The sequence below is a fragment of the Chroicocephalus ridibundus genome, chromosome 3 (genome assembly GCF_963924245.1).
Source record: "Chroicocephalus ridibundus chromosome 3, bChrRid1.1, whole genome shotgun sequence".
Taxonomy (NCBI): Eukaryota; Metazoa; Chordata; class Aves; order Charadriiformes; family Laridae; genus Chroicocephalus; species Chroicocephalus ridibundus.
This window is the reverse complement of record NC_086286.1, coordinates 113,350,188-113,628,476: the sequence shown is the minus strand read 5'-3', so window position 1 is coordinate 113,628,476 and position 278,289 is coordinate 113,350,188. Positions and strand designations below refer to the sequence as shown.

The window sequence follows — 278,289 nt, the reverse complement described above, 5'->3', positions numbered from 1 at the left end:
TTTTCTTTCTGTAAAGTTTTTTGTCTCATTAACACACACAAATTTATAGCACCTTGGTACCTGAAGCAGGGCTATATTAAGAAAGCAAGAATAAAATCTACCTTAGGCAGCTGCTGACTTGTAACTCTCCTGTGTTGCATCTCCTGCAGAGGTGAGATTCAAGATGCTGCATGTTCAGCCCTAACATGAGCCTCGTGGGGCATTTCAGACTGGTACACAGTGCTGCCAACCTGCCCCAGCGCAGCTGCCATCTTCTCTGGGACACATCTACGAGATTTATGGCTGATAAATCAACAGTATTTGCAAGAATAATTTAAGTTCAAATAGAAAGAAATCGCACCATCACCAAAAAACAGGTTCTGTGTGTTTGCATAGGTATGTGATGCAGAATTAATCCAGTGGTTACCATGGCGGGGGGTTGGAACTAGATGATCTTTAGGATCCTTTCCAACTCTAACCATTCTATGATTCTGTGATTCTATGAAGAGCCGTGTCCTTAAGGAAGTAGGAAAAAGGAAAGAATACAGATTTTCTTTCACACCAGTGTAGCCAATGTATTTCAGTGACAGCTGAGGAAATATGAAGGCTGGTTGCTGAGGGTGGGGGACGGTGTGCGAGTGGAGGACTCTGGTGGGAGAACAGAAAGGCAGGGCGGGGGATTGTGCATGGTGCAGTGAAGGGCTGTGTGGTGGGCATGTGGGTGCCTGCCAGTGTGTGGGACTCCGCTCGCGGCGTGAGCGGTGCGTGGCAGATGGATGCAAGCAGAGGTCTGTCTTTAAGATCATTGCAATGTGTTACCACCCTAAGGAACAGATCTGGGACGGTCATTTCTGCCACAGGCACCGTGGCAGTGGCTGGGGAACAGACCCCAGGAAGGAGGGATGGCTTGTGATCCCCCACCAAGCCCCGCAGGCCAGCAGCCTGCAGCAGATGGATGGGACCCGTTGAGCTGGGTGCTCACGCCACGCACCCTGCTGTGGAAATCCTGATTCTTTCACACTGCACCCAGCCCTGCCCAGGGTCCTCGGGCCCCAGAAAACACTTCCACAGCCAGGAGCCCTGCTTGCCGCCCAGCTTCTTCCATGCTGCTGCCCCCATTCATAGCCCCCACCTCCCATGCTCTCCCTTTTCCACCCTGTAAACCTCTCCTCTGACCCTTCCTTTGGGTTCTTTGTCCGTTACTTGTACCTCTTTCTTTGACACACGTCACCACAGAGTGTCACCAATACAGCCTTTGAGAAGCAGCCCCCTCTCAAGCAATATTTAGCAGCTGCCTTTAGATGCAGGGTGGAAGCAGAGATCTGTACATTCCCTGTCACCACAACGGGAGGCACTTGGTAGGGAAGAAGGATGAAATCCCTTACATCCTTTAGTGTTCAAATTAGCTGTAATGGCCATGCTATTCAAATACCAGATATCAGTGCTTAAGTGCTTGTGAAGGCTGTTTTGACAGTGGAGAGAGGATGCTAAGAAGGAAAATAATGTCACCTTCCCAGTAACCTTTTCTATATTTGGATACTGTCTTTTGCAGAAGCTGAATCACAAAATACTTTACCCTCTGACACACAATACAGAACATGCTAACAATACTATCTGCAGGTGATAATAGTGGATGACTAAGCCAGCAAGCATAGAAAGCACTAGAGAAGAAGGTAGAGGCTGAAAAAGTCTAAAAGTATGCAGGCAATGCCTTTTATTTTGTTTGCTACTACATTATCAAGTCAATCCATGTAATGGAGAGCTCTATCTTCTTGCCGTGACCAAAGTCCGAAAGGAAAGACTAGAAGATCTGTTTGCGTAATGGGCAGGGGCCAAGCTTTCTCACAAAGGTCACTGGAATTGAAAGGCAAGAATTCCCTCGCACAAAAGGCAAGAGGAGAGAAGAGTGAAGCTGGGACCTGGGTTGCCAACCCTGCGCATGCACCTATGGTGAACAACTACAGCACAGGATGCCAGTCCCACCCAAACAGATTTGTTTTTATTTATGATGATTTTCTTTTGTATTATCATGATTTTCACTTGTGTTACTGTATCACTTCAGAGTCCCAGTTGGACACGAACCCTACGTTGTCCCTCTCCCTGAAACCTTACACTCTAAGGGAGCTTAGCCTGTAAACTAGGCCAGGGATGAAGAAACTTCTGGATGAAGCTCTGGAGAGCGGCTCTCCCTGACTCATCCACCATTACATTTTTGGCATCCTGTGAACAAAATGCCATATTTTACTACCATGTTGGGTACCTACCTGGTCGTATGATGGGAATTAACTGCATTTTGGTCACATAGTAAGTGCATGTCTGGTCTTATAACAGGATGTGCTCCATCAGACAATGGGCCATGCAACACCATATGCAATTGCTTACGCATATACTCCATGATGGAGAAGGATTGCACTTGGTCACACGATAGACATACGGCTGGTGAGGCCATGTCCTGAGACTCCTGTGCTGTAGACAGGATACAGTTGGTAACTCACAAACAGCAGGTTAATGATGAAACAACACTGAGGAGTATGATGGTTTCAGCCCACTAGCAGCTGAATTTCATCAAAGTTTTGAAGACTTCCTGGCAAAAGAGAATGTTAAGAAAGTATGTGATTTATTATTATTTATATGTTATTATATACTTTAGGCCTTTTTTCAGTTTCTTGGAGAAAATGGATGTCTGAAGACTTGCGAAGCAAATCATAGGTCTAAAACACAGGGAAAGTTTACAGACACTTGGTATAAGTTGTTTAGGTATTTGGTTACAGGGAAGGAGATTTCAGCCCACTGTCTTTAGTTCTGAGTTCTTGTAAATAGTCTTACACCTTTGAGGCTGCATTATGCTTTAGGCCATCAAGCAGTATTGTATTTTCTCTTGATCAGTTCAGGGCATTCCTTAATTATATTAACTGCTTTCACCCAACCCTTTTCTTTTTTCCCCACAAAACTGTACTTGATGGTGCTACACATCACCAAGACAGATGTCCATGCAGCTTGAACTTTATTTGTAAAGGATGAATTAGACATGAATGTCACACTTGTTTTAAAAAGTTTAAATTAACTAACCAACTGGTGAAAACTGAACAGGTAATAATATTTACATAGGACAATGCCCGCCTTCCTTCACAAAACTTAAACACAGTGAATTCTCACTCTGAAACAAGGACAATGAAATAGAGAAACACACTGATTTCTAGCAGTTATCTTGTAAATAGCAATCTAAGTCTCTCAAACTTGCTGAACTTACCTTTCCCCTGTAAATGAACCTAAATTAGCTCTTTGGCACAGTCATACTGATGTGTCCAGTTCAAGGTCAGTACTGTTATGGTCTCAGCCACCCAATGGCATTTCATCAGTGTAAAATCAATGATCCTCCCATTGCTGTATCCAGCAAGAAAGGACTGCCCAAAGATAAGGTATCTTCTCACAATGTCTATACTCATCCTTCCTGCACCTGGACTTAAGTGAAATTAACACTGATTCTATAAACAAACATGAAGTTTGCAACTCAGAGAATAAAACCTAGACAAAGACCATGATCACCGATTTCACATTTAGAGTGTACAAAATACTGTGACGCCTGGTGCCATTCTAGAACAAGTTTTTAGGTTTCCACCTGAATTTCTCAGATGTAGTCTCCATTTTCTCACTCTTTTGAAGCACCTTGGCAAGAAAATATCCCCAGAAAGTGTATCGAGAGTGTTTCAGAACTGCTGAAGATGAGAAGAACTCTCATCTGCTGTCTTGAGTGCACTGAGCTCCGCTTGAAGTCTGCAGCCAGTGCAACAATTTAATCAGAAACCAGAAAATGCCACTGTTCTAGATGTAATAAGTCACTTTCAGGTCAGTGTCACAATTTGGTCTCTTCAGTTACTCAAGGTCATTTCAATTTCAGGTTTAAATGTTCAGATCTCATTTTAAAATCTACTTTCTTGACTCTCTTCCTTATGCTAATAAAACCAGAGGTAAAATTATGCTTCTATCCCAAGAGTCCTGTATGGTAAAACTATCCAGTGTGGCACCTGTTCCAAAAATTAAGGCTCCAACTGAGTTCCCACTATTAAAGAAATATACTTTACAAATCGTCATATAAAAAGCCTACCTGAATCAATCAGTAGCAGTATACTACAAAACTGTAACAATTCCTCTTGCCTTGTGCCAACTGTTAGATAAATAACACTTGTAAAACAAAATCTGCTCCTAAATTTACATTTCCTATTTCTGGAATGTACAAAAAGTTTTCTAAAGCTCTTGCTTATGAACTTGCATGTGGTCTTTTGTGTCAGAGAAGAAGTGCACTCATAGACCTCCTCCAAAGTGATTTCCGCCATGCGGAGTAGTAAACTTCTGCATTTCTCCCAGGAGTTAGGAATAACTTCTGTCAGACAATCAAATTTGAAAAGTCATTTCAGTGTTTGGAAATATGAGTGTAAATTTGCTGATTAGATATCATTCTAATGAACAATGGAAAACAGTCCTGCTTCTGTTCAGAAAGCAGAGCCTCTCAAAAATAATTTCATGAGATGGTGGCAATTAGTCTTTTGTTTCATTTAGGAAATGAGTCTCCTTTCAATTAAATATGTCGTCCAGTCAGGAAGAAAAGTGGTCTGTCTTCTTTTGCATTGGCAGTCTGGAATTCATCCCGCAGTCGGAACTGCCATTCATCTTCCAGTTCTAGCCGGACAACAGTCTGGCGAAGAGAATTGCGATCTTGACAAATCACGCACAAGGTGGCACCTAAGCAAACAGTTGAAAAGAAACCCACGTGAGTATCCCCTTAGTTCTCAGATCACTCAGCTCCCACCACCCCTTAGCATCTAGAACTCCACCACTTTCGCAACAGGAGTTACGAATGGGCTTGGGAGAAAATTAAGACGCTCATGTAGGACTGAGGAAAATTGTGTTCAGCTCCCTATTTATTAGGATCTTCTTGTGTAACTTGAGGTAGCTAATATTCATCTAGTAAACAGGAGTACAACACATTCCCTACTCTTTAGGGTAAGGAAGGGTAAAACTGTCAGGTCTAAGGAGGGGGTGATGGGTCCTGGCAGAAAACAAGATAGAGCCCTACATCCTTTACTGTTGCAGGCCTACTCCTCATTACCTTGTTGAGTGAAATCCCCACTCAGCAAAACACTTACACCACAAGTCAGTCACCACGATGGCTGACTAAGCTCTTTGTGCTTTGCTGATTAGAAGTGGTTGAAACACGTCCTTAGAACTAAGCACAAACTTTAGCGCTTTTCAGCTTGGTAAACTAATGTGCTGGCAAAGAAGAATCTGGTCTGCGTGGCTATGGACACCGGCAAATCCGGAATGACAAAGTAAGAAATATCATATTTTAGTAAACAGTATCAACTGTCTTAACTGGCATGCTGATACCATTTTAACTTGCATGCATGATTTCCTGGCTTCTGAGAAAAGTGCTCAATTAAGAGGAAATAATTACCTCGCCAGCATTCAATAATCTGAACGAGAGATGGTGAGGTAAGTGGAAATGCCCAAGACAAAATAAACTTGAGAATATAATAAAAAGAAACAAGACAGACAGTCATGTGGTGTTTAATGCTCATGTGGCTGGTAAGAAGGTCAAGTAGACTGCCAGAGGAGATGGAGAAAACCCAAAACAAATACACTTTGTGCTACATTCTATAAAAATTGTCTGGTTTATGCAAAATGAAACTGATTGATAGCCTCTGATCACTCAAAAAATGCAGAACAAAAGCACTGCTTTCATTTGCAGTTACTCTGATAGCCTTGTTCGAGAAACTAGAGGCTGATTAAAATGTGGACACTGCTCCAGAATGAGCACAGGCACTGGCACTCATGTGGCTTCAGTGGCACGTGCTGGTAAAACCACTGTATAACCCAATTTGAGCTTTGCTACACATACCTACGTGAAACTGTATTAACTGCAAGAAAAAACACAGCAGTTCATAACAACTCTGCCTGTTTCAAGAAGGCATTTGCCACGGTGTTCTTCCTTCAGTGATAGAGCTGTGAGTGAAACAAATCCCCAGAGTGCTAAATGCCTAACATAGTAGCAGGCCAATCCAAAAGAAGTTTGTAGTGTGACTGCCTGCAATACAAATGGAAGCTATTTGTCTCCACTGCTATCCACTATTGTAAGTACTACATGGAGAAACTGGTTATTAGGAATAAATTTTAAATGAGACAGCTTCTATTTTCAAGGATAGTAAATGGATTTTGATGGAGGCTTGTTCATCACACATTTTCTATTGAAAATTAGAAAACCTGCAAGAATACAATAGGTAAATATGTCATACATAAACCTTACAAACTCAGTTTTCAAACCTAAAGTAAGAACTTAGCATATACACTAGGTACAATGATATAGAGCCACATTCCTCCCCACTTAGAAATCTGCAGAACTTATAGCACTGTTATGTACCAGTTTACTACAGTACAGAGCCATCATCATCAAGCATCAAAGATGGGTGGGACATGTAAAGACAAATATGAATTCATGCATATACATATATATATATGCATGTATATTTTCATATAAAATATATTTTTCCCCAGGTTCTCAGAGACCAGGTCACATAAAACAGGTCTGTAATAGAATAATTGCAGCTCACCTTTAAGAAAATGAAACTTCTTCAAAAAGCTAGCTACAACAAAGGAGTCACAGAGGTATAGCAGGAGACCACTGAAGGTCAAACCAGAGGAACTGATATTCAGAGAGTGAGGCCGAGAACTCACGTAGCAAACTGCAATCTGATTGGGAGAGGGGAAAAAGAATATTAACATTTTTCATGCTTCTATATAAAGCTAAGGCTTGATATCAAGCTTTCAATATTTGCACCTGATTAAAATTCAGACTTGCTGTCCAACTCCAAATATCGTGATCTTTATAGTTGCTTCCTAAACACCCCTCTACTTATTAAAAATCTACATAAAAGTACTATTCCTAACTATGTATTAGTCATTACTATTAATTACTATTATTATCATGAGATTTAGATATGATAGGGTTTGAAAGCTGCAGTAACAATAGCTCCCCACAACCATAACATTGTGACCTGCCCAGCACAGTTTATCTACACTTAAGTATATATAGTAACTGTGCAGTCAGACATGAAAAGAACCCTTTAGAAATGCCTAATTTCATTTACATTATGATAGGATTACAATCAGTAGAGTTGTGCATATACATAAATACGTGAGGTTTCTTCCTGTATAGTTTGGTTTTATGGCTACTCCCCAAATCTGCTAGGAACCGGGAATATTTACAGCACTCTTCCAGGATTTATAAATTAAAATTAAGGAATCTTCCACACAAGGCTTTGTTTCTAAAGTGCTATTGTACTACTTAGCTGGGGCAGACCCTCATCTGGCATAAATCAGCATCATTTAGTGGAAGAAGGACGACCCACAGCAACTGCGACTCTGGCCCAGGATGCCTTTATTGATGCATATTCCTTCTGTCTTACTGTATCATATTCCAGCTCTGGTAACAATTCCAGACCTGAACTGAACTCATTTCATGTGCTGAATGGGCTAGAGCTGAAAGGATGCAATGGATGAAGACAGTAACAGTACAGTGCCCCTCCACAGAGATTGTTTTTCCAAACATGGTGGGAACATAGACCTGTAAAAGCTCAGCCAGGAAGGAAATTAAAAGATATAGCTCAAAATGTTCTGGGAGCAGCATATATGGGAAGGTCATTACACAGCTGTTTTGGTGAAGAAGTTCAGTAAATCCAGCAAGACTGAATTTCATTTAGTATTCAAGTCAGGCAAAAAGGCAAAAACAGTTTCTCTCTCCTGAACACCACCACCTTAGTACCACACTTCTATGCGACCCCCATTTGAGTTTAAGTATGACCTTGCCTTTAGATCCAAACTCATCAGGGAGAGCCAACAGCTCCTGAGATCTAGTGCCAGCTCCTCCCATTCTGGCTGTTCTCTTGGGATTTGCTTCTCTGCCTCAGGTTATCAGTCAAAAGTGAAGCAAAACAATATTTTGAAGTGCTTTTTAAGGCCTAACTAGCATTTGTAAAGCACTCTTGTGGAAGAAATTTGATGTAGGAAGGGACAAATCATAGCAGTCTGAGAGAACAGTTCTTAAAGAAAAATGTGCTCTGTGTTAATTCAGAATCTAATATAATGCACAGACTGCATTAGTATTTAGGACAACTTTACTATTGTTCTCCATGTACTGTTTTTGAAGCCTCTAATACCTCTGTGGGACTAAAAATTTGATTTTAACATTCTAGGGATCTAATACCTTATTCTTCAAAGGCTGTGTAACTATTATTAAGGACTGCATCAAGGAACTCATCCAAAACATAGCCTATACACTTCTAGAGCTGCTTGCAGATCATTTTGTTCAATACCTGTGGTCCTAAGTTAAGGTAACAGTCCACAGACAGCACTGGATGGCTGTAATTCTTCAGCGAGAGAGGGAAGAAGCGATGGCTGTGATACTGGAGGTATTTTTCAAGGAGCAACTGAGCGGGTGCTGCCAAGAAGGTATGCTTGCTGTCAGGAGCACAAATGTACTGAGCAGGTGAGATTGAAACTGGAGTGTCCGATACCTATGAGGAAAAATATTTCTGGTACAGATCAATCCTGATCAATCAAGTTGTACTTATCTGAATTTTGGTTTGTATAAAATATATCTCTATGCTATAACTCTAGGATTTATATAAGAAACAAAGCCATTCAGCCAAAAGTATCTGCTACAAAAAAAGTCTCCGAGTTTCACAGAATTATATTTGTATTTATAGACCCTTCGGGGTTTCTTGTTTAAACCTAAAGGTTTTATGAAGATGAGCAATTCAATAGCTGTAGATAAAAAACTCATAGTGAATGGTTACCTGGATTGTAAAGAGACACATTAGGTGTTTTTAAAAGTTTTAAAGGAAAATTATTATGGAAAGGTGCATTTATGCCAAGAATATTGTGGATTTCAGAGAGAAATATAAAAAAAACCCAAAACATGGCAGACATACCCATTAGCGGCAACTGGTGTTGCAACAAAATACCTCAGCTCTGCTGGTTGCACCATACAAAAAGGAAATCAGAATTTTAACAACGATGAAACAGAGGTCTCAGTTCCCACCTTAGACTTAATGTGGAAGGATCGCTGCCCTCCTACTGCAATCTGCTTTTTCATGACACTGAAGCGGTTGAACCGACAGATGAGAAGGCCAGCGCTGTGGACGCGCAAGTTGAAGTCAATATCATCACACATAAATCTGGAAAGAATAAAATCATAGCAGTTCAGAGGAATGTTTCTCATCACACACTTAACAAATACAAGCACTCGGGGTCTTTGATCAGCGCTGTAGAAAGGACAGGTGTCAAACATACTGACCCCCGGGCAGCGCCTACCGGTCACAGAAAGAGGCTTTGTAATAACAAACCAGTGAGTTCAAGAAGACCAGAATGAGGAAGGGAACCACTTCGGGAGCAAAAGGACCAGAAACACAGGGGAAAGCAGAAGGTGAAATGTTGTAACTTTCCAGGGAAAAGACCCAGGAGTTAAAATATTTTCTTTGCCTTTTACTACAATAATGCAGTCATAGAAAATAGCTACATATGTTACTACCCCACATAAGGTCAAGGAAAGTAATTCCTTTGACTTCCAAGGAAATGGATGAGACCCTACGTTTCATTTGTCAAATGCACAGAGAACTCTCACTACTCATTTTTCCCAGAATACAAATATCCAGTATGTTTTTTCAATATTCCTCTACAGAAATAATGTCATTTTACATTAAAGACAATGACTATCTGAAGACAAGGAGTTTTTTCTTAATACACCAGAACTGCTGAGACATAGGAATAAATTAAGCAGAATGAGGCCAAACACCCCTGAGATAAATCTGCTCCATTTTAAAAATAAGACGGAACAGAATAAAAGGTAAACTCCTAAAGCTGACTAAATTCAAGTTCTCTGGCCTTTGGAAAATTCAGACTCAGTTCTCCATTTTGAATGTAGATTACACAGCAAAGAGGATGATGTGCAGAACGGTTGGATTAAAATCCAGGGCTTGGATTTAAGAGATCTGGAGCAATTACTGCAACAGTGAACATCAGTGAGAAATGTGGCGTTTAATTATCTGTTTTTAAAATCTTGCCCTTCATTTTAGTAATATTGACGTGGATATTTGGTATCCCTGAATGCCAGTGTCTCTCTGGTTTACAATGTACTTTTTTCCTTGCCAGCCCAGGCTTGGAATGTCATATAATACTTCAGGCTTAACAGCACCCACGCAGAGGATAACGGTGAGCCACGCACGGTTCAAAGACATGGGCAGGAAATGGGTGGTGCGGTCTGGCATCCCTGACATTTTAACTTTGCTGCCTGTACTCATAGCATTTTGCTTTATTGTCGCTCTCTTCATTAGCCCTTTGCAACGCTTCATAAGGTGAAACAGCTAGACGGCCTGGGAGCTGTCTTCTGTACTAAGAAGTACACTCCTGTACTAAGAGAGGCATGGGAGCAAGTATAAAATGCTCTTTTAATGTGTCAGGCTGGTGGCAATAGAAATGTAGGTCATCTCTTTATCCACAGAATAATGAAAGCAGAAGTGGTTCCCTGTCATTATAAGCAAACTTGAACTTCAAAAGACATCGTCCTGAGATAGAAGAGTTCTTCTGAGAAGTACAGTGACATTCAGTTATCAAACCTAGGCGTCTAGAGCCATTTTAGATGACTTGGGGTATCCCATATCCCACCTATACAGAAAAACACATTTAGATTTCATGTCATACCTGTCAGCCCCATATGGACATCTTGCATATCCGGAGGTGCCTGAAGACTGGTTTTAGACAATGAATCCCACCTCTAGCAATATCTACTTCATTCTGTTTCAATAAATGCTTGCCCCTCAGAAATGGGGCCAGAACCACAATTTATTTCCCACAGATCAGTGAAATTCTGTGAGGTGAAGTACCTAGTCAATACAGTTCTGGTAACTGTGGCGATACTGTGTATGGCAATATTATAATTTGATATATCCTACGTGGCACGGTAAATGAAAAAATGGTAATTCTGAGACAAATGAATGTGAGAAACCAACACCAGTGTTGATGAGGTTCATTTACTCCTTTCTTCTGATTGTCCTGATGAGCACACATGCAGTGTGCTCCAGTGTTGTGCTCCTCAGGGTAAAAAAAGCCGAGTTATATCTCGGTTCCATGTCACAAGAAGACGTGGTTATGCACCATTCATCCATACATCCTTGTTTCCTTTGTAAGCCAGTCCAGGTAAGTGGGTAGGAGGGAAGTACAGTGTTCACCAAAAGGCCACTTGGACTAGACAACTGGGGGACCAGCACTGCAGGGCGCACTGCTGACTGTGTCTGCCCTGTAATTCAAATGGGACTGGTTTATTTGGAACTATGGAGATTAATGTCTTTTTCCAACTGCTAGAAATTTGGAAAGGAGTTGAACCATAAATCAGAAAACAAAATCTCTCTGCATCCCCATTAACAACTTCCCCAAAAAGCCAACAAGAACTCCTCTAAAAATTCTTTTATTTGGTTCATTATCTCTATTGAAAGATGCTACTGATTCACTTACCTGTTCTGATTGTACTGTACATTCTGTGTCAGATCGACATTCAGCATAATGAAATCATGCACATGGCAGCAGGAGAATGGTTCCTTGATCTCAGCACTGTTCGTTTTGCTGGACCATTTCCTCATTCCAATTAAGGCATAGTGAGTGACATTGGGAGTTGCTTCAATATGTTGCAGAATTTGCTTCAAGGAAACATTTCTTTCAGTCCATGTATAGTCACTACAATAATTACAAAAATGTGTTCGTTTTAAAGTACATAGAGAATATTCAGAATCTCATTCAGCTGAAGAGCAATTCTTAACAGTCAAAAGCAGTTTTAAGTGTCAGGTAGATAACTTCAATGTCTTACTTTACGGCAACTTTTTGACTCTCACTCTAATAAAAACTTAAAATTAACTAGTGCTTATGTGGTGGGGACTGGTATGACAGATCTGAAACTTAGTCCAGATATTTCAAAATATCCACTCAGATATGTACACTTTTAAAGTTACCTGGATAATGTCCCAAATAACTATGGGAGAGTTGCTGACTTTGTGCCATAACTTAAGTGCAAATTATAAGATCCTCCTAGCCCACCCCTACTGTCCATAAATCTCAGTTTTTACTGCATTTAGTTCTCTTTGAAGGTTTGCTGTAAATCCTGCATATCCCCGGTCTGGGAATAGATAAAAATATCTAGTATAAACAATGTTCTAAAGTCATGAAAACAAAAATACTTGTTTGGGGATTTGGGGAGCTAATAAAGGAGCCATATAGACTGGGACTGACAAAAGAGCCAGTGGAAATCAGTGGCACAGAAAAGTCTTTTAGCTTCCTTAGAAAAATCCTGTTAAAATTGTACATGCGAATGCCCATGCTTGCCCAGTGTATTGTTTACAGAGTCTGAAATCTGCAGTCCAAGTAACTCCAGGTTGAACTGGAGTCAAGCTATACAGCAAAGGCTGCGGGGCACTTCAAGCCTCAGGGGACAGGAATGAAAAACAGGCACTAAATTATGTGCTACGCAAAGGCAGATATCTAGGGAAAATACTTCTCTCATCAGGCAAATATTCTCTGCTTGTACAGGGTAAAAGTTGTAGCGTATCAAACGTAATTTCAAAACTGATATGCAGTGAAAAGTTAAAAGAGATCAGCTGAAAAAGCATATATTACTCTACCTTTTCCTGTCTCCTGAACAATCAACTTCTACTGCATTCCACATTACACAGGAGTCATCTGAAATGACAATGAAAGGCCAAATATCCTGGGGTTTTATCCCCAGCTCCTCCTGCCGATTTCGTTCAAGCTCCAAGTTATGATAAGACAACTCTTTTATCAGGAAGTGTGCAGCACCTGAAACCAAGGACATAAACCATTAAATGAAAAGTAGGGGCAGAAATTGTTTGCTTTTAACTTGAAAGCCTTTTGAAGTCAATATTTCTGCAGCCGAGGGTATGAACCACTGAAGATTTTAACACCCTAACACTCCCCAGAGCCAGCTTACTTTGTCGCTTTCCAAGCGAGTGACTTACAGAACCCCACTGGGAAGCACATAAAATTAAGCCTGACTTCTGTGGTAGAGATTTGTTAGTGTCCCAAGGGTTTAGCGACTGATTCTTTTAACCTGGCAGATATTTGGCTCCACTAGCATCTCTTAGTGCAAACATCTAGAGACGTTGATTGACCAGCTGTATAACATGGGAACAATTTCCCCTGATTACACAAATAGTACATAACTTATTTCTACAAGGAAACAGTAGTTAACTCCATCTGCGTTACCACCCTCTGCTCCCTTTAAAATCAGTAGAAAGTAAGTATTTCTAGGGTGCAATTCATCTAACTTTGTTTTAGGTGACTGAATTAAGTGAATTTCATCTTCAACTGTGACACATCGTCTTTCAAGAGAATCCAGATCACCAGATCCGATATGCTAGCTACAAGGTGTATGTTTACGTTTCACATACATACAGAGCAACAACAACTGAAGAGACCAGGTTGTGTCTCCGCATTTGTTAGAACTCTTTCGTTATACTTACCTACTCCTGCACTGTTGAAAATGCTTGGAAGAACAAGCATGATGTGGTTGGGCCAATACTTCTTATATATGGCCATTTCATATTCCTTGACAACTAAAACATGCAAATGACTGGCTCCATCCATCGCATGATATAAATTGAAAAGTCCATGTTCATGACGACCAGTGGTGGGAGTAAAAGTGGGGCTTTTTATGTAATCTTCACTCTGTACATAAAAAGAAGTGTGAGTTATTGTATAAAGGTGTAGGATTTTTAAACAACAGAACCAAATGCTTCAGGAGAATAAATCAGACTCACTGACACTGGACAAACTGCTACATTTTAAATCAGCTCAGTAGGAAAATAAGCAACTTTTGTAAAAGCTGGGAAAAAGAAAACTCTATCACTCAGCTTATTCAGCTAGTAAGAACGTGGTGAACTGGATAGGACTGTTAACCTTGACCTGCCAAGTGCACTGGGACCTTGAGGCTAGATCTGGAAAAGGATTTAGGTCTATATGACATAAGATGGTAAGAAATACCTTACTCCAAAACCGCAGTACAACCTTTTCTGACTGGCTATCACTCAATCTTAATGCACTGAAACTGAGTAGGTGCTTCCAAGTTTGATAGTACAGTTTCTGAAAGCCCTGTTTCTACGGACATCCAGGACTGTTCCAGTCTGGGCAACTGATTTTAGCCTGGTTCCTACTAAGGTCATTAAGGACCGTGAATGAAAGTGTGCCTTTTTACAGAGACTCTCCAAAGCCCTCACAAATAAGTACTCCAGATTTAAAACTGCCAAAGCACAAAATGGTGGGTTTGATGCCAGTAGAGTTCACAAAAGGGAATTTAAAGTGGATCGATAAAAATATTTTATAATGGTTTAATAATCTAGGTTTATACCCCACAGCACTTTTCAAGCTTGCAGCAAGATTGCAGGCACCATTTTGGAGCAAGTGAACAGAAAAAGAAGCAAAGGAAGGATAAACGGTTTTGGCAAAGCCTCAAAGCAGGTCAGTGGCAGAAGCAGGAAAAGAATCCACAAGGATGCAGTGCACAGTTCTGAATGCGTAGCCAAGCACAAATTTACTGGGTGAGGAAGAGCAGGAGGTTTCACTCTCACGTTGCCCAGTTGCTGCTGTGTTGCTGCCTGGGTTACAAGCCCAAACTGGAGGGTGGTATTAATTGATTATTATTTATTGGAAGCAGCTTATTTTCTCCAGGATAGAAGTGCTACTGCTTACTACTGTTCCACATATTGCTTCAATACTCCAAGCAGTGTGGCTGGAGCAAGGCCCAGCTTCATCCCAGACATGGATTTTAGGAGCCGCTGTAACAGCCAGCATCGGCGTTTACAGGGCCTGTCAGACGGATGACCTAACAAAGTGTTTTCTGCAAGCGTGATGTGTGATTCTTTGGACAGCCTTGAAGCCATGACAAAGATTCTTTGAAGGCCTTATTTTTACATGAAAGCAACTGAGCATTTATGCAGAATAAAACAGGATAATCCACTGCTTTTTTCTACAGTAAAAAATCGCTTCCTCTAAGTAACTGTATAATAAACAAAACCATGTCTCTGAGGCTCATTGCTGAAACCATTCTCACTTTAACATCTTAAATCCATAACCAAAGACCTTTTGCCCCAGATAAGAGTGTTTATACCAAAGTATCAAGCTTGATAATGAGCAAAAGAAATGGCTGATTGGTGGCTTGACGGTTTTGCTTTTTGTCTCTGTTTCTGGGAGAAAATACAAGCTTAGTATCAGGACATCTTCATTATCTCTTGACAGCAGGACCAGAAGTGTAAAGAATCCTAATTCAACAAATTTTAAAACTGGTAGTGTCTCTCGCCATATGGTCGTAAATATAATTATCCATCTACCTTATCTGTGACTAGTGGTAGCCTCATGCTTTCCAATTGTCTTCCCGGTTGGCTAAAGACAAAATGATGCTCCTTTGACTTCGGGATGATAAAATGTAGCTGGATCTCTTCTCCTAGCATAGAATAGGAAAAGGCAAATGCATGCAGAGTGGACTCATAAAGCTGAGGAAGGGAAAAAATAGGACAATTCCAGTGGTCAGTCTCAAACTACATGGTCTCAGTGTAGTTAATACACATTATAACACTACCATAGAGACTACAATCACTTACTGTATTGCATTAGATTTAACTCATGATTCACTAGGTTAAGCAACGCCCCATCAGCTCGAGCATACACCCAAAAAAATATAAATTAAACTTTTCCCTCTTTTGAAACCATTGTTTCAGCTTCGTCTTGCAGATGGTACCAATACTTACAAGCCACTCTCGGCTTTCCGAAATACCGACACATAAAAAACAGTATTTGCATTGCTACTACATTCTTCCTCACATTCTAATAGGCAGGCAAGTGGAGGGTTATCCTGAGCAATGACAGTCTATACGCCACATACAGACTGCTCTGTCCTGGACCACTCCCATACCAGAAGTAGCACATTTGCAGTTACCCAGGTGAAAATGTAAGCAAGTCCCAGTGCAAAATGTTTACTGGGAAAGTAATTTTAACTGGTAATATACATGTAGAATGCAGATTATAGCACTGAATAAGCTAGTTGAGTTGAGGCAAGGATCACTTCTCTGACATCCCCAAATGTCAAGGCAGGCAAACCTCAAGAAATAACAAAACCTGTAAATCAGATGTTTTTAATACTTACATACAACTCGTAAACCAATTCAAACACAGTGAATGTATTCAAAACCACGTTTGGGTTGTGTCTGCTTCAGTTTCTGATCCACAGAGTAATATCTGGAAACCTTTACCTGGTACCTGGGATTGAAACCCATATACTGATGACACTGTTCACAGTGATGGTAGGTGTTATATGCTGCATACTTGGATAATCTCATCCTAGTTGTTTGACGGTGTGTATACATATCCTCCGGTCTCCTGCTCGTTGATCTGTCTATTAAAAAAAGAAACAACTTAAATGTAACATATATTCAAGGCCAGAAAGTATTCCCTTGTGACAAACTGTTTCTGTCACTGTAATTACCTCTAGGAACAATGGCAGGATTAAACACATGCAAAACAAAATAAGAATTCATCCTGAGCATAGTATGTTTTATAAACCGTTATGTACAGCAAAGGGGACTACAAAGAAGTATATGTAAATTCATGACTATGATAATTCTGTACAGATTTCACATTAGGCTGAGGTGTAAGCAAAGCCAGATTATTAAAATTATTATTGTTGCTGTTGTTATTATTGATTGAATGCTTGAAAAAGTAATACATAGTAGAAAAGAGTGTTATGTCAGACATTTACTGTCCTGTGATGGACATCACGGTAGATTATGTGAAATGAACTTGGCAAATTTAGTGATTTTGCTCTTTAGCAAATATCCACATTTATAAAAAGGGTCTCCTTTATGGGAGACCGCAGGAAGATGAGATGTAATTTCTGCTGAAAAGGACTTCTGTTATAACCTTTCACTTAGATTTTCAGCATCGGATCAGGTTGTTCAAGGTTGTTCCTTTTCCCGTCAAGTTTTGAAAATCACTGAGTGGAGTTTCCACAGCCTCTCTCGGCAATCTGTTCCATGGTTTGACCACTTCTATTCTGGAAATTTTTTTCGTGCTATCTAATCGTAATTTCCCATGTTGCAGTCTCTGTCTGTTATGTTTTGTCCTTATGCTGTGTATCTATAATAGTTTGCATCTAGAAGTTCCCATTAGGAAGCTGAAGAAAGCAATCAGATGGCCCTGCTAGACTTCTCCAGACCAAGCAAAACCCACAATTCTCTTCAATTTTCTAAGTCGTGTGCTTCAGGCCTCTATCCATCTTGGTGCCTACCCACTAGACTCACTCCTGTATGCCAATGTCTTTCTTGTACTGGGAAGCCAAAAACTTGTCAGAATACTCCAGATGTGGTCTTACAGGTGCCATGCATAGAAGAATAATCACTTCCCTTGACCTGCTTGCTAGCTTTTTAATAAGTCAGTCCAATAAGCCATGGTGACTCGTTCAAATGTTGTCTACCAGGATCACCAGGTTGCCTTCCTCAAAGTTGTTGTCTCTACTGTCAGCCCCAAACTTGTACAGCTGCAAAGGGTTATTCTGTCCCAAGTGCAAGATCTTGCATTTATCTTTGTTGAACTATGTGAGGTTCACGTCAACCCATTCCTACAGCCTATCAAGGTCTTTCTGAATGGCAGTGCTACCTTCCTGCATGTTGGTACCAATTTGGTATCATCCATGAACTTGCTGACGTTGCATTCTTTCCCTTTGACGAGGTTATTAACGGCAGCCTTAAAGAGCATTTGCCTCACTATCAGTCTCTGAGTATTGCCATGCGTACCCAGCTGCCAGTCAGATTTCTGCCACTCACCACATTTTGAGTTCAGTGGTCCAGCCAATTTCCCACCCACTTTACAATCCACCTATCCAAACCATCTCTCTCCGATTTTGGCTGTATGGATATTATAGAAGACAGTGACAAAAACCTTGCTGAAGTCAAGATAAAACCACTGCTCTTCCTTTGTCCATAGTGCCAGTCATCTCATCATAAAATGCAATCATGTTTACCAATCACAATTTGCCTATGGTAGATCCATTCTAGCTGCTCCAAATCACTTTCCTGTCCTTCATGGGTCGGGACATGGCTTACAGGAGAGTTTATTCCATAATCGTTTTGAGGACTGAGGGTAGGCTGACTAGGCTGTAATTGCTTTGATCCTCCTTCTGTCCTGCAGAGGAAGGGCACGGCATTTTCCTTTTTCCAACCATCAGGAACCTCCACCGATTGTCATTACCTTTTCAAATTTATAGACAGTGGTCTTACAATGATGTTGGCCAGGTCCCTCGGCATGCTTGGATACATCCTACCTAGTCCCATAGGCTTGTGTATGTCCAGCTGGCTAATCCAGAGGACTAATTCACACCTCAGTACTCCAGGAATCTAGATCTGGACACAGGCAACTCACACTTTCCAAACCTAATGCAAAACCTAAAAAATAAACCTATAAACACTTTTAAGTACATAAATAATTTTACCCACGTAAGTCACTTCATTGCTACAGAGCAGGACAATGCTACTACATAAAAACATTCAAATGCACAAACTTGTTATGGAATCAGAGCTTTTTTAATGAAAGACTACCTATATTCCATAAAACATTTATAAGGATTATAGTTTGGTGCTTCATCTGGCAAACTTCAAATCTTTTTTCACTATTACTTAGTCAAGTGCAATTCTGATGATTTCACTCTGTTTAAAAGTTTAACAGAATTCTCACGTTAAAAACAAATAAATACATACGTGTGTACTAATCTAGATTTTTCAAATTCTAACCTTCATTGTTTATAGTCTGAAGCTTTGAACAAATCAGACTTGCATCTTCATATTTCGGGTCATGGATAGTGTAGTCAAAAGGCATCTTCTTAAATGTCTCCAAATCTGGCCACATATCTCCAGGCTGATGGTAGTATTGATCGGATTCTTCTTTTATATCTATATTATTGAAAAATAAGAATTCGTGTAATTTTTATTGCTATAGATGGTTTTGCTATACCTATTATTTCTGCATCATTTTTTCTTAATATTTTCTTAAAATATTTCAATAATGTGAATTAATTGCAAAGGTGAATGGCATAGAATATACAGACAACTAGTTTTCAATATAACATAACAATTTTCTACAGTCTCCAGAAGCAATTATTTTTATATCAAGAACTTACTAATGTTGATTTCTTCCTCATCATAAACATCCACTTCTGTCAGTCTAATCAGCATTCTGGACAAAATACTGAGGAACTGCAGGTAGGCACCTGTTTTCCCTATCTGTAAATATATAAATTAGAAAATACAAAAGTAAACTTTCATTTTTCAACATGTTACTTTTCCACATATCTGGAAAATGTAGCTGCAGTGAAACCGAATATTAATATTCAGCACTTGCATATCCCTGTATTTGTATATTCGTTGGCATAAATGAAATGCTTAAATCTTCAACAGTTTTGTTCACTTTATGCAGTAACCTAGTTTGGAAAATGCATTTTATATCAGAGGTCTAATTACAGGCCCACAGACGAGAATTTTCTCTCCTGATGTTATAGCTTCTACATAGGCAATGAACTTTTAAAAATGCATACAAGCTCATAAAATGTTCCAAAAAAACCTCCTCAAACTGCAAGATGACTAAAGAATTACCTCAACCTTTTCAAATTTGTATAATTTACCAGTACACGACTGCTACTGAAGTACTGCTATCCTGAAGAATGAAGTGGCACGCATCTAAAGCGGAACTTGTGCAGGCCACCTCCACTCCTGGAGCACATGGGTAAGAATGTGTTGTTCCACCTCTTGTGCTGAAAATCTATTATTTCCCTTCCACTTTTCAAAAACTACCTTTTAAAAGTCCGTTTTGAAATTATCTTAAGATTATATCTTTCTCCTTTCTTTTTTACCCCGCTAACACACTATTTACATTTTTTCTTCATTACACCAAATAGTATTGCTGCCCTTTTATAGTTTTTTCAGCTGAAAGGTATAAGCCACAGCCAATGATTTACTCAATAGATTGTTCTGCGTCTTCCACATAAAGTTTGCTGATGATAACATCAAGTAAATAACGCCATATCTAAGCGGACAGCTTTACAAACCATTACACTTGAACAGGAAGCAGTACACAATGGGTTTCAATGACAAAAAAGAGACCAGCAAGCTCCTGTCACTCTCACGGGAGAATGAACACGCCGTGATTTCTCATGTGTGTGTATAGATCAGTCTCAGAATGGCACTGACCTCCAGTTGACAACTTAAGACTAACATCACACCTGTACAGGGTGAGGTTAACATGTGGATCAGTTCTGGCACATTCTCCTGCTGCAACTGCCTGATTTCACAAAGCGCTGTCAGATTTTGGACTAAGTCTGTATTAGTACTGAATTGAAAACCCAGCTTCACTGCCATTACTGCTAGGACATGTCAGAAGCATAGGGTGTTAAATTACTAAATATAGTATTGAATTTACTATTTTCCATATATGTCAAGTGAAAATGTCATTTTCTCTCATCATTTGAGAAAGGGAGGCTTTGAAGCTGAAGCAAGAGTAGGTAAACTTTTGTTTTGGGCAAAGTTCAGTATCTTTTGTTTTCAATCAATCAGACCGCGTTTTAAACAGTGGCTTGCCAAGGGTGGAAAAGGGTACCGTTACCCCCGTTGACGGTCAAATAAGCCCTTCAGATACACAAGGTAGACCAGAAGTTAACACACAACTCTGTGTTACCCAGGAGTAATAGAGAAAAAACTTTACTTCAAATAGAGGAAACGATAACACGGACCTTAGTCAGCCTATGGACCAGATGTTTCTAATTTCCAGCCTGGGTTTTTATGTAAAATCTATGGAGACTAATAAGAATCTTTCTGCTGACCCTGAAACAAGGTTCTAAACTTGACTTCAATAGCTATTTATTGGTAAGCTAAAAAAAAAAAAAAAAAGCATCTTATTTTCCCACATCTGAGGCAAACCTGATCATACTTTGCTCTAGAAGAAAATACTTTCAATGTTTTCTCCCAAGTCTGAGATTGCCTTTCTATGCCCTTATAAACATATTTTATAAAGTGCTTCTGATCATCATTTCATTAAGCACAGGCTGGCCTGACAGATTAACGGTTCCCTAATTTCAAACAAATGAGAGATCTTTTATCAAAAGTACACAACCTGTTCCCTAGATACCAGCTATCTATGTGAAAAAATAATTCCTAATTTGTTTGAAGTATATACTTAGAGTTATCAACAGAAAAACAGGCTGAAAACCTTATTTTTTCGTTTTGGTAACCATTTGAAACTTCCTTTATCAAAATCATGCCATTTTTCTTTCCCTGGGGGACCAGTCTTCACCAATGGTTTTCACCAAGGTACCTGGCAGTGACTAGGCTACTACTACGTGGTACTGACATAAAAGGTATCGGCTGTCAATTGACTCAAGTACACACAAAGACACACAAAGCTACGGGGTCGTGAATCAAAAATGTTGTAAGCCACAGGACTGCAAGTGCTAGTCCTTAACCGCTAAAATAATACATCTGTATTTATGATATTCCATGCATCATATCTTACCCAATCGCATTATCTGTCACATAACAAGTGTCCAGTACCGTACTGTGAGCTTTATGAATTGTTAGATATTAGCAACACCGTACGTAAAATGCTGGTGGGAACTCGCAGGAATCTCTCCGCGTTTTCAGAATGTCTCTCTGCCCGGAGAGAGATCAGGCTGAGCACATGGCAACATTCTTACTGGGACTCCGTTCACTTGCACGTTTGCCTGCATTTGCTGATGAATACATTAATTGGTAAAATAGAGAACACCTTTTCCAGATCATTTTGAGAAGATTTTTCAAACAAAATGATAAAAGAATGACTTCTCATTTACAATCATCGTTTACTCCAGAAGGGAAGGACCTTGAACAACTGAATTTGTAGCATGCCCAGATAGGTAAATGCACCTTTAAAATTAATCGTATTGTTTTCTATATGTACCATCTCTAGGCAAAATGGAACTGCACGGAGTGTCTTTGTTTGTTTGAAAATACCGACTAGCTGCCAATAAACGGAGCTTCCACATGTCTCCTGAGAGCCTGTGCCTCATCTCTCACCACCCCTCTTTTCGATAGTTTGGGCATGGTAGTTAGCCACAAAGAGATCCTGCAAGCAGGGTATGTACAGCTTTGATGCACAGAGCCCCACATTTGCCCATCCTCCATCTCCCAACTGCAACAACATAGATCTGCAAAGAAATTTTAAACTGCATACATGACTGGGCTGTAACTTTACCCGTCTTTAGAGAAGCCCAGTACGATGCCATGTTCATCCTAATTAGTGACTCCAGGCTTAAGCATGACATAGTATATTAACAATGCCGACGACTGGTAAGGAAGTACTCTGAGCGAGGTGTTTGTCTCCATACCCTGTCTTTGCTCTGCACGCAAAAGCTGCAAACAGATCATAAGCATGAAGGACCCTGGAACTGGGCTGCATTTTTATGATTCCTGAAAGAAAATGTACATGAGGGGTACTTCTACTACAGCAAGCTCTACTTCCCAGAAAGTGTTTCCTCAAATATGTGGCAGTGCCCAGTGCCTTAACAGATAAGGCACAATATTCCCAAATCATTTGTTTCTATCTACCTGAATTTGGAAGACAAAAGTCTGACGAATCAGACTCGGGAGATGAAAATCCCAAAAGACTAAGAAACAAAAATCTCAAATCTCGTGAAAACTTACAATAACTAAGGAATTTGGGGCCTGCAAAGATTAACTATTTGGGTTTCTATTTTCATCCTTAGTGCAAGGGATGATTTGGCCCATAAAATACCAAGACTATTTTTTCCATACAGGTCTTCATTCATGAAGAGTGTAGCTGTAGCTGAGCAAGAGGAAGAAATATGAATTCAAATTCTTTCTGCAGAGAATTCGAGAGTTATGAAGGTCTAGTGTTTGTGTCAAAGACATACACTATCTAAGAGGAGTGGAAAGCTCTCCAAAGCTTTTGACCGCTGAACTGTGCTTGCCATAGATATCAAGGATAAGCTGAAAACAAACTAAGAATCTGAGAGAGAAATATTCCAGTCAGAGAAATTACATGTGTGCCTCCGTGCTTATTCATGGAAGTGACATTCAGAAGAGCAGCTGCAGCAGGTCTAACAGTAATGATTTCCCTTTTCTTAACTTGTTACAGACACTGCATACCAGGACCACTAGAAGTACTTTATTACTCTTAAATGGTGCTATAAAGTGTCATCTGATTTCAGTCTTCACATTAGGAGAAATATGGCAAAAGGGGAAAAAATTCCATAAGGAGAAATATGGAAAAGGGGAAATAAATCCATAAGGCTTTTCTATTTTAATTTCCAGGTGAGACAGTTCTTCTCATACCACGGCAGTGGTTTTCAAACTGTGGTCTGCGAACCAACGGTGATTCATAGAAAACATGCTGATGGTCCACAGACAGCTGGTCAAATGGTGCTGGCTCTTGTCCTTGTTTCCACTTGCTACAATCTTCTAAAACACAGCGAACAAAAGAGATATTAAATATTTCCCTAATACTTTTCTTGCATAGGCTGAATGGTATGTAAGCCCATTGTAATAAGACTTCAATAGTAGAGGAAAACCCAATGATATGGGCAGCAGTTTTTTTCCTTAGAAAGTGTCTGAAGACGTGCTCGCTTCATTCCCTGGATGTAGTGCTACGGGACTGAGCCGTGCTCATGAGCAAGAAGATGCTAGTTCTGAGTTGTAATATACAGTTAAAAACAAAGGTACAAAACCTTGATTTGCAGTTTGGGGAACTTTAAGATGAATGTTTCTAAGAATATTTAAGTGAATTTAGGCTTCCTTATAGGTACTTTCTTGGGTGCACTAGGGACTACATTTCTAGTCGTAGATATGATACATGGTGTCCATGGTGGTGCGTATTTATTCATACTCACTAACCAATGGCTAAACTTGTATGATGTGAGCTAACTTACAGATAATTACATAGAAATCTCTCCTACACCTATCCAGTTTTTGCTGCATTTCCTAAAGCCTCTTGTAAAAATAATGCACGATTGCCTTCTAATGTACGTAATTGTCCTTGAAAAATGCATCAAGTCTTCTAGCAAAACATTTTGATCAGTCTAGAGTGTAAAATGTCTCTGTGAGAGAAGAGTGAGTGTACTTTATTACTAATTACCCTGAAAGTGAGAATTATAATTTTGATTCAATAATGTGCCTAGTTTTCTTCCTGTGTTGGTTTCATATTTTTCATTTTAACCAGAAATGGCTTCCTGATTTGAATTTTAGCAAAGTAATTGCTGCCTGATAAAGAAAACAACTACTTCCTAATTTTTGAAGATAGTACTCTGGCAGTCTTATACTTTTTTTATATATATATTAATATATTATTAACATATATAAATGGATATATTAATGTGTATATATATATTATTTCTTCCCAAAAAGAGAAGGGTAACTCTAATGTCTGTAACTATTCCCTGGAAGAAACACTGTATTGTTATACATTAAACCAATAAACAATGAACATGCTTTTACAGCGCTTTGTTTGGTTTACAGTTTTTAGTACTTTGGGAGGTTAAAATAGCAAAGGAAACAAAGCTGCTGTCTTTTTCCACATACTGAAATTAATATATACCCCTAAATTTTGATACTTAGGAAGAAGACATGATACTGCTAATTTGATGCATGTGAATTTGTTCTGTGTGAAACAGGTATATTCTTCAGAAAGAATTGAGGAATATAAAATTAATAAACACGTGAAGAGTGTCCTTTAGGAAACACTTTAGATCCATCTGTATGACCCGATGCAAGACTAGGAATTAACCTGCATTGTGGACACAGCTGGAGAAGAGATGGAATTTCAAGTAAAAGAAGTGATATCAAGGCTGAAATTCACTGCTGCAGAGGGTCAACAGAAGTCCTATTCAATATTTGAAAAAAAATGTTTCACAGTGAAAAGTGGTGAATATCATATCCTGGAACAGAGCCGATGATAAACAAGCCACCTGTTTAATTATAACTAGTTAAATGGCAAGTACCAAGTGTAAAGCATCAAAGCATTTTCACAGGTTGTAATATGCTCTGGGAAGTCGCTGAATGACTCTTCTTAGAATCACAGATTTACATTTGTGACCCATAAACAAATGAATACCAAAGAAATATTTTGTTATCAGCTAATCTGGGTATTTAGGGTGGCTTTGGAAATAGTACCTTTGTGGGGTTTGATGTGTATGCATTTAAAATTCTAACAAAAATTGTCATGGCCCGTGTTTTTCTTTGAGATAGAAATGAACAACATCTCTCTTCCAGAATGTATTCTTTTTTATGCTGCAGCTGAGTTTCTTGATCCCATAATACCTCAATCTTTGGCAAACACGGACAATTTAGATCAAAGGAATGGACAGTGAAAAACTGCTCATCAGAGCACTTTCTGGAATCCTTTATGAATTACAGTAACATTTGAAGGAAGTCCCAATATGAAAAGCCCATTTATGCTCTTTCTACTCTACTGCACCATAAATGTGGGTGTACAATGGAATTCAATCATTTAACAAATAGCAGTGTGTAGTTTCCTTTTGCGATGGATGGGCAAAGAAGAGTGGATCATGTGGCAGTAATTATCTTTAGATGAATTTTTTCAGTTGATGTTACAATAACTGGAAACATGATCTTTGTCTTGGTTTGGATTTATCCTTTTTGACTTCTGAGGTTCACAGGACATCTGTATGCTCTCAGTAGGCATGGTGTCTCTTCCTATCTTGTTGCTTTGTACTTCTGCAGAACATGACAGGCACAATATTTCCTTTAACATGTAACATGTGCGTTGAACTAGGAGATGCCTTGCTCAGAGATAAGTGCTAAACATCCTTAGACAATTTAGAAGAGAAAGAACTTCTTAGGACAAAACCCATTTCCATATATCTTTTCAAATTAACTTAAAAACTCTTGGGTCAACTACTCATCTTGTAAATATGGCTCTGCTAATGTTGAACTGGCCTTCTTGCATGTGTTATTTACAACAGCTTCTATTTCTGTCTGCTGTGTGGAGGAAACAGAGAAAAAAACTTAATTACATACTCCCAGCTGTCTTCAGATCGATCATAAGAAAGTGGTTTTGTAAAGACCTTTTATCTTTATTTAAATGTAAATGTATATTCAACTTTAACAAACTGAAATTATACATGAAATCCACCTCTTGAGCAAATTATCTTCTAAAACATTTTAATGGAGACAGACTGACCAAAAATGAACATTGCTGCAGCTTCATTGTCTCTGAACACAGGCTAACAGTAAAGAAAGGAAGATTATACCCTAGAGGTATTTAAGAAACATCTAGATGGGGCACTTCAGGGCATGCTCTAGTGGCAGAGATTGTAGGTTGTTTGGTTGCACTCGATGATCTCAAAGGTCCTTTCCAACCATGAAGATTCTGTGATTCTGTGATTATTTTAGCAAAAGGGATTAGGAAACAAAACATAAGCAATTTACTCTCCACCAAAAAAAACCCCTTCAAGTATGAATAATAGTAACTAATAATTTTTTCTGAGATTATGATAAAATTAAACAAAATAAATCAATGATAATACCTTGTTCTTATTACACACCTGTGGTGGCCCACTCAGCAGCAGCCTCCTTGGGTGAAAGGTGTCCATTCTGCCCTCATTTCTATTGTTGTAGTCCATATGGATTGGCTTGGGAACCGTCCATTGGCGGTAGTATAGAGACTGCTCCGTGCAAGTCATCATCTTACTCATAAGAGGACGAAAAGAACTTGCCCACATAACAGAATGATAAGGCAAGAGGGAAGATGATTTGGGAAGTCCACTGCTGTCCGTAGAAGTAATAATGTCATAAACCAGTTTGGGCAGGAAAACTATGGGAGGCTGTTTTGATGCTTTGGTCATGGAGCATTGAGAGGTCTGTAGGATGAAGGAGTTATGAGTAGGTGCAGAGGAGGAAGAAGAGGACGAGAAAGGTGAGGAGGATGATGAGGTGATGGAAATTTGGGCACTTTTTATGTTTTGTTTCATATCCAGCTGTTCAGTTACTGTTGGCAAATGTTTGCTGATTGTTGTTTGCGCCCCCTTGTCTACTTTGTGCTTCTGCCTTTCATAGTTATTTGTAGTTTCTTCATTGCTATTGCTTAGGACTTGGTGGGGGGATTTTGCTGTATCACCTGCTGCTGTTAAAGGAGGAGATGACTCACTGCAGAATGCTGTAACTAAAAGAAAAATTGTATTTCAACACAGTGCAACTATCTCTGCTAGTCAATGCCATAGTTAAACAAAACCAAAAAAATTAATCATTTAGATAGAGCATCCATCTCATTGCAATCCCACTCCTGTTCTTGCTTTCACCTTTCTCATAGGGGAAGTCATAATGGGACTAGTTTGAAGTATTTGTCTCAACGCAGAAAGTGGCTTTTAAAGTACTGACGTGCATAGGTAAGATGTCAGTGAATGTCTTGTCCTCTACTTCCCTCATCCATTCCTTGCTTAAGGTGTTCATCAGATACTTTCATCACTCAAGCCAATTGCAAAATTACTGAAAACATCTTTCAAAAGAGTGTAAGAAAATAAGTATTCACAGGCTATTACCCCATCAGACTGCATAAAAGTCTACACAGACTGACATCTAGAAACAGTCCTCAGCTCTGAGTTAGATCTGACCTGACACTCACACGTCTGCGTCACTGCAGCATTTAGTCCAATCTAATAAAACCTGGCTTTCACGTCTCTGGTGCTACATAATGCAATAATGCATTCATACAGCTTTTCGTCAGCTCAGAGCACATACTGAACTCACGGATGTTGGCCTTGAATATGTCATGTAGATGCACCCCACAGCTAATTGCTGATTTTCTGAAAGTGGTATATTTTTACCTTATATATTCTAACTACTAAGATTTCTTGAAAATTTAAGGCCTCATTTTAAGTGGTTCCTAAGTCTGTCGCAAAGAGGAGATGCAAATACTTCACAGTCTTCAGAACAGACTGAGAACTGGTTAAGGCATCAGTCTCCACATGGGAATAGGAATGTCTGCCTGAGGCTCAACATAGATAAAACCAGCTTTCCTCTCATGGTGGAAACAACAGTCTTGGTTCTCAGAACAACCCCACGTTTTGAACTAATAAAAGTCCACAGTTTCTCTTGGTCTCAAGAAATAGGAAGATATACTCTAGTTGCATATTAATCTAAAGTAGCTAGTAATGGAAATTACCACTAAATAAAAAAATATTGCCAGCAGTATGAATGGTTTCAATTAAAACCACTGTGATATATACCTCAAAATACCAGTATCCAAGAGCACAGAAAAAAAAAAGAAAGGAAAAAACATTTATTTAACCATAGGCAAATCGAGGACACAAAGCCACAGGCAGGCCACGTGAAGTCTGATGCTTATTTTTTTAAAAGTTATCTTTAGGGATCCCAATAAAATCGGCCTTACGAAAGCCTTAGTGATTTATTCCTTTTATCATTTCTCAAATAAGCTGAACAAAAGGTCTCTTTTATGTCCTAAAGGCAACTTAATAGAGAAGATCTTAAGGTCTTACTGGAAGCTTTTGAAGAGAGAGATGAAGATGCAGAATCATGGGAACGAGATCTTTCTCTTTTCATAGGACTTCTCTTTTCTGAAGTAGAACCTGTTTCACAAATGGCAATAGGGGAAAACAAAACCAAAATATAATTTAAGTAAGCCTGTGAGAAGGCACAGCTACATTGTCAAAGTAGGGAAAAGCACACAAGAGTTTGTGTGGGTTTTGTCCTCATTCTGACACTGTTTTCAGTGTGGAGAGTACCTGTTCCTACCACACAATATTGGATCAGCCCATGGTCTAATCTAACTATGATGAGCTGCAATAGCTTCACAAAATCAATGCTGCAGCCAGGAGCTCGTAATTTCTAGGCATGTCTCAACCATGTTTTCTCCTTCTACCCATGTCTTACTTTCCTCACCAATCCAGCATCAGGGAAACCAACAGGCAACAAGCTCTGTTTTGTCATTATGTTATGTAATTGCCTCCTGCCCCATATATTACAGCTTTATGGCCAGATTATAGCTCAGCTTTTGGTGATGAAAATCCATATTTGGACAGCCATCGAGGATATTCACTTGAGGTTCCTAGCTTAAGCTTCTAAGTTAAAATGCTTGTTTCTGTACAGTTTTACCGAGATAAACAGAGACATAAGTACTGCCAGCAAAAATTTAGACTGTAATTCTATCTCAAGTGTTCTGAATTGGACTCTGGAAGAGCATATCGTACTTCATGGACTAGGAAAGCAGCTTTACAACTTAGATGCCTAACAACTTAGCTGCCCATTTGACTCAGACCACATACAATCTCGGTGTACTTCAACTGAAGGGACAGAAGTACTCCTCACATCTAAAGCAGGCCTCTAGTGTAGACAGTCTGAGCGTGACCTCAGGTATTTCATTCCTCTATGAGAAGCACATATTTGATTAAAGTAAATATTTTTGTTCTGCTTGTTCTGCTATCCTTATTACCAATGAGTAAGAATTTAATAGGTGAACCAGCTCACTTCCTCCTCATAGTACAGAAAAGGAAATGAAGGCAAGCCATTTGAGATTTAAATAACCTACGGAGATAAAAAATCCCTTGTTTTCCACAGTTGCAAGGCACAACAGACAGTAAAGAAAAATGTAAACAACTTAATGATGACCAATAACGCCCATCAACTATCACTCAAAAAAACCCCTCAACAGTTCCCGGGTAAATTATTTTTGTTTGTTTCCATGTTTATGTGTTCATAATTGCTCTCTTAAGAAATTATAAACTCATCAACTCTACACTGTCAATTGGAATTCATAGACATTTTCAAGGAATACTCAGAAATCACTATGTTCAGATATATTTTCTAGCCATACTATTTAATACCTTACAAACTAGAGGCTACTCAGCTGTTCTATATACAGTTTCCTTGGGAGGAATCTTCATCACTGTCAGTATGTAAGCATAGGTTCGGTAGCATCAGTCAGGGACAGTTTAGGTGGAGTTGTCCCTGCTGTGAGAGGTGGGACCGAGTCTCTGCTTCCCAGACGGCAAAGTGCACGCTTCCCTGCTGCGGGAGGGCAACACAGCACAGCACTCCGAACAGGGAGCGTCACTGGGTGTACCCACTCGAGCTCCACTTTGCGTCTGCCAGAACATAACAGGGCAAAGGAGGTAGGGAAGGAGGGGAGAGAAGGGAGCCAAAACACAGAGAGAGAGAGAACAGGTGCAACAGGACTGCAAGAGATTAAAGTGCTGCAGCAGCAACAGCACCTGGGCAGGGAAGGTGAGAAAACACGGGTTCAATGAGATGAAGTAAAACTGAGGAGCAGAGCTCACTCAGTAAGGCTAATTCCAGAAACCCTCACTGAGTAGGTATCCATACAATCCTGCTTTTTCTAATACAACTCAATCATTTCACAGCTTCTTTTATTATCACTACTAATAATACCTTCTGTTGCTATTTCTTCGTCTTCATTATCAGTGCTGCTTAGTTTCTCTGGGTCACTTTCTAACACATCATTCACAACTGCTTTCTCTGTGTGAATTTCTGAGCTCACAAAGTATGCTGCCAAACCAAGTTCTTGCTCCAAGTTTGTCCTTACCAAAGAAGATGAATTTATTAAACGTAGGTCACAGTATCTCAGTGATCTGGAGAGAAACAAGAGAGGCTAGTATGAAAATGCACTGTAACCTACTCCCCTATCTCTTTTACAAACACAGCCAAAGGGAATTTTTTCATGATCTGCTTAAACCACAGATGAGATAGAACACAGAATACCTTTTGTGCTTAATAAGTTTACCACTGGGGTGCATACACTTTTTTTTTTTTCTTAATCCCATTATGCAGCACTGAACATTGGCATCAGCATAAGAAAAAGAATAGTCATTTGGGTTCTAAGCCTAACACACAAAATGGGATTCAGTTGACCATACAAAAGCATTTAGTGCCCCAGGACATCCTGCCTGGCTTCCAGCTGCTGTTCCAGAAGGCACTGATCTCTCCAGTCATCCTCTAGCACACATGCCAGCATCATGCAGATGTCTCAGCTACCCTAAGGTATCTAAAGTAGCTATACTTTTTTTTTTACATACCCTTATTCTCCACTCTAAACTAGGATAACTCTCATAATATTTTCTAAGCTACTTTATCTTGCTGTAAAGAGGAGGTTATTATTAATAATGTGGTTTGTATTTACGATACAAAAACTGCCAAGAAATGCATAAGAAACATCTTGACACTGAAATCTGTTTTCTTCTCCCACAAGTAATTACACAGTTAACCTTTAGCCATTTGGTAAGCAATGGATAAAAAACTGCCACTGAGAAAATACTGGATCTTCTTACCGTGGCAAAGACTCCCCCTGTGGATCCATACCACTAAATATCAATATACAAGGCAAACCTTCCAATTCCAAATAGGTCTGTGGTCTCCAATCCACATCTTCAATTTTCTGCCAGACCTGTATAAGGCAAAAACCACTTACGGACGTATCTATATGGCACAAATAAAAATACAGAAATATATACTTCTATCATCCATTATATGAATCAATTTGTACAGTGGCTGGATGTTCCACCAAGGGAAACCGCAGAGCAGAGCCAATTTCAACACAGGTAGATTGCACGGTTCCTAGAGCACTACAGGTAGCAGCCTGCCTGCTGTATGTCTGAGGAGACTGGGACAGTACATTCCAGTCTGAAAAGCCTCCCAGCTTCCCAGCTGCATAGTACTGAGGGCACAGACGGGTACAATGTCTATTGTACCACATCCACTCTATTGTACCATAGAGTGGATACAGTACAATAGTAAAGCTGAGTAGGAGCTTTGGGGGAGAGTATTCTCTACAGAGTGTTGCTTCTTGTAGCAGGTAATGTCTGAGTCCAAGGAAGAAAATGAGCTAGGAATGAGACTTTTTCACCGTAGAGGAATAGGGGAAAGCTGGAAGTGTTCAACACACATACCACTGTCCTCACTTGCTACTCTCTGAAGTCTCCTGCTCTCCCCCAAAGCTATCAGTTTTGCTGCCAACTTCATGAGAAGTTTGGTAACTAGATTTATTGTTTGACCATTTAGCAGCAGGCTATACTGCTTTACTCACACCAGTCAGTCCTTTTTGCTGTAAGACTGATCTACAGAAAAGGAGTCCACAGTAGCACCAACAGCGCAACAACTCAGCCTCTGACATTCGTACACGTACCACCATTACACATTACACAAGAAGATAAACAGGATGTGATTCAGAAATAGTACTGATTTTTCACAATAAGTTATGCCTAATTTATAGCAGAATGAGATCAGCATTAGGCCCTGGATCTCAAATGACTTCATCTAACATGTATGGAATCAGACACAGTACAGAATGTACCATATAACACCATCCTAGAACGTAAATATGTTTTTGCTTTGGTGATCAGATGATGGTAATTTTATGAAAAGGAAGGCAGTAGAAGAGGCTTTTGTTAATCAGATCACCCACGGCTCTGGGCCTAAAAGATATAAATTAATCCATAAACCAGCACATGGTCCAGAAAGCATAGAGTCCTGAGCTGTGAAGACCAGGGTGCTCTAGGACCCAGAACTAACGTCACTGATTTGGTGCCTCCATGCCACCTGCTGGTGACAAGAATAATATAACTCTACTGGTCACTGATTAAAATCTTTTTGCAGCTAATGATTTTGAGAGAAAATTCTGCTAAAACTGTGACTGACAATTTTATTTGGCTTTTTTTCTTATTGCTCATGGTCACTGTAGATAAAAGCAGTTCAACTCTTTGGGAGGGTTGCTGCTGGAAATCAAGTTCTAGCCATATTAGTTAATGCTCCACTGAGTATTAACCAGAGGTAGGACAGAAGAGGTATCACAGACAGTATGTCTAAAACATAAAAGTCATGCTCTTTATGGTAGTTTTTATTTTTACTAGTAAGACCCGCACTTCAGCTCACGACCATGACTCTCACCAGTAAAGCCTCCCCACCTGCCCATCTAATGAAGCTTCCCAGCATATGCCATTCTGCAAGTTACCTTTAGTTGGTCCACAAAGTGCTTCCCTATTGTGATTCCAGAATTAGGATTTCCCAAGATTATTTCAAAGTTATCTTCAAGGGCTAGTCTTTCCCTTACATTATACAGACGTTCATAAGCCACTGCAGCCAGCGGAGTACATGGAATTCTCAACACTACCATAAGGCCATGACCACTAGGACATTGTCTTGAAGAGTTTATTAGGTTTTGGGTGATTTCCAGAGTTTCAACTGAGGTGTAATTCTTCATCTGAGAAAGACCACACACTGCCATCATAGCTGCAGAGTAGTGTTGTATGAGGACAAATGTCCTTATCACTGCACTGTGTAACCTGGGGAACCTGAAATAAACAGTGAATTAAATAGCGAAACATTAAAGGCTAAAGTGAAAAAGCGAATTTTTACAAAATATAGTAAACTCAGGATTTTCTCCTGTAAAGAATCCTTCATATCTACTATGCAACAGAATCTCACCAAATTGCAGCTGGATAGGCTTTGCAAGGCATCATTTCACAATTAGAACTGATGTTGTCTCTCCATTTCTTAGCAAAGATTTACCAAGGATGTAGTCCAGTTAGCTTACACCACTTTAAGTTACCAAGATTTACTGTTGTTACAAAATTTATCACAGAATATTTGCTAAGGCACTCAGTAACGTCATCAATCAAAATTATATCCTCTTATCAATGAGAATAGTATTCTTCATTATGTGTTATTCTTAAGGGGTGGGAGGGAGGGTGGGGTGTTTCGCTTGTGTTCTTACTGAAGCCCTGAACCAACTTTCTCTTGTTTCCAAGAGGACGAATATACAGGCAGCATCCAATGAGCACTCCCAAGTTCCCAAACCCAGGTACACCCTGTCTCAATCCCCAGTCTATGGAAGGGAGAGACATGGATATGCATTAGTTTCCTCTGCTCTGGTTTCCACAGAAATGAACACGGTAGCAAGAGGAACTGTGGCTTGCTCAGAGAAGTGCCTGCTATGTGTCATCACAGCTCCAAAGCACCCTGTAGCAAGCCCCAGCAGTTAAGTGTGGATGTGCTCAGTCTCCCAGTTATCAATACAAATTCACGGGATTTTACTCCTTCTGTCCCATTCTTCTTACAGATCCCAAAGAGTTCATTCACAGCTGCACGTGTGCACATAATGCGCCACTACTCTTTTGCAGTGATTCTAGACTTGCTCCACTGGGACCAAGGAAAATTGATGATGTATTTTCAAGCTCTGATGATGCTCTGAAGTTTTTATCACGGATTTAAGTGTACGAATCACAGTTCTACTTCTCTTTGCTGTCCAAGTGCCATACACACAAATTCTATACATCAAAATCAGCCAGGGTCAGCGAGTAATAACATTGGGTAAAAGTAATAACACATTTGAAATTACGTGATGATTCAAGGTTAGAATTTTATAATACAGAAGTATCTACCGGTCACGACATGAACATATGCAAAATTGGGCTAAACAGTGTGCATGTTCATAGTAAGAGGCAGCCTCGACTGATTACATTACAAGCCAAATACATAGAAAAAAAGACAGAAGGAGAAAATAAGAAAGAGTGAAATGCCCTTGCATACACAGCTGATTTGTGGGACAGTGAGGAAGAAAAAAAAAAAAAGAACCAGGCTTGTAGCTAGTAACTCAAGTCACTAGAACACACCTTTTAAATTTCCAGTGTTAAACAAAGTAGGATACTGTACCTTTTTCCCAAAGCCATGACCATCGCTTCAAAAGAGCTGTCGTACCGAAGCAGTGGAATACTATGCCCAGAGAGGGTGGACTCAATGAATTCTGACAGTCCAAAGTATTTCTTGTTTTCATGGTATAAATCTACACCCTAAAGCAAATGAAACAATAAAAATATAAAGTTTATTAATTATTAATTTACAATTGATTAACCATTGGTGCCTGATATATCTGCAATCACATTCTCTAATAAGCATAAATCTACTCAGACATATTAAAACAAGGAGAGAAAGTAGCAGAATTAATTTTTTTGAGAGAACAGAACTTTGACCCAATTTTTCCTTGTTTCTCTCTTTCTCTCTCCCCACATATACACAGACAGAACAGCTACGTATGGAATAAATATGCACACATATGAAGAAAACCCATGTATGTACATGTATTTATGCAGTAATGCACTAGAGACAGATTTTCAGATGGTTTCCATTTATGTAGCTCAAAGATTTTTAGCACAGCTACTACAGTTTATAGAAGTTATAAAAGGAATAAAGAAAAAACGCAAGAAATGACAGGATAAGCAAAGGGAAAAAGAACTTGCCATGGACTGAACAAGAAAAAGATGCCATGCAAACTTCATTCTTGTTTACAAAAATCATGGGGCCTCCACAGTTTCACCAAATATGTAAATGTAAAATAACTTATGAAAAGCTCACAAAAGCACCTCAAAGCATCCATCTTACATTGCTGTATGAAGAAGGCCAGTGGATCTCATTGTAAGGGCTGATATGAGTATGCTGTGTCTGCAGCGCGTAGGGGAAGGAAGTCACATGGAGGGTCACAATATTTGGCGCCTCTTTCACCTCCCTGCAGTTCAGCAGTCTATCAACGAGTCCTGTAGACAGTTCTGTTGGAGGATAAAGGCTATGCATAGCACTGCAAAAAAGAAACCCAAAACTCTCCAAAGTGATCAGCACAAGGGAACATTTGAGTCAGTGGAATAGCTTTAACCTGGATGTGAAATCAAAGTTAAAAACGTACAAGGAACTTAGGACTCTATACTTAGGAACTTAGGACTCAGGCACGATTTTGCTGCATAGAAGAATGGGAAAAGAAATGCAAATTATTTCACTGCAGCTGAAAATTTGCCTAAGTCTGATAAGCTCCCTAACTAACAAATTACCAGGCCCTTACAGCTACCAGAATACGAGAGATAAAGGATGAAAGAAGCTGAGGTTTTGTCGGTTATGAATAGACACATAGTCCTGTAGTAACTTTGGCCAGATTGTGAATGCTACCCTTAAGAAAACATAATTCTTACCTACAAAAATAAAGATGGAAAATGACAGACAATAAGTCAGTAAAACAAAAAAAAAAAACAGAGGGAAACTACCTGTGATAGATCTATTATGAAAGGGAAGAACAGTTATTGTTAGGGCAAACGCCAGTATCATGGAACACTTACAGTCAGTTCCTTGCTCTGGTGTAAAACTTTGGTCCAAATTCATGCTATTTAATTTTTGGCATTTACCTGCCTAAGTTACAAGCCTAGTCACTGCAAGCTCCTTCTGTTACGAGCAGAGAGAGATAAGTAACTCCAGAAGTTGGTTCTGTCCACCCGTGATCTAAGCCAGTCCCCAGAGGTGTGTCTGTTGTGACTACGTGGGCAATCCCAAGCAGTTACACTCTTGTTTTAGGCACTTCAGTTAGGTGGCGTGAATCCTGCTGTGCAGAACAGTCGCTTAAATATTAGTCACTTACATATCTTTATTAGATAAGAGGAAAAAGTATCAGAGTTAAGCAGCAATACAGGTACTTCCCTGCCACTCAAGGATGTTATTTGAATAAATGCCTTGAAGGCTGTGACAGCTGTAATATGTCATGTAAATTCCTAAGATACAGAGGAGTTGAACAGGAAACCCTCACATGTGAAAATCAAGTTTTGGTGAAAATCATCCTTCTTAACCAGTATGACAGACAAGACCTTGTCATTTCATTCACAAGTAAGATTCCATACGTTTTGGTTTCAGAAACACCACCATGCTCCCAAAGTTGGAAAATGTTGGTGTTTCTGGAATTTGGTATGTCCTCCAAGCTCCCCAGTGCCCCAGGAGCCAGAAAGCAAAAGCAGCCCAACTTCTCAGCAGGAAGATTGTTGAGAAGCCACGGAAACAGGGCTCTGTGAAGGAAGCAATGAGTTATGCAAGTGAGCTGATGGGGAGCTCAGGAACATCAGATAGAAACCTCCCTGCTTCCTGAGGAGTCTATCTGACGTGACTATGTATCCACAGAAGCTTTCAGTTCTTACAAATCAGTGATTCTGGATAGAAAAAACATTGTACTGGAAAATTTCCAATCAGTTAAAAAAATAAGCAGCAGTGTTGGCTCAGTAGTTGTCTACTCGCTGTGGAGGATTTTGCATGTTTTACAGCCCAGAGGACACTGTCAGAGGATAATGAGCTCTGTGTACTTTCACAGGAAGCTTTCCTTTGAACAAATGACAACCAGCCAAAAAAACAATAGCTGTGGATGAAAGAAGATAAGAATGGTGAGCAAGGAAAGCTGAAATGTTACACTGAGGCGTAATATATTAAGCAGGATAAGAGTAAGTCACGAAGGACCTTAAAAGAAAACATGTTTATTCAACACATGGGAAGAGGGAGTTAGCAGAAAGATGCAAACAAAGATGAAGGAAGGGATAAATCAGAAAGCTGATCTTGAGAGTTAATGCAAGCAATAATAATTTCTCTAAAAAGAAGTTACAGTTTTCTTACCTCATTAGATCCCAGTGTGCGTGATCGTGGATTAGAACAAACAGTGTATGTGGATTCTGCATAGAGTTTTGTAAAAAGACTTTGAATTTTATCTGGGCTTCTGCATCTATTTTCATAACATACTGTTCCACCCTCTGCTTTGTAAGATGTTCCTTTTCTAATCCAAGTTCTAATAAAATACCTAAAGAAATGGAATAAATGTCAGTACTTCCGGATACAAACACATTTAACAATTTCCTGTAAATCTAAAATAAAGCTAACTAATGAGCACCTGAGTGCCAGAGATGAAACAAAGTCTGCTGATAAGTCACTTCGGAGGGTGGAACACAAATCAAGAAATCAATTTTCTCGAAGGAACCCAAATCAAGATTTTGAGTGCTGGAGTCAGCAATTGAGCAAATATGAGACAGCAATTTCTGAGCCACTGCTAGCTGGAATGGACGAATCTGATGTCGTTCAATCTCATAACCTGGAAAAAGGTAAAATTCTGTTTAGATATATGCCCAAAGTCTCACCTAATGCAAAATGTTAGAGTCTGGCAAAGAATGATTGATCTACTCTTTAAGGTTCTTGCTTATGAACAGAAGTTGCAGTTTATGAAAATGTATATGGAATATGCAAAGAAATCTTTCTGCATTTGGGCATTTTGGTCCTGTAAGTTTCTTAAATGTCTGAGAGCTGAAACTGAACTTGTGCAATAGGGTTCTGCTACCACCGAAGTAAGACTTTGAGCTTCAGAGAGTAAAATACCCAGTGGAATGAAGCAGAGCATCCATCAGTGTAAATCTGAACGTCCCAAGACATGAGTTGCTCTTTGCCTCAGGACCTTTGCCTTCCAGAGCCTAGGACTCTGCCCGGAGGGATCTAACCGCACAGCCAGAGACCTGGTCTCAAGTACCCTACTCAGTTACAGCTTTAGAAAATCCTCGTTACTTACTTGTACAGGCAGCTGCTCCAGCTCCATTCAGTGCTGTTGGTTTATTCACTGAAGCAGAAATTGAAGAAGAGATGTGTCCTTGGTTTTCCTGATAAAATTTCTCCAGCAAAAGATCAATGTCACCGTCTACCAGATTGAAGGGATAGTGGAATAAACATCCATGTTAAGACCTGCGTTTCATACTGATTTTGTCTTGTAGCTCTTAAAGAGCTTTATATATGCTAGGTAGTTATCCTGCCCTTGGCTTATTGGCTGTTTTATACAGGAACCCTCTTGTTATTGTCTATTGCATCTGTTTTTATAGCAGAACAGTAATAAAATGCAAATCAGGGCAGGGAATGACAGACGAACTCTGCAGACCACTGGCTAGGACATTTATGAAGGATGGTAGAAAACTAGTTTCAAGGCCCCGCTACAAATCAGCAACAACAAAGACACGAAACTGGCTTAGCTTATGTTCAGCCCGTGGAGCTATACTGTTCACCGATAAGGATTACAAGAAATTTTGGGAAATCTGATAAATATTTTAAAATCTTTAAAATTTTTGAAACACAGAAAGAAAAATAATTCCCTATAAAGCAGAAAGAGAAATATGAGTTTTGCAGCTACACACAATGCTGAAGCAGACCAGGTATTTTTTATTGAACTATGTCTATCTGCAAATATATCCTATTTATCAGTTTACAGATGAAAGCTATGCAGAGAATACAGTATGCCTGTCCTAAGTATTTAGTATTTTCTCAGGCATTGAAAAGATGTTTGAACGTGTCTCCACTGAGCTCAGAAAGGCAGGTCTGTGCAATCTGTGAGGTGCAATCCAGCGCACATAGATGGCAACTTTTTTTTAGGATGCTCATTCGCTTGTTCTGCTCGAAAAATAGCGATAGCAAAAGTGATTTTGAGAACCATACTCTGAAGATATTAAGAGCAGAAACACTAACATAACTACATGACGGTTCAAGAAAAACAAGTTCCTCTTAAGTGACCACTCAGAATATCATGACACATCCAGAAGGGTTCTTGTGATCCGAGTACAGATTTACCGACGTGACATGAATGGCAAAGGGACTGTGACATCCCATTAACACTGACAAATATGCTGCATTTGCTCTAGTTGTGTGATACGGTTTAACTTTAATCAATTAATCCCAGATAATCCAGTTTGTAGTAATCCTCAGTATACTCCGTTAAAAAATGATCCGGTAACCCTGGATCTCTGCAATTTTCTTCTCTTTCCCACACATCACGATCAACTTCACGGTATGTTAAATTGAAGGGACAAATCCTTCCTTTGGTAAAATAACTCCGTTTTATCATGGTCTAAACAAAATCTGTGCTTACGACAAAAAGATTTATACATTCGTATGAATATGGACTTGCATAGTATATGGATGGATTTGCATAGCTAAGAATAATATGCTCAGCTATTTGCTGGCATATTTTTATGAAACGGAGGGATTTTAGAACCTGGCACTTTTAGGAGGAATTTCAAGTGTACATTCAGAACTTTGTCCTGCATTTTTTCTGTATTTCTAATAATGACTTGCTTCTGGAAAAGTAATGAGCACAGCTATTTTCTCTGACTTAAAAGTTTCAGGGACTTGGAAACATGGCTCTTTATAACCTGTTAGGTACCTGGGCAGAGTGTGCTAAAGAAGGACCCCAGAGTTTCCACTTTCCCTGTGACCAGCTGATAGTTAACTTCTTTTTGGTAGTCTGAAGGAGTGAGCATGCTCTCAGACAGAACTCTTGCCTGATACTTTCCTAAAAGACAAAAAAAGTAATTTTGAAAGCACTTCAAACTGAAGTAAAAATGTTCTATGTCATAATAAAAATACTACCCAGAATACCACATACACAAAAATGGCAGAGATAAGTTTTTCTCTCTCCTATGCATGTATGCACCAGACACCTGAAAGATAGATCCATGTTTTTTAATTCTTTGTGTTTCTTACCCTTTTTAGGAAATATTTGTTGAGGCAGTATATAAAAAGAGCATATAAATAGTCAAAGGAATCATCAATTATCTTACACTCCTAATGAATCTTTGAATTCCTATTCAAATAATTTATTTAATTATCAGCATAGCCCTCAACAGGTTGTGGAAGGGGGTGACATTGAAAGATCATCTTTTAGAAGCTAAGAAAGCGTTCAGTTCTCTGCTCGCAGTAACATCCCAGTCGCACAGAGCAGGAGAGCTTTATGCAGTATGTGTGCTGTAACTCGCCGTCATTTGTTCGTAGCAGTGTTGGCTGGGATGCCTTGGTGAGAAAACGGGTAACACAGGCAGAATGGGATTTGCTGGGGAGAGACCCAACTGTGCAGCATCAACTCGGGTTCTTCAAAACCCATTACTTGTTGATCAAAGTTCTGCTTTCTGAGGCAGCTTATGGAAACTCCAACCAAACTCCTCATGGCATTGAATTACTCTGTTTTGCCTGGAGATACACCCTTGGGATCTTACCTGTTATGACAATGCAGGAATCAATGGCTCGATTTCTACTGGCACATATGATCACCACGTAGTTTGTCTTTATTAATTTTCCTTCAATGAGTAGCTTAAACATTTCTGAAAGCCCTTCAGCCAGAGAGTAGCTGCACTCAATGATATGGACACTGTCATTACAGGAGCTGGCGGCGAGGCCTGCCAGCCAGGGAAGCTGGGCTGAAGTCACTGGTGCGATCTGGCTGGGCACTTGAGGAAAGGTCTGGGGAATGGCCTGTTGGTACTGACGGATTTCAGACAGGTGTGACTCCCGCCACGAACGCATGAAGATTTGTTCCAAATCCTCAATCAAAGGGACCTGGTCCGAGGCTAAAAAATACAAGGAAAGTATTATGAAACAATTAAACAAAACAGTTGAGTTAAAACCATTTTTTTTTCAAAATGTGTACTTTTTCAGAGATGACCGTGTTTCAGATTTATGCATGCGTGACTGTATTGCCTTTAGCAGATGTGAACGAAATTTTTCATTTTGAAGTGCCTCTGTGATACTCAAGTAAAGCTGCCCTAATTGGAACCTGAGTATCAGTAATTAAAAATACTGCCTGTCTCAGCATAATACTACTTCTAAACCCCAGACTGTATACAAAAGTAGTGAATTACAGATCTTTTTCTTTTTTTATTTTTAGTTGCTGAGGTCCCAGATTACAGGAGAAGATAAACTTTGTATGTATGATTATATTTCAATCTGTCTGGTCTTTAAGGACAAATTATTTAGGTTTTTTTTCATTACCACAAATGAAATTGGTTTTTATCACATGTCCTAAACCGATATTTAATACTGTCCTGTCCTAATATTCCCTTTCTCCTTTGCTGGCAGGTAATATATTCATTGCAGTCTACCTGGATGTGAAATAATCTTACCTAGTTGAACAAGGTAGTAGACAGTCAGTAAGAGCTGCATTTCCTCTGAAATAGGCTGTATTGTGGAGGCACCATATTGTTCATATGCTCTAGACAAAGACTGTGAATTTCTGTAACAGGTGTACAACAAAGGACTCACTATCACATCATTAATGTTCCCACAAAGATATGGGAAGTTTCCATGACCTACAAAATAAACAATGTTTGTACACATCACATTAGTTTCATAATTTCCCATGTATGCATTGAACAGTTTTAATAGTAAACCTTTTAAAATTGACAGCTTTAGCAGTGCTTATCAGTAAGACGTATCTTTAACTCTCTTACTAAAAAGATTTAAGGTCTTGTTGGGGGGTTGGGGTTTTTACCTTTAAAAATAACTGGCTTTGCTTTACAGATTTTCAGCAAGTTGTCAGGAACTGAGACGGGTTCTCCTGAGCCCACCATCGGAGTCGAGGCTGGCCCCACCAAAGCAGAATGTGGTAAAGATGATAAGCTTCCTCCATCTAGGATTTTAGACATATTATTACTGGAGTCTGGTCTAGTAATGATTTCCTCAAAAAAAAGTTATTCAACGTCATCTCATACCCACATTTGGTATCAGTATTAAATGCTTTTTATGGTTACATAGATATTTCATGAGCTGTTACTACAACCCATACTACTATTCTAACTTTCTTGGAGGAATAATTATATTGTTGCAAACTGGAACATCACACATGCATCTAAAGATTTTGAAACGTTTATAAGCAAACAGTCCCAGGTATGAATGCAAGAATACAGAGATTTATGTGATATCAATGCACAAATAGTTACAATTTGTGTGTTCTGTATGATATATTTAGTTTCACTACTTCTAAACAGGTTTTCTTGCTATAACAAGACAGAAAAAATTAAGATTCAATGTTTACTCAATCGTAATTTCTTTGCAGTAATTTTAATTTAAACAATAGCACATTAAAAGAAAGCATTTTGGGGAAGGAGGGTTTATTTCACTGCATGTCACTCTAATCTGTATCTAGACTATAAAATCCAAGTGCCGAGAACACTGTGACAAATAATTGAAACAAGAGATGATCCTAGTTATGGATAATCCTGATTTATGACCCTAATTTTAATATCCCAAAGGTGTTTCGGTGTCTAAGGATGGACACAGGCACCTGTTGGGATTTATTAATAATGACTTGATGACTGGATCCTAACAACAGTTAAGCTCAGAGCCCCAAAAGAAATCAATGGAAACAAAGTACGTAAATGTAGGTGAGCACGTAGTTATCAAACACCTTTCAAAAGTCTAATGCAAATCTGCACAGGTCTTTAAAACATTGCCTCTTTTCCCTTATTATTTTCTGAATAATGAAAAAAACATTACCATTACCTTGGGCATAGCTTACCATTTTTAATTCTGTTTGGAGCCTGTGGGTTGAGCTGCAAGTTCCAAGTTTCAGTAGATGATGGAGACTCTGGTGACCAACCTTTATGGCGCTTTTTTGGAGGCCCTGAATTTGTTAAAGTGCCTGAAAAACAGTAATATTTCAGAAAAATATTAGAATGGAATTTATTCAGTTTTGCACATGGTAATTCAATATGTTTTGATAGATTGAACGTGTGCATTAAGTACTGTGGTAGACAGGGCCAACTCCATGAATATAGCAATTTTTTATGGTTTATATTTTACTTTGCTGTGTCCTGCTTAAATTCCTGGGAACGTTCTGGTGCAGAGGACTCTTAATTATCTAGGTAGGCTTCAATTATTTTATACCAATGTTTACTCTGTACTAAGAATAACGTCATAAGAATGAGACGTACTAAGAATGCTTATAAGTGTTATTTTGAAGTCAACACTCTGGGCTTTTTTCTCCTTTTATTTTTGAACACGTGACAGTGTTTCATGTAACTTATTGCAAAATAAAAGTCTCAAGGGTTTCAGGGTAATATTAATAAAGATGTGAGTTCTTTTCAACAATTTTCCCATTTACAGGATTTTTTGACACTTCTTGCTGGTTGCCATCTTTGGTTTTATGTTATTCCATATTAACTCCTAGGAAATTACTTATGCGTTTTCCTTCTATCCACATGCAGCTCTAACACCTGTGTCTGTAGAAATGTAACTTTCTCACAGGAGCTCCTGATGATTAATTTCTTGAATTTTCTTCCATTAATTTCTTGAATTGTCTTGTGCTCTCCTGCAAACTCCTGGAATGCTGAGCTTCCACTAACATCAAGTATTTCGAATTATTGAGAGCCAATGGTCCTCCGGGAATTGCTCAGCATCTTGCAGGATTGAGCTATTTCTATTTCTGGACATGACTATGCAGAGGTCATAACGCTACTTCACACTGGCAGGGCTCTACCTCCTGGCAGAATGGTTAGTTCCACATAAAATAAAAGACAGAGTAAGAATCTTATATAAAAATGGGGTTTAAAATTTTGCATAAGATATTAAAATTAAAAATAAACCTGAAGGCTTCAGATCTTAAGTAAGAGTGTTCACTTGCAGAAGAACCTTATGTACAGGTTTTCAAAGATAACTTTGTCCTTTAAACATTTACCACGTGAGGGCAGTATTTAGCCATTCGTTCTACTCATTCTGCTCATTCAGAATCTAGTCTGTACTTCTATTAAATGAATGAACTGTAAATATAATGAAAAACTTCCAATTGATAATCTGAACTGTAAAAAAGCTATAGCTGAAAACATATAAACATTTTTTTTTTCTGAAAGTTAACATAGAAAAAAGTGTTATGGTCAGAAAGGTCTTGGAAGGAAATAGTAATTCCTATTCATACAGGAAATTATGATCATGATACCATTTGTTCAATGCTTCTATTATACCCGTGGAATATAGAGTTTAGGGTAATTAAAAAACAAATCCATACAAATACCTAACACCGAAGGTCTTGTCAGAGCAGACAGGTTATTTTTCACCAACTGTTGTTTAGGTGATTCCTTGCCATTATACACTGCTGAGCTGAACGCTGCTGTTGAAGGGATGTGATCTATAGCTACAGCTGGCAAGAAAAAAACAAAGCATTTACATTAAACATTTCTAGGTCAAGATCCCCAGTTGATATAATAAACTGATCACTCGATCATTTACTTTAATAGAGCCATCAGGATCTTCTCAGAGTGAATACAATGCTGAATAAAACAAAAGGAATTCTGATCTCATACCAGATTATTGCTGTCTGACTCCGAATTAAGTGTCTGGGTAAAATCCAGTTCTGCAATTATATACATCTGTCAGATCCCTAGCTTCTTTGCAGGTGGACCCTAGCTCTTACAAGTAGACTTCTCAAGCACTAGCTAAAAGAGTCCGAGAGGTTGTTGAAAATCTACTAAAAATCTCCTAAACCTCCATTCCAATTTGACATCCACTTTCCAAGATTGTTTTAACTGTGCTGCACTAAAAAGAGAGGTTTTCTCAAACATAACATGCTTGTTATCAATGTAGCTTTTTTTATATATGTAACATCTGACACAAAAAAAAAAAATCCAATCTGCTATTCTAAAGAGATTAATGAACTGTTTTGGAGGGGTACCAGTATTCCAGATCACAACTGTTTAACAGGCTTCTATCTCACAGAGAGAATATAACCACCAACAGATGTGCCTCAGTTCTCCTGCATGAATCCCTGTAACAGTCGCAAGACACTAAAGAGCTATTTTCATTACGAAGAAGCTCAGAAAGATCACTCTAGCCTCTATCATCCATCACCTTTCATTTCTGTCAAGCTAATGGAAAAGTAAATGTTTCAGTAAATGTTTCTTAGTACAAAAAAAGTTACAAAAAAAGTTACAGATACTGATCATTAGCTTGTTTTTTAATATTAAGGCCACTTTTCTCAGCAGAAGAAAAATTTCAGGAGTTTTTAGGCTGATGCCCACGGATTCTGATCATAACATAAAATAGACTGGATCAGAAGAAAAAGCTGAAATGACACTGGTTCCTGTAACATTTGTCATCTGTGACCAGACAAGCAACGGCTGGAGGAATGTAATACCTATTCTTAGCAACTTTAAAAATAATGGCTTTTAAAAAATTTTGGTTTGCCTTAGCTATGAGCAAGCTGGAGAACTCCTATTTTGTTATTTGTTAACCTTTTATACATAAACCTGCAGGGAACAAATGGACAGCGAGAAGTTTTCAAAGAATGATCGCTTTCTTTACTTGTAATATAACCCTAAATCTATTGAACTTTTTTTCTTTTTATTTTATGTGGTAGTGTGCTTATTTGTTTGTCTTTCCATTGACATGAGTACACACAAACCCACATGCACAGAGGAGTAAGAGGAGGTGGAAACCCAGCATGTTTTCCTTCTAAGCAGTACCTGTTTGCTGCGTCCCAGCTGGAGCACTTGGGTTTGCTGCCGGGAGCGGCTCGCTTGAGGTGCTTCCCGAGAGGCCCGAACTTTCTGGCAGTTGGAACAACATGCTTGAGCAGGTGCTGGATGAAGACTGCCGGCCTCTGAACTCTTAACAAAAAAGAAACTTCTTATTGCCTGACAACAGTGGCATTTACTTTTTTCTCTGTGTATTTGATTTGGTAATTTCACGCGGGAATTACTTAGAGGCTACGGCACTTGGAAGGGAGGAGCCGATGTCTTCAGACATGCCATCCTCATATTAGGTCAGTTAATTGCTTTTTACAGCTGCTGGAGTAATCACCTAGCTTTAAAGAGTCTTTCTTTCAACTGGTCTGTCTTAGGTTTTACACAGACGCCAGTCCCTGTGATAGCTAAGCTTGGATGATGAAAACCAGAGCTTGAGGAAGACAGCTTCGTTATCTTACCTGCCCCTTTCCAGCAGATTACAGATCCTTTGGTCAGAGCTCCCTGGGCATTCCTGACCAGATAATACTTTAAGTGTTTCTGTTTCTTGGGCTGAGTGGTCAGTTTAAGATTAATGTGATTTGAGAATTCTGTAAAGTAGCAGAAACCCTTCTTGCCACAGCCAACACAATTGCCAGAGAAGCCTGGTAAAATAAACAATACACATGATCCAATGAGATAGGTGCGTCACTATTAAAAACATCCAAAGACAACTCTTTCCTGGAGAAAAGCTGTATTTGTATTTTTTTTTTATGGAGTGAACTTCTCATTAACATTTTCCTCCAAAAAATATTACATAAAGTCCACTGTATTGGACTTTGGCTACCAGATTGTAAAAACCGAGCCCCACGTTTACAGAACAATTAAATTAGGCCATATTTTTCATTTTTTCTCACCAGGAAAAGATGACAGTTCCTATTGATTACCTACCTGCAAAACATTAAACCAAGAAGTTTCTGACTGAAGGGTACTGAATCACATGCTTAAGCCCAGCCCTACCCAACACCCCAGAAAGTACATGCTTCGCTTCTGTTTCAGCTTTCTTTGAAATGAAACATGCAGTTAAGTCTCAAGAAATTGAGTATATTTAATCTATTATATTTAATTAGATCTAAGCATATTTACGTACCAGGTTTCTACTACAGATACTTTTTTAGAGAGGAAAAAATACTAAAGCCTTCCTGGGCTATTAATTTAAAGTAGCTTTCTCAAATTATGGCTGGACTGTGTTAGCACTTGACAGCAGTTTGAACTATTCATGATTACAGAAACAAAGTGTCTGCAACTTTATAGACAGGACAGAGGCACAGTCCTTGCATGTAAAGAAGCTTATTGTACTCAGGCTTGATGGGGCATTTCCAGGGACACTGCCATTTCCTCTCATTCCCAGATACACAGTTCCAGCCTCAAAGAGGGGTTGGTGACAGTGATGTCATTATCACCCTAAATAAAGGCCATTCCTCGCACAGCTGACTATCTGCCTTTTGTTCTTAAACAACCTTTTTTGTCCATTTTCCAAAGTATTTCTTAAGAAATTTTCATCTTACACCAGACCAATGCAACTGTCTGAAAATACTTTTTATCTATAAAGAAATCCGATAGTGTACAATTAGAAGATAATCTTCCCCATGGAAATTTTCTCTCTGTTCCCTATATATGACCTGAAGCATGAAGTTTTCTTTTATTTTAATCATACCTAATGAACATCTTTATGTGTCATCACAGGAATTGAAATGGAAAGGGTGTGTTCAGTGAATTGGAAGGTGTCAAAAATAAAGGAAATACATTTCACATAACGTATGGACAATAACATTGGAGATAAATAACTGGAGTAAAGGATCAGTAATACGGTAGATCAAATTAAGAGCCATTTATGAAAATGATTATTTCATCCACATATTTCAAACAAATTAAGTTTTCAAATTAATGGTCAATACCTTTCTCCTTCTGTAAAATACAAGCACTGAAATAGAATGCTTTGTAAACACCTGTTGCTTGGTTTACAACCCGAGCACTTTCATTAGGTTTCAAATGGCTCAGAAGAATTTTTTAAAAACCTGAGTTCATGTGGAAATTGGCCTGGTATCCATGGGAACAAGTGGCTAACAACTATTGAAAGCTGCCTATTCTCTCTCTGATCCTGGCCCGTAGGATGATAAAGGTCATTATGACTCATAAAATCAGGACAAGTCATGACTCTGCAGAATCCTCTGTGTTATATCAGTCAGCACAAAAGCATCTGTCTAACATCACAGAGCCTTCAGTCGCTGCAATAAAAGCAACAACAAAAGCAAACAAAATTAGAACAGACGTGGCAAAAGCTGTAGAGTTTGCATGCATTTTATGCAGATTAAGAAATCACAAAAAATGCTCCTGCGAGTAAATGAAAACTTCCCATACATCTGGCAGCACTGAGCGTGACCAGCAGCGTTGCAGTTTTTGCCTGGTGGCCACTTACAAGCCCCTACGAGTTTTCAAATACAAGCAGGAGGGACCATTTCCAAAGGTAAAGTAGAAGTACCTGTACACTTCTTAGGTTTTATTTTCCTGAGAGCGACCAGCAACTTGCCAAAGCCACAGATGAAATATTTTTTCAACAGAATTTCAACAGTGGACATACATAAAATCTTTTCATGTGGACTTTGGATGAGTCATTATTGGTAACTTTTTTAAGTAAAATCACCATCTGCCTAAAGCAGATTTAGCAATACCTTCTACTTGAAACAACCTTTTGCCCTAATCACCTATTTTTAACTCTGTGAGGTCTACTGGAGAATTAGTTTACATCACGCATAGCATATAGGTGAGACCTAGTAAGGATTAATCAGATCTAAGTTGTCCACTTGTGAAAAGTTGTTGAATAACATTTTATTTTTTAATTTTCCTATTAAGTCAAACTCTCATCTTTCACCTCAAGCTTCCCCAGCTCCTCTGAGTCAGACTGAGTCCTTTCTTGCAAGCTCCCGCCAACACCGTTTTTCATCCCGTTCATTCTGACTGACACTCTCTTTGATGACAGCCATTGCTTCGTTAATACAGCTCAGCACTGACATCACAGATAGAACACAGCATGACCTTATAATTCCGATGCAATAAAATGCATTTCAATCATTAACTCATTGCAGGGCTCTGCCAACCTTTGCTTATAGCACTTTATGTAGCAGATTGAGGAACAAAGGAGAACCCAAACATTTCACCATCCTCCTTTCTCTGCGTGCCCTGTTCACGTGCCGTGGCCCGAGGCCGCAGCTGATAGAGGGGACAGCTTGTTTCATAAACAAGCTGCATTAAATATTCTTCCATACATTATAGAGAGGACAAAGGTCAGGGAAGTTGGGGCAGCCATAAGGTGACTCAATATATCTATGTCATGGGATTGATTTCACAAGAGAATTAGAAATCAATGCCTGGAGTTTAGGAGCTAAAAGCCTTTCACCTTTAGGTCATCAGTTCACATCCAACTCAGTTCAGTAGTGACTTAAGGCTGTTACCTTCTGAAGACTGTTTAATCAGAAGGTATTTGATTGTATCTGGAATTTTATCATGTGCATTAGCTTGAATTTGCTCACATCACAATGATCAATTGCTCATAATTTCAAAAGCTCTTCCACAGTAGGGACCTTGTGGTCAGGAGAAGGACCTTGGACTAAAAGGTTATGAAACCTGACCTACCTTCTCACTGGGGAAATGGTTCCTTTGGATCAACAGTGAGCTTGTGCTAGGGATAAAGAGAGGACTTCAGGATGGAAGGATATCCATCTAATATTTCATAATCTAATCTTTCATAAATTAGCAGAAAATTTTCTTCCTGTTTCTCTTTTAAATGAATAACAGGCTTTTAATTAATGTTAATATTTTTGTGGAAAGTTGGCAGCTTGCTTAAGACAGAGAATGATTACATTTTCAACTTTTCAGCAAAAGCATTTCTTCTTTTCAGTCTTATTCACAAGAAAAAGCACACAGACACTGACAGTGCTCCACATTTTCCCTTCCTACTTAGTACCCCTTCATTTGAAGACCGAAGTCCTAAATTTAAAAAATAAACGAAATCATCATGGTCAAGGTGGAGAGCTCCATTGGACAGAAACTCACTACTATTACAAAAGCCCAACAGAACATTGTACATTTTAACAGAAGCAGCCACAGTATTTTATACTAAAATGTTTTCATCTTACGCATAGCTTACAATGCAGGGAAACTAATCTTTTCCTCCGTCATCCTGACCTCAGGGACCCACCGAAAAAAAAAGATTTCTTATTCCCTGCTAGGAAAGTGGGCAGCTGTTTGGTCTTTTGGAAAGGAAAATGATGAGTGAATAGCTGCTTTGTTTATCATGAGAGACTCTCCTTAAGAGTGAGAACTGGGGAAAAAAAACCAAAACCTTTGGGAGTGGTACATGTTAGCTGCCTTTATTAGGAAACAATAAATATTGCACTATTACAGAAGTGCTTCCTCCATCTAAGCATTTCTTTGTGTCACAAAAAAAACCCAAGAAACAGCTTCCTAAAGGCAAAAAGCTGAATCTGTTTTGCAGAGTAGTTAAACACGTGATCAAACTTGATTAACAGAAGCATACGATATGCATGCTCAGACACAGAACTTCTTGCTTGCGAAATATACAGTGTTTTCTAGAAAAGGTGAATTTTTCTATGGAGTAATATGTCAACTGTAAAGACAAAGAAACAAAACACCCTCCAACAGAAATGACTTTCAAATCACAAGCACATATGTCTTGATGGTGGGACAACTTATTAGCATAATCAATAAATTGGCACACACCCTGGAGGCGTATCAACAGCCCCTAATGGGAACAAGACTAAGTCAAAAGCTCACCCGGAAAATACCAAGACGTTTCCTGTTTTCTTCTGGAATTTTTGTACGCTCCACAGGCACCTTCACCAATGTATGCAGGTGGACCATCAGAAATCAGGAAACTATTGGGTAATTCATTAGTGCCTTTTCCCTTCAAATAAATTATTTTGGAAAAAATCTACAGTACTCAGTAATAGCTGCCTTAGAAAAGCACAGTATATTAAGAGAAAAACCATGAAATTAAGAAAAAGCAATGGGGCTGAAGGGTTACAAGGGATGTGCCTGTATCACCAATAAGCCTTACCAAAAGTGTGGAATATATTCGGACTCATGATGACAGCTCATTTCTATTCAAAATTAATCCAATTCAATTTCCCTCTAACCTTAGAAAGGCTTGAAGAGACCACTTTCAAAAGGCCAACATGGTTGAAGAACAGCCTAAACTCAGAGTACCAAAAATAAGCCTTCTATCCTGTCTTTAAAAGCAAGACAGTAAAAAGAGCTTCCCTCCTTCATACGAAATGTTTTCAACTTAAATCTGTCACAAGACAGAGGTCACTGAGTTATACTAATAGACAGAGAATTTAAAGCACGAGTGGTTCTGTCTTTTATCTCGCTACGTACCTGAAACCATGAGACTATTCATGTCTGCTTCCAATTTTACTTACCCTGATTTGACTTGCATCGGTGTATGAAAACCGGAATCAAATGATCATTTCTATCTACAGTATGATCTATTGTACAAATAGTGTGCTGTCTTCGTGTCAATAAGATATACCGTGGGTTTTCATTTGATGAGGGACCAGGAACGTTGTTTTATTTCCAGCTTTCAGATGAAGACTTTGGATCTTAAAGTATTTAAGTTCTTTCATATTTAAGCTTGTTATAGAATACATAAAAGTCATCTAACAATATTATTACTAAAAAAGAATGTGATTCACTGGTGTTGAAGTGCATGTAACAGCAAAAAATAAGCATTGAAATGGTTTCAGGAAGCTGAAATGTATTAAATAAGCAAGCTGAGGATACAAGTAGCATAAAAACCTCCCAGTTACGTTCCTGTTGCCTTTTTCTGTTCTTGTTTAGCATGCAATTAACAAATACACTACTTCCTCTCCACTAACAGCCTAAGGAGCTTAAGCTGTTAATAGTGCTAGCACTGAATGACTTGAGTGGTACAACATTCCTGTCTTTATCTTTAAAATGACAACACGTGGGTGATTTACAGCCCTCTTAATTCTTTTACAATCACTGGTCAAATGTACTGTGACCAATCCAACTCTGCAAGATCACATAAGGAAAGAAATTACTGTACATAGAATTACATTATGCACCTTCACACTGCACTGTCAACCCAAATGCCTTGAAGAGTTGCTCAAACTGAGATAACAACTGAGTTCACATCATATCCCTCAGTGTTTGTGAAAGAAAACAGTTAAAAGACATGACAAATGTTTCCTTTTTGTTATTTAAAGCTCAGACTGGTACACAGATACATGATGCAGCGGTTTCTGGTTAACTAACTATGAAAATAATACATAAGAACCTAAGAGTGCTTAATTGAAAAAAAGAGTTCTCCTTGCGATTATATACCATTTGTCCCAATATAAAAACTATTCCATTTTAATAACATTAATATTCAGTTAATTCATTCACATGACCGCAGATCATCACCATCAGAAAGGCTATGATAAGGAAGGACCTAGATTTATGTCAGAAGTTAGACTTTTAAACAGATGAAAAGGAAGAAATTAGAATACCCTACAAACAATATTATTCAAACACACAGTATTACGTGATTACACATATAGGAAAAGTTTCAACTTACAACCATTCATATTTATTTATATTGCGATAATAGCAAAAAGTGATAGGTGAGGATCCAGAACTATGCTATTGTTCAAACACAGTGGAGAATATTATCCCCATCTCAAAGAGATAAATCAAAAGGTCAGAAATTTTTCTTGTCCAAACTACCATCAATCTAGTTACATGTGTATAGTAGCCTGAAAGTTCCACTTGACAGACCTACAGGCTGTCCATGTTAGTATTTGGAAAGCTAAAATAGAGGCAGGCAGAAGTTCAACTAGTCCAGTTACCAGATGTGCAGTTCCAGCAACTAGGACATAAACTGATCGGACAATGACTTTAGCCTTGGACTAATGCATAGAAGGTGATGAAGCATTTCAAATGAACTGGCTTGCTCTGTATCTTTCCAAAGCAAACACAGCCAGCTCTGAGTTGTTATCTTGTTGTGCATCACCAGTGAGCGTTACTGTAGACGTGGAACGGAAATAAGATCCGCTGAACTCACTCTGCAAAAAAAGATCAGCTATTAATTATAGTCCACAGAAGCATCCACTTACTGCAATCACGGGCACTTACCCAACAGGGCATTGCGCCCATTGTCATCTGGCAGAAACCTTTTATCCACAGCACACACTAAAAGGTGGTCAGGTAAATTTGGTGACTTTACACCAACAAGTAAAAATCCTGATGGTACCTCAATATGTTCATTGGAAATTGAAATCAGTCTCAAATCTTTACCAGCCTGGCAGAAACCTAGAAAAAAACAATTCAATGTATCTTTAAGTTGACAAGATTATTTTTTTAATACTCATATTTGTCTTTATTAAAAGACTTTCTATATTTTTAATGAAAAACAAAATCAGTTGACCTCAGGGTCAAGGGCAAACTAAGAGAAAAATTTTTTCCCTGCCTTTTGGTCAGCCATAAACAGACTCTACCAGTAAAATAAACAAACAAAAATCTGAAAATATACAGTGAAGTTTTTCTTGATAATGTTCTGCAACCTACATACTTACGGGACAATTTACTGACAGCATCATAACTTAGGTCAGACATTCAAAAATGGAAATAATAGTTCTCGGTATCTGGTGAATTTCACTGGCTTTTCCTGGGTTTTTAAAATATTTTTTACAGCAACATTGAATGAGGTACACTTTAAATAGAAAAAAGAAGTGATAAAGCTTTCCACATTCATTTTAGCAAATGCCATGCCTGCAAACTCAACCTTTTAAAGGTTGTGTTGCCTAAGAGAACAGAAGTTCTGTCTCATGCCAGGCGTTCCAACACAAATGCTTATTGGACACACTGGGTAAAGACCCTGTCAAATAGAAGAGCAACCAAGAGCAATCCAGCTTTATCTGGCAGGTAATGAACAATGACATTTTTAGGATTTCTATATTGTATAGATTATCTCATTCTGATGAATTATAGAGGAAATGGCCCCAATCCTACCCTTTTCAGTAGGGCAAATGCTTTTTGACAGCATGTTTAGTGCACTTCTTACCATCAGTAGTGCAACACCCTTCTGGGGGAGGCTTCATCTGGTAAGAAACAGGAGGACTACTTGATTCTGAGCCTTCTTCCTCCTCCTCTTCTTCTTCTTCCTCATTATCTGCTCTGCTGCCTGCTACAAATTATCATAGTGTAAATGACTTAGAGAACAGAAAATGCTGGCAACAAACCAATGAATGAACAGGGTGACCCAGTTACAGAAAGTATTACAGCAAACTGGATTCTCTCCTCTTGACAATGACCTTACTGTTGCCAACTCTTAAGTTACTTGTTGTTTCCTTAACGCTCCAATTTCCAGTCATGCTTACAATAGAATGTCTTTCATCAAAAAAATAAAGCTTTTAGCTCCTGTGCAAAAAAAAGTTCAAAAGCATGACACAACTGTACCTGAGAAAGTAAAAGAACCTAAAGGACAAATAAAAAGAAGCCTCAATTTTTTATTTTTTTAAATCTCATTATTTTTAAGCTAACCTCATGATTTTTAGAGGCCTAATTCCTGATGTTTGAACTCTTGCTGATTACAGCAGTGTAACTGTATCCTTTGTAATATTAACAGCCAACATAAACCCAAAGTCCTTACTTCTTAGCACTTTAGAATATCCTGGCTACAGCCCAAGTACAGATGCTATTAATTAGGTATTGACCATGTCCTTGATGTTGTACAGGAAACTGAAGAAACGGTTCCTGCTGGAAACTAGGCTCACCACAGATGATGCCACGATAAGAACACCTAATTCTCAGGCCTTCTGTCTCCTACCAGAATCCAGCTGTGAGTAAAGCACTGCCGCTCTCTGAACAATGTCAAGGAAAGGCAGATGTCTACGAAGATGATTCACAGCAGCCTGTGCATGGACGGTGCTAGTCTAGGAGGCAATACTGAATCCTGAGGAGAAGAATATATGATGTAGGCTTCATTTTTTAGAGGGCTTTAGGTGTTTCTTCTTCAGATTCTCTGCTGTAAACCACATTTCTGGTGCAATGGCTACCTACATCAGTATTTTTACCTGATAGCTTGCTTGTTAATAGAATTCACTTGTATTTTATTGGTGTATGTTTCAGCCTTTCAATTCAAGATTGCTTCTTTACTTGGGAAAGTAAAATAGCAGTTTGCTCCTACATTATTCTGTTGATCCAGGTTTTAGTCTTGAAACAGAAAAACAATGCAGTCATCCTCCAAAGCTCAGTGTCAACTGAACATACTCTCTTTGCTTTGACTGACTTTAGATAAGGCACTCAGAATCCCATAGACTATTCTTTGAGAATTTTTTCCCCCATGACCCTCCTCAGAATAGCTTTTTATTTTATGATTATTAAATGACTGTAGAATCAGCAAAACAAAAACTACAGGATAAATGAGAATTTGGAAAGAAGCTGAAGAGAGTAAACCTGGAGTTTGAAGATTTGTCTCTAAAGGTTATTAGGATGTACACCCCAGTCTAGAAGAGGATTTGACGGGTACGTTTACTTTTAAGTATCTAAACATCAAGCTTCAGTCCTGGTGCACACAGATAAGGACAGAACATTAAACATGACTGGTTTAAGGTTGTAGCCTAAAGACAAAAATGCTGGAAGTGAACAAGGGAAAAGTGAAGCTCTCCATCTTTGCTATTTAAGTCAGGGGTGAGTTATGTGTTATGACCTAACCTTGACTAATATCCAAATGCAATGAAAAAGCAGAGAGTCTGGCTCTACGCTCTTTCCCACTCTCCCAGCCATGAAGTTCCTCCTTCCTCTTTGTGCCAGCTCTGACACTGGAGCTTGTTAACTGGAGCCTGCCTGCTAACCCAGCAGAAAACTGAGCAAACAAAAGTGACCGGGTGGTTTTTTTACTGGGTTTACATATTAAATTAGCTCAGTGGAAGACACAGAAAATGCCAAAATTGATGAAACGGGAGAAAATGGGAACATGTGGCCAGGAGGAGTAGAGGGGAGCAGAATGTGGGATTTTCCCCTTTGGGTGATGGTAAACTGCTGGGTTTGTTCAGCCGTAACAGGTAATTTCACATCAAAAACAAAGAGACAACAAATGGAAGTGGAGAGTAAGAAATAGGAGAACTACAACGCTTTCAGGTCAAAAATAAAAAAAGTACAAGAGCAAATATGTACCTATAATAAACAAGAATGAGCTGCTGTCACCTATAAGGGGCAGCATTAGGGCTTCTGCTGCTTATTTAAAAATGATCTACAGTTTCCTCTTCTTACTGATCTGCAGTTTCTGCTTTTACTTTTAAAGCAGGGCCCCTTCAAAGAATTCTGTGTCTGTATGTGTCTGTCCCACATCTTTTCTCTTAAACAATCCCAAAAGAACACACAATCAAGCACTCAACACCAGAGACAAGATGGTGGCAAAAGTGGACTCACAACCCGAGTTCTTCTGTTGTATGTTACAGAACTAGTCAGTCAGCTGACATAACTTGATATAGCACCATTAAACCAACAGACATACTGGGAAGATTTTGTCCACATTTTATTGAATTTAAATTTATTCGTAGGTATCATAAACACCACCGTTTGCTTTAAAGGAATTCTTTTCAGCTCTTACAAAGGATTTATTAGACCTTCATGCTTATACAGTTGTGATTAAGACATTTCACGTGGAAAATACAATTGTGTAAATGTAATTGTATAAATGCAATGGTATAAATGCCTATGAAGACATATGTTTATGATATGTAGGTTTCTTTCAAATGTGTAGACCGGAAAACCATACTCACTGGAAAAACAGGTGTTCGCAAGCTCATTGCAAAAAATGTAACATCTAGGCCAGAAGGGACCAACACGTTCATTTAACTTGTCTCTGGGCACACTACAGTCTCTTTTGCATGAATTATCATGACAGATATGTAATGATATTAGGCTAGTTTCAGTGGCTAGGCATTTTTTTCTGGTTTAGATGGTCATTTATGTATCAAAAAGAGACAGAAAAATGTTTTTTGAACAGAAAAATATAAACCTAAAATGACAAGTTACAACTGGTGATTGATAAAGTTGAAAAAAAAAATTTCCAATTGTTTTTTTCTTAAACTGACTATATGCTCAATTTTCAGGCTCTTGAGCAATTTTGATATTGTAACATCATCAAAGACAAAATACATAATATCAGTCTTATTTACTGGTGGCTGGTTTTGTTGCCAAATGCTACTTTGAACATCTATAATGTGTTATCAGTCCACCAAATAGAAAGCCAAAGCACTTGGGTTGCACTGACCCACTGCACAACCTTGTTCAAATTATTTATATCATGTCTGCTTCACCAGAGGAAACCACTTGCTGTATTGTGGACCAACAGGCAGCTATGGCCAAGCATAGTCCGAGTATATCACCGTGTCAGAATGCCAGGGCCAAGGAAAGACAACAATGAGAGGGGAGGGGAGGGGCTCGTACAAGACCCCAAGGATGGTTCTCTGCTTCAGATGCCTCCCGGCCCTCAGAGCACAGGGATTCATGGAGCTAGAAGTGGAAATTTCAATTTGTGATGAGGCTGGAGTACATTACACCAGCTTGCAGACCTTTCCCACCTGAGGAACAACCTAGGAAAAACTATTATAGGTCCCTTCAGAGTTCCCCTTGTCTGAAACTTTGATGAAAGGAATGTTCTCGGCCCGGCTGTTGTGAAACTTTTAATTAATTACAGTTCAATTCTGTTTCCATTAACTGCAAAGAAAACAGAATCAGTCCTTCAAGGTTTGGAAAGTTCTTTGAAAGCCTTGAAAGAAAGAAGTTACAGAAGAGTGAAATTGCACTTTTGTTCCTGAACAATGCATCTGCTCCTGTAGCATCTTTCCTGACTGATCTCATAATCCATTTTGTGACATCACAGTTGGTTGCCATGGAAAAGTTTATGAAATGCTCATAGAAGGGTTTGATAGAAGGATGACATTGTGTAGGAAATAACCAGTATATGTATTTGAACAATGAATAGGAAATAACCAGCATATGTATTTAAACAATGAATGTATAGTCATTATTATGTCCTATTTTAGCAAAGAAAAAAAAATGACTAATGATGTGTGAGCTGTGAACAGATTTGCTTTTTCAAGAAAAGTTTTCTCAGCTGTTACCATGAGGTAATAGTAAAGAGTTTAATCTGTGCAAAATACTTTCATCTAATACTACTTCTTGGGCTGATTTTTTTTTTTTATTACTGTGGATTGTTAACCATTATGCATTTTTCATTACATAGATATCTAAGACATCCTTAGCGAAGTATGACAGGGGAAGCAGGTCTGATCAAAAGAAATGAAACACCGCCCTGGTGACAGAAATGGCTAAATAATGAAATTATTAAACATAACCTCGCACCAACATGCCAGTGTTCTGCACACACCAGTCAACTCAATGAAAACCATGAGACTACTACACATAACAAAACACCAAATTGTACCATGAGTTTGCTTATCAGATCTATACAGTTCATTTAAACTATACTGCTTCCAATTAAAAAAAAAAAAAAAGACTGAGCAAATGAAATTCAGAAACACAAACAAAAATGCAGAGAGAAATCTCAGGTGTTAAATAGCAACTTGTGTAGGGTTTACAAGAGAACACGTCCTGAATTTTTACCTTTGCAACCACAGAATAACTAAAAATATTATGTCTAAAGTAGTCATAAACCTTCTTAAAAGCTAAAAATATTTCTGCTGTATTTATTCAGAATGAAAATCAGTCTTAGCATATAACTTTTATAAATCTGTCATGTGTTTAGCATCTTTTACTGCATAACTTTCAGCAGTGTATGATAAATTATAGGATAACAGGTATATGTTCCAAATCTCCAAAGATTACTCCATACATTTACTGGAACAATCCCTAGTACTTCAATTTATGTATATTGATAAATCTGAGCAAGCAATTGGCTTAATTTTGTCAAAATAAAAGACAATGCAGTTTGTATTTTTAATCCAATTCTAACACACACATATATATATTTGTAGACCATAAAAATCCAAAGAAAAACTTTAAATACTTTTGGTTTTCTGTATGCTGATTTGAAATGTGTGTGCTGAGCCTTGGGAGAGCAAACAGCAGAACAGTCTTTGAGCAGAAATATAAATTCCATTATTTCCTACCTTCCAGTGACGACAGTTGCTGTTCAGCTTCCAAATACAACTGAGAAAAGATTGGTCTGGGAACTAAGTTGTTTGAGCGGAGAGAGGCCTCAATGGAATTATGCAATACTTCTTCAAACCGTGTTGTCTTGAGCTGACCAGCGTAAGAATTTCCCATCTTCCCAAAGAAGAAAAGGAGACAAGAAGAAAAAAATAAAATAGATATTTCAATTTTAGCACTCAGAACCTGATCACCGCATGTTGATGTCAGTCTACAACATCGCTCATGAAGGAGAGAAGCTTCATTGTCCACAAAGAAAGGCAAAGGAAAAGAACATTGACTGCGGCAGTCGCTGAGCAGATCCTGCTGGTAAATTACAGGAAGTTATCTAAAAGTAACAGCTTTCTGTAATTCAGCAGAAAGGCAGCAAGCTTTGACACCTTCTTGAAGATGTGGCTAGAAATCTGATTCGAGCAATTCCTTGGTTTATACAGCAATTGAGGATATGCATTTTCAATAGTCAGCAATCTCATCTGTAAAACAGCCTTTTTGTTTCACATGATTTGAACAGAATAAATGTTAAATGATCTGGGGAATAGCAGAGTTTTGTGAATTTATCTTTGCATGGCCCATCGTGGCCGAAAACTCATAGATAAAGCAGTTCAACATGTCTTTAGAGGAGCTGTCTCATAAATAACACAGCATTGCTGTAACTCAGATATTGGGAAAGATAACAGCTTTTTCTTTTCAACTTAAGCAATATTTTTCCCTGTCAAGTAGCATTTTATTAATTCTTTTTTTCAGAATGAGGCATTGATTATTTATTTGATTTTGCATTCAATTATTAGGACTTAGAAACTGCATAATTTACGCATTCTGTCATTGAGGAGTCAGTCTATTCCAGCTGAATATCCCCTGTACTTAACTGCCGCCTGCTTTCCGCAGCAAACACAATGAACTGGTATAACCAAAAGCCATGTCAGCTTTCTTTTCCTATTACAAAGTAGCTCTTGCCCTGGGCCCCACGTCCTTTCCCTCCTCAAGCAACTGTGAATAGAAAGCATGAAACGCTTCCTGTTTGCGGCAGTAATTCCTAACCACTGAACAGCCCCTCCTCAGCACTGGGCACTGCCTGGGAAATGAGCCTGTTGGGAAGCATCCTGGAGGAATCGGTCAAGCAAAAGAAAAACTACTGTGCAACCACATACAGCTCCTGATGGAAAAAGGAGTTTCAAAGGAACAACATACAAAATTGACAATTTGGATATGACTCTGTAAAGCATACTTTACATATATGATCATATTTTATATGTTTGTATCATGTAAATTATATATATAGTATAGTTGATTCTCTATATTATAGCCTATTGATATTATACAGATACTATTAATAGAGCACAGTAAGAATTCTAAAACAATGCAGGTAGCATTTAAGAACATGATCTAGAGAAGAAGCAGGCGCTACTCACAAAATATTCGTGTGTATATGCAAAACCAAACAGCAAAGTTGCAGTAAGTAGTACTGATACATCCATTTGGTGAAGGGTAAATGAGAAGCTGCAAAGCCTATTAGTGATGTTCAGAGCTCACATGGAAGTGAGGGTGCGTCTTCTCTTCCAACACAAAAAGCAGATCACAGTTCTCTACGCATTGATAGGAACCCTCTGGCTCCTCTTGTTTTAAGTACTGCTTCGCCTACACCAAACACAGCTGAAGACAATGCGGAAAGCCTGACATCAGTATTGTCCTTAAAAAGCTTTATCAGAGGTGTATGCAGGAAACCCAAGGTCAAGCTCTGAAATGAATTATACTAAATGCTGTTGCTAAACAAAAGCACTAGAAGATGTTTAGTTCTAGTTCTAATCCATCTTTCAAACAGTGTATGACTTTCAGGTATCCTGATAATTATTTGTCTTTGTTACATTGATGTTTTATGTTTAATATAAAATGTTTAATTATCAAGGTATCTGACAGGTACCCATTTAATTCTTTGTTCTTTTAAAATCCTTCCCATATTATGAACTAAAATTTTCTCTTGTTAGGTTGGAGGCATCTGCGGTCTCAGGGGCCCATCTCTACATCTTCAGGGGCAGGTACAATACTGGTTCTACATGACTGTTCATCGCAGTCTTGAAATCTGGACTAAAGAGAAATAAAAAGGCATGAACATGCTCTCTACACGGTAACATTCAGAGTTACACCTTCAGGAGTGGAAACTGCGTTCAGCTATCATCCATGTCACACACTTTCTTCCATAGACTGCTTTATTTAAAAACAGAGCCAACATATGAAAAATTCATGTAACATCCAAAGGACTTTTTGCACTTATAAAATCGCCACTACAGCACAAAGAGAGTATGCAAAAGACTGCAGTGGCAGAGGCTTGTCTTACAAAGGGCTGGATTCCACCTGTTCTCAACATGACCATGCAAAGCAGATGGGTCCACCTGATTTTCAAACTTACTTCTTGAAAAGCTCCATTAAAGCACGTGAAAAATAGGACGTTTTTAAATTCATCCAGAGTGAGACAAAACATTCTGAGACAACTCAAAAGCATTATTAGACAAATAGGTACACAGACTGCTTTACGCAATGAAGACTTACTTGCTTTACTGATCACTTTCTGGATCTAATTGTGATCAATGAGAAAACACTGTAATATTCCTGTTTATAAATTCTCTTTCATAGACATAGTCAGCTATTATCCTGTACAGTTTATTAGGAAAAGATATAGAAATTTACCCATTCAGGTGCTAATTTAATTATGATGTGAATGGGGTTGTAAAATGAAACAAAAATAAGCTTTCTGGTAAGCTCCTGTGTACCTGTGGAATCTTACAATCACAGTGCCAAACACAATCATAAATCCAGGAATATACTTTGGAAGACGTGATAAGTATTTTATAGCCATTTTCATCATCAAACACACACCAGAAAACGGGAATTGCAGGAGCTTTTTTGCCCGCGTCAGCCTTTGTCATTCAGAGTCCCAGTGACACTCTCAGTTGCAGGAGAAATTATTTCTATGAAGCAAGAAAGGGAGAAGCTGTTTCTCACTAACTCTACGATGGTTGTCATCCCGTCTTTTCTTTAGAGCTTCTCAGATTGTGGTACCTGAATTGTAAATTGCTGACTCTGTGGCACCAGGAAGCAAAGGCTTTGAGTCCTATTTTCCTGCTTCAATGAACTCAGCGTTCCCAGCCCAGATTTATGTCTCTCTTGGATACAAGTGGGTGGCACAGGCTAAACTTTCAAATGCTTGTGAAATTCCAAGCCATGAACATAGATGGTGACCAGCTCTATTAAAAAAAAAAAACAACAAACCAACACACTGACACAGAAGGATAGCCCTTGACCCCAGCTACTGATAAATCAAAGGGCACCTCCCTATCACACTGTCAGTTTCCATGGAGAGCACATGGAGGAAAATACTTGCCAATACAAAGGGGAGAAAACAGGGAAAGACCTGGATCTGGAAGAGCTGCTTAAAACCAAGATAAAAAGAAGAAATCCACTCTGAGGAACTTGGGACCCTAAGAAACAATTGCAGATACAAACGAAGCAGGTCAGGCCAACATCTTAGAAACCCATGGATAATACTGCCAAAGAGAGATGCCGAGTCCAGGCATATGAAAATGAGAGTAGAAGTGTGTTAGTCACTAAAGAGAACAGCCCTCAAATTCCAAACACGGAACTGTCAGGATTCCTGTGGTAAACAGGGATTACCTGACTAGGAAAAACAGGGATCTTCAAGGTTAATGTCTGTCACATATAGGGTCAACTTCAAGTTCAACTGCAGTTGAACTAGTCAGGCTTTGAAGAAAACCTGCACTGTTCTGCTTGACCCTGTACTCCAGCTGCTGTGATTTAGAAAAGGAGCTCCCTCTCGGCCACGAGGGCAGACCCTACCAAGAGAGCCATGACAGTGACTGGTCATGATAAGACAGGGCAATTGCCAGCAGAAGGAGGACATGCAGTGCCATCACCTAGATCTTGGTGGGAGATCCTTTGCACAGTGGAACAAAGACGGTAACACACTAGTGACTTTTCAGTTGCAGTCATCTGTGATAATGATCAGTGAGGATTATTAAGATTTTGTGAAGACTGAAGATTTAGAACAGCAATTCTGGACAAAACTTGTCCTATACCTAGGACAGACTGTGTATCCTAAGGAAAGCTATAGACTTTAGAGCTTGCAAATTAATCCAGGGCTTTTGACAACTCCCACTGAAGTAGACTGATAAAGAAAGACTGCCTTCAGCAGAAACCGGGTAAAGAATGTATGTGGGCTGTGTTAAGAAGGCTTGAAAAAACAGTCAAGGGATCTAAGTGCGAAATTAGGAAGACACAATTAATTACTAACAAATTCAATCTTAGATATGACTTACAAATTATTACAGGAGGAAAAGTTTCATATTACATTGCAAATTTTTTGCATTGTAAAATATAATTGACATTACTATTTTAATACAGTAATCCTTCCAGCAAAACAGTGTAACAATGGATGTATTTTCCCCGTGTAAGCAGCCAGCTTTCATACTTCTGAAATGGCCCAACAGAGTCATTTCTATTGGATTATTTCTAAGAGGAGAACGGTAAGATATTTCCAAGCTCACTGTTATTCCAAAATAATATGTTATTGCTATGGCAAGAGGCAATTCATCGCTTGCATAAAATGAGGGGATTTGTTTGGATGAACTATAGATTTAGGTATCCAAAAGGCTATCTATTAAAATTTGTCTGGGAGGAGAAAGCATTCTTTGCTGCAGGTTAACAATTTGTTCACAGATCAGTACCGGCAAAGTTGTTAGTGTGATCCTTTTGCTCTTTGAACATCCAGTAACATCCAAAATTCATCAATATTTCTAAAGCTTGGTAAAGTGTCTAATCCTGTATTAAAAACAACAATCTCATTAAGAAGAAAGAAATCCTAAGGCAGGGACTTGTATGTAAACGTAACTCTAATAAGAAAAGAAAATTTGGAGACAGCACAAACCTGCTTCTTTTCAATGGTAGTGATATATACTATAAGATCCTCCTCAGGGATTCAGTTCAGCCACAAAACTGTCTAGTCACGTTTTACTCTTGTTTCCATGAAGCTATCTGTAATTATAGACAGTGCTTTCTTTAGCTTTGGATTTGGAAGAATAAATTATTTTTCATCTTCTATATTAACATTTGTCTTGTGTAAAAGTGATACTGTGTGGTAAATATATTCCCCCAGGTTATATAAAATTCTTGATTCTGGAGAACTAAAAGAGTCTCTTATTGACATTTACCCCCCACCAGACTCAGCATAGTATTATATCTTATGCCTTTACTACTAGCCTCAAAACAAGGTTACTCTATGCAAAAATGCCTTTTGGGAATGGTCACTGGCCCACCATAACTTCTGAAGTGTGCCTGGGAATTGCCACAGAGAATGAGCGCTAGCACCAGAGCCATGCCGAGACATTTCAACAGAAAACTGATTTCTGGCACACAGGATTTTTTCCTGCAACTCTTCAATTTACCAATACAGCTGTAGCTCATATGGGCAAAGATAAACTTATTCTTTCAGAAAGTGATCTCGTTGTTCATGTGCCACAACATTATCACTTGTAGAAGTAATTTACAAAGTTTTTTATTTGTTGGTACTAACATAGTAAATAGGTGGACTATTGCCAAATTCTGAAAAAGTATTTGTTTCTGGAAGTCAAATCTGTTTGTTTATAACATTCTGCCAGAATGACTTGGCAGTAAGAGAGGAAAAAAGGGCTCAGAAGACTGATGGTTATGATATAATACTGGAGTGTGGGAAACACTTAAATACGTTTCCTCATTTGAGATCATTTCCAGACCAATGTTTTACTATTCCTATGATTTTCATCAAAATCTTCAAAAAGGGTTCAATATTCTGCTGTTAGTCTTACCCCAGAAAGAGAAATTTTGAAGTTGCTGATAAATGAAATTATGATCCTCTAGTGAGCTCAACTCTACAGTGCTAATAAGGTTAATATCAGCAGTCACTTAGAGATCTGCTGATTGAAATCCACTTTTTCAGTGAAGTAATTTATTCCGCAGAAATAAAGCTGTCAGATCATCTAAAAGTCTCCAGCCATTCTGTGTTGCATGTATGAATAAAGTTACGGCAATTCAGTAGACACCATTTGGCCATTACATTTTAAAAGCAACATTAAAGCTTTAACTTAAACCACAGTTACCTTTGCCAGAATTTCCAGCTCCTTTTCTGTTACAAGATCTTAGAACTCATATATCTCCTGTGGAATTATATTAGAAATGTTATCTACAGACCAGACCAGGTTAAACTTAATGGTTTCCTAATAATGCCACTTTGGAAAGCAGTTCATGATTAAACACAGAGACTCTGATTAAGGCTGATGACAGGTCACAGAGAACATAATCCTACCATCTTTATACAGCCAAGAACAATTCTGCTACTGTTTCCATAAAGAGAATATACCGCAAGAAGACTACTCGCATCTCTCTACCACTTCTCTTCTCTTTTGCGTTTGCTTTTAATTTTTACCTGATATCCTCTCTTGAGTTTGAATATCAGGCTGACCACAGACAGGGGATTTCTCCTGCATTAAGAGTGAGATGATTTCTTCCGCTGACTCATGTTTCCAAGCAACAGGATGTTGGAACAAGAGTGCAGATTGAAAGGTGCCAAGCTTTCAAGTACACTGAAAGTGGGAAGTGGGAAGACATCACCGAGCTTTTTGGCAACTTTAGATCCCAAGCCAAATTGCTTCTATTAATCACTGAAATCAGTTCTCTCAGTCACTTCCGAAGTAAATAATAGGGTAGGGGGAGGTCGTTACTCTCAGGAGATTGCTGCAGCGCTTAATATGGACACCTTTGCAATGAAATCAAATATATGCAATTTTCCCCACCTACTGAAAAATCAAGCCCATTTGTTAACTGCCCTCTGTGCCCTTGGAAAAAATCACACAGATCCATATCAAAAGGGATGAAAACAGACTTGGAGAAATCAATGTTAAATGACCTCAATAAAAACACTATTAAAAAGCTGTTGCTTTCTTTTTTTCTTCAAGCAGATAATAAATTAAAATATCTAACGGATCATTCTTAATATGAAATTATTTCACATCCATTTTGCCCATTGGAAAGAGAAGAACTTTGCTAAAACCAAGTATTTTCTTATTTTTGCTGAAATTTTTCAACTGCAAACCAACAAGCATTACTTTTGAGGACATGGTGTTCATTTTTCAATGAAAATGCTACAATTCACGCAGGGAACAGTAGCAAAAATCGCACATGAATATTTTCTACAGAAAAAGGAAAAAAGAATTTCCAGATATGTCTATCAAAAAAAGAAATCATATTTTTAAACTCATACAAATTCAACTCTACTTGGACACAAAAAAAAATAAAGCTTGACTAAATACAAAACCACTTAACTTGCCATAAAACCATTAAAATAAACAACTATGCTTGGAGATCTGGACTAAGGCATGTTGGCAATTTAGTGACAAGGAATCTAAGCTGTGATAGCCTACATTCTAGTTTTCTGGGGAAACAGAAAACTCCAATTGCAACCAGATTCTTTTAATTATTTAAGGATGAAAGGCTGTTTTGGTTTTAAGACATAGTTTAGTCTTCCTTTACGACTACAGAAAACTTAAACTTCCTTCACCCTAGAAACTTTTATGCCTACTTTCAAACCAGACTTCAGTTTTTCTGAGACATCTAAAGTAATGATTTGTTTAAAAATGCCACTTCATTTTAGCTTCTCTGAATACAGAAGAAAAAATGCCAGACAAAGTTCAAATTGGTCATAGTAGAAAGTCCTTTGTGAAAAGTCATACACTGGTTTACTACTCAAATTTTTTAAAATCATAATCACTATTGGGACCGATGCCCAATAAAAATCTGTATCTGCAAGAAGAATTTGGAAGAAGTCTTAATTAGACTTTTTATAGATGACTGAACATCTATTATTAACTTGTTTCTTAATTATAATTTTCACTGGAAATCTATTTTCAGACATAACAATAACTCTGATTTTCATTTACTTGCTTTTTTGATTTAGTGTGAATCTTCTTTTCACAGGCAATCATAAGAGTTGTTCCTTAATATCCTCACAACTGGGTGAAGGAGCCACTTCATAGAAGTCATTGTAGAGCTGGGTGATAGTCCAGTGTTTTAATAATAGTGCAGACTGACCCTAATATATGATATGGCAATAAATACATTTAGGCAATGGCACTTCATCCTGCAAATGCTTTCACATTCCTCTCTGCAGGAAACAACGTATTCTGATGCAGATTTCTTTGATTTTCCTGCAGGATCTCATAAACTTTGCAGGTGTTACTGGAGAGAAAATCCCTTATCAGCAGCTTCCAGCACCGTTCAGCTGATATGCTTTACTATTTCTCCAGCACAGAACCCTGACCCTACGGCTGGTCAAGCAGCTCTGCCTTGGCTCCCATTCGGCTTTTGTGTGTTGCTTTGATCAGTTCCTGGCTGTGGATGAAAGCAATTCTTTTAGAGACCACCTTCAAACTCTCTTAAAAAAAAGAATTACATACATAAAACCAATTGAGCTTGTTAAGCAGCAGGAAGAAGCCAAGTTGAGGGAGGAAAAAAGGAGGGAAGGAGGTGCCACAAATCAACGCTAGGAAGCGATGATCAAAGTGGCGAGTGGAAAATTAGTAAAAAATGATCCCTAAGTTGTACAGGTCTGGGTCATTCTCCTTCCCAGCTCTGTAAGCACAAAGACTTTCTCACTATTACCCAGCAAAGAGGCACAACTCTCTTTCCAAGAATTGTCTCACACATCTGCTCTATACCTTTGCGTACAGCAGCACTTGAGATCTTAGAGTAAAGCAGTAGGAAGCAGACTGGCAAGGCAGGAGAGAGATTATCTTGAAATGCATGTTTTCCGAGGAAAATTCTAAGAAATCACCACTTGGGGTATATTACTCTTTCTTCCAGTTACTGGTGCTAGAGACTGTTTCTGAGAATCTTTTCAGAATCCAAAACAAATATACAAAGAGTAATCCCACACTGATTGTAGAGGTTAGCTTTTGAGCCATCCTCAAAACGAGACTTTTGTTTTTCCTTACCCCAAGCCTCCTCCTCTCGGCTCATTCCTGGAAGCAGTGCAGCTGCGGTCTGGGGGGCAGCCACATGCACACACGGAGACAGTGTCTTAAAGACACTTCAGAGACATCTCTTTTGGAGCTGCAGAGGCAGAGCCAGACAGTCTCTGTGGTGGTTCTCCAAGGATATACACAGAGCCCACACGTTTAGAGGCTCTACCTCATTCACAGAGAAGGGCCCCACTGCTTGAAAGAGATCTTCACTGATTTCTTCTGACAGAGCACCCTATGCCGTATCCGGATCATATTTTCCACCCAATGAACAAAGGGGGGACAGAAATGCAATGGGAGCAGCCTAAAATATGCTTCACCATCTGTGGATGGCAAATACAGCTCTAGATAAATATACTACATTGCAAAATAAAACTGAGCATCCAGGTATGCTCAATCAGGAGATCAGTTGCACATGTATTATATGTTGAAAATACAGCAAATAAGAAACATTCACAAACATAAATATGCAATCCAAAAGCATTAAACAAGCCTCTTTAGTTAAGGAACCACTAAGGAACCACTTATCAGTTTGAGATCTGAGCTGCATGTTTTAAAGGTTTAAAAATTCAAGTTGTCTGCATTTTTTTTTTAATATTCCAAAGTTCAAAGTTTTCCTGAGAGGAAATCACTCACCTCAAAGACAGCAAATGACTGACAAGGCAGGAGGTACACGAAATGCAGACAAATGCATATTCTTAAAACATTAATATTAGCTGTAAAATGTCTCACAACTACCATATTTGAACAGTAACCGATATAAGGCAGGGTGAGCATGTTATCTTACAATATGCTAATGTTTTCATTAAATAGCAACAGTATTTTTCAGCATGGAAATACTAGCCGTGTAATAAAAAATATACTGTACCGTAGTGAAAGCATGTGCTCCTCAGTGACATCCAGTAAATTACTCCCAAAGTTTCACATTCTGATTGCACTGCTGAACATCTTACACCTGTGGTAACTGCCAGTGATTATATCTTTATGGAGTTTTCCTTCTTTTGATTTAGAAGAGTCTGCTGCTTGGCGAATTGGATAGGACACTTAAGGCTCCTGAGTCAGCACTGTATGCAGCTGAACAACTCAGTCGGGTCGCCATGACATGAACACTCTCCTGTCACAGTAGAGCACAGGAAGGTTTCAAAGCTATCTATTCTGCAACTCTGGCAAAAAACAAAGTAATGAGACCACAATATACCCTGGCAAGCTGTTCTCTAATTTGTGTGCTGGCTATACTAAATGATAAATGGTCTGACTTTATGTCTTATTAATACAGAAGTGCTGTGCTGGGTCACAGTGCTCCTGGCCAGGCACATATCAATCTATCAGTCTGAAGCATTATTAACGTCAACAATTTTGTTGTGCGTTTTTGGAAGGAATGAAGGTGTTTTTTTAAAAAGAAGTGGGGGTGTCCTTTTGCATTATATAGATAACAAAATCCCTAAAGAAAACATAAAGTGTGTATACTGTGAGTACTTCATTTTGGTAAAAGAAGAAGAGATTAACAGAAGAGAAATTAGATATGTAGCAATATTATCTTTGTGTTGGTACTATGCCTGTATCTTCTGAATAAAAGGATAAGAAATCAAAAGAATATTTGAGAGATTATGTTCAATATACTGCTGGATATACAAAGAAACAGCTATTGTATCACGTTTAAACAAACACTGCATCTTTTCAAGATACATCTAGAGTACATGTACAGAGAACATTTATTTCTGGTAATGGTATATTTATCAAATGTTTCCTTAGGTCACAAATTGCAGTACATCACTTCAGAAGAGGAAAGCAATTATTCTAAAAACTGAATTTTCTTTTTCCTATGGCTCCAAGTCATGAAACATTCAGATACGTGCTTGATTTTAAACTCAGTTAAGTATCACTGAAATTAGCAAAATTAAGCACTTATCTAGGCTCTCGGTTGAATTTAGGTTCTGTATAATCTTTGTATGCAGGATACATTGAACAATGAAAAGAGGTTATTTTTCAGTACAGCTTGTGAAACTTTGTTTTCACCCTTTACTCTCAGGGTATGCTTTCATGACTGGCTCAAGCTGCTCTAAACTCAAGTTACAGCCGAAAAGGAATGTCTCTCACTCTTAATGTATATTACTCCTGTGTCGTTTGGTGGCATGGATCTGAGTTGGTATGGTTGAAAACTAGTAATTTTTTTTTAGGGTTATGTTCAACTAGATCAGATCCCTCATCTAGCTATGCATAAAACATGTCTCCATTAATATAAGCAAAAGAAAAGGCCCAGAAACATGTGACAGGATATTTTTCTCCAGAGTATGAAAATGCTTTAAAGAACATATTTACATTTTAAAACTGCACCTTCTAATTCTGCTTCTGAAATACAAAAGGAAAACATTGAATTTTAAAGCCTGCTGAGGAATCCCTTGGAGACCTGGGTGATTTAGTGTTTTCACTCAAAACAGTTTTCATATTAATGGAAAGCTTTCATCATTCATTTAGTAATTTTTTAAAATATATACTCTATACTTCAATTTTAGATGCAAGCACTGCACATAAGAATGTGGAAAAGAAACTGCACAGAAAGTAGTAAGTCATGCTCTAGGAGAGTGACTAGTATGTTCTTCTGTTACTATGGAAGTGAACTAGAAGTTTTATAAATGTTCTATACTTAACGCCAAATATGAGAGACCTCAGTCATGGCATTCTCAAGTAGGGTACAAAATCATTCAGCTTGGGAACACAGAAATCACTGTCTGGTTTCCTATCAGCACTGTACAATTGTGTACCTTAAACATATTAACCTGACAAGATGACACTTACAAGATTGTATTGACAGCCAAAGTTTAGAGAAATCCAAAAGGAAAACAAATACTGCAAGAAATACATATGAATGTGTGTGAAAGCACGTGATTTTTAGAAGAGTCACTTCTAATAATTTACCAGGTCAACAACACCACAAGCCAGAAAATTCACATTTTAAAGAGGTATAACTTGATTGATGGCAGCCAAACATACTTGCCCCATAACTGTAGTGCGTTCGTGAACTTCTCTAGGATGCTGTGTAGAGTGCTGTCTAGAATGAAGTCTGGGATGCTGCAGCACCTATCTCTGATGTTGCTTTGGGACTGGAAACACAACATCACTCTTAAAGAATATTAGGATAGGGTAGAGTTTAAAGACGACAATGTTAACCTGAAATTCAGTAATGGAATGCAGAACGTAAAAAGGGTCTGCCTGCTTTGGATATAGGCATGGAGCTGAAGTTCCAGAGAAGAGGGAGAAAAGGCAAGCAAGCACAGAGGGGCCTATTGTGTTTGATTAATACCCGGAGCAGGAATGCCAGGAATGGGTGATAAGCATGGAGGTTATGTATAAGAGATCTCGTATACAGAACCAGTGTGAGTTGGTCAGTATGCAGCTGCTGATGCAACATACATGAGAAAAGAGTGGGTCTGCCTGCTGAAATGAGCTGCTGAATCTGTGTGATGTCAGTAATGTAAGTGATGAAGTGACAGAACAGTTGTTAGGGGAATTGTAATTATCCCAACAAAAGGTATGTACCTTGTACACTACGCACTCACAGAAAAGAATCTTCTTTTTTACAGGAATCTACAAGGCATGTTTTCCAAAGTTTGAGAACATTGCAATAGAAGTGAAACAAGGGACATAACCTGAGGTTATAACCTCAGGTTAACAAGATTTTCAGAAGTTCAAAGCACAGACTGAGACGAGGGCAAAAATCATAGAGTGTCATAGAAATATTTTACGAGGACATTCGTTTATAAGAAAGAACAAGGAAAGAGTTCGTCCACTGTGCAACCAGAAAGGAAAATTAAGAGATGATTGTTAAGTGTAATTCTTTTTTTTCCAAGAAGATGAGCAAAGGTTATTTGTGATCAAATGACTGATTTGTCCAGCAGCTTTAGCAGGGAAAAATGGAGACTGCCCCACCAAACACACAAAAACTTAGTATTTGAACCTTTCTGTATGCTCATTGTGTATCAAAAAAATAAAACTGGGTCCTTCCAAGCAGAATGACTGGTTTAATTGCAAGACAACTACTTTTCTTCTCAAAATGTTTTTTAAATGGTTGCAGGCATACTTGTCTTTTGTGTTTATGCAGAAATATTGAAATGTGTATAAAATCTTATATAAAATGTGATATATGTAGGCTAAAAATGCCTACCACATTGAGCTTTTCAGGGTACTTATGTGAAGTCCAGATGGCCTCCTCCCTGAGAAATATGCTCAGTCTTGTACTTTGGACATGTACAAAAGGAGACCTTTAAGATCTCCTAGAAACATGGAGTGCAATTCAGATGCCTAACCACAGGCATCTTCTAACTTTGAGATGTCCTGGGGTATCCTGTCTGGATTCTGGCTGCTGCTCCAAAGAAGCAGAGGTCTGAGGCAAGTTCTCTGTCATATCTGCTAGTCCTTTATCTCAGGTAAACCAACAAACTTAAATGGAACGAGGTACCTATACTTAGGCAACTGCATCAGACTGCAGGTATCTACTGGTTCACTAGACAGCAATTTGCACTATAATCAATAAAATCAATGGAGCTGAGAGAGTGATTCAGCTGGCCAGCCGCTACTGTTTATTTACTTCAACATAAGCTGAAACAGTCACCTGGCTCCACTGACCACATTGGTTATATCTTCATTGACCACTAGGAGTTGCAGCTGCAGATGTCTACATGAAGACGTCTATATTTAGGAGTCTTGGAGCTCAATTCAGTTGCTTACGCATAGGTGTTGCTTAGACATTGAGAGACTGCAGGTATCTGAGACAGCTGCGTAGGTCCCACACAACGTAAGACCTGCAGGAGACCAAGCCAGGCAGAATAACCAAGGACATCTCAAATATCAAAAGAAACACATAAACAAGAAACTCAAATCCTTAATCTCAAACTAAATCTCACTCTCAAAGTCAAAAATTGGCATGTCTATGGATGTACTGTCAAACAACTTGGCTTACAGTTTGCTTCTGGCTCCTGATCACCTGATTGGCTACACTGCATACATGTTAGTTTACATCCAAGCATTCTGCACTCAGCTTTAGTTGTGCTAGTAGTTAAATAAGGCATTCCTTTTCCTAGGCAGCAAGGACAAGATTGTGTCAGGTTTGTTTCCATCACCCTACACAGTTCTCCAACAGTTTCCCAAAAAGCCTGGTGCCCTCACCCACCTGTTCACACTCCATGCTCCCAGGCATGCAGCACACGCCACACCACGAGACCATGAACAGTCCATTCTGGCTAGCTTCACAAAATTTTGGTCATCTGAACACACATGCACAAAACCTGTGCCTCAGAGGCACAAAAGTCATGTGAAGAGCACTGCAGACACAGCCCGTTCTGAAGAATGCTACCCTGAACAGTGTTGGTAAGAGCCACTGCACGGCATGGCCCTTGGGCCACATCTCCCCAGACAGCTGTGGGTCCAAAGAACTGGAGCTGGTTCTCCCAGGGCAACAATAGCTGAGCAGGGCTTTCAGGATTTCAGTTTGGCAAGTTCTGTATAAATTCTTCTAAGTCCTTTGCCGGCATTTTTTCTTTTTCTTTTGTGTTTTTTTTTTTCTCTGACCTCAGTGTCCTTCCACTGTTTGACTGTAAATTGGGGATAATATCACTTCTCTAAGGTGCAGAGAACAGTTATACTCAAGATTGCGAGCTCTTCCAATCATGCTGCCAGAAAAACCATGTCAGGAGACTACTCTTTGGTTTTTGTAGGTATTAAAGAAACAGGAGTTTTAAAAAAGACATTGAGGAGAACTGCAAAATAATGTGCAAACATCTAGTGTGAAATGCTAACAAATGTGAAGGAAACTGAGGAAGCGAGCATAGTGAACTGCTATTTATAAAGTAACAGGATAGCTGGATAGGATTGTCTTACATAGGGAAGTGTATTAAAGGCACATAAGAACCTTTTTTAAATACTGCTTTGTATTTAAAATAATACAGGTACTTTTATTCTTCGTATCGCTGAATTTACAAGGATCTTAACCATGACAGTATATGTTTTTAAAATCTCTGAGAAAAAAAACGTTACTAAAGAGTAAAATAAAAGGTCAATTAAGTTTTATAAAACAACCAAGGGCTTCAATACTGAGTGAGAAGAAAAAAAAAAAAAAGAAAGAAATACACACTTGCCAAAAACTAGAGCAACCAATAAATTGCTATCTCTTGCTAATTCCTCCTTAAACACCAACTGCACAGACCCTCAAGACTGAAAAATTAAACTAAACAGGGTCATGCTGACCTTAAGGCAAGCAACAGACTTAATACTGCAACAGACAACCATGAATCGTACCTAAGCAAACCTCCCATTCCTTTTCAATAGAACGCATTATTAATCAGACACATTGTTTTACAACTGGTATAACCTATGCCAGAAAAAGCTTTCATTTTCTCAGTGCACAACAGGAACATTTCGGAGCATCACAACTGTTTCTTCATGGCTCTTAACCGTAACCGAAACTGTTGCTGTTGACAAAACATTTTGTTTTTATTCACGCACTGCACAAAAGCACCCACTACTTGTTCAGTCATGCTGTACCTGTGTAAAAATCTTAAATGAATGTTCAAAGACAATTTTTTAAAAACTTAAAAGTTACAACCAGACTGATACTTCTGTAGCTATTAACGGCTCTAACTGTTCAAAACACTTCCTTAAGAGTGTTCCTTCATCTCTAGTAATTGTCACGCTGGCAAAAAAAAACAAACCTCCGAACCTCCAGGCTGAGTAACATCCATTTGAGTGCTTAGAAAAGCAGCTCTTAAGAACTCTCAACTTTCATCGCTCTCATTGTGAAAGACCTCATATGCCAAGCCATGTGATGGAGGACGCTGTACAGTACATTGGGTCAGGAGACAAGATGTGGCACCATCTTATACCTGGGGAACAGGCACATTACATTCTGTTGCGAACGGGAACTGAAACTAATTGAACAAATCCTGTGCTCGGTGTGTGTGATCTGATACGCCTGTGTTAACCTATCTCCAACTTCAGAGAAATTTCCACTGCGAACTATTAAAGATACTTAGACAATTTCCACTGTCATTGACATGTTTTGTACCTATTTCCCAATCTGCCATTTACATATGTTCCCAACATCTGTATACGCCTGGGAAGGAATCATGTCCATGTGTACCAATGGATGGCTTTTTTCACACTAAATGAATCAGAGAGGAATACAAACCTCTGTTTGTAAGCAAAACCAATATACCACAGCACAACTACACACACAACTGTTGTACTACAGCACAACTTTCTATCAGACCCTCTTACTTTAATTACTAGGAATCATTAAAGTTTTAATATCTTTAGCTTAACATGGCTTTAGATATATTTTTCTTCAGAATTTGTCTGGTTGTTTGATTGATACTAAAGAGCTTTGTGCTGCATACTGGATGCATTAATTAAGAACGCTCACAACACCACAGTTTTTAATCTCACTTAAATAAAAACTGCATCGCCTCAGTTTTGAGAAGCTCCACAATCTCCATTTTATCTTTCTTCTGATTGTGGATTATGTATCATAATTCCTGAACACTTCAGTGGTTAATAATATCCTCAGAGAATCACAGGGAAGTAAGGATATGTTCTTCCTCTATTTCACCAATGGGAAATTACAGTCTGAAGTGATATTAGTGCAGCTCCCATGAGCATCTGAATCCCGAATTACAACTGAAATCCATGGCAGGTAATGTTATCTAAATACTTGCAAGAGTCTGAGTTCAAATATGTCAATCAAAGTCATACAGGAACTGTGGAAAAGCTCAGACATGAATGCAGTTCTCCTGAGATACCACTCTGTCCTGAATCATCATCTGTTTAGCATTTTATTAAATATTTACATATTTAGTTTAAATGCTGGTAGATATATGCTGTTTGGAGGCTGTGGAGGAGTTAATCTTGCAATTTCTGTAATTCTGCAAATTCTGTAAAGCCTAATGATGCAGCCATTTTCTGATAAAAAGTAGATTTTTTTCCTTATTTAGGTAAATGGTGCTAGAAATTCCCTGTAACTTTTAAATTATTGGAAGCTACAGATGAGGAAAAATAAAGCATATAGCTTTTCTGTCTCCTGTTGTCTTCTTCTACAATTTCTTAATTGATCTGCAATAAGAATAGAGATCAAAACCCAGTGAGATCAACAGGCTTTGGATCAAACCTGACATTCCTTTCAGCTGCTTTATGAATGATCTCAGATGATAACCAGAACTTCTGATGATTTTCACTCCTTAAAATATTGTATGTTCCAGTGAAAATTCAGCACCATATCAAACTTTCTTTAAGTGTTACAGAAATTTAAGAAAATGTTCTCCTCTATAATGCATTTAGTTAATTATACAGCTAGCGTCTTATTCCTCTGGTTTGCCAAACTCTCATAGTTATCAATCACAAGGCTCCACTAGCAAACAGAACAGATCCTGCAAATTTTTACTCTCAAAATTACTCACATCTACAAATGTTAACAGTACTGAAACAATGTAATGTTGAAACAATACAAAACCCAATGTCAAAAGATAAGCAACTCTCAAATATCCATGCAAGTATTACCTGCTTTGGGTGGTAGCTATGCCGGAGGTACAAAGAGTCTCAGCGTGACTCCAAGCAAAGCCAACTTAGATCTCATACGATCTATCAGCTTAAGTATATATCCATGTAACCACAGCTATACTACAGTATAGCAGGTCTGTTCCTCTACCATGGGTTGTACAGATAGGTGCTGCTGAACTGAGAGTCAATACAGAACTATTCTAGTTGATACTACACTGTTAGCCAGAATTGCAGTCTCCGTATTGATTTCTCATCACCCAGCCCCACTTTACCTTGTATATTGGGAGTTACCTATAACGAATAGGCCAATAATCCAAAGATGCTGAAATACTGCAATCATGAGCTCGTAGTAGGCTTTAGGTACCCAAGTAGATAGGCAAGATAACAGCAGACTCCTTTGAATATTACTCCTTTGAAAATTACTCGAAGACTCCCTTAAATATGTCAGTATCAAACAACTAAGAAACAAATCCTAGCTTTCATCCAAAGAAAGGTGGGTAAGCAGCTAAATTTGCTTTCATCATTTGCATCTGGAAAGCTATGGAACAAATTTCAACATAAGAAAGAGAATATAAATTGGACAATACAAATGTGACTCCCTCTGCATCCCTGGTCTGTAAGGCTGCTTGTGAACAATCCTAATGCTAGCTGCCTTTTGGTAAGGCCTGTAAAAGCACAGCAGAATAGCACCCAGCACAATCAAGCCCAAAAGCAAATATCTTTACATGTGAGTTCAAAAAAGTTGTGAAAACGGCTTACTCAAAACTCTTCCACAGAGTAAATTCTAGCAGGTGGAGACCCAGCTGTTGGTGCTAATAACAGTAAAAATGAAGGTCAAGCAGAACTCAGCACAGCCTCCTCCAGCCCTGCTGAAATATCTTCTTCCCTTTCCCTAGAGATATGACAAGAGCGGATGACACAGATATGGTCAATTTTACATAACTGTTTGCTAAAATTGGAAGAACCAGAATACAAGTATGAAAGATTCCATATTTATTTTAAATTTTGCATTGCATGAACCAGTTTTATGGTACCTATGTCATTATCTAGGAAAGTTCTGTAGCTGACAGCGCAGTTGCTTGTACATAGGGATTTTTCTAACATTTTAAAAAAATTCAAAACAGGTCTAGTATTTGCAAATAGCATAAAATAGTATCAGCAGACTGGGAATTCAGCTGCCTTTGTTTTTTCATTAGATAAAAATGAGAGGCAGTTACCTGGAGGAGCTATGGTCACTATTTTGCAAAGTTTTGATCCTTTTTCTCACATTCTGTTCTTGAGAATCAATTCATCGTTACTGTAAGTTTTCTTATACCTAATTCAAAACAGCACAGCCATTTAAACAAGTTTAGTCTATCAACTGATCCCAAGCAAAAAATACAAAGGAATGATTTTTGCATCGTTTTCTCATATATTATCATAGTGCTCTTCAGCTGAGTGCATAAAGGTTATCAGCTGTGAACATAGTCTGAACAATGTGAAAATACTTTCAGTATGCTACCACCATATAAATTTTAGTACAGTTTCCAAGGCCTCAAAACTTAGCTTTTAACAGAATACTGAGCGTTAAATTGCAAAGGTCCTACAAACTCTATTTTAGCTTAGCATTCTGCACATACAAAATAGGTGATGAAATAGCATAGCAACTATATATGATGCTGTTGACTTTTGAGAATAAAAAAAAAAAAAGTAAAAATTCTAAAAAAGCCAGCATTTATTATAAGATGATACGATTAAGTATAACGTTTGCTCTTTTATCCTCAGAATTTATCAAAAAGCAATTCTGGACTCAAGTTTGCTAAAACAATATGTAATTATTCAACAAAATTAGAACTTAATTTGACAAATGTGTGGTGTGATATCTGACATGCCAAAAGCAATGTTAAAATATCTACCATTTTTCTACCTCATACTACAGAAAAGAAGCTGGAGAGGAAGAACACTGTCATTATGACATTTTTGCCCTGTTTGACATTTTGTCTTGCTCTGGTTTGAAATCATTATTGCACATTATACAACACATACACAAAAAGTATTAGTAGGAGAGGCAATCCAGAGCAATAGATCTATATAAACAGAGTACAAATTACAAGTAGTAGGGGGCTTTTACCATAAAAATCTTAAGACAGCACAAGGGCAACTATACACTATATAATGACAATCACATTCTCTCTCTCTCTCTGTCGTACCTATGTGTCGTATAATCCTAAAGATTATGGTATTTATATTTGTAGTTATAGTGATCAAAGAAAACAGCTATTAAGAATGATTTCTTTGTACCTGAAATTGTTTTTTAGTCCTATATTAAAAAATGGCCTAGAACTTCAATGGCTTTTTTGAGAAAAGCAACCTCAGCAATGTATTAAGTGCCTTTCTTAGTAACTTCTAACATTTGGATTTTATTTTTTTTCAACAGCAATTAAAAAAGCAAACAGAATTTAAGAATTAAGACAAAAGGAGCCAAAAGCAAAACACAAAACATGATTATGCCACTGGATAAATTCATGATCTGCTTACACTGGAGTGGTGCACTGTGTGCACTTTGGGTCCACTGTGTCAGAAAGGACAGAGTAGAACTTGAAAAGGTTCAAAGAAAGACAAGAATGAAGACTGAAAATGTTAACAAGCTTCAGGACTATCTAGTTGGCTGGGATTCTTCAGAACAGAAAAGAGATGTCTTAAAGGCACATGCTAGAAATCTACAAAAACATGAATGGCACATCAAGGGCGCATAAGGACAGAGAGTTCACTGTACCGTCAAGTATAAAAATTAGGACAGTCTCATTTATATTATTTTAATGCCATTATTTCAGTTGGTTGTTAGTGCCTAATTTTTCTCAAAAAGGCTGGGCATTGCTCTCACATTTGAGTAATATCCGTTGTACATTGTCCCTGCAGCAGTGACCAGTCCCTCATGATCAAGATTTCACGTGACTAGATGAAAGAATGGAATAGCACTCTAAACAGCCAGCATGAAAGGTACAAAATGGTATGTCTGAAACACCACAACTGGACATATTGTACCAATTGACATGTTAGGAACAAGCTTTTATGTAACAGCAAAATTCTTGCATTAAAGGGCTGACTCTTCCACGTCTGTCAGCATACATTTATCCTGTAATTTGTATAAGAGCACAATTCTTTGCGTAAAGGAGTGGCTTGCTCACATCTGCCAGCATCCATTTTCCCTGTAATTATGCATCCAGTATATTTTACACACACAGATCACTTGTTCAATAGCAGTAAACATTTCTTATGAAAGACAGGCTTTTTTCCTAGACATTTGATAAAGGCTCTTTCAGAAAAATATATCTTAGCTTTATGGTATAATTTGAAAGCATGAGGAAGATGCATTCAGAAACATTAGCACAAGATCAGTAGACAACAAATTTAGGCTTCTACTTCAAACTTTGAAAATGACAATTTTCTTTGATTCCGAGCAGGTCACTTCACCTGCCCACCACAGGACACCTTGGTCCCACTACTTTGTCCCATATCTCTCATTTTGGGAGGCTTAAGTTCATCTTAATTTGTTGTAACACAATTTAACATACTAATGTTATGATCTCAGCCTACATTAAAAAGAATAAAAAGCCGTACGATGAAAAATGGTCTGAGAAGTTTCTCTCACTAAAATATGTTAAGCCCGCTTTTATGTTTTGCTGGCATAGGAAGAGAGTTACTTTAATTTCATTTTAACTTAAATTTATTTCAAGCATCTAACCAGCTAAGTAAGAACAAGGCTCATTTAAAAATACAGCAATTGAGGTAAGAACTTCTTTTTTTGCAGGGGTTTGCCACAAAATTTCACACCTGCTCTCTACACCTGCAACTTCTCTGAGCAAGAAACCTGTATTATCCAGCACCACTTACTTTTCACTTCTTTTGAGATTACTCAAATTCCTGTGCACTATTCCATGGTGTGTAACAGGTTTCCCATCTCATTCTTTCTGATAAATTTGGGACATAATTTAAGATAGAATCACAGAATTGTTAGTGTTTGAAGGGACCTTAAAGATCATCTAGTTCCAACCCCCCTGCCATGGGCAGGGACACCTCCCACTAGATCAGGTTGCTCAGAGATCTCAAACAGCAATACATGTCTAGTTGCCCACAATCAAAACTCACTTCTGAAAGATCAAAAACTTGCTGTACACCATAGAAGACCACTTTTTCAGAAATCATTGTAAAATTCAAGATTAACTATTCCATCTAATTGCACCGTAGTGTACATACCCATTTTTTATATGTTCAGAAGAGAGATTTAAACTGTTCTCTCATGATGAAAATGAGCATATGCATAAAAACAAGTGCTATGGAGAAGCACGGGAAGTCAAATATTTAAAAAAAAGAGAAGGAATGGTAAAAGCAACCCATTTCTTCACTTTATCTTTGTTGCACGGTAATTCCAGTGGCTACCCTAATTCTTTTATTAGGAAAAATAGCAAATAAGCAAGTCCAGTACAATGTCTTGTCTTTCATTACCTTCTAGACTTCCTAGAACTTCTGTCCCCTCTTCCTGGGCTTCCCAAAGCTGAAGAACTCCCTATACAGTCTTTCTTATGGAAACTCCTCCATATCTCCAGTCATCCTTGTCTCCATTCCAGGACTCCCCTGGCTCTACTCTACTCTACTCTAAAACTCGAACTGCACACATTATTCAAGATATGGGTAGAGAGCAGATTAATACGGTGGCAAAATACTGTTTACTTTTTTTTTTCCTATATTCTCCTTTTAATAATTATTAATTTTTTATTTGCCTAACTGCCACCAAGTTTTCACAGAATCATAGAATGGTTTAGGTTGGAAGGGACCTTAAATATCTTCTAGTTCCACCCCCCTGCCATGGGCAGGGACACCTCCCACTAGACCAGGCTGCTCAAAGCCCCATCCAGCCTGGCCTCGAACACTTCCAGGGATGGGGCATCCACAGCTTCCCTGGGCAACCTGTTCCAGTGCCTCACCACCCTCACAGGAAAGAATTTCCTCCTGATATGCACTCTAAATCTACCTTCTTCCAGTTTGAAGCCGTTACCCCGTGTCCTATCACTCCACTCCCTGATAAATAGCCCCTCCCCAGCTTTCCTGTAGGCCCCCTTTAGGTACTGGAAGGGGCTATAAGGTCTCCCTGAAGCCTTCTGTTCTCCAGGCTGAACAACCCCAACTCTCTCAGCCTGTCCTCATAGCATAGCTGCTCCAGCCCTCGGATCATCTTCGTGGCCCTTCTCTGGACCTGTTCCAAGAGGTCCATGTCCTTCTTGTGCTGTCCTTCGACCTAACAACTTCAAAACCTGTCTCCCGATGGAGAACAGTTAATTCAGATCACACCACTATGCATGGATATTTAGTTGCTATATATTACTTTTAATTTTTTTAATAACACCAAACACTACTTATCATCTAATTCCTGGATCATTAATTCTGCCCTACAATTAGGGATGGAAATCTACAATGTCTGACTTCCCTTTACAAAAGTTGTAATGACATTTCCAGCAGCTCTTGTAATCCTAATTAGGCTTCTCTAAACTGAATAATGTAGAATGAAGGCCAGTACTTAAAAATGGATTTTTTAAAAATAATTTTGACATAATCTACAGCAGATACACAGAAACATCAGAGGGACAGACCAGCCCACCTGAATTTCAAAAAGGCCATTTCTGTGCTTCTGAGAGCGTCAGATTTGCACTTCTGACTTCAGATGTGAACATTTGCAAACATGTACAAGTAGGAGTCAGTAGGGGGAATCCATTCTCCTCTAGCACAGGTTCTGAGTAATTTTTTCAGTAGTTTTTCCAGTTTGTGCAGTGAGTACCTCTCCTTTCTGGGCTGAGCCAATCTACACATTCATGCCTCTTGTTTTGTTTGGGCACAGGTATTCACACATGAACATGTTAAGTGGGACCAGAACATGACCTAGCGGAAAAAAAAATATTTATTGCTTCTTTTTCTAAGTTGATTTTCAGCCAGCTCAGTCCCTTAAACTATTTCACCATGTAGCCACATGAATGCATATGCCACCTATGCAGCTGTGCAACTGTTGTGGGAATAAGAGTGGCCAGCAGCAGCAACTGCCTAAGTGATGGTGGCCGCAGTCATTAGAAGTATTAGACAGCAAATATATATTTAAAAATACATTTTCAAATGGCAGTGGGGAAAGAAAGATTGTTCCTAAATTCATACAGCAGAAAGTTCTACATGAGTGTGCAGTAAAGATAAATAAAGAGGCAATTCTGTAACCTCAAAGACGGTCTGGAAATCTTTATAAGACAATTACATTCTTCTCATTTCCTTGACTTCTGTCTTCTTATTCTTACCTATAAATTATGCATTCATGACATATCAGAATATGCCTTCTGATGGCAAACAGCAGTAACCTATTCATTAGCTAAGTCTATTATCTACGCCACTGCTGAAATATGATACTTGCAGACACGTATCACTTCTGATAAAAATTTAAATTCATCTATTTAGCTATAGGATCAGAATTTAACTACAGGATCAGGATCTCACTTCTGTAAACACTACCCTTTTGTGTGGCCTTTGCCCTTCACTCATTGGAAAAGTTCTCTTGGGTAAAGCTAGGGACAGAACTGTTTGCAAAATCAGGATGCAACTATGACAAGAAAAACAATGCAGGTATAGTAAGAAAAAGTATAAAATATTAAAAAGAGGTGCAATACTTTGTTCTCCATGTTTTTCTAAAAGTAATATTATATTATATTATATATTATAAAATGTATCAACTATAGAATAGACAAACTGCAGTATCAGTGTTCAAGATCCATACTCTGAAAGTGAGAAGCATTTACTTTGGACTCTCAGTGTAGCAATGGAAATCATCTAGTCTCTCTGTGGTCATTTAGGCATGCTAGGAAATCTGTAGCTCTTCATCTTCTTTACTAGATGAAGATATAGGAAGGTAAGTAATGGTGAGTCATCTAGCAGCCCAAAATATCAGTTTTCAAGTGCAATATCTGTCCAAATAAATAACAATTATCCCAATACATGTGTTCCTTGTTATGAAGTTTAGTTTAGCAACAGTGATACTGTTATACATGTTCTTCTAGTTAAAGTTAACTCATACATTTCTCTTCAATCCTAATTTACGATAAAATGAAATATGGTGTAGATTTTAATTCTCATGAAAAGTTTAATTTCAGACTTTTGAAAGCACATTGCGCTTACACTTTTAGTTATATTTGAAGATATCACATAAATACATACTGACACATCCAAGCTCCGATTTCCACTTTTTAAGAACTCGTCATTGATTCAACCACAGGTTTGTTTTATTTTTAATACTTACTTTACCATTTGGCTCAAGTATCTGATATTGAACTCATATAGTTTTCTTATAACAATAATGCAATTATATATATTGATGTAGACTAACTTATTAGTAAAGATTTCAAGTATATTCTAATTAATAATATGCTCTTAGCAAAATGTGGGCAGCAGTGAATCCTAAAAGTTGGTCTTATTAAATATTCCTAGAGGCAGATCCATAACCAGAAACTCTACTTAGCCCTCAATCCTGCAAAATAATGTTTTTGACATTCTGTCTACATAGTTCAAGAATGACAGCAGTACTGCATAATGACATAGGCACTATCGTTGGTTCGGAATCAACAGAAGAACCCGGAGTTACATTCACAGGAATTACAAGCAAAGGCCTGTTTCTAGTCTGACTTCCTCTCTGTTGCTTCCTATTTTAGGCTTAATGAGCTCTCCCACAGGTAGGGCCCCAGACTATCGCCCTGGTTGTTCACCACTAAAATTTGCAGTATCTCTTTGCAAAATTGGGGATTTAAAGAGATCTAATCTCTAAAAAGAAATCCAAGCTTACAAGGAGCATACAATATGTTTTCCTTTTGCACTCGGGTAACAATAGAAAATACTCCTAATAGATTTCTTTTCTCATAACATTTTCAGAATAGATTATTTTTTTTAACTGCATTTAGCACAAAGAAACAACTTCACTACTGTACGAACAGAGTGAATAAGTAATATAGGAGCTGAAACATATTAGGTACAGGTTTTGTTTTGATAGTGTAACTTTTATTCCTTGATGAGGAAAGCAATCCATCTTGAAAATGATGGCATAACTCTTCAAGACATCAGTGTCAATGTTTTAAGCACGAAATGCATCAAATATCAGCTCATTTTTTTTACTTTAAAAGTACCTCAGTACATACCACCTGTGAACAAAAAAACCCTAACTTCTTTGCAAGTGTTAAAGAAAGGTGGGGGGGTTGTTTTGGTTTGTTTTCTCAGAACAGTTGTCCATAATATGTCAAAGCAAGAAGAAAATAAATTTTTTAGAAAGTAAGATCTCATGACATATACATTATGAAAAAACATTAAAATTGATTTTTGGATATGCAATGTATAACTTACAGGCTTGACTAATCTGCATTTTTAGAAACTAACAGATTGTTTTACTGGTTAGTGCAAATGTTATTGATCTTCTTTCTTGCTGAATTAATAGCACTAGCATAGGACAACTCGCTTTCTCAGCTTTCCCAATGTTTTCCTGAAAAGAGGCCCATTACATGGCAGGGGGCAAAGGACAGGCCCAGATAACACTGTTTAGACATTTCTTTGATGTCCACAGGCATCATCCTCGACAACTGACCACTAGAGACAAAAGAGCACTCTTAGGCTGCTGGAAATCCCAGCCATTCTTCTCACCACCTTTTGATATCCCAAGGCTTCTATACCCTGACCTCTGCACTTTGACACAAAGATCTTATTTGAAGGATGGTCAGCCATGTCAAAAATTCTTTCCAAATTTAGCCAATAAACTAAGGATTTCTTTTGCTTTTCATAATTGCTTTGTGTCCTAATGTACCGGGGGAATGGTAAGAAGAGTTTACAAAAAGAGCAGAGGGAATAGTGTCAATGAGAAAAAACATTCAATTTTCTGGTTTTGAAACCATTCTGAAACACCTACTTTCTTCCACAAACCACTCTCTCTAAAGCTTCTTGATGACACCACGTTGGGCACACGTACCCACGGTATTTCTGCCTCGTCAGTGTCATACCGAATATCAGTTTTAACATGCACATGTATGAGCTTGCTAACGTAATTTCAACCAATAAATGTACACATTTTAAATGGTGTGCATGCTGTAGTTTAAGGACTGATATCAATTTCTATACATTTGTTCATATTTTTAAAATAAATGTAACTGTAAGGGTTTTCAAAATCTTTTCCTCCCTACAACCAGTGTGATTAATAATTAGATCATTTTCCTATTGTCTTCCAGAATATTTAGAGAAAACATTTTCCATGAAACTATCAGAGATTACTATGGGTACTTTTAATCAAACAGTTTCATTTTCCCCCTTTCTGAGGGATAAAAGTTGAACCAAATGGTCAAACAGAAATAATACACATCTACCCAAGACACTGAGAGTCCCCTATCATCAACAACACAGTATTTTTCCTGCAGCATTTAAACAACATTTTCTGTACAAGCTCAGCCAGGAAAACACTTAGAGAAACAACCTTCTACCCTTCATTATTATGGGAAGTCCTACTGAAAACCCACTCCAGATACATAAATGACATCATTTATGTAAGTAATAACTCTAACAAGACAAACTTACTGACGATCAGTAAGTATGTACAAATTCGGAGTTCAGCGAAAGTAGTGTCTCTATTCAGTCTCTTGTGCTTTGACAACCACTTCCGTAACACACTGCTCAAACATTGTCCTGGAGTGAAGTTCCATTGCTGGGAATGAGGACAAAGTCTGTTTCAAAATTTGATGGATTTCACAGTATATACTCTTCTAAATTAACTTTAATTTAAAAATCTATGCCCAAGTGGTAAATTGTTTTGCATTGATTTTTTTTTTTTTTCAAACTGGCATTGATACAATTTTTTCTACACTGACAATATTCTTCCTAATTTATAAGTCAATGACATATCAGTGATAACCAACAGATAAAGAAGCATACATGCCAACATTTTAAAAATAAAACTATACATAATTTATAATGCCAATATTGGGATTTATAATGCTTGTTTTAAAGCCAGTTCTAAATCACCTAATATTATCTACTCAGCTCAGCCAATGTTTATTTACTTTAATGTAGATGCCTATCAGAAAAAAGTGAAACTGAATTCACAAAAGGAATTATTAGAATGACCAAGAATCTTGCCGTCTTTAGAAACTCTCTTCTCCTCTATATTAATTTACTACCATAAAAAGTATGGCAAATACCAGCAAATAATATAAAAAAGAAATAGAAAGAAAGGGAAAAAAGAGGATGGGTTGCAGTTTTCAAATTCAAAAAGTTCTCAGACAAAATACTGATGATAGCCATACAAGGGCTGTTAAAATTGATCCTAGTGGTTTCAGTGGGATTTGAACTAAACCAGACCCTCAGCAATTTTGCTCAGTGATTACTCTTGTTATTTTAAAAATAAATTGCATTTCTTCAGACAGAACAGGGGAGACAACTCTGAATCAGCACAGAGCCCTCAGAGCAACTCCAGCAAGAATGTAAAAGAGATAAAGGTAAAGCAGGGCAAAAAAAGCTCTACTGAACCACAAGTCTGGAAACATTTTCATTTAACTGAATCCTGACCATGGATAACACAAACTACACTGAAACAGGCAACATATACACGAACCTAAAGTCATATCTATATAGCAACATTAAAAGACTAAAAAATCAGTGGTGTAAATTCAATGCATAGAAGGCCATCGACAAATCTTCCAGTTCTAGCAGTGTCCACTGAAAAGATTACAATCGCTTTTATAGAGGCTCAGTACTGCTCCAATGTCGGAAATTATTGCCTTGCCAGTTTTACCCACATAGTTGCTCCTGTCGGCAATCCCTGACCCTCTTTAGTAAAAAATGTTAAAACAGTTAAAATAATAGATCTTCACCACCCCCATTCATTCCAAGCAAAACAGGTCAGGAACTGTGCCCGGGAGCAGCTCAGCGGCAGAGCCACCTGTGATAACCTCTGACAGAAGTGCAATAATGAGGTACTAGGGGCAGTAACCTTCTTAGCCAGCACAGTTGCAGTCGGAAGAGGATGTGTGAACAAAGCCTTAATAAAACACACTAGATTTTCATGTGCGTGCTTTTATACATGACCCTGAGCGTAGGCAAGTTCTATGGCTGCAGTTACACTTAATTCGATGTAGGCAGAAGATACAAGATTCAATAGATTATTCCTTTGCAGGCCTGCTATTTGTCAGACCATTCTTTCTCCATTGTGTCATCTTCATTAGGAGTTGCCAGACTTTCACCACATAAGCTAACAAACACAATTGTGTAAGCAATTTCTAATTGAATATATTAAAAGATGCACCTTAGCAAGAAAAATTATTTCAAATTGGATCCACAGAAGCACACAGTGAAGAAAATAAACCTCGGGGAAGCTTTCCCTGGAGATTAAGACCTCATTTGCAAAATTTAAAGGCATCACTCCAACACTTAATAAGATTTATCTTGAATTCAAGATAGCCTTTTTTCTTTAGAAAGTAAACACATTGACAAAGAAACCAAATTACATGCAAAAGCAATGCTACCTAGCAGTGAAAAGACTGTGAAGCAGTATAGCTAATCTGAAATGGGGATAGCATCATCCGTAAAGTTTTGCTCTCTTGCTGCCATCCTATACAATATAACGTCACATCCAGATTGGCCTCTCAACGTGATCTTACACCTGTACTGCTAAAATCATCTGGCCCAGGAAAAGATGCCTGGCTGTTATGCCGAGGGATGGAGACTCACTTGCATCCGCACTGCAGGATCATGTTCACGTCATTGGATCCTTGGCCAAAGTGTCTTTAGGTCTCTGTTTGGCCTCACAGAACTATTTGCGTGTGCTCTTTCCCCCAGTCAGTTTAATTCAATTACTATGCAGGCTGTAGTGCAGCTTTTATCAGAGTGACATTTTTTGGCATGGAACTAAAAACATGTGATAGACGAATGTTGCATCACATTATACAAGACCTACTTAAATAGTATTGAAAATTTTGTGGTATTAAGGAAGTCATAAGTAATTGTGTCATCCATATTGCCTAGTGGGAGCAGCCTTTCAAGTCAATTAGCTCCAGAACCACGCTTAAGTTTTTTGCCTTGTAGGGAAATTACTGTATAAGAGAACCCAAGAGAGAACACCACACAGTGAACATCACCAGTGGGCTGGAACTCGGGAATGAACTGAGAAGCCAAGCCACCTGCCCCACTTGCTGCACTCTTTTTCGTACCAACTGATACTCCCAGTTGCACCCCTCAGCTGCCTCTGGCTTCCCTTTAAGCACATAAAATGCTGTCTGCATAACAGAAAGAAAAGAACTAAAATAAACACCAGAATGTACTGGGAAACTCCACTGCATAAAAAAAAAAAGACGACACACACACAGAAAAAGACATATACTAACATCTATATAAGACTACACACGGTCACTGCCTGAGATTTTACAGGTGTTAATATTTTAATGTATGTGAAATTGAAAAAAGTAAACTGGCATTTTAAGACAGTTCGTTTTGTTCATGTTGAGACTGATTATTTTGAGGACAAGCAAGACGACAAGATGAGGGCTCAAAGACTTATAGTAAATGGGGCTACATCAGGCTAGTGGCCAATCACCTGTGGGGTTCCCCCAGTTTTTAGGGCCAGTGGTCTTCAATGTTTTTATAAATGATCTGGATACAGGAATTGAATGTACATTAAGTAAGTTAGGATTCTAAACTAGGAGGAGCTGTGGACTCCCTTGAGGGTTACAGACAGATCGCCTTACAGAGAGATCTGGATAGGCTAGAGAGCTGAGCAGTCACCAACCGTATGAAATTTAACAAGAGAAAGTGCCGGATTCTACCCCTGGGGTGGGATAATCCTGGTTATATATACGCACTGGGGGATGAGAGGCTGCAGAGCAGCTCCGCAGAAAGAGATCATAGAATCATACAATGGTTTAGGTTGGAAGGGACCTTAAAGATCACCTAGTTCCAAGCCCCCTGCCATGGGCAGGGACACCTCCCACTAGACCAGGCTGCTCAAAGCCCCATCCAGCCTGGCCTTGAACACTTCCAGGGATGGGGCATCCACAACTTCTCTGGGCAACCTGTGCCAGTGCCTCACCACCCTCACAGGAAAGAATTTCTTTCTAATACCTAATCTAAATCTCCCCTCTTTCAGTTTATAACTGTTACCCCTTGTCCTATCACCACATGCCCCTGTAAAAGGTCCCTCTCCACCTTTCCTGTAGGTCCCCTCTAGGTACTGGAAGGTTGTTAAAAGGTCTCCCCGGAGCCTTCTCTTCTCCAGGCTGAAAAGAAGAGAGATATCCCCCCAGATCTGGGGGTTTGGGTCGATGGCAAGTTGAATATGAGTCAACAGTATGCCCTGGCAGCCAAAAGGGCCAACTGTGTCCTGGGGTGCATCAAGCACAGCACAGCTGTCCGGTCAAGGGAGGTGACTGTCCCACTCTACACTGCACTGGTGCTGCCCCACCTTGAGTTCTGTGTGCAATTTTGCACACCTCAATATAAGAAGGACATCAAACTATTAGAGTGTGGTCCAGAGGAGGGCGACCAAGATGGTGAAAGGTCTCAAGGGCAAGACTTATGAGAAGAGGTTGAGGTCACTCAGTTTGTTCAGCTTGGAGAAGGCTGAGGGGTGCCCTCGTCACTGAGAGATGTCCTCATGGCAGTCTACAACTTCCTCAAGGGTGGAAGTAAAGGGGGAGCTGCTGATCTTCTCTCTCTGGTCACCGTGACAGGACACGAGGAAACGGAATGAATCTGCATCAGGGGAAGTTCAGATTGGATATTAGGAAAAGGTTCTTCACTGAGCGTGTGGTTGGTCACTGGAACAGGCTCCCCACAGGGCCTTAGTCACAGCACCAAGCCTGTCAGAGTTCAAGCAGCATCTGGATGACACTTAGTCATATGGTTTGGTTTTAGGTAGTTCTGTGAGGAACAGGCAGTTGGACTTGATGATCCTTATGGGTTCCTTCCAACTTGAGATATTGTATGATTCTACGATTGTATGGTTTTACAATGGAGCTTCTTTCCTGTATCCAGGTTTCCTCTAAAGAGCTCCATAAGCAAGAAAGTGAACAGTAGGATGGTTTTCCCACAAGTATTACATAAAAAGAAATGGACTTTCAGAGTCTGTTATCAATTTCTCCTGACGTCACAGATAAATGTCTGGGAATCTACCACAGTAATCTGAACCTGCCACATATGACCGCAGAGCAATACCCAATATTTATTGATGTATTCTGAGGCCTGGTACCAAAACTCAGTAAAAGTCAGAAGGACCTAACCAGTGGTTCAGAAGTCAGCTGTTCAAAGCTGTCGGTAACTGTGAATTGCCATGCTCTCTGACATGGAGCTGCAGTACATGGAATGGTAAGAATTAAAAGAGAAGATTTACTGTTATCAAACTTTACAATATAATTTTCCTTTGTGATTTTATGACTCATACCGAGGATGTAAGGAGATTTACCTTACTACCCTGAAAGCTGGGTACTTACAATTTCTTTTTTCAATCTGAGAAAGACCTAAACAAGCATCACTAGACAAAAATAATTTTTCAACTAATTCATAAAATTAACTTTCTAAACAATCCTTTAAAAGGCAAGAGGAAACACATTCCAATACACTCAGATTATATAAGAGACAGTAAATTCCACAATAATCCATCAACAATGGGGGTTGGAACTAGATGATCTTTAAGGTCCCTTCCAACCCGAACCATTCTGTGATTCTGTGTGTGTGTGTGTAAAACTATAGGAAGTTCTCCTTGTGGAGCTGCACCCTCATTTCACATTGTGGAAGCCTACTTGCCCCTAGAGAATAGACTGGAGTACCAGTGGAAGACCAGAGCGTTCCAAACACCATGTCTCTGATTCTGCATTCATATTTGCTTCACAGAATTTAATAGGACTTTTCCAGGACTTTATAAGCTCTTCTAAATACAGAATGTCCACTGTATGTTGCTTTTTGCTCAGCCACCCTCTCACATGAGTAGGCCTGGTCGGTATCTCCTGGCCTCCACCACGCTGGGCCGTGCATCACACACATGAGATGGGACTAATGCTGCTGCCTAGGAAATATTCCTTCTAAATGGTCTTTCAAATGGGGACCCCACTGTGAGGCAGATTACTACAGTACATCACTGAGATTCCTCTCCTGCTTTTCCAGCATCATGTGAACTTCAAATCAGGAGATATATTATACTGCTATGCTGCAAGCGTATAAGGTGCTTGTATCATAGCTGCGGGGCTGGATACTGGGTCAAATGTTCGTCTCATGCTGAGAAGACAAGACTTGGTTTATCTGCTTCCTTTTAAGGTTCTCTTGCTTCGAGGCCCTTCTGAGCAGCAGAGACATAATTACCACTGATGTGAACGCTATGCTCTTCTTTACACAAAAGATGAAAAATGACAAAAAATGTGGGAATATAGTAGAACAAGGGGGAAAACAACAAAGTGCTTAGCAACATATACGCCTGTTAACAGAAGTTTTTTAATTGAATAAAATGATAAAAATGAAACTACTTATCAAAGTCAGATATATTCTAGCAAGTCTGAACTGGCCAGCATCTAGATGCATTTCCTCCTCAAATGGGAGTGACAAGTGACTTTTTCACAGATAGCAGGAATAACTGAGCCCAATTTACATATATATATGTTATGAGTATCTCCACAGCATATTCATGCATGGGTTTTGAACAATTAGGGCCCAAACCATTTATAGTTCCGTCTATACAAAAATGCCCACTGAGATCTGGATCCTTCACTTAACTAAAGCATCCTTTCCATCACAGTCAAGTAAGTCACAAACATTTTCTTTAAAAACAAATGTATTTACATAATAAATCAACCATTTCATTACCTCTGTCTGGGGTGAAAATAATGAAAATAGCTGTCAGATTAAAATTAACAATTTTTACAACTTTTCAGCAACTTCCATATCATTCTTGCATTCAAAAATATTTTCACTGCTGTTATTACAAGTGTTGTAATAAAACAACAAGAATTGTTACACCAGTGATATCTATGATTTTATCCACCACTTTATGTGTATGATTTGACCAGCTGGTGTATGGGGTATTACTTTGTTACTTTAATCTGTAGTTTGCACAGAAACTGGGAGAGTACAGATTTTGAAAGCATGTGAAAATGTGGTTCCAAATAAGAAAAGCCTATACTTTCCTTTTTTAATGCACTAAACTTCCAGCTGATAAAAGTAAAACCACTGCTTTTACACCTGCCTACATACTCATTCAAGTCCCCTTGCAGTTGATACATATATCCTGTAGATGAGGACCTGTATGATGAAATGATAAGAGAAGCGCAGTCATAATCATTAGAAACTAGCTTATCATTTCAAAGCATTGTATAATGACACTAGAACTTCACAGGACAGGATTAGACCATTATTTTTATTTTAAATAAATGTTTATCCTTGGAATAAGGATAAAAAATGTTGTGGAAATAAAAACTTCACATCCCCAAAAGACAAAATCTACTATTTTTCCCCTTTGCATAAAAACAGAAGGCCTACCCGCACACTTTCCTACTAAGGACCTCTAAAAACTAAGTCAGCTAGGTTAAAAACAAGGATACATTTCGCAGGTAACCCATTTAAAACAACACAAAAAGTATTAAAGGAGTCATAAAACAACACAAAAAGCATTAAAAGAGTCAATAAGCTAAGTATCAGGATGAATTCTCATACCAATAAATACATTTTTTATGGCAATTCTTTGACAGTACTGCCTATTTTGATGACTGTGATGTTAATATACCTTCAACAGAAAAAAATTCATTTCTATTTATGGCATAATTACATAAAATATGCCTCCAACATCATTACAGATTGTTTCCAGTACATAAAGTACTGCTATGCTGTTTAGATAGAAAAAAGATATTTTCTTCATATAAGAAACAGTATTTATATTTTACAGAATTTTTTTCTAAGATATACAACGTCTAAATGGCAATTTTCTTTTACTGTTTCTTCAAAAATACACAACTGGATATATTACTTGTTAGACTTCCGCTGTTCCTCACATAAACATTCAAGCATGAAAGGCAACACATGGATAACAGCAAATGAAGGCAGACTGAAAATCAAACCAATGTTCTTTGGAATCCTTAGGTGTAATTACAAAGGAGTAGCTACAGATGTCTACAAAATGACTGTGACGCATTTAAATTTCCTTAGTAAATAACACTATCACCTGCAACAGCCTGTGTAACAAAAGTTTTTAAGAGTTAGTCAGATTTGCAGACTGACCGAATGAATAACAAGTCTAAGTGGAACAAAGCAAAGAATTTTCAGCTGTAGCTAAAGATGCAATGCTTTCCCTGTGCATGTGTGTAAAACACAAATGCAGTCATATTTTTGTGTAAGTGGGGTTGTTTGTATGTAGATTTTGGTTGTTGTTATGCCCCTTCATGTAGCTTTTATTCACATGAAATAAACCCATGGCTGAGCCTGATCTCAGCTGAGAGTAAGTAAATCCTTTATTTTGTATGAGGGTGAAAAAAGGAGTGACAGATCACTTATCATTCGCTGTGCAGACTTTGTATTCATGAGAGGAGCCACAATCAATAAGAACCAAAGGCAATTTTTCCCTAAAGATAATTATGCCCAGCATCATTAGAGTGTTATGAGTCTGATAGGCTTTCATTTATTAACAAGAATAGCCTTTGAAAGTTTACAATTTCCTAATCCAAATTTGGCCTTACATAATGCATGCTATAAAATGTTCCTGTTTTATTTTGTTATACAAAACTACACTGGTTTTGTCATGGTTACTTTTACACTGTGTAAGTTGCCTAAGTTTCAAATGCAGAAAAACTGCAAATGTCAAACTGACTGCCACTTTTCACGACTTAAAGTGCAATCTCTTCTGGGTTTTGTGGCGCAGCAGTTGTTTTTTAAAAGAGAAACTATGGAAGTCATTAATTTCTCATATAGAATGTGTTCTTTTAGTTCAACGAGGAAAACAGAACTCGAACCATTGTTTTTAACTTGCTATTTCACATCAGAAAACTCTTTCCTTAACTTTGTGCATATTTTGGGTAGTATTATTGAGGCTATAAAATCTCATCTAAGAGATTCTGAACTGTCATATCCAAAGACAAATTCCCTTAACGAAGTCTTTAAATACAGTCACAAATAGACAATAGACCTGAGACCTAAGTTACAAGAAAATTTCTGCAAAACTCTATATTCACAATACCAAGGAATATAGACATCTTTAACACAAAACAAATGATCCATCGCTTCAAAACCATTGTGCCTGACAGATATTCACAAAGCAAAGACAATCACGGCATAAGTGAAATTCCATCCCTAAATCATTCTGTTCTGCGCCTGTGCTTATAAGATCTTCTGTCAGGAGCTAATCTCACGTGACAGGCCTGATCCAAAGCCATTTGAAGTCAATGGAATGTCTCTTCCTGACTTCAGGGAGCTTTGCACCCAGCCCATATAAACTTCAAGAACAATACAGTTCATAGAAGGTTGTTTTAAGAGCACAATAGCTAACTATTGTCTAAGTAGAAAAGAATGTTAGCTTCAAATGGAATTTACCTGCAGTAGTAGATTTGTGTGAGGTTTGTTTTGTTATTGTTTTTTTTACACACATAACACAGTTAAACCTTTCCAAAGTGAGAACATTCAATTTCTTTAGCAGAAGTCACAGAAAATCAAAACTGCAGTCAAGTACCAAAAAAAAAATAAAAAAAAAATAAGTAAGCAAATTTGGTATGTAGTAAGTTTAGTTTTTCTAAAGAAACAAAAGATCATTTTTAAGGCCTCAATTAATTTGAGGTTTTCTTAAACAGCTGTGCGTTAAGGACAAGACAGAAAAAGAGGTTTCAAAAACATAACAGGCATTCCTGCAGTTAGCAAACCAAAAGACAGAGTTAAAAAATACAACAAGTTGTGTAAGCAAGGGGGTAGGCTGACAGGAAAAGAAGTTATTTTGTTCGATTTTTTTTAATAAAAACCCTGATTGTCTACTAACTGAAGTCAATTTCAAAGCTAGAGCTGACAACTACCACAGCAGATAAGGTGACCAAACTCAGACTGTTATTTATAGTTTGAAAAGAATAACAGAACTGTAAGCCCTGAAATAGCAACTAACATCATTTTAAAAACTGGTGAAAGAAAACTCCCATTGCTGTGATGTGGTTCTTCTGTCTGTTATAAGAAAAATGGGGCAATGACGAAGCAGACCAGTACAGAACCTGATGCTAATCCCATGTACACTTGTACCAGTAAATTTACACTGATGAAAAAGCAAATCAAAACCAGGTCTACCATCTCCAAGTTCCTCACAGCAGGCAGAGAACAGTGGTTCTAACTTCATCACTCACACACCAGATCTACTCACTACAGCTATTTTAGTTACCTAGTGTGGAGACGAAAACACAGAAACTTCCAATTAAGCACAAATATTCCAGAATGTCCCGATTTAGAGACTGATTCTGTTTCGTAATGAAAAAAAGACAACAAATCCTAAAGACTTTTATTCCTAAAACATACAAGCCACTGATAATTTTCTTTGTAGTTGGTTCAACATGTTTAACAACAAGCACTGACATTACCGACATTATTAGTTAATAATTTTCAGAAGGGTCTATGAGGCACTAGATCAAAACCAAGGTAGCTCATACCTCAAAAAGTAAAGTAAATGAGACAAAGCACAAGGAAAAAGCAAGCATCAATTTCTCCAATATGTAGATGTTATACTTTCTGTCTCCTTCATCTAAGCTTCCAGTATCCACAAATAAAAATAAACAACTCACTTTATAAATACACCTAACCAAATTGCTGATTTTTTATGCTGAGTAGATAAATCAAACATAATTATAAATTTCATTTCAGGCCAGTACAAAATTAAGGTTCTTTATAAATGAAATTAAACAGTATCTCTCAGGTCAAACAGCGTGCTTTGTTTTAGTATCACAAATATTTTCTTAAAATAATTGTCAAACAGACAAAAAAAAGAGCCATTTCCTTTGGGTGTTTTGGGTTTTTTTCTCCTTCTTTCTATTATATGCATTTCTGAACTGAAGCATTGTCCTAAAATGAAAAACCAAACTTCCATGCAAAAAACCCCAAAACAATATGCAGATTTTAGCTTTGCTTTTCATTTTTATTTTTTTCTTCTGACATGCACAAATTAATGAATTGTTTTGTTCATCCAGAACTACATTTTGAGGAAATAAACCACTCCTATATTTTGTTAAGCCTTATTTAGCCATGTATTTCAGGTATCAGAGAATTTGCTTTCACAGTTTTGCCCTATTCTCTCCTCTTTCTACACAGGCAGTTGGGACACAAACTGCTCACTGCTGAATATTGCTAGCTGGTATCCTGATACCCTCGGACCTGGTCTGCTCCCCTCTTACTCCATTCGTGTTGCTTCCTGCTGCTAACACTTCCTTAGCCTTCAGGAGACCTGGGCTTCCAGTTACCCCCTTGCCGTCTCTGAGCATTCCCAGGTGCTGATAATCTTTTCTCTGTATTGTTGCTGCTGCTTCTCTTTATTTTGGCAGATGCTACAGCTTTGCAAGTTGCAAGGATCTTACCTCTGAGACCCTCTTTGTTGCTCTGTCTGTGACCACGCTGGAAGCAGGGAGCGATGGATATTAGGGAAGCATGAGCCTCCCCTCGCTGTTTAGCAGCGTGGTCTGCAAAGAAAGATAGAGATGCTGCTCTCTCCTCCTCCCCCCTCGCTGTCCCAGCTTCCTCCTCCCTCCTCCTTTGCTCCCTCCTTCCCATCCACAAACTCTAGTTCTGTCTGTGCTCCAACACAATATGCTACCTCTCAGCACCAGCTACCTAAGGTCAAGAATACAAACCCCTCTCCCTTCCCCCCTGCCTTTTCCTCTCCAGCCTCATGCATCCTCACCCCTGCTTCCCACTGAATATGGTATCTTCCCAACTAGACATGCCTTATTTGGCTCTAGGGTCTAAACCACAGGCAATTTCAGCAGCCTTGGAAGAAAAAAAAGAGTTACAAAACAGAAGATGCACAGGGAAGACCAGGAATACGAAGGCAAAGTGGAAGTCTTCCGGAGAAACTGGAAACTTTGGGCGTTTATCTGTGTGTGAAAGAAATCTAGCCACAGTAGCCAAAGCCTGCCACTTGGGAGATTAGTTTAAAAGATCTATACAGATTAAAGAAAAGTGCCCTGGATAGCTAGTTATATCCCAAATCCGGCTTACCTATTGTTTATGCTCTTTGTTTCTCGATCCTTATTCTAAATAGCTTTTTATAAAGAAGCTTCCAAACTTCTCCCCTGCAAAACCAGACTTAAATACCAGTCTAAGCTGATGATGCAATAGTGAACGAAAGTGAAAAAGTAACCAGTGGTATTTTTTAAGATTATGAGCTATGAAATAATCACCTTTAAGATCATGGAAAAGACAGGCACAGGTCCTCAGACTTTTCAGCTTGAATGATAAACGTATTCAAGTGGTCTTTTTACCCTTTCAGCAGTTATAATGACTAGAAGCACCTTCAGGTTATCAGTATGCAGCTTCTAAAAATTGCATATAATTATAGCTAGGCAGCGTGTTCTTCTTAAGGACCTAATTTTAGACACACAATAAACCAGTCCTTCTAAAGTGTTTGTGTTTGTTACACAGACTATGGACAGAAGTAGGTGATGCTGAAGGCTTCTACAAGATCTTGTCTGCTTAAGGTTAAACACTTTAGTTAAGTGGACAGGATCTCCCTCTGGAGGCCTTGAGAGGCACCTGACTCTCTCTGGGGATGTATGAAAATGTATTAGGCACTTACTTCATGTGGTCTGGATAGCAAGTTAGCAAGTTAGCTATCATCTGGATAACTTTTGTTAATTAGCCAGGCTGCCAGCATCAAGACCTTCCTTCCTGCGTTGTGGGCTGCAATATGCTTTTTAAGAACTAGTGCCATCATGCACTATGTACGGAAATATTTCCTACTAACCTCCAGTATACACACCACTTTCTAACAGCCTTTACCACTACAAACGGGCAAGAGTACCACTCCTAAGTTGTAGCAGAAAGTTGCTCAGAACTTTGTGTGTGCAACAATGTTTTCAGACCAGAAACAATCCTTACAATCATTACAGCAACAATCTCCAGATAAGTATGAGTAATCACCTCAAACTGCTGCTGTTCATGTTGCAGTTGATAAGAGGACTAAGTCAAAGCTCATAATTTGAATGAGTTTTTATTTTAACAACAGGTAAACTTTAAAAATAAAGACGTTTAAAAAAGAAAGGAGAGAAAATCAGATGTCTCGTTTACTTTGGTGCCAAAAGATCTCTATAAAATTAGCTAGATGCTTTTTGTAGAAGACTCCAGAGCTGTCACAGGTCAGCACAACTTCTGAAGGTCAGAACTTATTCCTGATGGTCAGCAAAGGAGGCTTTAAAATGGACAGGCCATTTGGAAGTAACATAACACCAGGACCAGGGTTTTTTTACCCACATAGAAAGCTGATGAAGTACTACCAATAGGGTAAGACATATAACCTATAGCTTAAACCAACTTTAGTACCAGAAGAGTGGTAAATATGAGTGGGACACCAATGACTGACTGATGGACTGTCTCTAGCATATTCTTCAATGATCTAGAGAAGGAGGTGAACACTGCTGTGACAAAGCTTGACAGTTGTACAGCGCAGAACACTGAAAAGACAGAAAATTATTCAGGATACACAAATACAGACTGTGAAATATTGCAGGCATATCTCATAGTAGTGGATGACTGAAAAGGCAGGTTAAATTAAGTACTAATAAATGAAAAACAATGGATGTGCAGTAAAAGATCTGCCTCGTAGCTCTAGCAAGCCGTAGTGGCACTTGGAGCAAGACAAGTCAGAGGCAAGATGCTGACAGCATGGGCACTCTATAGGGAACTGAAGAACAGTGGAAGAGCAAGAGCAGCTGTCCAGAAGAGTTACCTATCCAGAGAGCGGGTGAGGAAAGAATGGTATGAGGCTGCTCAGGCAGAAGGCAGCAGCACCTGTCAGGGAACTAAAGCTGGGTCCAGCTCTGCTGTTTCTCCAGTGCACAAGCCTACTAGGAGCAATGGACACACTAGGGGCATTCCTATCCTTTGTGTGCTATCCTTTGCCCTCACAGCAGACAACTCTTTTTCTTTCAGCCAATGTTTTTGCCAGTGCTTGAGCCAACAGCAGCAGTCACAGCACCAGAAAATCCCAAAGATACTTCCTCCTTGTCACCTGCTCTTCCTTCTCTGCTCTTGCTGCAGCTGCTCACTGGATGTGCATAATGATGGACTCCTACCCACTTAGTAAACAAGTCTTTGAGCACTGTAGACAGTTTTCTGAAACCATCAGCTTAAAAGCTCACTAGTTGTCAAAAAGGCACATACAGTGTTAGGAAAAAATAGAGAATAAAGAGGAAACCATCAGTTTGACATTGTATTAAGTCTACACTTACAGAATGTTGGTATACTGCCTGTATATTGGGTCATGGAATCATAGGATAATTCACATTTGAAGGGACTACAGGAGGTGTCTAGCCCAACCTCCCAGAAAAAGAAGGGTCAGCTATGAGATGAGGACAGGTCACTTCTGGAAAACTCCAAGGATGGAGACTACACAACCTCTCTGGGCATCCCATTCCAGTGCTTTACTGTCCTCATGTTGGGTGGAAAAATTGTCCTTTTTTCCTTTTCTTTTCCTTTCAAATTAATTTTCTTCCTTTCAAATGTCACGCCATTTGAAAAGGCTATAGCAGAAGAGAAAAGCAACATAGAAGAGTGACTACAGATTTGAAGTAACTTCCACACAAAACAGACTACATAGGCTAAGAGTCTTCAAAATGGAAAATAGGTAACTGAGCTGATAAAGGACTAAAGTTGAGAACGATATGGAAAAAGTGAACTGAAAAGAAGTTCTTCCAATTTCTTATAACACAGGAAATACAGAGCACCCAATGACATGATTAGAGACCATATTTGACACAAAATTAATTTTTTCAAACAACTTATAATTAAATTGTAAAACTCACTGCTGCAGAATGTATCACCAGTCAAAACTATCAAAGGGTTCGAAAATGAATTCAGTGAATACATAGAGTTTGGTCCATCAGTGGGCAGCACAGATGCAGGACATCTGAAGGACGGGAATTATCCAAACTGTTTATTCCAAATGGATACTCCAGAGAGGGCGCTACTTTACATTTCTGTTTCTTAAACTCTTCCACAAACTGGATGTTCCTACTGTCCATTGTCATGGACAGAATATAAACAACATACTTTGGTACCACGTATTTTTACAAAGCAAAGTTTTCTGTGTACTCTTCTGTGGCTTTTTAATAAAACACATTTCTAGCAATTTTCTTCGTAAAGTGACATGAAAAATCTTCTCATACATAAAACACCAATGCAATAATTCAGTAGAGGCAATCAAGTTTCATAAAGTTGCTAAAAGTTTTAAAACAGTCCATCACATAACATTTAAAGACACAATCATGCAGTGAATTTCTGTTTATTATACCTTGATGTAGCCACAACATAGTCTTCAAATACCTGTGCATTTTCATCAGCCATGTTTAGCACAAGTCTTCTACCTCAGACATGTCTAACAATCTCCGCTTCCTCTTCATAGACTGCTTGTAAATCATATGCCCCTGCAAAGATGTAATAAATTATATTGGTGTGGTTCTAGATCAAAAGTATCCAAGTTCTCAACTTGGTATTTTCCCTCAAGGCTGACTGTTCCTCTCAACTTCCAATGATAGACCACCAAAGCAGGTTCTTGGCTTTGTTAGAACAGCCACACGACAAACTCCAGAAGCAAAAGACAGCCATTGCCTGTGGAACTTAAACAGCAGAATCGTAATTTTGGCAGAAGCCCAGGTTTCTGAGCAGAGCCTGTAGATCTGTGGAACAGCCCAAGGGCTGCCGTGGCAGGCATGAAATTCCGAGCTAGTCCTGAAGACTCATTCTCTGTATTAACAGAGCAAGTATCTGCTTTACACCAACCAGGTGCTGGATCGTACCAGCTCAGGCATCAATTTTAGCACAGGATTTCAATTTAGCTATAATCACTAAGCCACAGTGCTCTCCTGTTTTATGCAAAATATACATAGAGATTTTTCTACAAGTTTACAGATATTCACTGTGATTAAAATGTTCACACAAAAGGCAAGTCTGCCTTGAAGAATTTCTTTCTGATATGAGTCAATATTTACTTTACATTATTGATCATAAATAATCATTTTAGGTGCTTACCACCTCTTTTTTAATTTGTATCTGACTGAGCCTCCAGTCTTCTTAAGCCTCTCAATAAACTAGGGAGAAAATTCTGTTACTCACGTTACAAACATTACCTAAGGTAATATAAATTAAGCAATAACATTTAAAAGAAGAACACCAAATATCCAATATACCATTGACAGATAAAGAAAGAATATCTTGGGGATGAGTTTCTGTGAATAGTGAAATATTTAGGTAGCTACAAGAATGAGGAAGTAATCAAAATACACATAACTTAAATATCTACTGGAAATGAAAAAAATCTGCATAGCATATTCTGAAGTTAGCACTGGACATATTCACAAACTATAAATGACACTAAGCATCAGATTCTTAATAATTGATAAAGTTCACCACCACTTAAGCACCACTTTCCCAATTACAACAAAACTTGGTTGATATTGAATGTTAGGAACTAAGCCATCTTTGACGCTCTTACAGAAATCATGCAAGACACTTCACAGCTATTTAAAACATTCCAGTTATTATCAGAGGAAAGAAATCCTGTCTAGCTTTCATGTTTAGATGTTGCATGAAATTCTTAACTTGTCTCCTTAAAACCCTCCTTTTAATCATATGAATACCAGGTACTCAATATACAGTCTACAGAGTGATTCACCCTACCAGAACAATTAATTTCGTCCATACCTTTTCATTCCCCCTCTTTCTAGGATACAGAGTTTTACCCACTCCTCATCTGGAACGGCACTCATAACCAAACAGCAGTTGTTCTCTAGTGCAGGATGGATACACATCAAATCACTTCTTGAAAAAAAAAAAAACAATAAATCCAATCAAAAAACCAAGCAACATCACCATAATATTTCATTCTGACAGTAGGAAATTTAAGATGGCTTAAGCATTTTCAGTCATATGGAATTCTTATTACATGGCCAAAATACAGGCACCCCCATGCAATGCATGTGACTAAAGGTAACCAAAACTTAAAGCACATGCCTGCATTTTAGTTAGGTAACATGCCAGTCTGATTATTCCTAGGAAAAGGTTATTAAATATGGCTATAAATTAATGTGTCTAAGAAACTGAGTGTGTCACCTCAGCTAGAATGATGGCTACAAGTAGTAGAAATTCCAAAATCAAATTCAAAGACGTGGTGTCAGACTACAAAGTCACAGCTGTATTATTATTTATTAGAATTTGCCTTCTGATCAGAAGCACCTCAAGGTTCCTCAATACTGTAGGCAAAACTGAATTTTGCCATTCCACAGTCAGCAATCATTTTGCTCTACTTTCTATTAGCTACTTTATATTTTGCTTGTGGTGGCAAAATGAGAAGAGGGATAGAAACGTCTGCTTAGCTTTAAGGCTCTGGGGATGGAGGTGATCCAACCTTGCCAGAGGGCTAGGACCTGTTCATGAGGGGTGTTACTCCATAATGGTGAAACACGGAAGCTGTACAAGCACAGCATGGATGGCTGGAATGTAGATGCCTCCAAAATGGAAATGACTACCTGAGCTTTCCCAGTGTTTTCTGCTTTTCCAGCATCCTCCTACAGCATGCTTCCCAGTGGCAGGTAACCCACTTTCCCAGAATCTCTTTCTCCTCTACCCTTCCCTCAGCACAGAACAGGTGCCCCAACATTTCTCAGCCATTTCACATTCTCACTGCTATGAGGCAAAGTGGGAAACTGTGGAAGAGAGGATGGCAGTGGCCAACCCAAACACTTCCCTCTTAGGCTAGAATTACTTTTATGCACCTAGAGACACCACCACCATCAGTGAGTGTGCTAGATCATAAGCCTCAGTGCACACGTAAGAGCAAGTTACTCTAATTTCAAGTGCTACAGAATGCTTTTTCGTACTATGAAATAAAATTAAATAATAAAATACATTTTAAATAATAGAAAAACTGCAATGGGGAAATCTTCACCTAAAACAAAAAAAAATAACTTCAAAGACACTTTGAAACTCAAGATGTAAAGATAACCATCTTAGGAGGATGTACTTCAACTTTTCCATACATTTAAAGCTGACAAAATGAAATACATCAGGCAATTCTGGATGTCCTCTGCAACTCAAAAGATACAAACAACAAGTATATAATAATGCTCTTTTGCAACAGGAATCTTCTTCTGTTGTTTAGCACTGTGCTGTTCAGGTCTCATTACCTGACTTGATCTTCCTTATACTCATACAACAAAGTGAAGAAATAAGAGATTTGGCTTCTTAAGTTAATAGATGACTATTTGCCATGTATACAGGAAGTCAGGTTAAGCTGAGCACATCAAGAAAGACTACTGTTACCAGAAACAGATTTAAATCATTACGTTTTACAGTGCTAAAAATTACACAGTAGTGTTCCATACCTTTATGCCTAATCGTTATGCAGCGGTGAGGACCTCAGTAGGACCTTAGGGAGGCTAGGACATTCATACAGACAGACATATTAATATACAAAAATATGTATGATTCTATGTAGTTTAAACAGATACTTACATCTATTTCTGTCTTTCATGATTTTCTACTTTAGCACCTTTGCAGGAAGATATTTCCTCTGGCTCATCTTTGCAACAACACATACGCACCTAATGGAAGATACCGTTACAAGATTATTAGCGTTAAAGGGAAGATTGCTTTTGACACAGAATTGTACAGACCTTTACAGAAGGCAGGATATTGCAACTACTATGCACATAAATAAAATAAATACATATCATATAAGGAGATAAAGGAACCTGTCAGGTGATATAATTCTCAAATTCAGGATTACATATATATCACATATAGGACGTTAGTGTAACAAAAAAATAAAAGAACAGGAAAGTAACAGCATTCAAGTGAATTTTAAAATATTACAATGTCAATATAAAAAAAAATCCTATTTTGCATTAAATCCAAACCTTGCATTACATGCTGCATGAGATTCACCAGTAAGAACTTTCACAAAGCAGTCTAATTTCAGCTGCTCAAAATAAAAGTAAAACCTACATGCCTAAGCAGGGCAGCATAAAATATTAAAATATTAACATAATTGGCATTAAATTACACAAGTGAAGCATTTCTAAGAAAATTATATTCTGACTTTCGCATATAGTCCCTCAAAAATTTTAATGAAACAGCTGTTCTAGTATGTATTGATGTTAAAAGATCAGATTTAGGAAATGGAATTATTGCCCCCTGGTGGTAAATTAAGAATCAATGCAATCGGAGAAAACAATTTCAGATAAATAAGCAAATCTTTCATTTTAAGAATCAGGACCTGGGCAATTGATTTCTGGAGATATTAAAAAGAATGCACAGCCATTTTAATATGCAATAAGATAAGAGTAAATGGGGTATAATTTACATTTTCATCTACAAGAGTAATAAAGAATGTGGGAGAAATTTTATAATCAGCTTTATAAAATGTAAATAATAACTCACTAGAATCAAACTCTCTGATCAACAGGATGCCACAGCCAAAACTCCTGATAGTCCAGTCAGTTACTTCAAAATCTAATTTTAATTCAGAAAAATTATTAGTCTTTATAATTTTCATGTAAATATAGAAAAACCTTCCTGAATCTGAATCCACGTAGGGCTTTTCTTTGCTCAGTTAGATATTTCAGCAGCCAAGGACAGAGAAGCAAAGGAACAACGGAATTTGATCTTATGACCGGCTAGAACAACAGCATAGTTAAATGTTGATGCAATGTTTTCCACATGGGTTAATACAGAAATTCACGTACCCTAATCCTCAAATTTTGAGTTATTAGCCTCCCTCCAAATATCTGATTACCCAACAATCATCAAAATCCTATTCAATGATTTTTACACTGCATGGCACATTCCTTGCTTCACCCCAAGCTAAAGTAGCCCAAGACACTATTCCAAACCATTTTGCTGTTCCAGCTGGAAAAAACCTGCTTTATCACAGTGGGTTTACACAATCTGTGATTACAACAGTAAGATACATCTTCCAGTTAAGAGTATAACAAAGGGAGAGAAATATTCATTCCTTATGGGACTACATTTATCACCACGGACTAGTTAGCAAGGATCATGTTGCCCATAAAAAAAAATGAGCATTTTTACATTTTAGCAATGTGTTGTTGTTTCTATGACAGGAAAACCTTTTGCATCTGCAGCAGTCTAAGCTCTCCTTAGAATACTGACAAGCAACATTTACATGATGTCTTTAACTGCACAACTCAAGGCTTCATGTCTCCTGATACACAGACATCATGCCTTTGAAAAGCTGTAATATATTTTTCCCTTTTTTTTAAAATGATTAAAGCTCTACAGACCTCTACAAAGACAATTATTAGCATGTAAGTATTTGATTGAAAATCAGTTACTATGAAGAAAAATCCCTCCTCTGTCAAGGCATCTGATGTATCAGTGGTGACGTAAGCTACTCCAAAGGAACGTTTAACCTGAAGGGATATGAAACAGCTAATAAATTAAAATTAATTCAGTATTTTTTCAAGATAATAGAGTGTTATTTGACCTGTCCAGCCTGGCATATTAGATGAATTAAGTTCTTCATGGCTTTGAATTCCTCATACTAGACTGGCAGTTTTACACAATATCCAATGAAATTCACATTTTAACAGGGTGCCTGCCCTGAAGACAGAAAAAGGAAGTGACTGGAAATTTCACCAAAGGTGTAGGTGGGGAAGGCAAAATAGTTCACAAATTCTTTAAGCAAAAGAACTCCATGACAGACTTATCTGTGGTACAATACGGTAGAGAACTGTTAACTGACATAAAGAGCAATCAATTTAACAAGGTGTTGTGTTTTAAAGAAATGGTTTTGTCTGACAAACAGAAGTTACCTGCTAAATCATAAATTTTGAGATTACTGCTAATGCTGACAAATGAGCAAGTCAACAGTCACTGCTTGCAAAAGGTCATCAGAAGTGTGGAAGAAAGGGCAGGAGCAATGGAGTTGGGATTTGGGAAAGGATCTGGGACCTCTCACTGGGGGTAAATGGACAGGCTTAGTTCAAACAAGCCCCATGTATTGTCTCCTCACTGTCCCTAGACTAACACACCTAGCCCTTCACCCACAAACCTGTCATCACTAACTTATTCTTGACATGGGCACGGGACCCTTATCTCCGCAGTGACTGACATAGACAGCTTTGGCCTTCTTACACTAGCAAGCTGTGACAGAATCAGATTACTTGATAAGAAAGCAATACTAATTATTCTCACACCTATTAACCCGACGGTGCTTGGGCAAGGGGCTCTATCCATCCTTATGCTGTACATTGAGAGAAGAAAAACCTCCCTCCTCCCAGTAACCAAAGTGGTGAGAACTACCCCATTTTAGCCCACTGCAGTGTTTAAGGGAGCTCCCCTTGCTGGCTGCACCCTGCCAGCAAGACAAGGAGGAAAGAAGGGGGTGAGCAAATCCTTTTCTGTGCCACTATGGGAGGGTGATGAGAGCAGAGGAATTACAGAATCACAGAATGGTTTGGGCTGGAAGGGACCTTAAAGATCGCCTAGTTGCAAATCCCCTGCCATGGGCAGGGACACCTCCCACTAGACCAGGCTGCTCAAAGCCCCATCCAGCCTGGCCTTGAACACTTCCAGGGATGGGGCATCCACAGCTTCCCTGGGCAACCTGTTCCAGTGCCTCACCACCCTCATAGTAAAAAATTTCTTCCTGATGTCTAACCTAAATCTACGCTCTTTCAGTTTAAAACTGTTACCCCTTGTCCTATCATTACACTCCCTGATGAGTCCTTCCCTGTCTTTCCTGTAGGCCCCCTTTAGGTACTGGAAGGCCGCTACAAAGTCTCCCTGGAGCCTTCTCTTCTCCAGGCTCAACAATCCCAATTCTCTCAGCCTGTCCTCATGGAAGAGGTGCTCCAGCCCTCGGATCATCTTCATGGCCCCCCTCTGGACCCAACCCAACAGGTCGATGTACTTCTTATGTTGGGGGCCGCAGAGCTGGACACAGTACTCCAGGTGGGGTCTCAAGAGAGCAAAGCAGAGGGGCAGAATCACCTCCCTCGACCTGCTGGCCACACTTCTTTCGATGCAGCCCAGGACACGCGTGGCTTTCTGGCTCACGTTGAGGTTCTTCTCCCCCCAAGCGCCAATCCGGGCGCTCCCCGAAGTCCCTGTCCTCCCGGGTTCAGCGGGGAGGGCTCCCTTGAGCAGACGCCGTTCCTCCCGCCGCCGCGCTGAGGCGATGGCGCGGTGGCCGCCCCCCCCCTCGCGGCCGCTGACAGGGCGGGAAACGCGGGCTGGGCGGGGCGGCGGCGCGAGCGCGCCGCAGGGGCCACTGGGTAAGGGGAACGGCCGCCTCGCCGCCCCGGCGGGGGCGGGACGGAACGGTCGTCGTCGTCACCTTCGCTCGCGCCGTGCCGGGGGGGGGGCGGGGCTTCCGCTCTCCCGCCCAACCGTCGTACGGCGGGGGGGGAAGGGGAAGGGGAGAGGCCGCCATAACGGGTTGCCGTGAGGGCGGCAGGGCCCGGCCGCCCCCTCCTCCCGGAGGTGGGGTGGGCATGGCGGCGCCTTCTTCCGACGCAGCCTCGCCGTGAAGGCCTCTGAGCGCCAGCCGCGCCGCCTCGCCTCAGGGTGGGAGAGGCCTCCCGCCGCGCTAGGCCGCGGTCGGAGGAAGAAGAAGGAGGAGGGGCCGGGGGAATATGGCTAACCCGGCTAACCCTGCCCAGTGGGAGCACCTGAGGCCGCTGCGGCCGGACACCCTGCGTGTGAGTGAGGTACACGGCGGGCGGGGAAGGGAGGTGTTGTTCGGGGATGGGGAAAGGGCGGGGCGGCAGCGCAACGCCTTCCTCCCACCGCCGAGATTCCCTTAAGTCCTTCCTCACGCCTGTCCGGCGGGAGATCCCCGGCTGGGAAAGATATGGCAGGCCGGAGCGGCGCACGAAGGGGGCGTTGCAATGCATCTGCCCTCCGTCGCATTTTAGCAGTCTGACGGGGAAAGGAAAAGGTAGTGATGTTAGTCGTAGTACAAAGGGATAATTTTCTTAGCTGTGTTACGTATGGCCTCTTAATCGAGTTAAATGGGTTGCAGCTATGTTTGAGAAAAACAGGCAACAACTGTATGTTCTGTTTTCTGTCATGTTCAGGTAATCTTATATGCAGCTTCCACTGCTACTTTTAGTAATATTACGAGGTAGCTAACAAAAAACAGGCCTACTTCTAAATCTGTGGTACTTTTTTTAAAATGCTTATTTTCATTAGCCTCGACTGTTGGGCTGAATGTTACTCTGTAGCATTGTCTTAAAGTGGTGAAAAAGTTTACATAAGATTTTACACTGGTTATTGAAAACTTCTTATTATGGGAGATGACAACTGTAAGAAACAGTGTTGGGCACAGGTTCTTATGTTGGTGTTTAGATGAGTCAGTCAGGGGTGATGTTTTCCTGAATCTGCTTCTTATAAACAGGGAAGTCAAGGATGTGGTAGTTAGGAGCCTTGGCTGTAACAGCCGTGCAATAGTGGAGTTCAAGACCCTGAGTGTACTGAGGAAGGCAAGTAGCAGAGTACAGAATTTGGACTCCAGCTTATTCAGGTTTCAGGATTTCAGTTTATTTGAGCAACAGCTAGCTGTGATTTTTGAGGGAAGCAACTTTGAAAGTTGGAGGAGCTGAAGAGGTGGAGGTCTGTAAGGACATCATACAAGCAAAAGGACATTTCCATCCTGTTACTCATGAAAACAAGTAAATGTGTTGAGGGGTGGGCGTAGCTATGCCTGCACTCCGGAGGTGGGACGCAAAAAGAACCTGTGCAAGAGGTGGAGGCAAGGACAGGCTGTAAAGGAGAAGGATAAAAAACATTGTCTGGACATGTAGGTATTATGCTAGCAAAGCCAAAGTTCTAGTGTTGAAAGTAGCAAGAAATGTCAAGGGTGACAGCTTTTACTGCTAATGGTAAAAGGGGGGAGTTTGAACCTGTTGCTAAAAGGGGCAGGTGATTTAGGAAGACCAGACACAGAGAAGGCTGAAGTATTCAGTCTTCTTGCATGGGTCTTGAGAACTGATGTCTGCTAGGCTTTGTGCCTAAGACAGGATTCAAGGAGAGGAACAACCAGCAATGGAAAAACATCAAGCTAGGGATCTCTTGAGAAATTTCAACTCATACAAGTCCATAGGACCCACTTGAGGTACATCCTGAGAGGGCTGAGAGAGCTGGCTCATGTCACTGGAAGGTTGCTGTGTTATCATCTTTGAGAGATTGTGGAGGTCAGCTACAGCTTAGTCAGCCTCACTTCAGTCTCTTGGAAAAATCATGAAGCAAGTTCTCTTGGAAGCTATTTCTAGGCACGTGAAGAAGGTGATTGGGAATAGCCAACATGACTATACTTGCAAACTGATTATCTTTGGTGATGAAATTACTAGATCTGTACATCCAAGGCCTTGGATGTCTTCTGTGTTAGCTTTAGAAGGACTTTTGAAACAGTCTTCTGCAGCATCCTCCTCTTTGAATTGGGATTTAAACTAATAGATAGTCAGAAAAACTGGCTGAATTATCAGAGTGGTTAGCTGTTCAGACTTTACCTGAAAGTGGATTACAAGTGGAGTTCCTGAGGAGTCTATCCTGGGACGTGTCCTCTTGATAGGAGGAGGGTGTGTGATGCACCCTCATGATGTTTGTAGCACAGACAGCTATGAATAGGCTGGAGGAATAGGTCATCAGACACCTCAAATTTCAACCAAGGAAGATGAAAATTCAAATGTGAAGTCCTACTCTTGGGCCTGGACACTGCAGTGATACAGGCTGGGGGACCACCCTGCTGAAAAGAACTGGAGGCCCTGGTGAACAGTGGGCTAAACGTGCACCAGCAGCGCGCCCTGGCATTGAGGTATATGAGGCTGTATTAGCAGGAGCATAACCAGCAAATCAAGAGAAGTGATTCTTCTCTACTTGGTACATATTAGGCTGCTTCTGGAATGCTGTGTCCCATTTTAGGCCCACCACTGCAGGAAGGCTGTTGATAAGCTGCTGAGGGAGCTTGTTAAGCAACAGCAGTGCTTCAGTACTTGCAAGGAAGTTAACAAGAGGGTGGCGCCAGACACTTCACAGCCTTACATGATAGGGGGCTGAAAGGAAATAGGCATGAATTGAAATAAACAACCAAGAGAGGTTGTAGCTTCATGTAAAGTGAAACTTTTTCACTGTGAGGCTGGGCAAGCAGTGGAATGGGATGCCCAAAGAGGAAGATGTGCTGAGATTAAGGGCAGAAAATTCTGACAGGAATTAACGAGCATGTATCCCATCTATACAGTTATGCTCCTTCACTGTAATATCTGTTGAGTTGTCAGCACTCTGATGGCTGTAGCATCCAGAGTTGATTTGGGGATTTATTCTGGAGAAGCTTCCTGGGTAGATAGCATTTTATGTCAGTTATGTATTTTTTGTCTTTTTTCCCCAGCCACCAATGATCAACCTGAATGTGGACAATGATGTACAGTTTGTGAGAAGTAAGTTGCTGTGTTCTGTGTGTGAAGATTATTCTTCAAGTATTTCATGCTTTTTTACAATGCTGACTACACGCTGTAAACAAATGAGAAATTTTTATATATCTAATCTAGGCAGAACAGGAGGAATGCTGCATACTAAAGGAAATAACAGATATGAAGTAAAACATTCTTCATTGTTTTTCCTCTTTAAATCTGCTGCAAGTATACCTTCCCACTGCTATAAAGAAAACAACATATGGAAAAGTGAGTTAGAGAAAACTGAAACATTGGGCTAGCAAACATTAGTTTTCAACTCGTATTAACAAATCTGAATACAAGCTTGAGTGAACTTGAGTTGTTTTTTTGATTTTTCTCACCAATTGAATAGTCTTGTAGATCTCACAGTAACACTGTCCAAAACTGAGTTGTTGGAGCTGTGACTTCATGTTTAAAGAGTGCACAAACTTGCAAGCGTGGAATGGGTGTTATATAGTGTGAGTAAAAGTGCATGTCTCATTCATGCTGGGAAAAATACCGAAGTTTGAAGTAGAGTGTTTTCTAGGGAAGTTTCCTCACATGTGCATGGACACACATGCATGCACCTTCTCTTGAAGCATTAGGCTGAAGTTTTACTCAGTGACATGGATTTGAAATACCTGGTTTGCTTTGCAGGAGAAAAGACAAGTAACAGCAGGATTTGACGGTCTGTCATTGACTCTAGCATCAGATGCATGCATGTGTACCATGTCTTTTTTGTGCTTTAAAAAAATGCATACTTTCTTATGCTTCATGCATACATAAATAACAATCCAAAGGTAAACAAGTTGCTCATCAGTAATTTTTCTGCTGTTTCTGCGAATATGGTGGTAATGGATACACACAGCACAGGGATCCCTCTTAAGCCTGTGGTGTCCTGGTGTCTGTAGATCTTTGTTGCATTAGTAAATTAAACAATGGCATTGCCAGTTCTTTTGCTCTGCAGCCAAATAGTACAGCCAAAGTTTATTCGTATATTAAGTTCTCAGACTCCAGAACAGATTGGTCACATCCAGGCTGAAACAGTCCCTGAAACCAGACTAACTCCTGAACCATGCCTTAATGTTGTCTGAGAGACCTACTGGTTAATCTGGGCCAAAAGGATGTGAAAAAAAACATTTTAAGTGCCATGGAGCAGATGACAAGAGCTGCAGTTCTATGGCAGTGCCCTGACACTATCTATAGTTAATTGAAGGTTTCCTTGGTAGTAGTCTTGAGCTCTTGGCCTACAGAACATGCAGTTACAGAACTAATAATGTCCATACTAGCAGTCTGAAGTCATGAACATTGAAAGCATGAAGATACATGCTTGCTATTAAGATACAATCGTTGCAATCAAATGAAGGTATATGCAGTTAATAGACTTTATATAATGCCATTGCAACGTCAGCGTTAATAATGACAGTGTTTTCAGACTTCTGTCTTCATTCGCTACTTCATCACTATTGGATTATTTTTTTTTTTTAAGGAATGCTTCATATTCATGTGGTAACTTAGCATAAATATTCTATGAAAACTTTACAGGAACTCTGAAAGTCAAAAAGCCTCGATTTGATGCATCCTTGGTTTATTTGACCCGGAAATTCATGGATCTTGTCAAAAGAGCTCCAGACGGTGTCCTTGATTTAAATGAAGTAGCAACAATGCTTGGAGTACGAAAACGAAGAGTGTATGACATCACCAATGTGTTGGATGGAATCCACTTAATTCAGAAAAGATCTAAGAATCTTATCCAGTGGGTGTGAGTTGGCTTTGAAACTTCTAATGTCTGAAACAATGAAACATAACAATTTTGAGTTATGTTTATAACTTTGAAAGTATTTTTAAGCATATTGAATTACTTTTAATAAATAAAAATATTTTGTTCTTCTGTATCCTTAGGCTATCTGAATTACAATATTAAAAAGTATCAAGTGCAAAAGCACAACGAGGCATATTTCAGCAGAGTAAAGGATGCCCGAGTTCCTTGTTGTTTTCTGTTGGTATACATTGCGTTCAATAAACAGGCTCTTATTTTTATAAACATACTAGACAACTTTCATATTCTTCTAGAGGTTCTAATCGTGACCAAGTTTTTGGAAAAGCATCAGAGCAGCAAAACCTTAAAGATGAACTTTCTGACTTATCAGCCATGGAAGAAGCTCTGGATGAATTAATCAAGGATTGTGCTCATCAGTTATTTGAACTAACAGAAGACAAAGAAAATGCAAAATATCCTTTTAACTCTTGCATTACTTTAACATGTGGTTTTGGTTGAAAGTACTTGGGTATATCATAATAGGTGTAGGCTGATAACAACAGATATGCAGTAATACTTGATAATGAGTTTTATACTCGTATATACTGGTCGTGTGCCCCGCTTTGCGGTATTATGCACAATCTAGCCTGTTCTCAGAGCAGTGCTACTTGTGTGAGCTTTTCTCTGCAGAAGAAAGGAATAGTCTTAGTACCCTGACCATCACCTTGTTCTCTCCATTATAGAGTCAAGTTGTCTTAGGGGCAGGTCTTGACTTGAGATTGAGTTGCTTAGTGAGATGGGAAAGAGGACCCAAAACAGAGTCCTGGTGGCCTGTTGCAGAAAAGAGACAATGGTACATTGGTTGTGTCCTAATACTGTTCTCTCTCTTGGGAGAGGTTCCAGTGCAGTCTTATCTTTCATATGGGTTTTGATCTCAGGAAAGGAATTTCTTTTAATATGACATAAACATTGGATTTTGACTCTGGGTTACAATAAAATATTACTTGGCTCCCTTGTCTGCCAGAATGTTAAGGTCTGTGCTCAAATGAAATCTGTATGATATCAAAATAACTTTTCATTACACCTTATCCGTTCTCGTTAAGAAAATAATTCCATAGTTTTCCAAGAAGTTATTGCCATGCATATTTATTACAAAACAGAGAAGTACTTTCTCAAGGGCAGCATTCCCTCTGCTTTATAGACTTATGACAGCATCTGTGAAAACAGTTTGTCAGATGTGTTTGGTTTTTAATACTGGATATCTCTATTTTTAAAGCCTTTTCCTTCCTAGAAATAAAGAAAAATCGTTTTCCTCTTGTTAGCCAATACTTTAATTGTACAAAGCTAGTATTAAAATAACCTCAGCTGAACTATTTACCATTTTTCTTAAGCTGGTATTCTGCTTCAACGTATCTTAACATCATATTATTTGCTTCTGCCCATTAGCATATTACTTCACAGAATCCTTGACCAATGTATACACTAGCTTATGTGACATATCAAGATATCCGTAGCATTCAGGCATTTCAAGAACAGATTGTGATTGCAATCAAAGCTCCAGAGGAAACCAAATTGGAAATACCAATTCCTAAAGAAGTAAGTTTTATAAATTCCTGTCTTAAGGGAACAAAAGTTCTCAAACTTTATTTTGCAGCAGCAATCAGTAATTGTCTTCCAGTTTTTGTCATGTATAGCAAGTATTGGTACTTTTTTGTACTTGTGTCCCACTAAATAAAGCTGTAGTGATAATAGTCTAAGAAACTTATTTTCAATATTTTTTTGTTTACCTAAACTGTTAAACAATAAACATGTCTGAGCTTTAGTTATTTGGTTTTGCGGGAGAGAGCTGTAATAAATGTTACTTATTTCCACTATCAGTTTGTTTGATCATTACTAGAAAAATGAAACTTCCAAAGAGCTGTTATTGTTTGTGTACTAAAATCTACAAAAATTGTAAATTTAACCAAACAAATCAATAAGCATGATTTGATAATGATCTTAACAGCATGTAAATGCTGTCTCACTGCTTAATGAGTAGACAGCTGTTGTTACTATAATATTAACCTATGAAATGCACAGTATGGTTGACAAAAGAAAATGTTTTGGCACTCCAGTAGATCATGCCAAGATGGATTATTTTTTTTTCATGGAGGTGGTCGGCTGTGCCCTGTCCTCACCTCACAGTACATCACGTGTCCTCCCATTCAGGTCACTCAGAAGAGCCGTACTTTGCCCTCTGCACCCAGTCACACTGCACCTGCATCAGGGCCTTTATACTGGAAACCCACTGTTTAGAGTAGTGCTGTGAAAGAGGGGAAATGCTGGAAGTAAGCTGAAGATAACAAATGGAGCTTTAATTCTGTTTTCCTTTTGTGTGTGTGTTTTTATTATCTTCATAATTGTGTAGTCATCAAATTTGCCCCGCTGTGTGCATAGAGAGGGAGGTGATACTGTAGGAAAAGGAGATATGAATCAACAGAACCCAGAAAACTTAGATCCACTGCATAGATCACCAGTGTGTTCACTGGTAAAAGGAGCTGGCACTCATCCTGCGAGATGAAAAAGATAAGATTTCAGAGGCTTCCTGAAGCAAAAGAAGGCAGGATTTAAAAAGCTGCACTTAGAACAGAATCTTTTCTCTGTTGCCCATTAAATTTGATTTGACTTGCCATGTGATGTCTGCTGAAGGAAAGCAGTAAAAGTAATACGGTTTAGTTGCTTCACCATATTATTAAAGCTGCTCTGTGCTTTGATTTGTTTTCTGATCCATAGCATTGACTTGTCAAGTTTTAAATTTCATTACTTTTACTAAACGTATAGTAAATCTTGGTCACATATGAAAAGGTCAGTAAAAAGAGTAAACAAAGATTTGTTAGGTGCATTTCAATCAAAAATGAAACTTTGTTAGCTTAATGGTGTTAAATAATTGGCCTACAAATCTATGTAATAGTCATAATTTATGTAGAACTAACAATTTTAAATAGTTATGTCATTCCTGTATTTGTGCGCTTAATCTATTGGCTTTAAAATACCTGCAAAAGTAGATAACTGGTGTGTGAGATTTGTTCCTTGGCTTATATGCAAGTTGCTGTTTTACAGGATTGCATAGAAGTACATGTAAAGAGCACAAAGGGACCCATTGATGTGTATCTATGTGAGGTGGAACAAGAGAAGCCAGGTGCCAAAACTTTTGAAGATACTGATACTGTCACTTCTGAAACTGAGCCATCAGTTCCTCCTGAAGAAGGTAGTGCCTTCCAATTACATTTTTATTCTCATATATGTTTTTTATAGACCATCATATTATTCTGATAAAGTTGAAAACTACTGTACAAGTATAATTTTATGGGCATAGTTTGTGGGCTGAGATGTGTGGGAGTATAGGAAACGCCTGAAAGAGAAGTCTGTGCTGTTGTGTTACATCACAACAGCAGGAGGTCAGAGTCAGGCACGTGCACGCATAGCACTGCACTCTTGTTCCCCGACCCCTTTCCTTCCTTTGCTCCTTACTGGTTTCCTGTTGGAGCTGGGCTCTGCAGATGGAACAGTGCATGTCAGTTCTCAGCTGCCTCACTGCAAAGTCCAGCAGCTCAGCTGAAATTCTTGTCATGAGAGGCAAGATGCTGTTTCAAACAAGAGTGTGCTGCTCTTGCTCATTACTGTCTAAGGGAGGGCAGGCAGAAGAGGAGACAGGGTATTTTGAGCTCCTAAAACAAGATTGGCTGAGTTATAATCTCTGTAGCCTCAATGCTGCAGGATGTTGTGGTTTAAAAATAAATGTGGCGGGAATTGCAGTAGCTCAGAACACTAAAGATAAATTGTTTTTAGTAGCGCTGCTTTATGGTTGAGGGGAAGAGTTGACTTTTTTAGTCTTAAGCATTTTTTTTTTCTTTATTTTGTTTGCGAAATGACTCAGAATTAGATTTTCTACAATGACAGTAATCGTATTCCTTTTTTTGCTTTCCTGTCAAAGTGAGATCTCCGGGGGAAGAAAAAAACCAAACCACCTGAGATGACAGATAAATTACAACTCAAAGATCTAATACAGAATGTAAATATCTGTGTTATAGAGCTTGTTAAAAGCTGCTTGGATCCGCAAACTTACTAACCTGAAATGTTCCAAAGTGTTTTAAATCTAAAACAGCAGTGGGTTGGTTGAGTGCTTTCACAGGATTGCTTATCTTCCCAAGTCAGAAGACGATGTTCCTGGAGTTGCTTTTAGGAGCTTTGTTTTCATAATTGCATGTGATCTACAGAGCTTTGGAAAAATGGTATTTTTAGCTTATGAAATAATTTTAATTGACGGCAAACACAGGCCATGGATTCCTTCTGAAAATGAATATTTGCAAACTATTTCTGGAACGGTCTGCAATCCTTATGAGAATGTATATAATAAAGAAATGCACTTTTCAGTTCTGAGGCTGCACTACTACTAAGCAGGATTGTCAACTACAAATGTAACAAACTGGTGTATCAGAAGTGTTCGCTATAAGGAACAAGATGTAAATATCATGAGAGTTATGCCTTACACTGTGTAGATGCTGTTTGCATTGTTTGCATCCAGCTCTGCATGAACTATGGTATCAACACTGAAGTAAGTTAATTGGCCTCTTTGTATATATGTGTATCATGTCTAGGTAGTTACTGATGTAGATTTATTGAGATGGATTGCATTTTTGCCTTTGTACAGCAAAGAAATAAAATAAGCTTATAAAAATATTAAATAGTCTAATCGGTCAGTCTAACGAAATGTGTTGGGTTGTCTTTGCTTGAATTCACTGGGTAACTACAGACATTAAAGCCAATGTGAAAATTTTAAATCTGTTATATGTGGTGCTGGTAGATAGCAGTTAGATCTGATTCTTGTGATGCTGCAATACCGTAGCAATTTTCAGAAGAAACATGATGATAAATAACTATTTAAATGGGTCCCTTCCAGTTCTAGAGTTTACATACAGCATAGCATTAGCCTAGTACCGTGATTTCTTTGTGGCTTTAGCTTACCAAAATACGTAAAATACTTTAGAACTACATCTTTAGTATCTATAAAGTGAAACCATCTTGTATATATTAAGGCAGTCTGTCTTCAAAAGCAGAACATATTTTATTTAATTGAAGCATCAGGATGTTTCATTTTGAACAAATCTCTAGAGATTCTGGTTTTTAACTTCAAGCTACACAATTTTCACAGTGAAATGGGAAAAGCTGTAATATGACAGTTATACTATAATTATTTTCTTAAATACATTTACTGTTTTAATAGTGTACCTTCAGTGGAACAAATGGACTTTTGAGGATTAAATCACTTTGTTGTTACTCTTTGGATACTTACAGTATTATCCACTTGCGATACTGGAAAATAACATACTGTATGAGCTCAGTACACAAACTAGCTGAAAAGATTAGACTTGGACTTGAGGAAAGGTTCCTGAGTGATGCTGAACTTAAATACAAGTTATGAGCTCACTTAAAAGGTAAATGTGATAGGACCTTACTCTGAATTTATATAATAACGCTTGATTTTTTTTCTGAAAGGCTGTTAAGATGAAAGTATTTTTTTTGAGTCCATATCTGTCCATTTTCCAGCATATTTGTATGTGTAAGCACTTTCCTCGGCTATTTGAGGAGTCTGTAATAAATTAAAAAGCTCTAATAACGTTTTTGTCTTTCCTTCAATAAGAGTGGCTGAGCATCTAAATGCATTAATCAGCAATAGCAACAGCCAGGATTTGTAATTATAAAATGGCCTGGTTTTGCTGACTCTGTAACTGGAACAAATGCCACAAGTTGCCAGTTCAGACCTTATTTGGTATGGGAAATTACTTGTCAGAGTTTTCAGATGTGAATTGCAGTTTTTTAAATAATGTGATTTGTAAAGAAGAGAGAAGATTGCTTTAAATTATTATCTTTTGGAAAGCATTTAAAAGATAGCAAATTCCTTCATTTTGAATAATCTTTTTGTTGTGTGTGAGGAGCCTCATTTATAAGGATAATTAAATTACACTGATTTCAAAAGTCTTTCTGTAGCCCTTGTAGTTTTCGGCAGGGAAGTCAGCCTGCTGCTGGGCAATCGGCTGGTCCCCAGGAGCTGGAGCTGACTGCAAGCTCTACACTCTGGTGTCTGAACCATCTTGGTGTAGATGCTGCCTCTGCCACGCTGATGGGGGCTGAGTAACTGCTGAAGTGTTTATCGGGAGCAGGAATCTGCTATTTTGGGTTCCACTTCTGATCTGCCAATGGTAATTTGTGAGAAGTGTGTTGAGGTTAAAATCACATAAATTATATTTGTTGTGTATTTATATAAATCTACACGAGGCTCCTCACGTGGATGTTTGCTAAACGATTGGGATACTCATTTGTAAAAAAAACATGGTATGTCTTCGTCAGGAAATCTTAATGATGCTTGGAGAGAAAGAGAAGCCTGGTTGTCTCCATGTCTCTCATATACGTGGTTCCTTCCCTTCCTTTTATCCCACTGCAGTCCAATGATGGATTATCCAAGGGTCTGTAGCCACGTTGTCTGGACGCCGGCCGCATCTGCGGGGGCTCATGGTACTGCCTCCAACATGATCCGTGAATGAGGTAGTGCTTGTAATCACCCTCAATCAAGCGATGGGGCCACGAGAGACGATCCTAGAAGCTGTAACAGCAAATTCAAAAGGTACAAGCTTAGGGCATAGTTAGCCTGTTACTGCCTCTTATTAGGTCTCTAATACTTCACAGCATCCTTCTTCAAAAGGAGAACTTAGCACATCAAATGAAAACTCCAGGAATCTCAAAATCTGCAAGAAGCTAGTCAAGTTGCCAGAACAGTTTCGGTCTTTTGTAGATTCTAATGCAAATCCTGCACAGAACTGCTTTTAGATAATGCAATATTCTTTTCCAGACAGACAAGCAATTTTGGTGTTGCAGCTGTCATTTGCCAAGGAACTATTTTTTTTCTTTTTTTTTTTTCCCTTCTGTAACCATAAAAGTGTCACAAGCAGGTTATGGCCGTAGTTGTTGCTCCTCTAACGTGCAGCCAAATTGCATGTCATGAAAAATGAAATAAAAATTGATAAAATTTTTCATGCAAATTAGGAAGCTGTCAGATCAGCTATAAAGTTTCAGCAAGCTCAGAAAGGGAAAACTTGTTTTTATATATATTTTAATTACAAGGCACAAAAAAAGAGGCTTGCTGGCTCCTAAACCTAGGGTAACATCTGTGTGCACAAACTGTGACCTCAACATTAAATGAGTTCATTTCCAAATGTGAAAATAAAAGTTATCTGTCAGAAGAAAAGTTCAAAGTCTGGGAAAAACATTTCAGAATTTATTTAGATAATAAAGTTTTAAAGGGGATTGTAAATTAGAGATGAGCCCAGACCTTTAAGCACAACTTAAGAAGCAAATACCTGCAAACCTGAAGAGTAAAACAAGGTCAATTGGCCCCATGTTTATTATACCAGTAATTGACGGTTAAGGTTGAAGCTAGATACAGACTTCTCTAAAGATCAAGATTTCTGGCTGAGATTTAGCGTGACCAAAATATTTGAGAGACAGCTGGGATTCCAACAGAAGAATTCTGGATCTGGAAACATCAGCAAAGGGGGAATTTCCCTTCATTATTTGCAGCGGTAGCTGTTTGTGAGCAGTTACCCACCTCTTTATTTTCTTTATGAGCAGGAGAAAAGAAGTTCTTGAACAAGGGTACCTGTATGAAACATCCTACTGAATATTGTAAGAGGTAAGATTTAGCATGGCGTCTGGAATGAGGGAAGACATTAAGCAGGTTGCACAGTAGTCAGGAACAGAGAACCGTGATTTACTTGATAATGTTACTCCCCAAAAATCCACAAAGAACCTTTTTATCAAGCAATGTTCTCATCACCAATGCCGATTAGTACTTTATTTTTGTGAAAGAAACAATTTCTCATTGCAAAAATCCCCCTGGTGTTAGAGACAGATTCAACCTTAACTGCCCAGCAATGCGTGCAAGGCTTTCAAACTGGGGAGAAGCTACCGGAGATGATGATTTCTGTCCTTATTCAGCTGAAGAGAAAACAAACACCTTTGAAATGATACAAAATGATCCCATCCTGGGAGAATATTCAAGAGGGAAATGCACAGATTTGCCTCAAGAACTGCAGGATCAATTCTACCTGTGATTAGAGGTTTGAAAACAGAAGGAAAACGCTGTGAAAACATTAGCATTGCCTTTCTTTTGAGATCAAACAAGTCTTAACTGCAGATTTTTCTTGCAGAACTGAATAAAGGGATAAATACAAATGTCAGTCTTTTGATTGCCAAAATTGGCCCATAGATTGGCAGTCTCAATGCACGGATCAGTGGTTTTGATTTGTTTGGAATGTATCAAAAACACTGACAGCCCTGGGCCACCCAATAGCACAAAAGGGAAATATGGATTACTGTACATTTATTGATTAATTATGTGTTTCTTCCAGTCTGAAAGACTCCAGACTATTAAAAATTTACTGCAGATTGAAGCTCAGGCATCTTCTTTTTAAAACGGATTTCAATTTGTGACATTAAATGATCGCTTCATAGATTCTTAAAACCAGGTATCTTCCACATGAAAGTATCTTTTATTCCCAATCTGTAAAATATCGTTCCTTTATACGTGGAGAAAATATAGAGTGTTACAGTCCGGACAGAAGGGGTTGGAAGGCTGTCCAGATATTGTCTGTATGCTGTGTATGTGTCTCTCAGGATCTGTTGCCTAGAAATGAAAACAAGACAACAATAATTGTTTACATAGATGTTGCCTGAAAACTTCTCAGGCATTTATGCTCCCTCTGCTGGCTTTATGCCAATGGGCCAGTTCTTAAATCGACAAGTGGGAGCTATTTTTATGAGATAGCGCGGGAAGTCTGCAAAACAGCGTTTATGATTTGGAGAGAAAATGATACAGCTGTAAAAGGGAAAAGAAATCCCCCCCAACGCCACTTAAAAAGGTTTTTTATCACCTTTGAAATCAAAAACTGATCAGATGGTGTCTGTTCATTCAATTAATCACTTCTGATCAGCTTAACAAAATCAAGGTTCAACTAGAAATAGTCACTCAGCCGTGTGCTTTATTGACAGCAAACAGTGGCTTTGAAATGGGCACGAGTGAGCTAAATAAATTATACTTGGAACTGAATTGTCACACTTCCATATTTTGCATGGGTTTAGTTCAATTTAAAAGTAATAACAGATTCACAATGATAATGCTGGGAGTACAGACGAATTGCTGAGATACGGAACTATGATTATCGGAAGGCTGAGATTTGGGGTTTCTGTTTCCAGATAGAGAGAACCTCAGTGTGGGCTGTCCTCTAGGGACAGTTTTACTTACATATAAACCCATATATCCCTTCAACACCACATCCCACTGCCATCAGGCAGCTTGCTGCCTCGGGACCAATCTGTCCTCTCTGTTGTGCCCATGTGCAAACAAGGGGTGACTGCCTTGATCTCTGCAAACTCCTACCAGTTCTGCTCCGCAGCAACTCCTGAGAGCCTACCAGCTTCCCCAGGACCGTCCACAGGACACTTGTCCTACAAACCCCAGCAACAATAAGGGCAGTTCTTGGACTTTTGTTGTGCTTCGTGAAGCAATCACGGTCAGTGCTCGGTCCTCCCAGGTGCCCCAGGAGAGTGTCCTCTCTGAAGACAGCGCCGGAAAGCTCTCTGCTGTCTTGAAAGATGCTGCCCCGGGGCTTACTGATGTTCTCAGTCTTTACTGCAAGTCCCTTAAGAAATTAAATGGCAAAATAAATTCAATGTTCCAAACACATAATCAAAATTAGCAGCTTGTTGACAATTTCAATTGAGAAGCCAAAGTGTACGAATGTACAAATAAACGTTCCTTATGTTTGTTGACATACAGTGGCTTTTTCTTCTTTTGGTATCCTATCAGTCTTGTATTGTGAGACAGGAAAATCTGAAACATCTGATTAATCTTCGGTATAACTTGCATTTTTTTCAATGATGACAAAATTGTTCCCTCTCTCTGTTAAATAATCTGACATTTAAAAAAGCTTAGAGATCAGATTAACCCTTTCCCCACCCCTTTTTCATCTCCCAGCACATCTTTTTTACAGTGGCCAGAGAGGAACTGAGATGGGTACGTTGTTCCAGCATTGTGGCTCGCGTGGAATGAACACTCAAAACAGCCTGAACTGGTGCAGAGCTCCAAGGGCAACCTTGATGAAAGGGAAAAGAGGGAGAAATGACCCACTATTCCTCATCCAGTTACGCTGGACTGGTCCCAAGCCCCATGCTGACTGAAGTGCACAGGGTGCAAAGACCCAACTATATCGACACGCCGGCATCCACACAGCCTGGGGACAGCCAGAGCTGCTCGCTGGCTTCCCAGAGGCTGTGGGGCCACTAGAGGGATGTCTGCAACCATCCTTCCACCGGCTGCTGCGTCGCCAAACCACCACTTCACATTTCTGGCCAGCTGCAAACTACACTCAGCATCACACAGTAATTGAAAACACTGGAAAGAATATATCAAAGGGACGCTTACCATGGACTAGGGAAAGTGTTTGGAAACTACTGATGTGGAAAGATGCGACACAACGCCGGTGTGCCACAAGGTCCAAGTGAGCTGATCAGAAATCTGCTGGTTGAACAATTTGCTGCGCCAAAATTGCAATTTGGTGGAAAGCAAACGGCTTCCCCCCCACCCCCCAAATCCCTAGCTGCTGCTTTCCTTCCAGCACATTAGACATGATCGACTCAAGTCTTTTTGATGGCCCAATTTCAAGGGCTTCCAGTCTTGGAAGATCAGGGGGTCTACGCTGTGGCAGTGCCAGCTCTGCAGATGCCTGCCTGCCTGCAATACCTGTTGTGGGGAAAATCTTGGACAGCTGCTCGGAAAATTCTGAAAAACACAAATTTTGTTCTTTTCTGAAGCGAAATCTCTCTGTATGCTGCCACTTTGCAGGCAGCGTCACATCCATTTGGAGCTGGAATTCTATTTTACTGTAACATTTCCTACACTTTTATCAACGCCAGCTAGAAATTTCTTTTTTTTTTTTTGTTTCCTATGATTTTGCTTGTACCTTGTGGTATGACATAATCTATTTAAACAATCAACAAGTTAGCAGTATCCTCAGTGACTAGAAAAGAGTGGAAATCTAGTAGTGAAGAGTCCCCCCTCCTACAGGGACCGACAGTTGGGACTGAACGGATGAAAGGGGATACAAAGAGAGGAAAAAATGGGTAAGCTGAAGAAATAAGCATTAGTTGTAAGTGCTATAATAGGCCTCTTGTGCCCCAGAATAGTGTAATTAATGAGCCTTAATTTATTACCCTGGCTGGGTAGATGGGTCAAACTCTTATACTTAAAAAAAGATAAAAATGCTTTAATTTATGTGGAAACGAAGCAGCATAGATTTTAAAAGTGGCAATAGTTAGAGTTGGATGATTTATTTCTTTATTTTCATAGTTAATTCCCCGGAAAATGTGGTTTCAGTCATGTCTAAACTATTTGCTTCAGATTTGCTGAATAGTTTTGGCTGGAAAAAAAACAAAGGAGGGGATAAACTCTGTTGGAGGAAAGTCCCCAATTACCCAACAGCTCAATGATCAGAGCATTTACTTAGGTAGCAGAGACCCCTTAGCAGAGGCTGTTTTGAGGCAGGCTCAGTCCTTCCTGCTACCGCTTTGATTTTGTCCAGATGGAGAGGGATGGGGACACACCTCCCAAGGGAGCGCGCTGGTTCCCAGGGCGGGAAGCCATGATTCTCATGCTCCTCCTCGCTGACCCAGCGAACTTGGTGCCTTTGTGCAGGGCAACAGCTTCAACACCAGGAAGAATTTCCCCTTTCTCCCACTTCAGGGATCCCCAGTCCTTTGACAGCTTCCTAAGAAGTAGAACCCTACTTCAAATTCCCTTAAGACAAAAGTAGGATTTCCTTATCCAAAGCATCTCTACGCTATGAGATAAAAAACCCAGACCGCCTCTCTTCTTTCAAACATCCAGCGCAAATATTCTACATTGGGTCAAACAGAACATTTAATGGTCCATGCAAAGACATACCTCCAGGTTATTTTCTTTCAGCAAGGAAAAAGAGCCAGTTTGGTTAGGTCCAAACCGGTCTGGTTTTTATTATATTCACTGTGGGGTTTGAACAAAAACGCACCCTCCACAAAGTCTTTAACTGGTCGTGAAATAGCTTGGTTTCACTTTCATCCAGGCTGCACTACACTTCTTACAAACTACTATCTCTGTAGCCACAAAGAACTGAAAACAACGTTGAGGGCTCCCAACTCCAGTCCCTACGATGCCCGTCACCACATGGTACAACCCTTTCAAAATGCACTGACCATGCCACAGGTGGTTATTTTCTTGCTGCCTTTATGCAGATGAAGGTTGTACCAAACCCCCATCATTTATAGCTAGAAATTTTCTTATTTTCCATCCAAGTCTATTTGTGGTCAGTTTACACACACACGTTCTTCTGCCAGCACTGTTCTGTAACGTACAGAGCTCTTGGTCTCTTTGGTCTTAACTTCTTTGATGTATCTACAGAAGCCACCGTATTCTCAGTCACCCCTCCACTGGATTTACCAAATTGAGTTATTCGAGTCACCTCACATAAAACAGGCTGCCTTGTTCCTTTATCTCTGCCTGATTCCCAATTTTAGTTCGTCTCCTTCAATACAGATAAATAGGACTCTCTTACGTTCCAGCAGTGTTTTTACTTGCTCTTGCCCTTACCCTATCTTACTTGAGTATCTTTGTTAAATTTCAATACCATTTACCCTTTTTTTTATTTCCACATTTCCATCAATTAATGGAAACCTGAAGTATTTCTCCTCAGCTCTTTCCAAATGATAAGTTCCCACATTATATCAGAATTTCTTTAGTTCCCAAGGGCACATCCCTCTATAGACTGTGCCATTCAATTATATCCTATTTCTGTCATTCCTGCCATTGAGATGATTCAGATCTTCCAAGCAATATCCCAACCCTCTACCCTCTGTTGATGTTGTCTTCTGACTCTGTGCAAACAGCGAGCATCATTGGCACACTCCTTGGTTTCTTGCTGGTAAACAAAAAGGTTCTAACTTCAAAATGTTAAACAAGAAGGACCAAGCCTGGTCCTTGTAATTCCTACCAATCCAGATCTCCAATGATTCAACTAATACCCTCCTTATTTCATCCCATAAGGCATTGCTGTCCTATCTATAGTCAGTTCTTTGCAGTTTAGGAACAGTATGTTACTGGCCGGAATGTTTTATAGATGGATCTCCTACAAAGAATATACATGAAAAGTTCCCTTAATAATTCCCATTAACTCCAGCCTTACCATATCAAATTATTTACTGAAGACAAGGTAAATGAGATTAGCTGCACTTTTTTTGCCATTATTTTATAGCTGTGATTAGTCCAGCATGATGCACATTTAAGCTGTTTCCTGTTTTCTTCCGTATCTTTGTTATTTGCTAGAAATGTGCTTTTAAACTTTGTATGCTACTGAGGTCACAGAAGGAGATTTAAAATTGTCGTATTTGTCTCCTTTTAAGATACAGATCTATACGTGCTATTTTCAATCATATGGCATCACGCTGGCAATAGTAATTTATGTGAAAATCACTTGTTACTGAAATTGAAATGTAGTTTTAGTAATTCCAGAATTCTGATGCTTATCTGACACCGAAATTATTAAAATCTTCAAAGCTTTTCTTTCAATTTAGTTGTAACTGCCACTTTTATGACAACTTTCATTTTCATACTTTAATTCTGTCTGCTTACCCACATAGTGTTTTGTTTTAACATCATCACCCATCACCAAGGCCTAGACGAAGTATTCATTTGGACTGGGGCAAAACTGCCTCTTCACGCCATCGTCCCATTTGCTATTTGAGAGTCAAGTCTAGTAATAACAGCTGTTAAACAGGACTGTCCTTCTTGTTGGACAAAATGAGGAGAAATAGGAAAATCGTATTTTTTCCAATCAGGAAGAAAAAAATACAGTGTTCCCGGATATGTTCTCTGTGCTGGGCGTTTACTTTGCTGCTCAACTCTGATGTCGTTTAAATACAAAACGATGTAACTTCTCCAAGAGCGTAAACCCTTATCTGCAAAGCTATGACTTCACTAGTGCACTCACGATTGTTCTTATTCCTCTTTTACAGCCCCTGCAAGTTCCCCGAGCGCAGGCACAGCAACCGTAGATGTTTACACCCCAGCATCAGCTAGACTGGCTTGTTTTCCCCACAATTAACAGTAGCTAAGTCTTGATGAAAAGCAGATCGTAAGAATGACAGTGCTAATACGGAGACACATAATGTGGGTATTGAGAGATGCACACAGAACTACAGCAATAATCATCTTTATTTAGCTTGTCCTAGACAAGTCATCTTCTACTGGCATTTCCCCCTAATTGCAGGGAGTGTTCGGTGCCCAGGGTTTTACTGTCACTTTACAAGCCAGTTCCTGCATACTTATGGCTAAAGGCCAGATCAAAAGGATTTATTAGGTGCCTACAATGGTTCTTATACCAAAATCCAAGATTGCGATCCAAAGATACTCTTTTCAATAGCCTGTGAAGGTCGCTAAGTTTGCTATCTACCTTTCTCTCCATCCTCATCAGTAAGCTAGAGAGCATTTTCTTCCTGGGCCTCTTTATCTTCTTATTAATGCATTTTTACTGCATAAAGACTGCTTCAGCAGAATGCATCCTTAAAGAGGCAAAACCACACACAAACCTGCAAGACAGTGGCTAGGAACTTTATTTGGAGGTGGAATATGCAGCATGAATTGTCAGAGGACAGAGAAAGGAGAATTCGTACGTGGGTTCTCACTCTACTGAAGAATTCCATATCGGATCAGGATGGACATGCTGGTTCAGATTACGTATCATCTGGGAAAACATAGGATTCTGGGCACACGTCTTAGAACAACTCCTGTTCAGTATACAGCTGGGCACTCCTTTCTAAGATGTCTGATTCTCCTCAGTTTTTCTATAAGGAGCCTAATTGCCCAATTCTTTGGGTTCCATTTGGGGAAGAAGGTATTTAAATGTTTTATCTTAAATCCAGAATAAACTATCAGAAATGCTTCTGTTCATATGGGTACATGTCTACTGGAAGAGGTAAGTATTACAGACACGCAAGTGACGGGACTGAACGAATCCTTAATCCCTTTGTCAGAATTAAAAGAAGGCGGAAAGAGCTTTGAGAAGCTACGGCCAGCACGCCTGAGGGACCAGTAGCTCTGTACCATGCACGCTTCCAATGTTGCAACCTTTACCATGTGTCATACAAAGGAAGTGCTGGAGATAATGCTCGCAGCAGAAATAAGAGTGGCAGACACGCGGCTCTGCTCCAAGGTACTGTGAGGTATAAGCGGCGTACTGACAGCACGATGGGGAGGATTTCATAAATCAGAGCAGCCCCTCGAACCGCTGTGACTTACACCTATGGGCCGTACAGCCCCAAACTTAGCCTAAATGTAGAAAGCAGCAAAGGAAAACTTGAGGTCACTTTGTCCTTACTCTCCAAGCTACGCTCACTGCAAGATTCCTCCTGAGATTTACTGCAGAGAATCTGGCACATCAACATCACATAAGCATTTCAATTAACCTAGATTCACAGTTTCACTTCTGTCTTCCTGATGCATCCAAGAAACGACGAAACTACCTTCTTAACAAAAGGAATGTTAGCTGGGGAGAATTATGAAACCAATTAAAAGAAAGACAGGCAGAGACCAAGTCCTGCATTATCAGGACACACCCAGGCATTATGCAGCCACTTTTGTTTCACACCCCCTTTTCTTGATCCTCTGGTATTTGTGTTCAAGATACTGAAGTCAACACTGCACAGACAGCACCAGGGGCTTTAAGCAGCCTGGTCTAGTGGGAGGTGTCCCTGCCCGTGGCAGAAGGGTTGGAACTAGATGATCTTTAAGGTCCCTTCCAACCCAAACCATTCTGTGATTCTGCATTTATCAGCTATATAGCAGGACATGCTGTGTGAAAGAGTGGGAAGCAATGACACTTGGCACACCTGTCGGAGACAAAAATATCTTCCTTCCCAAGTAGAAACAGTAGATGTAGGCCTTTACCGACAACGTTTACTATATGAAGATATTTTCTTTAACATTTGCTCGATTACTTTGGTTTGCATTTAAGTATACAGATGGCTGAGTGGTTTTGTAATTTTATAGCTGGCCTGTGCTAGTGATTGATGTGGTAGTGTCATTCTGACTGAGGGCTGGTTTGGAAATACATGGGGTTTGAAAACCTGCTTGTATTTAAAGCCACTAGTTGCAATGCAACAGATGCTGTACCATGAATTAAATGAAAGAATGTTAAAAAATGTTTTTTTGTGGCCTTTACATAACTAATAATATTTGCACCGAGACAACACTGGAATCAGAAAATCAACAATGACGATGACTGTGGCTGACTTTGCAACTCCTTTAAAAACATGTGCTTATAAATCTCCCAGATACAGAAGTCATCTTTCTTCCTGTCTGTTTTCACTAACCTAAAGAAGAAAAAAGGGGTTTATTTTAATCCAGAAAAATAATTTATTAACCCTTAGACTGATTAAACACTAGCATATAAGAAAGGAAAAGTAAAAAAAACCACAACAACACGATACACTTACATTCCTTTCTGTCCCTATTTCATATTTATGAAGCTAAAAATAAAGAAACCCTTATGCGACTTAAGTAAATGTAAATTACTTTCTGAAGGTAGAATGACAATCTTTAGCAACAACCTCCAAAGTCTCAAGACCTCATTACCTAAAAAAACCACCGCTTGTCCTATTTCCATCACAACAACAATGATCGACTGTGACGTCCAAACCGTCATCGTGGGGTCCTGGACGGCCCAGCGGGGAGGGACGATAGTTATGCACCTTTGCCCGTAGCAGTTTGGCATGGCTTGATTTTGGCAGCTTTCAGAGACTGTGTATTTGCTTGGACTATTTGGGTTTTTTTGTCCTTCCTAGTCTGCTGTCACAATTTGCTTGTCATTCAGGATGAGAGTCAATTCATGTCTCTAGGCAGAGACAGACCATGAGGTCATCGGCAACTCACTTAACTTTTCTATGCATGTTTTACCATATGCAAAGCACAAAAAATGGACCAGACCCACGTGAAACACTACACTTAAATGTCAGAGACCCTACCAATTACCAGAAACAACTCCCCCATTTACAGTGCTCTTACGCTCTCTATACAATACATCCAGAGAGTGGAAGAGGATTTGCAAAAGCCTTAACTAGCCGGAGGCAAGTGCTGAAAACATAGCAGCCTTTTCTCCTAAAACAGATGCACAGATGGATAGCTTGTCTCCTTTTTCATCTTTTGCAATAGCTAGTAGTTAAAGTGTGCCTGAAGTCCAGAGCCAAATTCCTCTTCTTCCTGAGAAGGCTTGATCCCTATGGAAGTACCCTAAAGGAATGGCCTGAAGCTGGTTACTTTTAACCAATAAGCCCAGTTTACCAATTTCTCACAAATCTGGTTGTAAAAAGGCAGCCAGTTCTGAAAATGGTCGACAGCAAATTCCCAAGTGCCTCAGGACACCTGAGACATATTTGGGCCAAAGACACCTGAAGAGTTAAATGGCATCTCAGGGAGTAGAAAGAGAGGTGAAGGATCCATCTGTGGACTCAGAGGCTGAAAGCTGCAGCACACACGCTGGAAGGCTTGGACTTTGCCTTACACAACATGGTAAATAACATTTGACAATTCACTGAAACGGACTTCAAAACTACCACACACGGACCAAGTAAAAACAGTTCTTCCTTAGACCGTCATTGTTAGGGACAGGGGGTATCCTAAGAGATATATGCCACTATAGGCAGAAAAGTTAGAACTGTAAAAAGACCGCAGAAGGTGGTGCTATTCTTCCTTTAGGACATCCATATCAAATTCGCTCAAATCGCATGTTAAACCTGTGTTTTTTGCAAATACTGAGGGCAGGATCTGACTTTCCGGGTACTCTTTTTGCCACTTAATCACTTGTAACCAGCAATAAAGCTTCTGCTGTTAGACCTTAACTGATGATTTCGTTGAGGATTTGTGTTGCACAAAGGAATTCAGCTGACTCTGCCGATATCAATTTGTCCCTGTAACAAAGTAAAACTTGTTTTGTCAGTAAACAGATATGTCCCGAAGGCTGGAGGAACAGATCTATTGGGCAAGAATTTCAAGAAGGTACTGTTTCTACACACTCGCTTTTGAAGTCACAATCACACTTTTTTTTGGTATGCAAAAAGGGCTGTTATGCTTATTTAAGAATTTCTTTGTTACAGTCATTAAATAGCACCGTGAACAATGTCACTAAATGATATAAGCTAGATAAAGTAAAGATCAGTTTTTACAAAGCTTATTTTATAGATAAGAAAAATGAGGAAAAGAGAAGCAGCTTGCCTATAGCCAAGGGGAAACTGAGAAGAGAGCGGAAATTTTCGCGGCACCTGGTGCTCGACACAAAGCTCATTGAAATCACCCCAGAGATTCCTGTGGACACGAGCAAAACCCAGCACGGGCTCCTTACTGATCACCGGAGACACATTCCCCACGCGTGGTGTTTTGTCCAAACCTATTTCAAATCCCTTCTTAAAAAAACTAAAACCTTTCTGCTGTGCTGCTTACAAGAAATCAGCCTATGAGTAGGCTGCATGTGAAGAAAACACGTTTCTTTTAGGTAATTTATAGCTTTTAATGGTTGATGTGGTAGGCCGTGTAACTTCATCATCCTACTAGTACCCATGTCCTAATCCTAGTAGGAACCCTACTAGTCATTGCACCTACTTATTTGTCATAATCTGTTAGTGCAAATTACGTGATGTTTTTGTTGGTGTGGCAGTAAGTGGATCTTAGTCTGTTTTGGGGATGAAGTTAGTCCTATGATACAAATAAACAGTGCCTCTCCCTAACAGATTTCCACAAATTCCTTCAGAAAACTCACAAATGTGGTTCAGTGACAGAAGCACGAGCCATGATAACTGATTTGACTTTTCAGAACATTCACATGCACATGTGTTTCTGTCAGGTTTGTGGATGGATTTTGATTCAGCAGACTGTAAACCAGAACACAGTTATAGGGTTTGGGTTGATACTCGGATGTGACCTTCCCTCCAGCTGGGGGCTGCTCAGCGCCAGGGCCCTGACTCAGAATATCACACAGAGTGATCTCACTCAAAACCATCCCAGTGACTCACATATTTACTTCTCTTTGACTCCCTCTCCTTTTCCTTTCAAGTTAAATATATTGGCCCATTTTTTCTGACATCAGCTCACTGACATCCAGCTATCAGCTGAAAGTCAGCACGATAAAACTGTTAACCTTTCCTCCCTAAGCTCCTTCCACCACTGCAGATGGCACCTCCATGGGCTCTGGCACCCTGCCCAGTGACAGTGGCCGCATCTCCAGGCTGCCAGAACCACAGTTTGGCCACAACCTCACCACGTCATTCCTTGGAGTGTCCCCGCCATCCAGCTTGCCTCCTCCATTCCTGCAGACACAACTTGAGGTGTTGGTGGCACTCTCTCTCCCTGCCATGGCCTGCTCTTGCCTGGGTCTGACACACGGCATCGTGCCTCCCAGGAAATGCCCGCCGTTCCATCCGCCACAGCCTGTGGATGTTCATCTTCCTCAGGGTGAACCAGGGAATTCTGCGTGTTCCCTGCCACAGCTCCTCACCGTCAAGCTCCCCATCCTCCCTCTCGTACGTGCCCTCAGCACTGCTGCTCTACCCAAAACGCTGCTCACCCACTTTCCCAATTGTATACTATATTTTTTTTTGTATTTTGTTTTCGCGTGCTTCACACAACGCGGGCAGGATGAAGTCTCGGCCAAAATTCACACGCCCCTTTCTCTCTCCGGCCCCTCCACGGGGCCCGGCGAAGCGGGAGGGTCACCTTGGCTGCTGCGGACGGGCTGCGGGCTCTGAAGGCGGCGGGGCAGCCGCGACCCCGGACCTCCTCTCGGTGCGGCGGGGCGCTGAGCTCAGGGTTATAGTTAGGCGGTGAGTGAGCGCTGAGCTATGCGCCGCCGCTCGCAGCGAGGCCTTGTGGGTAGAGGAGGCCGTCTCCGCGGTGCGGGGCCGGGGGAGGAGGCGGAGGCCGGGCCGGCCCGAGCCGAGCGGGGGGCGGGCGCAGCGGCAGCAGCAGAGCGCCGCGGGCGGCGGCCGCGCCGTGGAGTGAGTAGCGAGGCGAGGCCGGTGGGGACCGCAGCTCCCGCCCGAGCAGCCAGCGAGAGGGAACCGGAATCCCGAGTCCGACCCCGCGGCGGCCCGTTCCCCCTTGCCTCCCCGCCCTCGCAGCGGGCGCTCGGCCGGTGCCATGGCCCCGCCGGCGGCAGGGAGCGGGCAGTGAGCCGGCGGCCGCTGAGGGACGCCCCGAGCGAGGGGGAGAGGCCGGGGGCACGGCGGGAAGCGCTCCCGCCTTCCCTCCCACCTCTCCCCTCCCTCTCCCCGCTCCCGGGCGGAGCGGCGGCCGCTTCCCCGCGCCCTTCATGCCCGGGCGGCCGCCAGGCGGCCAACGGCGGCGCGCTGCCCTCTGCTCCCGCCTAGCTGCCCAGGCCCGGCCCGCCGCCCCCGCCCTTCCCCCGGCCTCTCCGCCGCGCTAGGCCCCGCGCCGGGCCCGCCGGGCGACCCCGCTCAGTCCCCTCCTCCTCGGCAGCGGGGGCCGGTCTCCCGCCGCCGCTAGGCGGGCCGGAGGGATGAGCCAGCAGCCGGCGGTGAAGATGTCGTCGGCTCCCCTCACGGCGGAGGCACTGGAGCCGGCGGCGGGGATGCTTGAGGGCCGCCAGAGGAAGCTGGAGTCCATGATCCGCGACCCGCGCTCCCCGGTCAACGTGGAGAGCCTGCTGGTGAGGGAGAGGGGCGGCCGGGCCGGGCCGCGCCGCGGGGGGAAGCGCTTGGCGGGGTAACAAAGGGAGCGCTGCCCTCGCCGCGGGCGGGCGGGAGGGGGAAGGAAGGAAGGAAAAGGGCTCCCGCGTCCTGGAGGAGCTTTCCTGGGGGAGGACGAACGCTCCTTCTCTGGGGGCGGCGCCCCTCCATGCCCCGGGCCGGGCCGCCGGCGAGGGGGGCGAGGGGCGCCCGGACACCTGAGGGGAGGCGGCGGGGAGCGGGGCCTCGGCCCCGGGGCCGCTTTGGGGGGAGTTGGGGGGGACTGCGCCGGGACCGACCGCTCTCCGTTTCGGTACAGCGTATTTGGGGGAGAAAAATTGAGAAATGCCTCTGGAAAGACCTGATCTGGGAAGGGAAGCGCCTTTCTTTTTTTTTTTCTTCACCGTTTTTTTTCTTCCTTTTTTTTTTTTTCCCCCCCCTCCCCTCTCCCAGCATCGTTTACACCGTTTTTACTTTCGCGCCTTCGTAATCCCAGCGTGTCCCTTCCCAAAGTACCTGCCTTTGTGTGCCCTGCCGGGCACCCCCTGCCCTATCCTCGCCACCCCCCCGGTAAAACCATCCTCTGGTCAAGCGGGGGTTTGCTCTGCGATGTGGGAATAATTCAGGAAAAGGACACGCCTAAGGGAGAAATGTAACTGGGAGGGAGGCATGGGGGGGGTCCTGTGGGGTCACGTTTATTTTCCATTGGGGCAAATGGATTCGTCTCTCTCCTGTTTCAAATAGCATTTTTCAGCGTGAGTGTATGAAATATAATTTCCTTTAGTAAGAAATCCATGCCCTCAGGAAGGAGTGGGAAGGGAGTTATATTTCCCCATTTAAAACATCCAAACCCTGGAAAGGCAGTGAGAGGCAGTCTTGGTTACTACTATTATTTTCACTGAACTTCAGGGTCTTCAAACCTTATATGTCCAGTCTGTCCCAAGATTTCCAGTGTGTCCCAGTTATGAGGAACAGAAAAGGGGGGAAAAAATCCCAGTCCTTTCAAGAGTTGCTCAAGGCACTTAACACTGAGTCTCTCTCTCTCTCTTTTTTTTTTTTTTTTCTGCTTTCAAATGACTCAGTTCTGTTTGGCCAAAAATACAGGAACTGACTGAACAGTATGTATGCCTGTGCTGTGTGGAGAATATAGGAATTTCCTATAACATCTGAAAAATGTTCTTCTCGAGGCTTTAGTACTGTATTACTCCTCTCAGATGTTCAGAGGCATAATGACAGCCATAGTAGTCAATGAAGGGGAGTGGGAAACAGTGCTACATATCTAACTGGATTCAGATAAGTTTTTGCCTAGGCCAAAGCAAAGAGAGCTGCCTCTGGGCTTCGCTCCCAGCATTTTCACTTTGGTATTTTGCTAGGAAAACTTTGACCTGTGGCCAAAAAAGAGCAGTTAAAAATAGTACAGTTGTTCTGAAAAATGCATCAGGTTAATACTTAACCCCAGTAGACTTTTTCACACTCTCTGCTTTTATACTCAACAGTGTGTTTCTTTTATTCTCTCGCCTCCCCTGCCTTGGACATAGATTAGATACACTAGGAACTGTTTATGTTTCTAAAGAGAAATTCTAATTGCAAAATTGAGACTGGGCTGCTTAGCACTTGATTTTTTTTTTTTGACATGTTTTATACGCTTACAATGTAGACTATTTCATGTAATACATTGGACAGATTAGCAAACCGTGGGGGAGAGTTAGCTCGATTGTAAATGCGTATTTTTTTAAGGTAAAGGTCATCACTTCGCTCTCTGCAATCTCTCTGTAAGTATTGTTTCAAAAATTAACAGCAAGTAAAATATAGTGCTGCTCAATCAGATTTCCTAGTTTGTGCATTCTACGTGTCTATGTATGAAACAATGATCTACTTCAGGTTTATTTATTTATTAATTAGTCTTATTTAGGAAATTTGCAATGTATTTCCTGTAAAGGCCTTTTCTTTTGGGCTTTGATATTGTTGCTTTATGCTATTTGACTTTAATTTTGTATTGGCATTCTGCTAGGCAGTCTGAGTATGAAAACATCATATTCAAATTGCAAAATTTACTTGTTTACTAAACAGTTCACTTTCAGTGTGAATTATCATTAGTGGAAATGTGTTTCCAGTTAAAAGTAGAAATACAGCAACAGAAACCAAGAGTCAGGGAAAACGTCTTAAAGAGACTAGCTGGAATGCCACTATTTCATCCTCCAAAAATAACATAACCAAAACTAAAAATGTGGAATGGAATTCAAAGTGGAATTCATTTCCTTACACTGTAAAAAGTCATAAACAGCTGCTATTCTGCGTTTTGGTGCATGCTTTATTTTTGGGAAGCCGTAAAAAGCAAAAAAGTAACTGTTAATCTACAACACATGGTGCAAATTTGAAAGATGTGAAAAGCTGAGGTAATAAGCCGTCTTTCTGTAGATACCAATTCCACTGCCTATCAAGAGATAATTTATTCAGTGGCTCTAAATGAAGAGACTTTCTTTGTGTACCTTCCTGACCACAGGATGGCTGACCACATCCATCCATTTCTTTAGTAGGAGACTCTTTATGAAGCTGAATACATTGATTGATTATTTTCCTCCCGTGCCCCTTTGGGGCTCAGGAGAGACTGTTAGATTTTCTAATGTGGTTTTTTGCTGTATTGTATGCCTTAACGCTTGTCTGTTTATGCCGGTGTTGAGCATAATCATTTGTGTTTGATTAAAATGTGTCTTTGAAAAAGACATGCGGTCTCAATGCAGAGGCATTAAGAGATGGAGAACTCGCCATTTAGTTTGTTCTGGTAGTTAGGTATGAAGGCAAAATTTTTCAAAAATGTAGATTGAAATGTGTGCCATGGTAACCACTATCCTTTTTCTGTTAAATTAAAAAAAAATTATAGAGGACTTTCTAGTCATTAGCATGGGTCAAATGTGTAGCCTGCACTTTGTGGGTTTCTTCTGGCTTTGGTCTGATAAAGAGATGAAAATGGGAACGCTAGAACTATACACTGTCCGCGATAGGTTTCAGCAAAGACATCTACAAAGGGAAGTGGTTTTTGCAACCTTCTTTAGACATCCACTGAGTGCTCCTCTCATTGTATCATGTTGAAAGCTTGTGTTAGGTTGCCTATGCTAAGATAAATAACTTTTTTATTTGTCACCGCTTTCTATGATACGATCTCTTACTCTTTTAGGTCGTGCAACATTGCATTAGCGGTTATGAAAACCTGTTTTGTGTATTACTTTTAGATTGTGCAGATCACTTCGTAAAACTCCTGTATACTTATTATTTGCTCTTCTGCCAGTTAGTGTCATCCACTAATTTAACGAAGTGACATTTTTATGTGTACTGCATGTACACATTGATGATAGCGCTAAATGGAATTCGACCTTGGGTGATCCATAAGAAACCCTTCTATAAATACATTCCTACCGAATAGTTTCTAGTTGGCAGCTACATTTAAGGAGAGCTTAACGGTTCTCAAATACATTTTTGTAGTTATTCTTTTGCATATATGCTCTATCTACAGTATTAATTGAGTTGTTTTATATAGTATTAAATAGATGTTATTTAAGGGTGTATTGGTAAGTGTTAGCTGAACGCTTAATGTGTTCTAAAACTAGAGCAGATAGCTAAATGTGGGCTGTGTAAAACTAATCCAGATCTCCACTTTCTCACCATGTGTAATTGTATCACTTCAGCACATGTTGAACTCAACTCTGGAGTTTTATGGTGGTGATGAACAGCTCTGATAAATCTTATCATCCTCCCCCCCTGCAGTTGTCTGCCTGGTCCTTTTGCTGGAGCTGCAGCTGCATGCAGTTGGCCGGAGAAGGGAACTGGTGCCTGCCCTTGGTCTCGTTCAGTGCAAGCCTTAGGATTTTAGTGTTAAGCTTAAACCTTGATGTAACACTGGACGTGTAAAGTGTTGAGTATCTTCTGCCTGTCCTGCTATGCTTGTGTCAGCCTCTGGAAGAAGGAGTTCTTAAAACTGTTAATTAGGCAGCGCAGCAGTGAAACTGTGAGCACAGTGCTGGGCTACGCTGGGAAGGTGTTCGTGGTGGGCTAAGAAATGGAGAGATGATTAGCAGGAGTGTGCTTAAGTGTCTTGGAATATACGTGCCTTAAAACTTAAAAAACCCACAAAACTGAACTAGTTTGTTATTTATTTCTTTATTAGAATAAGCTGACAGGTAAACCGTGTGTTTATACTAGTATGAACATGAATAGACGTTCATCTAAGTTGATCCTTGCCATCGAGACCCTGGAATTTTACTCTTAATGAAAAGTGGATTGCAGATACAGCTGTGAGTCTGATCATTTCAATAGGTGCATCTGTCCATAGCAATCTCATCAACAGGATAGATACCAACTTTATACCAAGAGTGTTAATTTAGTGGATCACTAAGCTGAGCTCTGTTAATACAGGGTCTCCATGGCTGACATACATGTAGCCCTTTGCAGGATTTTGGCCTTATGAGCTTTCAGTGTGTTTCATATTTAATACAAAAGTTGCATATTTAATATGAAAATTGCCTCATTCTCCTAAATTTATTGCTGTGTAATTTTGAATCAGTAAGAACAATCTGTTGTGTTAATTTGAACCAACACGCACAAGGAAGAGCAGAAAACGTAGCAGTTAGCAGGATCTGATCTGAAATTCATCGCCCAGTAAGCAGTCAAAAGGCCAAATGATTCTTTGTTCTTGAAGAAATTTTTTTTTTCTTGTTTGTTCTTGTGCTGTTATTCCTCCTTTAGCTTCTTTCTATAAATTTTGTATTTTTGATCTGTAATTTTGGAACATCTACTGCAGAGTTGAAAAAGATGAGCTTTAAGGAAACAAAATTGTCTTTTGTTCATTGTTCCCGTGTGATGGATTTATATATAGCAGTATAGTTAACTGGAAAAGGACAGTTCTATTTTCTGACAGTTTTACGTGTTCTTATATTCTGTTTTATTCCACACTAGGATTAATGCATTTCACTTTTAGTTTAAGAAAGGAAAAAAAACCAGTTTGCTCAGCTTCAATACTTTAACTGCCACACATGAGATGTGTGCGGATTTTGTGTGTGCATTCACAAGAGGAATGTTCACTCCCCTTATTTCACCTATATTGATCAGATTGCAGAGTGGGTCATTAGTATCCTTTAGTTGTTCAGCCTCTGTAACAATTTGGGGGGGAAGGGGGGGAAGACAGCCACACTATTTAATTAGCACAGTTCTCTTCTGCTTTATATGTGATGGAATAAAAATTCAGGAACTCTTCACTTTTCCAAATATTAGTAGCCTCAGTGTCAGTTGGGGTTTAATGCTGATTAAAACCTGTTTTTTTAAGTACATTTTTAGTTTTCAACTAATGGCAGAGCACTGCCAAAGCATTTGGCTGTCTAGTAATGCAATCCAAGCATTTGGCTGTCTAGTAATGCAATCCATAACAAAAGCTGCCTAATTTAAAAAGAAAAGAAAATGCTACCACAGTAACTAATCTCTGCAGCTATCAGTTGATGATTTCTTGCCAGTGCTTGATCTACAAAAATATGACTGGAATTGTATCACTTTCACAGAGAAACTGACCTTGGATTTTAAGGATGAAAGTGACTGAAACTTGGTAGTAGAGTTTTACATAATGAAAGAATATAAAAAATTATGTATTATATATGTTTTTATAACCCATAAGGATGGGGGGTTTTTAGGGGGGAGGATTCTATATTGTATCCAATGTTGTTCTAAACTGAAAAACACCAAATGTTTCTGTTAACAAAATTATTTAAAATACTTTTTTCTTGGTACATCCCATTGGTTAAAACCAAGAATACTATGTTTACATTGGCAGCCTTTGCGAGTAATAAACTTATTTTAATGAGTTTTTCGCTATGTAAACAGAACGTTGAATGTAGTGCTCAGTTCCAAAGCCGTACCTACTGTGCGTAAAGCTTTTGCTGCTACAGTAGTGAAATGCCAAAATACTCGCCGTGTTGCCAGCAGCAGTGCATCTTCACTGCCAGCGACATTTAAGCTTTAGTGCAGGTGAAGTTTCACTTGCATCCTCATTTTGGAACATTACATTAATTTACCCACTGACAAAGTTTTAAGACCATCTGCCTAAAATGGTGATTTGGCCACCCCCTAATGTGCAGAGGCTCTGTATTTGGAAGATTCTGTGAATTTTGTCCGAATTTCACTAGGCTGGATAGTCTCAGTCAGTAACAGCTGCTTGTGTGGTGTGGACTTAGCTTTTACTTTTTTCTGTGTTCATCTGCTATGGTTACAGCTACTGAGAGGGGACTGTTTTTTCTTCTATGAAATATCATGGAGTTTAGTTGTTTTGTTTTATGTGAAGGGATTGACGCAAATTTCTTCCCCTTTGTGAAACATCCCTCCTGTTCAATCTCTGCTTCAGTTGTTGTAGGATCTGGAAGGTGATAGACGTGAGAAGAAAAACAATCTGGGTGCCACATACAAATGGTTTTTCTTTATGCCTGCCTTTCATTAATTTTATTTTATGTAGAATGATTTACTGAAGTCCAGTCTTCTGCAAATGGTCACCAATCACGTATTTTTGTGTTTTTTGTGTGCCCGGATGGGGCTACTGGGTTTTGGTGTTAGTGTGCAGCATTGGTACTTTAATGCCATAGTGATACCATAGTTCGTTGTAGTTTGTAGGACAGTGTCATTCAGAAAGAACAGGCAGAGGGATAAATAAAAACGGTGACGTGCAGGAGGGTCTGAACCCTCATCTAGTGCTGGCACTGCGTGTCGTCAGACAAATCTTTCTTCGTTTCCAACTATATGAAATGGAGATGATGAAGCTTTTTTTTTTTAAAAAAAAAAAAAAACACCACCAAAACTCACACAGTTCTGGAGAAGAATTTAATATTTATAATGAACTTATGTGATGTAAAAAAGGTGATCACTAGGAAACTATGTCAAAGTGTTTAATTCTGAACCTTGAAGATTCAGGTAACTGAGTGGTTGCTTTATTGCCTCTTGACTGTTCTAAATCACGGGTACTGATTTTATTAGTCTATGTTTAACGTACAGAATAACAGGATCCTGCAAAAAGCAGGATAAAGTTTGGGTGACTCATCCAAACACAAGAATTTTTTGATACTTTTCTTCAGGAGGAAATGAAGAGGAGGTCACATTCAGACATGAAAGAAGATTTGAACCACAATAAAAGAAGAAAAGCTTATCTTTACCAAATATTCTTTTTATGTTTTTTTTTTTATAATCTCAAAACAAATAACGTTCACTGTTACTGTTGCCAAATAAATAAAAAACTAGAAGGAAAAAATGCTTTCTTCTGAATGGTATTTAAAGTTTAACTAAAATCTTGATTACTATTTAAAACCTGTAATGCATCATTGTTCTTTGTCCATGTCTGTCATTGCTGTTATGTGTAGTTGTCCAAAGTCTGTAGCCTAATTGTTGATTAAATATCAAACATTGCTCTCTCAACAGTGTATTTTTACCCTAGTATGGTATAGACAGAGAAATACCTTTGGGTGCTTATTGGAAATTACTTTTTATTGAATGAGTTGTGAATTTGGAAAACTTAGTCTACTTGTGTTTGCTGCTGTACAAGTTGATCCTCTGTATTTTTCTTTTGTTCAGAAGGAAGAGTGTTGCACTGATAAATTCAGTGTAGTGTGTATGTACGTATCTTCAAAGAGATTATGCTCTAAAAACTATAATAGCACAGGTTTTGGTCGAGGGGTATACAATCATTTGGCTTGCCTATGCTATGAAAATGTTCTATTTCATACGGAAACTAGTTTTAAACTGGTTTTCCCTGTGGTTTCTGAAACTGGTTTGTTCTGGTCTCCATTTTCAGTTTAGTGCTGATTATGTTGAGTGCAAGATTAGGGAGACAAGGGAGACAAGTCTTGTCGTTTGTTACACGCGTAGGGCACAGGCTTTTATTTGTAAGTGACTTTTAGCACCTTCTGGTATACAGGGCAATGTATGTTGTGGTAGACTTTTAATATGTGCAGCCAAAGTCATTTGGAACAAGGTGCAGTAAGTAGATATAAGATGTTATGGGGTTGCTTAATATTGTTTCCGCCCCATCTTACACAATTTTATAACCATGCTTGACTTCTCACTGCTTTTTTTGTAGAATTTTTAAACTTCTGTGATGGAGTAACCATGAGGCCTCTTGCCTTAGGAATAGAATGATTCCCTCTAATAGTGCAAGAAAGTGGAGAAGAGCAGTAAATAATACTGTGTTGGAAGCTGTTGGTTTAGTGAATAATGAAAACCTTTCTAATGCCAGCTGTATGCACACATGATCTGTTTCCATGAACATTTCAGGACCTCTTCCTCCAACAGTAATAGTCAGCCCACTTAGGCTTTAAGCCATAAATTTTAATTCTCGGCCTATTCAGTTTCATGACCTCTTTAGGGTGTATAAGCCTGGATTGTGGAGTACCCCTCCCCGCTATTTTTAATTTTATTCTTTCATATGAAAAGTGACTGAAAACAACTACTTGAATTACTCATGTGGCAAGGAGGCACTGACAGCTTACTATTGTATTGCAGCTACTGCTATTAATTTAAACGTTATTCCATGTTTAATTTTTTCTCTGTGGGTACAAAGTGGTTAGCAATTTTGTTAAACTTAAGAATTGCATCCATGCTGATATTATAAGCACCTGAACTAAGCTATAGATCTGATAGGGAAAGCTAAAAATAACTGCATTTTCAAGATAAAAAAGTATTCCTATTACTAAATTGTAAAGTTTTCTAAAGCCCTGGGTTTTTTTAATTGCTGTCAAGTTCACTGTTCAGTATTACTGTGAACAAATTACTTCAGTTATGTGAAATGCACTTTTTTTATCTTTTTTTTTTTAAAGTAATTTTCCTTAATCCCCATCCCTATGGGTTTCCCCGCTGTTCATCTCCCCAGAATTGAAAGGCTTGTCTTAACTTGGGAAATGATGGTGTTTATGTCAGTAAGGGTAGGGAGCAGCAGAACTCTGGTTGTCAAAATTCTGGTGGGAAAACCTGAATGTAGCAGCAAGTAAGGTAGCAGAAACCCTGTTTTTTATGTGTGTAGTGTTTGTTTGTTTCAGGTATACTTCAAGCTTGAATTAGAAGATAAATATATAAGAAATAATAAGTGTACTAATACAAGCTGCATCTCCTGAAAAACGCTCTGCTGGCAAATCCTTTTAATTGTAGACATCCAGCTAGTTCTCTGTTTTGAAAATAATTTCTAACTGTTAGGATTATGAAGAAAACCTCTAAATATGGACAGTATGATGAAGGATTGTTCGTACGTGTAGAAGCGTGAAACAGTAGCACTGTGAGGTGTGAATCACTGCATCTATTTTAATGGTTGGCAGCCTCTGAAGAAAGGCAATTTAAGTGTCAAAATAAACTATTTCAGTGCTCTTCATTTTTTCAGAAGAAATACCAGTATTCTTTCCCACATGTGCCCTGCAGTGTTTCTCAAGTGCCAGAAATCCCAACTGTCCCCTCTCAACCTGTCAAAACATTTTTGCCAAAATTTAGCCTATTAAAAATGGAAAATGTAACTTTGAAACCAATTCTGTAAAGTATGAGTGTTGATTATTAAAAATTTCCTGGATTTATTTTATATTACGCTATTGCAATTCTGATTGTTTGACTGAATCGGAACACCAGAGACAACGTTGAGCCTAATTGTAGAGTTAATTTGGAGTTTTCTATACAGTATCGTGTGTTTCGGTTAGACTGTGTTGCTGAAAGTGTGTTTGATAATACAGTATTCATTTTTTGAAATTACACTGTAAATTTATGAGGGAAAAGGCACAGCGTGTATTTCAGACTTAGGTGGAAATTGGTGACATCCAGTACTTCTTATTAAATCAAAACCAAGCAATGAAGTTATTTCTGTTTATCAACATGTTACATCAAATGGATGCTGAATGGCGGGGGTAGAGGAAAGGCATCATGTGTTAACTTGTTTCGACTTTTTGTAGTATGTAGAAAGCAGGATCGAAGGACAGTCTTATACGCATTTTATTCCAAGTTAAACTTTTTAATAACATTTTGATTTTAAGCTTCATTTCTAAAGCATAAATATCAGAAGAGGCTATCATGTGATCAGACTCCTTTCTTGGGAATTGTTCTTCGTTTTATATCACCAAGTGATTTTCTGAATTATAGAAGTGGTATTGTTTTTACTGTCATCATGTCTTGATGTATTTTCTGATGTATGAAATCTTATCACTGTTGGGTTAGTTGTCCTCAAAAGTGGAAAAGAAGTGGGGGAGCAAAGAAACAAACAAACATGTTCAATGCTGTAATATTGTAACGTCAGTGATGCTGAAAGTACATACAGATAGTGAGAGGATCACAACATTTTTGTCCGATGTGTTTGATTGCAGGCAAATAGTCATGAAAGTAAAATATCACTGTTGTCTAAGTCTGTATCTAACTGTAAACCAGACAGTGTCAGGGTCCTGCTGTGCTCTAGCTGGCATGGTCTTGCCCTATTGCTAGTGCGGAAGTTCTTTGCCTGAGGTTGTCCAAAAGCATGCTGAGGAACGGAGGGTTCGCATGGGGGCTCAGGTGCTGCTGTTGTTTCACTTGCTGCTACAGACATGGTCTTGGAAGCCATCATTCACCCTGAGCACTGTCAAGGTTCATTTTAAGCATAAATTGCTGATTATTCTGCTGATTTTGACTTAATTATTAGATTAGACACAGTGTAACAGAACAGGCTAAGAAATACTGTGGTGAAATTCAGTATTACCATTCTTTCAGTAGAGCAAGAGGTAGTGAAGTAGAGGTAAGAGGTCTTTTAATTTAAATAATGCAGCTCCAATTATCTGGTCTTATTCCTATGTTCACTTTGTGAAAATGCTGGTCTGTGAGTAAATGGGCATATCCCTATTCCATAATCAATTTTTGTGTGTGTTTGAACTCCGTTGGAGAGTGAGGTGCATATGGCTAGTTGCATCCAGATTTGCTGTGAAGGGCAGTAAGAACGACAAGAAACCTGGGTCAGTTAGGGACACAACTTTGTCTGGAATGGCCTGAAACATTAGGGTCATGTTCTTACCTAAATGATGTACAGCAAAGCTGACAAACTGTTTTTTGTTGATATAAGCAATTTGTTTTCCCAGATTTAAATGCTGCTTTAGCAGACAGCTAGTAATAGTTTGTGCTTGCTGTAAGGTAGTGCCATGCTGGTGTGGCTGTCCTTCTAGTTAGCTCATGGGTCTGCGCTCTGTTCTTGTGTCTATACATATAGGATGTGTGCTGCGATATTCTTACAAGAGACATATGTAAATTTTCTTTTCCCCCACAACACTTATCCAAGTGCATACACATCTCTTCTGACCCTACTGATCTTGATGCACAGGCATTTTTCCTTCAAATGTGCAAAATTTGATTCCTCAAGGAAGCAACTGATTCAGGTGGCTCTTGTGGGAATTGATCTGCTCAGGGCTAATGGAAAGGTGAGACAGCATTTGCCTATCAGAATCACTTGTTGCCAAAGCTTGAGGAAATTTAAAGAAACGTCAAGTTATTATCTATGGGAAAACTATTTTCCACTTATACAACCAAGATGAACTTGAAATCCGTTTTCTGTTTTGTTTTCCTGAGTAACTTGGGATACTCACTTAGCCCTGAATTTCTTGCCATATTTTTGTTTCACAATCATGTTTTTTTTATTCTTTGTATTCCAAAGACAAATTTGCCCAGAAAGGGGAAACCGATCGTGTTGGAATAAACACAAGCTAAATAAACTGAAAAATATTCTTCCATTTTAAAATTTGTTTTAGCTACCATAATCTCATCTGATATTTTTATTACCAGTGTGTAAACAAATTCTGATAGAATTGTCACTTAACTGTCTCATTCAAGACAGGCATGCATGTCTTCTGTTAAATGACGTGGTGATTAAGGCAACATTTAATTGCCCAAACATATAAAGATAACACCACTACCGTGCAAAGCTCTTATCTACTGGAGGAAAATTTTTTTTACCTGGTTTAAGTTTTACAGTACCTGGGAGTCTTTCCTTGTAATAGCTTTATCTTGAAAAGACTGTGAAATAGTCCTACAATTCTGAAGATACGAGGTACTTAATTGTCAGGTTGAGACCAAAGTTCCTGAGGATGTGGGTTTCTTTGTGAAGATCTCTATCAGCTGTAGACAAAGACCTTTAGAATGTGTTTCTGTCTTTTCAGATAAACCGTGTCGTTATCCGTTTAAGATCCATGAGTAGTCAGGGGATTAGGGAAATCTTAAAATGCTGTAGGATGCAGTATTTGTTTCTGAATGACTTCTAGAAGCAGAAGGAGATGAGATTTTGCAGACTTGAGCTTACTAAATATGCGAGTATGGTCCTTGGGTCAGACAACTCCGCTCTACAATGTGGAGGTAAATACAGTAGTAATTAAGACTAGCTTAGGTGTTTTCAGGTAGTCTGTAATGCTCTGAAGGAAGGAAGCTACAACAAAGAAGGTGACCCTTTTATTTTTAAAAAGGTGGGCACAGCAGAGGACAGACGTGGATTCTCAGCGGTATATATGTGCAAAAATTATTATTAGTGGAGCCAGCTTGGCTTTTCTGCCTTACTAGTAGCACATTTAGAGGAGGAATAGATGTGATGGTCTTGATAATTGAAATAAGTTTTTTTTGGGGGTTATTCTCTAGTACTCTAGATTTTGATATATTTTTTTTAAGAAAAAGTGTTTATATTTTTGTATTTATTGAAGGGCTTCAGTCATTAAAGATAGTCACCATCAAGTTTTTATATATTTAACACAAGTATATTTCTCTTCCAAGAGTTTGTAAATTAACTGATAAAATTGTACACTGTTGGAGGGAGATACTAAGCAGCTTTTAATATTAGAAAAATAAATGTTCAGAAATTTGAAGAAACTAGAAGTTTTTCAGTATGGGAAACTGAGCCTGAGTGATACCAGAAACTTTTTAATGTGCTAGTTATATGGATTCATTTACAAACAAATGGCTAACAGAGCTCCACAAATAGTTTCACTATCAGTTAAAGAAGTAGCTCCACCTGCTTCCACGGGGCACCACCTTGATGGTGACACAAATGTTTGTGCTGGTGTGTTGTGAATTGATTTGAGTAACTAATCTGGATTAAAAGTAATCTGAATCATTTTCCCAGTTAATCCTGGCAGATTTGCAGAACACAATGGTAACTACCACTATCACATTTAAGAAAAAAAACAAACCCACAATCCTAAACCTCTCCAAAACAAACACAAAAATCCACAGTGTACCTCCTTTCCTCAAAGAACGAGGTTTCAAATGAATGGTTTGTTTATTAATTAAAATACACAGCCTACTTTTTTTTTTTCTTAATGTAGGCCATCATCTGTGTGTCCTGCTACAATGTTGGTAATAGAAGTTTGAAGGGAGAGTGGGGTCAGGAACAAAGCTCCGTGTACTGCTGTGCAAATAGTGTAGCTCCTTTGAAAATTGCAGAGAAGTTCACCAATTCAGCTGGAGTCTGCTTTTTAGCTGTTACGTAACAGTTGAAGCCCTAGAAAGAAGTGTTTCAAGATATTTCCTCCCAAGGCTACTTTTCTGAAAGTTAGCCAAGATGATATAAACTCAGCAGAATTTACGTCACTTTCTTATTCCAATTTGCATTGGAATCTTCTATCACATTCAGACCTATGTAAGAAAGTAGTGGGGCAATAGCATGCTGCCTTACTAGCCTATGTACAGAGGAAGCTGTAGGAACTGGAAAGGTTTGGTTTTTTAAAGAAACTTGTAAAAGGCTAATTTCTATTAGTACTCGTCTAAGTTTGAATTCTGGTAAAGTAAGCTGATTTTTTTTTTTTTTTTTGGTATTGTAGTCTGTTGCTTTAATCTGTTGTTTCCTCCCCTCTGTTTTAGGAAACAACAGCGTTGTGTGTAAACAAGCTTGTTTTACAGATGAATACTGGCTCATATTTTCTTCTGAAAATAGTGGAATCCATCAATATGCGAAATGCCAAAATGACTAATTTGAGGTCTTAGCTGACAGTACTTATTTGGAAATTGTTCTTAGTGCCATGTTACTATTGCTCCATCTCTAATATGTCCGTTATGTTATACTGGCACAAAGCAGACTGATGCCAGTGCAGCCTCGTTTAATACCTGACTGGATTAAATTATACAAAGACTAATTTGAATTTACAGTCATGCAGTTTTCTGATTCCATATTTTTACATCAGTGCAGCAACATCACCTACATTAGCAGTGTTATATTGAGTCATCATGGATACCGTTTACAAATTAGTAAGAAAATAGCTCATTATTGATGTAAACTGTCTTTTTCAGTACTAGTAACAGAAGTATTTCAGAATCACAGAATAGTTTGGGTTGTAAGGGACCTCAAAGATCATCTGCTCCAACCCCTCTGCAATGAGCAGGGACACCTCCCACTAGACCAGGTTGCTCAGAGCCCCATCCAGCCTGGTCTTGAACACCTCCAGGGATGGTGCATCCACAGCTTCCCTGGGCAACCTGTGCCAGTGTCTCACCACCCCCAGAGTAAAGAATTTCTTCCTACTATCTAATTTAAATCTACCCTTTTTCAGTTTAAAACCATTACCCCTTGTCCTATCGCAACAGCCCTGCTAAAAAGTTTGTCCCTATCTTTCGTGTAGGCCCCCTTCAGGTACTGGAAGGGGCTATAAGGTCTCCCTGGAGCCTTCTCTTCTTCAGGCTGAACAGCCCCAACTCTCTCAGCCTGTCCTCATGGCTGAGGTGCTCCAGCCCTCTGATCATCTTCGTGGCCCTCCACTGGACCTGTTCCAACAGGTCGATGTCCATCTTATGTTGGGGACTCCAGAGCTGGACACAGTACTCCAGGTGGGGTCTCACCAGAGCAGTGTAGAGGGGCAGAATCACCTCCCTTGACCTGATGACCACGCGTCTTGTGATGCAGCCCACGATGTGGTTGGCTTTCCTGGCTGCAAGCGCACATCGCCTGCTCACATTGAGCTTCTCATCCACCAACACCCCCAAGTCCTTCTCCTCAGGGCTGCTCTCAATCCCTTCCCCAGCCTGTATTGATACCGAGGGTTGCCCCAACCTGCATACCAGACCCTGCAGTTGGCCTTGCTGAACCTCATGAGGTTCGCTTGAAGGAATACACCAGTAGTCTACTGGAGTTACAACTGGAATTGGTACTCTTGATTGTTTGTCTTTTAAGACAATCTTACAAAACTATGTCAAATATGCTTTATGGAGGGAATAGGCACTTGCAGTCAGTTTTATATTTAATTTGCTTCCTATTTGTGGCCTGATATTAAGCAATTCAGAGCCCCGTTTTGGTAACAAACCAGATTGAGGGTTGTGCAAAAAAATATTTTTTCACCATTAGAGTGCAGGAACTGTGACAGGATCACTTTCTGTACATACCAGATCTCCTGGTCAGACATGCTAAAGGAAATTTTCTTTCAGGGAAGTATGTATCCCAGGGGATGGTATTAGTCAGTTATTTTCATAAAAGTTCCTTTTTTGATAACACTAACATGAAAAATCAAATACAGCAAATCCAAAATCTGTGTTGTTACACTGTGCAGATGTTCCCGAAACGTGAATTTATCATCTGTTCACAGAAAAGGTGGAACGAGTTTCTCTGTCGCAGTGGGGAGTTTCTTTAGGTGTTTGTTCTCTCATATATTTCTTTTATTATAAATTCTTTTCCCAAGGTAAACAGATTAGGTAGTTAGACTAGGATATCTTTTTTTGTTATTTAACAAATTATGAATGTGAAATGGGTACTAGAGAGATCGATTCCTGAAAGTTTTTTGAAAGGCATTTTTGGGCGGGGGCGGGGGGGCGTGGTGAGTATTTTTTCAGAAATATTAGGGTACAGTTTTACAAGCACTTACGTACTTGTTTAACTTAAAACATTTTAGTAAATACAGGTAAGTGGATACAACTACCTGTGGGCCCAGAATTAGACACGAGGTTGTCTTAGTCCAGAGGACTGTGTGTTCGGTGATTGTTGCCAATGACTGTGTAATTATTTTTTTTTGTCATCTATTTGATATGTAAGATACTTGTTGTACCCACTTCATTTTAATCTTCTCATCTTAGAGCAACATGGAGCCATTTCAATCGAGACTAACAAATGAAGTCTATTTCCTACTAAAAATATGTTTTGTTTAAGTGAATTCCTGACATCTTAGACCTAATGTTTGAATGTGTGTTTTGTTAACACGTATTTCTGTGAGCTTAGTCATTACTGCTGTGAAGCCAAACTGTTTACCTTACGTGAAATTTAGTAATACATGCAGTAATTGAGTAATACATTCAACTTGTCTCCGTGGAATTCCACCCCTTCTTTCTCAGGTATTTCATTGTATTTTTGGAGTGAATTTTGTATGACTTACAAAGAAATAATTGGAGGAAGAGGAAAGGGCAGATGTCCTGGGCCCAGTGATGATTTGATTTCATTTTTTTCAGACTCCAGATGTTTTGTTCTGTTTTAGCATATCCGGGTGAAACTTCAATTGGAGTGTAACTGGAATATTTACAACTGTGCCACTCTGATGAAAATCATGGAATTAAGATTACTGTTTTATCGTATCTTTAAATATGAACTGGTTGATAGAACCTTTTTATTATTTTTCTTAAATGATCATATGTTAATAACATTAAACGTTTTCCATGGTACTATCAGCTTTTCTTTGAGATTGTTGTTAGGAGCTACAGCATGTCTTGTTATGTATATATGTATGAGTATTTGGAAGTTATTATTTCTTTATATTACTGGAAGTGAATTTTGGCCAGAGATTGTTTCATGTGCATGACTTGGGTAGTTACAAAGATGTGTTACTGTTCATATCTCCCCATGATTATTTAATTATTTATTTTTGGAGTTATTCAACCACTTTGACAAATATGAGTATGTAACACTGGAAATAATAGTAAAAAGTATTTTTCCATGTTTTAGTGAGGAAATACATACATTACCTGTCTTTTCTTTCCTCTGAGTTTTTCAGTAAGTTCAATCAGGTGATATTGGCTGACAGATGTTCTGTCCAGTTCACCACATTTTGCCAAGCATTTAGTGAAAGTTACTTCAATTTTATATACAGTTTGCTCATCTTATGTGTGAGCTGCACTACCTTTTTGAGGCTAGTCTTTGAAAAGCAATTTCAACTCAAACTGTCAAATAATAACCAGCTATTTTCTCTTTTTCTCCCCTTTCTCTCCATATGCACATTTTAAAATTTTGAGATAAACTATAGTATTTTCTAACTGCTTATTTTATAAGTAATTTTGGTAACTGCTAACCTCTGTTGTATGTGGGAGAAACTCTGCAACAAACTTCAAATGTGGTTGGAAGGACACACTTCAGTGTTATTAAATGTGTTTTAAAAATGAGCTCAACATAAGTGAAGAAAACTCTACTCTGTCTCAGACTTGTGGGGCTTGCTGCCCTCAGAGCTCTTGCAAACTGTATTTAAAGTTTGGGGCATTATATTCACTTTTCCATAAGCTGTTATACTGGCTTCCTCAACTATGATGTTTGGAGACAAATCTTGTAGTAAATAAGCAGCATCTGACTAAGAAATGCAACTTGTGCTGGTGATGTTGAGCTTTTCTGTGATCTTTAATTTGTGTGGAATTTCATTCCCTAGTTTTGGACCCGTCTCTCTAAAGCTCAGGCTTCTAGATAGAGATGATAAAACTTGTCTCTGTTGTAGAAAGCCTTTTTGCAAAGAACAATGTAATTATAGACCAGGATCTTCTGATGGGAGATTTCACTGACGTCTTCATACTGTAAGGTGCAGTTCACGAACAGAGTGTTTTTCAAGGAGTGCTAAGATCAGTCTTCAAATTCTAAATCAACCATGGGAGCCAAAGGCAAATGTATTGAAATGGCTGCTCTGGCTGTGGGCGAATGCTGCAGAGTTCTGTAAAGCAGGACTAGGCTCCAGAAGTCTTCACGTTCATAAAATTGTATGGCAGTACTCCAGCAAAGATTTAAGATAAGTGAATAACTGAGGCTTATCTTGCAGAATGGGATAGGAAGTCAAGGAGGAAAAGTGTCGTTTGGATTTTGGCAGGGTGGGTTTTTTGGTTTTGTTTTTTTGGTTTGTTTTTTGTTTTTTTGGGGTTTTTTTTTGAAGGGTAAGGAGGGAAGAGATTTTCAAGTTGACAGCACAGATACACGAAACCCAGGATAAACATTCTTTCAAATTACTTAGTATAAATCCAAGCAACACTTTTATGAGAGAGGTCAGGGCCATTGTCTTACATAGAATGACAAAGAAAAACTATTTGAAGAAGTGAAGTGATGTTACCATTTCTCTGTAGAGGATGGGTCAATGTAAAATAGAATTATTTAAATGACAATAGTTTGTGATTAATCTTTTCCCCAAATATAAATTTGTTAATATATCTGTGTGTGTTAATTTACAGCATGACCTTTGTGCAGTATGTAAATACGACTTTCTTACAAATTACCTTTCTCTTTTTCACCCTCTCTATATTTCCTGCTTTATTTCCTAAGCAAAAGAAGGTACTATATTAATGTTTGAATAGTTTTATATTTAATTATATAAATATTCACTATTTTGACATTCTGCTATTTTTTTTTTTGTTTGTTTGTTGGGAAATAAAGGATGAACTTACTGGATGACTCCTTGAAATATGTAGGGACTATTTTGTTCTTGAGATATCTATCTGTCCACTTGGATGTGAACTCAGTGAAATGCAAAACATTTTCTATGGATAATCTAATAGCTATTGATAGTGCGCTGAGCATATTTTTCTTAGAATTATGAAAATATTTTCTGTTCTTAAATTAGACTGATTAGTATGACCAGAAACATTCAGTTCTGAAGACTCAATACATCATCTTTTCGATTGAAGTTGTATTGGTAGAATAAAAGAAACAAGTTCTTTCCAGGTTTTTGTTGGTTTGGGTTTTTTTTTCCCACATCTCAGTTTTTCAAGTTTGAGTGAAATTACGTTTTCTCAGGAGTATTTTCTCCCCGTGCATCTAACTGTCTTGGTTGGTATATTCTTTCTGCTGCCTTTTCACTGATTATTTTACTTCTCTGAGCCTGCAGTGAGCAGGTTTAAGGAGCTAAATGGGCAAAAATGAAAATTGCAGAAGACCTGTCCAGTTTAGCTCCCTAAACTGGCTTGCTCAGGATGAGAAAGACATCACTGCGGAGTCAAAGGAGGGGTGGGGGTTTTCGTTTAGGGGACGGAGAGACTGGTTTAGACTGTCCTGGAACTTATCCCCAGACCTTGAATAGATCATTGCTGTATGCAAACATATGCTGCTTGACTGGTTAATCTGCAACCCTGAAAATTACCGTGGGTTGCTGTAATTGATTACTCATTGTTAGATGCCTGCAACATATACAGCTTTGGAAGCAAATGGTTATGTTAACCTGCTTTCGAAGTTTGTTTTGAGAAGAGTCAGGTGGAGTAAGTGCTTGAGACATCCATCTTAACTGCTGTGGATATCACATCTCACTGAACTATAGTTTAGGCTTGAGCTTCCGATTTCTCTGCAGTTTTTATTTACATGCTTCTTGATAGCATCAACAGTATAATGACTGTTTTCTACAGTTTGTGGCAAGTGGAAAGAAATAAGCTTCAAAAGGTTCTTCTACACTTGTCCTTCATACAGCATGTATATTAGAATGCTGGATAATGATGATTACTTTATATGAAAATTATCAGAATTGATCAGTCTTAATGTAAAGTACAAGCTGTTCACTAAATTCCATTTCAGAACCCCTCCAAAAGAACTACTTTTGATCATTTTTCTTGGGTGAATTAAAACAAAGCAGTTACCAACATATCAATTTCAACATTTTCACATTTGTTATTTGTGGAAGTCCTTCAGGCTTTGTTAAAAGGCGTAGCAAATAACTACTTTGTTATGTATTCCAAGAGTCAGATTCACTTACTACAACTTTTAGGCTTTTTCTCATTTTACTGTAAGAGAGGAGAGCTGGCCTTGATCTTCTCATTTACATAACCTTTTTAATGAAATGGCTTAATTGTCCGAAGACTGTCTCTTGTTAAAGAGGTGAAATGACATCACGCAGCTAAAACTTGAAGATTGGAAAGACTTCTGTGTTAAGCTATGAACTGCATTCCAAGAAATTATGGAAAATAAATACTATGAATGTAAAGCTGCAACTTCATATGGCCACCCAGGCGCTGTGTCGATGTTGGTGTTCTGAAACCCCAGTGGTTTATGCAGGGATGTGCGTCTCCTTCGGAGATGGTGCCAGGCAGACCCTCTTTTGCTCCCCAGTCACGTTTTTGAAGTGCTCTTAAATGACATTTCTATGAAACATTTGCTAATTTACTGACAGCATTTTTCAGTTACGTTGGGTTCTTCTGTTGAATTGCACCATATAGTCTGCTCACTCAAAAATACTCATTGAAGCATATGGAAGCTAAATGCTTATAATAAAGGTACAACCTAACTAAAATTGTGTGGTAAAATGTAATACTTTCACAGAAAATGATGAAACAGTATCATTCCATGCAACAGATCTCCAGAACCTCTTTCTAAATAGTTATTAATAGTAGTTATTTAGAATTTCTCTGCTTTTGTGAAGTTGGTAGAGTGCCATTGTTTAGCTGTGAAGTAGGCTTGACTATTGTTTTTTGCCACTGAGCAGACTAAAAGTTGAAAAACCTTCAGCGAGCAATGTAAAGAAGGCACTAAGTTAACGGAAAAACTCTGTATGTGCATCTAGGGGAAAAAAGAACAGCTGAACTGTTGTAATGTAAAGAGACGGATTCTAAAAATTATTGTTTAAAAGCTTGGCTTTCGTAAAAAAAAAAAAAAAAAAAAAAAAAAAAAAAAGTCCCTAATCTTCAGAAGTTTGTGGTCTTTTCGATCTGAAAGCTTGAAGGGGTCTTCTACTGTGTGATTTGATGGGAAGAGCAGCATGCCTTGTTAATGCAACAAACCTCTTCGCTTGTAATGAAGAAAAAAAGATGGTTGTAGGAAAAAATGACATGGCAGTGTGGACTCTGTAGATAATATGAATTCAAAAAGTTGTCAATGTGCTGGCTGGCTAAGACATTGCAACTCTGAAGAAGACATACGACCGTGGTCAAACATTTCGTATTAAGATCAGTTAATGTCAAATTATGGAAATAATTCAAGATCAGTTTTGAGAGAATGAAATTTTGTCTGTGAATCAAGCTGAGTTGGAGCTACAGCAAGGAAAGAAACCCCAAGAAAGAAAAAGCAGGAGACATGAGGAACACAGGAACGTGGCTTTGTTCAATAGCTACTTCTGACATTGTATTACTGACACAGTTAAAGCACCACTTTTAAAATAGCCTTAAATATTGAATTAAGACAGTTCTGCTGACTTCAGTAGAAATTAAGTGAATCTTGACTGAAGTGCCTTATTGCAGCACAAAGCAGGAAGAAACTTTCAGCTTTTCCTCCTTGTTTCTGTAGCATAAAGAGCTGGTGCAACTTGGTTTGCAAGTGGAAGTTACAAAAGCACTTATCTCATTTTCATGCCCGCTGCGCAGAATAGCTTACCTCTGCATTTACAGGGACAGTACTTCATGTTCCTCTGAGCTGCCCCAAAAAGTATCACAGCATAAATTTCCATTGATCTTCATACTTCTGTCTTACTATAAAATGTGCATTCAGTCCATTTCGGTCCAGGGAAGGACCTAGATCTTTTAGTGGGATGTGAGATGCCAGTGGGAAGGTTGTGCAGCTGGGAGGCGGCTGCGTCATAGGGCTTTCGGAGGGGTTGTTCAAGGTCTCTGAATGCTTCCTCGGTTTTGATTTGGTGAGAAAATTTAAAAGGAGGGAGTTGGTTTACTAAGATCATGGCTAGTTGGAAGAATATATCCAATTAGTGTGCCATAATTATGTAGTCAGTCAGAAAGTGAGTTTGCAGAGAGTGTTGTGATTTACATTGTCACAGCTACGTTGAGTGTAGCTTCACTTTTTTCTATTGCAAATGTTAGAGTTTAACAAGTTTATGATATGACACTTTCAGTTTTAAGTTTGACATATGCATAGTTTGGATAAATTAGAAATCACTGTAATATTGTTAAAAATTCCTGCTTTTCACACAAACATTCACACAGTAGCTCATGCAGATGGGTATGTGTTATGTAGCACCTTCTTAAATTTGAGGCAGATCAGAAAATAAAATAATTTTCCCATCTAATCATGTATCTACTGGAGGACAGTATTTGAGCAGCTGTTCACAGGGATGGGCAGGTGCCCTATTCTGCTTTTGTTCAACTACTTCCTCTAGTGAGTGAAAGATATTTTTAAAACGAAAGAATTATTATAATTTTCTAAACATTTTAGAAGATGAAAATGTCAGACTGTTGACTTTACACATACAATCTTAATCGCAGCAACTGAGGGGAGTAGAAATTAATAGCAAAGCATGGTTGCAGGTTTCCATGTATATTATAAAGTCAGATTGGATTGCAAACTTACAGGTAGCTTCCAAGCTTGGGAGACTTGTGAAAATGTCTTCTCCATGTGATTTCTACTTATTGCTAATTTTCCCTAAAAGTGTATTTTTCCTAGCACTTTTTTTTAAACACAAAAAATCTAATATAGAACTAGTAAGATGTTTCATATTTAAAATATTTCTCCATGATAAAGGGAGTGAGTATCTTCATTAACGTTCTTGTTAATTGAACAGCACAACTGTAAATGTAAAATTAATATGCAAAACAGCATGTTCTAGCAAACAACTGCATTTTGGTAAAGGGGGATAACGTTTCTTCAACTAGAATACAATTCCATGTCAGAAATGAGGATAAGGCTTCTCCTCTGAGGGCAGCATTGGCGTTCATGTGCAGCTGAAGGACAATCTCCTAGTTTTGAAAATGCTTGTCTGTGGATTTGGGGATGGGGTGGTTTTTTTTTTTTTTTTTCCCGTTCCCCTTTGCAGTTTTCAGACAGGCAGATGTTGCCATGAGGTAGAAGGGAAAAGCCTAGGCATACTGGCAAGGGAGCAGCTCTGAAGGCTTCTTGGTACAGAGGAGGAATTGTGGTTCTTACTCCTGAATGCGTAAAGGAGCCCGCGTTCCTGACCGCACCTGTAAGTGTGGCGGAATGGGGCCAGGGTGGCTGTCTGTCCCCTGGCCATGGCCACGATCCCTGCTCCGGCTCCCTGCAACACACCGTGCATCGCACAGCCCCGAGGGAACGTGCCTCTGCACAGCCTCGGCTGGCAGGCGCGGGGACGGCGGGTGGCTTTGCTTGATACGGGTAAAGTGATAGATCCCTTTGAAGCTTGTATTCAGATATAGTGTATTTTTGCGTATTGTTTCGAGCTGTTTCAAGTTTTTTTAAAAGCCAAATAGCAATCTGTAAAATTTCAGCCAGCAGATGAATTATATACTAAGAGGGTCAACTTTCATGCACGTGACAGTTCTGAACGATGGTGGTCCATAAAGATTTTTCCCAAGTTTAAAATAAGTTACAGTTTTTATTGCTTTGAAAGATACTTCATAAAAAGATGCTGTGCTTTCTTGGTTTATTAAAAACACCCTTGCTATATGCAGCACGGCACTTTTAACAAATGTATTTATACAACTATAGACAAGGGACACTTCAAATAAGTGCAAGGTTTCTAAGTGCTAAATAAAGGGGGTTTTGTTCCTGAACTGTAGAAACTCCTGCAAAAGTGGGAATAAGCAGGTGATATGACAGAAAAAAGATGGCACTGAAGTACTTCGGTTGCTTTCATTGCATAGGTAGATGTTTTCTTGCTAATGGATGTTACTGGTAAACATTTGCTTATTTTAATTTATGGCAACTCACAAACTTATCTTTGATCTTGAGGTCATTTGCTCCTCATTCATAGTGTACACTGTCCTGCTGTTTAGGCTAATAACAGTGCGGAGATGCAGCATTTTTGTTAAACTGATCCTGTTTCCTGATGCATGAAGTTAGTTGCTTGCCTGAGCGTTGAGTTTGCGGCATGGATGAGGTACGAAATGTGACATTGGTAGAGTGAAAATCAGGAAGAGGGAGGAGAAAGGAAGTGCATCAGTAGTGCTGTGTGATTGTAGAAGTCTCCATCTAGAAGTCTGCCTGCATTTCACGTTACCATGGGAAGTGCAAGTAACAGCTGTTGAGATCATCCACCTCTTCATTGCAGTGCAGCGATAAGGCTGTGCTGGACACTGGGAGTAATCTTTGCTGCTGGTGTTGCTCTGAAACACCGTCATTGGCATAAAATACTGCGACACAATCTGCGCGGGGCCTGAGTCACTGCTTTGGGTATTTTTGCTGGGGAAGACTTCATCAGCTTGTTGTAAAGTACCTTTCCCTATGACCTTGGGGCACTTGTGATTCTGAAATCTTCTTGGTAGCAGAAAGGACTTTTTTAAAATTGGGGTTTTTTTCATTTGACCTGTACCCTCTGCAGCCTGTGCTCCCCACCTGAAAGGCATTCCATTTGTCTGTGCCTTCTTGTCTGAGCTGCTGCCATTCCCGCTCTTGGCTTTGTAAGCCTACTGAATTGCTTATCGTGGAGTCATAGAATCGTTTAGGTTGGAAAAGACCCTTAAGATCATCGAGTCCAACTGTTAACCTAACATTACAAAGCAACAAACTTCCACTTCCAGATTATTTATCCCCACATTATTCCCATGGTTGTAATGTGAGGCATCCTGGAAACCATTTGCAAATAACGAATCATATACTATGTGATGTATGTGTATTGATGAATGAGCGGAAAGAAATCTATCTTACTGGCACAACAAGCAACTTGAAGGCACCTGTATTTTTCCCTAGTTGAAACTGGGAAGGACTTAGATAAGAGGTCATAAAATCTGTTTGTTTATCTATGATGCTTTATTGGTGTGCTGATTGTTATAGATGTATGTAAGAGGAACTGCAAAAAAAATTACATGGTCCTTTTACTAAAGAAATTTGTGAACAAAAATTGTAAATAAATCTATAACTACTTCTAGAATTCTAACTATTGTGTGTTAATAGTATTTTAAAATTTTATGGGAAAGCTCACTTTTGAAATAAGTAGTTTCATTTTTCTCCCACAATATGGTTCAATGATAGGTGGGGAGTTGAATTTCCATTTAATTCACTTTGTGACTTTTTTTTAATTTTAAAAGCTAATTATAATTTGTGATGTAGTTTAGTAGCTACTGGGATTTAAAGTCAGTGCAGAAACATTGGTTGAAACAATTCAGATTGACAAGGCCATAACAATTTTATCTGGTCGTCTCCTTTTGCCCAAGTCTAAGTGATAACAATATTTAGAATTCCTTTCAAAATGTCTTTGGAATTATCTTTGGCATTTCCCTATTCCATTTCTATGCTTTCATCTTTTTAACTGTTGACCCCCTTTCTTGTCTACGTTATGCCTCCTGAAACTCCGGCCTGTGTTTTCTGGTCATTTTACTATAAACCTAGATTTTCAGTAGCAAGATTTACTGTAGAAACCTGTCTGTGGATTTTCATTCTTCCAAATCCTTTGCATGAATAAATGGGATCTGGCTTTCAAGCCAAACTTTCATCAGGATTTGCGATGATTAATATTTCAGGTCTTAAATATCTCCTGGTTTGATGACTGCAGTATTTCTTAGCCTCTTTGCGCTTCTTTATCTGTCCTTTGGAGAAGGGGTTTTGCTTTGCTGCTCTTCGGCAAGTATAGTTACACATACTTTTCAAACAGGTGCTCCGAGGCCAGTTTATTATTCAGACGTTTCTAATTCACTGTAGGATCAAAGGAAATGGCAGGGATTCTTTGCACATTAGTGAAATTTCACAAACAGTTATCGTGGTGAAAACAATAGCTATAATTCAGTGTTTCTGAAACATATGCTTAAACATCAGTGTTTTGAGCACATAATGAAGTTAGGTATATGCTTTCGAAGAACCATAGTTATATTTCCAGATAAATGAGTCAGCATAAAGGATTACTGCTTCTAGGAGTTCTATTTTGGTATCTAACTAAAGTATTTCCACTGAGAGTGATGGCATTCTGAGTGAAGAGATGACTTAAATATAGAATGTCATAGTGTGTAGTACAGGGTGATATCAAAATTCAGAAATAAGCCTTAGAAAGTAAGCTGCATTGTGGTTTATTGCACCTTTGTTTTAAGTGTTTAAAATTGTCACACTACATTTTTATAATGCTAAGTTTTCTATTAATAATGGAATGTTTTCTTGTGAGTTGAAAGTAAAAAGGGAATCCTTTTTATCTGTTACCAGCATACCTTCATCTTCCTGATTTGTGTATAGGAAGTTGGGGACCAGGAATTCTCTTAAAGAGTAAAAGAAGGTAAAGATGCATACCGACTTCAGAATGTAGTGGTTTTGGGTGGGATATTTTCTTGAGAGCTTGAAGACTGGTATGTCCATCTGAAAATCACATTGCAGGTCTCATGGCTAAAAGGAATGAATGTGCATATGTACACCAAAATTTCATTTTACTTCACCCGTAATGAACAGAAGAATGAGGGTACAGTAGCTCAGGAACATCTTTACTGTGAAGAAAATACGTTTGCTCTAGCATTACTAATTTCAGAACAATTTCACAATACTGCTTGTGTTAGTAAAGAGATAAGTCTTATTTTGAATTGGATTTGAAAATAATAATTTCCTAGGTTGTTAAAATTGTGCGACTAACACTAAATTGAAAATTGAGATAGTCATTCTGTCTGAAAAAAATGACACTGGAGTTCTCTGAAAGATGAATTGTATATTTAAAATACTGCTACAACTTGCAACTGTTTTCACTCTCAGCAGTAAAAATCTAAGGAACTGCATTATGGTTTTGAGTCTCTTATAAAAAGACTGCAGTTTCCTGTGCTAATATGATGTGATTCCTTTTCAGAAATGCAAACAAAAAGGTCTTGTATACATAAGCACACCCAACTGTTTGATTTGCACCTACAGCTGGAATACTTGGGAAGAAGAATGTTCTGGGAACTCGTTATGCAAATGCCAGACGAAGTGTCCCACTTTATTTCAGAGTTACCATCTAGAGTATTACCACAACAAATAGCCTTTTTTAACTAGAATGAGGTTTAACCAGCTGTAAAATTGATAATCAGTCATGGTATTTCAGAAACTGCAGTGTGAGTGGTTTTTGCATTGTCTGCGCAGTAATGAAAATCAAGTTTCTAGAACATTGACTGTACCTGAAATGTTGTTTTTAAACTACCAAAGAGAAATTTTATACTCTTAATTCCATTGGTCTTATTTTCACTGAGCAAGAGATGAAGTTGCATCCGGGATAGAGGACACAAAGCAATATTGCACAGCCACCCATTCCATGCTGGAAGGATTATCATGATGTGGAAGGGGAAATGAAGTAAGGTTGGGCAGTCAACCTTTATTCTGTTATATCCTAAGTTTTCCTATTTTTTTTTCTCTTAATATAGCTATATGTAGATGTAGTTGTAATGCCACTTACGAGATTTACGAGTCAGCCTAAGATAGATGCAGTATGACTTTTAAACGTCACTAAATGGTAAATAGTTTTCTTCGTCTGTGTATTGCTAAGATGAGAAAAATTGTCTTATTCCACTTAGGGCTGATACTAAGTGCTTTCAAATGTCATCTGCAAGCTCGTAGCCTGCTTTATAGCAGTGGCACTTGATTTGGCTGTTGCCAGAGCTGGCATTTGAACCCAGCCTCCATTTTCTCACGTTTGAGGCAAAAACTGTTTTTTGCCAAAAACCAGGTACTGCTGGTTTCAGAATGGTTTATCTTAGTCTCTGTTGTTGAAACTCTTCTCTTTTAACTTGTGTATTTTTGAGCTTGACATCTGATGTCCTCTTTTGTCCAGAACATGTAATACTGAGGCTGAAAGTCTGTCTTATTTCCTTGTAATTAGTTGCAGGGATTGAAGCAGCTTGTGTAGGAATAAAAAGGCAGTTGCCTAAAGTAATAACGTGAAAGGGGATCACTAGAATAGAAACTAGTTTGAACCAGGAGTTTGTCAAGCCTAAATACCCTGTTTCCAGCAGTAGCCAATGGCTCGGAAGTGCCTGGGCTGGAGTGCAGCAGAAGGACTCTTCCTCTTCCATTACATTCCCTCAGCCCATGGAGACGAGGCAGCTCAGGGACTCTTCGAGGTAGATGTGGTGGTCTTTTGTCTCATAGCTCTTGGCAGCTTTATCTCCCTTGAATCGAATAGCCTTCAGCCCAATGTAAACTCCTTGGCAGCAGAAACATCCCGTGACAATAAGTTCTAGCTTAACTCCATGACATGAAAACCCCCCTTCCTTTCTGTTCTGGGTCTCTTGCATGCCAGCTTCGTTTGCCTTCCATCTTCTTATTAATGGAGATCCAGCTAGCCAGGGAATCTGAGTCACCACATACGTAGGAGACCAGGTTCCAGTCGATTGTCTGTGATACTGTCTGATGTTGTCTCTGCTTATTTCAATTCGTCCTTATCCATCAGGCATCTCTTATCTTAGATTTGACTGCAGTACAAAACAAAACAGTCATGATCTTCCACAGACAGGCCCCAGTCCACGATCGATGGCACTGTGATAATACAATTCACAATGAAATATTGTTTCACAAAATATCCTGTCAGCTCTTCTAACAACAGTGTCTAGCCAAATAATTTGTGCTATTTCTGGAGATTTACATGGCACCCTGTCAGAAATTGAGCTCTGGTTCAAACTATTTTCAGAATTGAATAAAAATACCCGTTATAAGATAACTTAGGATGTAAGGGACCTGTGGAGGTCTTCTGGTCCAAGCCGCTGACATGCTCTTTAGCAGGTTCGATCAGATGATGTTTAAGAATTCAGTTTTTAAAATCTCCAAATGTAGAGATTCCACATCCTCTCTGTGCAACCTGTTCCAACATTTGACCCTGGTGGAAAAATCGTTTCCATATAGCCAATTGCAGTTTCCCAAGCAGCAGCTTGTGGCTGTTGCCTCTTGTCATACTCCTCTGCCGCAGGCCTACTGCTGACTCATGGCCAGCTTCTTCTCCACCAGGACCCTCAGATCCTTTTCCTCAAAGCCACTGGCTAGCCAGCAAGTGCCAGCCTCTCCTGTTGTGTGGTGGTATTCCATCCCACATGTAGGCGTCTGCATGTGTCTTTGAACTGCATGATGCTCCTGTCAGCCCATTTTCCCAGCCTTTCCAGGTCCCTCTGTGTGGCAGCTCTGCCCTCCAGCATATTGGCGGCTGCCCCAGGTTGTTAGTATCTATGAAGTTGCTGAAGGTACACTGTGTCCTAGCTTTTGAGTCATTAGTAAAAACATTAAACAATATCGGTCCCATTCTCAGTTCCTGGGGATTGCCAGTGGTCACCAGCTGCAAAGTTGGACTTGATACTGCTGATCATGATAATTCTTTGAGCCTGATGGTCCAGCCGGCTTTCCATCCAACTGATCGTTCACCTACCCAGTTGGCCTATAAGATTACTATAGGAATCCAAGTTGAAGAATACCTTGCTGAAGTCCAGATAAACCACGTACACTGCTCACTCCTTGGGCACTGAAAGAGTCATCTCATTATAGAAGATAATCAGGTTAATCAGACACAATTTGCTTGTGATCAATTTATTCGGTTATCTTTTCCTTCATGTATTTGGAAACGGTGTCCAAAGTTAACTGGAATTCTGGCCTGTTGTTCTGCAGGTCCTTCTTGTTGCCCTTGGTGAAGATGGGCATGACACTTGCCCTTTTCCAGTTAACAGGAGCCTCCCCCAGTTGCCGTGACCTTTCAGAGGTGGTAGAGAGCAGCCTGGTAATGGTTTTGACTGGCTCCTTCACCCCCCCTCAGGTGGATCCTGTCAGGGTCCCTGGAGTGGAGCCGTGTATGTCCCAGGGAACAGCAACAAAAAAGGTATTGAGTGCCCATCTTCTGTCCCTAGGTCTCCTACCCCACCGAGAAAGTGTGCCCACATTTGCTTTCTTTTGCTGATGATTTATTCATAGAAGCCTTCCTTCTTGCCCTTCGTGCCCTTTCATTGCCAGGGTCTGAACCTGTTGTCGTATGCAAGGGTGCACATGTACGTGGAGGTGACCCTGCTCTGGCAGGGGGGCTGGACTAGATGATCTCCAAAGGTCCCTTCCAACCCCTACCATTCTGTGATTCTGTGTATGTATTTCGGTTTTCTAGGGGCAGTGTAATTCTAGATGCTTCCCAGTTTAAAAGAAACAGGTTTAATCACAGTCATTCAGATATTTAGCTGCTCTTTAATGCTTGGCACAGGATGTTTTGATCAGTGACATAATACGCTTATTTTATTATGGTCTTGTATGGCATTTGACTATCTCACAAACACTGATAAGGTGAGGTTCTTTTGCCGCTGAAGCAAAACTGAGATGCTGTGTATTAACACAAAAAGTATTTATTGATGATGGTTTGTCTGTTCAGGCTACAGTAGTTTGGAGTTTTTTCTTGAGTGTCTGGTATTAACGTATGATTTAGTTCAGTTTGAAATACAGTTCCTTCTGATATAATTTGCAATTACCCCTAAAAGCCTCTGCAAATTCAGTCATAAAACAGGGGGTATAAAAACACCCACTGACTGGAAGTTATGACTAGATAAATAGAACAGAAGTGAAGAGCTGTTATTTTCCCCAGTTTGTGGTCAACTGTGGTAGAAATTTTAAATTTTGTAATGATTTTTTTTGCTAGCAACTTCTAAAATAAGGTTCTGCATTTACCTTGATGTCTTTTAAACCTTGATGTCTTAAGTGGATTTTAGTGACTAAAAAAGTGACTAAATTAGTGACTAAATTAGTTTATTGATGACTAAATTAGTTTATTGATGAAGTAGCTGAAAAATCTTTCAGAAGCAATTATCTGCTCTCTTCCATGACCCTTTGCATCACCTCGTCCTCTAAGAAAGAAACGCAAAGATCTTAACAAAGCCTGCCCACAGCTTTGGGGAGCAGTTGTTTGCCATGTGAAAGTCCTGACTGATCTTCTAGATGAAATAGCTAATTAATACAGATTTGTGCACAGAACAAACTTGTTGCTTAGGGAGTTGAAAAATGAGTAATTACAGCAGCAGATTGCAATAGGCACTCGCTTCCTCCAGCTCACTGAAGTAAGTCTCCAAAATCTGCAGAGGAAGCTCCCGTCAGCCATACTTCTTTGCTATTGCTTTATTTCATGCTTTTTTACAGTAAAGAAATTCCTTACTTAAGGACTATCTTTATCTGCCATTAGACCAGAAGTTTTTGGACTCGTTGATATAAAAAAAACTGATTTTAATGTTGCCGACCTGCATATGTTCAGGTCAAAGGTAATCGTAGCATCACAGAATACTGCAGCTTTGAAGACCTCAGGAGGTCATCTGGGTTCAAACCCTGCTCAAAGCAGCTGCTTAATGTCTATCCCAAATGCGGATCCGGTCTCTGTTATACATGGGTCTCATAGGTGGGGGAGGGTTGGGTTTTTCCCTTTTTTTTCCTCCTCTTTTTCTTTTCTGTCTGGTATTTCAGGAATAGGAAGTTTCTCCAAATTATTTCAGACGACAATCTTCTTTTTGTTCCAGAGAAAAACCTGGGAGATCAAACACTCGTAATTGGACTTGTCAGGAAATCCAGCATGTTCCTTTCTAGTCCTATAGGCTGAGGCTAGTGACCTCTTAAATACTTTTTTTTATTGGTGAGAAAATCTCAATTCTTTCATAATACCTCATCATCATGGATTTTACTTCTTATGGAACTATTATTCTAGTGAATCCCTAGAGGCAGATGCATTGAGTTTCAGCAGAAATCACCCAGAAAAGTTCCTGGTTTGCTTTAAAACCTAGAATGTCATATTAGTAGCCCTGACACAGGAATTGGAATTGAAATGTTCTTTTACTTATTTAAACATTTTTAAATATTTACATATTTTAGCATATTTACATGTAGGCTTATTTTGTGGGAAAATTCATTACCTGTTTGAGAGACAAAATCAATAATAAATTTGACTGCAATCTAGGGTCATCAATGAAGTTTGCTTCTAGGGTGCATGTTGGACTGTGGAATAGTGTATCGCAATGCGTTTATTTGAAACTCCAAATGCATATAATGTTATTTATGAAGTGGAAAGTATTCTATGTGAACACACTGTTCTACTAAAAAAACCTAAAAAGCATTTCTTCAAATGGATTCCATAAATTTTTTTCAAGTTGTATGCCCTTTTTTGTCAATAATAGAGAAGGTCTGTATTAGCTAAGGTTGTGAACAGATATAACTACTTTAAAGAATGTCAGTTAGACTTAAAAATATGACACTCGTATTTCAAGAAAATACCGTATGCTTTACTAATTAAATAAATGATAATGATTGTAAATAATTTTCTTTACTGTCAAATCCATTTCTGTGAGAAAACCATTTTTTAGGGCTGCTTAGCTTTTTTAAATTAAAAAGTAATCTTCTTACCAATCAGTAATACGCATGTATTATTGCAAAGGTAAAAACTTGTTTTCCTGATATTGATACTATTTTGCCCCATTTATTTTATATAGTGGTGATTGGTATTAATGGATATTTATATCCATTTTGTTTAAATTCCATTCATTTTCCTCCAGTGTCATTAGATATCTACTCATGCAAAGATAATCTTAAAATAATTATTTTGTCTATATTACTAGACAGTAGACCAAGAGCAGTTTAAGATTGAAAAAGGTCTTTTGACTTATCATTTTTTAAAATTAATTTTTAACCCATTTTGGTTTCTTTTCCATGTCTATTTAATCTTCCCTGCATTCTCTTACCTACAATCTCCCTTTCTTCCAACAATGAGTTTCACAGCTATTGACCTTTCCAGAAATTGTCCACAAAACACATCCCTGTGTTAATATGTGAACAGCAGCTAAGTGGTAGGACTGTCTCTGCTTTGACTGTTTCTATTTGACTTGAATTGTTTGTCCCCTGGAGTAGAAACAGTGCCTTTTTCTGGTAGCACATATAGCGCATCCTGATACCCAATGGGTTGGTCTTGATATCTGGACCTTAAAAAAAAATAAATCCATCTGTGGCAATAAGTGTTCTGCATTTCTCCATGCTGTATCCAAATTCTGTACTCCAAAGTTAGATGTGGTTTTGATTGCTTTGGTTTTATTCATCACGTTAATTGGAAATCGGCTCATAGAATTATGGGGGAGTACAGCGCTTGTATTTTAAAGAAATATGTGGTGCAGCTGATTAGAATGTGCTGCTGACATCTAATTTGAAGTTAGGCAGGAGATGACATGATAGGCACCTATTTATTGGGTTAGAAACGTTCTAAAGAGTGATTTTAAACAATTGCTGATATTTTTAGTACAGGGAAATTTTGTAGTCATTTGTTCTGAATCAGTGATGAGAAAAAACAAGTCCTTTTATTACTTCTCCTCACCTAAAAGCATGATTGACTAGGATGCTAGATAGTATCTTGATTTTCCTTTCAAGCTTTGTTGTTCGCAATTCCAGTTACTGTAAAACAGATCGTTACAATTTTTATTATTTACTCTAATACATATCCTTTTTTAGTAACTAGATTGTGTTCTTGCATCTTATTTGTCCAAGACTGCTAAATAGATTAGTAAAAATATATAATATAATGCAACTATTTGCATTATGTGAAGGAATATATAAGAAATATATTTATCCAAAGATAAGCTCCCAGTGGAATAGAGGGATAAATTACTCTGATAGTGCAACATACAATGGCTCGTTGCTGAAACTAATTCACAGGCTGAACTGTTTGAAGGTACAAAAAGATAAATAGAATAATTTTCATGATGGAGAAGCAGGACTCTTATTTAATATGAAACAAGGGTAGCCTTGTGGTTAAAACATGGCTTTAAGAATAGACTGTACATCTACCTCCTACCCCAACCCCAGATGAGCTCCCTGACCCTTTATCTGTGTTCCTGGTGTTACCTCTGATTCCTGCAGCTGCAGCCTTTGAAAGCCCTGATTAGGAAAAGAGAAGTGAGTGAGAAGCGGTGTCTTGCATGTGGATTTTTATGAAGCAGCAGGTAATTCCACTTTTTCAGGGTGTCAAGAGAAACAATTCCAGGCACGGGTTTGTTTTCTGTGCATTTTTAGATAGTCTTTTTGCAGTTCTAATGCTTGTACTATTCTGTGTGATTGTTTGAGAAATCCTCATCTGAACTGATGCGTAAATGGCTTGCTGCAGGAAAGCAACAGTCAAAATTACCTGGCTGCTTTTGCTGTCTTGCTAAGAAGCTAAGCTTGCTATTAAAGGCCTTGAAGAATTCCAATGAATCTCTAGTGTTATTTTAACAGGTTTGCAATACTGAGCTTTGGTGTGCATTGATTTTTTTTTTTTTGGAAAGCAATATGAATTCTAAAATCAAAAGTAGCTAAAGAACCTGGAAATGTACAGTGACTTCAGATGAAAGCAGATGATGCTGAGCTACTGAATTTTCCATGGCTACAGCGATAACCAGCGAGATGTGCAAGACCAGTTTTATATTATTAGGGCTTAAGGAGAAAATAGCAACGACTGATTTGGAGGAGAAAATGTGCTTTTTTGTAATGGTTAAGTGTTAATACATTGGTTTCTTTAAAGTTAATAATATTTTAGAGATTAAGTTGTATATTCACAGCTGCTGGCTCACTCCTCTTTCTCAGTCCTCCCTCTTTGGCTTAATTTACTGCTTTTGTGTGTTTCTTCAACTAATATATGAAGAGTTTCCAGATAGGCTTGGAAGGAATTTTAGAGATCACTAGTTAAGGCCTCTTCCCAGAGGCAGGATCCAAGCTGGATCTACTGTAATAAATATTTCTCTAACTTGTGAATCTCTTGTGAAGGTGATTTCCTAGCTTCATTGGGTAGGTATATTACGTCGATTCTTTGCTACTGCTATTTAGAATTTTTTTCCTATTTTGTAACCTAAATATTTGGTCCTAATTCAGCTAATTTTTTATGCTGTGTCTAGGGATGTGAGGAAGTATCCATCATTGTCACTCATAACAGCTTTTTATATTCTGAGAGAAGATGTCCTGTATCCTCTTGGACTAACCTTTTTTAAAACTAAAGTCTCTGGGCTTGACAGTCTTCCCTAGCACAAACTGCTTATCACTTCCCTGCTCTTGTTAACTTCCCTTCAATTCTTTTCCAGCTTGTCTTTTGCAATCCTTTGTATAGGGATTCACAAAGCTGGACACAATATTCCGGTTTAGGCTATAACAACATCAGCAAATGATTTCTGATCTTTATTTACAAAAGAACCATAGCTCCGTGAGGTCTTATACAATGCACCTCCTGTTTATGCATCCTAGATTGGACTTCTGGTTTGCTAAAACCCTGCGTCTTTTTCTGTTATCTTCCTGTTTATTTATTGTTCCCATTTTTATGTTTTATGCATTTAATTTCTTTCAAAAGCGTATTTTGGTGAAGATTTTTCTCCCCTTTTTTGTGCTTATCCTTTAATGTATATCTGATCGTATTTTTTTTGGATTTTTTCCTTCATTTTGAAATGATTTTAAATGCAGTAAAAAGCGTGTGCTCAGAACTCTGAGCTTGGTATCATTTCCTGATTTCTATTTGTTCTTAATAGAGAAGTTCCTTGTTCTGTTGCTTTATTGTGGTAATGAAAATATTCTATATAACTGGAGCAGGACAAACCCAGGGGATTTTCTTTTTGACACACTTTCCCAAGTCCTGGTAATTACAAAACTTCTGATAATTAACTTTTGAATATTTTCTCTGTGATTTCCTATACAGTATTTTTTTTACTTTGCTAATGCGAATGGTGAGTCTTGTGTTTTATTCCTGTGTTACGATGCTTTGCTTTATTGATTACATCCTATCTTCTGCCAGAAATGAGTTACATGACACTATTTTTGAGAATGCAGAAAAACTTAATCCCTGGATTTTACATGTTAATTTTCTCGGTGTTTACAAATTGGTTAACATCTTGTTCTAACTCCCTCTCCCCAAGTATTCTGATCTGTAGTTTGGAAAGCCCTTCCCCTTTTAATGGTAGTGCTTTGATTTGCCCTTTTCTGACCTGATGAACTCTCCTGTTCTCCTGAGTTCTCAAAGAAAATTGATGAAGACAGTCTCCTTAAATATTTTAGAGTGGATTTCAGTTGATCTTGCTATCCTCAGCACATTTCTTCATGAGTAGTGATTTTCTTGAGGATTTTTTTTCCTCCTTATCTCTTGTAAATATGTCCAGATAAGTATGTTAAAAAAAAAAAAATGTTGGAGAAAGTATGGAAGACTTAAGCCTTCTGTGCATTCTTTGCCTTTCTTAACTCTTAATGGACTTTAATCACTCTTATATAAAGTATCTTCCATTATCTCTTCTTGTCCCTTGTAAACTACAACTCATTATGCACCTTTGCCTTTCTGATCTCTATTTTCATGCTTCTGCTGTTCCATAGCATTACTCCCTAATTTTCTTCTTGTTGCATCTTGAACAATTTTGTGATTATTCTTTTGTTAGTGTTTAAGGATGAAGCTATTTTTTGTCTGTTACCATCCTATCGTTATATTGGAACAGTTGGACCCTGTGCCTTTCAAATAGCAAGGTAGCATAAAACCATTAAAATATGCATGTAGGATGTAGCACATGAGATGTTGGTCCTTGAGGAGTATTGCTTTTACGATGAAGAAAAATTTGCATTTATTCAATAGCTGACAACATTAAAATCATTTCTGTCATTTAGATGATTTCAATATGTGTTTACCTTCATATACAGAAATCAGATTGTAAGTAAAACCTTGTTAAGTATCTACATAGCTACTTCTGGACAGCAGCTGCTTACAGGTATCAGAACTGTATATACTTAATACTATTAAAACTTAAATCTGTTAATTAATGTAGAACTATTAAAGAACTTCTAGAATAGCAAGACCTCCCAACAGTAAGTGTGGGCTGCATTATCATGCCCTGAATTATTCCTTCATGTACTAATGACACTTAAGTAAGAGAAAAATGAATTGCAACATATCCTAATGATCACAGAGTAGGATAAGCTTGGGAAAATGCTGTATTTGCCTTGCATATGACCTTTGAGTTGTTTATCATATTGTACGCTCTTGCTGAGCTGTTAGCCTTATATCCAAAGGTAGCTTCTGTGATCTGGAAAGAAGTAGTTGCTCAGGAAAGACCAGAATTAATTAAGGGTCCATTTGGCATATGGAAGACTATAGTGAGGGGTTAATCCTGGTGAAGAGTCATTAGATGGTCAGTTCCTGTGTGCATGGGTTTAGGAAGTTCTGCCTTAAAAAAGATGTAGGTCAAACTAGAAAAATGTAATCTGAAGTTACAGATATTTCTATCCTTACTTTCCATTGCAGCATATTTTATTAAATTTTATTTGAGGATTTGGAAGGGGAAAGGAATACTGTTTTGGTTTTCTTATATGTAATAGTTTAGTGAAGTTTTCATAGACTCACGTGGGTTTGGGTTGGAAGGGACCTTGAAAGATCATCTAGTCCAATCCCTCTGCCGTGGCAGGGACATTTTTCACAAGATCAGGCTTCTTACATTTTCCAGTTACTGCAGGATTATGAACTGTTTCCTGGAGCAACTGATACCTCTTCTGTTCAGCTGTCTTTACTTTTTGTTCTTGAGTTTTACTTTCTGCTCATCATGAAAGTGAGGAATAAATTGAAGGAGCCAAAGCTGTTGTGACATCCTGTGGAGTTTACATGTACATATCAGTGTTAGACAGGTTCAAATATCTATTTTAATTTCAGAAAATGGTATCGGCACAGCGTGGTTTGATTTGGTGAAGGCTTCAGTGGGATTGCTTGGAATTAACATTGAGCTTGCTATTTAGAAGCTACCATTATTTTTTCTTATTACTGCCCCTTTTGTGAGAGAAGACCATAAACATTTAGTTCTTGTATCTCCTGAACTTTTCTTGCCCGATTTTTCTTCAATTCATTCAGGTCTGCAACAGTACAAGCTGCTCGCTGGGAAAGCCAGGCTCCATGTTGTCCCTAAAGGTGGTGGCTGCGGCCAGAGTGACGAGGAACTTTTCTCCTGGTGTAGGAGGGTGTTGCAAAAATATCAAGTTTGGACATTTCTCTTGGAAAACAATCTGTGGAGAACATTTTAGCACATTTGCCATTAGCAAAAGGGTTTTGATGGAGGCAGAGCTGTCTTTGCCAACGGTGCGTTTGTTTGGAAGCTGCTATTTCTGGCCTGTTAGCTTCTGAGCCTTTTGTAACAGCAGAAAGAGGAAGCGAACAGTGAAATCACTTTAATAACATATTTCCTGGTTGAAGTGACTTATCTGTGAGGCCTAGACAGAGGAGATGTCATTTCCTGGATTACTTCTTTTCAGTTTGAACAGTCTTTTTTACTGTCTTATCTTTTGACCCAGCTTCTTAATTGAAGTGCAATTTTCGTGTTAAGTAATGTAAACTAGGCCTTTTAATGAAAATGTAAAGCTTTAAGGAAACACCTTTTCACAAAATGCTAATGTGCAAGACAAGTCTTTCATAAACTACATGTTGATATGAACTTGAAATCCCTTACCTTAAAATTATGTTCAAGAGCTTGAAATCTTGTCTTTAAAAGAGTATGATAATAAGGTTTGTTCACAGGGATAAAAAAAAAAAAAAATTGACGCTCTTTCTATTCCTCATGATGCTGCTACTAATCACCACCCTGACGCCAGCTGTAGCTGACTGTCCTGAAGAGTTAGGACACTTCCAAATCGTTAAGAATAGGCAGCTGCTCTGTCCTCAAATTTCAGTTCATTAATAGCTGCTTGTGAAAATTGTTACCAGAAGTCCATGAAAAGGAGACCGAAAGAGCTAATATAAAAATTAGCTGCAAATATGATTCTTTAGTTTTTATAGCCCACAAAAGGGCTGTGGAATTGGAATGACACGGGGGGGGAAAAACAGTGACATCTGAAATTACAATATACAGCTCAGTTTAAATTGGAAGTTATGGTTGTTTTGGACCTTGTAATCCTACTTTACTAAAATGTCTGTTAGGGATGATAACTTTATTCTTTTCCCTGACTTTGCATAAGATATAAGTAGAGCATAGTATAAATGTTTTACTTGGTCAACCTCTAGAATACCTTTCCATGAAAAGCATTAAAATATCAGGTGTGGTCTCACCTTTCTTCCCCCACAAAAATATGCCTTATCGGTTTGTGTTAGCAGAGTGCTTTTACATCTCCCTTAAAATGTCTATCCGGTTGTTAGTCATCATTAAAATATAGTTTCAATAGATATGAAAGATGAATGTAAAAGGAGTGATAAATAAAGCAGTAGACTGTGAAGAGAGAAACAGAGTAAGAAGGTGCTCAGAGCCCTGGAGAACTAGTTTCTATTTTTGAATATGTACGGTAGAAACAAGAACTGTAATTCATCAGTAAAAATATGCTCAGGACCAATTGTGAAACTCTAATCACATTAAGGGATTCTAAAGAGTAAGAATGACTCTTATTTTGCTACTGTAAACTACACTCATATGTTAATGCAGTTATACCGCAAATATATTAATCAAAGCATAGCTTCAAGTCACATTCAGTGTTGGACTGTGTAGTTTGCTGTGTGTAAACTACCAGCAAATTGGACCTGAGTTTGTTACCATTGTGCTGGGTAAAATCTTAAAAGATGGCCCAGCTGTTCTCCATCAGGCAACTCAGTATGGTCCTTTTTTACATGTTACAAGATGAAGATCCGTATTTCTGCTGACACACTGTGCTACAGAATGAGATATCCTTTTTTGGAAGGCAGTGTTTGCTAAATAAAGAGTTTAGTATTACAGATTCTATTACGTTATTTTACAGGAAGTCACCTCAAGTCAGTGTAGTTTCCGCGGGATTTGTCCAGGTTATTGGGAAGTTCCTGTGCGATTCAGGCAATGACTAATCCAGAATTTAACAACTTTGTTACTTTGTTTTAGTTTGATTGTGTCTTTTCTAAGAATATCATCAAATTTTAAGGATAGGTACTAAGTCTTCTGTCCCTCTGAAGATGAGTATGATGTCCCACTGCATCACTCCTTTATCCACAGTGGGTCTTGCAGGAACAGTTATGGTTGAGGCTGAAATAATGCCTATAAATGTTGTTCTTAAAGTAACTAACAGTTGATAGTGTGTCTTCTTCATTGACTTCCCTTTTTGGTTATTAACAGTGCTTTATGTTTTGGTTTTTTTTTTTTAAGGAAGTTCTAAAATGTGATATATAGGACCTTTATGACACAGTTCATGTTACATAGATTCAGGAGTAAAATTCTACTTTTTCTCTATGTGGCATTGGAAATATTGTAGGTGCTACATTACAGAATGGTTGAGATTGGCAAGGACCTCTAGAGATCACTTCGACCAACACCCCTGCTCAACGCAGGACCAGCTAGAGTAGGTTGCCCGGGACCGCATCCAGTCAGGTTTTAAATATCTCCACTGATGGGGAAGTCCACAACCTCTCTGGGCAACCTGTTCCAGCGCTTGACCACCCTCACAGGGAAAAAAGTGTTTTCTTGTGTTCAGTTGGAATTTCATACTTTTTACCTTGTGCCCATTGTCTCTTGTCCTGTCAGTGCGCACTACCTTATCTTCATTTCTTCCCATTAGGTACTCATACATATTTATGAGATCCCCTGCTTTGAGTCTTCTCTTCTCCAGGCTGAAGAGTCCCAGCTCTCTGAGCCTCTCCTCTTACGAGAGATGCTCCAGTGCCTTAATCTTCATGGCCCTTTGCTGGACTTGCTCCAGTAAGTCCCTGCCTTTCTTAGTTTAGGGAGTCCAGGACTGGACACTGCATTCCAGGTGTGGCCTCACCAGTGCTGAGCAGAGAGGAAGGATCACCTCCCTTTACCTGCTGACAATGCCTTCCCTAGTGCAGCACAGGATGCTGTTGGCCGTTTTTTCCTGTGGGGGTGCATTACTGGGTCATGGTCAGCTTGTTGTCCACCAGGACCCTCTGGTTCTTCTTTGCAAAGCTGCTTTCCAGCTTGTCAGGCCCCAGGTTGTACCTGGTGTCTGGCGTTATTCCTCCCCAGATGCAGGACTTGGCATTTCCCCTTGTTCAACTTTGTGATGTTCCTCTCTGTGCAGCTCTCCAGCCTGTTGAGGTCCCTTTGAATGGCAGCACAATCCTTTGCTGTGTCAGCCACTCCCCCCAGTTTTGTATTGCTGCAGGGCGCAGCAGGTGTAATGAAGAGGGTAAACTACCAGCCTCATTGTTGAGTGCTGGGGTGTACTACTAGTGACTAGCTTCTGACTGGACTTTGTGACACTGATCACAATCTTCTGGGCCTAGTCTTTCAGGCAGTTTTTAATCCACTTCATTCATCTAACCCATACTTTGTCACCTTGTCTATCAGGATGTTATGAAGGACAGTATCAAAAGTCTTAACAATATTGAGGTAAACAGGATCCTCTGATCTCTCCTTGTTCACCACTGTAGTCACTTAATCATAGAAGGCTATCGGCTTGCCAAGCATGACAGCACCTTCGTAAATCCATGCTGACTACTCCCAGTGCCTTCTTGTTCTCTTTGTGTTTGGAAATGGTTTTCAGGAGCATTTTCTCCATCACCTTCTAGGCACTGAGGTAAAGCTGGCCCGCCTGCAGTTCTCTGAATCTTCCTCCTTATCGTTCTTGAAGACAGGAGTGATGTTTGCCCTTTTCCAGTCTTCAGGCACCTCTCCCAGTTGCCATTATCTTTCGAAGACTGAGAGTGGCCTCTTAATGGCATCAGCCAGCTCCCTCAGCACTCACGGGTGGATCCCATCAGGGCCCATGAACTGCTGCATGTCCAGTTTGTTTCAGTGCTCCTGGTCCAGGAGCACTCAGTCTTGGCACCTGGTCCTCCTTCACCAAGTCTTCTGAGCTCCAGACTTTTCCTCTGGTCTGAGGTGCCTGGGATTCCTGAAGGCTGGTTTTACCAGTAAAGGCTGAGGCAAAGAAGGCATTGGATACCTTGCATGTCCTTTGTTACCAGCTCCCCTGCGCTATTCAGCAGCTTTCCCACGTATTCCCTAGTCTTCCTTTTGTTGCTTATGTACTTGCAGAACCCTTTCTTGATGCCCTTCGCATACTTCACCAGATTCACCTCTGGGTCAGCCCTGGCTTTCCTAACCCTATCCCTGCAAAATCAGTTGCCCTCCTCCTGGGTCACTTGCCCCTTCTTCCACCTCTTCTGTGCTTCCTTTTCATGTCTGAGTTCAGTGAGGAGCTCCTAACTTATTCATGCAGGCCTCCTGCCGCCTTTGCTTGATTTCCTGTTTCTTGGGATGGACCTCTTTGAATTTTCACCTTTTTTTGAGTTTTATGCTTTATGCAGTGTTTTAATGCATCTGTGTGGCTCTGATGTTTTATAATAGTTATGTCAAATATAATAAATGTAATACTCTTGTAATGGGTGATCCTAGTGAGATGCTAATAATGTTTTTCTATCAATTTAAAACAAATAGTAAGGCAAGCTTCTGTGTAGGAGATTGCGCAAATGCACCTGGGGTTATTCCTGCCCAGGTGCAGGACGTGGCATTTCCCCTTGTTGAACTGTGTGATACTCGCTCTCCACTTCTCCAGCCTGTCAAGAATGGCTTCGAATGGGTATTTCTTGAGCAAGTTCTGTTTTCCATGTGGTCTAATGGCTGCTATTCATGCTTCCCAAGACACTTTCATTTGTTAGGAGTTAAAAAAAACCAAAAAACAAAAAGGCAATTGAATCTCTTAATTTTGAAAATGTTGTTAATCATTAATGGGTTTTTTGTGGTGAAAAGTGATGTCTCCACAGATGAAGTAGACTTATCTCTGGGTGTGTATTTAGGACAATCTGGCATTCAGAAGGTATTTGATAATCTTGGGTGTTGCCTTTAACTCTATCCAAGTAGATATATTATTAGAATGAGTATAATAATTTTATTGAGATTTGCTCAGAAATGATCCCTTCCCAGATACATTAAGAAAATAAACACAAAATCTTCAGGTTCTTAGCTATAGCCTCAGTTATTAAGAAGACTGAAAAGCTGTCTAGTTCTGTTGGCTGCCTATTAACAAAAGTGATGTGGTCTCTGCCTTAAATCTGTGTGATGCCCTGTCGAGGCTCAAAAACCTGAAGAAACAATCTCCGGATTTTGTTCTTAGAGCAATGAGCAAAACTACCGGTTCGGGCAGAACACTGCAGATGCTGAGTATGAATGGCGTCTCTGTCTCCATTTAGTATCTGAAACTAATTTTTATTTTTGTTTGTCCTTCTGTAACTGGAAAGGGCTGTGTGTTTTGAAGAGTAATTTTTTTTTAAGTTTTTCTAGGTTGCTGAAAGGTGGAATTGAGTTGAGTCTTGTAACAGGCGTTTCAAATACTATTTTTAGTTAGATGTTGGTGATCTCATCCCTTGCCATTTTAAGAGGTCTCAATTGTTCTCTACAGAGACATTGATAATTGGTAGCAGAACGGCATGTAGACCTCTGGCTTGTCTTCTGTTGAGACACTTCGAAAAAGTAATCTGGTCTTGTGAGCTTGAATTGTGTGGTGAATTATCTTAACTTTAGCTCACGTCTTGCTTCCAAGAAGAAAAATATGCGGTTGGTTTTTGAATATCCAGAATGAGAAGGTAGAGAGAATGTGATGAAAGCAATAATATGGATAATACAAACATAAAGTTTTTTTAATATACAGGAAAAGTGTAATGGAAATAAGAAAAGCAGATTGACTGAACTAAGTATTTTAAATCAGTGTTTAATGAGTAAGATTACTGGTCAAGATTAAAACTACCACTCCAGTTTAAGTCCCAGTGCCACTAATCAGTGGTAAAGTATCTGTACTGTTTATAGACCAACTTGGAGCCAGTCGCTGTGTTTTAGCTCCTTTGCGGTGACTGGTTTATAAACATCCTTGAGAGCTTGTTTGATTTGCCTACTAGGAATGTAATGCATGCTTGAATAATACATAATCCATCTCAGCGTAGTAGTTTTAAAAAAAGTTGTTAGTTATGATTTTAGAACTCAATTAACTTATTTTTATTTCTTCTCAGGATGGCTTGAATTCTTTGGTCCTTGATCTGGATTATCCAGCGCTGAGGAAGAACAAGAACATTGATAACTTCCTAAATAGATGTAAGTTGCAAGTGGCCCTTAAACAATGACATTGTTGTGATCTCAGTCACGGGAAGATGAGTGGTCAGAAATGCATTGCTGATTTTCATTTTACTAATTTTTACAACTCTGAGCTTCTATATTCAGAAGGCTTTGGAGGACCATTGATTACTGAGAATTTTCATTTTGGGGAGTCATTGTATTGCTGAAAATATGTTGGAATATACCAGCTGTAGATTGTAATTTTTCCAACTACAGTTGGAAAAATCCCTTTATGTTATTTTTTATCTTAAGTATGCCCAGTGATGTAATTTGCAAAGCATATCCCTGTTATTATGTAATTATTATTATTAGAAATTAATTACTCAAAATGTCAACACTGTATATACAGTCTTATTTAATCTAACAGAGAAGCCTTCTGTTGATTTTAAAAACTAAATTATTATACCTTGAAATCTCTTGGTGCATTTTTGGACCTTTGTTGTAAATGTTTGTGATTCTCCCCAAATTAATTGTAGGCAGGATCTTAGAGTTTATTGAGCATATGAAAATGGAAGATTTAGATGAGAGTAGCTCTGTTTTGTCTTCTTAAAGTGTTTTCTATCCATGTATACAAACAACATTTTTTTTTTGTGTAAAAGTCGGGTAGTATTTGCTTTAAAATGTAAGTTGCAGTGAGTAAGCCTTCTTGGAACAACTGTGCTTTGTGGTGAGCTTATTTTGAGATACTATTTTTTTAAAAAGAAACAGAACTTTTCTATTGCGTATATCAAGGTTACTGCAGATGCAGTCTTACCAGCAACTCTTCTTCTGATTCTTTACTGGTAAGAGCTGTGTGTGCCTGCCCACCGTTGCTCTGGGGTCCACTTGAATATCCACTCATGCTCCTCAGTTAAATGGTGGCCGGTGTAGTCACTTGTGGTGAGTTCTTATGTTTGGAATTCAGCGCTTCTCCGTGAGGTTTAGCAGAGCTCCGTAGCTGGGCATACAGCTTTACAGTGGCCAGTAAAGTCTCATTTAGAAAAGTCAGTGAAAACAGAATAAATAAGAAACAGCAGATTAGGAGGGACGTAGCTTGAGATTTTTGTGTTTGAGTTCAAAGGTATTCAAGCAGTTATTTATGAAAGAAAGGGTCAGAAACAGCATTTTAAGTAATTTTTGTTACCTCCAACTGTGCATGGTAAGTGTGATGTGAGGGCAAAGCCCTATGTACAGCAAATGTGAAAATTATGTAAATGACAGTATCATAACTTTTATGAGCTGTTCAGATTTGCCTTTACATTAAAATACTATTTTTGCACTAGGACAAAATTGGAAGCCTTTTTCTGATCAGAAGACCAGTGGCTTATGGAATCTAGCTATTAAAAATAGCAATTATGGGAAAACAATTTAACCTTGGGAAGAATTTTTTGTTTTTTTTTTCCTGTAGCCCATGAACATTCTTGCTGTCTGTCTTCCCTTTTCTGAAGGCTGTTGCTCCTTCTCCTACTCCAGCTTCTTTCTTATTGTTGTAGTAAATATTACTAAGCATCTGATGCGGCCTGCAGGCTCCCAGCAATGTCAGAAACCCAAAAATATACTCCACTTCACAATTTTATTATTGCTTTTTTTTTTTTTAAATCAGATGACACTTTATAGTTGAAATAGGCAGACTCTAGTTAAAAAAAATTCTGAGATGTGTTACAAAAAAATTCACTGTAGTTAAAGAAGAGTTTTCACCTGTTGAACTGCAAAAATAAAAAGGGCATTTAAGAGCTGACTATTTTGGCTCACATGTCGTGAGGCCGTGCATCTCTCTTAAGAATCACCCATGTAACCCCTCTCCTGTTTCCACACTGCCTGAGAGAGAAAGAAAAATAGTGCTGCATAGCTTCTGTGATTTACACTTTAAAAAAAAATAAATTTCTGAAATAAGACTTTTGTAAACATTTGAAGCTGGTAATGTTTCAGCATTGCAACTGCATTAGTCCTGCCACAGCAATTTGTTTCAAAGTCCTTTCCGACAGAGGTGGTTGTGTGGTTATGAACCAGATTGAGGAACTGCACAGAATTAATACAAAGAGTGGGGTCCTTGGTTTGTCGGTTTCTTCGTGTTAAAGCCACTCAGGCAAAAGAGAAGCAAAGACCAGTTTCTGACTTTCATTTTGCTTCACTGATATTTGTGCCAGGACAAAGGGAGCTGCTCGGGTGCAGGAAAAAACAGGAGGACAATTGGGTTCTTACTGGCATTGCCATTTTATGTGATTTAAAGTTGCTGAACCCATAGCTCATGTCTCTTCAGAAGCTGTTCTGAGAGTAGCAATTATCAGTGGAAAGGAAGAGTGTACACGTGCTGGCTGAAGCCTCTTGCTACCTTGAACTTGGAAGAAGAGTTGGGGATTGTGTTGAGAATTTATGGAACAGTAAGTTGTTTCTCTCTTAGTTTAGGGAACAGCGAGTTCTTGTCTCTTCTGATTTTTCTCAGCATCTGAAGAGCTGTAGCAAATGCCTAGATGAGAATTATTATCCAAAAGGTTCTGACAGACCTTGATGAGCGGTTGGTGCGGGGAGCCTGGAGCTTGCGTCCCTCTTCAAGGCTTCCTGAGGCAACCGTGGGAAGGTGGCGGGGCTGTCCTCGGAGTTAGCACTCGGTACTGCAAAGTGAAGCAGCTGAGGCGGGGTTGTTGCTTACGATTGTTTTAATCTATATTACACAAATCTTCAAAAGTTGTGGAGAACACTGCAATAATCATCACACTTGCAGTCAATTTCATCACTTAATTCTTCCACAATAACACTTTGAGAAGGAAATATGTATTTTTTCTGCCATATTCCCAGGAGTGTGGATACACCCTGCTTTAGATCTACTGCAAGTCATTGCTAATCAGGTTAATGTTTTATTAATAGCTTATTTTAATTTAAAACTTAAATAGTTTGTGTCTCAGCTGAGACGGTAATTGATATTTAGCTCAACTCCTAGTTTCAAGCTAAAACTCAAATGTCTTAACTCATTTCACAAAGCTACAATTTATTAGTTGCCCGTACCATAGTAGTTTGGTATACCCTGTTTCCGTGACTACTCTGCAGAAGCAGCATCTTCATGTGTTTAATATGCAAGAAACCTTTTCATTGCCTGCTTTCCCTTACTCTTCTGATTTCTTACCACTTTCTTTAAGGCACTGAACCAAAGTAGAGCATGTATTTATTAGAAGAGGCACACAGAGTATCTCATATATTACTACCATTCGTTTTTAGTCTTCTGTATTGCTTTAATCAACTCTTAGGATTCTGGTTAAATTGCTGCTTTTTTCGAGTGTGCATGGGACAGGAAAGTGTAACCTAATATTTATTTCCCAAAACAATGAGAGGAATCTCATAGTCCTCTGAGAGCAAAAACTGGCTTGCTTATTTTACAAAAGAAGCTTGAGCTTTCCAGCATGGGCTTGGTATAACAGATCTTTCTTGGTGTCTTGTCTTTTGCTCTTCTGTCATCTAGGCTGTGACAACAGGTTGAGTCAATGCTTGCAAGTCCCTTTTTCTGCCATCTGAGATTTGCCAAGTGTTGAATCATGTCTTAGTGGCTTGTGCCTTTTTTGGTGGTATCCCATGCAGGTACTACATAGCCTGTTAGCTGCTTTAACTTCTGGGAGCAGATAATTAAGCAACAGTTTTAAACAACAGTTAAAAATATTTCCTCATTTATAATCTTATCAGCAGGAATAGAAGGGCATGAAAAATGGATTTTGAGGAAGTCCAAACAGCAGCACAGGGAGTCGTGCCATCAACAGGCCTGGTACCATCCAGAAGCCTTGCCTCCCTAAATGGATTGATGACTTCCTATGCATTATCCAGCATCACTCGAAAATTGGAAACCTCCATTCTTAAAATGTTTGCTGACATTTTGGAAGTTGTCAAACTTCTAGAGTGTAATAGCAATGGACGTATTTACAGTAGAAGGAACGTTTAGCACAGGTGTGTCACTTATGCAGCAGCTTTGCCAACCCCCCAAATAAACTTCCTCGGAAGTTGCTTTTGACATTTTCCTCTCCAAGCAGACACTGCTTGCTTAGAAGATTTATCTTTTAATCTTAACTTCTTGCAAAAACAATAGTTCTGGTTCCTTCCCTTACATTTTGTTGTGTTGCTTGCAGTTGCTGAATCATGTGCCGGCCATGCGATTACCAACAGAAATGCGCTCCCTGGTACGGTGTTAATGCCTACCATGTCTGTGATTCTCTGTGCTCCACGCTTCCTGGCAGTGACACAGACGAAACATCAGATGCTAAGAAGAATCTTAGAAATATAATGCACTGTAGAACTTACATTGAGTTAAGGAGCTAATTGCCCCTCTGGTTTTCTCTTTGCTTCTTGAAGGCCACTCCTTGCCAGGTCTTTGCAGACATCTCAGCAGGTTGGGCTCTGGTTCCATTCTTAATGATGCTGTTTGGTAAGAGTAGCTGTGGGAGAGGTATCAAATAAGAAACTTTTCCCAAGAAGAGCATGAATTAGAGCCACAGTTTTTAGATGCCTTAGATATATAAACAAGTTGTATGTCAGCATTATTAAAAACTTTTCCATTTGGATTCGTTAGAGATACAAAGCAATTCAGTTCTGCCATCAGGCTTACTTTCATTAACTCAGGATGTGTCCTCTGCAAGTCAGAGGACTGCCGCTTTCTGTTTCCCTATCTTCCGCTCCTTTCGTCTATGCAAGACAAAATACTTCTTGTGTTCCTCTTTCTTTTCTCTGGAGGGGGAAGCGCTAGCCTGTCTGGAGCTATGCCTTCTAGTTTCTGCTGCTTCTGCAAGGTCTCCAGCAGCTTCTTGTTCCTCACACACCTTTGACCAGATATTATGTATGCACCCCTAATTACTTCAGTCTTTCTGTTGTGCTTTTTTGTTTGGTTTTGGGCGGGTGCGGGATTGCAGCACTTCCTGGCTGTACTTCAGTTTAACTTCTGGCCAGACTTTTGCCTAGGGCAGCAACTTTTGACTTAATGTACTCCATGGCAGCACTCATTGACTGACTGTGTCTGCTCTGTGGGGATAAAATTGTGCTCCCTTGCATTTTTATTCCCCATATATACACACCCCAGGACTGCCTGATACATGTTCTTTTTAACTTTTAAGAAAATAACCTGGATATGAACTCCCCGCCCCCCCGAAAGAGCAGAAATGCTTGGTTTTCTCTTCGTCCCCACCCCCCTTCACTCTTCTAGTCAGGTATTTATTCCATTTTCACAAGCACTTGTAACCTTCAGCCACATTCTTGCTGCCAGCTGTCAGTGACTGATCCAAACACTCTGCCCTTTCAGAAAGTGAAGCTTCATTTGTTTAAAGGTTATAGTGCCATTTTCAAGCCGTAAATCAAAAGCTGTCTTTAAACACTCTTGCTGTCCAGCATTCCTGGTCCTTCCTGTGTTAATGAAGAAACCTGAGTCACAGGTGGGGACATTCTCACATTTTAGGACTTTTACTCAAATGTCACAATATTTTTAACAGATACCATTATATTTTGGGGCTGGGGACTCCATCTAATGTCTTCCTTTAAACCTGACGTTTTTCTTCTGGTCTTCATGCTGTTGCAAATTCATGAAGCTGTAAGATACAATCTGTGGTATCTGTGCGTACAGATACCATAAATGTACAAACTCATCTGTGTGAAACCTTCTGAAAATTCAGTCCTCTACTAAAAAGGATAGTGTTGGAAAGGTCTCCTGCACCTTGAATTAGAACATGTTATGTGATACATGAACTGAATCATATGATCCAGCATGTTGCAATTATGACATTGCTTCAGGGTCTCCCTCAGCTTGCCTTGGGGCAGCCCGTTTTTTGTTACAGGTTAGTTCTATGCTTTGATTATCTGTTCTATATCTGTTAAATTTTATGACAAAATAGACGGTCTGTATGTATAACTGATACCTCCACAACACCTGCATCCCTAGATGATGATGATTATTTTAAACCAAGGTTATTAAATCTTAGCTTAAGGAGTTAGGAGGGGTGACCTCATTGCTCTCTCCAGCATCCTGGGGAGGGGAAGTGGAGCAGAAGATGCTGATCTTTTCTCTCTGGCGTCCAGTGATAGGGCGCGTGGGAATGGTTCAAAGTTGCACCAGGGAAGACTGGACATTAGGAACCATTTCTTTACTGAGAGGGTGGTCAAACACTGGAACAGGCTTCCTAGAGAGGTGATCAATGCCCCAAGCCTGTCTGTGTTCAAGAGGCATTTGGGCAAGGCATTTAATTAACATGCTTTCACTTTTGGTCAGCCCTGCAGTGGTCAGGCAGTTGGACTAGATGATCATTGTAGGTCCCTTCCAACTGAAATACTCCATTTTGTTCTATTCATCTTTTAATATGGCAAATAGGATTTCTCCATCCTCAGCATTTTACAGGGATGATAAAACTAGCAAGTCCTCTGTTGGTATCTCATTTGCTTCTTCAAGTTATTGGGTTTTTCACTGCTTAGCAGCAGTGTTTAGTGCTTAAACAGTTTCACTGAAGCTGTATTAACATTGTTTGTAATTTCTGTATTACATTTTGAACGCAGAAGTATTCCTGTGAGTTTTTGACCAATAATGGAGCTATGTAAAACTACACTCTTTCAACATGTTTAAATCCCTGCCATCTCATCTCACACATCTGAAAACATTTGAAACATCTCAGAAACATTTGAAAATAAACTCAAGTGATTCCTCTCCCTGGTGAGATGTAACATTGTGTTGACACGTGTAATTGCATGTTCTCTCTGACTTGCAATGTGCTCATATTCCTTCTCTACTGCTGCTTCCTGTGAATTTGCATTTGACCTCCTTGTCTTCTGATCTGCAATTAAGTAAGCTTCCAAGCACAGTCTTCCCTTCTCAAAGTGCAAAATCAGTTCACATCATGAACAAAATAATTAACTTGGTGTGGGTGAAGCACTGTTGCTGTTCTATGCTTCCCGTCTAAGCTTTCATGACTCACTGTAGAAAACAGCCTCAGAATTCTCTCAACTCCTTTTCCTGTTCACACTCTGGAGTACTTCACGGTCTTATTGGTACACTGAATGTAGCAGATTTGTCTGCTTTTGAGGTTTTAGTTGCCTCTGTGCTTACAACTTTACTAGCAGACTCTTTCCCTCAGTATTAACTTTTTTTTTTTTCCCTTTAAATATCTCTCCCTCACACCTAATCTTTTCCTCAGAAGAAGAAATTTTTAGTTGCATTTTTGTGTTCCACAGGTTAGGGAAGGACCTCTGGATGTCAACTTTTCCAACTCGCAGCTCAAAGCCAAACCAGTTTTGATGTTAGATCAGGTCGTTCAGGTCCTTGTGCAGCTGGGTTTTGAAAATTTCCGAAGATGGAGGTTTTGCAGCTCCAGCAAACAGTCTGCTCCGTTCCCCAATTGTAGGGATTCTTTTCCTACAAAGCAGGATTTCCAGTGTTCCAACTTGTCTGTTGCATCTTGTCCTTTGACTGTGCACATCTTAGAAGTAAAACCTCCTTTTAGCTTCTGTTGAGGCCAACCATTTAAGACTTCCCTAAGCTGAACAATTCCAATTGTCTCAGCTTCTCTATGAGCATCATGTGCTCTCACCTTCCAGGCACCTTGGTGGCCTTCCATTCAGCCAGGGAACGTTTTGATATTTTTCTTGCACCGAGGAGCCCAAAGCTAGACGTAGCATTCCAGATGTGGTCTCACAAGTGACAAACAGAGGGGAAAAATCACTTCCCTCAACCCGCTGCCTGTGCGTTCACCAGTGCAGCCTTGTATGCAGTCAGTGCGGAGGCTTGCTGCTCGTTCCTCTTTGTTCATCTTGCTGCCCACCAGGGCTCTTGGGTCCTCTTTCTCAAGGTGCCTTCTAGCTGGTGAGTGCCATCCTGTGTTGTTGTGTGGTGTCATTCCATCCCAGCTACAGGACTCTGAATTTGCTGCTGTTGAACTTTGTGAGGTTCCTGTCAGCTGATTTACCCATCCTGTCTGGGTCCCTGTTAGGAGGAGCCCTGCCCTCCAGTCTATCAACTTTGAATCACTGGCCATGACTCCAGCAAGCTTTCCACCTACCTTGTATTTTATTTGTGCAATTCATGTCAGCCTGGTTTGGCTACAAGGATCCTCTGAGATGCTCTGTTGAAAGTCATTCTACAGTCAAGGAAAGGAGAAGTATACTGCTCTCCTCTTGTCCACCAAGACACAAGTCTCATCATGGAAGGCAATCAATCAGGTTAATCAAATATAGTTTGTCCTTTTTAGGTCCTTTTTTGGCTGGTCCCATCCTTTCTTGTCCATCAAGTGCTTGGAAGTGGATTCCAGAAGGATTTGCTCCATGATCACACTGGGCAGTGAGGTTAGGTTGCTGTTTCAATCTGTAGTTTTCTGGATCCTCCTTGTTGTCCTTCTAGAACACGGATGTGACGTTTGCCCTTTACCAGTCATCAGGAGCCTCCCCAAGTTGCCATAACCTTTCAAAGTTGATAGAGAACAGCCTGGTAGTGGTGTTGACTGGCTCCTTCAGCACGCTCAGGTGCATCCTGTGTCATCTCATGGCGTGGTGTATGTCAAGTTTGCTTTATTGGTCCTTAACTATGACTTCCTCTACTGTGATACTTCACTGCCTCACGCTCCGCTATCAGCTTTGGGGAGCTGGGAGGCCTGTGAGCACAGCTTGCCAGTGAAGTCTGAGCTCAAAAAGGCATTGAATATCTTGATCTTCTCCATGTCCTTTGGCACTAGATCTCTTGCTCCACCAAGAGCAGCAGGCCTGCATTTGCCTTATTCTTTCTTTTATTGCCAGTGTATTTATAAAGGCTCTTGTTTCCCTTCATAGCCCTGGCTACCTTCAATTCCAGCTGATCTTGGCTTTCCCAGTTCCATCCTTGCAAGCTTGGGAGATTCCTGCTGGGTAGACCATCTCTGCTTCCGTGTTCCAAACCTTCTCTTTTTGTGCTTAAGTTGAGGCAGAGGATGCCCGTAGAGCCCAGCTGGCACTCTGCCGTGCCTGCCCGATTTCTAGCTAACTAGAACAGACTGTTCTTGTGCTATGAACATCTCATCTTTGAAGATCAACCCACTCTTCTACCCTCCACAGCAGCTTCCCACGGGATGCTGCCTATGAGTTCCCTGAACAAGCTGTAGTCTGTTCTTCTGAAGTCCAAGGTCTGTTATTTTCCTTCCTCACTTCTCTCAGGGTCTTAAATTCCACCATCTCAAGGTTGCTTCAGCCAAGGCTGACACAGACTTTGTCACCCCTGGCCAGTCTGTTCTTGTTTGTGAGTAATAGATCAGAGTGCCTCCCTGGTTGGGTTTGTTGCTCACTTGGGTCAAAAGAAATGTTCTTCATGGTTAGGCATCATCTGGATTGCTTGTAGCCTGACAGGTTGCTCTTCATGAATGTGCAGGAATGGTTAAACTATTTACTAGATGTCTACTATCATTAACTCCCCGCTGACAATGTCATCTTTAATGTCATACTGAATTAACTGTACCTCTCTGATTGTTGGGTTTTGTTTTTTTTTCCCTGTGTTCAGATCTGAGGTCCCCTTTAATGCCTTTCTTGGGATCAAATTCCACAGTCTTTGAGCCTAAACAGGGATCTCGCAATATACACCTCCGCTCCTCTTTGAATATAAGCGTCCACGGCTCTTCGTACAATTTCATGCTCTTCCCTGGTAGAGGCCTTGCTCCAGCCAACCTGTTTTACTTTGGTTTGTTCTTCCTCTAAGCGTGTGTGGGGACAGCGTCAACGCTTGTCACCTTAAGAAAGATTACCTCCAGTATTATGGATTCTTTTAATGGCTCTCGTTGTCTTTGTAATAAGAATAGATTTTTTTAGAATGCATTTGGCCAGGCATGCATTCACTATAGCATGATACGTTTATAAAATTAAAGAGTCTAGGACCCTGCATGTTTTTAGAATTTATCAGAGGTCAGAATTTCACTAGTTTTCCTTACAGATTCCCACAACTGCCAACAAGGAAAATACTGAAAGAGCTTCTCTGCAGAATATTGCACCAGAGGATACTTGAACAGAGCATCGTAGACCTAATTTTAAACAGTGTAGAACTACACATGCAGTGAACGCTAAAAAGCACTTTGGGATGGTCAGCAGTTACATAAACTTCCATAAATTTGAATTAATATTTCCTGTGGAATGAACGAGTGGATCTGAAGCCATATCCCTGCTGCTGAGCCCTCCAGGTGTGTAGGAGCAGGTTGCACCTGCGGTGCTTTTGTGCGCGCAGGATATTTCACACTCCTGCTTTATCAGTGGAGTCTCAGTGGATCCTGGCAGCACGGCGTCTGGCAGTGAATAATTGTCTGAAAATTCAGGATAGGCGTCTCTGGTTCTTTTCATTACCAGAGTCTTCCTGTAAGCTTGTGAATGATTATTAGAGGCGTGAAATGAGAGTCAGCAAAATCCCAAAGACAGTTCAGCTAAAGGTAGATGGTTAATGGTTTCCAAACAATGAAAGGGGATATTAATCGTGACTGCCGATTTCAAGAATTACAAAGAAGGCTCTAAACAATTAAATAAAAATAGCTTGTTTTGACTCTGAATGAAAAATGTTAAAGAAAATTCTTGTATTCTGCTAATATATGCATTATCACAACTTCGATTTGATTTGTTCTAGATGAGAAGATTGTGGAAAAAATACGAGCTTTACAGATGAAAGCTGAAGACTATGATGTTGTCAAGGTGATTGGAAGAGGGGCTTTTGGAGAAGTGCAGCTGGTAAGAATGTAATGATGTAGTGATTAGACAGATTTACGGCTCTAGCCCAAACCTTCCCCATTCTTGCGCACTTTATATCTAAAAATGCATTTTTATAAAGAGTAAGTGTTATTTTCATTGTATCGTAAGGTCATTTCTGTACATCTGAGTTTAAAACATGAGGGATTGGAGGGGAAGGACTTGGGAAGCAGTTTGCTATCTTTTGATTAAAATGCAGTAAGGCAGTTCATGGTAATTCTATATTTTTTTTGGCCACAAGCATCACTGTATAATATCTGAAACCTTCCTATGAAAGAGCAAGCTAATAGTGCAACAAAAAAAAATTGTTTTGCTCTTATAATTGTGCTGCTTGTATGTATTTAACTGATACGACTTGTGTAAGTTTGTCCACTCAACATTGTATCCTATAAAATATGTAATGTAAGAATGGGATTACTTTTTAAATATATATTGCAGAGAAATTCTATTTAAAAAAAAAAAAAGGCAATCAAAATACATAAAGTAATTTAGTATATCACGCATAGTCTGCTTTTCATTTAATTTTGATTTTTCCCTGGACTTCCAAGTCACACTGTGTAATAAATAGCACAAAAATGTGAGTATGTGTACGCGATGGATTGATTGATATGTCAATTTTGAAATAAGCTGTGGCTGTAAGCACCAAATAGAATGTGAGCGTACAAACGCCAGGGACAAGTTATCATGAGCTAACAGGGAGCTGTGCACCGGCTGATCCGTGATAATTTTCTGTGTAAGTATTTGTAGAGGAAGAGAGATGTGAAGCAAGTCAATGGAAAGGGGAACAACTAATTTGCAGCAATTGAAGCTTGTTGTCTTGTTACCACCAGGTAACCAGAACTACCCTTTTGTTTGAGCCCTTTGATATGGAGCTGGCATTTTATAGTTTTGTGCTAATTTTGCACTAGGAAACTGGGAAAATCCTATTGTCTTGTATTTTCCAGAATTGCTTTATGTTACAATGATGTTTTGGAGTTTTGTTGATGAATGTGGCAATATCTTAGCTCTGAAATGCTTACAGGAGGTACCCAATGTATAACGGCAATAAATTTATTATCCACTTATAAAATTATTTGTATTTTCCATATTAGTATTGGTGAAATTGTTTGGAGCTGGAGAAAAAAAAACCCCTGTGACTGGCCTAATGCTATTTGTGTGACTCATGGGTAATTTGCAAATTTAGATGTAATTTATGTGGCAGTTACCAACATTTAATCAGCATTTTTTATTCATTTATGACATTTTTTTTTAAGGCGACTTCATCCAAGTACGACAACATGAGAATGTAGCTCCCTCTTCCTTGTTTGTTTCTGGGTCATTTGCACTTGTCAGAGTCATTTGCACTTGCCAGAAGAATTTATGAATTATGGAGAGGAGTATTTCCAAAGATCTTCATTTTCGAACAGGACTTTAAAGAAATAATATGTGTCTTTATACGCTTTTATATCCTTGCTGGCAAGAGATTATGACCAAACCCAAAACCTTCAGCAGAACCTTCCTTATTTGAGAAGGGGCTGCTGCAGGGAGCTTTGGAAGAAAGCAGTCTACTCTGTCTTTTCACTGACAGTCATGTCAAATGGTTTGTTTTAAAGTCTTCTGTTGGACATTTTTATCATTATATATATCCACTTATAGTAGCTAATAGAGATGCTCCGTTTTCATGCACTTGGACGGGAAGTCAGTGAAGAATAAAGTTCTAAGGAGCAGAATTCCTCATCTGTTTGTTGTGGGGGGAAGATGAGAAAGAGGAGATCCCAATAACGGAAGTGATGCGTTTTTTGGATGTCGCACGGATACATTTGCTGGAAGCATCCAAGAGAATTGTATTTTTAATGTCCTTCAAAAATCAAAATACATTGTTTTCATATGTATATTTCTGAGAATTTAAGGGTTTTTCTAAATAATTTTCATTTTCTTTTTAACATTTCACTTCAAATACAAGTTTTTAATTTTTTCTGGCTTAGAACGCAAACTTTTTCTTAATTCACTGTGTCATGCACAATTGAAATTCTAAAGTAGAGAAGATTCTTCACAGTGTACGTACTGCAGTTAGGTAGTTTGAGGGGTCTGAAGACAAACTTTACTTCTTATTTGCCTTATAATGTGATGGCAAAATGCATAGTAACTTGGTTGTGCAATGACGGGGTTTGATTTTATTTTTTTTTGTTGTTGTTCTTTAAATTCTTTTTATTCTGTATGGTTTTTTTAGTTCTTTAAATAAGCCCTTCAAGCCCCAAAATAAAAAGAGCTCTGAATGCTTGGTACTAGAAGGGAAATTCCATGTGTTCATATAGAGCTCTTCTGTACTTCATACTGATTTTAAAGAACACTCTGTTTCTGGAATATAAAAGTATAAGCAGAAATCACAGTGTTATACAGCCTTACAGCTAAAAAGCAGCGGGTAAATAAATACAGCTGTAGATCTGAACTAATATTAGCTGATGATGAGGGCATACATACCTAAATTTTTTGCCTCACAAGGTATGATACAAGTTTAAACTATTGAGCCAAGCTATATCTATTTCTACTCCATTCAAAATGTTAACACCGCAGTTGCAGATGATGGATTTGCAGTAATCAAAATATTTTGCAACACATTCTGTGATCAAAATAGAAATTTGCTTCAGTGGGGGTTAAATGCAGAAAGAACCATAAATAAAACATGATTAAATACATGGGTTAAATTAATGAGTGTCATGTTATCAGTGTGTGCTGTTGTGCGTAAATATTTGTAGCACAAATATTTGTTAAATATTTGTAATAGTTAAATATAACAAGCCAAAAAATGTGGTAATCTACAGCATAAAGTAGTCAGCTATGACGTCCTTCATTTAATTTTGTTTCCCCCAAGCTTTCTACTCCAGTATAGCATTTTCTTGTGAAAGAAGTGGTGTGGAGAGATCAGCTTTCCAGGTTCTAGCAAGAAAGGAAAACACATTCTCTATTGCTGTATCCTACAGCTAGATTTTTTTTAAAATAGCCTTGCTTCCCGTCCCTCCCCTCTTCCTCCCGAAAATTGAAAAATTCAGTCCAATAAAGAGAGATCAGATGACTCTGGTCTGAGCATCTGACTTTGGTGGAAAAACAATTATTTCCTATAACTCCAGAAGTTTTAAACTCTACTCTTGAGCTCTGGCCTCTGGTTTTGCTGGGTCTGTAGTGGTGGGGAAAGCTAAGAAAATAATTGCCAGCTGCCAGATCGCTGCTTCTCTTATGCAGTGCCATGAATTAAAAGTGACTGGTGTCTAGGGCAGACAGAAAAATTGAATTATGGGACTTAATATGTTACTTGTGGTTTATGCAGAACCAGTAATTTATGAAAGCACATCCTGAGCACCTCTTGTTTGTTTTCACTTGAGGAAAAATCCTCTTGATTTTAAATCGAAACGTATCCTCAGTCCCTTCTCCCGGGTCTAATCACAAAGCACTGGAACGTTGCAGTGACTCGGCAGAGTGACTGCACCATGTACTGGAATAGAACGCTGAAGCAAGGCTAACTCTTTCTTGTGTTTGCTAGGAAAGGATGGTCTGGGTGACGGTGATTTCTTAGTGTTGCACACCAGCGGTTGTCATGGCATATGTAAACAGATGCTGGTGTAGGTTTTTTCCATTAGGTGCTTTGTTTATTAGGTTTAGTTCTCCAGCCACTGCTGATGTACCCGTCTGTAGTAAAGCAAATGAAGCAGTCGTGGTCTATTACCTGAAAATCTGTCAGGACATGACCTTTGGTACCCTATCTGTAGTAATTTCTTACGGCTTTATTAAGTATTTTAGGATATTTGTGATTATTTCAAACGTCATTTCACAACTCCACTTTAGGATCTTCATTTTCTTTTACCATAAAAGAGATGGTACCATTATCAATACTATGTACTCAATCTGATAACTTCAAATGGGTATGTTATTTTCTTTGCGTACAGATTGTCTTCTGACATGATTGCTATAGAAATTATGGATGCATTTTGTGCGCACTCGTTTCTTGATAGACTTAGATTGATGAAGCGGAGTAGAGGGAAATTCTTATTTCTTAATACATTTTCATAAGTTAAACGAGGCCACGTTACTCAGTGCTGATGGCACGAAGGGATTTTCCTACCTATTTTGAGAGTTACTCTGGTGAGCAGCAGTTTAAATTTGGCAGTTCATTTAAACAGTTGGAAGAAATTGAAACATCATGACAGTTTAATACATGAATAATCTGGTATATGAGCCAGTGTATGTATGTACAAATATAGCTCTGGGTAAAGAGCGCAGTGGCTAGCAGCTAAGCAGGCTGTCTCCAGGGAACCATGGTGGTGATTTAAGGAGTAATATCACTGGTAGGTCTGTTCACCTGTAAGGCACACCCAGAACATTCAGCCTTTGGGTGTCCCAGTATGATAGTTGTTGCTTTAGTTCCTTGATTTTTGTACAGAGAATGAACCTATCTTGAAATTTTCCTAAAGAAATAATTTAGCCAAATAACCTATTGGCAGTACCTTAAAGAGGGGCACAGACTGCTTTCTCTGGTCCCCCTACCCCTTTTTGCTTTGCTTCTCCTATGCATGAGCTTGCTTCAGGCTGTGCTGATTCCTTAAGACTTTTTTTCCCAAGTAGTGGAGGACAATGGTGAATGGAGGTAAATCCAGTTGGTGGCAGTGACTGGTGTTCCCCAGGGCTTGGTGCTGGGGCCAGTTCTCTTTAATGTCTTTATCAACGATCTGGACGAGGGGATTAAGTGCACCCTCAGTAAGTTTACAGACAACACCGAGTTGGGTGGGAGTGTTGACCTGCTTGAGTGTAGAAAGGCTTTGCAGAGGGATCTGGACAGGCTGGATCGATGGGCCGAGGCCAATGGTATGAGGTTCAAGGCCAAGTGCCGGGTCCGGCACTTGGGTCACAACAACCCTATGCAGCGCTACAGGCTTGGGGAAGAGTGGCTGGAGAGCTGCCTGGTGGAAAAAGACTTGGCGGTGTTGGTTGGCTGCAGCTGAATATGAGCCAGCAGTGTGCCCAGGTGGCAAAGGCGGCCAACAGCATCCTGGCTTGTATGAGGAACAGTGTGGCCAGCAGGAGTAGGGAGGTGATTGTTCCCCTGTACTGGGCACAGGTGAGGCCCCACCTTGAGTGCTGTGTTCAGTTTTGGGCCCCTCACCATAAAAAAAGAGGTTGAGGTGCTGGAGCGTGTTCAGAGAAGGGCAACAAAGCTGGTGAGGGGTCTGGAGAACAAGTCTTATAAGGAGCCGCTGAGGGAGCTGGGGTTGTTCAGCCTGGAGAAAAAGAGGCTGAGGGGAGACCTCCTCGCTCTCTACAACCACCTGAAAGGAGGCTGTAGAGAGGTGGGGGTCGGTCTCTTCTCCCAAGTAACAGGCGATAGGACAAGAGGAAACAGCGTCAAGTTGTGCCAGGAGAGGTTTAGACTGGATATTAGGAAAAATGTTTACACTCAAAGGGTTATTAAGCATTGGAAGAGGCTGCCCAGGGCAGTGGTTGAGGCACCATCCCTGGAGGTATTTAAAAGAAGAGTAGACATAGTGCTTAGAGATATGGTTTAGTGATGGTTCTTGTGAGAGTTAGGTTGATGGTTGGACTCAATGATCTGAAAGGTCCCTTCCAACCCAGGCGATTCTATGACAATTATTCTCGTAAATGAAGGCAGCTATACTTAGTACAGCCAGGCAAGAGCACCACGATGATGTTAGGAATTATAAACTACTAAATACATTGCAGAGCTTTACGTGAACTTTCACAGAAAATGCATCTTCAATTAAACAATATCTTTCTGAGGTTGCTGGTCTTTGTGTTTCTTCTGGTTTTGAGCAGGATTAGAAAAGCTCTGCTTCATGGTATATAGTTTGTGGTGCACCACCAAGTCGTCGTAAATAATCCCATGTGGGGTTAGTAAATGGGAAGGAGATACTTTTCAAAATCCTTTTTTAGGGCACTTTCACTAGCTGCTTCATTGTTAATGTCTTAAAATATACATGCTTACAGAATTGTTAATGCGTGTAGATAATGTGTTTCTGTTTTGGTGTTTGGTTGGAGGTTTTTTGATGTAGCTATTCACTAGGTTGTTGGTTAGTGTTAAACTGTGCAAGATGCTAATCCTAAACCTTTTGTGCCTATATCTTGAGAGCAAAAAGTTCCAATTTCAAGAAGAGTAAGATCGTAAATAACCCTGTTTCTGTTCACATTCTCACTCTTTCCGTGGCTCCCCCCCCCCCCCCCCCCCCCACTGTGCCAATGCCGCTTCTGTTTGTACAGCTTAATCCAGTTGGCTTGAGCAGCGTTGGTGTTTACAGCTTCTCAGGAGCAGGAGACTGATGCTCCCAGATTTGTAGACCAAATAGGTGCCTCTCAGAAGCTTTGCCCTGCAGACAGAATGGTCTTGAAACACTTACAGCTGTTCAGAAAAAGAGCTTATTAGACATTCTTTCTAGTAACGTAATTAAACTTAGACATTATGTAAAACTAAAAGGTTGGGGGATATGGTTTATTTTACTAAGTGTGAGGGTTTTAAATGTATCAGAAAGTCGTAAGCATTTGGTTCTGATTTCACAAATCAGTCCACTGAATTTTTTATTTTCATGCAAAGAAAATATGCAGGAATTTAAGATGAATTTTTTTTTTTTTTTCTGCTGACTCAGACATCTTACAGCTGAATAGTTCTCACCTTGATTTCTGCAAGGAACAGTCAAGAATATTAAAAAAATGGTCCTTTAGTAACTGGTCATTTAATAAAGTAGCATAAATCTAGCATTGTTTCATTAGCAGGATAATGACTTTACAGTCTGTGCTTTAAGGATTTTGTTTCATGTCCATATTCAGATGAAATTTTCCAAAATATTTTCAGATTTTGTCATAGAAGTTTTAATTTCAGTTTTCCAACAAGATTTATGTTATTAATTTTACACCATTTAGAGTGAATTTATTAACTACTTAGAAAATTGTGTATATGAAGACCTGGAGGCATCGCATCCCAGAAAGCAGTTTGCATTTAACAGAAATATACTGTTCTGGTATTCAGTTTTTTTTATAAGGCATTCTTAAAGAAGTTGTTTCTCTCCTTTCTGAACCAACAGGTTCGCCATAAAATGACACAGAAGGTTTATGCAATGAAGCTACTTAGTAAATTTGAAATGATCAAGAGATCAGATTCAGCCTTTTTCTGGGAAGAAAGAGATATCATGGCCTTCGCCAACAGTCCGTGGGTCGTTCAGGTAAGGAAGATATGTAAGACTAAAAGAATAATAATAAAGCCATAAATCTTTCCCTGTTTTGATCTGGTTTTGTGTTTATATCTAAACTGAAATAACGGTTTAGGTTTGGGTTTTGCTTTTTAAAGATACATATTTATGGCAGTTTCACTGAGTTTTGTGTATTTGGCTGTCTTAAAAAGTAGATTAATTTACATTTTAGCCACATCAAATGCATCATAAAATGGAATTAAACAGATTTTTGAAATATCCACATAATTATTAGGAATAATAAGGAGGTTACCTTTCCAACTAAGAAAACTTTTGTATGGAAATGTAGAAACAAATGTCAGATTATTTCCAGTCTTTCCTCACGATAGTCAGTTGATCATAGGCAATTAGTATGAAGAGTGCTTTGAGTAGTTACTGTCTTTTCAGCTGCGATTTGATAGTTGGATGAGTGCACGCTCCTGGTCTGCAGGACAGGAGGTTGTAGCAGTGGTTGGCTTGAAACCATCTTCTGCCTGGTGGTCAGTTACTGCATCTCCGCTCAGGAGTAGTATCCAAGCAATGGAGAGTTGACTTCTTCAGCTGGTCTTGAACACCGTTGCTTGTGGCTGTCTCATGACAAGTATCATCCTCATGTTCGTAATATGAGTTATGCCTTTGGGAAGAATTAGCACTGAATATTGCGATTTGTCCTAACTGGTAAATTACACCAATTAATACAATGAGTAGTGAAAGCATGTGCTTGGAGAAACTGTTAGTACTTCGTTTTGTTAAATAATTAATACATTTAAATGCTTTCAAGTATATTGCCATGCTTCTGTATATTTAATAAGTAAAGACTGGCCTTAAGCTTTCCATATATATTTTTCATAACACTTTACCTCATGTAGGCAAGAAATATTTTACAAGGTTTTTTTATTTAGATATTTTGCTCTTCTGAGCGCATTCTGTGTTCTTGCATATATTCAGCAGAAATACTTAACCAAATCGATGAATTTTTACTTAGTTCTTTGGGTTTTTTTCTAATGACAGTAGTTGTCTGGAATTATTTTTATTTTTTACATACAGTTGGAAGTAACGAGAAACGTATGACTCAGTTTTCAAAGGCAAGTGTAGCAAGGGTGATATAAACGTTGTGTGTGTGTACTTGTAAATAGCGAATTAATTGAAGTGTAGTTGCAATTGTGCCTTCTATGATGAAGTGTATTAGTGTGATATATTTAGGTAATGTGGTCCAGTGGGATAGGGCATCGAGCTGGTTTTGAGAAAATGCAGGCCCTGTTCTGAGCTAGAAATTGGGACAGATCACACTGCTGCTCTGCGTCTTGTTTTTTACGTGAAAAACAAGTGAAAACAGAGCTGTAGATAATTTTGGTGGTTTTGTTGGTGTGGGGTTTTTCTGTGTATGTGTGTGGCGGGAGGTTTTTTTTTCTCTTTAGTTATTACCCTTAAGAGATTTCATAAAGTGCTGTATAAAGGCATAGTGTTGCTATTTATTATTGTGTTATATTAATATCTTTATATGTGAGAATACAGAGACTATTTTGGATTTTAATTTAGATTTTAATGACCAAATGCATTATCATATTAGATATTGTATCCATTTGTGAAAACAAATACAGTGCAATATATATGTGTTAATATAGGTCTTCTGTCACTAATATACAACAAATTTTAATCTAAAGGTCGAATTTCCTCAATAGCATTCCTGCCTTTCATAGTTCCTCATTCTCCACAAACTCCCTGGTTCTTTTTATTTTCTCCTTTCCACACAATCCTTTCAATTGCCTTTGAATTTTGTGTGCATAACTTAGAAGATATGAATGATCTCAGTTTTTAATGTAAAGGAGAAATATTCCCTCAGAAATAAGGTGAGAGACTTTCAGAGGCTTTTTCACATCAGTCGTTGAACATCTGATAGTAATGCTTTTTGCTGGTTTGAGCTGTTTTTAGACTTTGTTATTGCTGGATGAAATCTCTAAAACTTCAGCACGACCTGAAGGAATTTCAGGTTGGAAATACATTTTGAAGAGACTAAAGTTACTTTCACTATAATGCCAGTAGGAATTTTATAGTTAAGGATAATTTCTTTGTATTGTGTTATAGCTGTCTTCAGGAATGGGTTGGTTTGTTTGGTTTTTTCTTTCTTATTTCAATTTATGTGTTCATTTAGGACAAAATCACTAGTGACAAGTGTTTTTGTAAATATGGACAGAGATAAGGAGATTTATAATAGAGGAAATTTAGAAACAGTCTAAGATGCTATTCATCGTTGAGCTACTTTCAAATGAATACATGATACATCCTTTCTCAGATTTGATATTTTGCATTTTGACTCAGTGGTACTTTTTAATGCCAAGAAACGTGGATATATAGAAGCTCATAATATTAGGATAATTGGGAAATCTTTTTTGCTTTCTTAAGAATGAAAATTAGGGGGGGTTTGAAGTTCAGTAAATTTCAAGGTAGTTATAACTAATAGAAAATGTAGTTTATCAGAATATAAAAAATAAAGTTAATTTACATCAATCTGGAAAACATATGCTCGGGTTTAATGAAACTTCAAGATAAAGACCTTTATTCTTTTTCCTAGCTGTCTCTAAAAAATAATAGCACTTTTTTCTTTTCCTTTTTTTTTTAATGTTGCAGCTATTTTGTGCCTTTCAAGATGACAAATACTTGTACATGGTGATGGAATACATGCCAGGAGGAGATCTTGTAAACCTTATGAGCAATTATGATGTGCCTGAGAAATGGGCCAAGTTCTATACAGCCGAAGTTGTTCTTGCTCTTGATGCGATTCACTCCATGGGCTTGATACACAGAGATGTGAAGCCTGACAATATGCTTTTAGATAAACATGGGCATCTGAAGCTGGCAGATTTTGGCACGTGCATGAAAATGGATGAAGTAAGTACGCCACTGAATAATTTATCATCTATAAAACTGTAATTCTAAAGTTATTTTCATATGAATTATAACACTCAAAGGAATATTCATCAAATGGTGGGTCCACTTGGTTGGAAAGCTGTTCCTTGTCTCCTAGTTTTAAATACAAGGGTACTTTAAATAGTGTAACCATGTCTATAATAAACTCTTCTGGCACACGGAAGAAGGATGTAAACTTACTTCTTGTTATTTTTGAAAGTATGTGTGTTTATGAATTTCCGAGGTTCACTTTTTTTTGCCAAATGTCTGAACAGCTTATGAGAGAACTCCTAGTTTCAACATTAGTAACCTCAGAACAATTCATAAGCTGACATTTTTCTGTAAATTAAATTATTTTATAGGCAAGATACAGTCCCTATTTATTTTTTTTTTACCGTGTCTAATTGTTCTCATAGCATCCTCTAGTGGTCATTAAAATGAGGTCACAGTAAGGCAGCAGTGGTATGTGATATATTCATTAAAATTTATGTTAGCTATTTGTCATGGTGTCATACGTTTTAATTGTCCAGGTTTTACCATGTGCAGTCAAATACACAGTTTTCTAATGGGATCATATAAGAATATTTTATTTTTAATAAGACGTAATACTTTATATTATTAAAGGAGACTTAAAAATAAAGCTACCTTTTGTAGTTTGCAGTTTTAAAATCTTCCCTGACAAACAATGTTATGCTGTAATTTACACAACATATTCTTCCTGTGGAAAAAATTACAAGGAGATTCTAAAAAAACTGCATGAATGCGTGTTATGATTTGTCTGGCCTGTGAAAGGTTTCTGTATCAGTGTTGGCAAGGATGATCCTTTTAAGCTTATTTGCTTTAATGTGTTAGGGGTTTTTTTTCTGTATTGTTCAGGCAGTGCTTGGTATAATCTCTGCAATCTACTTAATTTTCATTTGCATCGTTAAGTTAATGTCTCTTCAGCTGTATCTAGAAGTACTGTCTCTGGTTAGGTTTTTTGTTTGTTTTTTTTTTTTTCCTTTCCTGTGGCAATGTGTTAACTTCATTGAACAACTACGGCTGTTTATTGAGGTTCAGTAGCCTGTTTAGTTTTGCTGATATTTTAGTTGTTATTCTAAAGGCAGATAGGTTGTTTACCTCCACTCTGATGATTTACTTGCCACTATTTTAGGGGACAGCATTTGCTTTATAGAAAAAAAATCAAATGTAGTACTTGATCGCTTAATTTAGTCCTTAAGAAAATTACCCTTGGTTCTGAGACAACAGACTGTAGGTCTTAAGGGAATCTGACGTTCATCAGAAGAGAAAATAAAAAGACATCAAAAAGTTCATAACATAAATCTACAAAAAAAGGGTGATCCCTTGTGCTACTTTAGGGATACCAGAAATGGTAAACCTAAGCCTTTTTTTCCCCTTATTTCTTTTTCATTGTTGTTTTTAAAAGAATGGAATACTAAGATGTGGTTGATCATATTATAAAAGCGGGAAGTGCATGCATGTTTGTTGTAAAGAGTTGTAGTGAGCTCCAGTTTGGACTGGGCATCATCAGTGAACCAGTGATCTCGTACTGAAGTTAATTTTTTAACAGATTACATTTTAAGTTCTTCATGTTTCTCAGACTCAGTGGAATGGCAAAAATTTTTTATACAGGAAGCCTTAGAAGTTGAGAGGTTCTGGATTGTCTCCAAATCTTATGCTACTTCTTACAAAACATGAACACATCCCAGCTGTGTAAATATAATATTGATGTTGGCAGGATGATTTCTAGAAAATATATGCTTACCCAATACTTATTTATTTTTTCTGATTTGGAGTTCTTTTAGCAGTTGTGCACATTAGCATCTTCCTTATGCTCTTGAGAGCCCAGGAAAATTCTGTTGCAATTTGGTGAGAGACTTTTTTGACCTTTGCTGTGGAATTTAATTCAGTGTCCTCTTAAGTCTTCCAGGCCAGTCCAGACACTTGCAGCAGAATTCCTCCTTACCAGTATGTGAGAAGAATTGCTAAGTGTCCTAGTGATCTTTTCCACGGTAAAAGGAACTGGCCTGGTTATGTAACTCCATTGTGACAGGTTTGGGCTTTGTGGTTTTTTTTTGTATTTTTTGCAACAAAGTATTTCTATAATTGAAAAAAGAGTAGAGTTGGCCTCAAAGGTTTGGTAGGAATTGTAGTTCCCTTTTGGTATTTAGGTGTGATAACGTAGCCCAGGGCAGGTTTCACCAGACTCCAATCTTCAGGTTTTCTGTAAGAAACTAGACAGTAGCATGGTTGCCTTCGGTAGAGTCAGGAACTGGTAGTGCTGCCAGGCTCAGTACGTAATGCTGCCTTGTGCCAGCTGAGCTTTTAGAAGAGCACAGGTTTAGAGGATGTCGGTTGAAAAGAGATGTGACCGAAAGAAGGGATGTTTACCATTTGGGATTATCGCCTCAGCTCAGGCAGTTTAGCTGAAAGAAGGAACGTGTTCCTCTTTTTAGAACTCTAGTTATTTCTCACTGAAGCTCATCCAAGACTGCTGGATACTTCTTGCTGCAGTTGATTGTCTGCAGCTCGCTGCGCAAGCCCAGCTGCAGTGTTAACACCTGATCTGAGCACACAAGCAATCTCCAGCTCTTGTTTACTGAAAAGAATTCCATGAGGGAGTGAAAGGCTGATTCGGTGGATGAGGAATTGGTTGGATGGTCACATCCAGAGGGTAGTGGTCAATGGCTCAATGTCTGGATGGAGATCACTGACAAGTGGTGTCCCTCAAAGGTCCACCTTAGGACCAGTACTATTCAGTATCTTCATCGATGACATAGGCAGTGGGATTGAGTGCACACTCAGCAGATTTCCGGATGATACCAAGTTGAGTGGTGCAGTTGACATGACTTGAGGGATGGGATGCCATCCAGAGGGACCTGGACAGGCTCAAGAAGTGGGCCCATGTGGACCTCATGAGGATCAACAAGGCCAAGTGCAGGGTCCTGCATCTGGGTTGGGACAACCACTGGGATGAAGGGATTGAGAGCAGCCCTGCCAAGAAGGACTTGGGGGTACTGGTGGATGAAAAGCTGGACATGAGCCAACAATGTGCACTGGCAGCCCAGAAAGCCAACTGTGTCCTGGGCGGCATCAAAAAGAGCATGACCAGTGGGTTGAGGGAGATGATTCTGCCCCTTAGCTCTGCTCTGGTGAGACCCTACCTGGAGTACTGCATCCAGCTCTGGAGCCCTCAGCACAAGAAGGACATAGACCTGTTGGAATGAGTCCAGAGGAGGGCCTCGAAGATGACCATGGGGTTGGAGAACCTGTCTTATGAGGACAGGCTGGGAGAGTTGGGGTTGTTCAGCCTGGAGGAGGCTCTGGGGAGACCTTACTGCAGCCTTTCAATACCTAAAGGGCCTTATAAGAAAGGTGGGGCCAAAAAAATTCTGAATGATGCTAGGAAGCACCACAGCCTCACCGCCAAGTTGTCATAAGCTGTGAGAACATGCTGTGTCTCATGGACAGCCTTTTTATTTCTGCACTGCACATCTCTCACATAGCTGCAGGAGCCTCCCTCGAGGTGGAGTTCCAAGATCCACCTTGATCTTTTGAGGTGATAAGAAAAGCCTCAGGTAAAACACTGGCCTGAGACTCCCCAAAAGCAGCTTTGTGTGAGAACTACTACAGTAAGTGTGCTATTTGGGCATAAAACAGAGGCTTAGTGATTGAAACACAGGAGTAACGCTTTGTCCAGATAAAACAGCACCCTTTAGATCTCTTCAAATGCTGAAGTACAGAAGACAGAAGTCATTGTGCAGAATGTAGGGACTGTCAAGATGTCACGCACTGCACAGAGAGGACTTACTTCCCTGTTTACTTGGCTTTGATGCCAGAGATCATAGAACCTAGCCTGACTAAGGTATTAAGAGTATCCAGTACTTAAAAATACATACAGAGCAACACCCAAGTTCTTTGAAAGGATTGGTGTGTAAATGAGAGGAACAGAAATCTGGAAATATTATATTCAGGTGATAATGGAACGGCCTCCCCAGGGAGGTGGAAGTGTAATCCCCATCGCTGCAGGTTTTCAAGATGCGATTGGACACGGTGATAGATAATCTCATCCAGGCTCCCTTTCCCATGACAGGTTGGGTCAGATGATCTTTCAAGGTCCTTTCCAACGTGAGCTGTTCTGTGATGCTGTGAATGCATTTACAGATTTGTTCCTGAGACAGAAGGTAGAGAGTTTTATGGGGAGTAAGTACGACTAAATCCACATGCTTCAGAGATACAGTCCATTGAAAACTGATGTTAACACGCAGTGCCCTTTTAACTGTAGAAATATTTTTTTTGTTTTACTGTTCAATTCTTTGACATCTTGTCTGAAAAGTTAAGGCATTGTTACCTGGAGTTCATTAGGATGTGTAATGTCATTGGAAAGAAGCTTTCTGGTTGCTACATACCAGCCATCAGATTCAGGCAGGGCTGTCACAGCCTTTGCTTTGTTTGCATAACACTTCATAAAATATCAACACGTATAACATTAAACTTGTTCTTGTTTTGCTGCATTAATTATAGAGGAACAGGAAATGGGGTGTTATTAAGTGCTTTGGTGTCGAGGTGATGAAGCTGTGACTGAAGCTGCGATCTTCAGAGAAATCTTTCAGAACTGTTTCGGTGACTTTGTTTTTAAAGAAGCTTCTTACCCAGAGAGGAATTCAGGTGGCTTCAGCCAGTCTTCACTGAGTGGGGACTCAGATTTTCCCTTGTTGTAATTGTGCATTTGGATAAGGAAGAGATAGACACGCACCAGTGTTGGAGGCCTCATTAAGATGCCACAGCCCTACTGGCTCAGCAGAATCACAGGAGCCTGGAGCCGTTCCTCCAGTGCTCAAGGCAGAGGGAGGCTTAAGCTGCAGAGAAGACCTGTAGGGTTGAGCACAGAGTGCTGTTACAAGCAGGATTTTCAAATAGTGGTTCCTGCCGCGTGTGAGATCCGTTTTTGAACGTTCTCAGCTTTAGATTTCTGGAGCCTTTGGGCTTTAGCTTATTTCTCAGTGTTAAAAAGTGTTCATCTGTATTCTTCTTTGTTCAAGGAATGCGTTAGGTTTTCTGAAAAGAGTTACCTTCATTTTCTTATTCCAGGATGATCCAACTATGTGCTATCTGGTTCATAATATAGCAATCAGAAGTTAACCTGCTCTTCATTCTGGAACCGAGAAGTTAAAACTTCTTTTAGACTTTAGTTTCAGCATAGAGTTGTAGAAGATGGTTAGGTGTTTGACAGGAGGACATCTGAAATAGTCCTTAGATCTCTGCAGTATTTAGTCATCACTTCGGTTTTTGTCTGCCAGTTCATGACTTTCCAGGATTCCGGTTTAGTAGTAAATAAAAGCTTTTGGCAGTTCATATTTTGTGTGAAAAGAAATATTGTAATTTGGTGTCTAATTTTTCCATGTCAATACAATTCCCAAAGCAAAATGTTTCTCTTCCTTTTTTTTAAATAAGTATTTTGACTTTAGTCATTGCTATTAATATTCTGTATTAAAATTCAGAGTTAATATGTATTGCCATTCGTGCTAATGGCGAAATGCACGGAAAACTTTGTAAGGTGAGTTAGAAAAGATTTCAGGTCGAGAGACAGAATAAAAGGTGAGTGTATTTTTGGTACTTCTCTAACTTCATCCAGGATTTCATTTTATTTGTCCATCTGGTCTCTCTTGGATGAATGCAGTGAATTTGATTAAAGGAAACAAGGCTTACAAGTCTGAGGCAGCATGCTGGCAGATCTGACGATGCTTCTGCGTCATTTAGCCCCTGCGTTTTTTAGTCTCTCGGTGTGAAGCAAAGAGGATGAAGAATCATTCCATTAATACAGCTGTGTTAATATGTTAATAAAAATCACTTTTTTAAAAAAGAAAAGCTTTAGTATTCTTTAAAAATAGCTTTTCCTTTTGTTTTTTTTCCTATCTGTAAATAAAAAACAAGGTGTGACTACAAAAATTTACCTGTAACTTGATTTATTGTCTGAATTAGACAAAATTGTTATGTATCTGCTATGTAGGGCCTAGAACTCACAGCTTGTCAAAATTATTCTGAACTTTGTCCCTGAATTCAGTGAGATAAGGAGCAGTCCGATATGGTGTGTAGCTTCATATTGAAACCAGTGGTAAAAATAATAAAATTGGACAATTTTTGAAAGATGTGATCAAGAAAAACCACTATGGAGCAGGCAGGGGAGAGCACCTTACTGGAATTGTCATTTCAGTCCATATTGCTTCTGGAGTAAAAAACAGTGTCTTTCAAACGCGTTCCTCAAACCAAATATTTTTGTCTGTACTTTTTATGGGTTTTTTTGGTCTACTAATAGACAAATTGTTTAAAGACTAAACTTTTAACTGAGCTGTTGGAATTCTCACTGTTGCACAGACAGGCATGGTGCGCTGCGATACAGCCGTGGGAACCCCTGACTACATATCGCCCGAGGTTTTGAAATCGCAAGGGGGTGATGGTTATTATGGACGGGAATGTGACTGGTGGTCTGTAGGAGTTTTCCTTTTTGAGATGCTGGTTGGTAAGTAGTGATTTCTTCTGCTAATGAGATTATCGTTCAGCCTTTACTGTGCCTTGAGCTGCAAGGGGGCTGGTTGTACCTCACTGTCTCGCAGCTTCTGACTTTTGGCTGATGCCGTTGCTTCATTCCTGTTCTCTTTGCTCTCTCTGGCTGTTACGCTGCGGCAGCTGTTTGCGTGCTTCCTCAGTGATTAGTTCCCTGACTCGCCTCAGCTTAAAACTAATTCTTAGAATAGTTTTAACTGGGGTCAGCTACCTCACCATCTCGTGAACATTTGTGACACCTCAGGGGCAGTACTGAGTTTTCAGGGATGCAGAGATGGGGAAGGAGTGGGAAGGGCAGGACTGCCCCCCTTTATTTTTCTCTCTTCTTCATGTTTTTTCTTTCTTCATTTTTTCCTTTTCTTTCCACCCCACAACCCCCTCCCACTTTTCCCCCCCCAGCATTAGCAAAGGCTTCTGTTAGGTCAAATGACTGTGGAAGCATGGCTTGATTCTCGCTTTTATGCTTGAGTCAGGATTTTCCAGTAAAATACACTGGACTGCTATGGCAACGAACATAGAATATAATCTGTTAAGGAGATGAGTCATCTGCATCTTAAAATACAGTAAGGATCAGTATTATAGTCTGGTAGCAAAATACTGATTATAGAAGGATGGAATTGAGCATATAATTATTAACAATCCAAATCAGCATGTTCTGGGAATATTGCAGATTCGATATTTCTGGTGTCCTGAGCCAGGAAAGACATTTGGATATATGATGCTATGACAATCTCTGTGTCTTTCAAGATTAAAGCGTTTCTGACTTACAAAAACTGTGTTTCATAATAAATAGTCTCTCAGAAACAATTTTAGCAATAAATAAAATTCTTCAGTTACTAAAATACTGGACATAGCTGTCCAGAATGTTTTCTCAGAGCCTCTATATTTTTTTCCCCTCTTCTGTCTGAGAGGGAAGATTTTCCTTTTTTTTATCCTGCTAATGAAAACATTTTTTTTAAAGTGAAGTCTTACTTAATTCCCCCATATGCCACACATTGGTAGAAAGTATCTATTTGTGTTTGTATTTACATATCAGATTCTGCCTATGGTCTTCTAAAACTTTACATTTTAAAGAAAGCGCAGAAAGCGTTCTGTTGTTCTGGTTTTTACTGTTCTGGTACTACTTTTTTTTTTTTAAGCACAATTGTGCTTAACTAAAAGCTGAAATATTGGTCACAAGATGAAGCCTAATGTTAGTTCAGTGACTTAGGGCAGTTTTGAGGTGTGGTCTAAATCAAAGCTGTTTCTGAGACTGAAAGCAATTGGGAAAGGGAAGATTTGGAAAGAGGGAGGCAGGAGCGTTTTCATTGTCCCGATTTTACCTTTCTTAGGGATATTTGCAAAGAATCGACTCAACTAAAGCTTGTGCTGCAAACTTTTAGGTGAGAAAGGTCTACGATTTTAAAAGCCACCTGCCCATGTTAATATGGGCACCCAAGCTAATATAATTTATCAGTCAACGAGAGTTATTAATATGGGTTTAAGAGTGCAGTAACAGCCTGTGAAGGCTCCTGCTCAGAGCTGACTTGCCTTAGGCAGCTGCAGGGGCAGGCAGGGTAGACCTGTGTGCCTCTGGAACGGTCTTTGGAGAGCTTTGGTGGATTCTTTCCAACAAATGTGCATTAGCAGATCTTTGAGGAGTTTCAGTCTGTCATACTCATGGAAGCGCTTAAAGATGGGGATTTATGTGGGTGTCAGCCACCATGTAAATTAGAAAACACCGTCATAGTCTTCAGGTAGAACAAAAGATGTAATTCACAGGGCAAAATTTTGGTAGTCGTATGCAGGATGGAAAAGGGTTTAGGCATTCCGGGGAAAGAATATTTTTAGTACTATTCATTATTTTGTACCCTGCATTCCAATTTTAGTGTTTTTTTCTAAATAAAAGACTACTTTAGGTATAACTGCTTGTAGACTTTTCTTTATATCTTTTGACTTTTTCAACTTACATGACTTGAACATGATTCAAAATCACAGTCAATTTACTATTTTATTTTCAGGCGATACTCCTTTTTATGCAGACTCGCTAGTAGGAACATACAGTAAAATTATGGATCATAAGAACTCGTTACATTTCCCAGATGATGTGGAAATCTCTAAGCATGCAAAGAACCTTATCTGTGCCTTTTTAACTGATAGGTAAGTGCATGTATTATTCTGATTATTTTGGATGGTATTAGTACACGTACATTGTAAAAATTAATTCCTTCCATTACTTCACCTGATTTCTGTTCAGATCTCTTCAGCACAATCTCCTGCTCTCTAGTTTTTCTTTTGGGGTGTTTTTTCCAGGTATTGTATGTTATTTCAACGAGGAGTTCTGACAGCTCTTGTTAACAACACAATTTGTGCCAGACAGATTCTTCCAGTTGTGGTGTATAATACAGTAACAAACCTGTAAGGTTGAAAGTAATTTGTAAGCTCCAAGGCAGGGACCAAATTGTTGTGCTCAGTGTCTAAGCGGCTGTTACCTAAAAAAATGAAAGCAAATACTTTTATGAAAATAAGCATGTATTGACTAAGTTTGTTTAAGCTTTCTTAGAATGTTTGAACTTTTTTTCATTCACTTTGTTATATTAATTCACAAGTACAGCTAACAAACCAGCAAGAATATTGTTTTGGCTATAAATAGATCCTAGAGGTCTCCCTTTGTGGAACTGAGCCGTTTATTGACATTAATATTAAGCTGTGTAAACTTGTTCTTGACCTGAACACTTACAGTTTCTTTAGTTCCAGAAAGAAGAGATCATCTTCAGTTTTTCTGATTTAAAAAAAGAACGCTGTAGGTCCATAGTTAACTCTGGATTGATGATGCCTTCTTAGGCTTTCCTGTGGTCTCCTGAACTTGGCTACAATCTAGCTTTTATAGAATGAGAGATTAGGGAAAAAAAATTGCCTTCTAATGGTTTTTGCATTCAAAGAGAGATTGTTTGCTCTGTTGAGCAAGGTCGCTGTTACTCAGGAAGGATGTGCTTTGGCAGAGTTTTTCACCCTTAGTAGCTGACGGGTAGAGAGAAAATATGAACAGAATTTATTAATGTAAATGCGGCAAGGTGTACTTCCACTACGTGTGTCCGCTTTCCTGTTTATATTTCATACAGTGCTCGAGAGATTTATTTGAAACAGATGCCTTCTTTCCGTATGCGTGGTCGCTGCTGAAGCACTTAAAGAAGGAATAAGCACTGACCCTATGATGTATTAGTTCTTTTTCACGCATTGTTTTTATGTCTTATTCTTGTTAGAAGATTTTAAGAGAGACTCTTCTGACCAAACTAAAAGTTTCTTATTGCACTTAAGGCTTATTTCACTGCAAATGTCTGCAAAAGATGTGTCAGGGTTAGTTATGGGGCAGAGGGTGGAATTCTTAAAATACTTATTTCAGTCCAGCTTTGAATAACTGTTCTGTGCAGTAAGTTAGACCTTCCTTCACTTGCGTCTTAAGGTTTGTCATGTGGTTTGGCAGACACGGAACTTCTGCAGTTTTTTTTCCCCCGAGGGTGTTGGGGGTTTGTTTGTGTTTTTAGTTTTTTCTGAGTTTTTGCCTCAGTGCTCTCTTTCTTGCTTTACTCCCCACGTGGCAGACTCCAAATTCTGGACATTTTAGCAGTCGCAGGGAGAGTGCATGCGAAGAAGCAGAGTACATTTTGTATAAGAAGCTACAGATCAGTGGTTGGTGGTTTTAATTATTTTTTTTTATTTGACCATTAATGCGGTTAACACAGGCAGTCTTCAATGAAAGTTTCTTTGCTTTGCTGCTTATGAGCAACTCAGAATTTAAATAACAAAAACCAAGTGCTATTTTTCCTGATCTGAATTTGATTGAATTGCTGTGTTTAGGGATGTGCGACTTGGGAGAAATGGGGTAGAAGAAATAAAGCATCACCCTTTCTTCAAGAGCGATCAGTGGAACTGGGACAACATTCGAGAGAGTAAGTAAATTAGCTTGAGAGTTCTGTTTTGTATTCAGTATTTGCAATAGTAGAAATGAAAAAACTTTAGGCTGTGTAAATTAAGTATTTTTTATTTGTCAAGAATCTTGCTCAAACCTATATGTATCATTTGTCAGTAAGTGTTAGTAAATAAACATTTTTCCTACTGGAATTATCATCACCTTTATTGTGCTTTTAATGTATAGATTTCCATTTTGAACAACGGAACTGGATGTTTCAGACTTCACTAAAAAGCATGCATGTTAGGTTCTGCTGCTTTGTGACTTTTGTTATTTTGGTTTGGGTTTTGTTGTTGTTTTAATCTTCTTTGGTTAAGACAGTAGTTTTGACAACGGTCTTGTCAGTTTTACTGCTTATCATTTAAGGCATTGTGGACTTCATAGCTTCAGGCAAAAAACCAAAGTATGTCAGTTCAGATCATGAGCTCGATCGTAACTTCTAAAGTCATATATTTACTAAAGTTTCTTAAACTGATGATTGTATTTAGAGTTCTGTTCTCAAATGTGATTACCTTAGCAAATACATTTTGCGCATTAGATATTCTATGCATTAGGCCACTAATATAAAAAGAGATTTCTCTAGGAAAAAAAAAGTTCACAGTAATACTTACAGATCTGCTGCATGGTTAATACGTATTTAAGTAGCAGGACAACTTACAGTCTTTTTAACATTATAGAGATACCAATATGTAGCAAGTGGCTGAATCTTGGAGTGAAGATGATCTTTTTTCCCCTTTTTATAGCTGCTGCTCCTGTTGTTCCTGAGCTTAGCAGTGATATAGATAGCAGTAATTTTGATGACATTGAGGACGACAAGGGAGACGTGGAAACCTTTCCAATCCCCAAAGCCTTCGTGGGAAACCAGCTGCCTTTTATAGGATTTACATACTATAGAGACAATTTGTATGTGATACTTTAATATACATTTTTAGAAATACATCTGCAGATTTTTCTTATATCCTGTCCTTTTTTTCCTCTCTAGATACATAATTTATTAATTGCATTATATTAATTTGTCCGCTTGTGAAGATGCAAAATGCAGAGTTTAGGCAGAATATATCATTTGCTACTAGTTTGGTTATTTTGATAAATCTGATTAAACACAGTATTTTTATATGCACAAAACTACACAGTTTCTTAAATAAATCTTTTAGGGTTAAAATACTGATAGATTTGTAATTTAGCCCTAAAATGGCTTCTTGTTAGTAGCTTTAGAAAAAAGTTTACGCAAGATAATAGCTTGCTAGGACTCGAATGGTTAAGAAATAATTTTATTAATCAAAAAATTACAAACTGCTATGGATTTGAAAACATACGTTACACATAAGAAAAGATTCAAATCAGAAAGATGCACTCACATGGAAGTAAAACAAGCTTCATTCCGAAAACAGCGTAGGGCAAATTAAGACTTGAGAGAATGGATTAACATGAGTTGATTGGCAAGGTTGCCCGAGTTGTTGAAAACTTGAATAAGAGCCGGAGGGATTTGTTTTTGTTTTTGACAGGTTGCTAAGTGACTTCTCTCAGTCTTGCAGAGAAAATGAATCTGTGCAATCTAGTAAAAATGAGGTTAGTGCCTTTTTTCATAAGTATTATTGGTATGATTAACAAATTTTGTTAAGTCTGTTAAGAAAAGACAAAGTGTAAAATAAGTTTTCAAGAAATTTTGTGGGGGGCCTCTTGTTTTTTAATGATCCTCAATAAAAATATTTTCTATTTACAGGACAGCAGCGAGGTAAGAATATTATTTGAATTACGAAAGGAATCAAAAAATTCCTACATGATTTATGTGAATGTGAAATATCTTCAATGTTTATCCACCAAATTGATAACAGTAAACCAGTTGTATTTTGAAACTATTGTATAAGGATGAATGAATACAGATTTTTTTTTCTTGAATTCTTTTGGCATCTAGAATTGTTTGGAAAACAAATGTGTAAGGCTCCTTTTGCCACAAACAGCGTCACTCTTGGGAAGATTGTGAATTTTGGCTCCACACTTGCCTGAGTGATTCATGACTGATTTATTCAGAGTTTAGAAAAGTGAATTGGCACCTGCAGTGATAAAGGAATGTTTAAATCGTGCTCTCAGTTGGAGTGAGTGTATGGAGCATGTTTATCCAGCTTTTGAAGATTGACAATTGAATTCAAATTTGCAGATGACAGGAGAATGCTATGGAACTTTCATGTACTTACTTCATTATGTTACTCAGACTTTGTATTATTCAAGCGTAGATAGTGTAATTGTTAACACTTCTTAAAACTTACAACTCCTTTTCAAAGTTTAAAAAATAAGTAAAGGAAATGCATTACGTACTGACCAGCATGAATTTAAGTGCAAATGTTTATTAGACTCCACTTCATTCCTTCCTGTTGTTACTGAATAGATGAATAGTAGTTTTAGAGCTTCCCTTTTAAAAAGAAATGATACTGTTGTTTAAAATACATAGCTTCACATTTGTGGTATTTAGTTTATGTTGTGATAGTAGATGTAGTTGGTAAAATTTTGCATTTCACTTCTGACAACTTTTTTTATTTGTATTTTCTCAAGCAATGAATCTCCAGTTTTGATGTCCTTTTCGGTGTCCCTGTTCTGGGATTCTTCTAATTGTAGCGATTATAAAGTGTTTTAGAAAACCACATTTTTACATTTCATGTTTGGGGAGGTAGAGGAGGAGGCGGAAGGGTGGAAAATGCATTTGAAAGCCTGAAGACATAAGGGAAATCCAGAATTTATTATTTATCATTTATTTCATTAATTTTTGGGTACTTGACTCGCAATTACTTTTTAATATTTTAGTAAGCAAAACAAAGTATTCCTTAACCTGAAAAGTGTTCGTTAGCTTCTATACGTGTTAGACCAAGAAATTCTTCTTTATGTGAGGTCATTGAGCATGCTTAGTAATAGTCTCTGAATATTGTCCAATTTGGTCGTGTGCCTCCCTTTTTATTTTTTAATTTTATTTAGAAAAGACTATCACAAAAATTCTGCTGCAGTGGAAAGTCTCTGTCTACGGAGAAAGCGTACAGCAAAGGGCCAGTAACAATATTTTATAGAAATTTTCTGACTCACAGTCTATGGCACGTGATTCTGCAATGGTTAGATTTAATGTAGCGTGCCACAAATTTCGTTGCTATGGATCTGTGTCTTTAAAATTATCAGGATGAATACTTTGTAAAGATGGCACCTTCTTGTGATGGTTTTAAAATAATACAGTGGAAGGTTGAATTCGTTTTCCTCACTTTCCCTTTTTTTGTCATTTAATTGAATTACCCTTGGTTTATGTGATAGCATTTTTATATGTGGGCCATGCTTTTTTGACATTTTACAGTTTCAGAAAAAACTAAGCAAGCTAGAAGAGCAGCTCAGTAACGAATTACAAGCCAAAGATGAACTAGAACAGAAGTACAGGTGAGACTGTTTTGATGTGTTTGGTATGTTTATAAAGTTTTATTATATCTTTTGGTTTTGAATGCGTAAAAGCATTTTAATCCACTTCAGGGATTCCCAACTCTGCAAGCAGACCTCGCTGTAAATTGCTGGCTTAATTCTTGCTGTTCTTGTGACTGCTGTTTTATTTGGGCTTTGCATTGCTGTTTTTTTCCTTAACTCTCCATAAGAATCTCTCTGTTGTTTGAGTGATTTCCCCAGTCCTTGAAGTTTCATGTGATTGCTGAAAATGGAGTATCTTACGTAACATTAATGAAACAATTCCAAACATTCTAATTTCTGTATAATCAGCCAGGTTTAAAAATATTTTTCAAATTTCTTCAGGTCTACTAATACTCGTTTAGAGAAGATAGTGAAAGAGCTAGATGAAGAGGTACGTCTGTAATTATTTCTTATTGGAATTAGTAACATTTGTGTGTGGCTTTTTTCCTTAGAATAACAGCAAATTACTTTGGAGTAGCTGTGTATTTATAGCAAGAAATACAGGTTGATTTCTTGATATTCACAAGCACAAAATTGTTGTCACTGCTAAAATATTTTCATCGTGATTTTCTTTCCTACAACTATGCATTTGTTTCCAGAACTCGTTTTTTACCGTGTTTTTAATTTGGAGGACAGCATGGTATAAATATCCCATATACGACTTTAAATTGAAGACGTGAGGGTAATATTAGAAGAGGAAGGTCATTCTTTGCATTGTGCAAACAGTGTCAGTTAAAAGGACCCTATTTCTTGCCCCACTGTGCGCCTTAGTGCTACTACAAATTTGTCATCTCTTTAGTGGATGTGTACGACTTAATTTATTGCTCATCCAGGCGCATGTCAAGCCCTTACATCACATGTATGTTTCTGCGCTTCTGGAGTGGCTGCTGGGCAGGTTTACCAGATTCGTCAAATCCAAACAATCGGTCTTTAAATTGTAAAAGCTCCTGGCCGTAGCCAGCCCTGTCCTGGGTTGGGTTTGACCATGTGTTCTGATATGCCGTGTTTGCGGCAGGCAAATGCACTGTGCCTTTCTCCATTACAAACTAAACTGAGTGCGTGAGCTGTCTTTTTATCATTTAAAGAATACCACTCTTCCATATGTACTAAGTGGTGGGTTTTTTTTTTTAAATATATCCAGATAACTTCAAGGAAGAATGTAGAGTCTGCAGTCAGACAGTTAGAAAGAGAGAAGGCTCTTCTTCAGCATAAGAATACAGAGTACCAGAGAAAAGCAGAACATGAGGCAGATAAGAAACGCAATTTGGAAAACGAGGGTATGTTGAACCATGCTTGAAGTGGGTTTTTAAAAGATAAATGAATTCTAGTTCAAATTGATGCTTTTTCATGACAGTGATTAATAATGTTGAATTGTTTTTGTTGTAGTTAACAGTTTGAAAGACCAGCTTGAAGATCTAAAAAAGAGGAATCAGAACTCTCAAATATCCAATGAGAAAATCAATCAACTACAAAGACAGGCATGCCAACTTTATTGTGTATATTTTAAAATAATAGCTGTTTGAAGTACAGATTTTTTTTTTTTAAAGTTTAAAAGCTCTTCTTTCTTGTCATGTTTTGGTGTTCAAAAATAATCTTAAAATACACTCCTTTCTATTTCTTTAATCCATAAAATCTAGTATTCTGTAGCAGAAATGGTAGTTGTTATATTTTAATTGTTTCTGAAGTATGTTTTTATCAATCTTTAGTTGGATGAAGCCAATTCTTTGCTGCGGTCAGAGTCAGATACTGCAGCCAGGTTAAGGAAGAACCAGACGGAAAGCACGAAGCAAATCCAGCAGCTGGAAGCTAATAATAGAGAGCTACAAGATAAGAACTGCCTGCTAGAGAACGCGAAACTCAAACTGGAGAAGGACTTTCTCAATCTTCAGTCAGCTCTAGAATCAGAAAGGAGAGATCGAAGTCATGGATCAGAGATTATCAGTGATTTACAAGGTACTCCTGCACATCTTCTGAAGTTAAGCTTCCTTCTTGTTTTAGAAATAAAAAATAGGTTTGGGTGGTATTATTTGAGCTTCAGATTGTGACTAGATTAATGTGCTATTCTAAACAATCTTATGTTAGTGTGGACGCTCATTTAAGAGAAAATGTTGATAACATTTGTAAAATGTTATTGTTAACTTTTAAAATCACCCCAAAGGGAGATGTTCTTAATAGTCAGAAGCTGTTATATCTGAAAAACGTTATCTCTAAGTAGATAAAGTACATTGTTTTTTCACATACTGCCCAGCCTCATTGATGTTCTGGTCATTTTTAGGTCGAATATCTAGCCTCGAGGAAGAAGTAAAAAATGGAAAGAGTGCATTAGCCAAACTGGAAATGGAGAAGAGACAATTGCAGGAGAAAATTACAGATCTAGAAAAGGTAACAGCACTTCTAAGTGAATGTTGGTGTTACATTCTTACAGAACTTTTAAATTTGCACTTCTATTACTTGACACATGGAGAGAAAAATCTATGCAAAAAGTCAGCCTTGTTTTCAGTGTTTATTCTTTCTTTTATTTTTTTGTTTATTCTTGGTGAAAAAAGGACATCATTTCTCTTATGATCATAATATGTTATACTTCTAAAGTACATAATAATGTACTCCAGTGTGTAGCTTAACAGTGCAGTAGTAACAGTTCATTTCATCTGTTGTTTTTTTTTTAACTCTGAATATTGCCAAAAATAAAAAAGCTTCTAATATTGTTTTTGCAAATTTGTCATTGAAACAAAAGTATTGACAAAATTCTTCAATAAACTTAATCTTTGAGTCACTCTTATTACAGAATGTTGGTTGCCAAGGCAGGAATTCTGTAATTGTTTACAACGGGGGATGTCACTGTGCATTTTTGGAGCTCTTTGCCATCCATAGAAAAACATTTGTAGAAATGAGTTCTGGGTTAGCTCCTTAGAATCGGAGCGCTCTCTTCTACTGTCAGCACACTTCCAAGCAGCATGTTACTGTTGTCTGAAATTTTGTCTTTAACCTGGTGTGTCTAATGTTTTATTTCAATGTCATTTTTTCTTTAACAGGAAAAGAGCAACATGGAAATAGATATGACGTATAAATTCAAAGTTATGCAGCAGAACCTTGAACAAGAAGAAGCTGAACATAAAGCCACAAAAGCAAGATTAGCAGACAAAAATAAGATCTATGAATCTATAGAGGAAGCAAAATCTGAAGCCATGAAAGGTATGTATTTAACATCACAGTTGGACTTAAGTGTAAATTATACAAAGTAGATCATATAATCTTTTGATGCTAGTGGAAGCCTAAGTGTAGGCTTTTTTTCCTCGGTTCCCCTGTTCTTTTTAAATAGCATTCATGCCTTAAAAATCAGTCATAGGCCCTTTATCCTTGCTTTGCTAGGTTAAAGACATACTGGTTTATTCTCGGAGTACAACAGGTTCTCCGTTGCACACAGCACTAATTTATTTCTGTGCCAGTGTATTCTGAATTAATTTTTCTTAAATTTCCTTAAATTAAAATTGCTTGAAACATTTTTGTTGAGAGCTTATCTGTGTTCTTCCTCCATATACTCATACCTTTTTGTTCTTCCTAAGTAAAATACATGTCAGCAACTTAACAATTTAAATACGTAGACCAGATAGAGTTAGAAATGGCAAAGCCTTTGCTACGCTTCCATAGTCACCGTGCATATTCTGCTGCATGTCATGACAACTGAAATCTCTTGGAGAGAGGGATAATTACCAAACAAATACAGATGGCTCTTAATTTTTAATTAAATGGCTTATGTTTATTGCAGCTCCTTAAAAAGCTACCTACAGATCCTATCCTTCCAATTGCAAAGCGTTCGCACAAAAAATTTTGAGCATGCAGATGTTCAAAAGAAGCACAAATGATTCTGTGATAACGGCTGAATCACTTGGCGTATCAGGCTCCCGAACAGCTACATTTTATATGATTTCAAATTACCATAGTCAAAGCAACACTTCAATGCACTTAGATGGAATATTTTTAAAAATCCACCCTTTTTATCCATCTCAGATGTGTTGCAGATAAACTGGAAGTTATCTTGAAGCTCAAAAGTAGGAAATAGCTGTCGGTCAGGAATGCTCGCAAAAGCTTCCTCTGGGTGTGGGTTTACTGTGAAAATTTTAATGAATCACTTTTCGGCAATCTTTCTCTTCATTGTTCAAAGGATAAACATGTTGGTTATTGTTAATAGGGGATATATGTCCTCCTCCTCCTCCCCTCACCCTCCAAAATCTGCTGGCTTATGCTGACTGACATCTTACATCTCTTACTTCACAGAAATGGAAAAGAAACTTTTGGAAGAGAGGGCTTTGAAGCAAAAAGTAGAAAATCGGTTGTTAGAAGCTGAAAAGCAGCGCTCCATGTTGGACTGTGATCTCAAACAATCACAACAGAAAATCAATGAGCTCCTTCGGCAAAAGGATATCCTAAATGAAGATGTAAGGAACAATGACAAAAGGAGTCTTGAGTGGAACCTTGTTTTCAATGTCGTAATATTTTCCCTGCTATAGCTGTATTTAGGAATGAATGTATTTGTGAATGAAAATATTTAGGAATGAACACTTGTGAATGGAAATGGCAGCAACTTTTTCCTTCTCTGCATTTGGAGCTTTAAAAAGTCTGTTTTGTGTCGTGTGGTTTCGTTTTTCTGGAACATTTCAGAGTTACTGATTCTGGAATGTAAAATGCTGTGAGATTGACATGAAAAAACTAGCTTATTTATTGTGTACTAATGCCTGTATTCGGGAGACAGCTTTGACTTATGAAAAGACGGGAGCGTGTTGTACAAAAGTGCAGAGAAAATCATTAACAGACACTGTTTAAATGTTGCTTTCCTGTGTAAGTCTGTAAAATTCACAGATTTCTGTTTATTTTTCAGGTAAAAAACCTGACATTAAAAATAGAGCAAGAAACACAAAAGCGCTGTCTCACTCAAAATGACCTCAAGATGCAAACGCAGCAGGTCAACACCCTGAAAATGTCAGAGAAGCAGTTAAAACAGGAGAATAACCATCTACAGGAAATCAAGTTAAGCCTGGAAAAACAAAATAACGAGCTCCGCAAGTATGCAAAGTTGCTCTTTATTTTTTAGTAATGTTACTGATTTGTAATTATTTTTTGGCAAAAGCTGAGAGCAATATTAATTTTTAAAATTTGCTGCACAGAATGTGCTATTCTACAGTGCAAAACTTAACTGTATTTTAAAATAATTTACAGTGACTATAGCTGAGTGATTACCCTAGTGATTCAGCAGATTTGTAGTAAAATAATTTTGTTACCCTGAGTGTCTTAAAAAAACCCATCTTAAAAGCAAAGAGTATGAGGACTTCAGAGAAACACCTATTTAATAAACAGTCTGGGAATTTATTTATTTTTTTTTTTTAATGATGTAAGACTTCAACGAAGAGGAAACTTAATGGCATTATTAGTCCAGGACAGCTTATTAGAGTTGGAAATGAATACTAATACAGAGCTGTGAAGTGCAACCATTGGAAAATATCCGCTACTACAGATGTTTAAACACATCTGTTGTGCCTTCAAATAAGAGTTGTGTTAAATCCCAGCAGTTCTTCAAGGTCTTACAAGCAATATTTGCACCTGATAATAAATAAATAAATAAATATTTTTTAACATAAAGAGAATTCATGTGAATGAAAAGGCGGTTTAGCACATACATCAGATGAATCTCGTTCTTAGCCCCTTTATGCCTTCTGATGGTTTATCTCCTTGTGCTTCACCTTTTCTCTCAGCGAGATGCAGTTACTCACCTAGAAGGCGGCTACGTGTGACGGTTGCTGCAATGTGAAACGCTGGCAGAAACCTTTTCTGCTACATTATTACTGTTCTTTGTTACGGACTGACTAATTGACTTTCTGAGTTGTTTTAATAACAGATGAATTCAAGAAATGATGCGTGTCAAAGCATACAGACGTGTTTTCACAGACTGAGCTTTAACAAACGAGACCCAAAACAACCCGTCAGATCAATGACGTTTTACATGGAAATAAGATTCTGTCGGTGGCTGTTTGTTTTATCAGTGTCCCTTACTGGTTAAATTATGTGACACTGTTGTAGTCAGCGTGTTTAAACAGACTTCTTATTAGTGCATTTTTCTCAGCTGTACAAGTGAAAAAGAGACCAGGTACCCAGAGGAAGCCTCAAGTTTAATTGCTGACCATACTTTGGTCAGGAAAATGACTGAAGATCTTAAGAGCGTGTACGCTGTCTTTTCTATTTATTGGTTTGGAATATCTTCATCTCTTTTAAAGTATGTTATTCCTTTCTAGGGAACGTCAAGATGCAGATGGACAAATGAAAGAGCTTCAAGACCAACTTGAGGCTGAACAGTATTTCTCAGTATGTTTTATGCTTCTTTATTTTTATACTAATATGTTTACTAAGTGGAATGTTAGCTTTTCTTCTTCCTCCTCAGCCATCAGGCGTTTCACAGCTATAACCTAAAGCTAATCCTTTTTCTTGTGTCTGTCTTCAGTCTCGTCTGCAGCCTTGTTAAAATCTAAATTCTACCTCCCTCCCTCTGACAAAGATCTAAAATAGTAAAAAAAAAAATATTACTGATTTTTTTTCTTGTTTCTGATACTACTTATTTTCTGTCAAATAGGGATATTCACATTGAGAGTCTCTTTAACAGTATGTCTACAAACATAAAATGTGTATCATACACCTATCCATTCACAAAAAATAAATAACAAAAAAGTAAAACAACAAAAACATATTTGGGTATGATCTTTTATTAAATTTAGAGAAGACATTGCACAATTATATTCTAATTAAATGTGTGATTAAAGAATTGCATACAGTGTTATCTTGTATCATTTTTTGTGTACCTTCAAGCTGGAATATGCAAGTCACGTCCTTTTCTATCCAACTTTAAATTTTAGACTCTGTACAAGACGCAAGTTCGAGAACTTAAAGAAGAATGTGAGGAAAAGACCAAACTTTGTAAAGAAATGCAGCAAAAGATACAAGAGTTACAGGATGAGAGGTAGATTTTACTAGTCGTACTACTGATTAGGAAGACATTTTGTTGTTTGTCTTGGGGTTTTATTTTGGGTTTTTGTTTTTTTTACTTCCCCCCTGTCATAACCTCTCATTTATTAAGTTAATAGAGTTAACAGTATGTATCAATAATTTGCAGAGATTCCTTGGCTGCTCAGCTAGAGATTACTTTGACAAAAGCAGATTCGGAACAACTTGCACGTTCCATCGCTGAAGAACAGTACTCCGATTTGGAAAAAGAGAAGATTATGAAAGAGCTGGAGATTAAAGAGATGATGGCTAGGCATAAACAGGAGCTGACTGAGAAAGATGCCACCATAGCCTCTGTGAGTAATATGAATCGTAATTTTGATAGTGGTTTACACGGGTTTGAGTTTTATTTGCAGTTTGAGTTATCTATTGTTATTTAGCATACTAAGATAGGATATACAAGTATATCTGACATTTTAAAAGTACTTATTTTCTATGAATGAAATAAAAAAAAAATCTCTTATCATGTTTCTTCCATGCATATCTCTGATCGTTCTTCCTTCTGTGCCCTTACCCCTCTTACAGCGAGTCCTCTTATCCTTACCCTGGTATCAGCCTGGAGCATTTCCTTCTGTCCTCTAACGCTTTCATATGCCAAATGTGTTTTCTTAAATAGTCGCATGTACTTTTTGTTTTGTAGTTGGAGGAAGCAAATAGGACACTAACTAGTGATGTGGCTAATCTTGCTAACGAGAAAGAAGAACTAAACAATAAACTGAAGGAAGTACAAGAACGTATGTATTCTCTGAACCAAACGCAATATAATTTGAAACCAGTTTTGTTCTTCAATAGTACCATTTTCTTTTGTAATGAGCGTTCATAGATTTATTTTTTTTTTGTTTTTATTACCTTGCTACAGAAATTACAAAGCTAAAAGAAGAAGAAGCAAATGTAGGAAATATTAAAGCACAATTTGAGAAACAGTTGTTGAATGAAAGAACATTGAAAACCCAGGTAAGCAAATGTATCTAAATGAATGAAGAGAATAGTATTCATGAATCAAATAATTTTTAATAGGAAACTCCCTGTGTTAAACTATCTATATATACTGTTAACACTCTATTCTTTTTTGCCCCAAAACAAAATATTTTATTTTTTTTTGCTTCTATTAAGTTGGGCTTTCAGTGTAGTGAAACTGCATCCTCATGATTTATTATAGAAGAACTCCTAATCCAGATGAGTCCACCAGCAAAAATTTTCCTTTCAGTCAAATGAACTCATATTTTACTGGTTTCCATCTTGATTTATATTCTATAAGTTCCATAAAACAGTGTATTTCTGATTATTTTTAGAAGAAGTGGCATTTTAATCTAAAGGTACATTTTGGGACTAGCTAATGGAAACCGAAGAGAATATTTAAATGATAGAAGTGTTCAAAGCAAACACTTGCTTAAAGTGAAAATGGCATCATTACCTTCTTTGCAGTTTTGAGTAATACATTGAATTAAAGCAACTTTATAGTACCAGATATGCAGGGGTCTTGGTTTACAGTTAGATTAAAAGTAGTAGAGAAGACACTATTTCTTCATGATATAACTTTGTGTATTTATTGGTGTGGGTTTTGTCATTTTTTTTCTTCCCCGCGGGAAGGCTGTGAATAAACTCGCTGAGATCATGAATCGGAAGGGTCCAGTCAAACGTGGAGCTGACACTGATGTACGGCGGAAGGAAAAGGAAAATAGGAAACTGCATATGGAACTGAAGTCTGAACGAGAAAAGTTAACCCAAATGATGATCAAATATCAGAAGGAAATAAATGAAATGCAGGCGGTAAGATCATTTTGCGAATATAAACACTGATAGCATTTTCTGTAATTCTCATTGAGTTGATACAGGCTTTAAGGTAGTATAAACAGTCTCTATTCCTCAATTTCCCATGACCAAAAGAAATACATAGTGTTTAGAGAGAAAGATTGACTGAGAAGTCTGTGTAATTTTCTATTTATTTTTTTTCTAAGTAACCAAGTATTGTTATAACAGGAAATCTTGTCATTTATCCATACAGCAAATAGCAGAAGAGAGTCAGATACGGATTGAACTCCAGATGACTCTGGACAGCAAAGACAGTGACATTGAACAGCTTCGTTCACAGCTACAGTCATTACACATTGGTCTAGACAACAGTAGCATAGGCAGTGGACCTGGAGATGCTGAAGCAGATGATGGCTTCCCTGGTATGTTAATTGTATTAATATATCTGCATTAATTAGGTTTATATCAGTGTTTTACCGTAGAAGCTGAAGGATTAAGTTAACCACCTGATGATTCCGTGGCTTTTCATCTTCAGGTGTTTCTACCGTCTTATTAATGCTTTGAATAGTGATCACTATCCACCTACTAACTTAATCTGTCCATAAGCACATTTCATCTTCCATTTATTTATAGAAATTTCTTCTAAAAATTCTTTTGTACCCTATTAAAAAACTAAGTATTTTTTCCACTTTATTGTGGTGGTTACTTTGCAATTACCGTGTTACATGATGAAATGTAAAACTAATACTGTCTCTTCTTAGACATTCTATTTTGACTTCTTTTCTACTTTTTTCCTCCTTTATGCTTTATGTTTAGTCCATATCACTCAGTCCCACACTATGGAATCCATGTCTTTTACCTACCAGCACTCTTCTACCTCTGTCAGTATTGCCACTAAGCCTTCCAGTTCTCGCATGCTTCTCGATTCTGATTCTGACTCAGAGGAAGAACCTTTGTCTTGTTCCCACAGCCCTACAGAAGTTGATAGCACAGGTGACATCCCCGAGAACTCTGGTTTTGTTCTTACTGTGTCCTTTTCTCTGTTTCAAAACTAACACTATTAATACATTATTAAAAAACAAATCTGGCAGTAGACACACTGCAGTGTCAGTGAACGTTGCTCTCAAAGACGTGAAAAAAGTTTGCATGAACAAATAACTGGCCTGTTTTCTCTAAATGTTTACATTACAGATGCTTGCTGCCATTTATACAACCACTGTTTGTATTAAAGTATTGAATAAATGAGCCTTATGGCCTTGTTTTCAAGGCAGCCTCTACCCAGTATCTGCAGCTGTCTCTATGACCCGAAGATACTGGATACCAAAAAGTCACATCTTTGTGTTTAAGTGAAGCGTAGAGACATCTAACTCCTCACCATCTAAATGTACCTTACTTGCTTGTAGAAATGTACTCTTCCAAGTATTACATTATTTTGCCTTATTTCGAATCTTACGTTTGATTCTTGTATGGTAAGGCAAGCAAAATTTATTCATTTTTCCAGATACATAAAGCATATAATAAGATCATATGGCTCTGGTAAAACAGAGCTTTGTTGTACTAATTTATAGTCATTATATGACTACACATACACTGTGTTGAACAAAACTTCTGTTTAGTGTTAATGTCAGGGGTGGGTTTTTTAATTACATTCAAATTTCTGTATTTCACTTGAGGTTCCTTTAAAGTGTGAATACCTTTCCACTGAAGGCAAAACTTGTTCTGGAATATTGACATTCCTTCATCAAACTAGCCTAAAGAATAGCGCACTTCCTCTGTTTTCCTCATTCTGTGGTTTTTGCTATGAGGCTTCTAATAAAAGAATCATTAAGTGCATACATAATTCTTTTCTTGTTAGCTGCTGTTGTGGTATCTGCATGGTTTGGTTTTGTTCTAAAGCAAAAATCATATCTAAGCTAGGACTTTTTTCTGACATCATTACAACAGATTTGAGGTACGACGGTTGTGTTTTGTTGTTGTTTTCCCTTCTAGTACTTATAAGCATGTACTGTGAAAGTTTTGGAATATTCTGGCCTTTCTCTGATCTGTTGCTATAGAATGGACACTAGAAATGAAGAAATGTAACCAAAACTATCATTTTGTCCAGTTTCATGTGACAGTATTAGAGATTACAGAGAAAAATAGGAACAATATTAATGCATATTTTTTCATACCATTAAGAAACTACACGTTTCCTGGGTGTGGGGAAGGATTTTTTTTTTACATTAGCATTATGCGCGCTACCCTTTGTATCAGGTGTCGTTGAAAGGAACAATTTAAAGTGGCAGGTATGAGGCAAAATATACGTTACAGAACGACTTCGTGTACTTGGTATGTACATTAAACTGTGTCAGCAACAGTAATGCTTATAGAGCAGTAAACTTTGAAGGCAGCGCATATCTGAATAAATAACCTTGCTTCAGGTCTCCAGACAAAATGAGAATTCTGTGAACATCTATTAACTATTTGTTATGCTATGTTAAACATGGGCAGGAGCCTGCAGATGCCCTCTGATGAGAAAGAAAATAGCTTTTGCGATTTTTGGAGCATGTTTATGCTCCTTTCATGGTTTTGTGTTTGTTAATAATTAAGGCCTTCAGTATTTTTGACGTGGAGGTTCCTCAGCATCAGTGGAGGTTGTCTGCCAGGGTGGGAAACTCATTAGAGAAATAATATTGCAATTGAGTAGTTCCTCTCAATAAAACATAGGGGAAAGAAATGCTTGTATTAAGCACAGCTATAAAAATAGGATCAAAGGCTATGAGATACTATGTGTTAGCAAGCGCTAGGCAAGCGCGATCCTGGTGAGCTTTTGGTTACGACTGAAATGTGTATGGCAGACAGCAGCTGAGCTTTTAATACTGTTGATAAACACAATCTGACTAACGTGCCAGTGTAATTTAAAATATTGCAAGTATGTGAAGGGGCAGGTGAATTTTAGGCAAGGCCTAAGGATTAGTCAAAAATTACTTATTTTAGATTAGAAAGCCTAGGAGATTTAGGCATAATTAGAAAAAAGAAAAATTGACAGAGTAAAAAATATGAATTAGAATACTAAACTTCTGAAATTTTACCTGGCGTATAGAGGATATAGGTTATTGGTGGTGGTAGCTTGCTTTTTTTTGGTCTTGAACTGGATGTTGTGTGGTCTGCACTAATATCTTCAGATGCTGTTTTAAAAGGTAAAGATTGATAGACATAAGCATTTTAAGTCTTGAAAAATTACTAAAGGAAATGCGTGTGCTATAATTGCAAGTTTGCTCTTCCCATTCTTCCTCATGCCTACTACTTTTTTGTGATTGCATTGTTGATTATTGGCTGTATTCAGGAATACATGATGTAATTTATTCCTGAACATTTACTTTGCAAGACCATGTAGTTCATGTTCTCATGTTTGCTCTTTTGCTTTAGTATTGCTCTTCGGTAACTACTTTAAAATGCACAGTAGTCTGAAAAATAATGTTTTGTGAATATTTACGTTGTTTAATATATATCTTTTTTTCAGAATCAAGATTGGAAGGCTGGCTATCACTGCCTGTTAGAAACAACACTAAAAAATTTGGATGGGTTAAGAAGGTAAGAAAACCAGGTTTATGGTCTTGTTTCAGGTGTAGTCTGGATTTTAAATTTACTGCAGGTTTTCAACACTTCAGTTTTTCTTTGGTTCTCTCATTACTTGAATGTATAAAATGTGTTAGCTAGTATAGCTATGTCTGAGAGCTATGGCTTCTTTGTCCAGCCAGAGGTGAGAACAGCCATTCATGATCTTCAAATATTTGTACATTCAGCCATGAGCATTCCCAGCAGAATTACAGAGCTGGAATTCAGCAGAGTCTGGAAGCAGATGCCCTTGACAAATTCTCTGTTTGGCAGATAAAACTAACAACTACTCATCTGCCTTGTGCAGCCTTTGCCTGTTTACTGCTTTTCAGTAGCCTCTTTGGTGGCTCTTGGTCCAAAAACTAACTACACAGTTTCATACCAGTTCACTTACTGCTCAGTCCCACTGTTCGTTCTGGACAAAATTCTGGAAATAGGAGGTCCTCTAGGTAACTAGCTTTTTTATGAAAATTGCTAGCAGTGCTGGTAGGTATAACAGTGATCTTCATGAGTATGATGCCTATTAGTTGTGAACTTCACGTGTAAAATAGGCATCATGACATGGCAGTTACTCTCACTACTACTCTACGTAAAATAGAAATTCAAAGCTTTTATCTTACTTTCTTCCAGACTTCCATTTTTATCTCTTTGTAGGTACTTAAATCTGTTTAAATAGCAATTAATCAGATAATATAAATTGATTTATCAGATAATGGGAATTTAGTTGGTTGTGTAACAAATTTATTGGTAAATCATGGACTTGGAATACAGAACTACTGTTGTCCACTTAGCTACCATTTAATAAAATTGTAGAAAAATAGTGCTGTGACATCTGTGGTAATTGCTGTGACATCCTTGACATCTGTGATGAGCTTGATTAAAATATATATTTCATCCTTTTCTGTCTCTTAACAGTATGTAATTGTAAGCAGTAAGAAGATCCTGTTCTATGACAGCGAACAAGATAAAGAGCAATCTAATCCCTACATGGTATTAGATATAGAGTAAGTGTTACCACGTGAGATTCCTCCTCCTGATTTGTAGGTGAACTTTGTCAGAAAAGACTTTGACAAAAGGCCTTTTTGAGGTCCAGTATGGGGGTGCCATGTCAAATGGGGCCAACTTTTGCAATCTGAACTACAGAGCTGGGAGCTGAAGTATGCATTGAAAGCAGCGGTGCAGCAGTGTGCGGTGCTCGGTGTGGTACAGGTAGCTCTGCTGAGCTCTGGTGGAACTGAAATGCTACCACTAGTTCAGCTAGACCCACCTCACATACATGTTTCAGCAAGAAACGTTAAGAAAACTAGCGGAGAGGCTACAGTTTTCAGTGTTTGTACATTTTCAGTTACATGTCCTCATGGGTGGGTTCTATAGTTAATTAATCTATTTTCTTAGTAAATACAGAATGTGGCTACTGAGGGGTCGGATCGTGTGTTAGAAAGCTACTGGCAATGGTTAAAGTCATGTGATGTTGGTTTTTCACTGCTGTTATTTCTTTTGCAAATATAGCTGGATGCTTGTTGACCTCTGGTTATTTAGGGGTTTTTGAAAGTTCATGTGCAGGATGGAAAGATAGGACTTTAATCAAGTGATGAGAAATTTGTACTGACAAACTTTTATGGCTCTTAAGTCCTAATGTGGTATGTTGTATCCTAACTTAAACTGTCAATTTATCATTTTGGTAACATTAATTTTTGTCCTTATTGAAATAATTGCCTATAGCAAACTCTTCCATGTCCGACCAGTCACTCAGACGGATGTGTACAGAGCAGATTCCAAGGAGATTCCTAGGATATTCCAGGTATTCAGTAATAAATTGTTGTTTCTAGTGTAACAAAGATGGTATTTCACACATTTCCAAAAATATTTTCATAACTTTGTCTAATGAAATAGTGACTAAAAAAAGAACTTGAAAAAAATCCATTCCATTGTAATTCTTCAATCTTTCTACTTAATTACTCTGAATTTCCGTTTGCCATATAGGAGTACTAAGGTTATTTTGCTTTGATTTTAGATTCTATATGCTAATGAAGGAGAGAGCAAAAAGGAACAGGAATTTCCCGTGGAGCCCATGGGAGAGAAGTCAAATTACATTTGTCACAAAGGACATGAGTTTATACCTACTCTTTATCACTTCCCAACCAATTGTGAAGCTTGTATGAAGCCACTGTGGCATATGTTTAAACCTCCTCCTGCTCTAGAATGTCGCCGTTGCCATATCAAATGTCACAAAGATCACATGGATAAAAAAGAAGAGATTATAGCACCTTGCAAAGGTAAATAGCAAGTATTTAAATATGCATGTAGTCACTGGAGTCACAAGGCATTCTAGTAGATGGGAGGATTCTAGTAATAGTCTGACACAAACTAAAGATAAACAGGTAGGTTTTTCTTTTATTAGTATGTAGTTGTCAGAACCTCTCTAAGGGTGTCTACACGAGGATCAGCTCACCGCTGTCAGTTAATGACCCGTGGCCCATATATATCCATACCTGTCGTGTTGTCAGCTGCTCACGCAGTAAAGCCTGGTAGTTGGAAGACAGCTCGCAATGTGTGTTGTCCCGCATTGCTATGAGAAATGATAGTATTGGTGTGTGATGAAATAGCTTATGTGCAGTGAAGTTTACTCCTTGTGACTCAGGTTACGTAGTTTCTTGGGCTCAGGCACACCTCTTTGTGTTACCCTTCCTTGTTTTTTCCCCGTGTGAGCATGTATCTTCCGTAGTACTAACGTGTTACCCTCTAAGTGTGAGGAGGAGGCACTGCCAGCAGCCAGGAAAGTTCAAGTTTGTCAAAATCTGGTTCACTTTGCTTTTGATTTCTCAGCTGATTTCCCTTTGTGTTGACTGTGAAAGTATGGTAATCTGACAACTATTTTTTCATGGGGGGGGGGACATGTTTAGAATAATAATATTAATTTTTATTTTAAAAATTCTTATTACAGTGTACTATGATATTTCAACGGCAAAGAATCTACTACTGTTAGCTAATTCTACGGAAGAACAGCAAAAATGGGTGAGCCGACTCGTGAAAAAAATACCCAAGAAGCCTCCAGCACCAGACCCCTTTGCTCGATCTTCTCCCAGAACTTCCATGAAGGTACAGCCAAACCAGTCCATCAGACGACCAAGTCGACAGCTTCCTCCAAACAAACCAAGGTGACACAAGAGCTGCTATTTAGTTTTATTGTTTTAAACACTTTACTACAATTAATGCCGTGTATTTTGATGAGGAAAATTGACCACAAATGTTGTTGACTACTGACGTGTGATCTGGCAGGCCATCTTCTGTAAAGCTCAGTTAAGTTCTAAGAAGAGCCGCTATGTTTGTCCCCTGTTTAAAAGACCTTGCGTTACCTGTTAGTTCACCCCGCCGTACTGGTAGTGTACCCCATTGCTCTTATGTGTGATAGGCACAACTTGTAGCATCGTCTGTAGCCTAAATAGTTCCGGTAAACTGGCAGCTGGTTGGGAAAGTGGGGTTTAACTAGGCAAGGAGGCAGTGAGAGGGGTGTGAAGATTTAAAAAAAGGAGGGGGGAAAAAAAAAAAAAGTTTTAACAATTTCCAAGATGGCCACTACTGCCACTACTGTACCCGATTTGAAGCTGAGCGAGGAAGTTAGGTGCTTGTGGTCCTGATGAACCTTGGAGAGAAGTAGGTGCCCTCAAAAAGCAGTCTAGAAGGCCTTAGACTAAGACTATGCATCTTTTCTTTCTTATTGCTTGGTTTTAAGGCATGTGTTTGAATTCCTGCCCAACTCTAAGTTTAGGCACCTGATTGCAAATTTGTATGTTAGTGTGTGTTTCCTCTGACCAGATGTATATATCTATGTGTGATTCCATTTACAGTTGATATTTAGGAAAAGTTGTTTTCAGGATTCATGTCCTCTAGTGTAGAAAAGGAACATACAGCATGCTCTTGGACACCTACAGTGAAAAGCTAGTTCAGATGAATGTCACTTCAGCATCTCTGCCCGTGCGGGTTCCACAGCGTGGCGCCCGTTGCTGCAGTCACAGGCACCTGTCTGAGCATCACTCAGGCTTTTTTGCAGGAGAGCAGGAAGATGGGAAGTGGGGGATCACCATTTGCTCAAGTAGTTGGAGCACTTACCAAAAGGTGGGAGAATTGGTTTCAATTCCTTATTTAGCCTAGAAGGACTCATGCTCATGTCTCGCGATTCCTAAAAGAACAGTCTAATCAAGTTCCTCTGATCTGGGGGAAAAAAAGTCCATACAAAAACCATTAATGTATTGCTGGATCAGTTTTAAGAAGCAAAATCCTATATTGTCTTAAGGAAAGTGATAATATTCTGCAGGTAGTGCTTATGTGATGGCACAGTACAGAATTTCTGGCTTTTTTCAGTTTGCTTTTTTCCCCACCCGCAGTAGCCATTGAGCTCACTGGAGAGATGACTGGGCTGGGTTTCATTTCTTGTAGCTATAGCAATAGAGAAATTGGTACTTAAGATATTTGTCTAAGATCCTTCGATAACAACAGAAAGAGACCAAGGCTTCTAGACAATGATTCATCCCATCCCAAAATAAATGCCTAAAAGAGGTAAAATGACTCATTTGCTGACAAGATTTGCCTCACTAGCTTGCTTTGCTCTGTATTGACCATAGAAGGAGCGCGGGCAGCGATGCCTAGAGAACAAGTTGATATATCTTCATTTCGGCATTGCTTAGCTTTAAATAACGAGGTATGGGATAGCAGGATAGCGTAATCCCACTGTATTTGGGATACAGTAAAATCTCGCTGTATTTGTTTGTAAATTCAGATGGTGCTATTTTATTTGATGCTCTGTTCGGCGATCAAAATTACTTCATTTTATTGGAAAAATTGTTAGCCTTGTGTTATTGTCTGGAAAGGGATAGTGGGAAAGCATAGAACTGCACCTCAGCCAACAAGAACAGCAGCAAAACAGGAAGCAGCTAATTTTATGAAATGTACATGTTGGTCTTTTCTACTGAAATTTGGGGGAAAAAATCAATATGGTGAGTGTTCTATGGAACTGAATGATTTGTGAGATAAATTTCCAGTTAATACAATATTCCTGGCTTACATGAACACTAACTGAATCTTCATATTCCATGATACGCAAAGGAAGGAACCCACCTACCTTAATACAGTCTTTTACTTAAAAAGGTTTAGTGATAATAAATGGAATTTTGAAGTCTTTTATAGAAGCGTGACGCACATTAAACATCACACCCTCCTGTTGCAGATTGCTTGATCTGGCATTTAAGGACTGGGATTGGTCATTTGATGATGTTGATGATATTGATGGTGATGATGATGACGATGACGATGTTTTTGATTTCTGAAGAAGTATAAGGGGTAAATCTCAATAGAGAGGAATGGATTTGTTTGCCTTTGAATACAGCATGCTATGTTGGATTTTGTTTCTCAAAGCAGAGAAAATACAAGATCTCATTTTAGTATTTTAAACAGTGAAAATGAGATTCTGTTCATGATGTCGATGAATTTTTAGAGGGGTCATTTTCATTAAAACAAAGTTGTTGCCTTTGTCAGTGGTTTTACTTTTCTAATTTTAGATCTTTTTTCAAAATTCATGTCTGCCTGCCTGAAAACAAAGAATCTGCTGTTTTCAGAGTAATTGCTCATCTATAGTGCTAATACTGCTAACCTCCGCACATGGTTTTTGAAGGCTAAAAGGCAGATTGTAGCAGCTGGATGTTTAGCTGAAACAGAACTGGTATTTACAAATACTTTTCATTTTTAAGCTTTTTACATAAACGGACTGGTCTATGGCTAGCAGACATGAAATCACCGGAGTTCTGCGTTTTGCTTTCCTACCTGTGTTATGAAGTGGATTTGACTTGGCTTTCCTTTGCAGTGCCGTGCTTTTGGGGTACCTAACCACGCGTTTGAAAACTACGTAAACAAATGAGCTTTGCGGCTTTTGTGAAACGGTTTCCTTGCCTGCTTTAGAAAAGATACGGCCGTTTTATTGATCTAATTTGTCCCATGGCTCTCTTAAAATACGCAGTGTGAATGTGCTGGAAACAGCGATAACTATTTTATAGCTCTCAATCTTTAATCATTGTACGTGTTGATGCAATGTTATGTCTACACAGAAAAAAAACCTTAAATGTTAAATTCCTAAAAATTCTTTTAAATGGAATGTAAGGCGTCTCAGCCTTATGGAAGAAGGGGCGATGACAGCAGCACTCGGGCTGTACCTCAGCTCAGTACTCAGTTAACTGAGACACCAGCTCCTGTAGAATTGAACTGGCTTAGTGTTTACAGTAACAAGCATTACGTTAATTAAATATACTGCATCTTTATGTATCAAAAGCATACAAATTACTAAGCTTTTAGAAGTGACTATTACATTGTGCATATTGTACTTTACCCTCATATATTGCAAGGGGGTTCGATTGGTTTGGGATCATAATGCGTGAGGATGTGCTATACTTAAGTAAGGATGCTGCTGAATGCCGAGGAATGACGTTTCTCCCAACTATGCTTGAGCCCATCTTAGGTGAAGGCTTTGAGGAAGTATATTTTTGTCAGATTTACATTTGTTGCATTTACTGACCAAACTTCTTGCTTCTTTTCCAGCTAACTGCTTTCCGTGAATGCAGACACAATTCAAGGTGATAATTTTCTTCCCGTTACAGCAAGACTGAAACATATCCCAAAATATATTAAAAATATATATTTTCCTGAGAGATTGTGCTATATATATCAGAGGTTTACATTTTTGCTGCAATATAAATTACTAATCTCTGAGGGTTTTCCTGTATTCTCCTGCGTGACTGATCAAATGAGGAATGGTTGGTAAATAGTAAAAGGATATGTTAGGTAACCTTTTAAACTCTGTTCCACAAAAGCTTTCTTGGCGAGACACACACACACTACATTTCATAAAAGGATCGAGAGGAATGAGTATTAAAATGGAAGAAACTGACTTTTCAGCTTTCATAAAGATGCCACCAGCATGTCTGCAAGAAGAGGAGGAGGAAGATCCACCATAGTGATATAGACTGCATCTGTAAGAAGTGACCATTATACTGTGTATATATATTGTACTGTAATACTGCAAGAGGGTTTTAAAAATCTTTCCACTTTATTTTTTTATGCTTATTAATCAGATACCGTTACTTATTGCAGTTGCAACTATGCACTTGTATAAAGCCATAATGTTGAAGTTTATATCATTCATACACGTCTATCAAAAGCTGCATGTCAGTGTCAGCAGCTAGTATCAGTTTGAAGTATGTACTAGTTTCAGCTACGTCATCATGGGCAGTCCTCTTTTACCTGTCTAATTGCCTTAATTTAATTTTTTTTCAAGTTTTTTTTTGCCCATTCTCTCTATTTAAGGAAAAAAGAAGGTTTACCAGCTCTTAGGATGCAATTTTGCTTTGTGGCAGAAAAAAAAATAGTGCACTATTTTTACACCTAGTAAGTATATCAATGTCAGCCTATTTTGAATGTATATCGACTGGTTTTAAGGGTGGAGAAGTGTTGGTTACAGAAACAACGTCGGAACCCATTGGAATTACTAGACCATTTGCTTGTACATGTAACTGCTCGTCCAGCCCTTTTTACAAACCTCAATATTAGTTATTGACTTGTATTAACCCTCATTAAGTGCTATGAAACTTCGTTTTGCCTTGTTTTTGCATATTCTCCTAGATGTGTTTTTTATTTCTGGGAAGAAAAAAAAAAAAAAAAAAAGAATCTGTGACTCTTTTTACATTTCACAACACAATATCCAAGGACTGTCACAAACGTTAAGAAAATTAAACATACTGTAGATGTATTTTAAAATTTTAAATCTGGTTCTCTAGCACATAGCTGTAGGCATAGATAAATATCTCAGTAGTGTGTTTTGAGAACTGATAGCTGGGAAGAAAGGGCCTCAGAGGCACTTAATCTGACTTTTTTTTAAACTTGGAATTGTACAAAAAATATAATTTATGTGGGCTCATTCATGATGTGTTCATAATTATCCCAGAAAATGCATGTTTTATACAACTACAGTATGCGATGTTAAACATATTGACAGTAAAAAATGTAGTCTCCTATTTGGTCTCTTTATATATATAAATATATATATATATTTAAAATATATATATATAAAAAATATTGTGTGGGAGTGCAGTAATTTAAAATATGATCTAACACTTCAATGAAGGAGGACATTTCACTTTAAAATTTTGTTTGTTTGTTTTTGTTTTTTAAAGAGTGTTGAAATGTTTGGAAGGATAGGACCATGATTTATTTAACACTATCATGAAAGGTGGACTTGGAAACACTGAAATACTGAAAATGAATGAATATATTTACATTTTGTAACCTCTACTACAGTTCAGCTTAACAGAGCCAGAATGTATTCAGTCTTCTATTTATGCACTCGCAAAGTAAAATGTTGTTTGTGAGTTCTTAAATTCGAAACAAAAACTCTCATATCGTTTCTGTGAGGTATTATAACCCGGCGCACAGCTACAGTGTTTTTTTTCCCTGCTTGTTTTGATTTACAGAAGTACGGTATATTTTTAGGTAATGCAGATTTGCATAAGAGTACAACATTAAAAATGTATACAGTAAAACTGTTTCCATTCACTGAATGCATAAATATTTTATATATATATATAAAACAAATGTTACATTGTGGGAAGTTCTATCCTTTTCGGAATTGGAGAATATTATATATATATTTTTAAATAAACTATTTGAGTAAGGTAAAATAGTTCCTGAACTTGAGAAGCTGGTAATTAATTGAAATATTTAAATACGTAGGCAACTACTGCGGCAGATATGGGAAAGGCAAGGGTTGCTCAGGAGGAAGCCGAGCGAAGGCTGCGTGCGGAGGAAGGGCAGACTGCGAGGGAGCCGTTCTGGCAGGCCATCAGTGCTGGGGCTGGACCTGGTGCGCTCCCTCTCCTCGGCTTGTCCTCGTTTACTGGGAATGCCTGGGGCCCTGGTAAGCCTGACATTTTAGGAAAGGTACTGTATTATAGTATTTACACTAGCCACAGTTGATACATTCGATACTTGCAGAAATAGTCATTAGCTATGCGTACAGCAGGCCGTGTTGAGACGCTATCGTAGAACGATATGGGCTGGCAGGGAGCACTGGAGGTCCTCTGGTCTGACCTCTACCTCAAAGCAGGGCCAACTTGGCATGGGTTCCTCAAGGCTCTTGAGGTTTCAGTGCTTCTAGGGATGGAAGTGTCAGTTCTCCTTCATGCAGTTCGTCCCAAAAGAAAGGAACGGTGTGGGCTGTGTTGAGCTGTAACGTGGAGATCGTTTGGCCAATGGTATGATGTGCAGGAGCCTTGTTTTGTACCCAGGACGCAAAAGGCAAAGCTGCCCTTCTCACTTGTCCTTCTGCTGGAGACAGACCTTCCATCTTCTGATCTGTGAATGCAAAGAACTCTCAAATGTTTGTTCCGGGAGACTGTGGTGTTTCCTTATGGTCCAGTGGTAACCTTTTAAAATTTTTTAAAGAAGAGCATATTCCTGAACTAAGGAATAGTTGTCTGAAAGTCACTGATGTTTAAACGCTTCTTTTTGTAACAGGGCTGTCCCAGCAAACAGGACGTTGTTATGGCCTGGGTGACTTTATCTATAGAAATTCTCTCATTGCAAGTCCTTTTGTTTGGCAAAAGTAAACAAATAGCATAGCCAAGTTGCAAATTAACCTCATGGAAGAATCGGGGGTCAGACCTGGAGCCAGAAGCTTCTTTACACTTGTAAGGAAGTTCCTCTTTGGTTCCTGTCCAAGAGCTCACCAGTACGGAAGCTGGATAGGAAGACCCCATCGGAGTTAACGTGTCAGATGTCACAAAGACCTTTCTGAAAGGAGATTTCCACTTCTGTCCTAGTTGCGTGCTGCAGTTTCCTACTTCTAGTGGTTCCTGCCAAAGCTCAGCCCCTCTCAGCGCTGCCAGCGATCCAGCACCAAGTCTGAAGGAAACACCGTGGTTCTTGTGCATGGCTGATGCTGTAACCAAAATGTCCCATGGACCATAGTACCACATAGGACTTGGAAATGTCCAAGAAGCTGAAGGATCTTGGCAGTCAGTGACAGTGGCCAAATTGAAAACATCACTGAAGTTTCACTGCACGTGACTAAGTATCTTGCTACCTCTGATGAAGACTCTGAACCTCCTACATTTTGGACAGGCGTTCAGTGGCGTGCTCAAGTCTCCAAGGCCAGGAAGGCAGCCACTAGAGATGATGTGCTTTCTCTCTTTAGTTTCTCAGGCAACGTCAGATGGTCATTAGAATACTGAGCATTTATGTTTATAATCTTACAATTTATGAGTTTCCCATCTAGCTTTCAGAGAGTTATCCTTGGAAGAGGATTTATATTTTTTGGTCTCAAGTGCCTTCACCCATCCTGTGCTTGTAAGGTCATATTTTGGATGCTGCTGCGAAAAGGGGGAACTTGTATGAAAATAAACTTCTTACTGCATAGTTCTTACAGACCCTCACCACCTCCTTATTCTGTTTCTAAGGCAGGAGAACATAATGGTCCAGTTCAGGGATCTGGAGTATTTCTGTCTCCTCCGTATTCCTGGATAGTTTTCCTCTGCATTCATGTTAAAATAGTGGTTCATTTGTTTTTTCGGTGGACTACAGTAGATCTTCAGAATATTTTGTGGACTGCCATATGTGCACATACTACGCTTTAGGTTGAAAACAATATCTGTTATATGACAATTCTATAAGCCAGGTAAGGGATTATCAGCATCCCATGGATCATGGGGTTTTGCCTGCTGCTTTGAAGTATCCCTCATGAGGGTGGGAAGGAGCTGTATTTTGATCTCTGTAAAAGATGTTGATGGAGCAGTTCTGAAACTAATTCATGTTCTGTGTTGAAGTTGCCTGTAAAGTGGACAATGATGTACTAAGACACGCTCATCTGAGAAATGAGACATCATTGTATGTCGCAGAAAAGAACACTGCGTTCTAAACACATCAAATCTAGTTCTCCCCAGAAACTACTGCAACGAGTGGAAAAGCTCACCATAAAACCATTGCTCCAAGAAGTGGAGACTCGGAGGAACTGTAATTTGTTAGCACAGGGATGCCAATTACCAGGCCTTGTTATGAATATCGGGGTTGTGAATCTTTGCCCCTTTGCAGGCAGGAGACATTGTTTTATGAGAAAGTCAAGTGACTCCCTGATACTTGCCATTGCAAGTGTGCAGCTAGATTTGACCACTGCTGCTTTTGCTCCAGCCATTTTACAGAAGCTCCGGGATTAAAGGGATCTTTCAAAATGAAAGTCACGGGCAAAGGTACCAAAATGACAAAGTTACAAGTGTATGTAGTCCTGCATACCTGAAAGAAATCTGGAAAGAAAGGGCAGAGAGCGAGGCGGCTGCAAGTCCCTGCAGCCCTTTCTTGGGTTGCTTGGAGGAGCTGTGTAGAAACGTTTTCACAGCCAAGGCGGCTGCATGCGTTGCTTCACTCGGATCACCCCATTTTGAGGTCTAGGTCTTCGACATCTGTTCAGAGATGTGAGCCCCCTTGTAGGTATAGTCTTATGTCCCAGTGCAGCTCTTGGGTCATCCAGTTCTTCTTATCACTTGTCATTACCCTTGCTAGCACTTGGGGATCTTTATTTGCCCAAGGATGCTGTTGCACCACTTGGTACACGTGGCCACCCAACAGGAAGTACGTCAGGCTTGCGGGATCATTGCCGAGCCGCCTCTTTTCCTTTGGATTCCCAACTGCTTAGACTTAAGGCACTAAATTGGCACTAATCAGGCACCGACCTTGGTGTACTGGGGGCCAACTGAGATTCAGTTGGATCTGTGTCACCGCTTGCCCGCTCTGGGGTGATGTTGAGTTTGATGAATACAATAAGGGAGCTCCCCTGTGTGCGTCCTGTACCAGTGAGAGCTACGGCGATGGGAGTTTTATTACTGGGAAGGTGGGCATACGTGCAAGCTTAAAACAAATACCACCAATGAGAGAGGAAAATATCTTTGACGACTCCTCATGGAGGAGTCGTGCTGATGGTGCATTTCAGGAAAAAATAATTTAAAATCCTTCAAGTCACTGTCTCGGAAGTCAGCTCAGTGTAATCTGTGTATAGTCCATTGCTCAAAGGCAAAAGAATTTATTTACAGTAATTGGGTAACTTAAAGTATGCTTTACACAAACTCAATTTGTGCTTCATTAGATTCCCGACTGCCTGATTTATGTGGCTGAGGGGACAGTGAGGCACAGGAAACGTGTTCTTCCATTTACGCTTTTCGTACAGTTTGAGACCGGTCAGCGCCTTGGTACGGGCTGGCCAAAGCCCCCAAGTTCAAACGCAGAAGCCATGTACATCCCAGAGCAGGCATCCGCACAGATGACTTGTAATTACAGTAAGGTGGTAAGTAGAATTTGTTTTCATCATGGAGCCGTGTTACTATTCAATTTGAATCATAATCGTTATCAGCTGGCTTCTCTTGTCACATTTTAGGCTGGCGCAGGTTCTCTCCTTTAGCTTCCCGAATCTTGACAGATAAACCAAGGCGTCTGCCCTCTTAAAGCTGCTTTCCTGGGAATGGGTAATTCCACATAATTTACGGAAGTATTTGTTCAGGCTACTGACAATTTAAGACAGTTGTAATGAGGCGAAATAACAAAACGGGGCATGAAAAAAATTATGACAAATATTTAAGTTGTCCTTAAGGTATCCCCAATTAAATTTCATCAAGTGTATCACGTAGTGTAAAAAACCTCTTGTTTTAGCCCCAGTCCAAAGACGATTTTTTCCAAGGCAGTGACGGTGCTTGCTCCAAACCACTTCCAAGGGGGAATGGAACAATTGATACCTTTAGCTTGAAGGTGTCTTGATCTTGCCATCGGGCAGGAAACACCTGAGGTCCATCAGGACTCGGGTCTGTGAGACTGACAAGGTCTTGCGGTTGGACCCATCACCAGCAATGAGCTGGCAGGTCCTTACCCTGATGTTTATTGTGGCTCCCAGACACCTATTTGACGCCAAGATCCATCCTCTCTGAGAGCTCTTAAGTATCTTGGAGAACTCTTGCTCAAAATCAAGCAAATTAAATTCAGTACACACCAAGAATTTAGTAACATCCTATTTTAAGGGTTTTTTTCAGCTTCCTCGCATTCCAGACTGGGACATCCTTCGACCTTTATTAGCGATGAAGGCAACGTTTCATGCTCTGCTTCGTACATAAATACCACTCTCAAGTATCAAAGAATCTGGAAGGGAATAGAATAAACCAGCCTGGAAAGAATTAGCAGGGAAATAATCGTTAATTCACCATCATAGAAAATACATGGCTGGGAAACTACCTCATTTGAGTTGATCTCCACATCTGTGTAGCTTTTCTTTTTGTGGGCTCTGAGATGTTATTTCTTTTTTTTTTTTTCCCCCCACCCCGCTGTATTGCGTATGTCCTTCAATGGATAATGATGGTTTGGTGGGGGAAGAGTAATTTTACCTCATTTAAAGAAGTGAACGAAGGCCTCCTACAAGTTGTAAGCTCTTTGGGACCTTTGGGCTAATTGTGAATGACTTTCTCCAAAGAGTCAAAGCACTTTAAAACCCGGCTTTGAGCTCTAGCGGTTGAGGGAACTTCCCCCCTGGCTCCTTGCTCCCCTGTTTCACTAGAGCAGACCAGCTGGGTTAGGGAGAAGCTTCGTGCCCAGCAGACGAGGACAGGCAGCTCTGAGCAGTCCAAGCGATAAAATCTTTTGCTGGGTTGGAGCACACGAAGGCACACGTCTGCGTCTGCGTAGTTGTGCTCTGCACAAAACACGAAGGGTTATGCAGACCCGTAGGGTGGGGGAGACGGTGGGTCTGCATTTGCGTACGACTTTCCTGTTCACTGGGGGCAGTTCAGAAACAGGCTTTTGGGGAAAGAAAAGTAAACTAGACGCATCTTCCACTTCCCACATCCTCACTTCCAGACCTGCCACCTGCTGTCTCTGGAATCGTGTCCCCATTGTGGGGGAGATAGCACGTCTCATGATAAATGTTGCCTCTTCCGTACTGTTAAACTGAGCTCTGGCCAGGCGCAGCTTGTAGCTTATCTGTTACCAAACGCACAGTTCATCGTCTCCCTAGCTGGAGAGGTTTGGGGTTATTCAGATCTTGTCTTTTTGCAGCCAAGAAAACTCATACTTTTTGAAAGCCCCGACAGGATCCGCGCTTTATCATCCAGGACAGGAGGGGCTGTTTTGCCCCATGAGCTTGCTGTGAGCTGGTGCAGTTAGACACTGTGTGTAATTCCGCACGTCTAGAGGATCGGTGAACAGAGGCGTGTTACTTCCAGCCCTGGGGAGAAAAGTTTTTCCCTGGTTTACGCACACGGCAACAAATCCAAGATGCAACAATTCCAAGATGCTGTCCCTGCCACCTTTGCTCCGCTGCCGTGTTCCGCCACAGACGGCTTGCTCATCTCCTTCCTAGTACGGCCGAATGACACGTTTAACAGGATTTGTCCTCCCCAACTGTCCTGTCTGAAGCCATCGCCTTTAATCCAGCTGCTGAGAAGATTATGGGTTACCTGCTGGAAAACAACAGGGTCTGCGCTTCCACAGGGCTTGCCCAGGACTTGACCACGCTTCTGCCTTACAAAAGTGAAATAAATTATTCAGGGGGGGAGGGCAAGAAAGTGTGTAAAATTATTTACTGCTAGTGATTTGTTCCCTATCTCCTGCAGCTTGAATGAGAACTCACGGTCCAGCTTTCCAAGTCCACAAAATTACTTTACCTTAAGCATAAGCTTGTGAATTGTCCAGTTTTATTTCTTTTCCTCAGTCTTTTTTTTTTTCCACAAGTTTCTAATATGATTTATTCTAAGTATATTAAGTAACCTGTAAAAAACTTCTTACATGCATTTTATGATGAAAAAAACCAACTTGAACCGCAAACGGTGTCTTCATTTTAGTACAGCATCGCTCAGGACTATGGAAGATGTCCATAACAGACAGGGTTTGGACTCTATACAAATCTTTATCGAGAGGAGGCTTTAATTAAAAAAACGAGATGAGAAGGGTGTTTTTTTCATTTAAGATGCTGGAGGTCTTTAGCATTTTACAGGTTAATATACAGCCTGACGCTTCAAAAATTGAGGTGAAACCTGCCTATTAATGACCTGTAATGAGTATTTCATTTCCTCTCCATAGACGGAAACAGAATAAAAAAATGAAACGTAAGGAAAATGAGCATTAAGAATGACATTAATCAGTCATGAAGAACAGCATTTATTAAAATGACCTGAAAAATGCATCACCTGCCACCATTTAGACCACTTCAGGTACTTTACACAGCTCTAGTAACATCAGTAACAGGATGTTCACAGTTACTCGCAACCAACACAGCAACATTTACATATTTTATTGGAGCAGTAAAAATTCCTCATCTTTGGACTTGCTCTCAATAATGTGAGATACATGAAATCGTATGTCCCCAGACATACCTCTTCCCACCACCCCTCCCTGCTCTAAAATAAGTGTTTACAAAGCGGCTGTTTTCTGGTGGTTCCGCTCTGGTGGTTCCGCTCTGACCGCTGAGCGTGCGCTGGCCGCAACATCTGCTTTTGCAGAGCCCGCTCTTCCACAAGAATCCAATGATTTGGCATCTTGCAAGGAAAACCTGCCTCAAATCTAGTCCATGCGGTCTTCCCATAGTGTCCAAGGGTGTCAGGATGGAGGGTGCCTTGGTTTTGACATGCCAATCAGCGGTAATACTGTCAGAACTCATTTGAAACAGCGTTTCTTTTCATTTTGGAGAACGCGATGAGAAATGAAGGCAAGCTCTATGATGACTTCTGTAACTTTTGGTTGGAAAGGCTTTACTTCCAAAAGCAAAATCCCCTGTTAATAGTTCTCAATAATATCCTTTTCCCTTTTTTAATATACCCACTACAAATTGATTAGAATCTCGAAAGTAAAAACTGAAGTCTTTACGTTCTTCAGCACGCTTAGCACAGACGGGCTAAACACTGACAAAGCACAGCACAGTGTCACCAGGACCCGAGACCCACCTGAGACGAGTCTGCTGTGACGCAGGGTCACCCTCAGTGTGGATTCACTGGGGGCTCTGGGTATCAGTTCAGGAACTTCTGCTCCAACACAGTTTTTAACTCTGTCCGTCAAAGTTCCATTAATTTCTATACATTCTAGTCTCTGCTGTTGCCAAAGCAGTGTGTGCGGTGAATGAGAGCTCAGGTTGAAAAAGAAGAATTCATGGTTGAGTTTTTGCTCTTCTCCTGTTAAAAACCGGGTGTGCTGAAGGAAGTGACGGCGGGTACCCTGTATCAGCTGTATAAATTGTGCTACTTAAGTGTTGCATGTAAGCGCTACAATCCCAACTGGATTTGTGACTTAGTAAAACAGATCTAGAACCTTATTTTGGATTGGGCCTTGACTCAGATTTTCTTCATCCTAAAATACAGATAGTTAATGGCGAACTAATTGAGTTGTTTGCAAGAAGATGACAAACATCTGTTGTAGTTTTTCAGACTTGCAGCAGATGCGGAAAGATGAGTTGATATGTTGGTGCAAAATTGCTCTTGTATGATTGAAGAAAACTGCTTATATGTAACCGGAAAGTACTGAAGTGATATGAGAATATATAAACATCTAAATACGAAATACCTTGTTCATTTAGTAAAAAAAAGCCAGAGAAAATGTGGTATCAGTGAAACTTGTCTTAAATGACCAATAAAAATATGCTGCTTAAATTAAGTATCATATCAGAATTATTTCTAAGAGAAAATAAGCAAGACCGTACTAAATATGCGTAGGGCTAAATACTAGCCTACAAGAGAGCGAGCTTCCCCAACCTTGGTTCTGGTGTTTAACCTTAATTGTATCAGGTTCTTCTGATGGTACCTATGTGGTGTGCTGACGAGCATCTTCTAATCAGTCTTTTTAGTTTTCCTGTAGCGCAGGATTGTGGCTGTGACCCAAATATTGAGAATGAGCATGGTAATGAAACGGATGAGAACTAAAAGGGAAAAAAATAATCTTGTAAGCATAAATAAAAAAAAAAATCAACTGCTGCCATTTTCAGAAGACACGTTGTTTTGTAAGCCTTCACTGGTGTACAAATAGGCGGGTTCCCATTCTGCAACTCTTTTCAGTCAATTAGTTTAAATGATCTTGTTCAGGAACCCAGAAATTCTCAAAGTAAATATAGCAGAGAAGAGCATTTAGCACTTGCGAGTGGTGTCTGAAAATATTACACTACAGCACCTTTAACTCGTTTGTGACAAAACCAGGTGAATAGTACAAGTTTGAGTAGCCTCATACAAATTTCTATTTACACCTAAAATTAAACTTGGAGCCGCAGCTCACGTGTCCTTCATAGTTGCGTGCATTGTTTATAATTAAGGGATTATTCTCTGCTGCCATCTGTTAAGCGTAGACTTCATGGAGACAGGAAATACTTGTATCTATCAGATTTTAATGAGAGGAAATCTGACAACTGAGAAAAAAGCAGTTTTCCAGTATCTTGATTAACTTTCGTATTTTTTTTAAACCAAAATAAGCGTAGTTTCTCTACTGTGAGACCACAATTCCGACTATATCTAACATCCATTTGGTAAATGGAATATTCACAGAAATGTACACAAAACTGTTTCAGAAATACGTGATATTTGACAGTTTCACAAGTGTGTACGAAACCAAGATGAACGTGCCAAAGCGTTAGAAGTGTGTTAGAAGTTAACTGGGAACATTTTCCATTAGAGCAGCACAGTTCCCAATGTTTGCTGCCGTCTCCTCCACGTTCCAAAGAGTGTCGTGCTCTGTTGTAAAAAGCAGCTTTAACCAGAGCCAGCTGGACTTTCCAAGAGCCAGCTTTTTACTTTCATGGTGGTTCCCTCCCTTCCTCCTTCCCCTCAATGTACCTCTCTCGCTTCTAATCAGCGTAAGTGTGATGCTGTGGGTGAAGTGGACTCGACAACTGACCCAGACTAATTTCTACGTGTGCATTATGCCAGGTTTTTGGTGATGCCGTTAACTGCAAGGCCCCACAAACTCCTGCTCCAGCAAAGAGAAAGCAGCAAGCGCAGTGGTGAAAATGAGCGACTGAAAAGGGGACTGCCTTTCCCAGTGAAAGAGCCACTTGAACTGCTTGTAAAACTACAGCCTTATTGTGCTGCTTAAAAAAAAAATTCTGTTCATATGATGTTTCTGATGAAATACCAGTTTTGAACTAGAACAAGGAACCACCAAATAAAGTACAATGTGATTTTGTTCCTCTTACATCCACCAAGTCTTGCTTTACTGAAAAATCTGCTGCGCTCGGTAGCTCTTTCAGTTTTGTGAGGATGGTAAGAAGCTGTTAAATAAATTTGCTTTATAATGAAATCAGCTGCAAATTATATATTTTAAGCCAGTTTTTTGTGTTTCTTACCAATGTACCATTCCATTTTCAGCCTGCTACAAACTTCCTGCATGTTGTGCCTAGAATTATTCATATATTAAGCTGAACTTTAAATAGCTTTATAGAAAATTTTTTTAACGCACAAACCCCACAACGAGAAAAGGAAACACTTAATATTTGAAAAGCTATCACTCAATTCTTATAGATTTATTAAGTTGTATTTTACTAAATTTATTTATGTATTTAAATACTAAAGGTTTTAATGCTTTATTCTGCTATTTTCATAAGTTAATTTTTAGTGGTTTTGCCTTTTGAAAAAAATAATGGCTTTTGATAAACATAAGCAGGGTTGGCTGAATTTTTTCTATTTTCTTCAGGTATTTGACTGATTTGTATCCTGTGCTACTTTTTTATCAGTAACTCCTTCTCTTGCTGTGCTAAACCGCCAGGTTCATGGTTTGTTCTTCTGAGACCAGGTAGCTGCTTTTACAAAACAGCTAAAAACGGCCACGGCAGCTATTCTCTTGGAAAGACAGGCAATTCCATACCTTACTTACCTGCGCGATCATTCGTAGTCATTACAGTTGTAACTATTCTTGCTGTAAATTGAATGAATTCTGATTAGTGGAGTAGATAAAACACGTTTATACCTTCAAAAAATGATGAAATATCAGTTTTTCAATAGGGGATAATCTTGCACAAAAATATACATTGTACAGATATTCCCACTTCTAGTGCATCCGTTCTGCACTATTTTAGCTTCAGAGATGAAGCTCTCAAAGCTGAGTGACAGTGTGTTAAGGTTCTTTTTTAATGAGAAAATCACGAATATCATTAGAATTTTTATCTATTTATCTATCTCGCTAGATTAGATGTGGTCAGAGTTTACTGCTTCTCTTTCTGTCCAGCCCCCTCCTTCAGCAGTTGATACTGAGCTACACCCACAATCGAGTTAGCATGACTGAACCATTGACAATGTTCACACACGTGCTTTTAGGCTTCTGCAAATAGGAGGAATTCAGCTTTCCTTCCCACAACAAATCTAAACATTAATTATTTCACATTTGCAGCAGACTAGAACCATTTACAAGTTTATTGACGTTGTTCAGCAAACTCCTAATTAATTATTGACCTAAAAACATTTCTTTCATAGGGAAATAGATCCAGCATCACTATGTTTTATAGTAAGAATATTTTAAACAAGTTTTGTGAATATGACAAAGGCATTTCTGACAAATAGCTGTAGAAGAACTATTCATGCAGACCACTAGATAATTAACACATGAACCGCACAAATCATCATTCTTGGTACATTCTTAAATTCTCCTCTGACGAGAAATATATTTACATGTAGTCATAGAGTTAAAGGTATTTAGCATTAAGTGTGTATTTATTTGTAGATGCCTTTTCAGAATTAGCATTGCCTGACTGTCTAACTCAAAAGTTAGCACCTTTTCATGCTGGATCACTAGCAATTTTATTAAATCCTAGAACACTGAAGTCTTCTTCGTAAAGACACTCTTGCCGTTATTTCAACTGTATCAGGTTCCCTCGACCGTGTTTGCATGTTTTCTAAGTCAAAGTGTCACTTTGACTGAGCTGGTGCCAGTGATAAAGCGTGACTTCAAGAGACTGTTTGGTATCTGAGTCTCAGAAGTCGGCACTAAGGGAAACTACATTAGGCAAGATTTTTACCTACTATGACTGAGTAAAGACCTAGTGAAAGAGGCATTAGGAGATATGGCATTAAAAGAGGAACACTCAGTGCTTTGCACCAAGTTGCCCATAGCTTACTTGCGCAGGTATATGCAGACATACTCCAGGTCAAGGCGCTCACTTGTCCAGAATCTTTTGTCTGCCAAAGACACCGCAGCTGAGTCAGCTTACTGGCCGCACTGATGAATGTGCACAAATTCTGAAAAGCAGATAAAAAAAGAGAAAGAACTTCTACCATTGAAAGGGACCGATTTCTGAGGTACTGCCCAGAAAGAAGCTCAAAGAGCGCAACAAATGCTACTGCTGTTGGCAAATGCTTGATAGAGGCAAATACAATAAGAGGCAAAGAAATAAAAAAGCCTCTCAACCTGCTACATAAAACTGTTTATGAAAGTTAGCTAAAATGAGACTGATCTAGTCTAAACAGCAAGGTTGATTCAGACCATCTGTTACCATCATGTCTGGCAAACAAAACCATAAAAGAATGAGAAAACTGACAGGAATGTGTGGAAAATGAGTCCAATTGGTGGGAAAAAAAAAATGAAGGGAACAGACTATTCACCCTGTCAACCTTTTGAAGGGGATTTTGCAAAGGCAGCGGGGAGAGGGGACCTCCACACGGGTCTCTCTGCCATGCCCAGCTTTCCCTTGCAAGTAAGGATCGATATTAGGCTTAGAAGCTTTTAGCCCCACTTGTATCATCTTTTGCATTAGCAACTCCAGTTCATCTCAATGAAATTTTAACTTTCTCTGTTCTGATGAAAAGTGCAAAGACCATCTTTAACACCCATAGGCCATTATGAGATTATATTTTTCTTGCAGAATTCTAGGATTAAAGGGAAAAAAAATCTTCTGAAATATTTAAAATTCTCTATTTCTAATGGTTTGACTGATGCACTACTCTTCTCCTCTCATGTTAAAGATTTATTAATGGGGATTAAGATATTAGGACTAAAGAGGCAATCGTTTTTCACCATCTTAAACCTTTGCTAGTTTTAATTAAGGCAACACATTTAACAACCTTACCTCAGCCAATATATATTTTTTTTTCCAGAGAGTCTGTTTGCCAGTGCTGTATTTTCTGGCTACTCACAGAAGTGAATCTGAAAACTGGGGTTGTTCTGAAAGCTAACTCAAATGATTAATTCTTACAAGGACAAATATAAGGAGAGATTTCACTGATAAAGATGTCCAGAAAAAAAGATATTTCTTATGTGGACCTAATTTTAAATATCAGGCAGCACTCACCATGGCCAGGTCTATTATCCACTTCCGCAGTGTAAGCACGTACCATCCCCCCCAAAATCTTACATTATGTTAAGTTTCATAGTGCTGAAAATTCTAGGGTACCAAAGCTCTTGAAACTGCCTGGGGAAACAGATTTTTTAAAATATTTGGAAATAATCTTACTGAAACTTTACAACAGACTATACAATCTAGATAAAACATATTACGCACTGGTTGAAACACTAACTGCTCCTATTTTTCACACTGTCATTGGTTGAACAGTGCCTGGAGATTCTCAAGCCCAAATCCTATTTGTAAAAAAACCCCACAATATACTGCTGTGTTCATCATAGCAAGTACAATCTGCACGGGTAGGAATGAAGGAAAAAAGATTCATCGTTTCCACCCTGCACCTCTAGCAAAGATGTAAATTAAAAATTGGTCTTACTCCTTATCAGTTGTGGGCCTTCTAAAGCCCAGCTACACTTCTTGTAGAAATTTTACCGTGATCCCAGAAATCAGCATGTGAATGTGGAATGCACGTTGATGGGTGGCTGAAAATGCTTTACAACGGTAGCATGAAACAAATGATGACATAACTGCTATGCAAAGAACTACCAAACAAGCCACATAAACCAAAATTCCCAGATTTCAAAGGATACGTGACTGCATAGAACAAAGCTCGTTTCATGTTTCCACTGTAACGCAGAATAAACAAAAGAAGAATGACATCTGAAATACAGAAAAGATTGCTCGTCAGAGAAGGGAAAGAGCCTAAATGCAATTTTAGACAGAACAAAGTAGTTCTACTGGGTGCCATGTCTACGGAAACTGGTATCTTACAGGTTTGTCTCTCAAATTTGATTGATGTCCAAAACACTGCAAGCTCCAAAATGAAACTTTTCTCAGACTCAGGAGTGTTTATAAGGTTTCTCTCCCATGTGGAGTCACTGGAGAAAGGATGAGCTTACACTGCAACTCCACTTTGTGTGTATTAATAAGATCTTTCTCCTCCATCTATTTTCATAAAATGTGTAGGAATTCAATTATTTAAGATGTTCATTCCCTCTTCCCCCAGCCCCCGCTAGAATTGATCAATGGATGCATGTCATCACAGTGGAGTACTGTATCTACAAGCCTTGAAGTGCTGAATGAGCCCTGCTTTATTTCCAACACATGGCTTAAAAAAATTACCTTGTGCAATGATGATGGGATATTCCAGGTATGTCTGCAGAGGGTAATCATAATACATCTGGTACCTCAGAAACACAAGGAAGCTGAACAGAAAGACACAAAAGAGCGTGACTGCACAAAGGGACAGGACAGCTCCTTCACAGCTTCTTTTTTACAGTTTTGGTTGTGCCAAAAGGCTCCAGATAGGCGTAGCCCCTGCTGTCAAACTGATCACACAAATATCAAGACAAAGCGCAAGCCTGATGATTCTGCAGTTTGTTTTTGTTACCCTCAAATAGAGTAAGATGTAGAAAGCTGCCCACACTTCTTGTCAAGGTCTTTATGCCACAGTGCGAAAGGCATGATTTTATTAATTTCAACTGATGAGAAAGAAGTAAAGGCTTCCAGACCTAGAAGCTACCTTCTCTTTGCGATTGCCTTCGTACCTCTAGGATAACTCAGATTTCTTTATTTATGTTTGTAGTTCAATGTGTACATTAAGCAAGTTTTACAGCAGTAAAAAAACATTCCCCAAGCTGCCTTGACTGCATTGATGGAAGATTGCCCACTGTATCTGTCTGACAGACTCGGAGCCTGTTCTTAAGTGCACCAAAGAAAGGCAATTCTCCTTCCTGCTATTCCACAATATAGTAACTAAAAGGAATTGAACTTTTATCGCATTTTCTTTACTTTTTTCAACTTTCATGCAAATCCACGGGGTTAGACAGAAACTTCAAGGCTGCAGATTAAACAGAAAAGGACTCTTAGGGCAGAGTTTTATGTAAGGAAAAATTGATGGTTTTCAGCATAGAAAGATGGCATAAGGAACTGCCTCGCATGTAAGAAACTGGCTTTTACAGTATTCAGAATTTAAATATCTGAACTTCCTAGAAGTCTCATTTCTTGCGGGGTCAAATTATACTCCTTGCCATCAGCACCACGCTTCTGTGTCACTCCTCTGCCAGGTCACTGCATTCTGACTCTGCAGAACCACCCCAGTTTGTACCAGTAGCCCCAAAGCTCTCTGCAACCAGACCCAAAGTCTTTAAGGTTGCAGGACAAATAGTCTACTAAACAAACAGACAGTCCCAATAAATGTTTCAAAAAAGCCTCATTGTAACTCTTCCAAAATACTTTTGCCCAGAGCAGGCGCAGAACCTGCAGCACTGTGGGTACCGTGGTTAGTGGTTATCATGCAGGTGCTGAGGAGACATTTATGGATTCTCCATGCTCATCTGAAACATTACTTATAAAGCCTTTTTAATGCACACCAATGCACATGAACGGTTTTCATAGAATCATAAGACTTGTTTGGGTGGGAAGGGACATTTAAAGGTCATCTAGTCCAGGCCCCCTGCCATGAGGGACATATTCAACGAGATCAGGTTGCTCAAAGCCCCATTCAACCTGATTTTGAATGTTTCCGGGGATGAGGCATCTACCACCTCTCTGGGCAACCTCCTCCGGTGCTTCACCAAACCCATTGTAGAAAAATTCTTCCTTGTATTTAGTCTAAATCTGCCCTCTTTTAGTTTAAAAATTAAGATTTTAAAATGCTACCACCACTTTTTGGGGTAAGGGTTCTCTCTGCTGGAACCAGAGCTTAGCTCACTTTGAGGTGTATTAAGGGTAAACAGAAACAACAGGGGTTCAGTGCCATGGGGAAACGTGGGCAGCGAACGGCCACAGCGGAGACCAAGGGGATTCTGCACATCTGCGTGCAGAAAGGTGTCCGTACACCCATCTGTACAACGCCAGATCTGGGTCAACAGCTGTGTCCCCAACAGAAAGCAAGGCACAGACACTTTCAGAAACGACATCCCATTTTTGGGAGGTGATCTTTCTGGGGGAAAAAAAAAAAAAGAAAAGAAGAAAAAAAGGCCTTTTTCAGCTTGATGCACGGAGCTAGCAGCCGTCTGGCTGGCTGTTCCGGCCACCTCCATCCCTCAGTTCGGCAAACACAAGGGTCTTCACGGTATTTTCTCTCACATACCTGTACCCACATTCACATGTGCATGTACAGCGTTTCCCTATTCTCCATTCCATACAACGCTCTTCAAGGAAGATTTAATAAGGCTAGCCCATGTAGGCTTATTACAGACTGACAAATCTTCGGAGTTTGACGTGGTTTGTAATTTTCTTAAAGAATGATTATGTTTTAATTATTTGGGTGACAGAAGCCTGTCTAACTGGTACAATTACCTGCAAAACAGGGTGCACGGACCATTTAATAACCTAAATACATGGCTTAAACCCAGCAGTAGGTGTTGTCTCCAGCTACGTGGGTGGCCCGGGTTGGTTTGGGGCAAGGTAAAAAAGCCAAGTTTCCCTTTAACCAGCAGCGCGGAAACGCTTTAAAATAGGCAGTTTCTGCTCCAGAGATTTTGTACACCCGATGAAGGCAGGACGCGGCACCCGGACGTGACAGGCGAACCAAGAGTCAGCAGGCTGAGCGGAGGCCAACCCTCAGTTATAAAAAGGAGCGGTTTTAAAAGCGAAAGACAGCAAGGACTGCTCGCCGCTCCCGCCTCCAACACCCACTCAAACGCATTCTCATGAATGCGAGAGAGTCAACGAGCTGTGAAGGAAGGGATTTAATTATTAATTGCGACTGCAAAGCGCCCCTCAGCGTCCCGGGCCGCTAAGGGAACCCCTCTGAGGGAACCGCTCTGAGGCGCGGCGCTGCCGCCCCACCCCAACGGCCCCTCGCGCCGCCCCCGGCGGGGAAGGAGGGGGGCGCCGCCATGTTGTCCCCCTGTGTCCCGTCGCACCTGTTCCCGCTGTCCCCCCTGCCGCCTTACCCGGCCAGCTCCAGGAGGAGGCTGCCTACGCTGACCCCCCGCGCCGAGCCGGCCGCCAGCACGGCCGCCAGCTGCGGCAGCTTGATCACGGCGCACACCGCCCAGGTGCTCCAGTGGGCCAGGGCCAGCAGCGTGGACGCCATCCCGCTGCGCTGCGCTGCCCACCCGCGGCAGCCCGGAACGGGGAACACGCGGTGCGGCGTGGCGAGGTGGGGCGGGCAGCCCGGCCCCGGCCCCAGCCGTCACGGAGCGCTCACGGCGCCCGCCCTGCCCGGGGCGTGGGGCGTGGAGGCCGCCCGGCCTGTGGGGAGCGGAGAGCCGGGCCCGGCAGCGGGGAACCGCCGCTCCCCATCAGCCCTGGGCCTCGCCGGGCCTGAGCGCGGTTTGGCACGCCCGGGGAGCCCGGTGCGGCGTCCTCGGGAGGGGGAGCGCTTCTCAGCCGGCTGCGGGGAACCGGGCCGGGAACCCCCCAGTCCCCGGGCTGGCGTGCGGAACGCGGCGGGGGGGCACCCGCCTTTCCCGGGTCGTCCCCGTGTCGCTGGTTGGAGCCTGTCCACGGGTAACGCTGCTCGGTGTCAGGGCCGAGAAGCGTTAAGCTCCAAATGGAGAGATTTAGTCCTGAAGTTACTCTCTCATCTTAAAAAAAACCCCACACCAGTAATCATCAGATGCTGTGTTGGTGTAAAAGGTTACCCACGGTCTCTCTTCCCCTAGGAATAGTGTAGATGGGCTCTCTCGGTTGGAGCTGTAGGCTGGATTTCAGTTTTCTCCCCCAAAGTGGAGTCTCCAGTGCTTCGGCTCCCATTTTTCACACTGTCTGGATCCCTGTGGTGTCGATTCCTGCAGTAGGGATGGCACTAGTAGTTTTGACACTGGCCCTTTTGGTTACACAGAAAGAAAGTTCAGTAAAATTTAAAATTCCTCCATACTGGATTTGTCAGATTATCAGAGATGGAGCAGCTTCTCCGGAACATACACCTACCTACCATACGCAGTTACACGCAAAAATAGTAAAGCACAGTTTTTACAGCTTTTGTACTTACCAGCTTGTCAGAACTAAGAGCAATTATCCAGGGAATATGCATTTGTAGTGATCACACACATACAGAATCTTGGCTCTTTCGTGCCTGCATATGGCTGGGACTACTCAGAGTGTCAAATGCATACCATTAATTCAGATTTTTACCTACAGCATGATTGTTTTAACATTAGGGTTATTTGCAGGCATAAAATGTCTTGTTTTTCATTTTAATGAAAGTTCCGTTTCTGTATGACTAATAGTTCTTAACACGGTTTAGTTTCAGCTCTCTCGCGTTTCTCACAAATTGTTTTCTGTTGTTTTGATAGTATGATTTGGGACACAGGTTTATTGCATTCATTCCACATACAATACATATAATACAAACAATATTACGAATGCTTAATTTGTAAATCATGTTGTCCTCTGTGTAATTCAGTCATAAAAAAAAGAAGCAGCTACATAGGAGTACATACAATCTCAAAATTCCGACTGAAAAAAATGCCACCCGGATACAGAATTTTAATTTAAAACCTGTGTTTCTGGTAATATAATTCAAATTAATCACGCTTTTCAAAGACAAACTCTAAAGAAGAAAAGAAATTTGAAGTTACCTTAAAATAATAAGTCTTCCAAGATTTTGTTGATAAATTGAGTTCTCAGCCTTGTGGGAGTATTATGTACTTGAAAAAGAGTTGAGTAACCCATCACACAAGATGAAGTTATCTCATTTAAATTAGGTCTGAGGTATAGATGTGTCTGTCATTTCAGGTAGTCTGAGAATAATGGAGAAATATTTAAGGTAGAAGTTGTGTATCTGCATTACTTTGTGGATGTTGATCCAACAAAATGCTGTAAAAATACCAATATCTAGTATCCTACTAGAATAATCAAGAAGCTGAACTGATTTCAAACTCTGAGGCAGGTCCACGAGCATATTTTTATTCAACTATTTTTATATTTAAAAAAGGCATGAAATGTTTACTTTTAGCCACCATTTCAGCCTTTTAAAAAATGTATCGTGCTTTGCATTGCAAGCAGTCAGTTCAGCAAAATGATTTACCGTCCTTCCCCTGTCCTGTCTGTGCAATGGTTTTGCTGTAGCTCTATTTACTGGCCACTCTGACTTAAGTAGCAGCTTAGGGAAAGAACAGACGTCACAGTGCCGGACAGCCCTGCGCAAGGTTATGACAGAAAAAAAAATTGATCTATGAAAAGCATCAGAAATTGTTCCTGTCAAACAAAACAATTGTTTAAATTATTTAGTTTTATATCAAATTTCAGACTCTTTTACTTGGTGAGGTTTTTTTTACTTGGTTCTGCAGAAAGCAGAACCGCTTTAAATTACAGATCAGTGAATAAATTCATTACATTAGAGTTTATAGTGCAGATTGCCTGTTCCGCAGCAGATGGGCAGTGGTTTAACACTGCTGCACCTCAAATAGGAGTGCGAATGTTGAGTCCTAGTAAAAAAAAAAAAAAAAGAATAACCAAAGACAAGAAGCCAAACCAGAATTTTTTTTCCAGTAATGATGTTGAGTTTTTAAGCAAAATAATGCCTTGAATTTTGTGGTTTTGCAAGGAATGCAGGGTGCTTTCCTGCTTGTTATTTCCACAGCCTACCATGCTAACAGGGAATAGTTTATTTTATAGATAGTTGGTGTTTTAAGCTCTGGGTTAAAATAAAGGAAGTTCCACAACTGGGGAACCTGTGGGGGTGGAGACAACCCCCAGGAGATGTGTGGAGGAAGGCTGGGGGTGGACCGAGTTGGCCAGGGACAGCAGGAGGCTGAAGGCTTGCTTGCCTTGAGAAGGGCGTGTGACACTGTGAGAACACACACAGCCCGGGAAAGAAACTGGAGGAATCAGACGTGTCAGCACAGTTTCAGAGCTGTGACCTCTTTGGGATCACAGGGACAGGGTGACATAGCTCATGGCGAGTACTGTGATGGAAGGATACAAGCTTTTTTAGAAAAGCAGGCAGGGAAATGATTGGAAGTTGTGTTCTACACAAACAAGCATCTCTTTGCCTGGAGCTTTCCTCTGCTTTGGAGTGAGCAACGAGCCAACTGAGATCTGAGGGGTTGGGATCGGTGGGGAGACCAGCAGGGGGAACATTGTGGGGCACCTGCTATAAACTGCCTGATCAGGAAAAGGAAGCAGATGAAGCCTCAAATAACTAGAAAAAAGCTCACAACTGTAGGCCCAGGCTTCTTTGGGAATGTAAAATTGCTCTGACACCTGGAAGAGCCACCTGGTGGGGTAGAAGCAGTCCAGCCAATTTTTGTGGGGCATCAAGAATGCTTTTTTTTTTTTTGACCCAGATGCTGTATTTGTTACTCAGAAACAAGGAGGAACTAGCAGGCAACGTAGAGGTCAAGGGCAGCCTTGGCAGCAGTGACTCTAGGACCTTAGAATCATAGAATCATAGGATCTTCATGGTTGGAAAGGACCTTTGAGATCATCGAGTCCAACCATACACACACAAAAAAAACCCCTACAATCTCTGCCACTAGAGCATGCCCTTAGAGTTAAGATCCCAAGAAAAGGAAGGCAGGCAAACAGCAGAATAAAGACTCGGTGCTTCAAGAGAACAGAATTGGGCTTGTTCAGGAAACCTGCCTGTCAAGATCCCTCAGGAGATTGCTATGGGGGGCAACGGAGCCTAGAGGAGTGAGTTGATACTCAAAGGTGCCACGCTTGTAGCACAAAACCAGTCTCTCCAGTGAGGTGAAACGCGAGCAGGCGTGGCAGAGGAACGGCACAGCAGCGGAACAGCTTGGCTGAATGGACCATGCTTGTCTGAACTCAAACATCCAAAAGGGAGGGTTTGGAAGGTGGATGCAGGGATGAGCTACCCAGGTGACAGAAAAGGATTGCCTAGGCATGCAGGGATCCAGTTGGGAGACCAAAGCTCAGTTGGAGTTGAAATCTGCACAGGATGTGAACACCAAGAAAAATGTCTATATTTACTTTGGCAACAAAAGAAAGATGAAGAAAGATGTGGATACGCTCTTTGAGGAGGTAAGGGACCTACTTAAGCACAGCATGGAAAAAGCCGTGGTGCTCAGTGCCTTTTTTGTCTCAGTTTTGATTAGCAGGGTCTGCTCAGAGGCCTCTCAGGTTCCCTGCGCCTAGTGGCACAGTCAGGGGGAGTGAAATACTAGCCACGATGAAAGAAGACAGAGTTGGGAACTGCAGAAGCAAACTGCTCCATGGGATCAGATGGGATGCATCTGAGGGTGCTGAAGGATCTGGTTGACATTATTGCAAGGCCACTGTCTTTTGTCTTTGACAGTTTTTATCAGAGGAGATTTCCGGATGACTGGAAAAAGGCAAATGTCATGCCTTCTTGCAGGAAGGAGGATCCAGAGCATGACAGGCTGGTCAACCTAACCTTAGTTTCCAGGAAAATGACAGAGCAAAGCCTCCATAATGGCCTCCTCTGGCTTTTTCCAGGTGTGTGAAAGACAAGGTGGTGATTGGGAGCAGCCGGTTTGGATTTACCAAGGGCAAATTTTGTGCCTCGGTCATCCTGATTGCTTTCTCTGAGAGCACTGTTTTGGTGGATGAGGGAAGAGCAGTGGATGTCGTTTACCTTGACTTCAGCAAAGCCTTTGACGTGGTCTCACTTAGTATTCCCATAGAGAAAGTGGGGATATACAAGCTGGATAAGAAGACCGCAAGGTTGGTGGAAAACTGAGCAGACTGACATCCAGTGGGTGGCCAGATTGCGGGTGGTGTTTCTCAGGGGCTGATACTGGGGCCAACACTGTTTTCACTTTTGCGTTAACAACCTGGCTGAGGGGTGGAGTGCGTTCTCAGCAGGTCTGTGGACAATACCACGTTGGTGGCAGCCTTCAATATGCTTGGCATTTGAACTGCCACTTGGAGGGACCTTGGCACGCTGAAAAGATGGACTGAGAGAAAACGGTTTAATAAAAATTGAAACCTGCAGCCTGTGACAGAGTAATGCCATGCATCAATAAAGGCTGGGGGCCAACGGGGCCAAAAGCTATTTTAAGGAAAAGGAAATGGGGGTCCTAAGGGACAGCAAGTTGAATATGAGTCAGCATTGTGGTCTGCTGACAAAGATGGACAACTTCATCCTGGGCTGTGTTAGCAAGGACGTAGCCTGTAGGTTTGTGGAAGTGATCTTTCGTCTTTATTTAGCACTCGTGAGACCACACCTGGAGTGCTGCTGAACACTGGAACAGGGGCCCAGAGAGGCTCTGGAATCTCCATCTTTGGAGATTTTCACAAGTCAGCAGGACCAGATCCTGAGTAACCTGATGTAACATCAACATTGGCCTTGCTTTGAGCAGGGGATCAGGCTAGAGGCCTCCAGAGGTTCCTTCTGGCCAACATAACTGTGATTTCATGTACTTTATTCCTTATGCAAGCAGCATATTTGAGGCCCCATTCTGCCACTGGAGACATTGAGGTAAAAACAAGGTAGAAATGGTCAAGATTTAAAAAAAAAAAAAGGATGACTGATTCTAGCTACTCTTCCTACTTGATTGTATTTACAAAACAATTTTATAGCGCACAAGCACTGGGAGTTTTGCCATTGTCTTGAGTAGTAAGACTGATACAGAGTTGTCACAAAAGCTCGCCACGAGGAAGGAGGTTATCTCTGGGCTGATGGACTCCTTGGTGACAGAGTGACAGTGTTTCAACTCTGATTTGAGGAACGTCCTCTTACTAAAGAAGTATAGTGGATCCCCGAGTACTTCATGTTTGAGGTTATGTTGTACAAGCGTGCATGATAGGAGTATAAAAAAAACATAGGAGGTTGCATGTAGTTCATTGGTTTTGCGTGCAGTACGTTATATATATTTGTGCCAAACTGAAAACATGTCTGTATTTATATGAGGCTTACTTGATGTTAGGCTGAACAGAAACATCACAAATTGAAAGTACTGTAAGCAAAAAAAACCCCAAGCCCCGTTGAATCAGTGTTTGCTCTGTGGAATGGCTTATTCAGTTAACCGAAGGCCTGAAGGCCATTCTGGGTAATGGCATGTTGTCTAAAATAATATGGTTAGCTAAAAAGTAGTACTGAAAGAGCCTGGAATACCAAACACAGTCTTAAAAACCTAACCTAAAACCTAACAAAGCCGAAGAACTAGGAGGAAGAAAATAGAAGGAAAATCTGTTAACTGATTTGTACTGGGACTCCTTAAATTGATTTCCATATTAAATTTGGAATTGTCCCTTTTATGTAGAAAATCTACACTGAGCTTGTAGCCCAAAGAATGGGTTGAGCTGTAGCATTTGAGTCTGGAACTGACGTTGTTCTAGGTCCATATTTACATCTGAATTACTCAAATAAGAGGCTCCAGTAAGAGTTGAGAGTGTGAGTACGTTATGGCAGCCCTTCCTAAGGTCCTGCTGCGTGAGGCCTTCTGCATTCTTGCTAGAGGTCTTACTCCCCCAGAGCGTGCAAATGGATCTGCCAGCACTGAGGAGCAGCTACAGCGTAATCATGCCTGTTCCAGCAAAGAAGATAGCCAGCTGACCAGAGCTGAACCACGGCCATGTGCTGGTTTCACCCTGTGGCTTCTGTGTTTCTCAGTGAAAAGCAACTGAGTAGTCCTATGGTAATATAGTGCTAGCAACATGCCAGCATTCGGTCGAGTTTTGCTATATGAGAGTTTATATCAACTTTGTGTTTTCAGACCATTTGGCTTTTAAGAAAGATAATCTCGTAACTGCTAATAAGCATTGTGATAGTCGCAGGTGGTTCTATGCTACATCGTTGGTTTGGTTTGGTTCTCTTTCGCAGCAATACCTGTAGTTGAAATGAGTCACTGCATGAATACATTTGTTAATTCACAGATTATATAAAATATATCCAGTGATGATAATTGGTCATTAGTAAATTGGGAGAATAGACACAGAGTTTGAAGTGATCAGGTCAAAGTCATAGAGTGAAACCACATCTCATCGTTTTTATACCTGTTGTGCCTACATATTTGCAGTTTACTTCTTAATGCAATTTATCAATCAGTATATGCCAACTGAGAGTTTCCTCTTGGCATTCTCCGGGTTAAGAGACAGTTAGGAGACATTTGCGGTGGTTTTGCTCCATCATCCTGGCATAAAGGTCTTGTGCTGAAGTGAGGCTGTAACCCCAGGTACTTGGAAATTCCATATCTAAGTACTGGTGGTTTTGTGGGTACATACAGCTTCTGAGAGAGGCTTTGCGAAGGTTACGAGCCCTCTGTGCCCTCTGACAGAAGAGGGCTGTGGGCAGGGCTGGGACTGACAGAACTGTGCAAGCACCTCTTCAGCCTTTGGCAGAACTTTTGAATTTCTTGGAGAAACATCTGTGTTTCAAGGAATTCATCCCAGCAAACGTGAGGTTTTCTGAAGAGGGAAAAGCATACCTGACATGGATTCAGAGTAGCGAGTAGAGTTTTTAAGAGAGACATCCTGCTTTAGGAAAGGTTTACTGGTTTCTGTCTGGGCAGGACTTAGGAGAAGAAGCTTGAGGCCCTAACAAATTGATTTCTAAAACCAACAAACCAAAAAATACCCTACTTCAGAAAACTGTTTTCTGCTTTAAGATGAAGTTCAGTTCATAAATTTTGTTCTATAGAGTGTACTTTATAGAAAGCAAACAATGTGAATGTACGTAATACATACAAATATCTGGTGCTTGGACTGGCAGTGTTGTCCATCTAATGTTCGTACATTTTTATCCTCTCCCTTCCCTATTGTAGGAACCTTATGCAGTAATTTTCACAGCATGATGAGACCTTCTTTGTAGGAAAATATTTAGTCATTTTGTTTACTTTAGAATAATTTAAAGGTCAAGAAACAGTTTTATATACAGTTCCTAAGAAACAATTGGATTTACAGTGATGACCGATCTTATAAATCAAAACTTTATAGTTAAAATGCCACCTGGGAACTATATACAAAGACTATTCTAGAAGTATGAGAAATACAGATTTGTGTGAACTTACATATTTTTTGTTAAAAAATATATTTTTCACACTTTTTTGTTAGAAGTGGAACTCAAAATGAGAACATACAAAATTTGGAAACATCTGTGCACCAAGTTACAATTAATATTAACAATCTTCAAAAGTCCACCAGAGAAAGCAGTGTATCCAACTGAAGAATTAAATTAATACAGCTACCCAGTTGTGCTCTTTAACTGAAAGCAATACAGAAAATGAATTGCCTAAACATGTATAATCTCCTGTTTGAGATCTGGCAGCAAAAGGGAAAAAAGCTTATAGAACTGAAGCACAAGTGATACATCATAAGAACTCCTTACAAGAAGCTTACGACAGTTTAGTATCTACACAATCTCTTTAACAAATGGGATTTCCACTGATTATTTACAGATTTCAATGCTGTTATCATTTCATCCAGTCTTTCTATGAGACTCTGCTTATGTAAATAAGGATTAGTTGGCAAAGTTAATTATGGTAAAAGAAAAATGATGGTTAAACTTGGGAAGAAAATGTCATCTAGAGAATATGTTTGCTGCGTTCTACTCGCAGATGCTAAGACAGTATTGATTAGGACCTCAGATATTCCCAAAAGGTCTTTTCTGGAGGTTGCTGTACATGGTAGAGAGATACAAACTAACTTCAGAACCATTAAGATGGGTACCAGAGGAGGGCTAATTGCATTTCCAAGGAGGGTGTAATAAAAGAAAACAAGGTGTCCAGCTCTACACAGTGTTCCCATATCACATGGATTAGCAGATCTGTTCCACGTGGGAAACGTTTGTTCTCTAAACAGTCACTTTTCCCTTGGAGGCAGTTGTTCACATGTCATGCGCTTAAGAGTTGCTATTGATTTCAACGGGAAATAGGAATGAACTGGAGTTTTAGGGGTGAACAGAGCTACTCCTATCCAGTTCTTGCCCACTACTGTTTAGAGGCATTTCAATGGGCTTAATCAGAAAGTCAAAGTAGTAACTTAATTCCACATCAGAAGAGGCAGTACAGTTGTGGGTTGCTGTGGTCTTGCAACAAGGCAGAGAACTACGTTTTCCAAGGTTGCACACTTCGATGATTAAGCCAAAAACCCTTGCATATTTTGACTCCATTTCAGGTTACCTACAGACTTTCCTGTTGAGATCTATTGGACTGAAGTGACTTGCGCAAAAAGTACAGCTGAGAAGGAGTGCAGGAGTGTATAAGGGTCTTACTGTGCTGTATACATGTAATCACTGCACGTACCCACTGCAGGAGCCGCCTGGCATCTCAACGGGTGCTTGATCTGATTAAGAACACAATCAGGACTACACTTCAATTATTAAAGGCTTCCTGAAATTGTTGAAAGAAAATTAGCTATCATCTCCATCCATACACATGACATAATGACATGAATGTGCTGTTTGAGATGGGTTCTTACGCGGCTGTCGGGAGGGCACTAGTCAGTCACACTCTCAGATGTGCGTGATTAAAAGAGACACATCTAGACTTCGTGAAAAACATTTTCTAGATGAGTAGTTAGAAGAATTAGAAATATATTTTCTATAAAAAAAATAGGTGATTAATCTGTATTTTAGAGATGTAATCTATCTAAGCCTGGTGTGATTGAAATGGGATTTTTTAAAATTCTTTTTGAATGTGCTTGAAAAGTCACATTTGCAAAGTGTGTTCTGATTCCAGCAACTCTGGTGTAGATCAGAGAACTGGTGGAAAGCTTTTCAGATTATCATTAAATTTATACACTAAAAGGCAAACCCCATTAAATTTGTCATTTTTGATGGATGTGTGTGTTTAACCTTCAAAGGTGGAGATCCCTCAAGGAAACTATTCCAGTGCTGTGTTAGCCTTACCACTAACTTCCCAAAAAGTTAACAGGATTCTTCTGTGCTGGAATTTAAACCTGTTATTTTCACTCTTGCCTGCCACTCACGTGAAGTACAGATGATTCCTTTTCTCGTTCCAGAGCTGTATATGTATCTAAAGATTGCTATCCTCTTTGCAAACTTAATTTTCTTCTTCAGGTTAAATTTTAACAGTCTTTTTAATCTTTCCTCATAAGCACTACCTTCCTGTACTCCAGTTACCATCGTTGCTTCTCTAGGCTCTGCTTAGTGGCCCACACCTTCAGGGTAAGACATGGAAGGTCTTGTCCAAAACAAGACATGCACTGCTTAGACTATCCTCCTTCCCATCCACTCCAGTTTGAGTTTGCTGGCACTCTTCTGGTAGAGGGATTCACTGGATTCACAGACAGTAAAGAGTCATCAAGAACTTGGAATTATTTAACGTCCCTTGAAATGAAAAAGGAATTGTGTAACACTGCCTTGCTATAACTTAGCATTGTTTTCAGTGGATTACTTGGTGTGGAGTGAGTGCCATCTGGAGGTTAGGAAACACGGAGATTTGTATGCTTTCATGCCGAAAAACAAAATCCCTATGCTTTATAAATCAAATGTTCTTACATGAATAGGAGCTTGAGCCTAACAGATACTGAGCATCTGCCACTCCGTATAGTCTGTGACCCGTAGCAAGAGTTGAGGCTGCTCAGTATGTCTCTGGTAAGGCATGCTAGTGTAATGACTTTTCAGTATTACGCAATCACCAATAAATATTTAGCCTCTGAGTGGCCTCTGCAGTTTTTGGAAGCAGCTCTGGACAACACAGGGACAAGGAAAGGTTTGGTCTGCTCTCTCCTCTCCCTCTTTTAGATGTTGGAAGACAAATCAGTTCCTGGTGCAGTTTTCTGCTCAGAAGAGAGATCAGAAGGCATTTTGGCTGAACAAGAAGTTGTCTTTTTTGAAAAGTAGGTTCCCATTTGGCGTGTCTGAACGCAGTTGTCCACCAGAACTCATGTCTGCACAGAGTGGAATCAGACCTCCTCGCCTGGGCTGGTTGCAGGATGTGGTCATCCTTCTTCTCTAGGTAGCTTAGCTGTCATCTTGAAAGCCTTAATCCTCCACTTCTCACTGCGTTGAGGAAGCCAGGAGGAGAACTGCTTGGTGCCATGACTTCAGTGAGTGGGATTTGGCTCTTCTTTCCACAGTGTCTTTAGGGTTTTCCAGACACCACATGGATGTTGACAGTGATCACGCTGGTCCATACCACTCTTGTGCTTTTGAACTGCCTTCTGCTGTTGAAGTCTAATTGTAAAAATAGCCTTAGTTGCAAAGCATAAGTATACACATCTCCACCTCAGTCTGGTGAGGGATTGCAGCCTGCTGTATCAAGGCAATGCTAATGGCTTCTATGTTATCTGCACCTAGGGCTGAGCATAGCCCTACAGAAGCTACATACGGTTCAAAAGGCAGATAATGTATGTACAGTCCATCCTCTACGGCTTTTTCTCTACAGAACAGCAGGTCATAAAGTTTGCATCTATGTAATGAAGATGCACTAGTGAACAGACTTTAAGTATTGTGTTGATTTAGCTTGATGATGGTTTCCCTGGGCAACCACAGATTTTAGGAGCTATGAACCAGTTAAATTCAAGGTCAATGATCCTAAGTGTAAGAGAGGTTGTTGAGCTAATGCCCTTCAGAGCAAAATGTGAAAGCTTGCTTCCTTGTCAATGAGTTTCCATCAACTAAACCAGAAAAGAAGAGTAAGAGAGGGGAATTTGAGAGCAGTAAATCTAAAGTCAGAAAAATGGAAACTTGTGTGAAAAAATATCAGTTCTCCCTCCCTCAGCAGGGCAGGGTGAAAAAGCACAGAACACATCTCACGTGCCTTAAATTTTATTCTTTAGAGCAAGCTTAAACATGCAGATGACAGAGGTTGATGAATCCTTGGCTAACTACATGAAATGCAATGAGGTGCTGCATTTTATTGGGCTGACTTTCAGAACTGAAAATATGTTGTTGGGACTCATCTGAGCGGGTCTCCATTAATTGTTTATTTTCAGGAGATAAAAATTCATGAAGAAATTGTCTTTTGGCTGTAATCTTTCTGATGTTAGTTGCAACCTTACTGTAGACGTGCATGGGAAGATGGATGAGATCTGTCACGCTAACTCTCTGTATATGGCCCAGTCATAGAATCATAGAATCATAGGGTTGGAAGGGACCTCTGGAGATCATCTAGTCCAACCCCCCTGCCAGAGCAGGGTCACCTAGAGCAGGTTACACAGGAACATGTCCAGGCGGGTTTTGAATGTCAGTCACCCCAAATACAAAGAGGATTGTCTCCTACAGCATTGTTGGACAACATCCATCTTTGCTCTTGAAATAAAATCCATGCTAGACAGTAGTATTGGTCTCTCTGAGAAAAAGACTGAGGAATTTTTTTACACGCTGTGGAGTCTGTTGGCTAGAACCGTTCAACCTGCTTTGTTACTGTTCTATTTTTACTGAAGCACTAGGAAGGCTGGAGCTCACCCTCAAGTTTCCTCTTTCGTGTTCCACTATTGAAGAAGTAATCCATGTTTACCAGAGCCCTGCCAAGTTCAGAGTCCATTCGACTGCCAATCATTTGGTTGGTTGAGTTGGGAACTTTGCTTGAGAACACAGGCATATAGCTTGGCAGTGGCTTCTGCTCCTTTTTATTACCCTGGATGAGAAAAAGGCCATTAATAAGTTTTCAGAATTACATCCATCACTTGTTACAAAACTACAAGTTACTGAGATTTCTTATAATATCACCACTTTTGCTTTTGAAATTAGAATTTGAATGTACTTTAAAATGTCATACTGAAGGTACATGAAAGAGCTGAAGAAATAAAGTAGAACAATTGTTTTTTCCTGTCATCTTATGTGGGAATAGGATAACAGAGGGAAATGAATAATTTTCAAGTGTGTTGAATAAAGTGTCAGCTGGGACAAAAATTAGCTTGCTCTGGAATGGTCATGGTGGGAGGTTTTTTGTTTCTTTTTTAGTAAGTGGCTTCGATTTCAGCATGATGACATCTTACAAATTTTCTCGCAGGAAGTTGGTTCTTCTAGCACTTGTCTTTCTATGGAGTTGTTAATATTGAAACAGATTGAGCACACACACACGTGCTGTATTTCTTTGTGGCGTAGGTAGCAGATGAAAGGCACTTCACTTCTTTTTTATTTTTCCTAAAGATTTTAGTCTTAAAGCATTTGCCGATTATGCCTAAGTATGCTTCAATTTGAAACACCACCCTAGCTCAAATTGACGAAAACTAAAAAGAGCCTGGATTACTGTTGAATGTTTGTTCAAAACTTACCATTTGGTCATAGTCCTTTAGGAAGCTCCAGTTCTGGTACCTTGGAATAGAAGTAAAAAATGCAGTGTAAAATTTTCTCTCTTTAAATAAAATACTGATATTGGTCATATTTGAATGCCTATTTAACTTCTCAATTTGATACTTACAGCCCAGATCTTACACCTGCAAACTCTTTGTACTGAAACCTGTCTTTTCTGTGCTGAAGCCCAGGGCTTTCCTTATTCTCACGTACAGCTCATGCTACATGAGCAGTGGGGGTTTTTTGCTAAAGGAAGGCGAGGATAACATGTCCACAGGGTATTCCTTGTGCAAATGCAGATAGATTAGCAAAGTCCCGAGTCACTCTAGCAAACTTTTGTCCCATGCCTTGAGCAAGACACAGCTTCTTACTTTTTAAATGACCAGTATTCTGCCAGCAGAAGTCCCTGGTAGGAATTTCCAGAGCCATACTTCCTGCAGGCAAACACCCACGGGAGTATTTTATGCAGCTAGGCAGCTGTGCTAGGAGCAAATTGAGTCAGAAGACCTGAGTTTTGTTCTTCAGCTCTGTTCTATACCTGGTGTGGGGCTACAGGGCAAGTCCTTTGATTTTCTGTCCTTTGCTTTGCTCGTCTGTGCAGCACAGCCGCGTACCATGTGGAGCTGGGAGCACTGGATTTCTGTGCTGCATTTTTTTATCTTGCTATGCCAGCCGCTATTTGAATGTATCAGATTTGGGTGTTATTGGATGGTGCCAATTACTGAGAAATGCTTGGGTCTCCAAGCCATGACTATGTACCCCTGGGGGCAGGCACAGAGTCCCTCCTGCTGCCTTAGCTAGGGAATGGGCATGGAACATGAAGGGCCCCTTTGGGAAGAGTTTGAGCACACAACATTGGCCACCACGGCCTTGGCTTTGCGTGAGTCAGAGAGTCCTGGCCGTCAGCCTTTCCCTCAGGTATAAAGGAGCCAGACAGGAGTGCAAATGTGTCTCTGGGGAAGCTGTGATTTGTGTCTCCTCCAGAAGGCCGAGGAGGACAGGGATTTTCAGATCGTTTCTTTTCCCATTCTAAAAAATCCTGAGTGATGTCCTTCTTTCTCCTCCCTTTCCTTTAGCTTGGCTAGCGCACAGTCAGAACTGGATCTGATTTTACTTTTGCCAAGGATATTCTTCTAATAGGCATGCTCATGCTGTGTACTGAAGTATGAACGTAAACACTTATTCAAGATACGTAGCAGAGACAGGGAGGATCTTAATTTCAGGTTCCTTCAGGTCACTGGCATATACACAGTCAAAGCTGAGGTTGTATGTGTGCAGTTCAATCTGAAACACTCTGACAATGGGGCGTGTTCAGTAGATTTACAGATTGGGAATACAAAATCACGGTTTGGCAGAACACTCTGTTCAGCTTCCATTTCAGCCATTTCCAAGAATATGAGAAGAGGTGATAATATCAGTGTGTCTGCAATAAATTATAAAGGTTGGCACATTTGTATCTTCGTTGTGGAAATCTCTGTAAAGCTAAAAGATACTTAGCATGCAACTCTTTGCATCTTTTTTCACCTTAAACCCAGCATGCCAGGAGATACTAGCATAGATGTTGTCCAGTGAAGGGAAAGAGAGAGAATATAATCTTAGAAAGGAAGGTGTTAGGGTCTGATCCAAAGTCCCTGCAGAAGAAAATTTCCTTTGCTAGTGTAGGCTTTGGATCAAGCCCTAAGACTGTCAGGGAGCATCAGTACCGTTGTCAAGAAGAGGCATGAAATGGAACAAGTTGGCTTACCAGATTTTCCTTCCTTTCTGTTCAGCCTCCACAGCCTCTCTCCAGATCCTATCCTGTTGAACCTGGTCCTGCTGCAGTGCTGCCTGCTCGGCTGCCCGGGCCCGAGTAGCCGGTTGTGCAACGACAGCTCTTCTGGGTTGGGTGCTGCCGAGAGACACAGATGGAGCTGAGGCTGGTTGCCCCACAGGTGTGGTTGCTGGTTGCCAAGACCGAACCAAGTTATTTCTCCTGAATCCAGAACACTTTCCCAGCTTGTCCATTTCGAGACTTATTGTATCTCCAGTGTTGTTACGTATATTGATACCTGCAATTATTTGCACTTTCAAAGCTCTTTCTCTCCTAGCATTTTCTTTTAGCTGCTGATTTGGAGTGCTTTCAGAAAAGTAACGTGCACGGTAGCACTGACAGGCAGTGCTTGGCACTGTTTTACTTCCCTCATTTAATGCTCATTTCCTACCGCTTTATGGTGCTTCGTTGCTTTAACGCTGAAGGAGTTTTCATGGTAACAGCAATTTTGTAAGAAATGACTGTTACTGAAAGCCATCGGATCTCCAGCTTTAACCAGCAAACTCTCAGCTTAGGAGGCGATTACTGCTGCTTGCAGCTGCGACCACCCTCTATTAAAAATCCTCAGAACAATAAAGTCCGGTTCAGTAGCGAAGGGTGCTGTGATGGTTGCTGCTGAGTATATCAGGAGGACTTTTGTTGTGGTTATGTGGCAGAAGCAAAGTCTCCTGAAAGCTGCTGGTTCCCCTGGTGTGTTTACTGTCTCCCTTGGAAACAAGTCTGACTTGTGAATATTCACCAGAAAGGGGGCAGCCACCCAATTGGACAGCTGCTGGGGCCTTGAACTCTATGTGGGGCAGAGCTTGTTTGTTTAAAATAAGGTATTTCAATCAATCTGTGCTTTGAAAGCTCTTTCTTTTCAGATTTTAAAAAAATAGCAGCCAGAGATCATCAAAAGTCCCTTTTAAGTACTTAGAAATTTCTGCAGAAGGTATTAAGCAACTATGAGAAGTAGTTTTTAAGTAACTTTAAAGGGTTATTAGTATACAAAGTGAGAATTTTCAAAACGGTGTCCAAAATGTCAGTGTTTGTCTTTACAGTCAGCCTGTTGGGCTTTTATGGTATGAAGTCACTTCCACAAGTATTTGTGACCTTGCAGGAAAATGGAGTATTTTAAGTATAAATTTCCTCTGAAATTCTTGACTGACTTGTTTTTGAGTAGTGTGGATTAGCTCCAGATGAATTCTAGCCTCTTGCTTCATCTTCCTGGTAAATGAACTTTGAATCTACTTTTTTTAGGGGTTTTTTGGCAAACTTACTTGCAGTATTGGGAAATACGTACTGAATTTGGCAAATAATTTATTTTAAAATAGTTATAACTATACAACAATCCAAACATTTCATGTAGACATATTTGAGCAAGAAATACTTCTATATTTGGAAAAATCATTCTGACTTTGCAGAATAACGTAACTTAAGAGGAGGTAAACACCTCAAGTCACATTGTTTGCTTTGGGTTTGAATGACATTTTAGTAGACTGTTTGTTTGTTTGCTTGTTTTTCTGAGATAATTGAAACCTAAACAGTGTTTTTCATCTCTTTCAGCCAAAAAGCAAAAAAAGTCATGTATTCACACAGCATTATCATGAACTGAAGAAACGAACTGTTTGCCAACCTGGCTGGATAGTTGTCTCTGTTCCTCTCGTGGAATCTACTTATCCTGCTGCATTCATTCCAGGGTCCTCTCCAAGTTGGAGTGTGTGCAGCTGGTTGGAGAATGGGGTTTTAGCAGCATCTGACTGCTTTAAAAGGAAGCTGAGTCACATTTGGAAGACCCAATGCTCCTGATCAGGTCAGGAAAGAATCATGATGGGAAGTCTGTTCCTGTGCATGGAACACTTTTTAATTCTTGTTTACAAAGTTCGTGTGTTATTTTAATTCTAATCTTTCCTTCAAGTCAATTTCTGCAAATTAAACATCATAATAAATTATAAATGGCCATGGAGCTGAGTGCATAGCTTCCAAATGACTCCTCGTAGCCACTGAATAAACTGGATGAAAAGATTACAAGCAGGTCTTTCGAGTCTATGCCATTGAGTGGTGTCCGCAAAGATGCAGGGCCATGAAGTACCTCTCAGAACATCTTACTGGAAGTAAGTGAAGTGATAGGTTAAAGCCAAATCTGTTGGTCTGAGACCCCACAGCCTTAGAAAAGAAGGAAGTCTTAAGTGTTTAGGACTTCTTTAGGCTTTAAAGAAAAGTAAGCTATGACTTAATACATGCAGGTATTGGACACTTCAGTGTTCAGGCCATTTCTCTGGAAATAATAGAAGGGAGTGGGATCGTGGCTGTTTAAGTAAGTTGGGTTTTAAAAAATATTGTAATGATATGACTTTAAAATGTAGCTGCTGTTCCAAAAACAGATCACTAAGAGCTGATATTTTGAAAATGATCCCATTTTCTGTTGGGACCAGAAGTCATTAAGGGAGTGATTATGGACCGTTAAAGGACGTCAAGTGTTCTATGTGCAAGGATGAGTGCAAGGATGTTATTTTGGACATTACTTTAGATTCCTTACCGGATATACTAGTAGCCCATTACGCCTTTTACTAGATTAACAGCTCAGCAGAACTGCTGCAGATACTGAACTGTTTCCCCTCATATTACCAGCTGCCAGTTTAGCATTTTATTTGTTCATTACAACTTGGGGCATTTAAGCAGGGGCGCTCATTCGAATTGGTACGACTGGTTTACTGTGCACTTCTTTTCATCCTGTAGTAGAATAGATTGGTGTTTATTGTGGCTTCATGCAAGGCTTCATGCCATATGCGTCTATCTAAATTGATTATGGCGTCTTTATTTTTCTGTTTGGGGATGTGAAACTTGAAGAAAGTTTTGAGTGTCACTGTAGGAGATGGTGCCTTTGCTTAGGATTTTGTTTTGGGATTAGTTTATCCGACAAGCATGTTGGTGCCCACCATTCTGAGGAAGAACTTGACGGAGGTTAATCTTTTGTTGTTGCCAGTCAAGTGATGATATGTACTACGAATTCATCTGTGAAAAATATGTGAGTTACTTTCCCCTGTGAAAGGAAAAAATGTCTAGAGAGGCTTTTTATGGAGGAAAAAGTTCGGGTGTTTAGACAAACCATTTTTATTTGACCACAAGAGGGTATTGCAGTATCAGTTATGCAAGACTTGAGCTAATGTTTGACTTTATATGCACTGCCTTATTTTTAAAATACACGTTTCTGGAAATTGATTATTTATACTAAGCAGGAGTTAAGAAAATTAGGTTTTGTATGCCAGTATTTGATGTCCTGGTACAGAGGCAATTTCTGAACTGTTTTTTCTAAAAACGGTTTTGTTTTTTATAGTAACAAGCTTCTTGAAGCATGAGAAGTTCTCATTGATTTCACTGGAAGAAAGGGACTGAAGAGGCTTATTCCAAAACACTGAAAAATGTCATGGAAATTGCTTGGTTAAATGCGCGAATACAACAGTTACAGAAGGGAAATGATAACAGGAGATGAACGTGTTGCTGCTTTCGTTGGAAGTGCATGTTGGTCCAGGATGGATGCTGTCAAAGTCAGCGAGACTGATCTGATTTTCCCATGTGGTCCTACTTGCAGGAATAAGGTTGAAATTTTTTTAAGCTCGTTTGTGTTTCCCAGATTTCCCCTTTACATCCAAGTCTTCTACAGTATTTTCTAGCAGTTTTTTCCTAAGTCAATACTGTGTTGGGATACTTTGCTTCAAAAGTTATGTCTTCTAAACTTTAAGGACAGTGCTGCCAAATGTTCATGCTATGTTTTGTATAGTTCAGACCTTGGAAGAGGGAGCTAGAAGGATTTCTGGATTCTCACACTCCTAGATCTGCTGCTCAATGTAGGAGAAGACACATGGTATGCCTACCTGTCTCTCAATAAGCCCACCTGTCAAAGCAGAAGGAACGCAGCCATATCAAATTGTTTGCGAAGAAAAAATTTACAAGGGGTCTGATAGTGATTTGGTGGACAGGAAAGCAATTTTCATATGAGAAAGTTTGTGTTTGTAAGATATTGCAGGGATTTAAGGCACACACACATTTAAAAACACAGGTGCAGTGTCTATGTCATGTTTGAATAAGAGGCAGGAGGAAGGTCATCAGCTGGAGGAGAAGGAAGCTCTAGACAGCAGCTTTTCAGAGCAGATGACCATTTGGAATATCTCTGCCATTTCACGTATGAGATGGAGACCCCCATGTAAATCTTCTGGTATGAGCAGTGTCGCCTGCCTCTGAGTAGTGACATTTGTGTTGTCATCATCACCTACCTCAAATGAAACAAGATCAGTCAAGTCAGTCAAGACTGCAGGTTGGAATTGGTCACGGTGGCGGTTAGCAGAGCAGAGTGTGAGATGATCGGTGAGAGGACACTGAGCACCCAGCGGAGAAGTAACGGATGGCAGAGCATTGCTGCGGTGCTTTCTCACCGGCCCTGGATGCTAACCGGCAAGGGTCCTAGAAAGCCTGGAAGCGACAGATCCTGCCAAGCTGTGACTTGATCTGGCAGGAGCAGGGGGCCTTGAGTCGCTGCATGCAGCCAAAATGGGACTGAATCCTGCAAACCGCCAGTTTGGAGTAAAACCCCTTCTAAACAAAGAAAACGTAGCGACTTCGTTAAGGGCCTCATTTTTTAAGTTTTGCTGTATCTTTGATACAAAAATATAAACTTCTTTCTTGTCATAATGGAGTTCTGCCGAGAGAGCCTGGCAAGTTGAGCGTCTGTTGCGTCGGCAGCGCACAAATACCACTGAAGGGAATGTCTGCTTCCAGTGACACAGAGTCTGACACTTCAAAATAAAATCAAAGCTGTAACGCAGACTGTAAGAAATCTGTTGTGATTTTTTTTGTCCCCTTCTTTTAATACAAATTCCAGTGTTCCAAAATATGTTAGCTACTGATATGCAGTTTGCTTTATTTGAAACAAAAATTATTTCTTTGAAAAAAAAATAAATTATTGAATATTAAACAGCAGCTATTCCATATAATATGCAGGCCTGTTGTGTTAGAGTCTTCTGCTTAAACCTGCCGCCTAAGCAAGACGATGGGATTTCGGGGAGGGACCACTGCAGGGCTGGTGTGTGAGTAGGGATGTTTGGAAGTATCTGGTTTGAGGAGAAAGAACTATAAGAAGTGTTCCTCACTGTCTGAGTCTTACGAATGTTTTCAGTTGGTATTTCACATAATTTCGGTCTTAGGGGAGGCTAGATCCTCTCGAGAAGTGCAATATTGCGTGGACAACCGAAGTTGTGTTTGTTCATCAGAGTTGTTCAAGTCACATCCTCACCACGGCAGGGAGCTCTGGTGACTGCATAGTGGAGCCTGGCTTTATTCTCTTCATCCTCGCTGTTTTCTTGCACAGTTCATTAACAGGTCTGAGAGAATTTCAGTGAATAAAGTGATTAAGTACTTCTGAAAAGGTTGTGCTTCGTACTGCTTAAGTACCTAAGGCAGCAGTTTGCCCTCTGAAGTCTGGCATAGCCCTGCTTTTCTGCGCTCCCGTAGTGTGCAGCTGTTAATAGTATCAGCTTACAGGTCAGCTTAGAACAGCTGAGGAGAAGCTGCTTCACAAATACTAGAGATGCAGTTTTCTCCCTCTGCTGCCTGGGGCACTGTAATACTTACAGAAGCATTTTGTCCCGTGAATTACAATATTCCAGGTGTATATCACTATATATTTCAATGCTCAAGACGCTGTTATTTTTTGGATTATTCTTTGTTTCTTAGCTATTTCCTCCAGCAGCTAAGAGTCTATTTGTTGATCTGCACTTTAATACACTAAATGTTTCATCTACCGTCTACCGAATACCGTCATCACCGTATTCAGAAAGGACAGGAACTTTCTGTTTTGATGTGAGATACCAAACATTTTCTGCTGCAGGTTAGGCAAAGTTTTCAAATTAGGGTGCCGGATATTGGTTTTAAATTGTATCTCTGGCTATTAAATGAAAGGGACCTGTTTTTTCAAACTTTCTTGACCTTTGCAAGTCCTGCTGGCTGAGAATTGAGCTACTTCCTTTTCATTTATTTCAAGGTAAGTGTCAGAGTCTGAAATTGGGAAGCCTTGTCTGAACGTGTCAATCACAAGCTTTATCTGTTTTTCAGCAAAGCTTTTAGCATCTTCATTGCAGCTTTCCATTAGTAGGTTTCCTTCTTAAATGTAGAAGCTGGTGTTAAATCACACTTCAGGCTGGTGTTTGGCCAACTCTGACTGTTGGGGATTAGAAGGAAGTTCTTCCTAAAGGCAGGATGCTCCCATAACTGGATGTAGGGAGTTTTATGCATAGCCTTTTCTTTGATACACTACAACCTGGTGGCAAGTTACCTGAGATCACAGGAGAATTTGGGTTTGAAGGGACCTCAGGAGGTCTCCAGCCTGACCTGCTCCTCAGAGAAGAGTCAGCTCTGACACCAGACCAGCCGCTCAAGGCTTTGTGCCATCGGTCTTGAAAGCCGCCAAGGATGGAGACTGAACAACCTTTTTGGGCAACGAATGTCACTGTTTGGCTAGCCTCCTGATGAAGAAGTTTTGCCTTATATACAGTCAGAACCTCTCTTGTTTGAACTTGTGCCAATTTTATTTCATCCTCCCACTGGGTACCGCTGTAAGCAGCCTGGCTGTGTCTTTCCAATAGTCCAAAGTCTCTCCTTGCAGGTACTGGGAGACTTCTCCGGGGTCTCCCCACAGCCTTCCCTGCTCCAGGCTGAGCAGGATTTGATCACTGGTCGCATTACCTGTGCTACGCGGATTTGTCAGATGTTTACCTAACTCGTTCCGTTCTCCGTCCCTGCCCGATTTGACCACATAACACTCAGGCTCGATGAGACAGATGCCCCATGAGACCTAGAAAAGAAAGTAACAGAGTGTACTGGGAGAGCACAGTCCGTTTTGCCGTTCTTTTCTTGGATCACCTGCACTGCTCCCTGGTTCAGCTCAGCCTTATTCCTTCTACGGTTGTAGAGAGCTGCTTTGTTTTGCTATGGAGCTGGAAACTTTTGCTCCCTGAAGAAATGGACAGCCAGAACAATGTGAAATCCTCCTGCATGTATTTGGAGCTTTGTATTTTTAGCTCAATTGTGCAACAGTTTACATGTGAATACTCAAACAGTAAGGCAAAAATGAAAGGAAAACAGCTGCGTCCCGAGACCTTGTGGCCAGAGCAGCCAAACAGACTTTGAACAGCTTTCAGACCGGACTTTTATTATACCAGATGCTTCATTAAAGATCCTGCTGCGGTTTAATGAAGAGAATGAGAGCCTGGCTCTCGGGATAGGCTATGTTACAGTTTTCAGGACAGGTCCCAGTTTTTAGGAAAGCTTTTCTTTAGGTTACTGCTTAAGTTTAGAAAGCTTTCAAAGCAGCAGACAGCTATGCAATTAAAGATACAGTTGCAGAATTAGGATAAAATCCTACTTCCTTACAACTGACCACTTAGTGAAAAAAGGGCAAGACTTTGTCCTACTTTTTGTGTGAATTATGCACATAATCTGCACACATGCAGTATGATGATTATGTATCTCTTTAAAAATCCATCTTTGATCGCAGTGCTGACAGAAGTGCACCTGCCAGCCGCTGCCATTTACATATCATAAAAAACTTCAGTTTTCAGATTGCGGAAAATTGTTCACCTGTTCAACCTGAAATATTCATCTTGAAATACAGTGAGATCAGTGAATCTTTGATGAATGAGAAGCAGGGTTTCCAAAATGCTTCCAGGATTTGGAGTCCCAGGACAGAGAGCAGAGTAAAACCAGCAGCCTAACAGCATGGAGAACCCCGTGTCAGGTGAGGTCTCCTACAGCTTCCAGCATTCCTGCTGCTGAAGAGCAGGAATCTCAAAGCTCTGCGATATTGGACTACCCGCATCCTTGGTTTCTGGTCAGACCATTCAAGGCTTCCATATGTTTTTTAAAAGAGTGGAAAAGACAGCAATCAAGATAGGGATATTCAGATGTGCTTTTTCATTCTCGATGATCTGCTGCAGCATTCCAGGTCATTGGTAGTTTAAATCATGAAGAGAGCATGCTGCAAGTCTTGGTTCTTGTCTGCTGGGCATGCTAAGGATCCTTTAAATGTATTCTAAATTGTTTAAGATTGACTAACCTGTGCAAAATTAGTTGGATCAGTTGAGTTAGTCACAGACAGAGGCATCTACTGCCATGTAGAAAGTCCTAGGATACTTGAGAAATCCATGCAGGGCCAGCAGATCCATAGCAAATCTGCAGGAGACCCATGTCTTTCTACGACAGCAGGAGGGAAAGGCAGGAACATCTGTCTGTCAGATGGCACTGGGTGACTATGGGTGCCTCAATCTTCACCTCTGACATACGGTTAAGTGTGTTTTTCAAGCAAGTCTCCCAGTCATCTCTACGTACTGTATTTTGGGTTGTGCCACAGGGTGGTCTTGGGACACGCAGGCTGTGGGGACTGCTGGGTTGCTGCTGGGGAGGCTGAGCTGCCCCCGCTCTCCAGCTGCTCGTGGGCTTTAGTGCTGAGGACCAGGAAAGAGCAGGCAGCCCCTGGCCCGCAGGGTGGATTAAACGTCCCTGTGAGTCCTTAACAACAGTCGGCTTCACTCCACAGCCCCACACTGCCTGCTGTTGCAGGTATGTTCCCTACACCTCCATTACCTGTAAGGATGGTGGAGATACCCCCGTGGTGTCTTACATGCAGATGTTGAAAATGAGATTTCTTAATAGGAGAGAAAGGTATAACTACACCTATGCTAAGAAAATAGTGCCTGGCCCCGCCCTCTGGGTGGGAATTGGAAGCATTCCCCACCTTAGTGGAAGAACTTTATTATTAAGTGATTGCATTATATTGCATGATATTTTCTGTTACTGATCTGCTGTTTAAAAAGGGACTTACCCAGGAGTAAAGGGAGAAGCTGGGTGGGGGACTTTGTAGGAAAATAACTTGAATTTCCAGTCTTGTGTTAGAGTATGTGTTTTTTCTCTATTTGAGATGGTTTTTATTCCTAATTCCAGCCATTTTTCTTTCATAAGAGTTTTGTTTATATACTCGAACCTGACAATTGGAGGATTAAGGATGTGTTTGGACTGATTTTTGCAAGTCTGATTATGCAAACCACCTATGCCGTTAGCATAAAACAAAAAGCAGAAACTTTCTTATGCTTGTAGTTCCAGCGGGAGAGCAGTTCACAGGAGCTAGAAATTTTGCTGGTGAATGAGAATATCCATTTTGGAAATAGCCTGCACTAGCTCCCTAGTTATAATGGTGCCACGCTCTTGCAAAAGGCTAATTTAGGGATTTTGCAAGAAGCATCTCTGTGCTGTATCTGTTTGCCCTGTGCCTGTTCCCATTCCTCCAGGGCCTCATTAACTTGCCGTAATGTGACTGTTCACCTGGGCGGCATACCTTAACTTGCACCAACCTACCGTTTTGCAAGAGGACTAGAAAACAGCAACAGTGACAGCAGACTTTTCAAACTGCTGCTTCTTTTTAAAGCTTTCCTCACAAAATACAGATTAAAATACCATTTTTAACTTAAAAAGAACATCTTGCTTTTCTGCCTACCTTTGTTTATGGTGAGCGTTCCAACTCATTTCCTTCGAATAAGGACTCCTCAGTGCCATGATGTGTGACGGCTGCTTTACTTCATATGTTCTGTTTTATGGACTCCACTATTGGTACGGTTGTTAGCTGGGAGAAGTAAATAGACTTTGAGCAAAAGATCACACCATAGCAACCCTCCGCTTCTGTTTACAGTTCAAATAAACGTCTGTGCCCTGCAAATTTATGGCCTGAGGAATTTTCTAAACCAGTACGCTAATTGGTTTAATAACAAAAGGATTAATGCAGATAAGTTGAAGACAAATTTGCGCGCAATATTTAAATGGTGAATAATTTTATTTTTTTACAAGCTGCCAGTAAGTAATGTATCACAGCCACTCAGCAGGGAGAGAGTATTTTTTGACTTATTTATCATATGAGAAAGTGCATGACAGTTCTGAGGGAGAGATTCATGAACGCACTCAGCAGAACGAGTTCTCCCATTAAAATCAATATTAAAACTTCCTTTGTTTATGGGAGCAATTCTTTGTATGTTTTGAAAAACTGTGGGTTTATCACTTCCTTACTTTTTGGTTAAAGAAGTAACTTTTACGCAAGCAAAACTTCTGTTGACTGGGCTGAACGTTTTGCTCAAAAATGCTGGTGGAATAAGCTATGTGCCGCTGAAAATCCTGGCTGCAGGGGGATTTTAGGCCTTTAAAGGATATGCCAGGAAAGGACATTTTTTCCTTTCTGCAACTGATACTAAGACACTGTTGCTAGCGGTGCTTTGGGTTGGTTTTTTTTTAATATGCAAATTGGCAAGATTTTGGCCCAAAGGGTAATAATTCCTTAGAGATGTCACCCATACGTGTCGGTCCTTCAGCCTTTATACTTGGCCAGTGGTGCAGAAAACGTGGTCAGGGGAAGGGTGCGTCTGGGGTGGAGTCACCATTTTGGAGGGTGGTGTATCTGGTGAGGCCCCCCTGGGTTTTGGCATGGAGAATGGCTGGAGAAGCTGATTTGGAGGCAGGGCAGGGTTACGTATGCGATGATGTTCTTCTGATTTGCTTCCTGCTCATGTCTGTGTGTGCTACGGGATATCTACGTTTTAATTTAAATACAAATGTGGTATCTGGCCAGCTGGTGGCATAGCTTCTCGTGATATCACTGGACAAACGAAGCATGCGTAATCCCAACCAAAACTGGGCCAACCAGCGGGTCCAGTGGTTGTGAGCTGGGTTCACTGTTCAAAAAATGGTTGCTTTAGCGCAAGAAGCTGTGTTGCAGTTCTGTTTGGTGCTCTTAAGCACCGTGCTAAAGGCAGCAATGTGCCATTGCACAGTCAGAATTTAAAAATATCATCTAAGTAGCAAATCTACCATTTATGATCCTCAAATGAACCAGATGAATTGTACCTTGTAGAATATTATTTTATCTCTTCTGTATTGGGGTGAAGAACTGAGGGTCAGGAACAACCCTGGAATTCATTCTGGACAGCGTATACAGTGAAGGAACTATGTACATAAGAACCAGGGGCCACCAGGTATAGGATACCCTATATCTGCACACCCGAATGAGCTCAGCAGAGCGGGGTCACTTTTTAGGCTGAGGATGCTGGGCGCAGTGTATCTCTGTGCGGACTGGGGATACTGGCTGATACTGGAGAGGTGGGGAGACTGTGGGGCAGAGCATGGGGCAGTCCTTAGAGAGCCCTGGGGGAGCCATGGGGTGAGGTAGGACGTAGGTGGTGGGAGGCAGGTGGGGGGCTGTTGGGGGTAGTATTGCAGCAGGGGTGGTACTGGTGAATATTTTTTTTTTATTATAGAATCACAGAATCTTCATGGTTGGAAGGGACCTTTGAGATCATTGGGTTCAACCATACACACCAAAAACCCCCTACGGTCTCTGCCACTAGAGCATGCCCTGAAGTGCCACATCTAGACATTTCTTAAATACCTCTAGGGATGGTGACTCGACCACCTCCCTGGGCAGGCTGTTCCAGTGCCTGACCACTCTTTCAGTAAAGGAATTCTTCCTAATATCTAAGCTAAACCTCCCCTGCCGCAACTTCAGACCATTTCCTCTGGTCCTGTCATTATTCACCTGGGAGAAGAGGCCAACACCCACCTCTCTCCAACCTCCTTTCAGGTAGCTGTAGAGGGCAATGAGGTCTCCCCTCAGCCTCCTCTTCTCCAAGCTAAACATGCCCAGCTCCCTCAGCCTCTCCTCATGTGACCTGGTCTCCAGACCCCTCACCAGCCTGGTAGCTCTCCTCTGGACACGCTACAGCACTTCAATGTCCCTCTTGGACAGAGGGGCCCAGAACTGAACACAGTACTCGAGGTGAGGCCTCACCAGTGCCAAGTACAGAGGCACCATCACTTCCCTGCTCCTGCTGGCCACGCTATTCCTGATACAAGCCAGGATGCTGTTGGCCCTCTTGGCCACCTGGGCACACTGCTGGCTCATGTTAAGCTGGCCGGCCACCAGCACGCCCAGGTCCTTTTCTGCTGGGCAGCTTTCCAGCCACTCTTCCCCAAGCCTGTAGCTTTGCTTGGGGTTGTTGTGACCGAAATGCAGGACCCGGCACTTGGCCTTATTAAACCTCATACAGTTGGCCTTGGCCCATTGATCCAGCCTGTCCAGGTCCCTCTGTAGAGCCTTCCTACCCTCAAGCAGATCAACACTCCCACCTAGTTTGGTGTCGTCTGCAAACTTACTGAGGGTGCACCCAATCCCCTCATCCAGATCATTGACAAAGATACTAAACAAAACTGGCCCCAAATCTGAGCCCTGAGGGACACCACTGGTGACCGGCCGCCAAGAGGATTTCACCCCATTAATCACAACTCTCTGGGCACGGCCATCCAGCCAGTTTTTAACCCAGCGAAGAGTACACTTGTCTATGCCCTGATTCGCCAGCTTCTCCAGGAGAATGCTGTGGGGGACGGTGTCAAAGGCCTTACCAAAGTCCAGACAGACAATGTCCGCAGCCTTCCCCGCATCCAGAAGGCGGGGGATGTGGTGTGGGGCACCCATGGGGGTGCTGTGCCTGCGGGCATGAGCACTGGGAACAGCCC

General features: G+C 39.4%; 5 protein-coding genes across 11 annotated transcripts; 2 read left to right on the top strand and 3 right to left on the bottom strand.

The window, feature by feature from the left end:
* Window positions 1–3,026: 3,026 nt before the first annotated feature.
* Window positions 3,027–97,747, bottom strand: GREB1 (growth regulating estrogen receptor binding 1). The gene is made up of 33 exons (XM_063330489.1): window positions 97,650–97,747; window positions 59,413–59,569; window positions 54,336–54,458; window positions 53,408–53,584; window positions 46,672–46,854; window positions 46,211–46,354; window positions 44,764–44,889; window positions 43,273–43,395; window positions 42,247–42,384; window positions 41,879–42,064; window positions 40,976–41,326; window positions 40,147–40,275; window positions 38,512–38,637; window positions 37,846–38,043; window positions 37,575–37,755; window positions 35,544–35,736; window positions 34,818–34,954; window positions 33,118–33,457; window positions 31,439–31,554; window positions 30,543–30,742; window positions 28,634–28,723; window positions 26,684–27,300; window positions 19,256–19,358; window positions 18,870–19,028; window positions 16,338–16,480; window positions 15,420–15,581; window positions 13,557–13,761; window positions 12,699–12,873; window positions 11,542–11,760; window positions 9,074–9,209; window positions 8,346–8,546; window positions 6,585–6,723; window positions 3,027–4,719 (listed from the first exon to the last, which is right to left on the bottom strand). The coding sequence occupies exons 2-33, from the start codon at window positions 59,567–59,569 to the stop codon at window positions 4,556–4,558; spliced, it is 5,841 nt and encodes a 1,946-aa protein (XP_063186559.1). The 5' UTR covers window positions 97,650–97,747; the 3' UTR covers window positions 3,027–4,555.
* A 10,916-nt stretch (window positions 97,748–108,663) lies between these two features.
* E2F6 (E2F transcription factor 6) lies at window positions 108,664–118,217 on the top strand. Of its 3 annotated transcripts, none has more exons than XM_063330482.1 (7): window positions 108,664–109,016; window positions 111,692–111,740; window positions 113,280–113,490; window positions 113,808–113,967; window positions 114,976–115,089; window positions 116,593–116,740; window positions 117,467–118,217. In XM_063330482.1, exons 1-7 carry the CDS (start codon window positions 108,942–108,944, stop codon window positions 117,502–117,504), a joined length of 795 nt encoding a protein of 264 aa, XP_063186552.1. In that variant the 5' UTR covers window positions 108,664–108,941; the 3' UTR covers window positions 117,505–118,217. The 3 variants fall into 3 exon arrangements, with proteins under 3 accessions (XP_063186552.1, XP_063186551.1, XP_063186553.1); XM_063330481.1 differs by having other exon boundaries at window positions 108,668–109,016; window positions 113,280–113,496; XM_063330483.1 differs by having other exon boundaries at window positions 108,671–109,007; window positions 113,280–113,496.
* A 15,960-nt stretch (window positions 118,218–134,177) lies between these two features.
* ROCK2 (Rho associated coiled-coil containing protein kinase 2) lies at window positions 134,178–240,885 on the top strand. Of its 3 annotated transcripts, XR_010070461.1 has the most exons (34): window positions 134,178–134,327; window positions 178,218–178,299; window positions 188,876–188,976; window positions 196,056–196,193; window positions 198,828–199,088; window positions 205,482–205,626; window positions 207,671–207,809; window positions 209,508–209,599; window positions 210,363–210,522; window positions 211,125–211,188; window positions 212,951–213,030; window positions 213,394–213,442; window positions 214,193–214,328; window positions 214,438–214,529; window positions 214,758–215,004; window positions 215,327–215,433; window positions 216,084–216,243; window positions 217,327–217,487; window positions 217,928–218,112; window positions 219,336–219,405; window positions 219,951–220,054; window positions 220,208–220,394; window positions 220,739–220,832; window positions 220,958–221,052; window positions 221,689–221,868; window positions 222,104–222,272; window positions 225,353–225,423; window positions 226,363–226,451; window positions 227,170–227,248; window positions 227,462–227,723; window positions 228,392–228,605; window positions 230,672–230,784; window positions 232,033–234,403; window positions 235,308–235,324. XR_010070461.1 is itself a non-coding variant. In XM_063330479.1 (33 exons), the coding sequence occupies exons 1-32, from the start codon at window positions 134,178–134,180 to the stop codon at window positions 230,769–230,771; spliced, it is 4,263 nt and encodes a 1,420-aa protein (XP_063186549.1). In that variant the 3' UTR covers window positions 230,772–230,784; window positions 232,033–240,885. The 3 variants fall into 3 exon arrangements, 2 of the variants coding, with proteins under 2 accessions (XP_063186549.1, XP_063186550.1); XM_063330479.1 differs by having other exon boundaries at window positions 232,033–240,885; XM_063330480.1 differs by lacking the exon at window positions 230,672–230,784 and having other exon boundaries at window positions 232,033–240,885.
* A 514-nt stretch (window positions 240,886–241,399) lies between these two features.
* SLC66A3 (solute carrier family 66 member 3) lies at window positions 241,400–251,181 on the bottom strand. Of its 2 annotated transcripts, none has more exons than XM_063330484.1 (7): window positions 250,717–251,175; window positions 247,937–248,019; window positions 247,405–247,474; window positions 246,764–246,821; window positions 245,594–245,714; window positions 244,357–244,398; window positions 241,400–242,416 (listed from the first exon to the last, which is right to left on the bottom strand). In XM_063330484.1, exons 1-7 carry the CDS (start codon window positions 250,857–250,859, stop codon window positions 242,328–242,330), a joined length of 606 nt encoding a protein of 201 aa, XP_063186554.1. In that variant the 5' UTR covers window positions 250,860–251,175; the 3' UTR covers window positions 241,400–242,327. The 2 variants fall into 2 exon arrangements, with proteins under 2 accessions (XP_063186554.1, XP_063186556.1); XM_063330486.1 differs by having other exon boundaries at window positions 242,311–242,416; window positions 244,348–244,398; window positions 250,717–251,181.
* An 8,847-nt stretch (window positions 251,182–260,028) lies between these two features.
* C3H2orf50 (chromosome 3 C2orf50 homolog) lies at window positions 260,029–275,317 on the bottom strand. Of its 2 annotated transcripts, XM_063330478.1 has the most exons (4): window positions 275,231–275,317; window positions 265,645–265,788; window positions 263,882–263,921; window positions 260,029–263,241 (listed from the first exon to the last, which is right to left on the bottom strand). In XM_063330478.1, the coding sequence occupies exons 1-4, from the start codon at window positions 275,287–275,289 to the stop codon at window positions 263,050–263,052; spliced, it is 435 nt and encodes a 144-aa protein (XP_063186548.1). In that variant the 5' UTR covers window positions 275,290–275,317; the 3' UTR covers window positions 260,029–263,049. The 2 variants fall into 2 exon arrangements, with proteins under 2 accessions (XP_063186548.1, XP_063186547.1); XM_063330477.1 differs by lacking the exon at window positions 275,231–275,317 and having other exon boundaries at window positions 265,645–266,399.
* Between the last annotated feature and the right edge of the window lie 2,972 nt (window positions 275,318–278,289).

What these genes read in the sequence shown, in the direction of transcription:
- GREB1 (XM_063330489.1), bottom strand. Translation starts at nt 59,569, where the DNA reads ATGGGAAATTCTTACGCTGGTCAGCTCAAGACAACACGGTTTGAAGAA. An exon ending in GTACAGTACAATCAGAACAG is followed by an intron (nt 9,210 to 11,541) that starts GTAAGTGAATCA and finishes TATTCTTTCCAG; the next exon opens with ATTTATGTGTGATGATATTG. An exon ending in ACCTTAACTTAGGACCACAG is followed by an intron (nt 6,724 to 8,345) that starts GTATTGAACAAA and finishes TCTCCCAATCAG; the next exon opens with ATTGCAGTTTGCTACGTGAG.
- E2F6 (XM_063330481.1), top strand. Translation starts at nt 108,942, where the DNA reads ATGGCTAACCCGGCTAACCCTGCCCAGTGGGAGCACCTGAGGCCGCTG. An exon ending in AAGAATCTTATCCAGTGGGT is followed by an intron (nt 113,497 to 113,807) that starts GTGAGTTGGCTT and finishes ATATTCTTCTAG; the next exon opens with AGGTTCTAATCGTGACCAAG. An exon ending in ATCAGTTCCTCCTGAAGAAG is followed by an intron (nt 116,741 to 117,466) that starts GTAGTGCCTTCC and finishes TTCCTGTCAAAG; the next exon opens with TGAGATCTCCGGGGGAAGAA.
- ROCK2 (XM_063330479.1), top strand. Translation starts at nt 134,178, where the DNA reads ATGAGCCAGCAGCCGGCGGTGAAGATGTCGTCGGCTCCCCTCACGGCG. An exon ending in ACAGTCCGTGGGTCGTTCAG is followed by an intron (nt 196,194 to 198,827) that starts GTAAGGAAGATA and finishes TTAATGTTGCAG; the next exon opens with CTATTTTGTGCCTTTCAAGA. An exon ending in TGTGCCTTTTTAACTGATAG is followed by an intron (nt 207,810 to 209,507) that starts GTAAGTGCATGT and finishes TGCTGTGTTTAG; the next exon opens with GGATGTGCGACTTGGGAGAA.
- SLC66A3 (XM_063330484.1), bottom strand. Translation starts at nt 250,859, where the DNA reads ATGGCGTCCACGCTGCTGGCCCTGGCCCACTGGAGCACCTGGGCGGTG. An exon ending in TCCCATCATCATTGCACAAG is followed by an intron (nt 247,475 to 247,936) that starts GTAATTTTTTTA and finishes TCTGTATTTCAG; the next exon opens with ATGTCATTCTTCTTTTGTTT. An exon ending in GCTTTGTTCTATGCAGTCAC is followed by an intron (nt 246,822 to 247,404) that starts GTATCCTTTGAA and finishes ACATAATGTAAG; the next exon opens with ATTTTGGGGGGGATGGTACG.
- C3H2orf50 (XM_063330477.1), bottom strand. Translation starts at nt 265,904, where the DNA reads ATGGACAAGCTGGGAAAGTGTTCTGGATTCAGGAGAAATAACTTGGTT. An exon ending in CAGAAAGGAAGGAAAATCTG is followed by an intron (nt 263,922 to 265,644) that starts GTAAGCCAACTT and finishes TTCTATTCCAAG; the next exon opens with GTACCAGAACTGGAGCTTCC. An exon ending in TAAAGGACTATGACCAAATG is followed by an intron (nt 263,242 to 263,881) that starts GTAAGTTTTGAA and finishes TTTCTCATCCAG; the next exon opens with GGTAATAAAAAGGAGCAGAA.